We start from the raw sequence: 283,064 nt of genomic DNA, 5'->3' as shown, positions 1-283,064 counted from the left end.
TCCCCATCGCCCCAGTGCCCGGAGAAGCCCTGCAGAGGCTGGGGCAGAGCGGGGCAGTGAGGGGCAGGAGGGACCGTTTCTGCAGAGCCTGGCTTCTCAATAAACCAGCAGCAGGCAAACTGGGACGGGCTGGGAGGGAAACTCAGATGTATTTTCTGTGAGTGCTTCAGTACACAAACCAGAGCAGCACAAGGAGTCAGTCCCTATCTCCCTTGTCCTGCATTTCGCCAATAAAGATACCCGCGATGGCTGGGCTGGGCAGCATCCTTCAGCGGGGCTCTGTCAAACTTTACAGCGGAAACTTATCAGTTGTTATTTGTTATTTGCATTCCGCTGGTGCCAGGAGCGGGTTTGCTGCAGGGCACGGCGATACCTCCCTTGCCTCAAACTGGAGTTATCGAAGGAAAAACAAGCTTTTCCGTGGCTTTCCCTCCTCTCCTTCCCCAGCACATCATTAGGATTTTACTCACCGACTTTCTCCTCCTTATCCAGGCATCCCATCGCTCCAGTCCTCTTCCTTATCCTCTCACTGTCACCTCTTGCCCCTGTCACCTGTCCCTGGGTTTGGGTGATGTTTTCCCGGTCTGGGGGTCCTGAGGAACGTGAGTTGATGGGCAATGGCCCCGAAGCCCCACTGGCAGGTGCCGTCCCCACCTCCCAGTCACGTCCCTTCTGCCATTGCTACCATCTGGTCCAGCAGAGAAGCCAAGTCCCTTCTCTGTCCTCCCTGGGGACAGTGGCTGGTCACACGCTGGGCTGAAGCCCCTTCCCTCGAAGCAGCTGGGGACACTGTGACAGAGGGTTGGAGAACAGGAGCGGAGGGGCAGGAGCGGAGCTGCCAAGCCTGGGCAGTGCTTCCCGTCCGAGCCAGGCTGCCCTGCCAGCCAGCCACACTTTCCTGCAGCTCCATGGCTCTGTCACCCCTGCCAGCTAATAGAGACGTATCCCAGCTCCGCTGACCGAGGGGTTTTGCTCAGAGCGCAGGACAGCTGGGCTTTAAACACGAGCGCAATGTGTCTGCGGGTCCCCCCTTCCCTGGCCGTGCTGCTGCTCCCAGGACGTGCTCTCTGCACAAGCGTGTCTTATTTTTATCACCCTCTTTCACCACCGTCTTACCCCCATCTTTCCCCTTCATGATTTGGCTACAAACCAACTCAGAAAACCCAAGCTCTGACTCAGCTCCTGTTTTTTAATTCAAGTTTTTACTTTTTGACCCCGCAGCAGGAGGGCAGAGCTCTGCTGATACCCTCAGCATCCCAACGAGCCTCGAGAAGCGCTGAAGCCTCCGTGCTCCCTCGCTGATGCCCGCACCCTCGCCCACCTCCCCGCCGCTCCCTTCCCTCCCCGCACAGCCCGTGCCGCCCCGTTCCCACACTCCCCGACACCTCCGGATCCTGCCAGGCTCCCGCTCTGCGTTTGCCCCCTCGCTCCCGGCCTGGCCAGGCACGGCTCGCAGACAGCTGTGATGTATCGGTGACAAGCTCCCTTTGTGTCCCGCTCTTGCACAACAATAGATACTCCTGTCTGTTTATACAAGTTTGAATTTGTCCCTATAAATATGGTGTGGAAGAAACAGTAGACTATAGATTGCATGCTGACAGCTGAAAGATTAAGAGAATCCATTAACTAAACCAACTGCCTGGAAATCTTATGCAGAACATACACCTGAAAGCCATTATTGCTGTCCTGTCATACTACTTTATCTCTTTATTTAGGACCCTTTTTGTTTGGTTGAGGGCTTGATTTTTTTTTTTTTTTTCCTCTAATAATGTAAACTTGTTCTGGAGTAACAGAGGAGCCCTTGATGAAGTATCTAAGTATTTTCTGCTGAAGAATTTATGAACTCTGAGCCAGCACTGTCCTTGCCAGATCCCATGGAGCGGGAGGGGAGGGGGCACTTGCCTGTCTCCGGGTTTGTGCTGTGAATGGCCTTGGATCAGGTTTCCCTGCCATGAACTGTTTGCATTGCTCTCATGGGCGACTCCGTCTCACTTAAATCTCTGGCTGCACTTAACCTTTTTTCACCTGAATTCTCTCCATCACTCCAGCACTCCCTGCCCCAGCTCTCCATGCTACAACAGCAGCCCACCCTCGCGTTTACAAGCGCAGGCAGTCGCTCGCCTCTCCCGGAGCCGCGCTGGATCCTGGCTGTGATACTGTTGAAGTTTTTTTTTTTTCTATTCAGGTCTATTCAGGTCTCCAGACAATGCTCGTCACCATAGTATCTGTGCAGGCTCCTTGTTCTCCCCCGAGCCCCACGCCTGCTCCTCCCTGCTGGTCCTCCCCTCCTCTCTGCGGGTCTGCAGCGGGGTGGAGGGGACGGGGGGGTTCTTTATGCACCTTGCTGTGCGCCAGTGTTAAAGAAGGCAAAAGTGGAGACGTGTGGCTCTTCTGAAGAGAAGCCTTTGGGTTTGAAGAAGACTGCTCTCTTGTTAACACAGGTCTCTCCAGGCAGCAGGCTGCTGTCCAACGCGAGGGCTTCAACTGGGGGGGGTGTAAAAATCAGCTTTTGGAACTTGTTTGCTTGAGGAAACACCCACGGGTCGACCCCTTGCTGTTCCCCCTTCCTCCTCATCCCTGCAGGATGTTCCCACCTTCTGAACTCACCACTTCGCTTGTAACGTGTCAGTGGAACAAAACTGGGGAGCATCAGGAAAGCCAAGACAGAAGAAGGCTCAAGGTCTCTGGAAATGCCAAATTCCCACCTGGTACCACGGCTTGGCTGGATCCTCGCAGGATTGAGAAGCTACGGGAAGGAATTTAGGGATAGTGAGTTAGGAGGGAGGGATAGAAGGATGCAGGTGAAGCAGCTGCAGTTGTGGAAAGCCCTGGATGCTTATACAGAAGAAAACGCACCCGTTTCAGGAGGTTCTCCAATGCAAGAAGGATCCTTCTGCTTCACAGCTCTGTACGAAGGACCGAAAAGGTCCTGGAGCATCTCTGCTAAATGCTGTGGAGAGCTTTGAACACCACAAGCAGAGCGTGGATGAGCACCCATGGATGCACCATCAGGGTCTTCTGCTTGGAAGTTGTCAATGAGGATTTTACCAAAGGGTGGATGTGTTTGAAGGCCCTGAAGCTGTTTGAAGTTTGTTGGTGAGCTCTGGGAGCACCTCAGCCTCGCAGCCAGGCTCTCCAGCACGGAGATGTGGTGGTCCTCCCTCCCTCCCAGCCAGCAGCTTCCCTGAGCTGTGTGTCCACCTGGGAAGCGTTTCCCACCGCAGAGAAGAAAGGAAGGGCTGGAGGTGGAGAGAGGAGCATTGCGCTTGTGGAGGACTCCCCAAGCCCGTGTAAATCAGCTGGTGATTGTGCTGGAGAAGGCTCCATGCGGTTCGAGCTCATTTGGGCTGTGCTGGGGGGAGATGGCAGAGGTGGGGAGAGCCGGTGTTGCCAGGCAACGCTCCCTGTCTATTAGGAAGATAAATCCTATAATAATGGAAAGAACGGATACTTTCCGTGCCTGTTGTACATCTCTTTCTTCCTCAGCGGTTCTGCCCAGCTGCGGCATCAGGGAGCAAAAAATACCTTTTAATGCCCTGAAGGACCAAGGGTTTTTTTTTTAATCCTCACTGATGAAAATGGTGTGATACGGGATTTTGGGATCTGCTGGGCCTAGGGCCGTGTCACTGCGGGTACAGCCCTGGGCAGGAGGGTGCAGGAGGGCTGGCAGAGACAGGCACACCCGTTTTTTCAGAGGAAAAGGGATTGTGGGAAAGGCGAATTCCTTATCTCTGGACACATCCCCCTCATGTACTACTTGCTCTTTGCAAACATTTGTGTGTTTGCTCTTCACCTGTCTTAAAGGAAGCGTGTTTCGGTCTCCACTGAAGCGGTGCTGGAGCTGGTGTCGGCTTTCACAGAATCAATGAGGTTGGAAGAGCCCTCTGGGCTCATCGAGTCCAACCATTGCCCTGACACCACCATGGCAACTAGACCAGGGCACTAAGTGCCATGTCCAGTCTTGTCTTAAACCCCTCCAGAGATGGTGACTCCACCACCTCCCTGGGCAGCCCCTTCCAATGGCTAATGACCCTTGCTGAGAAGAAATGCTTCCTAATGTCCAACCTGAACCTCCCCTGGCCAAGCTTGAGGCTGTGTCCTCTTGTCCTGTCGCTGGTTGCCCAGGAGAAGAGGCTGACTCCCACCCCACTACAACCTCCCTTCAGGTAGTTGTAGACCACAACGCTTTGCACACATTGTTCCTCCGGCAGCGACCTGCAGCACCAGGCGACTGATCCGACCCGTTGTGATTGCAGCTAGAGCACAGCTTGAACACCCAGCACCCGTGGCGAGATGTTTGCAATCAAGCCAAAAAAATAAAAAGAAAAGTCTCCCTCCCAAAGCTGTTTAAATACTTCCAAACAACAAGAAAAACTGGAGGAAATTGCAATGATTAAAGCGAACAGAAACGTAGGCTTAATTTGTCACATGTGTCATTTGCTCCGACTTGTTCAGCTGGCTCTGCTATTTTCCATTAATGCACTTCAGGGTTGCAACTGGGACGAGAAGGAGAAGTGACAAAGTATGATGAGACTCCAGCTCGACGAGCATTTGCTGAGCGTGCAGCCTGCTGCAGTTAATGCCCTCGGACACGCAGCGGCCATACCCCCGTCCTGCCATCACCGGGAGGAGATGACGAGGAAACCCCAATGGCTGGTGGCTTCTCTCGTCCCACCACCACACCTCTCCCCAGTCCGTCAGGCAGAGGAACCAACGCTGCAGCCCTCGGATGCCCGTGGTGCCACTTAGCCCATAGCCCCGCGCTTCGTCGTTTCCGTGGGCAATTAGCTTACAGCAGCATGGTAAATATTTCATACTTTATAGCAAAGGTTGTTTAATTTTTTATTATTTTAAAGCTACTCATTAATGTTTTACAGATGTGATTTCCTCTGGTGGAGAGTGGAACGGGAAAGCGCAAGGAAAGTTTCCTGCAGGTTCAGGTTTGGGGATCGTACTCCAGCCATCCAGTGCCCGTGGTAGCTGCTAATTTAGTGTGCTAATGAGTACAACTGAAGTAGGATGTTGAGCAAAGTATATTTACTGAGTATGTAGCCACGTGAAATAAATGCCTATAATATGCCTCCACAATCCCATTTATTATGACAGTAATTAAATTGTCCTTTACTCCATGGACCCAGTGACACCGACTCAAAAGAGAACAACCCCCCCAGCTCGTATGTCACGGCACCTTCTGCTTTTGGGTGCTCACTTCAAGTTCCACCGTTGCTGGGATGTGCAAAAAAAATATTGCAAAAAGCTTTTGTGTAAAAAGCCATTGGCTCTGCTTGTTGTGTGATGGCCTTTATGAATGTCATTTATGTCATCTGCTCCTGACCAAGTCCAGGAGTTACCCCTCAGAGCAGCTGTCCTACCACTGACTTTGGAAGACAACTGGATCTCTCTCTGCCATCTGAAAGTTAGAGGGCTGTTCCAAAGTTAGGTGAGATGAGTTGCTTTCCTGGTACCATTACATCAAATTTCATTTCACATGAAATGAATGTCCACTGGATAAGATACAGATAGAGCCAAAAAGAAACTGGCTTCTTCTATGCTTGTTCTGGTGCAGAGCCTCCAAAAAAGTCCTTTGGGGACTGGCTAATCCCATGTCTTTTTCTCTCAGGTATTGCATTAGGGATCTTCCTGCAAATGTTTCTAGGATGACCACCTCATTTCTTCTCTATTTCTCTTTCTACGGGAGAAGAAAGCAAAGAGCATCATTGCTTGTGACATTTGCCACCCTGGCTTTTAATTCTGCGTACCTTGGGATTCCCCTTTGACTCAGATCCTTGCCTTCCTCCCTGCAGAGCAAACTGAGGGCAAAGTTGGTTGTCTGACCCCAAATTAAGTCTTCAGGAGAGGACTTGGGACTTTAATCACAGCCAGTAACTCAACCATGCAGGATACACTCACCGCGCAGCGTCACTTAGATGTCTGCTCCTGCTCTCCCCCTCCTGCCCACATCCTTTGGCAGTTTAACAGAAATAGATTTCCCAAAGCCTTAATCGCCCGTGAGCTACATCAGCTCCTTCTACTTGTGTTTTGCCGATCTGTTGTTTGCTGCACAGCCAGGCTTGAATGCACAGCGTCATGGCTGTTGTTTTTTTGGAAGACTTTCCTGGAAAAAAAAAATCTCCTTTCCAGTCTTCCTTCCCCACCACTCGCTACAGCCCGGTGAAAAGGAAGGATGCTAAGGGTGTCTTCCAACACCACTGGCCTTTGGGTCCCCCTCTCCTTGTTGAGTTGCTCCCGACTGAGAGGGCACTGCTCATTTGAGTGCTCTCAGCTTGGGAAATCCTCTTCCTCTACAAGGGAGGAATACACATGATAAAGGGCACAGCAAGGGAGGAATACACACGATAGTAAGCACAAAAGGGAAGGAATGCGCATGATAAAGGGCACAATGAGGAAGGAATACGCATGATAAAGGGTAATTACCAGCACTGCCTAACTAGGGAAGGGCCTGGGATCTGCTTCCTAGAGGTTATCTCCTTTCTTCTTCACTTTCACTTGTTTCTGAGCTGCCCAAGTGGATTCTCTGCATTTCAGCTCACACCGTGATGATCCTCACGTCTGCTGCAATGCACAGGGCAGCGTTTGCCCCCCCCCGGGCGGTTTGCTGCGATGTGGCAGCCTTTGGCCAGGCTTGGTGGTGGTTTTCCCACTGAGCTCCAGTAGTTTGGACACCCAGGGGTAACGGAGTTACTGCTGTACAAACCAGCAGTTCAGATCTGCAGTTACCATGTGCTTGGTGCAAGCCATGGTCTTAGCACAGAACTGTGAGAAAAATCCTCATGGAAATGCTGCCGAGTAAGTGCTGCAGCTGTGATGCGCTTGTCTGACCTTCCCCTGGGCCCTTGGAAACAGCGTTTGGATGTTCTCTAACAGAAGGACTTTGGAGAGAGTTTTGTGGTGGCCTCTCCCCGAGCGCTTGAATCTCGTGTGGGATGAAGGTGACAGCTGGAGGGGCTGTGGGATCACCTTCCCCTCCTGCACCCCCAGCCTGAGCCCCTCAGGATCCTCCTCTGAAACACAGCATCCCCCCAAGTCACCTCGGGGTTGGAGGAGAGATTCTTGGAGGTGCTCACCATCTGTCAGCCCCGCCATACCCAAACACCACGCGCCCGCGCCCCGCAGGGACAGCCCGTCTGCGTGCCTCCATTTCACGGGCAGGCAGCTTCACACTCACCCTTTTATGTTTCCAGAACTGTCGTTTATGTCCCTTTCAAAGAGGCTCTGGTATAAGTTGCACTTAGTTTTAAATTTCCACTCTTTTCCCCCGGGGCAGGAGCAGGTAATGAGCCCCAGAGCCCTAATGCACTCAGAGCTGCTGCTGCCTTCGGCAGGGAGGATCTGCTGGTCTTCTGGAGCTAATTTGGGGGTTTGGGATGCGGGATGTCAGGGACAGTTGGGACAGCCAGGTCTACACGCGGGGTGGCACAAGCACCAGGGAGCCCAAGGAGGGACGAGGTGTGGAGCACCAGCCTGTCCTAACAGCCCTTCATCTCCCACCACTGACGGACAAGGGGAGCTGAGCCAGGTGTGGGTGGCAGAGACATGGGTGCTTTGGGGAGACGGTGAGCAGAAATCCAGAAATAATGAAATCACCGCGTTCCACCTGTTCTTCTATCTGCAACCTGCATTGTGTGTGGCTTTCATGAATACATTAATTAGGGTTATGAGTCCCTGAGCAATATTAACACATCATCACTATGCATTTGTCCACACTCCCTCTAAGCGTTCAGTGTTTGAAAATCTGATTAGGATTGGTTAATCAAGGCACAGGGTGCACCTCTCCTTCCTCGCTGCCTGAGGGATGCAGGCACACGTGCTTGAATTCAAATTGAGCTCTCCGGAGCTGTTTCCTAGATATTCATGAGGATCAGGGGTGTGAATTTGGGCTCACCAGACCATCTCCTGGGAGGGCAGGGGCATGGCACCCAAAAATCCGAGGGAGAAGTTTTGGCAGCGTGCAGCTCATGCTAGTCTTGAGCGGCAAGTGATGAAAAAAGACACTAAGACAACAAACACGAGGACAAAATCCTCTGCCAGGCAGCGAGTCAGATGTAGCTGGTGATCTAGCGCAAGCTGGTATCTCCAACAAACAGCTCCGGTGGTGGGGAGAGCGTCCCCACCGCGTGTCTTCTACAGGTGCTTGTCGCAAAGCGCCTTGGTCTAAAACGGCATCGCAGAGTCCATCTGAGGAGATACAAGCACGCTGATCCAGACCACATTTTTTACTTCACCTCCCCTGCCTGAAAATATGCTGCTACCAAAGTGTCAGACAGGGAAGAGACTCCCCTTTGTCTCTTCATTCACCAGGAAGAATCCATCATCCAACACTTTTCACCTGCCTCAGTCGCAGGTAAATCCCAGACCAGATTTTTTTACACTCAAACCCTTCACGCTTCCTCTCGCCTCCCTCCGTGGGACAAATAAAGCCCAATAATATGCAAAACCCCCTGATTTCTTGAATTCCTTCCACTCCAAGATGTCTTCTGGCAAGGAGCCTCCCGCAGAAGGGATGAGCCCCATCTGTGCCAAAATGCAACTCAACCCCTCGCTTTCAGCCCGGCGTCGGATTTTTATCATAACTTCGCTTTGAATATATGTATGCATTTTAGGAAAAAAAAAGGACATTCGATTTAAAAACAACAGCTTTGAAACGTGAGCGAGGCTCAGGCACCGCACCGAGCTCCCAGCATCCCCCGGCCGCCGGCCCCGTGCCCCGCCGAGAAGGGCTTTTGTCTTCCCAGCACGCTGGGGCTGAGCGATGGAGAGCTGCTGCCCAGAGAGAAGGCAGCTTGTTTGCAAGAAAAAGGGGAGTTTCTTTGGCTTTTTTTGAAAAATAATCTGCCATTATTATATTTTTTTTTAATATCTGCATAAATGCTGCAATTCTTCGTGGGATTTCTTTTCCCTCTCTCTGCTAACAAACGCTCCAGTGTCTTTACCAGGATAAAAGGGTGGAGGAGGGAGAGGCACAACCCCCTCCTCCCCAAACCGAACCAGCAACATATTTGCACTATTTAATTTAATAGGCGATTAATACCATTAGCGGATTAAATATGCCAGCAGCCCTAGCACTCAGCATTCCTTCCAGCAAAGCAGACGGGTGCGTGCGTATCTGTCACACGCTGACAATAAAGCAGGAATGAGCCGGGCTGGGCAACACGACGGGCACCGGCACGGTGCAGTCCCGTGTCCTCCTGCAACCCTGCGTCGTGCAAGGAGGTGTGCAGCCCCGGGACAAGGTCAAACCAGCACGCACGGGCTGGCTGGTGCCCTATGAGGGTGGCTGTGGGACAGAGGCTGGATGGAGGCTCGGGAGAAATGGCTTTGGGTGTATCGCTTTTGCCAAGCTTCAGTTTGCTCATCTGTAAAATGGGCACAAAGTTACTGCTCAGGCATCTGCTGAAATCTCCTGATGCAAACTGCTCCGGGAGAGCAAGATAGCAATGATGTTGTCTGTAAAAGCCCAGGAATCACGTGCTGGAAGAGTGGGCTGGGGAGGAACAGGGGGACTCTCCATCCTGCCCCAGCCAGGTGACCATGGCAGCAGCGTGACTGCACCCGGGTGATGTGGCTGTGTGTCTCCCAGGCAGCGGGAAGCAGCTTTTTCTCCACAGTCGCTGTCTTCACCAACTGTTACCACTCATTTTCTGATGATGAACTCATGCTTGTGACAACCTGCCCCCTGATCACCGGTGGAAAACGCAGCCATGTGCTCCCCTCTGCTCCCTTCTTCTCTAGGGCTACAGCCGAGCATCCAGAGGCTGGGCAGGGAGAAGGGGCAGGGGGTCTGGGTGAGGCACTTCAAGGAATAGGCCATGAACAGAAGTGGGATTGAATGGAAAAGGGAGCAGAAGGGAAGTTCTGCACATCAAGAGGTGCCTCTGCGTGCAGGTGCTGCTGGGGACTGCACCAGGGAGAGACGGGGCACAGCAGGGGACAAGAGGACCCGGGAGGGACAGGGGGGCTGCAGGGGAGGGATGAGCAGGAGGCGAGAGACTTTGAAGTGGAGGGAGAGAGAAAGGAAGGGAAAGAGGCCAACAGAAGCGTCACTGGGGCTGGTCAAACATTACATTTTTGGCAGCTGTTCTCCAAAATGTTCAAGGAGCCAAAAGAAGAAGAAATAAAGAGAAGCCACTTCAATAAACACTAAAAACTACAAGAGGCTTTTATTTTAATATGATTTGCACAGTATTTTTGTTAGCGATTGACAGGATTCCCTCCCTCTCTGGCGAGGCACCTGGGAGGAGAGGAGGGATGAATAGAGGGAAGACTAAATGAACAATGGGGGGACGCTGGCCCGCGCCGCTGGCAGCGCTCCGCCGGCTCCAGTGGGCTGAGCTGGCAGAGGATTTGGCCCGTTGCTGACAGTCTGCGGAGAGATGAAGGAGCAGAGCAGAGCGTGGGGGGTATCTGGGGTTCCTGTCCGGGGAAGATGTCCTTTGCTGTGTGCATTGTTACACCTCTGCAATCCCGATCCTGCTTCGTGGTGTCTTAGCATGGTGCTGGGGCAAGAGCATCCTCCGGTACCCGGGACATCGCTCTTGCTTTCCATCTACCTGTGGAAGAGAGTGGTGAAACCATCTGGCCTCCACCATAGCGACACACTGCCTCATTTCATGGGCCATCGAGGTGCCTGGCACCCCCCCAGGCCACCCTGGGCCTGGGGGTGTCTCCCCACGGAGCCACCAGCCCACCAAAGCCCTTGTCCTCAAAGGGGTGAAGAGGGCAGTGAAACCCTGGCACAGGTTGCCCAGAGAGGTTGCAGACGCCCCATCCCTGGTAACATTCAAGGTTGGGTTGGACTGGGCTCAGAGCAACCTGATCTAGTTGAAGATGTCCCTGCCCGTGGCAGTGGGGTTGGACTAGATGACCTTTAAAGGTCCCTTCCAACCCAACCCATTCCATGACTCTATGAAAGCTGCCCAGCAGCCAAATTCCTGCTGGCATCAGTGAGCGCCCAGACCTGCAGGTCCTGACTGCAAGAGACATTTCATACCTGGCTGCACCCCTCCGGGATGACTCGCTCCTCCTCCATAGCCCACCCTGCGATGGGTGCTGAGGACAGAGAGCACCCTGTCACCCCCTGACACCTCCGTGCACGGCGCTGGGGCTGGGCACCACGTGCCCCTCTCCCGCCCGCATCCCCCTTCCCGGAGTCCTCAGCCATCCTGTTTTACATTATGTACATTAACTTCTGGACCCTTAATCCCCTCCATTGAATAAATCACTCCTGCTAGCCTGATAACTTCTCTTCCCTTAAGCTATCATCCTGGTCTTTCATTCCGTGCAGGATTTGAGACTCTCCCTGCTGTCTGCAATCAAGTTGCATTCTTTCAGCAATTATTTTGTGTCACTGCTCTCCCCTCTAACATTTCTGGGGCTAGCATCCTTTTTTCGCTTGCAGGCTTCCTGTTGCTGCTTATCTCCAGCGTCTCCAGCCAAGGGGTCCTTTCATTCCACCTCGGCTGTCTGACACCAGCCCTGGATATGGAACTTGGTCAAAAATGCTTTCTCAACACATGTTTGTCAGGACGGAGAGCTTGCATCTGTGCCTGGCGGCGCAGTGTCATGTTCCCTGTCAGCGGGGGGACATCGGGGGAGCGGGGCTGAGCTAATGGGCTGGATCAGGTTCTCTGTGCTGACAAAGATAACAGAAGGAAGCTGTACGTGTGTGAGAGAGCAATGGGGGGGGCAGAAGGGAGTAGGGGTGAGTGCTGGGGGAAGACCTTAGGGGAAGGGAAAAGATGCACAAAGGAGCCCTCGCGTCCCTGGGCTGTAGGGCCAAGGACAAACTTGCTGTGGTCCCTTTGAACGGAGCAGTCACACACCAGGGGACATGGCACTGGCGCGGCTCGCAGCATCGGAGACGATCGCCTTCCCTCTCCTGATGGAGGGAGGAACACAGCCCGCTGGCCCTGACCCGGCTGGCGGGCAGAGGGACGCCCTGCGTGTGGTTTTTCGGGAGGCTCCGCAGACGTGACAGCCGGGTTGGGTGACGGGGACCTGGGCCGTGCTGGCTGCGTCGCTCCTGGAGCGCAGACCGCAGCAGGAGTGATCGGGTATCACGGCACAGAGAGGAAGGGGATTTACTCAGAGGTCAGGGAGGAGGTCAGCCTTCACGGTGCATGATTTACCCCTTTATTTATTGCATGCTTCTGAGTGCTGGGCAAGGCTTCCACAGGGCTTGGCAGGAGCTGATGGGGCTGGGGGGACAAGGTGATGGGGCACGGCTTGTGCCCACTCAGCCCATCCATCCCCTCTGCCCTGTGCCTGTCACCACGGCACTCGCCCAGTGACTCCATGGTGAGAGATCCTGACCACGACGCTGGTTTATAAAAAATAATAAACTCAATGGACAAATCTTCCATTTTCCTTTGTTTTTGTTGTGGGGTTGGATCCATCCCCTCTCTCGGAAGGAATTTTGATAGTAATCATCTCCATACGCCACCCACGGTGCTGGTTCCCCTGTAACAGCCCTTTCCACGCAGACGCTCGCAGCGAGATGGACCTTCTCAAGCACATGCACGGCAACTACTCAAACCTCAACGCTGGTTTGGGATTGTTTTCATTGCTCTTCCAGATGGTGGTGAAGGAAGAAGGAGGCTAATTTTACATTGATTCGTTATTTTGAACACTAGGTGAATGGTTAGATGCTGATGGGGATGAGGGACATCAGCAGAGGTGGACAGGTCGTAGGGTGCGGGTGGGTCTGGTTTCTGCTGCTGGGATGGTCCAGAGGCACATGGAGGGACCATCCCCATGATGTCAGCAGCTGCCTTGCAAGGATAAACCATAGGGTGAACCCCAGCATGAGGCTCACTCAACAAAGGCTGAAGTTATGACCCGAAGGGTTTGCCCATGCAGGGTGCAGTGGTGCTTGGGGCATGCCATGGGGCATGCCATGGGGTATGCCATGGAGCATGCCATGGGGCACGCCATGGGGCATACCATGGGGCATGCCATGGTGCTGCCAGCCGTGCTGTGCCAGCACCCCAGCTGAGCTGGCTGCAAGGAGCCCAGCCTCAGCACAACCACCCCTTGCCTCAGTCCCAGGGGCAGGCAGTGATTAGCCTTTGGTGCCTGAACAAATCTGCCTCTCCCAAACCACAGGGCACCGGAGTTAAATGCAGGAGGATGAAGAAAACCTCTCTTGGAAGAAGCACCTGGCAGTGGAGCACACGCAGTCTCTGGCAGTTGTTTGTTTAAGACGTGTCCTGAGTGCTCCCCCCATGTTGTGAAGCCCACTTCAACAAACACTTCACCTGCAGCACTAAGGGGGTGCCACCACGCGCAGTGTCCCTGCGGCTCCGCAGCCGCCCTCGCCCGGTCCCTCTCCCGCACAGCCGGGGAACGCGTCCATTAAACCCAGCCACATTCCTCAGACTACAAAGATAACAAGAAGCATAAAAAAAGGAGCCCCTTTGTTCAGCCATTTCCCTGCTGCCGTGTGTGAATAAAACCATCACAGACAAGTGCCTGGCAGAAGAATTAAAGCTGAAAGGAGGAAAAACATCTCCTGTGAGCTCTCAGTCTCACGGTTTTGTGCCTTGGTGAACGCTGCGTAACGCCAACGCTGGGTGGTTGGGTGCCTGTACTGCTCTGGGGCAGCCCTCTGCACCACGGCACCCCAGGACCCCCCTCTGCAGAGGGGTTCGGATGGAGCCAAGGGAGCGTGAGGAGCTGCAGAGCCCTCCTGTCCGGGCATGTTGTGCCTGCGATGATGTCCAAGCCCCGTGCTGGCTCCAGGCTCTGCACGAAGCAATTAGGTGAGGCGAGGATGTGACACAAATTGGGCTCTGTCTCATCAAGTTAAGGGGGACTTTTCAGCTCACCTGGTGGGGGTTTGCCCTTTGAACCAAAGCTCTTCCCTGGAGCCCCAGCCCCGGGACACCGACGATGCGGCAGAGCTGGAGCCGTACCTGCATCCCTGCGGGGCCGCCCCGCTGCTCTCCCCATCACCCACCGCCCTGCAGCAGCCTGGCCGGGCAGGACTTGTCTGGGCATGGGACCTGCTGCTGTCCAGCCAGCCCTGGAAGCCGGGAGGGATTTGGCCACCACAGCCACTACGTGGTGGCTTTCACCTGCCTTATGCAGGCAGCAGGTCCAGGGCTGCTCTGCAGGGGCTACCTGCCTTCCAGGGAAGGGTTAGGGTGTACCGAGGCAGGAGCTGCCCCTCTGCCTGGCTGCCAGCCCCGCTCCAAGGCACAGCTCCTGCTCCTGGGGATGCTGCTGAGGAGCTGGGGATGGTTAAATAATTCAGGGAAGTGCTTTTGCCTGGCCCTGCAGCCCCAGGACCTGGCAGGGTGCAGTTTGGGGTGTCCTGGCACCCTCTACACCCACCGAGGGATGGCATGGGTGCCCACTGTGGGCACAGGCGGCAGCATCTCACCCTCCTGCTCCCAGCACCAGCGCAGGCACCGCGCTCCCATCACACGTCCCCTTGGCCGTGCCAGTCCGTACCGAGCCAGCAAGGGCGGCTCTCGGCAGCCAGCCCCCAGCCGAGCCACGCTGACCCTGTCTGTGCTGCTCCTTATGGTAACGGTGCAGAAAATCCCCCCAGAAAGCGGGTCAGATATGAGCTCTCCTTACTGGGCTTTGAGTAAACAACTGCACGGAGGCAGGGCCAGGAGCAGGAGCGAAAGTAAAGGGAAGCTGGAATGAAATCCTCCTCTTCTTTCCACCCTCCTCTGCTTTTTTTCACTGATGACATTTACTCTGCTTAATAAAAGGAGAATTTATGTTTGACTCCCATAATGGTGCCTTTTAATCTCCAAGACCTCGATACTTCAGGAGCACGTGTGCGCCCAAAGGAGCGAGTCCCAGGCAGGGGAGGAGGGGGCAGGAGGGCAGCGAGGGGCTGGGGGCACCAGGGCTGGGAAGCCCAGCGTTGGGGGGGTCAGCCCCTTGCAGCCCCTGGCCTGGGCTACCGGTCACAAAGGGCTGGGAGGGCTCAGCGCGTCCGAGCATCGCAGATGTCTGCAGAGAGCTGCTACTGCTGCGGGATGGCTGGGGCCGCCCTGCGAAGCGGTTATCGCTTCTGGGAGGAGGAAGCGACAGGAGCCCCTGGAAATAAAACACTGAAGTTTCCATTAGCGACATCTCCCAATTAGCCGGCGCTGATCGGCTCCAGATGGGATGTCAGGCTCCAATTATTGCATCTCGCCCAGGGGAGGGCGAAGGGTTGAGGGTGCCGTGTTGGGGATGGTCCCAGGGCTTGTGGGGAGTCTGAGCTGGGCTGGTGGATGAAGGGGTGCTGGAGGTGGAGGGCAGGCAGATGGTGGTGGGATGGTGGGGCGGTGGGATGGTGGGATGGTGGGACGGTGGAGTGGTGGGATGGTGGGGCGGTGGGATGGTGGGATGGTGGGACGGTGGAGTGGTGAGATGGTGGGACAGTGGGATAGTGGGGTGGTGGGACAGTGGGATGCTGGGGTGGTGGAGTGGTGGGACGGTGGGATGGTGGGATGGTGGAGTGGTGGGATGGTGGAGTGGTGGGGTGGTGGGACAGTGGGATGGTGGGGTGGTGGGATGGTGGGATGGTGAGGTGGTGGGATGGTGGGATGGTGGGGTGGTGGGATGGCAGGGCGGTGGCATGGTGGGCAGGGAGCTCCTCTGCAGCACCCAAGGTGCCCGCACAGGCTGGGTGATGGGAGAGAGGAGAGGAATGGCAGAGCTAGGCGGCAGAGCAGCGTGCCAGCCCTCCCTTGGGGCTCTCCATGGCTTTCTCTAAATAAAAAATAAAGAAACCCCCAATTTATTGATGATGTCAGTCCCAGGGGTGCAAATCCATCGCTGTTTTAAAGACTAAGAAATGGGGCAAGAAGAGGCTTCTCAGCTTGTGATCACACCGCGAGGCAAGAGCAGCCTGCAAGCGCTGCCGGCACCCCCGGCTCCCCAGCCTGTCCCCTGCACGGGGGTCTCTGCGGAGGCACCTTTCAGCCCAAGACTTGCTCTCCTCCTCCCAGCTCGCCCTGGACGAGGCCGTGCCCCACCGGCGAGCGGGGCCGTGGGGTGGGCTGGCAGCCTCCGGCGCTGGGGGGGTCCCGGTTCCAGGGGCGCCGGGACACGTCCCGGTGGGACCCGCGCGGCTCCGGGGCTCCCCGCTCCCCCGCTGATTAATGGCTCCTTAGGCAGAGCCGAAGCTCCCTGGGGAAAAGCCAGTTTCCGTTTACCCAATTAGAGCTAAAGACGTTATCTCATTTATTCTGGAGGCGGCAACAGGGAAGAATTAATTTTTCGGGGTATTTCCCAGGACACGTTTCTCCCTTGTCAGCCAGGACGGATGGTCTCCGGCGCACGTCGCTGCAGAGGCGAGCGAGCAGGTCTGGCATTTCTCGTGTCGGTCCCACGCACGGTGTTTTCTTTGGCTCTGCAACCCGTCCCTTTCAAGTGGGTCGGGGCTGAGGAATGACAGAGGGCCAGTGACAAATTTTAAACACTATTTAGAAATCAGGGCAGCAAGCGAAGAGGTCAGCCCCTAAGGCCGGCGATGAGGGAAGCAGCGAGGGGGGGGCGGCGCGTGTTTCTTCTCACATGTGCTCAGGGGCTGAAAACCGGGAAGAAAAATTGCACCCAAGTTCCTCAGCTCCCTCCGGAGCCTCTAATGGGGTAAATTAATGAGCTGCAACGTCACGCCGGAGACGGGGAGACCCGACAGCGCCGGCGGCTGCGGGGTGACGAGTCGTGGCCACCTTTGAGGGACGGTCTGGGGGTGCGCACATGCCATCCGTGCCCCGTGCATGGTGCCAAGGGGATTTTCCTGGCTTCTGCCTTCTCCCCCTGCCCGATCTGCTCTGCCTGGATGCTGGGGGTGTCTGAGATGGGCAGGACAGCCCGGGGAGAACAGGGGGGGTGCTGAGGCTGCGCAGCAAACCCACTGATGGGTGGGAGATGGGGTGCGCTGGGCGTCTCGGCAGGGCTGCCACATTGTGGCGAAAGGTTGGAGGAGTTTGGGGGGTTATTGGCCTGAGGATGCTGGTGAAAATACCATGCTGAAAATTTCCCTCCTCTCCACCTCCTGATGGAAAGATGAGAGGAGTGAAAAGGAGGTGGGTTCTTTCAGCACCCCTGAACCATCGGAGAAGGTCAGTGTTTCTAACTCGCCCTTTTTTTTCTAGCAAAGTCCTGGCCCTAGTTCTTTCAGTGGGCTTTTCTCCCTTGAAGTGATGAGGGGGGGATAAACCTGCAGAAAACATTCACCGAGTGCCAGCCCTTCCCCAGAAACACCAGCAGCACAGCTTGTCCCCAGCTCCAGCTCCACGCCCAGCCTCCGTCCCCCCAGTCGTCCTCCTCCTCCTCCCTGCACCCCGAACCTCGCTGGCTCCCTGCAGCTCACGTCTGACGGGGGAACCCCCAGATCTGACAGCAGTTCCAAGCGTTGCTGTGATGATGATTTGACCAGGGGCAATAAATGGCTCAGCAAAAGGTCTCTGCAGCCGCTCAGGCTGGTTTGCATCCCCAGTCGAGCATCCTCCCGTGCTGCTGGGCTGCCCGGAGCGATGCGGAGCCCCGCGGGATGCAGCTGCCTGACAGTGGTACCCTGGGGTACCCCCAGGATGGAGGTGACACTTGTAGCCACAGCAGCGCAGGTACCCGCATGGAGAAACGAACGTGCAGCACGTCTGCACGCACAAATGCTTCCACAGACACCTTTCTAGGAAATAATCTCCACCGCCCCCCCCCCCACCCCGTTTTCTTTCCTTGATCAAAGCCCAGACGTGAGGGAAGTCCATCTGTGAGAGAGCGAGGCATGTGTTTTTCGCGGAGGTATATGGGCTGGCAGCGAAATTTCTCTGACAAGTCCAACAGGGGAAAATGGAGAAATGAAAGCCTTGAAGATGTGTGCATTTCCCAGATGACTGGTGATGTGTGTGGGTAACATATGGGCACTCTGTGCCCACTGCCCCACGAAACATGCTGATTTTACACTCGGATTTCTCAGATTCCCTGACAGCTTTGCAGACCGGCTCCGACAGCCTGCTGTTAGCTGCCGTTTGGTTATATTGCTGCGTGTGCCTGGCGCAGGGCTGGCCAAGGGCAGGGGACGGCCCTCACAGCAGGGCTGTGGGCACGGGGCACGCTCCAGCCAGGCGTCCGGCTCTCCAAGAGGTGTGGGAAGGAGTGAGCAATGTGGGCAGCCACAGGCGTCAAACCCAGGCTTGAAACAGCTTGCAAAAATGTGAGTTTTGCCTCTTGCTGTCAAGCATTTCTTCCTTTTCATGAATTTTGCAGCTCTTGCTGGGACTGAAATAGCACAGAAGTTGCTGCTTTCCCTCCGCCTGCCAGCCTGGCTCTGCGGGCTGCCAGTCAGCTTCGGGACCAGAGCGGGTTGTGCTGTGCTGTGCTGCTCCCAGTCCCACCCTGGTGTTCGGTGCGGGCAGGGCTGGGGAATAAAGAGATTGCCCCATAGTGGGACGTGGGTCTCTCCTTGTCACCTACGGGGTGGCTGGGAACCAGCCCCGGTGTGCCCCAGGAATGCTTCCGTGTATCATGCCTTGTTTTTTCTTTTTCCAGGATGACAAGACCAGGAAAATGCTGCTCCTGGCTCAGTCCCTGGGTCCCCTATGCCCACCCTCATCTGCCACACAGCCCAAGGGGTCGATTCTGAAATAACACAGAATAGGATGAGCTTCGCTCTTTCACTCTCTGGTTTAGGGACCCCCTGAGCAGAGAGAGCATCCAGGCTGGTGCACCTAACAGCCTGGGACGGGCTTCTCTTCCAGAGTTTGCCTAGCACCTATGTGACCCTGTCTGTAGCCAATATTTGAGCCTATTTGAGCCTGTCTGTAGCCGTGCTGCTGCTAAACCCCGTGGCAATAAATCCCAAAGGATAATCTTGCCTTTGTCAGAAAAGCCAATTTATTAACCTTAATGGACTCTAGGGGAACCTGGGGCTTCCTGACAGAGGGAAAAGGTGGGTGCTGTGCAGCTCCCTCGCTGTCCTTGTACCACAGCTTCTTCCTCTGAGGAACGAGCTTGCTTCTGACCCAGGAAAGGCAAAACAGAGAAACAGAGTGAGTGGGTTTTGATCCCCCCCTGCCCTAAACCTGTTCTGTGTAGGGAACCACAAAAATACTGACATAGAAACAGACTGCTTCGCTTATCCACACGGAAAGGAGGCAAAGCGAAATGAAATAAATTGCCCAAACTCATATTCCAGCTCAGGGACTAAGCCAGGACGAGCTCCCCACAGCCGGCCCTGGCCTTAGCAAGAGCCATTCGGGCTCAGCTCGCTCGGTGCCTCGGTGCCTGCTTGCTTTTCAAACCCTGGAGATGGGATTCACAGCGTCTGAAGGGGCTCCAGTCAGAGGTCACAGCGTCTCTCTGTTTAGTGACGCTCCTCGGGTGATGGGGTCTGTGATCTTCACCTCTGTGACCGTAAAACACGCAGGTCGTGGAGGTGTGAAGCAGTTCTGCCTGGTGATATCAAAGTCTGGCATGATCAAGGGAAGTGCTGATTCTCCTCCGACTGCTTGGGAGCACAGAAGCAAAAACCTTACAGTCCAATTACTGTGGAAGCATCTTACAGAGACCCTCTCAAATGGTTCCCTCGAGTGCATCCATCAAAGGGCGAAAATTCTGAGAATGAGGAAATAATAGTTGCGTACTCTGTTCTTACATTAACTCGCTAATTCAGGGTATTTGCAGGGCCCTAGGAGGAACTAATGCATGTTCTCCCTATATTTATCATTACCTGCATTGTTAAAGCACGTACACTAATCCTGGGAGTAAGCCTACTCGGGGCTGGCTCTGAAAAGGTCCTGCTCAGCTGCGAGTCCCATTTGTTGGGTGGTCGCTGTGCTGGAGGGAGCAAAGCAGAGGGTGAGCGCAGCCGAGAGGCCTCTCAAGGGCACATTTCTCCACTTAGGCACCCAAGTGCCACCGCTGGGCTTACAAATTCATCTTGTGGCTACCCACAGCTTGGTCAGAGCGCCCATGGGTCGGTCTCTGAGGGAAGAGCCTTGGACCGTCCCACAGTGGTCCTGGACTCCTGGATGTTTTCTCAGTGACCAGCACCAACGTGTGTGGTGCAGCCCCATACTGTGTATTCAAACTCTATTTCTATAAAGAAATATGTTTTTAATACTCCAATCATGATCTCTAATATTCAATAATTATTGTGGCTCAGTTTTTAAGATGCACTTTAGATTTCCCAGACCAGTTATTGAATGCGAGAGAGATGCAAACTAAACATTAAAAACAAATTTATGGAGGGGTTAGCAGCAGCTACACAACATTACGTACAGAGCAGGCCACAAGAATCAACTAGCCATCTGGGAGACCTCGAGAAGGGTTTGTTGTCAAAATAATTGGCACATCGTTAGCCTAAAATGCAAATCCTGTTCGATGGGAAGGAAGTCCATGATCGGGCAGACTCTTCCCATGCTGGATCCTAAGGGCAGGTACCATCTCTGAGCAGGACACTGAAGCTGATGCTGAGAAGGTGGAGCTGAGAAGTGGGACTGAGCTGTTGGCTGCCTTCTTGGTACGTGGTGAAACCTTCTTGGAGGGTCTGGTGGTGTTACTTAGCCCTGATGTTTCACCTTGGCCTCCAAGCTGCAGTACACTACTTCAGAGCTATGGAGAGGGCTGGAGGAGAAGGCAGTGGGGGTAAGATGGTGCATGAGGTAATCTGAATCGTTTTGGTCTTCACAGAGCTCAGCATCAACAGTGGGCTTGGAAGAGGCAGAATTTGGAAATTCAGGTCTAAATTTTGTGGCTAGAGTCCGCTTTGAGCTATAAAGCCAAAAGATGGATCCACAGTGCTGGGCAGGAGAGCAGAGGCACAGCACCAGCCATGAGGGCACGTACTGCTCAACCACTCCCTCCCTAAAACATTTCTTTCTCCTGGCCTCAGAGCTGTGCTCAGCCACCCTGGGACTGCAGCTTCCTGGAAGGCACCCAGCATATCTGCCAACGCACTGGTTTCTTCATTGGAGTGCAAAACTGTTGGGGTGGGAAGGGGAAGGTGGGTGGCACCAGAAGATCATTCTGAGCTCTTGGCGCAGGGCAGCTCTGGGGACTCAGGGCCACCTCCACAGGCACATGGAGCAAGGCACAGCCCACCACAGTCAGCACAGGTGTCCTGAAGGGCCACCCTTACCCGTGTGGCAGAAGGAGGAAGGGTGGTTCAGTGAGGACAGATCTGCTCAGTTGTCCTTCCACAGCATCGCTGTAGATTTGGAGGAGCCTTTCTGAAGAGAGCAGTGGAGGATGAGCATGGTGAGCTGTACGATCTGGTGGTCTCTGTCATCTCCCCAAGATGCAGACCCACAACAGACTTTGCATTCCCACCTCCTGGACTGCCAACAGGATCCTGCCCCTTTGTGCAACGTGACAGAACTCTTCTTCCCTGGTCCTACTCCTTTCCTCTGGTCACTGTGGCCTGAATGAAGGCTGGTGTGGAGAAAGGACCCTGAGGATGGACCAGCCCATCCCTGCTGGGACCAGGGGGCTCTGGGGCTCAGCAGACCGTGACCCACGGTGGGGACGTGGAAAGATGCCATCCCTGAGGGCTGAACGCCAGCTGCAGCACAGCAGTATGGCGCTGCTCGGGGTTTCCTTTCCCAAGTGGGAGCCTCTCCTCAGGGCCACCTTCTCGGCAGCTATGTATGCTGGAGCTGCTGAAATGTGCTGAGCGGGCAGAGCCGGGAGGCCACGCGGGGTAGGGAGCAACCTCTCATCTGGCAGCGCTTGTGCCTCAGGTGTGAGCTGAAGTCCTATTGATTTCTAATCAGTGAGCTCATATTCCCCACGGCTGCAGTGGGAGAGGGTCAGAAGCGGAGAGGAGGGTGGAGGAAATCAGCAGTTCGGGTGGTCCCGGGGTGGGACTGATGGAGCCGCTGACAGAGGCTGAGTTATGGCTCCGCATGCGCGGCGCTTGGGAGATGGTTTCAGAGGGCTGGTGGAGCCTCACTTATTATCTGGCTGAGTCCCGTTCTGGGGAAACCACCGAGAGAAGAACGTGTGAGCCATAAAACATGTTGTCTTCTAATGAACGAGACTCACAGGGGACCAGGACTATTTTTTACCCCGTCGTTATTCTTTCCTCAGCTCAGAGAAAGTTGCTGAGTGTTGTGTCTGCCAACTGCAGGCCAGACGCTACAGCAGACCCAGGCAGTCCTGTCCTGTCCAGCCTGGCCCGGCCCAGCCTCACCATGAAGTTCCCATCAGCTCCTACCCTGCCTCAGACCCACCAGTCAGGGCTGTGGTCACGCAGACGCAGGCAAAGGCAAGACCAGCCATCAGGTCTTTGATGTTCAAGAGCTGTTCTCAGGAGAGCTGGGCTGTAACATGCCCTGGCCCCACAAGGAATCCCATTAATGCTACTGCTGAAGGAAAAGCAGTAATTAATCCTGAAATCCAAGCTTTGGAGATTTTTGGAAGAAAAGCGAGTGTATGCTCGCTCTCCTGAGTGAGGAAAGCGAATTGCACGGAAAACACAGGGATGTTGTTTTCTGCTTCATGCAAAGCTGATCTGCGAGACCCCTCCTGGGTGCCTGTGGGAATGGGCACCTCACTAACGACTCTGGGACTCCAGCACGGGAGGTGCAGGACCTTCCTGCAGGACCTGAAGGAATCACACATCCTTTTTCATACCTCTCCCTTCAGTGACAGGGACCTGCTCCAGAGCTTGAGGATCCCATGAGAAAATATGGAAGGAAAAAGACACAAATTAACATCTGGGACCTAAATGCCCCGGTAAACATCTGCTGAAATCTAACTCCAGACTAACCATCCTTTGAGGAGAGGCTGACGTGATGGCACACCTTGATTCTGGTTTTAGCAGGACAGTGTGGCGGGGGTGATGCAGCCATTGCATCTGAAGTCTCTTCTCCTGCACTTCCACTGCTGTGAAGCCCTTTTGGAGCTAGAAATGTCCCCTGAGGTGGGCTGGCTGGGGCTGGGGTCCGAGGTGCCTGGAGGTCACCAAAGCCCGACTGCCGGGTGACTGGGCTGGGTTGAATGGGACCATTCAGTGCTCTGACTCCTCCCCGTTGCCCACAGCAAGACCTGGGCTCTCGTGGTGCGTGCAGGGGACACAGCATCAGTGGTGGGGAAGGGCTTTACGGGGCGGAGGGGATGCCACCCTGCTCCTCCCAGCCGCTCCCCTGTGGTGGGAGCACAGCTCTGCCCTGCTCACAGCCCCTCAGAGCATCAGTAGGTCCTGCCCTCCAGCTCGGCCCTTCTCTGCTGTATCCCACCACCCTTCCAGCCTGGCTCTGCTTGGGATTGGCATCGGAAAACCCGGCCGAGCTGCACCCGTGGCCGGCAGCGAGCAAGGGGTGTGCAGGGCCCCTTCTCCACCTGGCAGTGGGGACCTAAATCACACTGCGCTGTCCCCTCGACAGAGACAAATGACATTTTACAGCACAGGTGCTTTAAAAATCAACAATAAATTGGAAGCTCTTCACTGAGCTCAGCCATAGGGCCCAGATCCCCTTTCAGAGAGTATTTTAGGACTGAAGGCACCACAGCTGTTTGTGGGCTAATCCCTCTGCCCTCCCCATCAACCTCAAAAAGGGACTTTGCAGACCCACTTCAACCGCAAATAAATCAGGAAATGGCACTTTGTCCTCTCCAGAAATAGGCTCTCCTCAACCCTTTGAAACCAGCATCCGAGCCCAGCCTCTGCTCAGGGGAAGACCCCGCTGCGGTCAGGCTGCGTTTGGCTCCCGGGGACCCGTGGGACACATGCCCAAGGACACCATGAGAGACCCACAGCAGGTCCTCACCATGCCAACCCCATGGGCAAAGCCTCGGCCAGGCTTGCTGGGCTCAGAGGTGGGCTCCAGCAGGCTGGAGCGTTGGCTCCTCGCTGCGAGAGGGGGCTTTGAGCTGAAATCAGGGCGCAGAGCATCGCGTCCCCCACCAAAGTCCATGTGTGGTGATGGACCCTGGCCACGCTCAAGGTGAGGAGACCCTGGGTGTTTTCCCAGGGGTTCAATACAGGCTGTTATCAGCTGAGCCTGGACTTTGTGGGGGTCCAGTGCTGGGAGCCAGGACAGGAGATGCTGCTGGACACCCCGGGCTGCAGCTGCTCACTGAATCCCTGGTGCCAGGACCCATTTGCTGCTGGTATTTTTTCTGCCCCTGATTATGGGCCTCTTTTCCCAGCTCGGGGACCCCAGCGGGGTGTGAATGGGAACAAAAACGAGAACCAAAACTCTGTGACTAACACAAAAGCATCCGGGGTGAGGAGCGGCTGCTGGGAGGAGGTGCCATGCACCGCTCTCCTCTGCAGAACCATATTTCCAGCATGTTTTAAGCACCATTAAACAGATAATTAAACATTCCCTCACAGTTTAGCATTTCTCAAATCTATGACCCAATGCTACCTATTTAAGGGGCACTATTTCGTGTATGATGAAGGAGCACGTGTGTGCCAGGGGTGAGGCTCGGTGTGTGGGGATGCTCAGGGGCAGCAGCAGCTGGGGTTGCCCCGGTGCAGGGGCACCCACTGCAGCACAGCTGAGCACGGGGGGCAGAGGGGGTGTCCTGGCAGCCAGAGGGGCTTCGGCAGAGTTAGCTGCAGCTCTGCAAGTCACAGAGCTAATTGAATCCAAGTGTGGAAGCAAGGCTCTGCCCTCGCCGATGGGGCAGGCAGGGGGAGAGCGTTTTATTTCTCTTCTGTTCGCTGGTTGCTTTGAGTTTTCTCCCTTTGAAAAGGGAGGCCTCTTGTCGGCATTCACATAAAATGTGGCTTTTCTAAGTTTAAAAGCCTTTTGGTCTCTTCAGGGAGCGCTCTGCAGGAGGCTGGGCACGGCTCGGGCTGGCTTGGCCCCCCCAGCCTCCCTCCTCATGGGCAGCAGCAGGCAGGGATGCACCCACCTGGAGCTGCTGGCCACTGTGGTCCCACTGAGGAGCCCGAGTCCAGACCACCCCTGGGGGACCCCCCTCCTGCCCTGCCCAGCCCTGGGTGCCCAGGACACCCCTGCAGGCACTGCAGGGCTTTTCCAGGGATGAAGGCTGAGAGGTGCTGCACGGGTCAGCTCCAGAGCACGCCATGGGGGTGCAGGGAGCAGAGCGGGCAGAGCCCAGCAGAAAATGCCACATCAGGACCCAGGTGGCACGCTGGTTTTAAGACGGAGCAGTGGATTCCCTGGCAATGCTGGGGTAGCACAGAGCAGAGCTGACACGGACCTCGCCGGTCCCTCAGCCCATTTTGGGGTGTTCCTGCTTGTTTTTCCCCCTTGAGCCTTTGACACCTCCGCAGAGGACCTGGCTGGTGCCGCACCAGCCCCGTGCTCGACGCGTGGTCACAGGTTGGGTTCATTCTCCCGACACCATTGACATAAGTAGGGATTTGCAGGCAGGTATTGGCAGGAGGGAAAGGCTCCCTCCCAGGGATGTTTGCAAATCCAAGCTAACTAGTCAGCCCCGGTGACGATGCCGGCTGCCAGCCACGGTAATTAAGGGGCAATAACAGGGAGCCACGCAAAAAGACCATCAGTCCACCAGTTATCCGTGAGCCTTGCTGAGAGCATCGAGGGGAGAGCGGGGCAGAGAGCTGAGAGCCGAGGCGCAGGCGGGGAAGGTGACACAGCCACGTCTCTGTGGGGATTTCAGGAATTAGAAGTGAAATTACAGCCTTAATCTATCAAAATATCTTTATTTTTGCTGGCATTTTAATGAAAACTTCTGCAAACAGGAGAAGGCCTATCTCGGTCCTGCACTCCCAGCCTCACGCTCTCGGGGTTATTTATTGGGTTGCTACACAAGCTGGGTTTTTTCTCCCCTTTTCTTTTCTCTTCCCTTTCTTGTCTGCTTTTGCAAATTGAATTATTTAAATGCATTGTTTGGCAGCCTTAAATCCAGGCGTTTCACTCGCTTTCCCCCTCGGCTGCCATTTCTTTCTCTCCTTTTCGCTCTCGTATTTTCAGGATCATTTACTGCGTTGTTCCAGTGGCGTTTATTGAAATTTGCACAAAAAAGGATCTTTCTTCAATGACACTATTTCAGCCCATGCAAAAAGATTTATGGGTGCAGGAAGACATCCGTGGCAGGGAGTCTTCACCGGCAGAAAGAAAGGAAGGAGGGAAAGGGAAGGAAACGTGCTGGAAAAGCAAAGGGTGCCCAGAGCCGTGACTGGAGCAGCGAGGCACCAGAGGCACGTCGCTGAGGACTGGGTTTGGCTGGGAAACAGAATCACAGAATCAACCAGGCTGGAAGAGCCCTCTGGGCTCATCGAGTCCAACCATTGCCCTGACACCACCATGGCAACTAGACCAGGGCACTAAGTGCCATGTCCAGGCTTTTCTTAAACCCCTCCAGAGATGGGGACTCCACCACCTCCCTGGGCAGCCCCTTCCAATGGCTAATGACCCTTGCTGAGAAGAAATGCTTCCTAATGTCCAACCTGACCCTCCCCTGGTGAAGCTTGAGGCTGTGTCCTCTTGTCCTGTCGCTGGTTGCCCAGGCGAAGAGGCCGACTCCCACTTCACTACAACCTCCCTTCAGGTAGTAGCACAGCTGTGCTCCTCTGCGTGGGAGAACACACACTCACGTGGGGATGGATGCGCATCCCAGAGAGGTGCTGGGGCTGCTTTGACATGCTTGGTGCACGCTTGGTGCATGCTTGGTGCACGCTTGGTGCACGCGTGGAGCCCATCCCTGGCCACGAGCAGCCCTGTGCTGCTGCTGGGTGCTGTGTCCCACCAGGAGAGACCCGGAGAAGTGACTCTTGGAGGATGTTTGAACAAGCTCTGCAAGAAGCATCTCTCTTGATTCTCACTCCTATCTCTAATCCTGCTTCAAAGCCAGCTCCTTTTATTTACATCTTGACGTATGATTCGTTTAATTGACTTTCTCGCCTTGGAAATGTACTTAATTAATCTGATTACATTTCTTCTTCTAGTTAGAGCGTTTCTGTGTTCCTGCCCAGAGGTGACTACGTTCCTGCAGAGTGATGTGACTCTGGTCGATCTAAGCAGCAGATAGAGTCTGCAAAGCATTTTGGGATCCTTCGGTAGGGGAAGACAGGCAAAAGACATGGAAAGTGCCGCAGCAATTTCCATTTTCACACACGCAGCATCTTTACTTGTGGCAGAAGTAAGACACATTCCTAGTCAGTGGGATTGAATTATCTCCATAAATTCATTACATTTTAAAAAATATGATAATCAGCACGAAATGAACATCCCGAGGGAGACAGAACATGTACATCTCAAGTACTGCTAATAATAAGCCTTTAATTTACAAATGCCCAAGGCTGGCTCAAAGCTGCCGTGTCCTGTGGCAGAGGGGCTGGTGCTACACCCGTGCTGGGACCTGCCGGGGAGACCCTCCCCACCACCCCTGCCCAGCGGTCCCCCAGCCCAGGGCGGTGGACGAGCCGTGGTTGGGATGTGGGACGGGCAGTCTCCACCGTTTCTCGGTGCTCTGAATGTGGCCCTGGGAGCTCAGTGCCCTGCTCTGCCCTGCCGGGGGCAGGGAGGGTTGGATGGTCCCCATGGAGGGTCCCTGGTGGGTGGTGGCCCTTGGAGGCCTCTGCGTGGTGGCACGGCTTCTCCAGAGCCACCCCTCCTGGCCGCCGCCTGCAAATGCCACCCTGCAAATATCAATATTTATGAAATGATCAGTGCCTGTTTAATACACAATTGAAGCAATTAGCAAGCACGCGGCAGCGAGCGCCGGATCCATTTGTAATCATGAAGTATTCATGGGGGCTCGGGGAGGGGGCTGCCAGCGCGGCCCGGGCTCCGCTCACCCGGAGGGGACACCTCGCTGTCGGTGCCCACGGTCAGGGCACGGCTGGCCAGGTCGAGAGGGGTCCTGGAGCAGCCTGGGGGGCGATGGGGATGAGCTGGGATCCCCCAGCCCTTTTTGCAGTACTTCATCTCACAGCCTCAGGGTCCAACAAAACAATCACTTGGACGGCATCATCATAAACTTTTCCTCTTTATTATTCCATTTTGGTGGCAGATAGGCTGCTCCTCTGCTCTCCGTTTGTTAAATACTGATTAATTATTAAATTATCCATTAACTATTAATAGGTGATTTCATGAGTGTTAACAACAGCCATGTGCAAAGAGATCCGTGTCTATGGCAAACCTCCGAAACCTCGGGGAATAAATCCTCGATAATCAATATGGCATCCCCTCCATTTGCCATCCTTGTCTCATTTGCTCTGCATTTAGCGTGCACTTAAGTGGATTTTATACAAATGTAAAAGCAAATTTTACCGCTGGTGGAAATTACCAGCTCGCAACGATAATGGCAGAGCCCCTTGCTTGCCTCCAGCGCTGGAGGGGCTCATGGGTGCAAGTCCTCCCTCCACAAAGTCACCCTGAACTGCAAGAGCTCAGCACATCCCGAGTCCCCGCTGGACCACGGGCTGCTCCTGGGCTGGGGACACTTGCCCAGGAAAGTGGAGCTCAGCAGCACTGATTCCAGAGCATCCATCCGATAGCACCAGCCTGAAGCAAAACCCACCCAGACCAGTGCTAAACCAGTGGCCTTCAGGCAAAAAAGTCTCTGCAGAGCATTTGTAGCCCCCTGAGGCAGGCGGCTCCTGGCTCGCCAGTGCGTGAAGTGCCACCAACTTAATTACAAGTGAAGCCTAATGAGAAACAGATTGAGGTTGGAAACAGGGAGAAGGGGAGTGGACAGGGAACGGGCCAACACTGCAGCAAATCCGCATGGAAGCGGCTGTCCCGGCGGCTCTTGGTCCCGCTCTTGGCCGTGGATGCACATGGGGGATCCATGGGGGGCCGGTTCCAGCCCCTGCCCCCTGCAAACACCCCGGGGGCAGGCCTGGCCCCCCGTGGAGCCCAGCGCAGCAGCAGGGCAACGGGCTCATGGACAAGCCCACGCTGGGCCCTTCCAACCGCGCGTGCTCATCTTGGGGCCCCTCTTTCGGTACAGTGTTTGGGATCTAATAACATGTCAGTGAGGAGAAAGCAGAGAGGATTTATTTTTCCTGTAAAATACCTCTGTTGCTCTTGCACCAGTGAGATAAGATGGTTTCTCAGAATAACAAACTCTGGGCAGCAAATAAACAAGCAAATGTCTTGAGAAACTTCCCGCAGGCGGATCCCCAGCCACGCTGCCCCCCTGGGGTCCCCGGGCTCCCCCAGTCCCTCCCTCCTTCCACGAGCTGGTTTCAGCCCCCCAGGGGCATTATTTCCCCTTTCCCTCTCCCTTGGGCCCTTCCTGGGTGGGATGACCTGGGCAGCGCAGGGCAGAGGTGACAGTGGGATGTTCATTGTCTCCAGGACATTGCCTGGGCATCTCCATGACCTGCCGGCAGTGTGCCAGGGGTGCTCACCAGGGATGTTTGCCAAGGATGCTCACCGGGGATGCTCACCCTGGATGCTCTCCCGGGATGCTTGCTGCAGAGCCACTTCAGAGGCAGCACAGAAGGGCAGGGGGATCCTGCACCCTCCCAGGGTGACGGGCGAGCAAGCAGAGAGGGCATGGGTGCCAGCGGGAGCAGGAAGAGGAGCGGAAAGGGACACAGTGCTGACGAGCTGGAGCTGGTCCACAGCAAGCCTGAAAAGCAAGCGGGTGCAGACATCTCCGGAGCAAGGCTTTGGAAGCCAATGGCCTTGCCCCAGGGGAGAGTTTTGGCCCAGGGAGTGTAATTTTGACTGATGCATTTGCACAGTCCCCAAAAAGCAGCGCTGCTTTTCAAGACGCCCTGTGAGGAGAACCATTGCTGCTCGAGAGAGAGAAAGAGGCTTGGATTATTTTCTCATGTCAATTAACGGCGCTTTCCAAAGGAAACCCAGGCTCCTCTGAATCCAGAGCACGGGACCCCGGCCAGGCTGCTCCCCCCGGAGGGCTGGAGTTGGAGGGAGAAATCAAGGCTCGCTGGCCAGCGAGCTGCTGGGCTGAAGCCAGCAAATAAAATAGTCATAACGAGGCCTTCTGAGATAAGTTTGGAGGCTTGGGTTGGGTTTTTTTGTATTTTCTTTGTCTGTTAGAGAAACCACTTCAGCCGCGGGAAGCAGCAGCAGATTCAACAGCAGCATCACCGCGGGGCTCAGGTGTGGGTTCAGGTGTGGGTTCAGGTGAGGGTTCAGGTGTGGGTTCAGGTGTGGGTTCAGGTGTGGGTTATGTCCTGCCCTGGCTCCAGCTGCCTTCCCAGAGCAATGCAGGAGCTGTCCAGCCACCAGCAGAGCAGGAGAGCCGCGCTCCCGGGCTGGCTGCACCCAGGGATGCACCGAAATCCCTCAGGGGTGGTGATTTCTGGAACAGTCCCCCCTCGGAGGCTGTGAGGTCGGCAGAGCCGTGCTGTACAAGCTGTACACGCTGCGCTTTTCCATCCCTGGTGATTTGGGACCGTCTATAGTTGTTGTCAGGAAGATGCTATTCGGGCAGGAAGCAGGTGCCAGCTGACCACAGACAGGGATCTCTGATCCCCCTCAGCTCTTTGGGAAGGACAGCAGGATATTTTCCATGTCCACCACCCCGGAGAGCCAGGGTTCCTGCACTGAAAGGGCAACTGCCCCCGCCGTACCCCCCGCACCGGCTCTTCATGTTTCAAAGGCTCTCCCACTCCCACCGCTCTCCCAGCTGCTTCCCGAGCACCCCGCTCCGTTGGGGTGGGCTGGCATGGCATGAACAGCAGGAGCAGATGAGGCCACCCCAGAGGGTGGCTCAGAGAAGCGGGATGAGCCCCCCCACCCCTCACACCCTCCCCAGCCGTGTGGGAGGAAGCAAAGATGCTCCAGAGCGCCGGAGATCAGAGGGGCCACAGGAGGGCTGCGAACCCACCCACGTCGCTGGGACCACCGCAGCTGACGCCCAACCTCCGGGTGAGCCTGGGTGGGGAGTGGACCCCCCCCAACGGCGAATAAAGCCCTTGGGGAGAGGTGTGAAACCCTCCCAGCCTTCCCTCACCTCCACTGCGTCCTTGCCGTGGCAGTTCCCAGGGTCTTGGAGGAGGGTCTGCAGGCAGAGGCTGAGCTGGGACCCCTCCATCGCCCAGGGTCTTGCGTGGGCTTCTCTGAGCGGGGAGCGAGCCCCGGTCAGCAGACGGCTCTTCTGCCTCCTCCTGTCTCCCCGCCGTGTGAAATACGGCACCGGGGTAAGAGGGAAGGCATCGTGGCCAGCAGCAGCAATCCTCACTGAAAGATGACCCCGTTTAGGGTTTCAGGCCAACTGGAACGACAGATCGGCTCGAATCAGACCCCCGGACCCTCTTCCTGCCTCTGCCCCCGCTCGCGGCGCAGCCTCTGATCTCCCTCCAGCTCTCTGCATAGCTCCTGGGGCTTCTGTGGGTCTGAGCCGGGCCCGGGAAGCCGGAGATGTCTACGGGGGCGGCAGGGCTTTGGAGCCTCGAGGCTCGACGAGGTCGGGTCAGACCGCGCGGCCCCGCAGCATCCTCGTGGGATGAGCCGCGGCTGGGGTGCCCGGGAGAGGGGCTGCTCGGCTGGGGCGAGGGGAGAACCTCTGCACACCGGGGGTGATGCCGAGCATCGCCGTCCCGTCTGACGCACGGCCAAGCCCCTCTCCCCAGGGCAGGGCGGCGGCAGAGCAGCCCCTCCAGGAGCCGGGGCCGCTCTTGGAAGCAGGTGTGCTGCCCCACCAGGCGATGGGAGCCCTTAGAGAAAGCCTCTCCAGGAGATTTATGTCTGTCTCTCCTTCACCCCTCTCTCCTGAAACAAATTACGCCGCGGTCCTGCCCCGTTCAGGGAGACCCCCTTGGGTTCGGCCCCCCCAGGGGTCTGCTGGTCCCTGGGACATCCCACCCTCCTGGAGCGCGGCGGGGCAAGCAGGATGAAAACCAGCCAGGCTGTCCTGGCAGCCCCCCAAGCCATCGCCCTGGGAGTCCCTCGGAAGGACCCCGCAGCACCTGGGCTCCTGCCCTCTCCCCTCCCCGCCACCCCGCTTGGCAGCAGCCCGCTTGCTTGAAGGGGGAAGCGGAGGGGGGGGACAAAGTGACCCCCCCCCCATCACCACCGCTTACCCCGAGGTTTATTATTACACAAATGTGAATTCCAGAACCAGCATCTGGGGAGCAGCTGCTGGGGGTTAACCCCTCGCCTGCCGCGGGCGAGCCGAGCAGGAGGAGCGGGCGCCTGGCCGGAGCATGGCCATGCTTGGGGGGGACCTGGGCACGGGGACACAGCGGGGACAGCCCTGCTCATGCTGCAAGGTGGCCGCCTGGCAGGTGCCAAGGGCTCTTGCTGTGTAGGGACATGGCTGTGTGCATGGATGGGGAGGCAGGTTCCTCCCTCTCTTTCTTTTCCTCTTTTTTTTTTTTAATAACACACACTTCTGTTTCCATTCAGAGGTTTTATGGGGATTTGCTCTGCCTCCTAGGCAAGGCCTGAATTTCCAGTTTGCTTTGGGACGCAGCTTCAAGGGATGTTGCACTTGGCTTCTGATGAGCAGCCTGGAGATAAGGGGTGAGAGCGGGAGGCCAGCGCCTGCTTCAAAGGGAGGGCTCAGCTGCCAGCGCTCGATCTGGACAGCACGTTTCTGCTGTAAGATGGATGTTTGGGAAAGAAGGCAGGTCCTCACCACCTCCTCCTCTCCCACCAACCTTTCCAGCTTGCTGCACCCCGAGGAGTTTCCAAATTTCTGTAGAACGTGACCCCAAGGCGGGTGTCTGGAGGCGAGGCAGGGCAGAGGGGTGGCTGCCGGAGGCAATAGCTGCCAGGCAGGGATGGGGAGGAGGTCTTGTGAATCATGTGAGACAGCCCGTGGCTGCTGGGGACGGTGAGGCAGCTCCCTCTGAGCAGCAGGCTCTGAGTGCCCTCCCCGAGGAGACACACCGTGGGAGGGTGTCCCCAGCTGCACACATCTGCACAGGCTTGGGTAAGGGGGGGACACAGAGCAGCCGGGGCAACACTGGGTGCTTTTGAGCAGTTTACAGTCACTCCCCCTCCAGATTAACATCAAGGACTTGGGACACGTCACTGAGAACTGCAGTGATGCCAGAGCTCCATCCATCACCAAGTGACAGGGACAGGGGGAGCAGCACCAGGCAGGCAGTGAGTGCTCCCAGCGGGCTGCCCCGTGTCCGCAGGGCTCCAGAGCCCCCCCAGCTCCCAGCCTGGGCCATGCTCTCCTCTGCCCCCAGCAGCGGAGTCCCCGTGCCCGGTGCCTGAGCGGCAGCCAGGGGCGATTTCGCAGGACGGGGGGTTTGAGTGAGCTCAGCAGTCGGAGGAGGCAGGTATCAGCGAGCTCACTTGGCGCTGGCGGCTCGACATGCGGCCACACAAAGGTCACGAGCAGGCAGGTGACAGGTTCTGTCAAACACAGCCGAGCCTCCCGCCCGCGCGCCGGCTGCCAGATGCCACGGAGATGGGCAGAGCCGGGGCAGCAACAAGTGTCGTAAAGGCCGAGAAAGATTTTGGAGGAGGTTTCAGTGCCTGGATGAAAACCAGCTGTGAGTTTTGCTGCTGGGCTGACACAGGCACTGCCGCGGCTGTGCTGGGAGGTGGGAGGAGAGGTGGGAGGTGCAGGGGCTGCGGCAGCCGCGCAGGCTCGGGGGGAGGCTGGAGACGGCCCCGGGACAACTCACAGTGTAGAGCTGGGCTCCGGCAGTCGGACTCACTGCTCTGGTCAACAGGTTTAATCAGCGGTGGCTCCCGCTGCCTCCAGCTGGCCCAGGGACTGGGGCAAGCATGGAAATCATCCCCGTGACTCCTCAGAGGGGACCAGTGTGCGACGGGACAGCTGGTCAGGCTGGGTCCCTCCCTAAGGGGGGGCCTCCTGCTCCCTGCTGCTGCTTTGCCTGCAGCCTGAACCACACCGCTCCTGACACCAAAGTGGAGCTGACAGGGCGACTGGGCAGACAAAATAACAGCAGCCAGAGCAATCAGTGTCTCCTGAGGAGGTGTTTATACTGCGAGGAACCCCTGAAGGGATCTGAGCAGAAACGGGAACAGAAGCTCCTTTGCTTGCCTTGAACTCCTGCCTGTAAGCCGGAGCGTGGAGCCCAGCCAGCGCAGCCGCCTGGTCCCTCTGCCCGCAAAGCTGGTCTCCAGGCTCTTACCCTGAGCAGGAGGAGTGAGAAATGGAGCTGACAGGAGCTCCTGCAGCACTGGGAGCTCAGCAGACCCCTGCCAGCAGATCCCTCTCTCCCCAGTCAGCCAACTCCTCGCCTCTCTGAAGCCAGCCCCGGCTTCTCTCAGCATCTGCTCCTGCTCATAGTCCTCTTCCTTCCCTCCCTTCCTACCCCGACACTCATGGTGTGTTTCTCTCAGCCTGCAAGATCTCCGGGGCAGGGAACGAGCCTCCCTCCAGGTTTCATGCCCCAGCCCCGCGGAGCGAGAGGGTTTGAGCTGTAATGAATCACGGCGTGGGTCTGGCTGGGCTCGGCTGCCCCGGAGCGTGGCGTCTCTGCCGGCGGCTCCGCTGGCAGCACACGCAGCCGGGAGCGGGCTCGCTTCCTCCCGCAACAGCCCGAATCCCACCAGGCAGCAGGGGTAGGATGACAAATTGTTCTGACTAATAGTCTAAACAATGTGGAACAATGGAAGTCAGGGAGCAGCGTATAAAATATGCAGCGCGCAGGGGGCTTGGCTATTTTATTTGATTATCAGATGGATATTCCAGTGGCCGGGATCCATCAGGAATAGAACAACACACGTCAAACTCAATAAGGGTTCACGAGGGGCAGTGGCGGGGGGCTGGAGACGCTCCTCCTCCGGGGTGCAGCTGGGAAGCCTAACTTTGAACCAACTGCTTGTGCAAATGCGACAGCTCTCCCTGCCCCACACACAGGGGCATCCACCGCAGCTTCTCCGGGAGAGGTGGGGGCAAAAGTGCCTGATCCTGCCCCAGGCCCTCCGAAGAGGGGCAGGAATGCTGGGCAGATGGGAAGAGGCATGGGAAGGCTGCCCGGCTGGTGTGGTTGAGCAGATGGGGGAGGCTTTCTGTCTTCTCCTTGAAATTCCTCTGCCTTCAGAGTCATTTTGAAAGTCAAAAGCTGTTAGATTCCCCAGGACGCCCAGGGAGGGGTTTTGACTGGGTTTGCTCTGATGATATTTCCCTGCACAGCTGTTTGTGCCATCAGCAGTAGGGTTTCTCTTTAAAAGGGAGATATTTTATCCATTAAAAAGAAATCCATAAATGATGAATATGTATTCAGCCTAAGACTGAGTGATGAAATCCTCTCAAAGGTGCAAAGCTCCAGCTAGCTGGCTGTCTGCTAGCCCTGCGAGGGGCCGGTGGTGGGTTCCCTCCGAGACTCCTCGGCTCTTTGAAAGCCTTGGGCTCAGCAAGGCTGTGCAGGGCTCTCTGGCCAGGAAGTTTTCTCTCCGGAGGCTCCTTTCACTTCCCGTGTCTGAGCAGGGCAGGAACGCTCTGAGAACAACCCCTCCGAAGCTGTATCGAGATTTCCAGCTGGAACAGAAAATGTAGGATCAGCAGAAGGGGGGAAAGGAGGGTTGGAGGGGAGGAGGGAGGAAGAGCACGCTGCTCCCTGCCCTCTGCGTCGGGGCTCTGCCTGTCTGCGGATCAGCAGCACCCGAAGGACACAGGCCTGATGCTGTGCACAGACACGGGGATCTTTTCTGTTCCCATCACTCCTCTATCTCAGCGCTTCCTGGAGATTGTTTGTGGGATCTAATAACTTCCCCATCCCAAACAGTGCTGGTTTATTCCCATTGCCATAATGCAGCTTCTAAAAGTCTGATGCTTCCTTCACGGGATAAATGCAAGGGACTTGAACCTTGTACACACGATTGGCAGGCACCACCTCCTTCCTTATTTCACACTTCTTGTGTTTTCATTTATTTCTGCATTTTTATTTATTTTTGCATTAGGTCATTTATTAGGGCAACACGATGAAAAGGCAGAGAACAAGGGGGACCCAGAGGAAGCAGGCAGGGAGAGCAGCCAGCCAAATCACCGAGGCAGGAGGGAAATTTCTGGGCTGAAATTGGGAACAACGGCTCCAAGTTTGTCACTGTCTGCGCCGGATGCAAATCTGTTTGCTGGGGGATGTTGAGAGCAAAGAGCAGAAATGCTCCTGATTTCACAGGTTTGTGTTGTGAACTGGAAGATTCCAGACAGAGAAACTGGAGGAAAAATAAAAAGGAGACAAAACAATCAGAACAAACCGATGCAAACATCAGCAGCCGTGGAGGGGGAGCACTGCCCTGGAAGGGGGGGGCAGGCAGCACGGCCCAGCCAAAACACTTTAAAAGCCTTCCTTTCATACAGCATTTGTTCTTCAAAGACATTAGGGCTTGTAAAAAAGCCCTGCCATTTACCTCTGCCTCTGACATGTTAATGGTTGTATTTTTGAATCATTAAAAATTGAAATGTGCAACACTTTCAGCAGCTGCCAAACCTCCCTGCAGCCCAGCTCCCCCCCTGCTCTCCTCCATCAGCCTTCTCCCCTCTCCCTTTTCCCCGTGCTCTCTCTCCTCTGGCATTCCCCTCTCCATCCACCTCTTTCTCCTGCCCCTGCCTCCCTCCTCCTCTTCCCCGGTCTTCCCCCTGCTCTGCAGTTTGCCCCCAGCCTCCCTCCCCATCAGTCCTCTGCTGGAGTCTCAGTTCATGGGAAGCCCTTGATAATCTGCTGCTTTAATATTCTCACCTTGCCGTTCTCCTGTTCAGTGGGATTTGGAGAATTAGAAAATGTATTTATCTAGGTACGCTGGAGAGCAAGAGAAACAAAGAAACCAGCGGGGCTTTTCTAACGAGGAATGACTAATTTGACCCAGGAGAGCCCGTCCTCATCCAAGCACTCAATTTTCCCCAGCTTTTGCATCCAAAGATAACACTGGCAATGCCAGTGGCGACGATGGGGCACCTGCCAGCCCGCAGCTACTGCGGGTGCTGCTGCCAGCTGCAGGGACCGGCAGGGTTTGCTTTACCTGCTCGCTCGGATGTGACACAACCTGCTGCAGCCGGAGCAAGCGGTGCAAAGCCAGCAGACGGGAGGATTTGGAGAAGCTGCTGTTTGTCTGCTGATGGCCCCGCTCCGGGCTCCTGAGCACTGAGGAGTTCAGGTCGCAAAGCACATCCTTCCCAAGGGCAGGCTGGAACAGGGCTGGGCTCCCTGCAGCCTTCCCACGGCTTCCAGCAGTTTCTGACAGCTCGTGGACTGGAAAGGAAACACCGCCGGGTTGTCTCAGGTCTGTGCCCCTGACAAATGCCTCGGCACGGCCTCTGCAAGTGCTCTCAGCAATCGTGACCTGCTGTGGGTGCAGACAGCGCTCAGCTGGGCTTGGAAGCCTTGGGAGATGCCTCTTGGCTGGGCCTTAGTTGCAGCAGGTGCCTACGACAGCCCCAGGAGAGTGGTGAGAAGAGTGTTGTGGTGTCACATCCCTGTGCCATGGAGGGTCCTTACCACACTGCGGTGTCACCAGAGCTGGGGCTCAGAGGGGTGTGGGATCACCCGCAAGCTCTCAGGGAGGGGGGGTCCCTGGGGGGGCGGCTGCTGGAAAGCACCCTTATGGAGACGAGCAACAGTGCCATCACCCTCCTGCCTCCCCAGACGCAGGCGGGGGTGCTGGGGATGCAGGCAGGGAGCACTGGGAGGGCCGGGGGTGCAGGCAGGGAGCACTGGGAGCGCTGGGGGTGCAGGCAGGGGGCACTGGGAGCGCTGGGGGTGCAGGCAGGGAGCACCGGGAGGGCCGGGGGTGCAGGCAGGGAGCACTGGGAGCGCTGGGGGTGCAGGCAGGGAGCACTGGGAGCACTGGGGGTGCAGGCAGGGAACACTGGGAGCACTGGGGGTGCAGGCAGGGAGCACTGGGAGATCTGGGGGTGCAGGCAGGGGGCACTGGGAGAGCTGAGGGTGCAGGCAGGGAGCACTGGGAACGCTGGGGGTGCAGGCAGGGAGCACTGGGAGCGCTGGGGGTGCAGGCAGGGAGCACTGGGGGTGCAGGCAGGGGGCACTGGGAGCACTGGGGGTGCAGGCAGGGGGCACTGGGAGCACTGGGGGTGCAGGCAGGGAGCACTGGGAGCACTGGGAGTGCAGGCAGGGGGCACTGGGAGCACTGGGGGTGCAGGCAGGGAGCACTGGGAGCGCTGGGGATGCAGGCAGGGAGCACTGGGGGTGCAGGCAGGGGGCACCGGGAGGGCCGGGGGCGCGGGGGGCTCCCGGGGGCGCGGGCGCTGTCCATGGTACCGCCGCAGCCGGCCCGGCGGGGACAGGCGGCAGCGGCCCCTCTCCGCAGCCCGGAGCGCTTGGTTTGGGTTGAAGCCATCCAGTCCAACCCCCCGGCAAGGAGCAGGGACATCTTCAACTAGATCAGGTTGCTCAGAGCCCCGTTCAACCTGACCGTGAATGTTTCCAGGGTTGGGGCATCTACCACCTCTCTGGGCAACCTGGGCCAGTGTCTCACCACCCTCTGCATAAAAAATTTCTTCCTGATGTCCAATCTAAATCTACCCTCTTTCAGGTTAAAACCATTACCCCTTGTCCTATTGCAACAGGCCCTACTAAAAAAATCTGTCCCTGTCTTTCTCATAAGCCCCTTTAAGTACTGAAAGGCTTCAATAAGGTGTCCCTGGAGCCTTCTCTTCTCCAGGTTGAACAACGCCAGCCTGTCCTCGTAGGGAAGGTGTTCCTTCCCAAGAGAGCCTTCTGCTGGGCCTGATTACGCCAATGTGGATGCTCAAACGCCTGCTCAACCCTGTGGTCTTCCTGGAAACAGACTGCCTGCCTGCTGGTCAGTCTATTCATGTCTCATCTTGCACGCTTGAAAAGGATGGCAGATATCATGGTTTGGTGGTTAGAAAAGAGTATTTAGGTCAATGGATTTGGGATTTCTACTGAAAACAAGGAGGTAGGATGGGATTTACTGATTTGAAGCTGACACAAGTAATCTGTGGATTTTTTTTCCCAAATACACAAACAAGTGTGGTTTAGTGGGCACAGGCACCACAACTGGTTCTGAAAGAGTTTTGCTTGTGTAGTCTAGAAACAAAACAGAGGCTAAGATGTATATGATTGCTGCCTATATAAAAATAGGAGAGGAAACACCCAGGAATGCAAAGAACTCTTTAAGTGGAAGGACACTGTTGGCATAAGCATGAATTGGTAGAAACCTGTCGTGAATAAATGTCAGCTAAAAATTGAAGGAGGTTTCTCCTAATCATCAGATGAGGGAGTTTATAAAATAGCTTTCCAGTGGGGTAATTGAGGGAAGAAATATAACTAGTTCAAGATGGGAGCCTGACAAATTTCTGAATTTCACTTTAGGATGGGGCTGGATTTGACAGCCTGGCCCCTCTGGACTGAGTCCCGCCTCAGCCCAAGACTAGCTGCACTTGTGTGAGGTGGAGAGCCCTTCTGCTCCCATCACATCAAACCCACCTCCTCCTCCCCGCCCCGTCGCACAGACACGGGCCACGTGCAGCCCTGCACCGCACCCCCCCCCCCCAAAACTCGCCTGTCCCTGGCACAGAGGCTTTTCAGCTGGTTAATAAGCCGTGACATGCCAGACATCGAAAGTATGAAAACTGGCCAATTTTTTAATATTTTAAGCCCCATCACATATACTTTACTGGTCTGAGCAAAGTGCTTTAGGACTCCTTAGTGAGGAAATGGAAACTATCATTTTGTATAACCTGCCTGAGCTGGATGGAGCCCCTGATCCCTGCCGGACCCCTCCTCCTCCCAGCACCCACCTTCCCCTGCTCCCACCTCTGCTGCCCAGGTGGGGAAAGCACCCAGAGAGCGATGTGGCTGCGATCACCAGCACTGGGGGTGACGTTAGCAAAGCGGCCGATGGCCTGCCCGGCAGGGAGACGGCCAGAGGAAGGGACAGGCAGGAACCATGGGAGCTGGAGCTGCTCGTGGTGACGTGGCTGGTTTGCAGCCTGTGAGCTGGAAATGCTGTGAGACGCCCATGTGCTCCTCGAAAGTGGTCTTGGGGCAGAGGTGGCTGCAGGGTGTGGAGTCCAAGCGCTGCTCTCCACCTCGCAGCTCCCCCTCCAGCAGCACCCGCACACTGCTGCCCCGTCCCAGGCCATGCTGGGAATCGCTGAGTGAGGTACAGGCTTCTGCCCAGGCTCCTTTTTTAATTTAAATCAAGGAAAGGTATTTTTTTCTTCTTCCTTTTACTCCACCCTGAGTGTTGTGCATTGCCACTGACAAAGGAGCAGGAATTCCTCGCATTTCTTTGGCTGTTTAGCAGAGCTGTTGCCCTACTCTCCCCTGTCAGACACTAATCTCTCCTAATATTTAACAGTCCCAGTAGGCAGCAGGATTTATCCTCTGGCCTTTCTACCTGTCATTTCATCCCTTCTCACTAAGGAGCCCTTTGATTCCCTTCCGAAAAGAGGTGCCAGGACCAGCGTGATGGATTGGCTCGTGCTGGCAGTTAGAGAACCAGCTCCATTTTTCTCTGTTCCAGCTGTCGGGTATTTATCTGGGGCAGCTCCGTACAGCTGGGGAAGGCCCTTGTGCCTCCTCACAGGGAGCCATGCGGACGGGCAGGCTCACGGAGCGGGACGGTGGCGTGGGTGTTAATGCTCCGGCTCCTGCAGGGCCCGGCTCCAAACCGCAGACCTGAGCTGTGGACGTTTTAGCTCCTGGGTTGATCTGGATCTAATACCATCATCCATTTCAGGGAGGAATTCCTCCCTCACCGCTCCCCAGACATCTTCATCCCTCCCCTGTCGCTCTACCTCCACACGTCCCCCTTCCTCGGCACCCCAGCTGCCATCTCCTCGGATGCACAACCCAGAGGACAAACACCCTCAGAGGGGAATAGGTTCACCCTGGGACCCACACACCACCCCATGGGGCTGCTGCCAGCAGAGCTGTCCCCCCGGTCCCCACCCTGCAGGAGTCCATCCCTGTGAGATGCACGGCTGGCGGCAGGGTGGAGGGGAGGTGCACCCCAACAAGGTGCTCCGCTGTTGAGCAGGGCAGGTCCTTGAGACCCCGCACCCCATTAACGGGGCCAGGAGAGACCCAGTGCCTGGGAGCCAGCGCTGCACCAAAGCGTCTCCTCGCTCCCCAGGCAGGTGGTTAAGCAGTTCAAGAGCTGAAGGTGTCAGGGCAGCACAGTAGCTCTTTATATCCCTAACGAGCCCTTTGATTGCTGTTTCCTTAGGCTGGGAGTTGGAAGTCATTAGGCTCCAACCTGTCCTGCCTGGGCTCCGGTTACTTGTTCGGTGGAGGCGAGGGCTGCTCTGCAGGGCATTTCTCCATGGGGGGACCACGAGAGGGGCAGAAACCCTACTCCCCCACTAATGACCCTTCCCGTTGTCACCTGCCACATCAGGCTGCCGATCCCAGCCCCGATAAGCAGCAGCAGGATCCGTGTAAGAGGCTGCCCGTGCGAGCGCGGCGGAGGCAGGGTCCGGTGCTCCCTCCGGCTGCCACCCCTCGCTCCTTTGCTCACTTTGGTTCTTCCCCTCGTGCCTAAATTGTGGCAACTTCAGAGCTCTGCAGGGCACCATGAAGAGCCAGACGATACTGCCAGAGCACAGCTGTCCGAGCAGCCGACCACTAGCCCTAGTCCAGCCCAGCCCTGAGCAGCTGCGACTCCCCCACAGTCAGGGGGACCCTAAAAGCTGACCATTTCTCCTGACTTTTTGGTGGGGAAAGCAGAACACCCCAAATCCTGGGTCTGGCCCCTTCTCAGGTGCTTTACGTAGAGCCTTATGCATGCCGGCTCTTTGGGCAGGTGTTGGACCCCGCAGCATTTGGGGTCTGACCCAGCTCCAGGGTGCAGGGGTAAGTCGAGGCACGCTGAGCAGGAGGTGACCCCTGATGTCCCTTCCTACCTGACTTTGTCCTGTAATCCCGCACAGGGGTGATGTGATTTCCCAGGGGTGACAAAGAAGCAAAGGCAGAGCCGGGGACAAGGGCTCTGGTCGTCCCATGGGAGGGAGATGCTCCGTGCGTGGCCCCAGGTATCGAGGATTTCTCTTCTTTCCCCAAACGGGGTAAAGTCAGGTGCTGGCAGGACAGACGTCCCTGTCACTCCCCTTCTCCCCAGCTGCACACCTCTGTCCTCGCCTAACACAGCCACCACTAATGCCAGTATTTTGGTCACAGCTCGGTGTGATGAGAATATCCACGGAGGAGTTCGCAACGTCAGCGTGCATGTGCAGATATTTCACCGCCGGTGCCAGCGGGGACGGGGAGCACGGTGCCCGGGGAGCCTTTGGACACAGCTGGCTTTGTCGGGAGGAGGGGAATAATCATGACTTTTGTCCGAAGCCCAGCGCCGGCGCTGCCGCTGTTCCACGCCGATCAGGTTTAAATCCGCGTGCAGACAGCTGGCACAACCCGCGCACACTCAGCCCGCCGCTGGCTCAGCCCGAGAGGGCCCCTTCTGAAAAGTCGTTAGCGAGGCTTTCAGGGAAGGAGTGTGCACCATTGTGCGAGGCGCTGAGCTTGTTTAAACAGCGCCAGCGCGAGAGGAAAGGCTCCCCGGGGGCCTCGTGGGAAGGTTTCTGGGAAGCTGGAGGAGGTTGGTTTGCTCCGAGCTCCGGCTCCGTTGTCAGGGTGCTCTTGGTGATGTGCTCCCCGTGCTGCACCCATGGGGGGGCTGCACCAGGGGGTTGCACCCCTCGCCTTTGCGTTGGTGCAGCAGGACAGCCCCGGCGAGGGATGGTGAGGTCTGGGATGGGGAGCTGTGGGATGGGGAGCTGTGGGATGGGGAGCTGTAGGATGGGGAGATGTGGGATGGAGAGCTATGGGATGGAGAGCTGTGGGATGGGGAGCTGTGGGATGGAGGGCTGTGGGATGGAGAGCTGTGGGATGGAGAGTTATAGGATGGAGAGCTGTGGGATGGGGAGCTGTGGGATGGGGAGCTGTAGGATGGGGAGATGTGGGATGGAGAGTTATAGGATGGAGAGCTGTGGGATGGGGAGCTGCGGGATGGAGAGTTATAGGATGGAGAGCTGTGGGATGGAGAGCTGTGGGATGGAGAGTTATAGGATGGAGAGCTGTGGGATGGGGAGCTATGGGATGGGGAGCAGCTGTGGCTCCTTCCCCTCTGCAGCACCAGCTCCAGCTCAGGGGTGAGAACTGGGGCCCCCATCTCTCCTCCTGCAAGAGCAGCGCCAGCGTCTCCGTTGCACAAGAGCTGGGGTTGCATCTGGGCATCGCTCAGCCCAGACCCTTTCTGCCCCCACCCCGCGCTCCCCCAGGGCTCACCCAGGCTCAGCTGAAGTGGGAGCTGGGTGAGCCCCACTGTGCCTCTGCTCCGGCTGCGGCGGGGAGCCGGGACCAGCCGAGGCGCAGACAGCACTGAGAGAGCGGAAACGTTGCTGAAAAACATTAAACTTTTATGAATCTCCAAGCAGGCTTGGCGTGAACGCAACTTTGTGGGGTTAAGCCCATCATTACTGGATGCAAGCCAGCCTGTTTTCCACTAAAAATAACCTCCTGGCCCAAGGAAATGGGGCTGTCCCTCCGCACAGCTCGTACCCCCGCAGCGCGGCGCTGCAGGGTGCCGTGGGGGCTGTGGCGTGCCCGGGGAGGTTTGGGAGGCAGAGAGGAGGTTGCTGGAGGATGGCTGGGTCACCCCAGCTCAGGCTCTGCCCCCACTCCTGCAGGTGCAGGTGGGTGAGTCAGACCTCAGCCCCGTGCCTCAGTTTCCCCATCTGAAAATGATGGATAAATGAGATACCGGCAAGGCAGCAATTTGAATTAATTACTGTTTGTAAAGTGCTTTGAGGTCCTTGGGTGAAGGATGCCAGCGGAGCACGATTGCGAAGGCACCGTGCGGTCGGCCCGGAGGGCTTCGGTGTGCTGGGTAGGAAGGGACTGTTTACTCGGGTTAGCAACAGATGTACGCTCGCATGTGGACGTCTATTACGCAGCTACATCCTCGCTGAGTTTGCAGTAATCACTCGGAATGTATTTTGCCTGCCCTAACGACGCAGTTAATTGCAGGTTCCACCTGCCACGGGCACTCAGATGCTGATGCTTCCCCTCCTCCTCCTCCTCCTCCTCCTCCATGCCCTGTACACGAGGCCCTGCTGCACAGGGGAAGGTGAGAAGCCCCTGGAGACTTGTGAGTCCATGAGAGGACAATCCTTGACCCATGGCCCAGGCAACCCCCACATTTCCTCGCCCAGCTCCCATCGAACCCAGCCTGCGGCATGACGCCCCCTCCATCCCCACGAGCATCCTTCCCCAGCCCGCGGCCAGCCTGCCCTGCCATCCCCCGCCGCTGCCCAGAGCCGCGCCGTGATGGATGTGATTAATATATGCTCGGAGAGCAGTCGATCCTTCCGTGCTTGCTTTGAACCTCGGATCATTAATGTCTCCATATGGGCACCATTTTTCCCTGTCACGCCGCAGCTGTATCTAGAGGGAGGGAAGCGAGTCCGCTTCCCAGTGGCAGAACGCCGAGGAGCCCCAGCTCCGGAGCCTTCCCCACCTTCAGGAAAGGTCAGAAATATAAATAGCTGTTGCCAGGAGGTCCTCAGGCACAGAGCAGGAATGGAGATCGCTGCTCGGCTGCTGCTCGGGAGGACTTTAATAGCCTTTTTCTGCCCGTTTTTCAACTCTCTTGCTGCTCTCTGCTCCTTTCCCCTCCATCGCTCGCTCCCTCTCTACCTCCCCTCCTCCTCATTTCATTTTTCTGAAGGGCCGCAATTTCTTTTCAGTTTTATTTCTCATTAAAAATAAATACTGTTGCTATAATTTACAGTGAGTTTAATTAGAAATGAGTTACGTGATCTAAGCATTAGGATTTAATTGCTCGTTCCTAAAACAATTTTCTCATCTGAAATGTCCCCAGTTAATGATCATTCATTAAACAGGATTTGAGCCTCTTAAGTGGAGTTAGAAGGGCTGCACATTTCCTCTGATAGCTGCTGCGGCCAGCCCAGTGCTGGGCACGGAGGGCCCGTTGTGCCCCGGACCTGGGGGCACCCCCAGCTCCTGTGGGCACGGGGGATCCCAGGCATCCATGACCGTGCTCAGCGGTGCCAGGGGTTGTATTTCGCTGGACAAAAGCCACGTGCTGACACCCGCACCTTCCTTTTGGGAGGTTAAACCCCCCACGCTGCGGCGAGGGCGATCTTGAAGAGCTCTAGCTGGTTTTCTTAAGGGGGGGCAGATGTTTTGCATGAGGAAAGTTGATTAATCAGAACAGAAACATTCGCAGGAAGAGTAGAGCGGTGTCAATGAGACTGGTTTGTGCTTTACTTGCTCGTTTTTATTCCAAAAATTTCTAATCAAAACCACATCTGGAGGGAGCAACCCTTCGCCTGCCCCCAGCCCCGTGCCCAGACCGCCGGGCTCCCAGCAGAGCACGGGGGCACCAGCCCGGGCAGGACGTGTCCTTGCTCCCCCCGCTCTGTGCCCCATGGGGCTGGCAGCTCATGGGGGGCATGGCTGGAGGGGCAGCAGGGATGGGATGGGATGGGATGGGATGAAACGGGATGGGATGGGATGGGATGGGATGGGATGGGATGGGATGGGACGAGATGGGATGGGATGGGATGGGATGGGATGGGATGGGATGGGACAGGATGAAATGGGATGGGATGGGATGGGATGGGGTGGCATGGGATGGCATGGGATTGCCTGGGATGGGATGGGATGGGATGAAACCGGATGGGATGGGATGAGATGGGGTGGCATGGGATGGCATGGGATTGCCTGGGATGGGATGGGATGGGATGGGATGAAACCGGATGGGATGGGATGGGATGGGATGGGGTGGGATGAGATGGGATGGGACAAGACGGGACGGGATGGGATGGGATGGGACGGGATGGGGTGGGATGGGGTGGGATAGGACAGGATGGGATGGGATGGGATGGGATGGGATGGGATGGGATGAAACCAGATGGGATGGGATGGGACAGGACAGGACGGGAGCACTCTCTTGCTTCTCAGTTTTGAGCAGCAATTCCTGAAAAGAGTTAAGCCAAAACTAGCAGATTCCTGTTAAAAACTTTGTTTTGACACATCAGTGTTTTTCCAGGGGAAAAAAAAAAAAAAAACAAACAACAAAACCAACCCCAAACTCTCTCCACTTGCTTGGAAAAGTCCATCCCAGCTCCTGCTCCGAGCTTCCCTGCTCTGGTTTCTTTCCCTGTCTCGGGGCTTCATTTACATATGCATGTTGATGTACCCACAGAACAGGGATACCTGAGTAACGATTGTGGGAGAGGACGGCGACACCTCCGAGCTCCTTTGCCCTGAGCTGAGGCGCAGAGGCAGGGCTGGAGCCGCCCCACTCCCCGGAGCAGCTGGGGAGGAGCAGGGCCGGGCAGGAGGGATGGCATCCCCGGGACACGCGTGGGCCAGCGCAGCCCGCAGCGGGAGGACACTGTCACCTAGCAACTGGTAAGCAAAGACTAACACTTCCTTGGGTGTCACATACCAGATCTCTTTCCAAGGAAGTATAAAGTGGGGAAGAGCAGGATTTGGGGAGAGAGAGAATGAGAGAAGCACGAGCGTGAGCCAGCCCCGGGTAACCTTGACCGCGTTAACAGATGGCTGGGACCCAACGAGCGGCGTTTGCAAAAGCACCGCGGCTCCATCAGCAAAAAAAAGGCTGTTAAAAGGGAGAAGGCAGGCCGGGGAGGAGGGGGCTGCATGGCAAGGGGCGGCCGCCTCCAGCATCTGTCAGTGCACGGCTTTCAGGAATGTCTGTGTATAAATAAACGCAATGAAAAGGTCCCCAGCTCCAGTGAAAGGAAATGATTTCCTCCTCAAGTGATTATGGGCACCATTATGCAAATAGTAGCCAGGCCAACGAAGCGGCCTCGTAAGGAGAGGGGAATAGAGCCAGGGAAAGAGGCTGTGGGGTCTCCAGGGAGGGGAGAGCAAGGTGTCACCTGTGCAGTGACATGGGCAGAGAATAGCGGGGTGGTACCCACAGGAGGGGCAGCCTGGGAAAGAAGGTGCCAAGGCACTTCTGGTGGGGAAGAGGGATTTTCTTGACAGCGATGGGAAAAAGAAGAGAAGAAAAAATGAGAGAGAGAAGAGAGAAAATGAAAAAAGAGACATGGAAAAAGTGAAAAGGGGAAAGGGGAAAGGGAAGGGGAAAGGGAAGGGGAAGGGGAGGGGAAGGGGAGGGGAAGGGGAGGGGAAGGGGAGGGAAAGGGGAGGAGAGGAGAGGAGAGGAGAGGAGAGGAGAGGGAAAAGGAGAAGGAGAAGGAGAAGGAGAAGGAGAAGGAAAAGGAGAAGGAGAAGGAGAAGGAGAAGGAGAAGGAAAAGGAAAAGGAAAAGGAAAAGGAAAAGGAAAAGGAAAAGGAAAAGGGAACAGGGAGAAGCCGGGATCTGCACTGTGGAAGTCCAGGAGCCTTGGCTGGGTTTGTGCTGTCCAGGCCGGTCATCGCGGCCGCTCAGGGCTGCCCAGCTCTCGCCCCGGGCACTGCCGAAGCTGCTGGAGCTGCGGCCGCCCCACAGGGCTCGGCTGTGTTCCTTTCTTCTCTCCTTTGCAAGCATTTAGCAGTAGCAGATAAATAAACCGACATCAATCATCTGTGCATAGCAGCACGATCACCTTACGGGACTCATTTCCTCTCAAAATACACAAGTTTAATTTCTATTTGGCTTTCCTTAAATTTTAATGTCTACTTTTGACATAAATATTTTAGTGTTTGGGGAGGGACAAAGTGGAAACGGGTGATAGGAGATACCACGGGGCTTTCCCTCAGGCAGAGCGGGAGCATCCACGCCTCTACCCCTGCACGAGCAGCAGATGCCCAGGGTCTGGGGAGGTCCTGGACCAGCAGGTCCCAGTCTCAGACTGCTTTGTAAAACCAGTGCCAGCTGCTGGGGTGGGCTGAGCCCCCCAGAACATGTCCCATCATGGGGGCTGGAGGTGCTGCACGGGCAGAGCTGGCTGCAGCCGTGGGGCACATCCCAGCAGCACCTAACCCACACCATCTCTCACTGCACCTTCCAGGGCACGGCAGCGCGAGGAAAGCCTGCCTGGGGGATGGCTCCTGGTGGCCAGGCAGAGGCTCCTGCCAGCCTGGGGCTGCTGAGAGCCCCCCAGCACAGCACGAGGGGCTGCCCGGGCACCCCGGTGCTGCTGCCCTCCTGCCCCTGCCCTCGAGCGGGGCCGGGGGCTCCGTCTCCATCAGTGCTGTGCGCTGTGAATATGTCTTGGCTTTTCTACAGCGTTAAGCAAATGAGTTTGGCTCGTTATTTCTGCAAGACCTTTAAAAAAGAACAACCTCCAACTGCAAAAAGTCAGCCAAAGTGTGAGTCTCAGCAAATCCTCCTCAGGCAGGGCAGGGTTAAGGGGCTCTGCCTGCACGAAGCCCCCAGCGAGGCTGTTCGGCTTCGGGGCAGGAGCCTGCCCATCGCTCTGCCAGCCCTCCTGTGCCAGGGAGACATGCTCGGGACAGTGGCATCCCTGAACAGTGCCAGCCTGGGAGCCGTAACTCCTCTCTGGCAGGCAGCAGATCCAACCCCAGCCTGCGCCTCGTCTGCCCTGTTTATGCAGAGCTCTGTAAACTCATCCCAGAGACTCCAGGGGCTGCAGTCGGATGGATTCTATAGGCCAGCGACAGTTTATTTCCTTATGGAAATTTATGTCCCCTATAAGAATATGTATAGATTGCAGGAGAAAAATGGCTCCCGAGCTCCTGTCCTCTTCCCTGTTCCCTGGATGGGCATGAGGCGCTTGGCTCTTCTATTGCTGGTGGTGGCAGAGGGGGCTCCGGTCCCCCGGCCGGGCAGTTTTCCCTCGGCAGGCACAGCCCCTGGCCCCATGGGACACCCCAGCCAGGTTGCTGCACGGGGCAGGACTTGGTGGTGTCCCCTTGGGGACTTCTGCATGGCTTAGGGTTTGTTCCTTGGGGCACCAAGCCACCAAGGACCTTTCCAGGTCCAGCAGCTCTGTAAGGGAGAAGCATCGCTCCGGCAGCCCCGAGGAGCCGTGGGGAGCACCAGGAACCCTGAGGAGCCGTGGGGAGCACCAGGACCCCCGAGGCTCGCCAGGGCTGGCCGTGTCGTTGATGTGTCCCCGCGCACAGCCCTGCCTCTCCATCACGCTGTACCACACGTGGCTGCGGACGGGGCAGAGCAGGTGCAGCGTGCTGTCGAATCCATATGGTGCCCGTTTAGTCTCACTTTGCTGTGGGATGAATTACGGCAGAAGGAGCCAGGCAAGAGAGTCAAACCTGCCGTTTGGAGGTTCTGCAAAGGAACCTTTTCCAGCCCAAAGCCTGGTCACACCTGGTCTGCTCCCGCTGTTATTTCAGGGATGTTACCTGCTTTGGCCCTGAGGGAAACACCAGCCTCCATGGTGACCCCGCCATGTGACACTGCTTTGGCTTCCCCTTCTCCCTCCTGCAGCCCGGCCCCTGGTTGCTGTGATCCCCCCAGACCTGCTCCAGTGCATCTGCTGGCTGCTGAAATGACAGCCTGAAAGAGAAGCGCTTTGTACCATGGCTCGCCTGGGAGAAGGAGATGAATCCTACAGCACGTGGAGACCTCGAGGCGGATGCCATCAATCCCTCTGTCAGGAGGAACTCTCTTGCTGGTGCTGCTGGAGTGACCGATGGACTGCCCAGTGCCTGCGTTGGTCACGGTTTGTAAATAAAGCACTCTGTCAGCCAGGCTGTAGAAATCGATGGGCAGGGCAGGCTCGACGGGCCAGGGCAGATTATCCCTCTGAGCTGTTAGCAAACTTAGGGATGGGACTTGTCTCAGCACAACTCCTCATGCTGGACACCAGCGCAACAGCAAACATCGTCCATCCCCACCAAACCATCTTGCTCCCTCCTGAAGAGCCACCAGGATCCCATTGTTCACATATTCCTTCCTTCCCTCTTCCTTCATATTATTATTCCCAGCCTGGTTTGGGTCTTTTTAACCTCTGGCCTCATGGGCTTACCTTTGTCTCGGAGGAGTTTATGGAATAAGATACATACCCTTGCCCTTTTCAGCCCAGAGAAAGCTTCTCATGACATGACAGAAATCCAAGAAATCAGCAGCTCTGCAGGTTTGTAATAAGTCTGAATCCTTCCTAAAGCCAGACACTCGGCACGAAGAGGGGTCAGCGATCCCCACGCTCCTTCCCCTCTGCCTCCTGCCATCCGTCTCGGGGCGGATGATGGGAAGCAGACGAGGCACGCTCGGGACACCCAGCTGTCCGAGGTGTGTTCATGGTTTGTGTCTGGGCAGGACCGTGCTCCTGGTGCAGCACACACAGACCTCCCACCCGGAGACCCCGGCAGCGCTCCCGCACCTCCTGCCTCCTCCTGGGATCCGCTCCCCTGCCCTGGCCCATGCAGAGCCTGGGACAGCAGCAGCAGAACTTCTGTCCATGCAAGATTCACCTCACGTGTACACATGTGTGCATGTGTGTGTATGTCCTGGCAGGCACACGCGTGTCCATGCAGGAAGGGCTCAGGCTGTCTCGCTGACCTTCTTGGAAGCCTCTCTGAGCCGGGACTCTCCTCCTGCTGAAAGGAAGGGCTCAATAATGGCGTTTAAACCCTTCTGGGCTTCCCCATGCTGACATAGTGCATGAAAGGGCCCCTGGGGCTGCCAGGGAACCAGAGCAGTAGATGCATCCATCTTCCCTGCCTCTAGCCTGCAGGTAAAATAAACACAGCTTCAGAAACACCCATGCAGTGGCATGTTACTTGCTCCTGCAGATTCAGGCTCTCACACTCTCCCTCTCTCTGTCACTCTCACTTACTCCCTGTCCTCCCTGCCTTTGGCCTCACATCCCCGTCCCGCTGCTCCCCTCCCCGGCACGGCCGGGCTGTGCAGCGGGGGCTGAGCCCCAGCTGGGGCGTGCAGAGGATGGAAACGCTGCGGAGCTGCTCGGGGATCTGCTGCCAAGGCCCATAAATAAGGGAACCCTGTTTGCTTTCTCCTTGTCCGGCCCTGTGCAAATATTTACTGCCCCTGTGACCCGTGGAGACAGTGCAGGCAGCGCAGGCAGGGCAGGCAGGGCAGGCAGCGCAGGCAGCAGCGGATGGGAAGCGGGGGCTCTGCGAGGGGTCCCTGGTGTGGGAGGCATCTGCCTTGCTCCAGCTCTGGGGATCTCCAGTCGTTGCACAGCCATAGCAATTAGCAGAGAGCATTAACACCTCACTGGCTGGTTTGAGGACCTCGTCCTGAGTCCATCAGGTTCTTTCCTAATGGCTTCAGGCTGTGATTTTCCGGGGTGCAGGGTCTGGGGAGGAACACCGGAGGGGCATGCAGCCTCCCCCCATCCTCTGCCCAGCTCAGGGGCTGGGCAGCGCTCGGGCAGTGCTGGCATCAGCTCTCCAGGCAGCCCCAGTCGTACCCGTGAGCGATTCACACCCCTTGTGCCACGGGGTGAGAGGAGTCTGTCAAAACCAGCATAACGCAGTCGCAGCAGGAGCTGTGCGTGACTGTCCGGGGAGGTTCCTCGGTTCTCCCCAGGGCTCCCCACGTCTCGTCATCCCTCGCGTGCTCTCTCAGCCTGCACCTATTTCTCCATCTCCATATTTCTCCAGCCTGCGGGTCCCTGCACCCCCGGAGAGCAGGGCCAGCCTCCCCCCGGCACCAGGCACGTCACCTCCAAGCATCTCCCACCTTCTCAGATGGACAGGGTGGGTGTGGAGCAGCAGGTCGGGCAGGAGAGCGGAACCCCGCTCCCCTTTGCTCTTCCTGGCATCACCCTGTGGTGGGTTCGTGGCTCCGGGGCGATGGTGGAAGGGAAAGTGTTAATTGCCTCCCTCTGGCTACGGAATGCTGCAATCCACTGGCCCACCTGGGATTCGCTGGTGGGAGGGCTGGGCCAGCTGTGGGCTGTGTATTTATCCCAGGGATGGGGCTGAGGGGTGGTTTGGCTGTTGGTGGCCTTGGCACTGTGGGTGAGGTGTTGGGACCAGGATTGGTGTGAGCCCCTCTGCTCTCTGGTCAGGGACCCTGGCCCTCTGCTCTGCCTGAAGGAGCCCTGATTTGCTTTGCCTTTAGGTAAAGGTGTGTTTCTAGTTTGATTTTTCTGTTTAGCCCTGCAGCCAGATTTCTTGGTGGGTGAGGAGCAGGGGCTGGACACAGCTCCAGCGGTGACTGCGGTTCAGATGGTGCTGACAGAGGGGTAGAGATGTCGTGGTAAGTCTGCCCTTGGCCTTTCTGTCTTCTGACCTACTGCAGTACGTGTGTTTCTCTGTAATCTCCCTACAAGGGAGTTGGGAATGCATGGAAATATTTAATGTCCTCCTTGCCCTTTCGGTGTCCCCAGTGCTGGCAAGCTCCGCAGCCAGCCAGACCTGTGGCTGAACAGATTCACTAACAGCTTTCTTTTGTAATATCTCAGCTTGGAGAAGTTAATTATCTCCAAATATTGAAAAGGGCAGATGGATTTTGTAGGATTTACTTGGCTGTGTAATTTTGGTGCCCCAGAGATGCTATTTGGTCTGGCTGCGATGAGTGACACATCATTGCACCCGGGCGCAAATGTCACTTGAGTATATTACTTCCTCCCTCTCCTGTTATTTGCCCACCGGGGAGAACTGTCTCTTCCAGGCTGGCCCTGGCTGTGCCGAGACTGCTAATGCTCTCCCCCAGCCCTCTCCAGCGTGGCTATCTCAGGAGGCACCGGAGGCAGCTTCGCAAACTTCCACCCTGTGTTTAATAGCCAAAGCCTGGGACTGGGAGGCAGAGCTGCAAATCGAGTGTCCCTGGCTCGGGCTGATGGATATTTGTTGGGAAAGGCTCCTGAGCACATCCTGAGTAGCTGCAGTGCGAGGCTGGTTAGTCCCTGGGGCTCGTGAGGAGCCCTTGCTCCAGCTGGCTGGAAGACGGCCCTTCTCAGCCCCTCTTTCATCACTCCCGTTCCTCGAGCCTCCTCTCAAGGGCTTTGGGGATGTCTGTGCTAACGCTCTGGCAGAAAAATGAGGGGTGGGGTGTGAAGGCTCGCTCTCCCTGGGGGGAGTGTGCTCCCCCTCTCTGGCTCTGCTGAGCGCTTGCTGCTGGAGCCCTGCTTGGCTCCGCTCTCCCTGCCCGCTGCTCCTGCCCCAGCTGTGCAGGACCCACCCGTGGGCAGCCCTGGGTTGTATTTAGGGGCAGGGGTGTTTTGGTGTGATGCTCAGAGCAGAGAGAAATTCTTTATTTTTCCATCTCCTCCACATCTTACATGCTCCATATCTCTTTGTGCTTCGTTTCAAGCAGCAAAAAGTTAACTGTGCCATCGCATTATGAGCGTGCTCAGCCCAGAAACTAAATAGAGATGTTCCCAGTGAACTTGCTTTAGTCTCAGTTTGTTTGCCAAGCAAAGCAATCTCCCCGTGCAGTTACGGCTCTCAGAAGTTGTCGAGGTGGAGGTGACTGCTAAAAAGCAGACAGACACATAGATTTTTGGTGTGTGCTTGGGTTTAATGCAGGAGGTGAACTTTGGGGGACCTTTGCAACACTCCACTTCTGTTTATAGGCAGAAGTTGACTTCTGTGTTTGGGGGATCTGAGTCAAACAGCTAAAGGGCCTGTCTGCGAGGGTTTACCAATTGTTGGAGTTGATTGGATTGGACTGGGGAGGGCAGTGACCACAATGCTTCCCTCCTAGCCTCCAGCTGGTTTGACTTGCGATGCAGATGTTTTCTCCTGTCACCTCTTAATGATCCTTTCTCCCCTTGCGGGTGTATGATTTCCCCTGGAAGTCTCCAGTGAGTGGTTTCCATCACAGTTTTGTCCCTTTCTTTTCAAGTCTACTGGCAACTTCTATAGAATCACAGACCTGGCATGATCTGGGGTGGGAGCAGATTGAATTGCAGTATTTCACCTCTGGCTGTCAAGCGAGCCCGTGTTACCCTCCGTGGGGCTGACAGCGAGGAGACACCCAACCTGCTGGGATATATAAAGTGAGCTGACAAGTGGCCTGGTTTGTAGAGCGGAGTTTTCACTCTGAAATGTGTGCTCTGGGTGAGCAGCATCATTCCCCTGGCCGATGGAGAGGGGCCTGGGATGGAGGAGGAGAAAGGAATGCTTGGCTCGGTGGAGCCGGGGAGGAAGGGGAGAGCAAACGCTCTTCTGGGGGATACTATTGGAAAGGCATCATAGAGGAGAAGTTCATAAATCCACGGGGCTTCTCACAGCTGAGGCTTGATTCATCTGCACATCAAAGGAGACCAACAGCCCCTCGGTGAGGCTGCAGGAGTCAGGGGGAAGAGGGGGTGGCTGAAGCACCTCACCCCAAAACACATGTGCTCCGAGACCCCTCGCAGGCTACAGGCAGAGGTGGAAAACGTATCCCCTGCGATGTGCAGTGTGTGCCTACGGGTGCTTGGGGTCTGCTCCGTGCCTCGGATCACAGATACTGTAGTGCTGGCTGGAACACGAGGTGGAAAGGTTTGGCGCTGATGGGCTGGGGGCTCCTGCCTCCTCGCCCGTCTCGGGGCTGGTGTCAGGTCTGTCGATGGGAGAGGGCAGCCTTGACAGGAGATAAAGCATGTGCCATGTTTATTGACCGCTGCTGCTGCAGGGGAACTAAACCTTTCCTCCCTGGGGGACTGTACCGCTGATTGATACTTAGGCAGCCTCTCGCTGTGCGTTTTTCTCCTCTCTGACTGTTTCTGGAGCAGGCGGTGTGGGCGGAGGGAGATGCTGCACAAACCAGCCGCTTCTCCCCAGAAGAAATCCCCACTGTGTTTGAGAGGAGGGGGACCTTGTTTTCCCTGTGGAGGGAAATGAAAAGCAGGGTTTGTGCAGCAAGGTGTGAGTCCAGCCATGGGAATGGAGCCACAGGGGCTGTGCACCATGTCTCCAGCATGGTCCTGCAGGTTAGGCAGGGCCACGCACACTGATGCTCGTGCCAGGACTGGGTTTCCAACACCTCTAGCTTCTTGGGACCTAGCTGCAGCAGGCTGGCAAAGGCCCTTTGCTGCCTGGAAAATATAGCTTGGTTTTTGCATGGCTAGATGTTGAGAGGACAGCTCTAGGGGTACATCAAAAGTACTCCCAGAGTTACTTCAGAGTAACTCCCCCCCCATTTCCCTAACTCCTGATGGGAAGAGCTGAGCAGGGGATGCGGCAGCTTTCCAGCGTCTGCTGTCCCCTTGGCTCTCTCCCCTCATCCATCAGATGAAGGACAGGAAGGTATTCTTGCTCCTGCCAGACCGTGGTGTCCTATAATCCTACTGGGACTGCAAGGCAGGGTTTGAACCCGGGGCTTACATAACTTTGAGTGTTAATGATGGTTTATGATCCTTTAAAACCTTTGAGCCTCAAAGGCTCTCGGAGAATCTGACAAAGCGCAGTCCTGCTGCGGGGTTCACCTTGTTGCCAAAATACAGCCAGTTCTGGGGATGGAGTGATATGGGGATTAGCACATATGGTCTGGGATGAGAGGAAAACAGCTGTCACCACACAGAGCAAGCTGCTAGGGGAATACTGGGAAGGATCCACCTGAAATATCCCAAATATCCCTGACCGGAGTTTGGGTCAAAGCATGAGGAACTTGTCAGTCCTCAAGGTGGTCCCTCCCGCAGCACAGTAACCTGCAAAACATGCTGCTGCAGCAGCCGGGGACCCTGCAAGCCATCACTGATGTGATTTCTCCTGTCCTGGCCCCAGCCTTTGGGTGCAAAGCTGCCCCGTGGGCAGCAGCAGGATGCCAGAGCCCCTGGCAGGAGCTTAGCACATCTTCCAGCAGTTTTCTCTCCTCTTAAACTTTCCTCAAGTAGAGAAAGCAGCACTGGAGGAGAAGGCTCTATAAATCAACCTGCTTTATTGCCATGCACTGTTAAACTGCTGCTGCATTTCACCCTGGAGATGGCTGCATTTCAGTGCAGGATTAATTGATTTCTGTACACCAAAGGTCAAACCTTGAGCTTCTGCCTTAGTTCTTACTTAGTCCGTACAAAGGCAAACCCCCCATTGAAGCAAGCGTTTGGATATCAGCTGCTCTATAAATAACACAGAACTAAGGGAAAACTAAGCCAGGCTCTGAAGCAAAGTGCTTGGGGATCCTTGGGAAGGGACGGTGCTGGGGTAACTTCCGATGTTAGCAGCAAAGGAAAGAACAGAGGCCTGGATCACAAAGAGGGGAGGGTTTTTTTTTCTTTTTCAGCTTTTCTGCAGCCTGACTTCCTCTCTTTGACAGAGGAATCCCTGAGAAGTGCAGCCTCGCTCCGAGCCCTTTGGTCTCCTCACCTCACAGGAGGTTTTTAGCGCTGGGAGGGAGTGCAGCAGGCAGGCGGGGGGATGTCTCGCATTCCTGCTGCCCTCTGCATTCCCCCGCTCTTTGTTTCACTGTATCCAGCTCTTTTTTTCCGAGTTTGGTTTCCTTTCCCCAAGGGAGGCAGTCAGCGTAAGGAGGTAATGCTCCCCTGATTGTCCCTGCGATGCAGCAGTGCCCCAGCCCCGCTGCTCCCATCCTGCCAGATAAATCACGCTGATTTAAAATTGATCGTTCTGGGATGTGGAAGAAAGTGGAGTGGGCGGATTTACCCCATTAGGGTGCATTGATCACCATTACTGCGTGTAATCAGGGTTAATCTCAGGATTAATTGGGGGGATTTGCTGATGCAAACGATCGGCAATTTGTGTTAGTTACTGCTCTATTCGCCTCTAATGGCTTAATCAGATTACAAATTAAAAGTGGCTTCTTCCAGAGAATCTCCCTGGACTTCAGCAGGAGCCAGAGCAAGGGGAGAGAGGCACATCCAGAGCATATGGTTTGCAACTCTGAGCTCAATTACCCAGGCAGGAGGATGGATGGAGGAGCTGTGCGGAGCCCTGGGCTGGGGCAGCGCAAGGGCTGCGGGGGGCTCCGGGCACCTGCTCTGCCTGGGCTGGCTGGGAGCTGGGAACACAAAAAGTGTGTGTGGTGAGGTGATGTTAGTGCATTTTCTTCAAGGATTTCTCTGGGGTGGGGGGAAAAAAAAAAAAAACCACCCTTGGCTTGTCTTGTGCAAGTCATGGGCTGCAGGGCTGGCACGGGTGGCTCTCTGCGGGCTGGCACCAGCAGTGCTCGGGCTGTTTTGTCATGGGAAATCATTCCAGGAGGGAGTGGGAAGAACTTCAACTCGGAGCAAACCATTAAAACAGCGATTCTGCAGCAAATAAATTAAGGCTGATGAGCTGAGACTGGTTAAACTAATGCTAGAAAGGGGTCCTGTCCTGGAAAGATTCGTCTAGCAGGAGCTGAGCTGAAAGCATCTGAACTCTATTAGTAGATTATAAAGGCAGAAGGGTTTGCCTGTGAACATCTCGGCTGAAAGGATGCAGGAGAGGAGCTTTGCAGCAGCAACTGCCTGGGGATCCACCACCCACAGCACAGGCCAGAACTGGGGGGAATTAGGAACTGTTAAGTCCAGCTCTCCTGTGAGAAGGCAAAAAATATATCTTGTATTTGGAAGCGTGCTCCCATCAATTTACCTCAACAGATGGGGCTGGTTATGAGTGGGGAGGGCTCAGTCTCACCTCATCCCTAATCTGTGCTGATATCGATTGAGTTTTTGATACGTGACAGTCAGATATAAGTGCTGGAGATCTATTTATTCAGCTATTTATAAAGACATTAGCAAACCTGAAGGAAAAAAGGAAAGTGAATGTTTCAAGTGGCTGCTGACAAGTTAGAGCAGTTTAATAAATCACTTGTAATAAACTGCTTTACGTGTGCTGAGAAATGCCACTGACTTCTTTAACAAACCATTCATGATGAAACACGCAACACTTAAAGATCAGAAATTCATTTGTGGGGCCCGTTGATGTGTTCTGACCGTTCCCTGCTTTAAACTACTCGCCAGGTATGTCTGCCTTGGTGTGTGCTACCCAGACTGGGAATAAATCTGTTGGGAAGTCTGTAACTCCTGGGGAGGGCATCTTTGCCAGGAGCTGCTCCTCATCAGTTAAGAGCTGAGCAGGAAGGGGTAGCCCATTCCTCATTCCTGGCTAACGCTCCCCCCTCTGTCCACAGCATCCTTATCTCCCATCCAGCTAGCAGAGACAAAGCCCTTTTCTAGGGAGCGGATCAGGGGGTGCGTGTTTTTGCCATTGCACTAAAAAATACATCTCATTTAGGATTAGGTAATGCCACTCCCTGCTTTTAGCCAACCCAGCAGGGGCAGCTGCTGCTTGTCACTTTTTCCAAGCCTTTGAAATGCAGCAGCTCGAGCTGTGGCAGGACCTCGGAGGCCAAAGGACTTACATTTCTGGAGGGAAGAGGCAAATACCACGGATGGATTTAAAAGAGCCTGAAAGGTGTGTTTAGACTAACAGGAGGGGGCTGGGAGGCAGGTCTGCGAAGGGGCAGGTCACCGGTGCTGAGCAGGGCTATCGGCAGAGCCAAGCAGCAGCTTGGGCACTGAGGTTCAAGGAGTTTTAGATGTATTTGCCTGCAGCCTGGCAGCCCTTCAGCCCTCCTGCCCCCGAAATCCTGCAGGCAGCTGGGGGGGTGAGCACTGCCGTGGTGGGGCCAGAGCATCGCTGGGCTTTCTGCGTCCCAGAGCTCAGGAGAAAGCCAGCTGGCCTTGCCCTGCCTCTTGTAGCCAGGGGAAAAAGGAAAACTTATTTTTTTTTCCCCTCTCCTGACTTGGCTTAGGTTTGGGGATCTGCAGAGTAGGCTTTGAAAGGGACCTGATGTGGCTTTGGCAACGTCTGGCATCGTCTATCCCAAACATTCACATGAAAAGGTAAAAAAATAGTTCCAATAGAGGCACAACGATCTGACCTGACTTTAAACACTGCTTTTGTTGTGCTCCTCGGGCTATGTGGTGTTACAGGGAGGCTTCGGGAGACATTGCAATGCATATGACCTTCTGGTTCTAATGTATATTTCTACAAAAAAAAGCAATCAGAAAAGGGAGGAGATGGTCAGGGGTCATTCCTTATTTTTATTTGGATGCAAACCAAGGATCCCGGTGACACAGATCTCCAGGGGATCTGTGGAGATAGATATTATTTAATATTATTATTTAAAGTAGGCAGTTCTTCTAAAAAAAAAAAAAAAAGACTACATTAGTACTTTTTTTTTTATCTCCACCCTGCCATATGGGGTGCATGAGGAACGATACCTTTTCCTCCTCAAAGCCTTGGCTCTGAGGAGACTCAGCTGTGCCTGGGCTGCTTTCCTCTGCCAGGTGCAACTCCTAAACCCCTTGGCAGGAGTTAGTGGGGCTGCTCTGCTGTTTGGTTTTTACTGTTTCTTTATTAAAAAGCTCCAGATACAACCGGGCTCGCTTTGTTCAGGGCTTTGCTGGTGCCTCTGCTCACCCTGACAAATGGGTTGGTTAATGTTTAAACGGGGTGCTCCTGCCTTTCCCACTCCCGGGCATCCCCAAGCCATCCCGCCTGGATCTGCACCCAGCTTGCTGCGTGCCTACCCACATCCTCCTCCTCCTGCAAACAACTGACACCTCCACGGGTTTAATCTTCTCATCTCTCTTGCAGCCAGCCAGGTAACTTGCCACCACACGCTGATTGCCTACTGCCAACCTGTGCTTAAAGACTCCTTGCTGTGCAATTACAATCCCACAGCAGCATGTCTGGGGAGGCAGCTGGAGATGATTTGCCCTCGAGAAGAGGGTTTGCTGGATATTGGGAAAGTCCCCAAAACTCAGTGAAGATTTCTCCTGCAAAGTCACTTCTGCAGTTTGAAGCATCGCCTATGTCAGGAGAGAGACCGAGGGTTTTCAGCTTGGTCAGTGCGTCTTCATGTCCAAAACCACCCCTGCTGATGCTGCAAGATCCCCTGGAGCTGTTCAAGTCCTTCACCACCTCTCCCCCTCCTCTGCCTCACAGCAGAATGATTTTTTTTTTAGTGGCATAAGTGGTCCAAAAGCTGCCTTTCCTCCCGCTGTCCTTTCTGCAGTGGTGGTGGATGGGAGGAGCAGGGCTGGGGGTGGCTCAGCACAGCTCCTGCTGCCAGGGGACCAGAGGAGCTGTGCCACCTGCCCCCTTGGTGGGTAAGGCACAGATCTGTATGGTTGTGATTATCCCTCTTTCCCCTTTGGAGGAGGTTTAAGAGAAAGCACTTAAAAAACAGTTTTGGTGCTTGGCAAGGCGACTGGAGACCCCATCTGTTGCTTCTTACATTGTTAAGCTGCTCTCTGCTTCCCATGCCAGCCTGGTTCCTGTTAAATGGAGCCTCACCAGGTCATGAGAGCTGAGCAGCTCCTAAATTAGCTAAGACATTAATCAGGTTCCATTTGGATTAGCGCAGGGTGTGTATGCCCTCAACCTCCCCTCCATAAATTAAGCGGGTTTTATATCTTCAAGGCTTCTCTGGAATCGTGTCCTCTCTACCCTCCACCCCCTTCCCACTTGCTGGTGACAAGTATACACAGCTTAATTGGTTGGCATGGGAAAGGGCTGACATTAATTGGCTGTGTTTGGCATGCAGACTCCCCATCTTGCAGCACTTCCCAGGGATTTATCAATCCCATCTCCGAGACCAGCAGCTCCTGAGCACGGCTGCCAGTGAGATGGGGTTTGATTCTTTGCTGCTGATGATGGAAATTTTGTTTGGCTGGGGAAGAGCAGCTTTCACACTGCAGCTGGCAGTCGCTGCAGCGAGTACACGAGGGCAGAAGGGATCTGCAGGCATCACCTCCCCACGTGTGGGCTGGGTGGGAGAGGACACCGTGCTTATGTGACTGTCACAAGGAGCATCGGGATCCCCTTGGGTGCAACCATCTTCCTCTGCCTTACAGCTTTGCCTAATTTCAGTTTAATCCATCCTCTATGCTTACCTGTCTAGGGTTAGAAAGTGAGCTGTAAATTAACATTTGGGAGCTGTGGATTTGCGTGGGGATGTATGTGTTTGGTCTCTGACAAGTTTCAATAGCCAGTTAGCTTATTTTAAGGGACAAATTTAGTAGCTCCTGGTCCTGATTGTTTTCACATCCCTCCCTTTACGTGATTAATTCTTAACCCATCTTCATAATTAACTGTGAAAGACAGCAGCTGTCCCTCCTCTCCAAACAACCTTTTCACCATCAGGGAACAGCGCTGGCACTGGGAAGAACAGGAAGTTTCTGGTAGCTCTAACCATAAAAAAATAATTTGATGCTTTTTTAATTACCTGGTTATGACTGCCCGCTTTCACTGTGTTTGCTTAATAGGGTCCTAAAGAGCCCCACGTCCCTCCGTGGTGCGATCAGCGCTGGTGTCTGTGTTTAATGGTGTTTAAAGGGTTTGAGGAGGATGGTGAAGCCAACCCCGGGCTCCAGCAGCCGGGCTGGGGCTGGGCTGGGGCTCAGGACCGCACCTCCCTGCCCCAGGATCTGCCCTTTGTGGCTTCGCCCTCCGACATCGAGTGCATCGCTGGCAGATTTGGAACAAAGCCCTCAGCAGCCTGGAAGAGGGGAAGATAATTAGGCTTTTACACCTCTTCATAAAAGGGGCAGCTCGGGTGAAGAGAGAAAGAAAGGAGCTCTTGACTGCTCCTAAAAGCCGGGTTTACCCTTGCCTAGGAGCTGCGAGGGACAGGGGTGTTAGAAATGCCCAGCCAGGAGCAAAGCTTTGCTTCGAGGGGTGACTTTGTTCTTACCATGCCAAAGTCACAGGGATGCAAGAGGATTCCTGTGGGCTTACAAGTGCATTTCAGGGGGAACTGAGCATCCCTCCGTACCTTGCAGTGGCAGCCTCCCCCGATGCCATCTCCATAAGTTATTATTTTAGCCATAAAGAGCCACCTCCGCTGTCGGCAGCAGGGCTGCTGCGGGGTAGGAGCTCACCGGAGAGCCTGCAGCCCCCCCAGCCTCCCTGCCTAGCTGTCCCTTGCGTGGCCAACTCTCCCACCGAAGATGCAGCGTGCTGTTCAGCAAGCCTCAAAACAGCCCCTCTCCTGGGGCTTTCCCCCAGGGAGGTGGGGGAGTCACCATCTCTGGAGGGGTTTAAGAAAAGCCTGGACATGGCACTTAGTGCCCTGGTCTAGTTGACATGGTGGTGTCAGGGCAATAGTTGGACTCGATGAGCCCAGAGGGCTCTTCCAACCTGGTTAATTCTGTGATCTCAACATAACTCCACTGTCAGGAAGTTTAACAATATTCAGCTTAAGTTCTCCTTTATTACCGTGATCCCCTTGCTCTTAGCAGCCTGTAGCACAAGCCTCCTTTCCCCGCCGTGTTTATGTACTCAAGCTATTTGCAGGATGCTGTCATCCCTCCCCTTAGCTGCCGCTTGTTTGAAGTAGGCAGATGCTGCTCTTAAAACAGTTCTGCCCAGATTCCTCCAGCCTCTAGATCATTAAAGCCTCCCCTTAAACTCTTCTCGGGGTATCAATATCTTTTCCAGTAATTACACGCTTAAGCAGCATGCAGTATTCCCCTGTTTTAATACACCCTCTCCAGCCCAGTGTAAACACGCAGCAACGTGTGTACAGAACACAGCCCCAAAGCCTGCCTCGGAAAGCTTTCCACTCCATCCACAATTATCTCTTGGGGAGTGAATGAGAAAGAGCACATGCTGCAAGTGACAGGCTCTCGGCATCTCTTAGAGCACTCTTGGCCCGCGTTCAACAGCTAATGGCAATGACGGTGGAAGGACGTGTGCGGCAGCAGGACGGGCTCGCCTCGCTGCCTCAGCCCTGGTGTGAGGCTGGGGGCTTGGTGTGAGCAGCTCTGGAGGTGCAGCGTGGAATGGGCACTGATTTCTGCTTTAAAAGTCGAATTGCACTGTAGGAACATCTACCAAAGAGAAAAGCTCTCCCTGGCGTCTCCCCATAACCCCGAGGCTGTGGTTGCAGGCTGACAAGGCACCGCTGCTTGCCTGCACTGTGCTTGGAGGAAACTCTGACACGGGGCTGTCCCATGTGCTGGGCTGGAGAAAGCCAGGTTTAGAAATTAAAGACTTGGAGTTCAAGGTGTCTCCTGCCAAGAGCTGCTCTTCCTGCTGTGCACTGTCACCAGCCGTGCATCAGGGGAGACTGTTTTGAAGTCAGATGGACGGCTGCCCTCTGGTTTGCGTAGCACTGGGTGACAGGGGGACTTGCTTTTGAAGACAGTCTGTTTCCATCATTTTAGCAGAAAAGGTGACCATCCATGACACCTTGATCCTTTGCCATGGGTTTGCACAGGTCTAAGGGGCTTGTACCTGTTTGCTCATGGCCAGGATCGGTGAGTGCCAGCGATGTTCTTTGAGCGTGGGAAGGAGCCCAGCAGCTTGCTGATGAGTCTTCTCCACCTGCTGGTCTTTGGAGACGGGCTGTGCAGCCTGCCAGGCCCCTCTGCAGCGGGCATGAGTCCTTCCTTACGGGGAAATGGGTCTCAAAACAGTCACCGCTTGGTGCTGGGTGGGCCAATAACAGCCCCAAGACCAAGGGGCAAATGCTCCTTTGGAAGTGACCTCAGGGCAGGCTTGCAGTGTCCCCTCCAGGTCCATGCAAGGCGCTGGGTGGGTGGGTGGCCCCAGTGGGTGGTTGCCCATCACCCACCCACCCACCAGCGGGATGCTTCCTAGGGGAGGACTCACCATCCCTCTCAGCAGAGCTCCTGTCACTGGGGCTGTCGGTCCCTTGCCTTTCACCAGCACTTATTTCTTGCCCGAGGAAAGAAAGGACAGTGGGTGGGGGGGTGGAAATCGCCCTTGATGCTTGCAAATACCAGGGGCTCGCTGGCCTGTGCCCTGCTGGGGGGCTGGTCTCCAGCGAGATAACATTGTGTTTTGCTGCGGGTTTCGGTTTCCTCGGAGCGTAACTGGTTTTGCCATTAAGACCCGAGTCTTTGCTGATAAAAGGAGACTGAGCTCACAAGAAGATAAAATTTCCAGAAGGTAACTGGGGCACTGCTCCTCCCCTGGCGCTCAGTGCCGGCAGGTCGGGTCCTGCTCCCGCGGGGGCCCTGCTGCGGCCGTGGGGCTCCGGGGTGTCCCCAGCCCCTCCTCGGAGGGCAGCGGTGGTGGATGGTTTTTCCAGGATGGCAATGCTCTACCAACAGAGACCAACACCTCCAAAAGCCCTGGGATACTCTGTGACTTTGCACCGCTCAGGTTTACCCAGCAAGAATGGGATTGTGGGGTCCCCCTTCCTCCTTCGGCACACACAAGCAGCTCTCAGGTGAGTTTGACTATAAAAATGCCTCCCTTTTATGTGGCACCCCTTCTTAATACAGTTTTTTAACCTATGCTCTAAATTAGTGTGATATAAAAGATAGATACTATCTGTTTTTATTATACTATTCTTTTTTTTCCTGTCAGATATTAGTTATTAAACCACACTGCTTTTGCAACGCGCAGACATTATCGCAGAGGAGTGACCAGGCCTAAGCATTCCAAATGTCTGGCTAATTAGGAAAGAAAATGGTTCCCAACAGGAGAACTGGAGGCACAAGGAGGGGGAGTTAAATCCGAGGGCAGAGAGGAAAGGAGAGCGCAGGGAGCGTGTGACCGCGCTGCCTTTGTCAGCCTGGCACCCAGGGGCATCTCTCTTTGCTTTTGCAAATCTCTCCCTCTCGGGAGAATCCCTGCTTTCCCCTTCCACCCAGGTGGGATGCAGGGCATGAGGCTGCCCAGGGGCTGGCAAAGGCTCTGCTGAGTTTTCAGTCGAGTCCTTCACTTGACTTTTGCCTGGTTTTTGAAAGATTCACGCTGATCCAGGGGAAAAAAAAACCCACAACAGAGGGCAAATCTCTCCCTCAACTTGGGCAATTAGGGAGGTTTTTATTCTGAGCCTTGGTAATGTGGGGCCATCTGTACTGGCTCCAGCAGGTCCCATTCCCCAGCTCCTGCGCTTAATTGCACTTCCATTGGCAACTTAAGCAGTCCCTGCATGTGTTTCAAATGAACTCTCCACTTCAGGCTGGTTTTACTGATCACCTTTGTGATTGGCAATTAAAGCCCTTTTCAGCCAAGGGAGAATTATGGCCTGTTTTTCAGCTTGTATCTCCCTCCTTCAGCTTGCTCTGCCTTTTGCATTTCCTAATATTCCCTCAGCTCCTTATCTATTGCGAACGCCCGGCCGTGGAGCCATTTGTCTCTTCCCTTGATGAGAACCATCCCTTTTGGGAGACCATCTGGGCTTTTTTCCCCACCCAACAGGACGGTCTCTAGCGCTGCAGCAGATCTGCCCAGTTTTTAGATGCTTGTGGGGAATAAAGGAGGCACTGAAGAAAAAAAAAAGAGATTAAAAGAGCGAAGGAGGGTGGATTTAGCCCAGCGGTAAATCCATCCGCGACGCTGCGGCGCAAACAGGAAATGATCTCCCGGCCCCGTGCACCTGCAGCCCCGGGAGGAGCATCCAAAAGGGGCCCAAGCCCGCGGCAGCGTCCCCAGGAATGGCGCTCGCGAGGCCAGCTTGGATTTTTAAGGCTCCTTGGCCAGCGTCAGTCCTCGTTCAGCTCCTGGTTCCTGCCTCCTTGTGCCTCTGCCAGATGTGCTCTCCCTTTTTCTTATCCTATAGTAAAGGAATCTGGTTGAAAAGCATCAAGGCGGCTGCTCTGGAGGCTGGGGGCCAGCGAAGTGCTGGGATGCTGACAGCAGCTCGGTGCCCTGCACAAAAGCACACGGGTTTTTAGTGCCCGGTGCAAGGCTGGCACTTGGAGAGAGGGCTTTTAGCAAGGAAATCTGGTCTGGAACTATCAAACCGGGGATCTCGCAGCTCTCCAGATACCCCGTGCCAAAGCTGCACGTCAGAAGATGTGTGCACAGATGAAGAAGTGCTTACCCAGAGCCCAGCCCCGGCGTGGAGCCTCCCCGGCTTAACCCCACACAGGGCGTAAGCGGCTGAGACAGGAACATCAGCAGGACTGAAACCAGAGCAGGAGGGAAGCCTCCTGCCCAGCCAGGAATCCAGTCGGGCTGCCGGGAGGTGGGGTGGGTGTCAGCATCCGTATTCGCCTTCAAACCCGGATGAGGCTGACAGCGTGTCTGGCCAAGGCGCGTCCTGAAGCACAGGTCTTACCAGGTCTGCTGGTTCTTCCATGCAGCAGGAACACAAATTAAAGCATCCTTAAAGATCCAGCGCTGAGGGTTTCCCCTGACCTTGGAGGATCTGACGGGACTTGGAAGGCTGGGAAGCTGCAAGTCAAATCACACTAGAAAGGTGATTCCCAGGAAAGCAGACTCGCTCGTTCAGAGACAAACACGCTCCCTTCTCACCACACCTTTGCCAGGGAATTCACCTTTTCTGTGCAGTCTGGGCAGGGTCCGTGGGAAGCAGTGCCTGGCCTTCACAGGGCAGTGCTCTGCTCCCAGCACATCCCGCGCTCGAAGGGTGCAGCCACGTGCAGACAAGCCCTGCCCCAGCTCAGCGCTGTGAGCACGAGGTCGGGTCAGCGTTCCCAAAGCCATCGCGCTCACCTCCCCGCCCTACACATGCGGAGGAAGAAAGGGGTCAGAGTGCCTTTGGCAGCGGAGACCTAAAGCTTGGAAAAGCCTGAAAGGAATTGCCTGCAGCTGCTGCAGCAGCGTGGTAAAACCCACGCTGGGACAGTTCTTCTCAGGTTCCAGCGGGATGGGAGAGGGGTTTTCTGGAGGCTCGCGTCCCCCTGCCCCGCGGGGGTTATAACCAGGCGATTGTGGGATTTAAGCCCACGACGGTGGGATTAGGCATTCCTCAGCCAAGACGGTCCCACATTCTTTCCCCCTGATCTGCCACTCGGTGCTCTCTTTCCCCCGACCAGAAACTGGCTCGCTCAGCTCCCAGTTACGGCGCTGGAAGAGTTTCCAGCACAGCCCCAGCCCAGCGTCCCTTCCTAGCGTATGTGCCTTGATTTAATGCTTTGATTTGAAAGTTATTTTTTACAATAAGAGAAAGATGGTCCATGCCAAAAAAAGCAGTTCCATAAAATGCTGAACATGACTTGCATTCTGTAATTGCAAACCTGAGAGACTTGGAGTAATTGACATTTTGGATGTATTGCAGAGTATCATATTTAATCTTGAAAAGCAGGTTCCAGGCGAAGGAGGCAACTGCCAAGCCAAACTCAGACTCCTCGCCGGGTTCCTACTATAACTCATACTCAAATCCATTCAGCACAGTCCTGAACCTAAATGTTTACGTTGTTGATTTACTAAGATAACATTCCTGGGTCACCGAAGCTGTTTGTCAGGGAAGGTCTCAAGGAGACAGCAGGAATGAGCGATGCATCGGCTCGGGGATGAGTGAGGGGTGCTGGTGCTTCCCAGTGCTTCGTGGGGAATTGTGCCTGTCCCCCACGAGCCGGGGATGGCAGCGAGGTCCCATCACCTCCCCGTAGGTCTAGATGCCAGTTTGGGTGATGTAAGAGTAGGTGTGCACCCCGGCTCGCAGAGGGGATGCTCGAAGGGAGATGTAAACGCGTGAGTGGCACAGAGGGGTCTGCCCCGGGTCCTGTGCTGCTGGGATCTCTGCTCGTGAGCGTGTGGAATGGCATGAATGGGACCAGACAAATTGAATTTCACAGAAGTGTGACTCAGTGCACGTGTATGTCTGCCGGTGCATGACTTCAGCGCGTGTGTAATTTTATAAACGTGTGGGGTGGGACTGGTGCTCGGCAAGGGCACCCAAAGCGGGAGCAGCGTGGCAGAGGGAGGCCAAACCTCCCAGCTAACCCACGGGCTCTGCTTTTCCTTTGTGAGTGCGGCTTCTGTGCAGTATCTGTCCCACATTACCGTGGTTTACAGCCCGGCTATAAACATTTGCTTCTGTTTGAAATACAACAAATATAAGCGGAAATCTGCTCTCCACTTTACGCGTCCCGGTACAAGATACCAGCTGAAGTCTTTAAAAAGGCCAGCCCTCTTCTTGCCAATCGTGTTTACACGGCTACAGATTTCAGCGGAGCGAATACTAATTTACAACAGCACAAATGAAAAGAAAGCAGAAAACGCAGGAATGTGAGAGGGAATGATACTCCCCTGACCGGGGAAATGAAGACGCAGCCTTGGCACCGCAGCTCTTGAAAGCGTCGGCTGAGCTACATTTATATCGGGCCAAGTTTGGAGTCGGTGACTCACGCTGGATAGGGCCAGACGTTTGAACCGGGCTGCGAGAGGTCTCCTAGCAGGGCTGCTGGGACCGTACGGTGCTTCTCATGAGCGAGGCTGGCAGCATCGTGCCAGGCTTGTTTGTTAGAGCTGTTATAGCTGCTGCCAGGATTAGGACAATGTTGAATTTGGTGCTATATGTATGTGCTGGAACCGCTGCCCTTTACCCAGGAGGGCTCCCAGTGGGGTATGAGGGGCAGGAGCTCCCCTTTTCTGGGTGGGTTTTCCAGCAGGGCTGCCAGCCCAGTTTGGGGATGGTGTGGGGGTCAAGGCTGGCATCGATTGGGAAGGGGTTATTATTTGCCCAGCTGCACATCTTTATTCATAAACGTGCCTATTGTTCTTAACATTTTGCATATTTCATTGTGAGGAATGGGGTGGGGAGTGGGGGGGAAGCAATTGCCACGTCTCTGGGAGTTCGGCTTCTCTTTTATTCTGGCGGCGGCGGGCTGCAGCGGGAGCCCGTGCCTGTCAGGATGTTCACATCTGCTCCTGATTTGTGGACAATGGAGCACCATCCACCCGCTGCACATGGACGGTCTGTGACAGCTTGACAGCCTGCCCAGGAATTCAGACCGAACTGTTACTATCCAAAGCGATCAACGTTGTCTGATCCAACATTTGAAGGGGGGTGGAAATCATAATTTCAAAAGGAGGGAAATAAAAGAAAAGTTGCCTCTTTTTTGGCACTGGTGATGAGTGGCGTTAGAGCCTCCCTTCATCTGGGGAGAGGGGGCGTTGGGGAGAGGGAGCAGCAGGAGCTGGTGTGCTCCGAAGCGGGGCAGGTTGCTGGTCTTGGATGTTCCCCTGCCCTCTGCTCCTGTCTGGTCTTTAAATCTCACCTCACCCCAGAACAGCCCCAGCTCTGCGGGCAGCTCTGCCGAGCCCTGCTCCCTGCCCGTGGCTGGGGATGCAGCTGAGGGCTCTGCTCCTCCTCAGGTGCCCCCTCCCAGGCCTGTGCTCTCTGGGGCTGGGGCTCTGCTCGGGCACCCTGGGGTCCTGCCATGGGAGGGGATGGGGGCAGGAGGGGCTCCAGCCTCTCCAGCTCATTCTGGAAGACAATATCTGCTCCTGCTCTCAGCTGTCCTGCAGGACGAAGGCTCTCCATCCGCCCCAGGCCATGACCAACGCAGTGTGCCATGCCCTGGCCATGCGGCACGGCAGCAGGTGACAGGCTCCTGAGATGGGTCTGTGACTCCCCAGCCCCTCCTTTGGCTTGGGACATCTGCCCCGACCTGCCCCGTGGTGCTGCTCACCCCTTCCCCTACAGACCACCCTGGCACTGGCCCCTTGGGAGGATGACGGCAGCCGGGGAAGGGGAGTGCCTGGACCAGAGCGGGGCAGAGCAGGGGCCATCTCTCTTCCCTGGGGGCTGCCCCCCTGCTCCATGGCACACGTGCTGCGGCGCTGCGCCTCCTTCGGGGCAGCAGACGGGTGTAAGTAGGTCTGAGCGAGCCTGACAAAATGCAAGGGACCGAAATTACATTACCTCGCACACCAGCGCTGGATCCGACCTTGGGGATTAATTAGATAAACAACCATCTCGTACAGTACCTTATATAAATGTACAAGCAAGGCACCATTAAGGATTACGTTGTCACTAACCTAAGCCCTCAGTGATTTAATTAGACAATTAGAGGGTGCTTGGGAATGCTCTCGTAGTAACCAGAGATATTAACACCATTTGTATTTATATTTAATGGCACTGCAGAAGGGATTTTAATTATTCCGAGTCTTGTCTTTAAACTTCCAAAGAGGAAATTCTCCTCTGACTTTAGCAGTCTCGCAGGTGCTGTCGCAAGCATCGTGTTGGGCAGGTCCCAGGGCCAAACCCCTGTTCTCCCTCGCAGGTGGGTGTCTGCTGAGCTGACACGGAGCGTGCCCATCGCCTGGGCGGCTGCAGGAGGAGCAGGAACCAGCCCGGGGCTCGCTGGCATCTGAGCAGCCGTGAGTAACAAGGACTGTCCCCCACGGTGATGACTGCGCAGACAAAGGGTTGTGCGATGGTGCTCAGGATGGTAAAATCAATGGTGGGCTCAATAACTACGTGGGAGAGGGATGGGCGCGTCCCCCGGCCCTCGGCAGGCTGTAACAGAGCGGGATGTTTATTGGGTAAAAATTGTTTATTGGTAAAACACGCCCCGTCCTTCCTGGGGTCCTCTGCAGCGTCCAAATCACCGGTGGCTCTGCAGCAGCTTAGTGATATCAAATAAAACCTGGCGGCCAGGGAGAGCCTTCAGCTCGCATCAGCTGCAACCTGATTTAGGATATGAGCTGGAATCCCTGCAGGAGGAAAGGCTTTGTCTCAGCACCGGGTAGCTCTCAGCCCTTTCTCCATCACCACCAGCCAAGCGCCCTTTCCCCCTGCTCTCCTACAGATGCCATTCTTGCAGTCTCTCTGCCAATAATTGTATTTTCACTGTATTACAGCCCCAGTAATACAATTAAGCCTAAATAATATAGATGAAGTGGAGAGTAATTTGATTTTCTAACTAATGTTTGAGGCAAGTAGATTTTTTTTTTCCTGTTTTCATGAATCTACAGTTGACCAAGCCCACAACCATTCCTCCACTCCCCGTCCTCAGCGAAATGTGGATACAGAGGAATGATTTATCCGAGGGATGGATCCAGATTTCTGATAAACGAGAGGACGCTTGCCTTGGGTTTAGGCATGGAAGGGTGGGATCCTCCTGGGAGCTCTGTACGAGGCAGGAATGGGATGTCCTCGGATAATCAAAGACAAGGAGGAAAAGTGGGGTCAATGATCCGTTCACAAACGATGCGCTGAGCGGTTCCATAAGGCGGAGGGTTGACAAGAGCGTGCTGCAGCGAGCTGAGGCGAGCTGGGACGGGCACCCCTGGGCTGGGAGGTGAGGGGCTGGGGGCTTCGGACAGGGCTGGGGGCTTCGGACACGGGGCCGTGCTCTCCAGACACGCACACAGCCCAGGCGTCTGAATTAAATGGGAGAGAGGCATTGCTGGCCTCTAAATGTATGAAAAACTCTTCTTTGGAGCCTAAAGGGTAGATGTTCGTGCATGACCTGGTTTTCCAGGAGCTGATTAGATGGATATGGGCTTGGTGAGTTGACACTGAGGGATATTGCACATAGCTATTCAGGGTCAGGACTTTGGCATGTTGTGTTGCTCTTTTCCATTTGCAGAGGGCAAAAATATGAGAGTGGAGCTCGAAAAACCTGTGTAAATAAGAAATAAGAAAGGAAAAATAAAACTGCAGGGAACAGCTTCCCCTCATGTGCTTTGCTCTGCCTTTTTTAGGCAAATCTGCTGCTCACTCTCACTGCTCCCAGCTCCCCTAAGCCCCAGTGTCCCAGCCAGGGAGCAGGTCATGCCCAGGGCGCTGCCTGGGGACGATGCACTTTCCATGGCACGGGGGATCCCTTTATCAAACCGACCCGCAGCAGTGCCCAGGCTGTGCCAACGTGGAGCCGTGCTCTGGAGAGGGCTGCAGTGAAATATTTTGCAAATCCTTTTTATTCCTTGTTTACTAAAAGATGCTAAGGTCTGGGTTTGAATTGAAAACCAGCGATACGTGGCCTGGGGGGGATGCACGAAGTTCAGAGCCCTGCCTGCTCTGAGCAGTGTTTGGAAGGACTGATGCTGGGCCAGGCCAGGTCCTCGTGTGCAGCTGAGCTCCCAGCAGCAGCAAGCGGAGGCAGGGAGGGGGCTGAAGCAGCGATCAGTGGTGAGGTGATGGCAGGGGAGATGCCAGGATGCTTGATTCAAAGGAGATGTGCTCCCCAGGCTGCCAGACGGGGAAGGAAACTGGAAAAACAGTCTCTTTCATGTGGGTTTTGGTCCTCATTGCAGGGAGTCAGGCTAGGATTAACTGTCCTGTTGGACACGGGCCACGGGAACAGCCTCTCGCAGGGTTCCTGAGCTCGCTGACTGCAGGAGATGGATGCAACCACCTTGCTCAGGAGGAGAGCTGAGCTGTTGGTGCACGGGCTGAGCTGTGGAAGGGGCCTCGGGGGCAAAGGAAGGTCTCTGGCCCACTTCGTTCACTGGGGTAGGTGCACGTGAGGGTGGTGATGTCCAGGTGAACATCTGCTTGGGATTCAAAGCGGAGCTGAGAGCTTTTCTGTCTCTCATTCTAGGCTAAAAAATGATGTGTGTTCCTCCTCGTCCTACCATAACTGTGAAATGCCCCACAGCAGCATGGGGGGGAGTGAATTGCACACTGATGGTGGGATGGGGAAGGTTCACAGCAGCACACTCATTCCTCTCCGGGTGGAGAACTCTTGCACAGCTCTCGAGGGAGCCCTGGCCATCGCAACAGGGACGGAGGGTGTCTAACAGAGGGCTGGGGTGATGGATAGTGAAGAGAAGAGGGGGAAGGAGGTGAGGCTCGCTTGGTGAAATGAACGGTTCATCTACCCGGGAGATGGTGCCAAGGCACAAATCCCTTGGTTTGCACTTGGCATCCGTGGCCAGTGCTGGGAACCTGAGCTACTGCTGAGCAAACCCTCCTGATGCTGGTGATGGAGCACTCGGAGCCAGGCTCGCCCCAGCGCTGCCCAGGGTGCAGGGTGCTGGCTGACAAAGCACCCATCCCAGCAAACACCGGTGCTGCTGAACGCACTTCAGCGATTCTGCGTTTGAGGCTGCTACAGGGGGGCTTGGAGAGCACGTTCTCACTGCAAACATGACCTAGATGGTCGCACTGGGATTACAGCTCTGCACCGTGGAGGCAGAAACCGGCTGCGTTTATTTACGTACGCACTGATATTAGTTCTCTCTCTTCTCCCTCCAGGCTGGAGCTGCTCTTTTCTTCCCAGCAGTTGCTCTGGGTGCGTTGCAGCTGGCCAGTGGCCTGAGGTCTCAGCTGCCCACCACCATTCTCACCTGGTGCCCCACGCAGCAGTGCCAGGCTTGGAAGGTGTCTGAAGGAGCAGAGCCCCAGGGCCCTGCAGCTGGGGACTGCGCACCAACAGCCCTGGGGGACAGCTCTGCCAGCTGGGGACACTGGGAAACCTCACCAGCTAAATGTCACTGCTGTCCTGCGTTCGTCCTCATGGTAAGCAGGGTGGTGGGGGCTGTGGGACAGTGCGGCGGGGTCACGGGGCTGCCCAGGGCTCAGCAACATGATGGTGGAAGGAGCCAGCATCCCCTGGTCCTCTCCCACGTGTAGAAGGTGTGCGTGGCTCCCCAGCCCTGGCAGCTCTTGTCTGGGGGCTCCAGGGCAGGCTGGAGGGGGGGGCGTGCAGCTCTGCCCATGCTGCGCTCCAAGCAAAGGGGCCGGAGGCACCAGCAAGATTTGTCTTCCCCTGAAGTGTTGTCCTCCAGCCAGGAACAAACCTCTCCCTCCATGGCAGTCTCTGTCCCTTCCATCTTTCTCTTGGCAGCTAAGTTGTTAATAAGCTTCCTTTTGCTATGATTCCACCTAAATTGCTATTTTAAAACAACTACAGATGTGCTAAATTGGCTCAGCATAATAGGATGAGATGGAGAATAAAGGTTCCCCCAGTGGGCTGTCGCCAGCACAGGTAATTTATTACCTGGGTGGCTAATTATACGCTTCTCAGCTTTCTAGGGTGAAAACATCTTGATATTTCCTAGTTAAGGAGCCCTGACACAAGTGAAATGACCAGACATGTGAATAGGAAACACGGTGATTAAGTACCTGAGAGATGAAGAATGCAAAGGAAAAGGCATTCTGCAGCCAGAAAAAATGAACTGTGTGATTTCCCCCAGCACCTTGGGGGAGCGGGGAAGGGCTGGGCCGCCCCGGACTCCGGCCAACTCAGGCACATACTGCAGCGAGCTGAATTCCAAGCTGGGGGAAAAAAAAAAACCCTCCTGTAAATGCGAGAGAAGAAATTGTTTCATGACTTCTGCATATGTGCTGCCGATGGGAAGGAGAAAGCCCCGTGGTCCTCCCTTGTGCTCGGTGCTGGCTGCAGCCCACCCCCAGCCCCCAGCCCCCAACCCCCAGCCCACCCCACCAGGCAGCAGGGGGTCTCCAGGGCCAGAAGCTCCCCCGTGGCACCATCCCACCGCGGTCCCAGGGGACCTCCGCCACCCAGAGCTCCACCGGACCCCGCCGTCTCCAGCGAACACCCACTGCCCTCACTCCTGTTCCAAGAAGTGTCGGTAAGAAACGTGTCCATGATCCTCTCCTTCGTTATTTGCTTGATAAAATGTAACGTTTGCTTAGTTAATGCTTGTGACGAGGTGTCTTACAAAACACACAGTCTGTCGGATGGGGCGAAACGGGCCAGTTTTCACAGTGCTTAAAATCTATGGCGTGAGGCAAGTCCCATCTAGACGAAAGATGCCTCAGAATCACAGAATCACTCAGGTTGGAAGAGCCCTCTGGGACCATCGAGTCCAACCATTGCCCTGACACCACCATGGCAACTAGACCAGGGCACTAAGTGCCATGGCCAGGCTTTTCTTAAACCCCTCCAGAGATGGTGACTCCCCCACCTCCCTGGGCAGCCCCTTCCAATGGCTAATGACCCTTGCTGAGAAGAAATGCTTCCTGATGTCCAACCTGACCCTCCCCTGGTGCAGCTTGAGGCTGTGTCCTCTTGTCCTTGTCTTGCCTCGATGAACTGCTTGTGTCAGCCCATGGCCTCCAGCCACATCAGAGGAGACGGGTGGTCCTGGGTTGCTCATGGAGGATTTGCAACAGAAAGGTGCAATAAAACCTTGGCAAAGAGTTTCTTTGGCAGGGGCCAGCCCCAGGGGCTGGGGGGGCTGAGGGTTTGCTGCTGCCGGGTGGCCCGTTCCTCGCACCGGTTTTGAAGGCAGCTCGTGGTGGCCTGACCAGGTCCCACGGCTGGTGGGAGGGGGGTGAGGTCTGTCTGCCCCTGGGAGCTCGCCCTGGGCTTTGATCTTCCTGTGAGGCCATAAAACAATCTCCCCTAAAATGAGACCCAGACTTCAAGACCTCCGGGTGCTGTTTTAGCACCCAAATCTTCCCTGTCCAGAGACAAGGATGCACCTGCTTCTACTTGAGTCGTTGGCCAGTGCCCTTGCACGACACACCAGGTCACTCAAGAAAACTGCCCTGGGGCCAGCACAGCCCCCAGGGGACACATACAGCACAGGGGGATTCAAGGGCAAACCTGAGCAGGTACTTCTGGTTAAAGGCTCATGGAGCTCTCCCATCTTTATAACAGCAGCAGGGACCGGGATGACACCAGCCTGGCCAGGAATGTTTCCAGGGATGGGAATCCACCCTGGGAATTCCAGGATGGGATCCCAGCTACTGTCACCGTGTCACCCTGGGACCCTGAGCAAGGTTTTTCTGGGAATCCCCTGGTTTTACCTGACCTGTGGGGCTGCAGTGGTTCCCGGGCTGCCCTGCCCCATGGCCCCGACAGCAGGAGAGGAAGAGGAGGGCTCTGGGCAGGCAGAGTGTTCATGATAGAAGGGAGAACCAGAGCACAAGGTGTTTGCAGTACGGGGGGGCCTCATTCTCATGGATGAAAGGGAAAGACATGTACGCGTGTCTTTGGACTCCGCAGCATCTCCCAGAGCTCTGGTTTTATGTTTCTTTATCCTTCAACTTCTTCCGTAATGAGAAATTAATTAGCCTTGTAGTTCCTGCCCGGGAACTTGTAAACACGCAGCAGCGGTGCCCGTCACTCCCCCCACCCCGTCCCATCCCACCCCCTTCCCCACGGTGTAGTCTAAGGTATCTGACAAGGACACTCGAGGACAAAGCTGCCCACAGCTGCCCCGGTAACTCGGGGAGTTATCAGGAAGCCTGTAGCAGAGCTGAGATAACAGGCCTTAAATAGCAGCCTGATTGTGCTTCCTCCCACCCTGGGGCGAGCGGTGAGGGGCTCCGGGCTACCGGGACCCCCGGGGCCGGGAACTGGTCAAGGTGGGGATGTCCTGGTGGGGATGCTGGCATGGGGGGGAATAGTGCTGCTGGCTCCTTCGCTTTGCATTTGGGGGAAAAAAAAGCAAAGCAATGCTCAGAGGGGTGGCTCGGTGGTCTGTGCTGCGATGTCCTCCTGCCACCGGGACCACCCTGCGCTTCGAGCAGCTCCTGATGGTCAGCAAGTGCCGGGAGGGGAAGGTCTGCAGCCCCCCCCCAGCCCAGCCTCCCACCTTCGGAGGCATTTATGGGGCTGCTCCAGGGCTCTGCCACTTCATCCCACCCCTCAGGGAGCGGAGGCTTCTCCAGCCTCCCCGGGGACCTCCGAGCCCCCAGCCCCAGCCCCAGCCCATCCCGCGGCAGCAGAGACCTGCTCGTGCACGGGTGTCTCCAAGCACAGGAGCTGAGCATCTCCAGAAACGCATTGAGACCCTTGGAAACAGCCCCGAAAAAGGCAAAAACCTGCGGAAAGGATGGGCTCCAAGGGCAGCAAGAGACAGCGGAGGAGGTGGAAACAAGGCTGAGACGAGAGGGCTCAGCCCAGCGAATCTCATCACCCCAGGACAGGCACTGGACCCTGGGCCGTGGCACGGAGCGGGGGAACAATCATTTGTGACAGGACCTAATTCTTTTTCATTAAAATATTGTTTTTCATAATGAAGAAGTTTAATTGGCAGGAAAATCGTGCGATTAATTGTTGCGACCAAAGGGGCACATTCAGAAGTCTGTAGGTGAGGAGGGCATCGAGGCTGCGGGGCAGCAACGCGCTGGAGCGCGTGTGAACCCGACCGCGGGGCAGCGATGGGGCATGTTCCTACCCACCTGTGCCCACGCCGACAGACCCACACGCAGACCCCAGCACAACAAAGGCTGCAGATTTGGTCCTAGAATGGAAAAAAAGTGGCAAAACCAGCCTGCTCCGCACCGAAATCTCTATTACACCCCATTTCTGGCACGGCTGGTGCCATCTCAAGGGACTGCTTTGTAGCCTTGATGCTCAGAAGACAAACTTTACTACTGACACATTTTTTTCCCCGGCGCAGTTAGTTAACAACACCGGAGTTTCCTACCCCGGAGGACAGGCGGTTTCCGCAGCGAGGAGGGAAATCTTCTGATGCAAACGTCAAACCTTCCTCCTCTGATGCTCGGCTGATGGGAGCGAAAGGACCGCTGGTGGTTCTCATTTCCTCGTGGAGGAAATGTCCTATTCCAGCTATGACTTGTAGCTACTTAGAAATGAGTCATTACTTTGTGTATAAGCTAAACACTGGAGCATAATCATAAATAAATAAAACCGGCTTCATAAACTGGAAATTAAATATAACCCTTCCTTGTTTGAAATGCACTATGATTCATGCTGTTCCTTCCTAGTTTGGTTCTTATTTTAAACCAGGGTTTGAAGCCTCTTGCACTGTTTATCCATGCTGCAGCTCTGATTTTTCCTGTGATATCGCTTGAGGAACATTGTTTACCCATATGTTTGATATTAACAACAAACCCCACCCCTCGTGTGCCTTCCCCTTTTGCCATGGCCTCGCGGGGCTGGCAGCAGTGACAGGCGTGGAGGCGCTGGGCTGGAGGCTGCTGGACATCTGCAGTTCCCCAGGTCACCTCCAGCCCCACCGAAGGCTGCAGAAGTGCTGCTCGGAGCAGGAGCCGAAGCCAAAATCCAGGGGGCACAGGTCTGGGCTGGTGCACACCCAGGATACGCTCCTTGCTGAAAGCGCTGGTCCCCCCTATTTCTGTCCCCCAGCCCCTCTCTCTCCCGCTCCCCCGCAGCAGCAGGAGCTCGCAGACAAGCTCTGAGATGGGTCAGGCACTTGATCTCATAAATTTATTTATTTTTTTTTCACCAGGACGATTTCCAGCCGCATCAGCTCCCCAGCCTGACTCACAAGGAACACTGGGACAAGCAACTGCGACCACGGTGGATGTGAAGGAGACGGTAAGGAGCTGCCCCTGGCTCTGCTGCCCAAAGCCCCGTGGCCAGCTGCCCTGGGCTCCCCTCCTGCCTCGCTTGGGGCAGCACCTCTAGAAGCACAAATCACTTACGTGTTCAGAGCATGGGTGCCAAAGTGCCTTGTGCCCCCTTCCTCCGCGCTGAACGCAGCTAGATACTGGATTAGACCAAAAAATCACGTGCCCACCCTGCGTGGTCTGGCCTGAGAGCCAGGGGCTGGGTGGATTTTGCATTTCAAGCCAGAGCTGGCTGAGGCTTGGAGATGGCTGACTAGCCAAAAAGCATCGTGTTTAGCACAGAGCCCCTTGCCCACACCACTGTCCCCAACCTGAGCCCCGAGGCAGCGGTGACACTGCAGGGTGAGCCCCGGCACGGCTCCCAGGACTCGTGCTGGCCCCATCCCTGCTGTGCTGTTACCGCCGGAGGAATCGGAGTATTTTGGCTCCTAATCCTCCGCCAGCCCCCGCCGGCTCCTGGGTGTCTGGCCTTGGCTGCAAAGCTCTGGGTTAACAGCAGCTCTGGAAGGCTCGCTGGGTGAGGAGGTCAGCGCAGGCATCTGGGGTCACTTTAGGGTTACCCCGCTCCTCATTTAGGCAAGAAAAAATGTCTGCCGCTCTCTTCCCCTGGGGTCCGAGGAGGCAGGGGTGGGGAAGAGGGGGCAGGGATGGGGAAGAGGGGGCTGAGTGGATCTGTGAGTGGCTGGTGTCTTTTTCCAGGATGGGACATGTCCCACCCTGCCGCAGGATGCCCGGGTTTGGGCTGAGGCCGGTGCCCTGGCAACAGCAAGGCTGCCTTCCCCCAGCCAGCAGCACGGGGAGCCCTGGTGCCTCCCGGGCATGGGCTGCGGGTGCCCGCCCCACACTGGGGGGGCAGAAAGGGCCCAGCCAGTGGATATGTCCCTTCCACGCTGCACATCTACCCTTGTCCTCGTCCTTTATTTTCCCGCAGATGCCCCACTTTAGCAGCAGCGTGGGGTAGTTCAGCCTGGGAGGCAGAAGGTAACCTCGTCCACAAGCCCCCTAAATCCATGTATTTACTCCTGCCTGTGCTCTTTCCCGTGCCATACTCTAAACCACGAACCACTAGATTCATCTGTTCCCTAAAGCTGAGTCAACTCAGATCCTCCCTGTGATTTCCACTGTGTCAAGAGACCTCAGAGACCCCAAATCTCGTTCTGAAGTTGAACGCCTGCAGTTGCCTGTCTTGGCAGACTCGGCTGCCAGCCCTGCTACCTGCGAATCCAGGCTGGAGCAGGTCAAACAGAAACACTAACTACTTTTCCAGCTGTCTGCAGCTTATGACTGTAAAACACACTAACATTACACCTCCACACCTTGCCAAGGGGATGCCAGTGACGCTGGGATTGGTTTTTTTTTTAAAAGATAGTTTCTAAAAATTGGAGGAATCCCCGACAGCGGTGATTCATCTGCAGGAGCGTGTATCTGCGGCGGTGGGCAGGGCCCAGGCATCCCCCAAGCCGGGTGGCTGTCACCCCATCCCAAAGGCAGGACGAGGCAAGCTCAGTTTGTGCCTATCTGTGAACCTGATTCCTCTCGCAGCCTGTTTTGGCTCTGCTTGGAATAGACCCGATCCTAAAGGGAAAAGCAGACAAACCAGACTAAACATCAAATATTAAATAGCAACTGCTAATATGACAGCCATTAAGCACAAGTGCTCTCCTGCCTCCGTAGCAGCTGGAAGCTGGGCTGAACACCCACCTCTGGATCCTGGCGCTACCCAAATCCAACTCAGGCTGCACGTGTATGTATCAAATTGCTGGAACGAAGAAGAAATCCCGTTTCCTGCTGCCAGTCTTTCTGGCATTCGATCTTCTGCGTCTGCTTTCAGCCGAGGTAGGAGGAGACGATGTGCTTTCCCCTTTGGGATGCAGGGAAGGGGTCGCGCGGCTGCCCGGCTCGCTGGCTCGGCACCGGCGCTCAGCAGAGGTTGGCAGGGCGGCTTCTCCCCCGTCCTGCTGGAAAATTAAAGAAATCTTATTTTGTTTTGGGATGAATTCAAGAGGCCTTGAAGTCCTGGGAGGGATCTGCTGGCCAGGCAGAGCCTTCTCTCCCTCTCCTTCTCTCTCCCCCTCCCAGAATTTCAAAGCCACGGCATTGGGATCCATCCAAGCAGAGGGCTCCTGCGCTGCCCTGGCCAAGGTGAGCAGAATCACAGAATCAGTCAGGTTGGAAGAGCCCTCTGGGCTCATCGAGTCCAACCATTGCCCTGACACCACCATGGCAACTAGACCAGGGCACTAAGTGCCATGTCCAGCGCCCTGGCTCAGGCCACGAGCTTGTCCAGCTGTGCTGGGGACCGCGGGGACCAGGGAGGTCGTAGTGGAAGAAATACCCCAAAGCAGCACGAAAGGGAAAACCTCCGCCCTACCCCTGTTCGCTTGCCCGCTTCTGCTGCACTTCACTCGCATCTCGGCTGTCCCTTATGCTTCTTTGTGGGTGAAATTTCAGGATAAACTGGGCAAATATCAATGTTCAAGGGTCCCTCATGGGCAACAGCAAAGGAATGAGAGACATCCCAGCTGCGTCCCTGAGCAATATCCCCCACCACGCTGTCAGCGGGCGCTCGCAGGCACGGCACGGCGTGGCCCCGGGCCCTTCTCGTTATCTGCTGTGCTCCTCCTCTTTCCTTGAGCCACTTCTCTATCGCCTTTGGAGCATACCTTCCACTTGACTTAACACTAACACATGTACGGGCGACATTGCAGTAATGCCTTACAAATTAGCTAGGGCTGATGGAGAGATTATCTGCTGGTCCCAGCCTCTTCCCCCTCCATCCCTGGCCCCCATCGTGTGCCCGAAGCTGGGGTCCCTCCCGGGCGGGCAGCTGGGGCCCCCTCCTGGTACTCCCGGCCGGGACCTCCCCATCCCACACCTTCTCCTTGACTTTCTGGGAAGCATCCTTTTCTCCTTCCCCTTCTTCTTCCCTCTCCCCTTAGCTGAAGGGCTTTTTTGGGTGCTGCAGCAGGGATGCCTCTGCTCGGCACGGCGTGGCTTTACAGGGGAACCAGCACCCCAGCTCCGTGCTTGGGGCCACTGCGGAGGCGAGGGGGGCTTCCCACGTCCTCTGTCCCACAGACGGAGCAGCCCGTCTCGAGAAAGTGGCTCTTGGTGGCACGAGAAGCAGGCGGCACTCAAGGGAGGGGTGCCCTGTGCTGCGGCCGGAGGAGCAGGGACCCCCTGAGCCCCACCAGACCCCGGCTCCAGCCGCCCTCCGCCCGTGCTGGGTGTTTGCAGCTCGATACCAAGGGCTGGCAAGGCAGAGGGACTATATATTTTTCGAAGTGCTTTCACGAGAAAACCTTTAGTGGTTCAAACACCAGGTTGCTGGTTCCGCTTCCGCTGTCCCAGCAGTGAACAGAGAGGTTTAAAGTCCTCCTGGAGGCATTCCCATCGTCCAGCCATTTCCCTAGACACGTGTTACTACGGATTTCTTTGTTCTGGTCTTTTACGTTTCCTGCAGCCCTCTTGAGTCCCTGAGCACCAGCCACTGAGCGCTCGTGGTGCCGGAGCCTGGTTTCTGTGTCGCTTAGCGCGGGGAAGTGCTCTGCAGGCGCGTTTCTCTGCAAGAGGCTGTGAAAAACGAGGATATGTTTTATGATGCTCCAGTGCAGAGGGGCCCTGCGCTGAGCACGCCGAGTTAGTGCGGCTGGAAGGAAGCTCTGCCAGCTCACCTGCTCCGTTTTATCCTCGGCATCAGGCCGGTAAAGCATCCCTGTCAGATGTGCACTTAGCCTTATCCTCGCATACCTCTGGGGAAAGCAATTCAACAACCTCCCTGAGCAGCTTGTTCCACCGTCTGAACTCTAACTAGAGTTATAAAGGTTTCCATAATGTTTAACTTTAATTTTCTCTACTGCAACATAACACCATTATTACTAGTTCGAGCTCCTTGATGGCTCCTTTTCCCCTAAGCCCCCATTTAGAGGAGACGGGGAAGGAGCCTGATGAACTGACTTACAGCTCGGTTACCACACGCTTCCAGCCAATTCCATTTAATACGAGTTAAGGTAGGCAGAGTTTATGGGATCGTATCGGGTTTTAAACGCTCTCAGGCAACGCTCAAATGTCCTCCTGTGAAATTCGCTGGGTGGCGGAGCTGGTGCCCTGGCTCGGGGGGATGAGGGGTGAAGTGACCCCCACGGGGGGGCTGGTGGGTGGGGACTGCATGGGGGTCCCTGCCTGCCCCCCTGCCCCATTTCCCAGCACCCCTGCCTGCCCCCCTGCCCCATTTCCCAGCACCCCTGCCCGTGGGCATCCATCCTCTCCCCATACCCAGGACCGGCGTGGATGGGATGCACAAGGCACAAGCACCCACACCCTGCCCGGGGAGGGGGGGATTTGCTAGACCCCAGCTCGCTCCCCTCAAAACCTCCTTTTCCCACCTTCCCCAGCCCCAGCTCACCCCCCGGCTGCGGAGGGGGAAGGCAGGGCTGGCCGGGGCTGCGGGAGCAGAGGCGCTGGGGCAGGTGGCAGGGCTGCGGCTCCCGCGGGAAAGCGTCATCGCATGTGTCAGACGAGCTGTGAGAGCGTCTGGGCAACGAGCATCGGCGCACAGGCTGCAGAGAGGAGACTGGAATGTGAAAAGGAAACGAGTACATGGAAATTCAAAACCCTCCCCAGATGAAAAACAGAGGGGAGAGGAGGTTTTTGGCAAATGAAATTGTAAAAAAAAGAATGTTCCTGATTTTCTTCCTCATTTCTAACTTTGCAAATTGCACCGAGCTCTAGTTGCACGACTGCATCCTCCGTCCTCTGCTGAATCCAGCATGTGCCAGCCTGGAAGAAGCCACCACGCTCCCATACTGGCGGCAGGACCAGCAGCATCTGCCCCTCTTCCCGCTCCACCAGGCCAAGCCGCCCCGTTGGGGCACGGGTGGTCCCTGTGTCCTGCTGGAGGAACAGCCTTGCACCCCTGGGGAGCAACAGGGTTGCTCGTGGGAGGGTCCCCTGTCACTGTTGTCACCTTGTCTTCCCACCTGCCTTTTATTTCTTCTTCTGCCCCCTGGCCACCTGCTCCCCTGCCACCATGATGGTAGTTCTTGGGTAAAAGTTGCCCCTTTTGCTTTCAGCATTGTGGTTTCCCTCCAGCTCCTTCAGCAGCAGTGAGTGGGCGACCTTCCCCTTCCCCATCCTTCCCCACAGCCCAGTCTTGCCTTAAACCCCTCCAGAGATGGTGACTCCACCACCTCCCTGGGCAGCCCCTTCCAATGGCTAATGACCCTTGCTGAGAAGAAATGACCCTTTCTGAGAAGAAAAATGCAAACTGAGAGAGAATGGCCATGGGCAGCATCACCGGCCGTGGGGGGAGACGTCAGTCCTCGCCGGGTGGGTAGGTGGGATCTCCTGCCAGGGCCATGCGCTGGAGGTGTCCCCAAGCACATGAGAAGCCACCGCCTGGGTGAAGGGCTCACTTGTCCCACTCAGCAAGCCTACGCTTTGGGGGTTTTCCTCGCCCATGAATTGTCTGCGGAGTGTGATTTTAATTAAAGTAATTATTCAAAATTTATTTTTTTTTTTACTGAGTGATTGTAGCAAGTCACTTTTATCCATCCAGGGCCCATTTGTAAGCAATTTACCTCGAGAATTTGGCAGTCGCAATTCCAGCAGCTTCCCTGGGCGAGGGAGTCACGCTGCGCGTTTCCGTGTCGCCCGCGGATGAGCGCGACTTGTTGAGTGAGGTTGGTAGCGCGTATATTTGCGCTTATCGACTCGAAATGTGTTTCCTATGGACGTTCTGTAATATTTACTTAAATCTCGCTGTTTCTGCTAAGGCTCCTGGCAGCAAGCACGACTACCCGAATTTTCATGGCTAACAAAGACAAAACAGGACACTGGGCAGGGGCTGAGCTGATTGTTTGAGGACTCGAGTACATGCAATATTTGTTTTGTGGTATTTATCTAATTTAGTTTACAATGTGGGAATTTTTATTTATTTTTAAAGCATGTCCCCCCCTTCCCCCCACCCCAACCTTGTAAAGCTTGTGGTTCTATCCAGGATTCAAGTTACAAACTTTTGCTGGTTTGCTTTAGCCATGACTTTTTTATAAAAGTGTGGTTAGACTATTTTTACTTTAGAAAAAAGAGTTGGTTTTCTCCCTTTTTTGCTGATAAATTGCAAATGGATGAAGGAAATCTGCCCAGACTTTCCCCGCAGACGTTCTCCTTTGGGCGGAGATTAAACATGGGGAACTTCAGTCTAAAATGCAAATGCTTTGGACATTTATGAGTGGGAAAACAGGGGCCAGTTACGAGAACTGCTCTGTGACTTTATAGGGGTGCTACTGGCAGCCAGTGCCACCCTGGGGAGCGCTGGGGGCTGCAGCTCCCGGGGGGCTCAGGAGCAGCGTGCCCGGCCGCAGCAGCCTGCCTTCCCCCTCCTCCCCAAGCCCAGGCTGGTGGGAGAGATGATGAGCACCATGTCCTGGAGATGGAGAGCACCACGTCCTGGAGATGGTGAGCACCACGTCCTGGAGATGGTGAGCACAATGTTCTGGAGATGGTGAGCACAATGTTCTGGAGATGGTGAGCACCACGTCCTGGAGATGGAGAGCACCACGTCCTGGAGATGGTGAGCACAATGTCCTGGAGATGGAGAGCACCATGTCCTGGAGATAGTGAGCACCATGTCCTGGAGATGGTGAGCACCAGGTCCTGGAGATGGAGAGTACCATGTCCTGCAGATAGTGAACACAATGTCCTGGAGATTGGAGAGCACCATGTTCTGGAGATGGAGAGTACCATGTCCTGGAGATGGAGAGCTGGGTTTCTGCAGCAGGATCTCCTCCTGTGGGTTATTTACTGTTTGCTAGCTGCAAAGCCCAGGGCAGCAGCAGTCCATGGGTCTGTGGGGCACTGGGAGCCCTTCCAGCCCCAGGGAGGGAAGCTGGGGGGCTGTTTGGGGGTCGGTGGGTGCACGGCAGGGACTCTGGTCATTCGGTCAGCAGGACAGATGCAGCTGCAGTTCAGGCATTGCATATGGGTTGGCTGATGAAGGTGGGCACAGCTCATTGCTGACGGGCTGCGTGGTGCTGGCATCTAAGGGCACTTGGGAGGGCGTGGGGTGGCTGCAGGAGCCTTTGCGGAGCCCTCGGATGCTGCTGGGTTTCGGGAGGAGCAGGAGGGGGCTGGCGGTGAGAGCTCCTTCGGGGAAACCCCTGCAGAGCCTGACAGCACATTTGCGCTGTGAAAAATTTACATCCCCTGCCGAGAACTCAATTTTCATACGAGATAATCAAATGTGACCCGGGTAACAGAGCGATATTTTTACAGGATGTTTTTTCTTCCTTTTTTTTTTTTATTTGCTCTCTCGATTTCCGTTTGGCGTCTTCGGCGGCTCCCGACGGTTGTATTTTGACAAGGATCCTTAAACCACTTGTAAAAGCTTCCAAGTGAGGATGAGGTGGAAACCACGGCGTCTACCCCCAGTTATTAACGTGACTTCAGGAGGAAGGAGGTCAGTCCCTGAGCCCAGCTGCCCGGACCTAGGGGGCTGGACTCTGCCAGCCCAGAGATCATCCTGTGGGGAGAGGGGAGAGGGCAAAGCAGGAGGAGGGGAGGAAAGAGGGCAGAGGCGGTGCAGGTATTCCCCAGGCATCAGGAAAAGCGTGGGAGAGGGGAGTATCGGAAGGTAACGCCAGCAGAGCTGCGAGGGCAATTCTCTTCCACCCACGGGCTCTCTTAAGCCCTCGCCTGTCAATCAGCCCCTTATTTACATGAATACTAAATCCGCTTGCAGCTTCTTTAAATAAAACAAGAACACGCACCTTCCTGTAGCGAAACATATTATAGCAGTTTGTCACAGCATCATCCAGGAGGTATTAATTCCCAAAGCATTTTATGACACGTTTTATCATAAGTTATTAAAGAAGGTAGCTGCGCTGGGCAATCATTTGATAAACTGAGCCATAATTTAACGTGCTCCTCCGTCATATTAGTGGGGAACGAGATTTATTTCCTCAGTGCAACTTTAATTATGGATAACACAAGCCGGGGATTGAGTCGGCTGAATCCTTGAGGTTAATGATGTGGAGCACCTTGGGGTGAGGCACGGGATCTTCCCAAGCCGCTGACTCACCTGCGGTTGGCACGTCTGGCTCCAGGGATGCAAGGTGACCTTGAGGTTTGGGCCTTGAAAAGGTGGTTGTGTTCTTCTGGTGAGATTTAGGGCGTTCATAACACACGGCCAAGGCTGGCCAGCTGCCCCTGCCCGCCCTGCCACGGGAGGGACCGTCCCGATGGGGCAGGAGCGTGTCCCATGTTTAGCTGAATAACTGGAAGTTCCCTGGCATTTGGTTCCCCTGACATCTGGTCGCTTTGGGGCCCATTGGACCAAGCAAACTGGGAAAATCTGTGCTCTGACAAAGACCACAGGAGTTTGTTTTCACGCAGGGCTTGCTCGGCGCGCATCGCTGCTCGCGCTGGCTCCAGACCTGCTCCTCCCAAGCAGGACTCCTTCCCTCAGCCTCGGCTCTTGGCAGTTGCTTTTAGCACCTCCACTGCAGCTGTGAATTCTCCAGGACGGCTGTGAACCAGAGGGTCCACCGCTGCCTTCTCAGGACCCTCTCTGCAGCCTTGGGTGGCTGTTAGAGGAGTTGGAAATCACGGGGGAACAGGCGCAGGAGGGCGGGCATCTGCTGCTGCAGGCTGTGCTCCCTCGGGGCAGAGCGGGCTGCGAACCCGGCCCTCGGGGTGCTGGAACGGGGCGTCAGGGAGGCAGAAAAACCCGAGGAAATGACCCAGGGGCTTCCGAAAAGGCTGAGTATCTCCTCCTGTTGGGGGAGTTAATGACCCTCCTGGTGAAAATCACTCTTAGGCTGGGAACTTGTCAGAAATCCTCACGTTCCCTCAGTTACTGCCGCCGCCTTGTTCTTTTTCACATATTTATTTTTGGCTCTGGAAAGCGTCTTTTAATTTCTGCCCCTTTGTTCTCACGTCTCTCCGCCTCAGCCCCGTGCTTGCTCTCCCTGCCCCGGCCGCTTCACGAGCGCCTGGAGGGTCTCGGGGCTGCCCGCGGCTCCTCGCCCGCACGGGGAGGTGCCCACGTGGCTCTTGGATGGTGGATGCAGAACCCAGGCCCTCGAACCATCCGAGGACCTTGTCTCGCTGCCATCTCACCAGGGAAGGCTCCAGGTGGGGTTTGTAGCAGAGGGGTGCAGGGAAGTTGTCCCTGGGGAGAGGCTGGTGTCCGGGGGTGCCGGGGCAGCGGTGCAGCGAGGGGTCGGGATGCTCCACAGAGAGAAACCAGCCCGTGCTCTGCAGACGGGTGCATCCCGCTGCTTCCTCTGCCACCGCCACACTTCCATCCTCATGATCACCAATAGGGGGGAAAAAAACAATAATCCCCTATTAACTTCGAAATTACCAAGCAGTTCGGGGCAAGGAGGGGTGAGGAGTGCAGGAGGGAAGAGATGCTTAAACACATCAGGCTGATGTCATTTAGTCAGGAGCAGGAGAAACACAATCCAGTTCTCTTCCCCCCAACAGAACAAAGGGAAAAGTCCCCAAGGGGAGATTAAGAGAAGTGAAACAACAAAAAACCCACAAAACAAGAGAGGAACAAAAAAAAAAAAGAAGAAAGAAAAGAAAAAAGGAAAGACAAAAAACCCCGTCCCCTCTGCTGTGTAACAGCCTCTCTCTTCCCCCACTTCCCCAGCACCGGTCTGGCTCACAGAGCCATAAAGTAAGAGTTTGTGGCGTGTTCAATCGATTACTCCTCCTAATGCACTGTTTTTGGAGACAGGTAATTTATTTCAGACTCTACATGTCTACATGCAAAAAAAACCACCCCAACCCCTCCCCTTCTTTTCCTTTCTTCCCTTTTCGGTGTACAGACCTTTTTTTGCCCCTTTGCCCCCACCTCCCCCTCTCGAGTCCCCCCAGACACCGGCGTTTCCCAGTGAAAGGTGCAGCCATTCCCACAGTGAAACCCAAGGCAGGTAATGACTTTCTCACCCCATCCATAGCGCTCCAGAAAGCGCTGCCTCACCAGCTGCATCCCTTTATTTCGGAGAGACGAGGAGGAGGGGGGAAGTGCCAGCCCCCTCGCTTTCCCTCTCCTCCAAGGCCTCCCCATAAAAAAAAAAAAAGGAGAAAGATATAAAGGGAGCAAGTGTTTGCAGAGATAGAGTTTCCCTGAGCCGGAGGGCTGGGGAAGCGGGGGCCGTGGGGTGGCCAGGAGGGGCAGGTCCCGAGCCCTGCTGTGCTCCTGAGGGTCACATGCAGGGTCTGCAGGGGGGCAGGAAGGCTCTGGGGAAGAAGGAGCTGGACTGGGCTCCCACCCGAGCTTGGCCACTAGCCTTGGAAGCCCCGGCTGTGAATGCCAGGTGCTCGGGACAGGTCTGGAACCGCTGTGCTGGTGCAGCTCGGCCCCGCGCCAGCCGCGATGTCAAGCCCTTGTCCTGGCTGCTCTCCCTGCCCTCGGGACAGCAGCACCCACGAACCGATGTCTGGAAGGGGGACAGCCGGGTTTATGGCTTGGCAGCTGAAAAACAGCCCTTGGCCAGGTTTGGGGGGGATCTGCTTGGGGCTGCCCGTTCCCCAGGTGGCCACAGCCGAGCCGGAGGACCAGTGCCCGTGGCAGCCCAGTACATGTCGTGCCAGGGCTCCTCTCCACCCCGCAGCGAGCCCTCGAGCCGTGCTCTGGCAGGGACGGTGTCCCCAATCCCGGGGCGTGCAGCAGGGTGGGCTGGGGCCAGGAGCTGCGGTGAGTGCTGGCAGTGGTGGGACTCACTGTCCCTCGGCCCCACACCTCCGTCGCCCCCGTTAAAGGGTCCCTGCAGAGCTCTGGGGGTCCGAGTGCGGGTGAGCGGGTGTGAAGGGCTGAGGATGCTCCACGGTGCAGCCCGGACCTGGGGCAGACGGTGCTCCTGCCCCGGCATGGGCAGCCTGGGGGGCTCAGACAGCCTGGGGGGCTCGGACCCCCACCTCCACTCCCCTCCGCGTCCCCAGGGACACAAAAACGGCCACTTTGTGCAGGGAGGAGAAAGTGTTGGCTGTAACAGGAGCTTATCACAACCGAGCCCTTGGCTTTGGCGAGGCCGCCGGCGGAGGCTGGCAGGCTGGGCAGCTATTGTTCCCAGTTACGGGGAGGGGGAGAGTTCTTTATCTCATAAAGAAAAAGGCATTATGAGGGGAAATAATAAATATCAGGGAACGGGGAAGGAAGAGGGAGGGAGACGTTATTGAAAAATGTAAACTCTGCCCCCAGCCAGCCCAGCGCTGCTGGGGCTCGTCGGTGAAACCCCAACCCTGGTCTGCGCAGAGGATCGCCCCTCTCTGCTCACCTTTGGGTGCTGCTGGGGCCCCTCACCCCCCAGGGACACCTGGGGACAGGCAGGGACCAGCCCCCTTGTCCTCAGCTATAGGGTTTGCTGTGCCTTTTGCTGTGCTGTGCTCCCCAGGGTTGGGAGAAAAATTCAGCCCCTGAAAACCCCTTTCCACTGCACTGAGCCACTCTGAGACCTCTGCTGCCCTCGCAGACCCCCCACGCTGCACAGCCCTCCCACCCCTCTCGCCTCCTCTCCCCAGGGTCCCCCCAGGCACCCACACCTCATCTCTTGCTGCCAGCCCTATTCTTCACTGTGCTCTTTGTTTCTGATGGTTTCCACCTTCCAGAGGATCCCAGTGCCCAGAGCTGGTGTGGAAGGCAGAGTGACCACGGCAGGACCAGGCATCAGAGGAGCCCCTCTGCCCCAGAGGGGCTGGGCAGCATCCGATGGCTTCTCCTGTCTCCCACATCAACAACCCCCGCTCTGGAAGGACTCCAGGGCTTGGACATCTCTTCTCGCTCTTCCTTCACCCCACTCCTGCACACGAAGGCTCTGATATGCCATCGCGCTGGGAGGTGCACGGTATTTCCCCGACCTCCGCACTGGGTGTCTGTGACCTGGTTGTTCCCCTCTGCATTGGGGAAGCTGGAAAAAATGGGGACGATTTTTCCATGAAAAGAGCAGGTGGATGTGCTGTCAGCCCACGGCCCGTGGGCTCCTGGGCTGTAAATTCAAGCATGAGCGTGTTTGCTAACCGGGGAATTCAGGAGCAGCAGGAATATTTTGATCATGAAGCCTTAAATATGTTCTCTGATGTTTCAGAGCGAGGAGAGAGCCCATCCGTGCTCCCTCCCCGCTCTGGCTACTCCCACCGCCCGCCTGTCCTCCTCCGACCGACTCTGCCGCGATCAAAGCCTGCCTGAACCTTTTCCATATGCCCCGCTCCTCCCGCCGGGCCCCTCGGCCAGGTGGCTTTTCCCAGCCTTCACACACTCTCCGCAGACCTCCCACTCCTCAAAGAAACGCAATAAAGCCGGGCCAGGGAAGCAATTAGAAAGCAGCTCCCTCGTCACGTCTTCCCATGGGCTGTCCTAGAAAAGAGTGATGGAACCCAGCAAGAGTGGCACGGGGCTTGGCATTTGGGCGACCATCACATGCCACACAATGGGGCACATCCTTGCCACCATGGGTGGAGCTTTTTTGGCCATGAAAGGTTTTTTGGCAGAGCTTGGGCACATCCCCTTTGGGATGCATCCCCACAAGAGCCACCCAACGTCACCAAAGTCCACCCCACCTCGGCGCTCTCGCAGCCAAGCCATCCCCAGCACACGGGCCGGGGCTCTGACCCACACCAGCAGCCTGTGGAGCCACGTGGCATCTCACCAGGAGCTGAACGACTCCTTGGGCTGCAGGCGAGTGAATGGCCTCCACGCAGTGTTATTTCTGTGTGAAGCTGCTGAAGTTTTGGTAAATATACGGCCGTGCATCAGGCGCTCGCAAGACAAACCACCTCGTTGGGAATTTGGAGGAGAACAACAAAAATGATTAAGCGGCTGAAGGGATTGACTTATGAAGAGAGATTAAAAGAGCTAAATCTGCCTAGCTGGGCTCGCCAGCATCCATGGCAAGATATGATAACTATCTACAAGTATATGAAGGGCATAAATCACAGCTTGGGGGATTGGTGGGGGGCAACCCTGGGAGATTAACTGGGAGGAAGAGATATAAGTAGAGCAGAGGAAAAAAAAAACATCTAGGCAAGATCTGGTGAGGACTCCTGGGCTGGGGGAGGCAGGAGCTCCTTGCTGAAGCCTCCCTGGTCCCAGTGCATGGAGAGAGCTGCAGTGAGGGCAGAGTCAGGGCTAGTGGGGACTGGGACACTTGGGTCCCTTGTCACCTTCTGAAAAAGGCCTGGAAAGCTGAGCTGGGGATTTGGCAGTGAAGGGGGTTCGTGCCCGTGCTGGTAAAATATGGCCCCATGAGGAGAGTCCTGTGTTTCTCGGGCAGCTGCAGCGGAAGAGGTGGCGTGGACACAGTGAAGACGCCCCGTTTGCTGCCCTCCACAGCGAAGCAAAAGAAAACGTGAGCTGTGGGAAGGAAGTTTTCTACAGCCAGGTGCTGAGTACACGATGTGGGGTATGACAGAAGCAGAGGATGTTAAAACATTCGTCCACGTCTTCCGTGGGAACCTGGCAGGGCTGGAAGGAGCGGTGGGTGAAGCTGGGAGGGTTCTGCAAGGCTCGGTGGCAACTTGACTTTGAAGGGGCGCACGTCTCCGCTGCTCAGGAGCCGCGTGAGCTGCTGATGGGTTTCCTGATGGACTCTGCAAGACGGCTCATGTGCTCCTGAAACAACTGCGGCTCAGCTCTGCCTCAGGCAAATTCCCACACAGCTAACCGAGGATGCTGCGGAAGGAGCTGGCACCCTCTGATGCAGCCCCTAAGGAAACAGGGAATGTTTCTGACAGCTTCTGAGGATGCCTGGCTCCCACACACCGCTACTTTTGATTAGCTTTTAAAAATATTTAATCTGCACAGTTTTGCAGCGGGGATTCAGCTTTATTCCTGCAGTAATCCTCCTGCCTGGCGCATGGGTGAGCTGCAGCATCCCTGTCACCGGAGACGCCTGTCCCTGTCCCCCCCACGCTCCTGCACCACGGACATCTGGCAGGTCCACGTGTGACAACCACCAGAGGAGGAGGCGTGGGTCTGGCTGTGCCCACGGCGACGTGCAGGTCACGCTCAGCCTTTGCCATCGCGGCGCCGAGGCTGGAACGCGTGGGAACTCCCTCCATCGGCAGCGAAACGCGGGTCGGTGTCGAGATCAGAGAATAATTCACCCCACATCATTCACCCCAGCCTCTTCTGCTCCCCTCAGTCCCTAATTCCTCATGTGACACAGCGTCCACATTCACTGCAACAAGGAGAGCTCTGCGGGCTCCCTGCGACGGGACAAGTAGCCGGTGGGCATCTGGGCAACCTGGCTCCTGGGAGGAGTCAGGGGATGCGCTGGCCTTTGCCTAACCGGGTTAATTTCTCCGGCACTGTTTATTTTCTCTAACGTTGTTTATTTTCGATAACATTGTTTGTTTTCTCTAACTTTGTTTGTTTTCTCTAACGTTGTTTATTTTCTTTAACATGATTTCTCTCTAACATTGTTTGTTTTCTCTAACATCTGCCTATAACCAAAGCAAAAAAGAGGCGAAGGAAAGCTGCCCAGCGATGCTCAGAAAAATGAATTTCCTATTCCCCGTCCAGAGCACGGAGCTGGTTCTCGGCCCAGCATCTCCACAGCGACCTGTGCGATGGCTCTGCCCGGCTGCTCGGTCCCCTCTCACCATCCCACCTGGTCCCGTGTCCCTCATTTCCCGGGTCTCTCATTTCTCGTCTCACCAGCCCAGTCCTTGGCTTACGCTTGCGAACGACAATTATGCTTTTGCCTCTAATTCCATCTTCCCTGGCATCCCTCCGCGGAAAGCAGCGGGTTCTTGGCAAGCAGCGGGAGGGAGGCTTCTCCTCTCCTCTCCGCTCCCTCCCCCTGCTTTAATCGCAGCCCAACACGGGCTTTCGAGGTGTATTAAACGTACAAATTATTCTGCAAAGCCTCATGAAGTGCTGGTTACCAAGGCCTCTAACGGGAAATGACAGTGCAGCCAGAGGAGCCGTTAATGTCGGAGCATTGTCTGAAATCGCTCCGGCAACGCGGCCGTGGTGGCATCGCCCCCAGCACAGTCCCCGTGTGCCAGTCGGGCTGCGTGGGCACCGGGGCATGGCACCGGGACCTGCCGAGGGCTGGGGGCTGTCAGCGAAGGGCTCCTCAGCTGCACCTGCCACAGCCATCGCTCCTGGAAGGATGCTGATGGATTGGAGGGAGTTCAGAGGAGAAGCAGGAACATAACCAAGGAGCCGGAGGGCATGATTTATACGGCGAGTTTAAAAGGGCTGCGTAACAGCAACAACAATAAGCGCTCGCAGCACAGGGTGTTTTTCATCTCTGTGCCCAACCGAAGCTCACACGTACTGAGCCCAACCGCATCCGCGGCTCCAGCGCACCTCGCGCGGGCAGCAGGAGCGACGTGAGAACCACCTGCGAGGAGGGAGCGAGGGAGGGGAGGTGTCCGGGGTAGCCCGAGGGGCTGCAATGAGTCACATAAAGGCGTGGAAATGAGCAGAGAGAAACGTAGGCTGAATATCAGGAGAGTTTTGCCGGTGGTACAGCACAGGGAGCATGAGGCTGTTGCCATCTGGGAGCAGGAGATGGTGGGTGCTCACGGGGGTTTCCAGGAGGATGGGTCTCCTCGGGGATGCTGGTGTGGGATGGTGGCTGGCTGCAGGTCCTGGGGGCTGCTGGAAGGAGACAGGTGAGGCTTGGGTCTTGCTGGGTGCGCACAGGATGGTCAGAGAAGGTGCCCGTGATGGTGTGAACGTTAAGCCAAGGTCTGGGCACCCAGTTCACACCCAGCTGCAGGGATGGGTGCCGGGGCTGGGTCAGCAGCTCCCAGCAGGGTCTGGGACAGTGTGTACGTGGCGTCTCCTGTCTTGGCTGTGGGCTGTCAAGGACCAATATCTGCAGCTGCAGCCAGAGCCAGCACCACCAGCTCCTTCCTTCCAGCGTGGGTTTTGGTCCCAGCTCAGGGTGAGACGCCGAGGGCTGGCAAACGGCAGCCGGAGCTGGAGCAAGAAGAAGGAGCCCTTTGATGCGAAGTGTCCCGGGTCCTCCAAGGCCTCTTATTTTAAATCAGAGACACGGAAGAGTGCCCGAAGAGTTATGGAAACACACGCAGAGCTAAAAATAGGACTGTCCCTCTGCTGCGTCTTTCCCCAGCCCCCCTGGGGTATTTCTGCCGTCCTGACCCCACAAGCGGTACCGTCTGGGGGGACACGGGGGGACAGAGCTCCTGCCCTCCCAGGGATGCTGGGGGAGCCCCTGTCACCCACCCGGGGGCTCCTCCTGCGAGCCCCCTCTGAAGGACGCAGGGATCCAAGCCCTTCAATTCTGCGCTCCGAATCCAGCCCCGGGCAGTAGCTGGGTGGTGTCCCCTGAGCCCCAGCCCTCCTCCTCCGTGCAGGGCTGTCCCCAGCCCCCCTGGACCCCAGGCAGGGGCTGTCCTGCCCGCCCAGCCTCCCCTCCGCGGCACAGGCTCCGCTCCCAGCCCGCTCTCCAAGGAGGAACACGAAGCCCAACAGTCTAAATATAGGCCAGCCTAACACAGGCGAGGGCGGCGGGAGGGGGAGATGCTCGTAGGGAAAATTCCCTCTCCGTGCCTCGGCGATGGGCGGCTGCTTTCCCGGCGACCGTGGAAGCGGACATGGAAAGTTCCTACCGGCAATAATCCGACAAAGCAGAGGGAAATTAAAAAAAGAAAAAAAAAAGCCTCATTTTACAAGCTCTCTCGTTTCCAGCTGTGCGGAGGACTGTGGGGGAAAGATAAATATGGATCCAGCCAGAGGGGACCAGGGCACGGCTCAGGCCTGCAGGAAGATTTAGGGCCTTGAAGTCCAAAGGCAGGGCTTGATCATCGCACGAGGAAAGAAAAATCTCTGGGAGTGGGTATCACGTTAAACAATGTGTTGTAATAAGTGGTTTATGCTTTAGAGGAGGAGAGAGCAGTGAAATCCCCCGTAAGAGCTAATTACTGCGAATTCCTTTTCAATAAAACAAGACAAAAAAAATCCTCTCTTAATGGAAAAATCCATTTAAGGCTCAGCTGAGGTAACCACGGTTCACGTCCTCGTCGCGTCGTTAGTGGAAGTCAGAGGCTTTCCTCCTCCTGCGTCCCCCCACTCGGTGAGCTGGGCACCCCGACAGCCCCCTGCAACCTCCATCACCTCTCACAGTCCAACCCAATTAAAACAAAATGAAGAATTGAATTCGGAGTGGATTTGCCTCCGTCCCTGACACTCTACTTCCCTGCGATTTGAACTGGGGCCAGTTTGGTGGATTTCTTGCACATGGGAGCAATATATTGAATTACATGTATGTCCTGTGCTTAGGAGAGATACATTTCTTTTCCACATGTTCACGCAGCTGCGTGACCCCAGGAAACCCAACAGTGGGGTCTGTCTTCGGAGACAAATGGGGATTGTTTTGTGTGCGCGTGTAAATGCTCCCTCCCCCTCCGCCCTCCCCGGCCTCTGTGTGTGTGAGTGGGTGTACGGGGGGATTATTCCCCACCGAACACGTTCATACCCCGCTGAAGCCAAACAGCATAAATGCAGGATACTTATTCACCACAAACCCACAGGGTGGAAATGCAGCTTCGGGGGCGGCTCGGCAGCCCCCCAGCCAGGAGTGCTGCCTGCTGCCTCACCTCGGCGGCCCGGGGAAGGGGTGAGGGGCTGCTGGCGGGGGCTGCCGGAGACAAGCCTGCAGGTCTGCCGGGTATTCGTCCGCACCGCCTTGACCAGACCCCCACGGTCCAGCACCCGCTGCTCCCCTCCCTGCCAGCACCCTGGCCCTGCACGCTGGGACGGCAGAGGGGAGGAGCGGGGAGAGCGGGGATGCAGGGTGTGGGGTGCAGGGTGCAGGATGCAGGATGCTCTCCTGCAGCAGGACCCTCCAGCCCTCCCTCGGCACAGGAGTGACTTGGGGGTGACTGTGGCGCAAGGGACCTGTCCTTTCCACCGCCCGTGCTGTCACTCAGCATCCCGCCGGCCATCCCGAAAGGAGGGAGGCTTTGTTGGTAAGATCTGGGGCTTGCGAGAAAATAAAAGCAAAGGGTGGAATGGATTTATTTCTTGTTCCTTTTTTTTGTTTGTTTTAAAGAAAAATGTAGAGTAAAGAACAACGTTTGTAGGGTAGAAACCTGCTGGATGTGGAGCATTGTGACCCAAACCCATTGTCCCCGAAGAGCACGCCTGGCTGCTTGCTGCGAGCTGGATGTGTGACAGGTCTCCAGCGAGCTTTGCGAGCGCATTTCCCACGCACTGACTCCAGGAAACCCCAGAGAAGCCTGTGACTGGTACTTGAGCCTCCCGGGAAACCAAACCCTGCCGGACTCCAGTGTCAGCTCCCGGGTGATGCGAGGTCAAGGATCACACGTGCCCTCGGGTCCTGTTCCCAGCTCCCCAGAGGCACTGGGCTCCTGCTAAAGCTCCTTAGCCCTGTGGCGACCTAACACAGTGGCCCCGGCATCCCCAGTTGCCCACTGAGCCCCAGGGAAGCTGCTGTGGTCCCCAGTTGGACCATGAAGCGATGCAGGGTGAGGAGGGGAGGTAACACGGTGGCGTGGGCAAGGGAGCTGAGGCTGCTCAGCACCCCGGGGACGGCCTGAGGCTAATGGGATTAGCCGAGCTGCCGGAGGAGGATCCGTGCCGACTGTGTTATCACTGGCAGGGTGCTCGTAGTGCTTGTCTATAAATAGGGGTTTAGGGCAAGGCAATTAATCCTGGTGCACGCTGGATGGGCTCGTGGTGGTTCAACAGCGCGGGTGTGAGCCCAGTCTCTGCTGTGAGATTTCCAAGTCCAGCCCACACAGCCAGACGGAGCTGGAGGCTCCTGCCAGGTGTCATGGGGCAGAGCGTCTTGTACGTGCTCCAGCCGCGTCTGCGTGGCAGGGAAGGTGTCACCATGGGACTCTCCAGCGGGTATTGTCCCCTCTATGTGTCACCCACAGGCAAGCTGGCTGCTGTAAGATGCATGTGAATTTGGGGGAGATGGGAGAGCTCCTGCCCGTCATCGCTGCTGCAACGGGCCGGGCTCGGGGCACCCCGGTGGGCTGCACTCAGGGGGCGAAGCTCCTCACTGGGAGCCGTGCTGGGCCCGTCCTGGTGGGAAGCCGCTCTGGGCTGCCGGGCCAGGGAGGGCCATACTGGGTTCAGTCTGTCCTGCAAAACACCAACCAGCACGTGCAATCTGTGAGCCCCCTGCTTGACGAGAAACGCTAATTGTGTGAGCAGGACCTGCCAGCAGCCCTCTGTATCCAGCGTGAGGTGGGTTTATTAGAGTTATTACCTTTGTTCTGGCAGCTGCGGACCAGCCAGGCTGCTTCACCGTGGCCTGGGTAGGCGAGCAGGGCGCAGGAGAGCGGCTTTCCCTGCCAGGCTCCCTGCGTGGCATGGGACAGGACCTGTGCCCCCGGCTGCCTGCAGCCCGCTGCTCCCCCCGGGAGGGAGCCTGCCCGCTCCCCCCTTGCCTGTGTTGGAGGGGAGCGCTGGACACGGGTTCTCTCCTTGGGCTGAAAGTGTCAGTTTTGCATTAAATTTGAAGCGAAAATCCCTCCCCCGTCACTTACTGCCTGTTCTGCCCACGCCGATGCCAACGCCAGCATCCCGCTGCTGCCCAGCCCTGCGAGGGGCACCCAGGCCCCGGGGCTGCCCCACCGCCGCAGGCACCCGGGTCCCCAGGGCAGGTACACGGACCTGAACACCACCAGAAGAGACTCATTCAGCTCCTGGTGATCCAAGCAAGCCGAAAAAAAGCTGAAGAGGGAGAAACGATAACCCTGGCTTCATTTAAAAGCAGAGCAGAAGCTCCACGTGGCGCGACAACGCGGTGGCTTTCCTGGGTTTTGCAGGAGAAAATCAAAGCTGCGTTCTGCAAAATCATCCTGACTTCTCACCCGTGGGCCTGGAGAAAAAGCAGGAACGTTGATGGATTCAGTGTTTTTCTTTCTCTTCTGGCCTTGCTAATTTGCAGGGAAGGAACCAGATAAAGTTTGATAACTTTGAAATAGAAAGAGAGAGAAAGCGAAGGTGTCCCAGGCAGCCAGCTCCTCGGACTCCCCCTCCTGCTTCAGAGAATAAATGAAGTGCTCTTCATTCCCCGCTCGTCTGCCACCCTCCGCTGAGCCTGTCATGGGCTCATCTGTGTATAAATTAGCTTTTCACAGTAACGCCGTGTAAAATTATTTCTGTCATCCTTTTATCTGACCAGTTTATCTCGTCAGCTTGTCAGTCTTAATTCCGCAACCTTTCTCTCCTCTCGCCGGCAGCAGCCCCCGGAGCTGCCCTGGCTCCGGCGCAGGAGGAGGCACGGAGCCCTGCTGCGGCTCTGCCGGGCACCCCCAGGGCTCCCGGGGGGGGGTCAGCAAGGTGGCAAACCCCTGCCCCCCAGCAATGCTTGAACACCACCCAAACGCTTGCCAACGAGCCTGTCTGCTGGCAAGACAGAGTGGAACGCAGCGACAGAGCCTGCCCTTTGCAGGCCATGATTTATCGTTCACAATTAGGCAATGAAATTCATGGGGGTTGGCGCGTGGTGGGTGACCCACTGCTCGTGTGCGTGGTCCCAGCATCCCGCGGCACTTGCCCCTGACAGCAACGTTCCTGCATGCCGGCTTCTGCTGCGAGGGCTCATGGAAAAAGCATTTCACGTCTATTGTCTGGGACTCGTTGTGCTCGCTCGCACGAGCGCGGCTGGAAAGGGAACCCAAAAGGGATGCAGCTGGAATATATTAGTTGGAGATTCCAGAGGAATAGTCACCCAAGTCCTTTTACCACCTTGTTTCGGCTCCGAGCTTTGGCTGCAGCCGGGAGGTCCCGCGGGAGGAAGGCACATGCTCCCTGAAGCCCCAGATGCGGCTCCCGGCGAGGGTGCCCAGTGCCCCAGAGGATGGTCACCCCTCGCCTGAGCACCTCAGGAGCTGCCTCGGAATCCTGCAGAGCAGCATCGCATCCAACCCCCGCCCTCACCCACCACACCTCCACCCATGCTTTCTCCCACCTCCCCAATACTTTTCCCTGCTCAGTGGCCCCTCTCCCCCCAGGCACGCTCTCCCCAGCACCCTTTCTCTTCCCTCTTTCCCACCTTCTCCGGGTTTCTCCGCTATCTGGGAAGCTGGAGGGGAGGAAATCTGCCTTTATTCTGGAAAAACAGACCTCTCTGCCATCACACATCGCTGTGTGGCTCTGCGTTGTCCCCTCCCCGGCCAGGTGCCCACCCAGCTCCCGCAGCCACGCATCACCCAACCCGCTCATCGACGGCCGAGGCTCCGTCCTCAGCCCCGCGCACCCCCTGCCGCCCTCCCACGCTCCGCTGGGCTTCGGGTTTTAGCAGTTGGTTACGACTACTGGTTCCCCACATTGTTATCTGTTCTCTTTCGCTCAAAAGAAATATTGTGGGTTGTAATTCTGTCTGCTACATCTTGTGAATATTTCTGGACTCTGAAGTTTCCCGGCTCCAGATGTTCTGGCCAGACCAGAGGAAAAAAAAAAAAAACCCAAAAAACCTCAGCATTAATAAAGACCTTTTGAAAATAAAAAGTCGTATTGCGCAGTAGTGACATCATATCCGTGAAATATGACCTGATGATGTCACGGCTGTGAAATGAAGGGTGATCGTCTCCTGTTGGCAAGTGCCGGCTGCTTGGGCCAGACCTGTTAAATAAACGCACATGTTCTATAAATGTGGGCATTAAACCCAGGAGCTGCGAACGCTGCCTTGTGGTCACCCGGGTCAAGGAACCTGATGGGAGAGAGGAGCTGGTGATGGGGCGGGTGCTGCGGGGATTGGGAGAGGGCTCCTCACCCCCACACCCGACCGCCTGGGGGGCTGGCTTTGCTTTCCTGCAAGCACTGATCCCAGTTGCCACCGGGGACGGCCGTAGGGCTTTGCGAGGCTGTCTGGTGGGATGGTGGGAGGACGGCTCAGGGACAGCCCGGGGACCACTGCGGCTCCCACGGCCCTGCTGCTCGGCGGGGCCAGCGCCAGCGCCCCCTCGGAGCCAACCCTCCCACCCCGTAACTCACGCGGCCGCCCCCACCAGGCACCAGTGGAAAATCCTCCCCTTTCTGACCCACCCCTCAAAGCCCACAGATTCAGTTACCCTCCTCATTACCTTAACAAGATTGGCCGCAAACATCACTGCCTTGGCCATCTTCTCTTACACGATATATTTAAGCTATTTGCAGCAACAGCCCATAAAATATCTGCACCAAATCGCCCAGCTTCGTAATCTTGATACTCCCTGGCACCGCGGCGGTGCGGTGTCCGTTACCCGTGCACTTCCCTCACCCACACATATATTTTACACGTGTGTGCAATCCCCTTCAGGAAGAAACATGTTGCCATGCCATGGAAAAGGTCTATTTTTTCCATATGGGCCGCACTGACAGTGTCAAGCCTTTCGTTTAAGCTCACAGCATGCTTTTTTAATTTGTCCTTTCCTCTTTCCCTTTTAGTCCCATTGTTCGCAGAGAAGTTCCTACTATTCAGGATGTGCAAAGCAGGAGGGTGCTGTCTGCCGAGGTGTCGATAATTGATACCCTGAGGGATGTGATGCTATCTGGCAATTTCATAACGATTCTTGTTCTTGACCAAAACAGGAGCATTTTATTTATTTGCTTATTTATTTTTTCACTCATTCCCTAGGATGGGATGGGTTTTGATGGGACATTTCAATTGCAAAAGTTGGGGGGGAAAAAAATACCTTTGAATTTCTCAGGAGGATTTTGTTTTGGTACTCTGAAAATTTTGTTGTCTTCCCACTTAACACAAGCTTATGTTTCCAAAAATATGCCAGTAGTAACAGAAAAGTGGAAGGAGGAAAGGCAAAAGTTGCAGCAGAGGTGAAAAGTTGGGACCAGCCTGTAGCGATGCTGTTCTCCTTTACTCAGGTCAGTGCAAGGATCCTTTTACTTCTTAGCCCAATGCAGATTTTTTTTTTAATTTTTAAATCTGAATTTTCCCCAGGCAGCAAACTATTTCTTTGACAGCTTTAATCAGAAATAAAAGAGTTGATCATGCAGAGAGATGGAATATCCACTTCAAAACCACGACACAAGGGGTGGATGCAGGTACCAGTGTGGTGGGATGCCCTGGAAATTGGGAGGGTGACCAGAGGCAGCACCACTGCCGGGACATAAAAGGGCCACAGCATCGGGGAGTCTTCTAGGCAACGAGGAGGAGCCTTCGGAAGGCAGATGTTTAATTCTAGACTGTACAAACCAGGATAAACCAGGCAGGCAAACGGAGCAATGACACCCAAAGAAGCCTCCTCCCCGGCGCAGCCTGCGCGCTCCCGCAGCAGACAGGCAGGGTCGGCTCGTGGGCCGGAGGGCGAGGAGGGGGGATCCGTCCGCTCCCCCTTCCCCGAGACATTTGGCAGAGCCGGGGTAGGAAACTCAGCTGCGTTCGCTCCCCGCAGACACGGTGGCCGGCAGCCAGCCGCAGACATGTGGCATGGGGAAGGGGAACAGCAGTGGGGAACCCCAACCAGCGCCGGCCCCAGCCAACGCGGCGATGGGGCCATTGTCTGCGGCGGCTGGTGCTCGAAACCTGCACAAATCCGCTTTGTTCCCCCCTGGCATTTGTGTATTATAAGAGAAGCCCAGAAATACCCCGCGGGCTCCCTTTCTTGGGCTGTTTCTGCACGTTGCATCCAGTCAGAGGCAGAAGCTGTCCCCATAAGGCTTCCCGACAGCCCCGGCACGCCCATGCCCACCCAGCGAGGGGTCCCGCGGCACCCGGGAGCAATGGAGAGCTCTTTTGCCAGCGGCTGCTCTTTCCATTACAACCTGGACTGAAACCTGGATGAATATCACCCCGAGCTGGAGAAATGCTTTTCTTTCTGCAGCTGGAAGATGGGGCCTCAGCTGCCCATCCAGGCGAAGCGCAGGGGATGGGCTGGGGAGCCAGCGGAGGAGCTCGACCAGCCTCGCAGGAGAGACCTTCTCACAGGGTCTCTGAAAGAAAGCAGGCCTGCGAGGTGTTGAGGGAGATCTCACAGCTTGCAGTGCCAAGAAACCAGAGCCAAGATATCTTCCGTCTCGCTGGAGCCTGCGGACCAGCCCCAGACCGTCCCCAGTGCCCTGTATCGCCGCCTGTGCCAGGGGAAAACCTGGCTCCAGCAAGCAGGGATGGAGGTACCAGCCCTGAGCACCCTGGCTGCTGCACAGGGAGTGTTGAGGGGGCTCCTGCAGAGCCAGGCATCGCCCCGAGCCCCAGCCCAGTGCGGCAGCCAGGTGAGGGGAGACATCCCTTGGAGCCATCCCTGGAGCCATCCCTTGGAGCCACCCCTTGGAGCCATCCCTTGGAGCCACCCCTTGGAGCCACCCCTTGGAGACATCCCTGGAGCCATCCCTGGAGCCACCCCTTGGAGCCATCCCTGGAGCCACCCCTTGGAGCCATCCCTGGAGCCATCTCGTGGAGCCATCCCTTGGAGCCACCCCTTGGAGCCATCCGTTGGAGCTACCCCTTGGAGCCACCACTTGGAGCCATCCCTGGAGCCACCCCTTGGAGCCATCCCTGGAGCCATCTCGTGGAGCCATCCCTTGGAGCCACCCCTTGGAGCCATCCGTTGGAGCTACCCCTTGGAGCCACCACTTGGAGCCATCCCTGGAGCCACCCCTTGGAGCCATCCCTGGAGCCATCCCTGGAGCCATCCCTCGGAGCCATCCCTGGAGCCACCCCTTGGAGCCATCCCTGGAGCCATCCTTGGAGCCATGCCTTGGAGCAGCCCCTTCCCACACCGGCTCTGACCAGGAATTTCTTGTTCATGCACGGAAAAAAAAGGCATTTGCTTGAATGATGTCCTGGGGACTTTATTTTCCAGGCTTGACTCATTCATTGGAAGGAAAGTGGGGGATATTGTCTGAAAGCAGGGGATATTCTGCAGGTTTCAGAAAGAAAAAGCGCCTGATCCATCTGTCAATCCATCCATCACCTCGGTGCCCAGGTGCCACGGAGCAGAAAGAGAGGGACAGGGAACACAGGGGAGCAGGTAAGGAGCTTCCCTGAGGATGCCCGTGAGTGCCAGTGCCCAGGGCACTCTGCGAGCAGCGTATGGCTGGGCACGACGGGGCAGGAGCAGAGACAGCCGGCGCCTGGGCAGGAGATGGGCTTTTACTGCCAGCGCGGCACCTTGATGTCTGAACACTGCTGTTAATTAGCATGTATTGGTTTATAATTGCATCAGCGAAGCCAGAGCAGGAGTGACCTCACCACCGGCTAGTTCTTGACAAAGAGGGAGAAGCTGGGGGCACGTGGCTCGCAGCTCGGCCTCGCAGCCCTTTCCCAGCCGTGATAAATCCCCAGGAAATGTTCTGTGGTCCGTGCCTTACCGCTCCGATCTGTGGGCGAAAATGAATCAGAGCAGCGTATGTCTGTGGGAAAATTGTCACCAAACTCGGACGGTTTTGCATTGTTTCACCACAAAATTATTAACGGAGCGTTGAAACGGAGATGGATGTCTGAGTGCAACCTGGCATTAACCCCTCGGTGGGCCCAGGCAGGCTGCTCGTAGCTGCGTTCACGGGAGAGCGGCTCCACGCTCCAGCTCTTGGCCGTGTGGAAATTCTTTAAATCAAGACAGAGGGACTGAGCTGTGAGTTTTACTGACGATGGCCACACTCCCACAGCCCTCGCCCAGCCTGCTCCGGGCGCTGCACGAAGCCTGCTGCGTCTTCTCCATCCTCCTCCCAGACCCCTCTGCCCTCCTGGGGCAGCGGGTTTTCTCCTCCCGGAGGTCTGTGAGTCTGGCCAAGGAGCAGGAGCCTCCTCGCAGGGCCCTGAGGTCCCTGCCGTGCCCTCCAGCCCCGCAGGACCATCCCCTTCAGCTCCGAGATCCCGGCGTGCGGACTGTGGGGTGGCTGGTTGGAGATCACCCTTCTCGGGGCTGGACCACGCCGTGAATCAGGACGTATAATGAGATTCTTGGCAACGTGTCTGCCTCTTACAAACGCCTTCTGGAGCGGCTTGCCAGACAGATCCCCAAGTGCAGCCTCTCTCTGCCGCTCGAAAATGAAAGAGGGCTTTGTGAAGCCACCACAACCAAACCTTTCTTGTGGGTGGAGAGGCAGCAGCAGCCAGCCCGAACGCAAAGCCCCGCGTGTGCCGCGAAGCCTCGGTGGGCCACGGAGGGAGGAGTGGGAGAGAGGCGGGGGCTGCAGAGGAGATGGGACACGTGGGAGAGCGGAGAGGCGTGCGGGCTGTGGTGTGAGGAAGGAGATGTGACGGGGAGAGACGCGTAATGACGCACAGGGCTGCGGGAGGACGACAGGAGAGGGGCCGGGTCGCACGGCACAAGGATGCTGGGGCTTGCGTGGAGCTCACCCAACAGCCCCCAGAGCCCCCACACGTGGGCTGGGATGCAAGAACCACAGAAACAAATCTGTTCGTGCCTTACTGCCTCAGAGACTGGTGTTGGGCTCCCGAGGAGGGGAAGCGGACGGTCCAGCGACAAGGCAGGGCTGCACGCCGCAGGCTCGGCTCTGCTCGAGCCCCTGGGCTGCGGGAGGAGGCAGCCGGCCGAGCCAGCCACCCTCGCCCTGCGCAGAGCCACCTCTGCCACGGGGCTGGGGAGAAGCATCAGGGACGGGAGAACTGGGGTGAAACCAGGCTTGTGGGGCTGGGGAAAGGGCCACCGCGCTGGATCTGCCCGGAGCAGCCCGCTCAGGGAACGTGTGTACAACGGGAATTTAATTCAGTGACTGATTTTTCATACATGTATGTACATAAAAAAATGAGGCAGAAAGAGGCAGAAGTGTGTGTGCGCAGCCTCGACTCTGAAATTTCATCTCAAAGCAGAAGTATATATATATATACATATTTTGAAGTGTATTCATTTAAAAATAATAAAAAAGAGCCCTGAAAAAGGAGCAAATTCTTTGGCTAATAGGATCCGCAGGGAAACTGAAAGAACTTAACAGCTCTGCAGCAAAGTCTGCACAGCACCTTCGTGTAGAGCAGTGCTGACGCAGGAGCGCGGGGTTTGGTGGGGAGGGGAAGGGAAAGGGAGAGGGGGAAGGAGAGGAATGAGGTCTCCAGAACTGTAAGTGCCTGAAAAATGATGTCAGGTGTGACAGGGTCACCCAAAGGGCCGCAGGTCACTGTTGTCCTGGGGACAGCAGCAGCCTGGTCCCCCCGACAGGTTCTCGCTGCTTCTGCGCTCGTAGCTCCCCACCACCATCAGCCCCGATTCGTTAGGGAGGGAGACGTGTAATTTGCCTGCTGTGTCATTAGCGAGCGTGGCTAATCGGCAGCACCGCTGCAAACCCGCTCGTCCCCGCGGCAGAGCCCGGCCAGGCGGAGGGGGGCGGGTGGGGAACCGTGAGAGGAGAAATAAAATGAAGTGGTTTGAATTTTTCAGGGAACCAGACCATTTCTGTGGGTGAGAACGGGGCTGGAATGCTGCAGTAACCCAATCCGTGCCAGGCCTGCGTCTGCGGCGCTGCGCCCCGGCGCTGCTGGGGAGCACGTGGGAAAAATCCCGAGGCTTTGCAGAGACGAGCACACATCTCCTCAGCTGCCTGGCACACGCATAAACTCGGGCAAGGCTTTAGCTCTGTTCAGAACAGGCTGTGATAGCTAATTGTTGTATTTATCACAGCTCCTGTTGCACTCTGTGGTTTAAATCGATTTCAATATACTGGATTTTCACCGGATCCCACTGCTGGTTGTACTCTCCTCACTGAGTCTACTCTCTCCTCATAGACGTATGTACTCCCACGTGTACTTACAGACCGATGTGATGTACAGTTGTGGTTACCACACCACACTCTCTGCTGACTTAAGTGCTATTTAACACGTGCAGTGTAACACTGGGTGTGCTGGCAGGACCCCGGTACCGGGGGCCGAGGGCAGCGCCTTTCCTTGGCAATAATGGCAGACGCTTACTTATCTCCAGGAGAAAACCAAACTGGCTATTCCACGCCGAGCAGGAGGCTGCTCTCTCTGAAAGGCCCTGCTCAGGACACGCCAGAGGTGCACCAGCAACGTGGCAGAGTCTGCAGCACCCCTTCCAGCCGCCCGCACGGCCGCTGCGGGAGCTGCCACCCACACAGAGCCTGGCACAGCAAAAATTGGGTAGATGTAGTCCTGAGGTGGGCTGCAATCATCCCCGCCTTGGCGAGATAAAGGCCACAAAGCAGATTAGATGAAATGGAGCTCTTTTAGAACAAGCTTAATTTCTGACTGGGTTCGAGGCCTGTGTGATGCGCTCGTGCTTTCTCGATGTCACTGGAGTGGCAATTATGGCTTTGCCTGCAGAACCCTCCGAACAGGCCCATGTCACCTCCCACACAAATTCAACATTCCCTTTCTCCATCAGTTTCTATCTCAAGAACAAAATCGGCCAGAGCTGTGATAAAGGGAGGAAATCCTGAGACCTTAGGCTATGTTTGCACATAGAAAACGATCTCCTGGGCTGGGACTGTGATTCATCCACACCATGGAGGAGTAAAACCAGTATTTTGTACCCAATTAACACAGGAATATCCTGGTCAAGATTGGGGTTTTGCATTTTCCTGTCCTCCAAGTCTCTGTAAAACCAGAGGCTTGTTCTGCAGCGTTCTTTGAAAACTAGGAGGAAAATCAGACCGGAGCACAGCACACGGTGCAGGCCACATCCCCTGAAGAGTCAGCATCCATCCTCACCCTGCTGCAGAGCACACCAGGACATCTCCATACCCCTCTGGAAGAGGACGTGCCTTACTTGTGGTCATTGCTCAACCAACTCACTTTGAGGAGGCCTTCTGGAAGAAGGCAGGTTTCTCTCAGGAGACGGGATACGCAGGACAATGTCCCTGCTCATCACTCAGAACTGAGACCTGAACCGTGTTGGAGCATCGTGCGCATCCCCTCCAGAGCACAGCTCCAGAACTCCCCCCCGACACAGCACCGTCACCCCTCGGGGATGACCCCACCACAGCAGAGCTCATCTGGTTTATGGAGTTTATTGTCTCAGCACAACAGGCTAAAAGTGGATTCTGCAGACGCGGCAATAAAGGAACAGCCATTCCCCCCGCTGATTAGTTTAGGTTGCAATTACAGTTCTGTTGTTGGTTTAGGATCACTCTAAGCCAGGCCTCGCTGGAGGACGCGTGCAGACAGCCGTAATTTAAAGAAGCCAAAATCAGGCCACTTCCCTCCTCCTCGGAATACCGTGCGGTCTCATCTCAGGCACCGCAGCCCTGCGACGGAGAGCTCTGCTCCGCACTCTGCTCTCTTCTCTGCGGGTTGTACAGGATCCTGGGTGGTTCAGGCCACAGCCCTCGCCACAGCTCCTGCCCTCTCTCATGCTCTCCTTGAGCAAAACATATTTGTGTGACCAGGCTGCCCGGTGCCCACCGAGAGCTTGCACGAAGGAGGTACAAATCCAGCAATTGATGATTTGGCCTGAGCCCTCCTGAAGCCTGATCCTCTCATTCCACAGCTTAATTGGACAGAATCACTTTAATTACTCCCCTGCAGCCGATTCGAAATAGAAGCACATCGATCACAGGAAGGGCCTGGGATCCAGCCTGTGGGTCTGTCCTGTGTCGCTGGTCCTTTTGGCTACGGGAACTTGTGACACGGTGGTGGTGTGGGCTGCGACTCCCCAGGTGCAGTCGGTGTTAGGTCTGACCTGTCAGGAGTCTCTGGAAGAGCATCACTTTGTGGCGTGCCACCAGGAGGCTAGGAAGGAAGGGCCAAGCTACCATCCACAAAACACAGCCAGTCCCAACTACATCCCTTGCTTTGCCTTCTCCATTCTCACTTTTCCCCATGAGTCCTCAAGGAGCTGAGCAGATCTAGGTTGGACATCAGGAAGAATTTCTTCTCAGCAAGGGTCATTAGCCATTGGAAGGGGCTGCCCAGGGAGGTGGTGGAGTCACCATCTCTGGAGGGGTTTAAGAAAAGACTGGACATGGCACTTAGTGCCCTGGTCTAGTTGCCATGGTGGTGTCAGGGCAATGGTTGGACTCGATGATCCCTGAGGTCTCTTCCAACCTGGTTGATTCTGTGATTCTGTGATTCTGTGATCTGCCTGCACAGCACTGCCTATGGTAGGGGGCATTGGACTGGGGGCTTCGGGGCTGGATGCAGGGCTTCGACCCCAGGGCCCTGCCAGTAGATGCTGGGGTGCCAGAACCATCCCCTCCATCTCTCCTTTATCACCAACTGCATTGCCTGGCACAGTTGGAGTCGCTGCTCTGTTTATTTGGTCATTTTGGGGGTGAGGGTATAATTTTCAGCAGTCTATGACAGCATAATTAGGTAAATATAAATGAAAGAAAAACACACTCTTGAAGTCCAGGAACTTTCACATATTTTCCCTGTTATTCCATCTCACTGGAAAAATAAAAACTACTCAGCATGAACATTTATTAGCAATTAGTATCTGGGGCACTTGGGACCTCCTGGGACAATGTAGGTAATTAAAGCTTCCCACAGCCTTCTCCCTGGAGTTTGCCACCCTGTGCTCCTTCCTGGCCCCAGCCCTGCCCGTCTGTGACAGGACATTGTACTTGCCATCAGGACAAGGGTGCTGTTTGTCTCTGATGGTAGTCACAAATGAAGCTGTCTGCTGTGGGAGATCAGAGGCACTTCCAAAGTTTTACAGAATTATTTGGAGGATCACAGTGAAGGTAAATTGGAGCATTAGGAGAGAAGTGCTTACTTTTACAGACAATGAAATGAGAACAGAAAAAAAAATCAAGATCAGATTAACATGTTGCTGCATGTAATTGTAACCGCCCGCTCCTCGAGTGCTCTGAGCCTGTGCAGCACTAAGGGGCAGGCTGCCATCGCCAGTGGGAACTCGCAGCCCAGCTAAAGGTCCAGCCCTGCCACAAGCAGAGTGAGCTTCAGGGCTTGGCTGTGCTCAGCCAGGCGAGGAACCAAAGAGCTCCAACCACCACAGCCCCTCTCTTCCTCCTGCTGCTGCTGGGAGAAGGGGAAGGTTGGGGGTCAGTGACCAGCACCGAGCTGCAGCTCCTTCCTCTCCAATGTGGAGAGCCTCCCTGTGCCCACCTCCCACCCCGACTCTGGTAGAGCACAGACCCCAAGGACTGTGTTTGCCCCAGAGAGTTCATGGTCGAACCAGGCTGAGGCTGTAGGGTCCCACCACCCGCTTGCCCAGAAGCTGCATCCCACCCCCAGGCTGCAGCGGGGACAGGCAGGTCCCAGTCCACCCTGCTGCCACCACCACCTGCAGCCTTTGAACACGACTGCTGGTCTTCAATCTGAAATTCTAGCTTCCAACCAAGTAAATAATTGTACATGTCACGTTTATTTACTGCCTCCAATAATTCTTTGCTGGCCCTTTCGGTTTGGACGTGAGTGACTTTTTAATATATATTTTCTCACACTGGTGGCACATAATAAAGTAATCATGTAATTACTGCAGCCATAAATTTGTCACCTTGGTAAGTAATTTTTATGACTTAGAACAAGAAAAGAAAAGTGTGTCTCCTTTCCTGCAGTGATGTGGTTTGTGGTCACAGGCACTTTAAGGGCTGGGTTAGTTTGTGTCATTCTCCTGATTCAGGTGCTTAGAACTTGTTTATACTTTGATCAAGTCTTTCCTCAGCTGCCTGCTCAGTGATATTAAAATGTTTTCAGTTTAACCCCCTTGCCAATCACAAAAAACCCATCTGGGAGCCGGGCACTGAAGACGGGGGCACAGGAGGGTGAGCAGCCTCCTGCTCTCACCCGGTACAGAGGCAGGCAGGAGGGCCACGGTTTTCCCAGGACAAGGGGCATCAGAGCAAGGGACCAGGAAAAAGTGGGGCCTGAAAGGGACCCCAAGCAGCCTCACCTCAGGGCAGAATCACCCGTTCCCTGCCATTGCTGACAGAAGTTTGTGTGCCCACGAAGAGGCACAATGATGAAGCCAACATTTCTCCAGAAAACACAACCTGGAATGTCACTGCTTTCCCAGGCAGGAAGATTTCCCTTTTCCCCAGGATTTCTAGTTCTTGCTGCCACTCTCCCAGCCCCTCCCAAATACATCACGTTGAGCTGCCACAACATTTTCAGGTTTCAGAAAACTCAGAGTGTTTGGAATAAGTTTTCACAGGGATATCTCTGATTTACGAAAGTCCTGAAAATAGCTTTCTTTTTAAAAAGCAACTTTTCATAGTGACCTTATTTTATTACAGTATTGTAACAAAACACATTTCAAGTTATGAAGTTACAAATAAAAATAGAATACTAATATTCATTTTGACAAATCACATTGGAAATTTCCAGCTGTGCTGCACTGCTTCATTAGGACTGTTTTTGTTTGATCTGTAAATTAATCTTTTCTTCTCGCAAAGGTTTTATTTTGGATAAAATAGTGTTTTCCAGGAGTCAAATACTTCATTAGAATTTTCTTAATCACTTGTAGCCCCATGTCAGCAGGGTTGATTTCAATGCCTTAATGCTAGATGTACTTTGAGCACTCTGGCATCGGAGCAGCAGTTTTCAGTTTCCTCCTGTCTGCTTTTCCACCTCAGCACAACACATCCCTCTCATTCAAGGAACTACGAAGCGGATTCAATGTGCTGCCAACATGCATCCAAATAGCTGGTAACAGGGAATTTTTCCCATTTCAAAGCTCTCCACGTGAAAGTCCCGCAGTATTAGAGACATGTAGGTTGTGAGCCATGCTCCAGGACGCAGATCTGTGGGCAAACAAGCAGGTACGTGACTCACCCCAATTTCACGCCAGAAGCCAGCGGCAGAGCTGGGCTCCGTAGCCACAAACCTCTGAGCTTGAAGCAGAAGCTTTCAGATCTTTTCAATTTTCAGTTTTCCCTGGTGGAAAGAAGGATGCTGCTGGTGACTCCTGTATCACACACCTGAATGTGCATTTCTCAGACACCTTTTGAGGACCTCCAACAAACAGGTCAGGACCCCACTGGGGATCTAATGGCCCTCAGGGGCAAAATGCCTCTCCCCAGGGTGGGTTTTGCCACCAATTCTGGATCATTGCTGCAGAAGAGAGAAAATTATATCATAAGAGTCTCTCCTTGTCCACCTGGCACAGCAGGGAAGGGGGGCAATTGTGATTATGCTGCTCCTCAAAGCCGCTCAGACGGCGACCCCTCGAAAGACAGGTTCACACATTTTGCCCTGTCATAGTCAGGGGCTCTTCCCGACAAACTAGTTGCTGCTGCTACTCAAGCAGCATGTTTTATTCATGCCAGAGTGTTCTTTTGGCCGCGTCAACATCAAGCAAATGCAGCGCGGAGCGGGCCAGTTGGGTTCATCCCAGGAAATCATTTATCTCCCTTAGGGAAGTGCTGTGCAATGCCCTTAAGCCCTCGCTGGTATTTAATGGTGCGAGCCTCGTGCTTAAGCACCGTCCCTGCGCTGAAGCTGTCTCGCTTCTGCGTTGCTTTAAGGCAACAATCGCTAGCGTTTGCAAAGGCTGAGGGGAAGGATTTGTTTAATGCAGTCCCAAGCCCCTGCCCTAATGGGTTGTTAATCCATACCCAGTGCATCAAATCTGCCAGCTGACTCCCAGGGGTCCCCAACATGCCTCCATCCTCCAGACGTTTGCTGGCAGCCTGCGGTTTCCTGGGATCCCCTGGGGAAACGGAACAGTGACTGTAATAATAACCCCCACACAGCCCCCTCCCTCCTGACCCAAAAGCAGTTGGCAGCCAAAGTGATATGCACATTACTGGATTTATATGAAGTGCTGCTGAGCAAGAAAGATTTGAGGGGGTTTAACAGCTAGATGGGACCGAGCGATGATCTCAGTGCATTGGCTTGTGCTGCGAGGAAGGGCGAGAGCTTTAAAGTAACAGAACGGGAGAAGCCTGCGGAGAGGGGAGGTGTCCCTTCCCGTCCCCACGGGACAGCCAGCACACCCGAGGCACTGCCAGGAGCCGCAGCAGGACCGTGACTGTGCGAGGCAGTTCAGTGTGTGCTACCCAGAAGGGGCTTTAGGTGACAAGATGATGCAATCCCAAACGATGCTTCTATCCCAGGCCTGCCCAGTCCAGGGGCAGAGCGAGAAACTCGGTTCTGTTTTCTCATCACACTACAGCGCTGGAAAAATCAAGGGCCTCCTGAACGTGGAAGAGGGTTTTATCTAGCCATCAGGCTTGTACCTGATCAAGGCTGGCAGGATATCTTACTGCTGGAGATACAGCTCCTTGGTGATGTTTAGAGCAGACGCTCCGTGTTAATTTGCCCTGTAAAAGCAGGGTGGATTTCTGTGCATCTGCAGGCTCTGATAACGCCGGCCAGAGACAGACTTCACCCACAGGGACAGCGTGCTTTGCCTGCACACAGGCCACCTGGATGCCACTGGGAGCAGCCCCTGCTAGCAGCCGATACACAGCTCTGCCAACAGCCAAACTCTCGCAGTGACAGCCTGTTGCTCCCCGGGTCCTGCTGATGGGTGCTGTGCTGCGGCCCCCTCCCTGCTGCCCCAGGTCAGGGGTCTCCTCGCAGGGTATTTCTGTCTGGATCTGCAATACCCTTTCACACCACCTCAGGGTCGCTCTTGGGGAAAGTCATGGAACTGGAGCCCAGCTCAGGGCATCTCAACAAAGCAAACTAGCACCTACTAGAAAGGAAGTTAACAGCACCCACTAAACCCCAACCAAGTGATCACGTCTCAACAGGAGACTTAAATCATGTTCATCAGGGGTGAGGAGCTGTGGGATTAACCCCTGTGGTTGCTCCTCACCCCCTTCAGACAGAAAAGCTTTTAATAGGTCAGCAGATAAAAAAGCAGCAGCGAAAACATTCCTTATCTCCCCTGCCATGCCTGGGCTCTGTAATACAACTGATTCCTGCGATGTGCAGACCTACTCAAACAAGTTTATCTTCATTCGAGGAATAGTCATAGAGTGAGATTGCAATGTAATTACCTTCTCACAAACCCTAACTGGAAATCTTCACATCCAGTCATTAGCTTTAAGACAGGCAGACAGGCAATTATATCTGAATAAATGACTGAGAAATGAATCCAGGAGACTCTCAGCCCTGATTCAACCTCCAGTTCACAATCTTAGGCGCAGCAGCAAGCTGTCCGTCAGGCCTACCCGTACCTGGCACGATCCTTTGCTTGCCCCGCACCAGTCGCCCTGGCCATCCCAAGCCTCCCACAGCTGACCCGAGACACCCCTCCCTGTGATCCTTGCATGGGCAAGGCACCCGCCTGCCTCCCTTGTGGTCCGGAATGGACCTGGGCAACCTTGGCAAGGCCTAGCCCAAGGCTCCAGCACCCCTGAGGATTTCACTCTTGGCTGAACTCCTCCTTCACCTTTTCCCTTCCTCTCTTTTCTCAGTAGGTTTATAAGCCTCGATGCTGAATGTGTGAAGTCTCCCAAAGAGGTGAGCAATAAACCGTCCAAGCCCTCACTGCAGGGGAGGCAGCAGCACTACAGTCTGGTGGTTAAAGCAGGCAGGCAGCAAACCAGGACACTTGGGACCAACGGCTTGCTCCAGCAGGAGCTTGCTCCATGGCCCCGGGAAAGTGGCAGAGGGGAGCGGGCTTGCCACAGGAGCTGGGTTTGGTGCTTCAGCAGGGGTCAGCATCCACTAGCACCCACAGTGGCACAGCAAGTCCCCCAGATGGTTAGGAACAGCTCTCCCTCCACCAGGGTCATCAACCTTCCTCCTCCTCGCTCCCCTCTAAGACTGGGACACCACAGCTGGCTGGTTCCCAAGCCTTTCCCAACGAGGGTGGCTGCAATTCGAGGGTGGCTGAATTGCACTGGATATATTTCCCAGCTATGCTCTTTCTGAAAGCTATTTTAAAAAGCCAAATGCAACACTCCCCCCCATAGACCCCTCTAATTGTCCTCCTGTGGGTGCCAGCGTTACCGTAGAGGAGAAAGGGCAGGCGCATAATGGAACCGCCAGCTGCCTCAGCGTACCCGTGATATTGATTCAGGGGCTGCTGCCTGGCACTCACCAGGTCTGCACTCTCGCTCCCCTCCCTCCATTTTACCATCAAGACGGATATTTTATCTTGTGTGATTATTTACTTAACGTAACACAGGTATTTGCGGTCCAGAGGGTATTCCCCACAGGGAGGCTGGAATAACAGCTTTGCACTGCACAGCACATCAGGCTTTGGGAGTACTGACAGCATCCTTTACAGGGGGAGATGGCGGGGCTGGGGAGGAGGAGCCGGAGCAGCTGAAGAGGTTGTTTGATTGTTTCCTGGTTGTGAAAAAAGTCAGCTGGTTATGGGGAGAGCAGAGGAGGAGGGAGAAGGCAGGCAAGGTGTGGGGGAGGGGGTGGGTGGCCCGCTGACGATGGGAACGACGCTTCTGGCACCAGCTTTGTACATATGGAAGCCTGGATTCCTGGCGAGCCAGGGCTGTGGGTGGCCAGGTCTCCCTTATCTCCCGGGGGAGAGCGCTTCCTGGATGCAGCGCCTCCTCCTCCCACCCCCAAAATGAAACAGCTACAACTCTCCCTTTGTCTTCTGCAGAAACCTCGAATTAACGTCTCGTTACGATGCACAGGGGAAGGAGCCTCGATGCAGGCTCTCCTCCGCGCTCCCACACTGCCGACAAGGCAGATCGGTTTGGCTGCGGGAAGCCCCAGCAAGGCCCCTGCAGCGAGGGGGGGAGCTCTGCTCGCTGCTGGGGGCCAGGCAGCCGGGACCCTCTGCTCCTCCAGCGAGGCCCTGCCCAGCCCTGGCTGCAATGTGCTGCTCCCCACCGCAGGGGGATCACACCCAGGTGACACAGACACACGTCCCCTGCAAGCCAGGCCTGGGGAACAGCCGTGCACCCCCAGCTCCACGCAGGGACCAGCGCTGCCGGCTCCCCGCTGGCCTCACTAAGAGCCACGACCCCCCTGGGGCGCGGGGGGAGGCCCAGGGCGGGCGGGCAGTGCCGCAGGAGGCGGCGCAGGGCCCAGCCCCGGCAGGAGCGCGGCTGCGAGCAGGCCGCGGGGGGCAGCTGCAGCCCCACCGCCGCCATTGCTGCACCATGATCCCTCACGTCACGTCACGTCACGTTACGTTACGTCACGTTACGTCACGGCGCGGCGCGGCCCCGCGCCGCCCGGCCCGCCCGGCGGCTAGCCGCCTGTCACGTGCCCCGCGTCCCGGCCGCTGATTGGCTGGCGTACTCTATATAAGCCCGTCCCCGAGGAAGGTGCTGGAAGGCGCCATTTCGCTGCGGGAGGGGAGGGTAGAGCTGCGGCGGGGAGCGCTGATAAGCAGAATTAGGGGGTTTTAAGCACGATTTGCTTCGCTTTGCTTTTCCTGGACCACACAAGCCTTCCCTGAGGCGTCGTTCCTCGCGAAATTAGACCGCTGCGAGATTGATTGGCTGAGGAGAGAGCTGGAGTTCAGCGCTCTGCCGTCAGTGACTCCGGCGGGCCCACGGCCTGGGCCTGCGTCCCCATCCCCTCCGGGCGAGGGGCAGGCTGGCGTGCTCAGAGCCTGTCCTCCCTCGCTGCTTGTCTGGCAGGGAATGTGGCTGGGTTGTGGTCGCCCCCACAAGCAGGTTTTGGGGCTGCTTGTGCCCCCCGGGGAGGGGGGCTGGTGTGTCCCCCTTCCCAGGCAGGGCTGGGTGAGGTGGAAACCAGCCGGAGGTGACGGAGCGGCAGCAGAGCATGGGCAGGGCTGTTCCTAAGGAGGGATATCCCTGGGGATTTGGCAGGGAATAACTTGACCCATGGGGAGGTGCTGCAGCAGGCTGTGTGAAAGGGCAACGAAAAACCTCTCGGGGACAAAAATGTCTAGTGCCTGGTCTCCTGACCAGGAAGGGGACTTGGTAGCCTTGCGGCTGCTAACGCTTACCCTCTTGAGTGCTGCAGAATTGGCAGTATCGAGCTCCCTGACAGAGCCCTTGCTCTGTGGTGTTAACATTTGGCAGCTACCAAAGCGTGGTCCTTCAGCTTTGCCCTTCCCACCCTCAGCAGCGGTGGCCCACAGCGCTGCTTTGGGGAATGCAGGAGGTCTGCCAGGATCCAGCCAAGCCTCTGGGCTTGGCATGGGAGGAGCAGTGGAGAACGGCCCCTGGGGAGATCACAGTGTTTTATATCGGGGAAGGAAGGCCTCACTGTATGACCAGAGATGAGCCTGAAAGAGAAAATGTCCTCTTCACAGGCAGTGTCAGGCTTTGGAATACACAAGCAGTGGGCTGTGTGTTAGTCTAACCACCTACAGGGACGAGTAGGATGATGACTTCAGGCTCACTCTTGTTTTTTCCCCAGCCTGAAAGTGGCTGATGTTGCTTCAGAGTGATAGGAGAGCGTGGCATCATGCTGCAGCACAGCCATCAATGGTGTCCTGCTACCCTGAGCTTCACCCAGCTGCTCCTCATCCCTTCTCCTGTTCCCTGCTCCTCTGTGCTTCTAGGTCTGTAGAGGAGCTGCAGCTAGAGGGACATATCTGCAGACCACTCTGCATCTGCGCAGCAGCCCGAGCAGGAGGAGATGGCAGACAGCTCTGTTCCCTGGGGCCTCCGTTGGCACCAGGTAGTGCTCAGCTCAGCGCAGGAGGATTGATTTTAGCGTGCCGCTGACTGACAGCTGCTTGCCGGGCTGGCCAGAGGCTTCGGGCTGGCTCATTAGGGAGCCGCCCTCCTTCCTCCATCCATTAACGTCGTGTCTAGCCCTTTGCTTTCCATGCACCGCGCTGCACTGCTGCCTTCCAGCATGCTCCCAGTGCAGGCGCCTGAAACATGTCTTCTGTACCCTTGGGCAACCGAGAAATATGTAAATGTCAGTCTTATTTGCAGTACAATAATGTTCCGAGACATTGAGGTCATTATGTATTAACCTGGGAATGACACTGTTTAATCTTCCCAAGAGGTTGGAATCAAAGAGAAAACATCTCGAGCCCATTCCCAGGAGTGTGTCCTGCATTTGTGGTTTTATAATCAGAAGAATGTAGCCTGTGTTTGTACTTTGCTACGTTAGGAAAGGGCCTTTCTTAGCCGTTTGTTTATTCAGAGGTTAATGCATTAGCTGTGAGGAACCTGCCGGCAAGGGCACAGAACAGGAGCTCTTTTTCTGCCCGTGATGGCTAACCTGTCAAAACAGCGGTGCTTCAGGTTAGCACCCCCAAGTGCAGTTCAGCCCTTTTTTCTGGTTACTTGAACATCTCCCACTGAAGGAGCGGGTTGGAAGAGCCTGGTGTGCACTCCTGTGTCGCTCTGTATGCCGGCTTCTGGAGGGAATGGTAAAATAAGGTGTGCTCCTCATCCTTTAAAGTCACTCTCCCCGTGGTCCTGGCCAGAGGGTGGAGGAGCCTTTGGTGGTTTCATGGTTGTTTATTCTGCACTTCCTCATCTGTGGTTCCCCCCCATGCTGGCTCTCTGTTGGCTGCCGTGGCAAATTTTGTTCAGCTCTGTCAGGATCTGATTTGACGTCTTTTTCCAGTTCAACATCTTCAGTATGTTATCTAGGCCCAAGCTGAAGTACAAAAGGCTTTGACTGTCCCATCGCCGAGTCCCAGAGTTATCTGGAATGCTTTGAATGCACCCCTTGACCTCTTCAAGAAATGTGACTGCTCTACTCTAGCAATTTTGGGGAATTTCTTGCTAATTGTTTCTTAGCACGACAGTTTTTTAGCGATGCTGTCCCTGACGGTGGGCACAGGGGAGGACAGGTCTTAGGGCCTAGTCACAAAGTCACTATGAAAACAACTGCCGTGTATTTTGAAGTTTCCATCCACCACTGAGCTGGGATTATGGGTTGTGTGCATGCTCTTCATCAGCCTCAGTGCAAGGTTAGCAAGATCCATTTGTGGGTTAGAAAGAAGTACTTATGGGGCTCTGAATGAGCACAGTGGACTTGAAAGTGGGTGGCACTAGAGGTACCCTGTGGTGAGGGGTTCCCCCAGCAGACTTCTCATGAAGTTCGTAATGGAGAACAGAGTAGGTAGCTCCCACACTGCCTAGGAGGAGCCCACGTGCCTGTGTCCTGGAGGGCTGAGGGTGGATGCTGGGTGCAGGCAGGCCCTGCAGCGTGGGCACTGGGCTGTGTGGGTGTCTGGTTCACATGCTGCTTAATAACAACACAACTTGTGCTTGAACGAAGAGAAAAAATGCACAAGGGACATATCCAATCGTATGCCCAGACCTGGGTAGCGCTGAGATGGTGGTCGCAGTCCCGCTGCAGAGGCTGAGGCCTCCTCCCCTCCATTCCCAGGCTGCCAGGGCTGCAACTCCTGCCGTCCCTGCGCTTTGCTTTTCTCTCCTCAGAAGCTGCAAGGCATCAAACTTTTGTACAAGGGTTGGTTATGGAGGGACTTAAGTCCTAACACGTCTAACCTGTGCTGCTGCCATAGACAGGGCAGAAGGCAAGCTGTCATTCCCCCGTTCCCTTATATATAATATAGTAAATAAAAGCTTGGAAATTACTGTGGAGGTAAGAAAGGCCTTCAGCGTGACGCTGCCTGTGCCTGCAAACCCAAGCTAAATTAGCCATCTCCTGAAGGAGACTGTGCCAATATGAAATGGATGTAGGGCGTGATCTTTGTCAGCTCTTCTGGTGCCCTGTGTTGGCCGTCTTCGGTAAGCTCGTGCCTGGTTTTTAAGGCACGAATGGAAATGATTCTGATCCCATCCTCTGCATAAATACCAAGAGGATTCCTCTGGCTAATGTGATTACGGAGGAGACCAAACAGGGAGATGGACTCTGAGAGACAAAGCTCTTGGTTAAACAACATAGATGTCTCAAATATTTGCCAACACTTGTGAACACAAATATTTACGCCAGCAGCAAGAGCCAAGGCGTATTTTTACTTCAAGATGTATTAAATGTTTCCTTGAGTGTGCAGAATTCGGAAAGAGCTCTTATATCACTCGCCGGCTCATTTTCCAGGCCACTGAATGCACTCACTTATTTGGCAAATCTCGCCGTTAACAGTTTTTTCTCCTCTGATTTTACTGACTTCTCTGCTTTCCCTGAGAATCTTGTGCAGGGAGGGAGAACGAATGCAATTTTTTTTCCCTCGGGCAAGAAAAACAGTGTATCAGATAGCAAAATCTCACTGCCAAAGTTGGCTGTTTGTGGTCCTCCATATTCCCTGTGTCCTGCTCGCTCTTGTTGCGATAGAGGAAGCCTGCGAGCAAGGTCAGAAGCCCAAGGCGACGCAGGGACCTCCTAAAGGCGCTGAGCCTAACGAGTGTGCTGGAGCTACAGCCCAGCCCTCGGCACGTGCCAGCGGCCCTGGGCTGGAGTGACACACCTGAGCTTGGGAGGTGGCAGCTGCCCAGCGTGTGCAGCCCAAAGTGCCCCATCTCCAGAGGGATGGCCAGCCTGTAATTGTGGCCCCGTGATAAATGGCACCTTATTTTTGGAGGTGTGCCTTCACAGGTGGAGAACTACCAGCACTGCTGCTGCTATCATTGCTCCTCGGCTTCTTCGCGGTCCAAGGAATGCCTCTGATGCTAGGACGCCGCAGGAGAGAGCTCTGATCTTTCTCAGACAGCTGCGTTCCCCTTATAAAACAGTATATTGTGCTAACAATAAATGTGAGCCTTATTTACAGTCTCAAACGCTGGCAGAGTAAAAAGGGGAAGCGGCAGGCAGTTCCCTCACAGAGAATCACGGGGGATTAATCAGTAGCAATAAAACTTCAGTCAGTCTGTTCCCCCAGATCAAAGGGGATTAAGCGAGGCACTGGCCAGTCCAGCTTCGGTCGAGCAACAAGGATGTTCGTTTCGGGTGCATGTTGCAGGCCCATCAGAACAGAAACTAAGAGGCAAATTAAGTCTTGGTGTGATGCAATGCCATGGACAATTATGAAGGGGGGAACGTTGTGAATGAATAAAAATCATAATCCTTTTCCAAGCTATTTGGCTTGTATAAACTTAATAAAAGCTGCACAGATGTTTTTTTTGTGTGGGTAATAGAGGGCAGATGAGGTTGGCCTTCTTCTGCAAAGACAGCGGGCCAAAATGGTGCCTCCGAAGCCCAGGGATGAAGCAGTTCATCCCGCCGGTCAGGGAGCAGGAGTAGATATCCTGGGTCTGGAACCAATGGAGCTGGATATTCTCTGCAAAGAGGTACCTTAACATACAGGCGGTGGAAAAAATCCTGTGCCAAATTGTTCTAGTAGAAGCCCAGTGGCAAAGCTCCAGTGGGCAGACTGGGCAGGGGCTGAGGGATGGCAGGAGATGCTGAAGGACATTCTGCAGGGACATGGGAATGGGCTGTTGTGACCCAGGGAAAGGTGACCGGGTATTTGTGGGTGCTGAGGATTGGATGTGGGGAGGGCGCGGTGAGGCCTGGGACCGAACAGCATTAATAGGGACAGATGGAGGAAGCTTGCCTAGCATCTTCCCACTCTTGGGCTGTCTCCGTCTGGCACCATCAGCCCTTTGCTTAACAACATAATTCCTGTTGGCACTCAAATTCACACCCACACATCGACAGGGGAAAGCACAGCCCCGACCTGTGCTTCCAGTGTGGTTCATCATGGGAGTTGGTTCTGAACCTCAAAGAATGACTGGAACAAGGTACTCCCTCGGTGTCACGCGTTGCCACGCTGTGCACTTAATTAACCCTTGTCGTGCATGACTGAGAACCAAGATATAAATAAAGCAGTGAACAGAAGATAGCAGGGCAAATTCGTGGAACATCTCTATGGTCCACTGCCTGGGAAAGGCGAGGGAGGATCGGACACACGGCGCTAGCTGTTGGGCTGTGAAGCTCTCTGGTACCGTACCACCCACAGCTAGGTCAGGGCTGTGACAGCCAGTATCTCTTCTCAGACACTTGGGTATTTCAGAAGCGGCTTCCCTTGGTCCCAGGCATGTTTGAATGCATTCTTAGAGTGTTTGTTGTCTTCGTACTGTTTTGTGGTTAAAACCAAGCTATGTTTCCTGGAGAGTGGCCCTTTTCCAACCTTGGGGATGGAAATGCGGGTCTCCATACTATGTTCCTTCCTGCATTTGGCAACAAAGAAAGGGAGATGTTGGGAGGAAACAATACAGAGAAACATTTCACATCAGTGAGACACACGCAAAGTATTTTTGGCAGCGTGGTGTGGGAATTTGGCGTAGACTCTTGCTCATAAGCTCTAGACTTCCTTGTCTACAGCAACAAGTGGCACCTACATCTATTATGTCTGGAGTGTTCGTGGGTCCTAAAAAGTAGGGTCTCGTCAGAGACTGATAAAGGAACTAATGGTGCTCCAAGATATTTTCTGCAAGGAAGAGTCCTTCTGAGTCCCTAAAAACGGTTAACTCCAGGAGATGTGGATGGTGTCCATGGTTTTGTTGGCATAGCACTAGTTTCTTGTGCTTCCTGGAAAGACGTGGCTATTTCACACCCAAAAGGGACTACAGCAAACCATGTGCTGTCCCAGTGTGTTGAAGTGTCTGAGGAGACGGCCCTTGCTGTGGCTGTTGCTGCGTTTGGAGATTCCTTTGCATCAGCTTCTTGCAGCGTTCTCCGGGGACCGTGATTTCAAATGAAAACAGCCAAGAGGAGCCAGAGCTCAGGCCTTGCACCAGAACTGCAAGGTCCGTAAATTAACATCTCTATTGTTTTCTCCTTGATTTTGGAACTCAAACTGAAGCGTATGGACCCTACTTTCCTCACCCAGAGGAGTGATAAAGGAAGGATTATTCCCGCCAAGACCATCAGTCCTTCATGGTTCTTATTTAATGTAGGACAAGGGAATAAACCAAACATCCAGTTCCCTGTCTCTAGTTCAAGATACACCTTCAAATCTGAAAACTCGGGAATCTCTGGCAGGGTTTCTTTTTTGCTAGAAAAACAAACAGAAAACGTTGTTTTCTGGCCAAAAAGCCCAAGCTGTTCATTTCTGCCCTCTCTCTGTTTTTCCCTTTCCTTTTTTTTTTGTTCTAGGGCTGTTTCTGAGCAGCTAGGCGAGGAGGACACGCTGTATAAACATGGTACCAGCGGGGTGTGTGGAATGCTTCTCGCTCCGGACCTCCTCCCCACGGAGGAGGAGGCTGGCGGGGTGGGGGAGTCTGGGTCATGGAGCAGAGGGCAGGGAGAAGACAGCTTCTCTTTTCTGCTTGCGTGTCCAAATCTTCCCAGCTGAGGAGAGGAACTGGTGTACGCTGGTCCTTTTATTTAGTGTTCTCTTCTCTGCTTCCCCTTTCATCCCCATGTGTCAAACAGCTTGTAGGCTTTATTTCAGGGGGTGAGGAATTTGAACTACAGGCCCAAATCCATCAAGCATCTTTTGATATACAAAGTCTTGAAGCAAAGTTCAGCGGTGCTTAGAGCCAGCACCCAGGCGGCTGGTAGCTCAGAAGGAGAGCCTGGGGCGTGAAACAGTCCTCAACGATTTCTAGATGAATAAGTTAAAAAGAGTGGGGGGTCTCACTCGGGGGATGCTGGCACCATTTCAGTCTGAACTCACACACAGCTTCCCTAGAAGTATTCAAGGCCAGGTTGGATGGGGCTTTGAGCAGCCTGGTCTAGCAGAGGTGTCCCTGCCTGTGGCAGGGGGGTTGGAACTAGATGATCTTTAAGGTCCCTTCCAGCCAAAACCATTCTATGATTCTGTGATTCTTGGTTTGTGGAAGGCTCTTGGCCAGGGGATGAGAAGCTTTCTAGGGAGGTATGAAAGCCCAAGAGGGTGCAGAAACCGCAGTCCTGCTTCCCAGCCATTTCAACCATTGCTTTCACCTTCAGTGTAATTATGGTTCTGGCATGACAATTTGGCCATTCCTGTGAAAACTTGGCCCAGCGATGAGGCAAAGCATGACTGTGCTGCCACTATTTCAGATGTTTTTGTTTCTGGTTAGGTGAAAGAGCAGCAACATCAGCCCTCTTTGTGGATGAACGTCAGCATGTCAAATTACTGTTGATGGCTAAAGATGGAGTACAGCATGCTGGGAAATGCAGTCTCCATAGGCCGTGCCTCAGTACTGTGGAGGACCAAGGCTATGTTATGTTTGTTCCACACAGATTTAGATCCTCCCTTGGTTTCCCAGTAAGTGGCTTCTCGCAGGGAATAATGGTCCCAGTGAAAGCCCATTGAAGTCAATGGGAGTCTTTCTGTTGACGTCAATAAGTTTGGACCTGGTCCCATGCATACGGCCCTCCTGCTGAAGAGAAACGAGCAGCAAATCTTCTATGTCTGCATGAGGTATTCTGTTGCATCATTCATTGTCTATAACCACAATTCAGCTGTTTTTATATTGCTAAACTGGCAACTGGAAGCATTTAAAAGGGAGGGAGGAGAAAGGCTTGACCATGCCCTCTCTGCCCAGGGACTGCTACCACGACACAACCTGATCACCGCGAGGTCTTGGGGTCAGTGCCTTTACCAGAGCTGAGCTCTGCCTTTGCAGAAGACCTTCCCTTTTCCCCGGGTTTCCATGGTGGTAGTGCATCTGGGGAGAAGGGGGTTAAAGTACCCAGTGCTTTCACCCTCGAGGCGGAAGGCGTTGTGAGGGATGGAGAGAGGACTATGGGTCGCAGTTGTGGCAGCTCTAACTGTTCCAGAATGAAACTCATTGCTTCTGCAGAGTCGCTACAAACCCAACAATTGTCACTGTGCAAATCTTTGGTATCTTCCAAGAGCTCGGGGACTGACAGCCTGTTGGGTATGACATACCAGGCAGTGCCAGCCTTTCCCAAATTAACAAGCTCTTGAGAACCAGTCTTTGAAGAAGACAAGATGCTGTCCATCAGCTGATCAGTGAAACCGGTCTGTGTGCGTGGCTGTGGCTCCAGGACCCTGCTGAGTTTAAAACTGCTGCTGCCTTCTGCGGGGACCTTCTCTGCCGTGCCGTGGCTCCTGGCTGCCAGCCCTGCCTCGGCTCTGCTGGGCGCCGCTCTCCATGCTCTCGCGTGCCATCTTCCACGCCCGTCAGTGGCTGGCTGCTGCAAAGGCTGAAACCCTTCCAGAGCAAACAGAGCACAAAGGCAGAGGCCACGCTTCGGAGCAGGGTCTTGTAGCTGGCTGAGGGCAGGCCCTCTGCAAACGGGGGAGCTGGCTGCAGGCAGGCAGGAGCCAGTCCGGGTCTGTGGCAGTGAGAGTGGGGTGCTGGAAATGCGACCCTGCAGTGCTGCCGCTTGGCACGTCCCTTTGAACAACCAAATGGATTTTTTGTTGTTACTTTTCTCATCGCAGGGATGTCATGCCTTTCCCCTCGAGCTGGCTGATGGATTGAAAAGGTGAATGCCCCTTCGAAACCCCGGCAGTGGCCATGAAAAGGCAGAGGCCAGCTGTTCTAGCCCTGGCATGCCAAGTGTTATCCAATAATCCATTATCACACTCCTGCTTCTCTCCACTCCAACACTTACTTTTCTTCCTTGAACCCAGTGCTACCTTGTGGCCATCAGTGGATTTTAAGTTAACCCTGCCAGCACCTGAAAGGCAAAACCCCACGGAATAAATACGAGTTCAGTTGGCATATGAGGCAAATACAGAAGCTCTTGTAAGAATTGGGAACAATGTCTTTTAAATATATATATGTATCTGTTATATGTACACACGTATGTACATATGTATGTAGGCAGCAGTATGGGGGGTGTGTACATATGCATGTGTGTGTATAGACGAAGGGAGGGGGTACTTAGTACAAAAGGCAAAGGTGTAGAATTTGAGGGTTGCCATGGATACAGGTCAGATGCCTTTGTTCTCACATTGTGGTGTAGCTTAGGGAGATGAGAGATGCGCCAGCTTCAGGCAGGGATGAGGGAAGAATGTTTTTAACATTTTTTTTGATACGTGAAGGAAAATATCCATACTTTTTTTATCAGAGTTTGGAATAAAAGGCAGTAAATGAAGGCAATCTACAGATGCATATGGGATTGAACTCACGGAGAGTCTGGGAAACGACTCAGTTGAGTGGCATCAAGGGAAATGTCATCGTGGCATCGTCATGGTCACCGACAGCCCCTCTGTGGAGCCACAAAGCCCCTTGTCTGCAGTTGCTCTGCGCTGGTACGGAGCCCGATGGCTCCGTGCACTGCCTGTGCGTGCGAGCCCACACGTGTGTCAGTGTACGTGTGTGCTTCTGCCTTTGTTTTTCCCTTTTAAAGTCTCCTCACCAGCTCTCTGTAGTCCCACACTATTCGATTCGGTGCTGAGAAGGTTGTTTCAAACCAGGATCCATATGGGGCCCGTCAGTTGCGACTGGATTCATTTTAAAGTCCTTGTTAAGTCCAACAAAAAGCCAAAGATTAGAGCTGATATGTTGGCTTTTCTCCAAAAACTGATCCTTGAAAGGCTGCCTTGAGACCGCCAGGCAAGTCTCTCATTCCCCTTTTTCTTCTTGCTCTTCTTCTTCCTTTCTAATTGCTTCCCAAATTTGGGTTTATTACCGTGATTTTGAGGCCAGGTAATCAGAACCATGTATGTTTTTCTCTCCCCCATCTCTTTCTGGTACCAATCAGATCATGTCTCTTTGTTGGTCCAGAAAGTCCATGTTAGTATCTTGACCACCAACGTCAAAGCCTTGGCAAGGCTGCAGCCCTTTGGGATAACGCTTTAAAACCAGCCCTTAGCTAGCAGACACGTTACTGGCAGCCAAACAGGCATATCTAAAAGAAAAGTAACATGGTTCTTGTCAGCTGGGAACGCTCCTGCCTGGTCTCTGTGGCCAGGGCTACGGCTTCCCCTTCCTTTGTCCCTGAGGCTCGTTGTCCAGGGCTTGCTCTCATCGTGGCCAGGGTGCCACAGCGGATGGGGGACGTCCCTGTGAGTGAAGGGTCTGGCACCGGGCGCTGGGCTCCACCTGGACAATGGATGTCTGGCTCACAGATACTAGTGCTGAGGTCACACCTAGGTGATCAGTACAAGGACAAGAGGAACTTCCATGGTCAGTTCCTGTTGTCCAGCTGCACTGCGCCGCTGGAGAGCTCTCCTCCAACCTGAGCTCCTCCCTGCTTTTCACATCGCGGCACGGAGCTCGTCTCTTTGAGAACAGATAGCTCTTGACAGTCTGGATTGCGAGTGAAACGAGAGAGCGCCAGGAAAAGAGAGCAGAGCTCTGTTAGGAACGGCGTGTAATCAAGCAAGGAGAGAGGGAATGGATATGAGGAAAGGGAATGGATATCGGTGGTCCTTGGTGCCAAAACCAGAAGACTGAGCAGAAGGGGAGCTGGGGCCGTGTGAGTCTGCCAGCCCAAACCTCTCGTGGTGAGGACACCCAAGCAGATACTCCTGCTTTGTTCCTAAGTTGTGCCTCGTTTGGAAGACCCTCTGTAAAGCCTGTATGGTCCTTGCTAGTCAGTGCACCTCATGAATTGCAAACCTGGAGCACTGGAGGTGCCTAAGCTACCGGGGCATGAGGAGGGCAAGATAAGGAAGAGAGCCTGCAGGGCTTTGGAGCTGTTGGACCTGGTCTCAAACCTGGACGCAGAGAAGGGACTCGGGCTGCGTTAGAGACACAGAGCGAGCGTTGCACGTTCTCCTGCTCCAGGAGGCAGAACAGCAGGTCCCTGGAAGGTCTGGTCCTGTCTCTGGTGTGGGAGAGGCAGCCCGCATCGCACCGCGGCAGCCAGCGCCCGCGGGACCTGCTGCGAGTGTGTGGAGCAGCGTCTGCCACGGGGGCTGTGCGCAGCAAGGGGCATTAAAAAGCCATCATATATTGTATTGTCCGTACATTAATTTAAAATATATGCAGCCACGTATAAAATATTACCTGACACGTAATATTCGTGCAGTTTGAATTAGACTTTAGGCCGATACGTTTTCAATATGCGCCGTGCGGCGTAATGCACCCCGTGAACAGGCAGCGACGGGTGTGAGATGTGTGTGAGATGCGTCTGGAGCAGGAACAGCTTGCAAAGCCATTCAGGAAAATATTTAGAGGAGTGAGGGGCGGGAAGGGGCTTGTTCTGTCTTTGTTTCTGTGACTGCTTTAACTCCAGGCTTTCTGTCCCGGGAGTCCCACGGTACGGACTGGTGACCCCCCACAGGCCCGTTCTGTGCCGTGCTGGCATCTCGCTGCTCCAGGGGCCGTTTAGTGAAGAGGGGCGTGAAAAGGAACCAAAATGTCCAGTCACTCCTGCCAGCATCGGCCTCGCTGATAATCCCCCTGCACGGGCAGGTTTGCCGAAAGGCTCGGCCATCCTCCAGGACCTGCTGGCACACGGCATGACACACAACGTGGCACACAACATGGCACACGGCATGATACACAACGTGGCACCCAGCGTGGCACAGGGTGGGACACGTCGTGGCACAGCGTGGCACAGGGTGAGACACGGAGTGACACATGGCGTGGCACATGGTGTGGCACAGGCAGCCTGAGCATGGGCAGGGGACTCGCACGTACCCGCTTGCAGACACGGCAGTGGCCTTCTTCCTGCACTGCACAACCTCCTCTTCTCCAGCCTCCACCACTGTGCACATGTCCCAGTCCAGCCACAGCCCCCAGTAAAATCCTCCCTTCTCACATCCATCCCTCACCGTGGTTCCAGCCTGGGACTCCCGACCACCAGCTCACCTCTCCTCCCACTGTGACCTGTCTGAACATTGCCAGATGCACGTCCACGTCCTACCTGGAAGCACCATCCCAAGGAGATATAAGCAGCATCTGTTGCACTTTCTCACTGGGTTTATAATTTCTAGGGCCTGGCTGGCTCTGGGTCTCAGTACCCCAGATCCAAAATACACGCTTGGGCTTCATTTCCTTCTGATCTCTCTGAAGGGAGAGGTCTCCTGCAACCCATGGGCACTACATAGGAGGACACCTCTCCCCTGCTTCTGCCGTGAGACGCTGAGAGCCAGCTGGCACAAACCTCGTAGCAGAGGCAGAGGTGGCAGAGCCTGGGGTGGGTTGGAAGGCAGACGGTCGGGGCCGCACCACACACCCTGTCCCTCTCCTCTCTGTCCTTTTGCCTCCCTTCGTCACGCACCAGACCCCGAGAACAAAGCCCGTTTAGTTTCCTGCTCCAGACAGGCCATAAGGGTTTATGCTGGAAGATGTTTCTTATTTCTGGAAACACTGTCTGGAGCATTTTTCTTCTAAAGTTTTAGTTTATCAATGTGGAAACTGCTGTTGAAAGTGGACATTATCCACAGCACTTCCCATTTCAACAAAAAGCCAAAGTTCATTTTTTTGGAGAGAGGGGGGAGAAGGAACCTCTCCGTGTTTGGTATGGAGGCTGTTGAGCGGCTCGGCCCTGCTCATGGCTGGCCCCCAGCATCCCCTTTTCCTGCTCCAGGATAATGAGAGCTCAGAGGCCAGTACGGAGACACAGAATCAGCACGCTGGGAGATCAGCAGGATGTACGCAAACCGCCTTGGACCAAATCCACCCCGAGCACAGCCCATACCATAACACGACCACGAGCCGCGGAGCTCTGAAGTCTGAGAAATAACATTTCACTTCTCCCCATCCCCCTGTTTCTTTTTCCGCCTCTGCCAGCACACACCTGGGCTCCAGTCGCCACATCCAAGGGCCACAGCGAGCCTTGGGCTCACAGCACCTCGAAACCCAGGGCTCCACCTTCGCCAAGATGGGCTTTGGGTTATTTTAAGCTCAAGCTTTTTTCTGGTCGAGCAACTGTGACTTTGCCAGGCTGGATCTCCAGAACTGGCCAAGCTCGGCCCAGCACGGGGAGACACCCATGAGCGTGGACTAAGCATCTCTCGTTCCAGCCTTCCCCGGGTTCTGAGATTAGGCAGAAACTCAAACAAATGAAGGCGGTTGCTGGAGAGGACAGGAAGCAATTACAGACCACCCTGCAAAGGCAGGACAGCAAGCAGCTTGTGTGGCTGCTGCTGCTGTTCAAACAACAACAACCCCCAGGCCGGGGAGGGCAGGAACATCTTTGAAGAACAATGCTGGAGCGAGGTGCGCTGAAGGAGTCCACAAAGGAGCGTTAACACAAAATGCTCCGGCGCGAGGGCCCTGGGCTCTGGCTGGGGGGGTCAGGAGGGTCCCGCTGGCAGGAGGAGGACAAACAGGATGGGTTCGTGGTTCCAAAGGGACCCGGGACCTCCTGGTACCGAGCCAGCGAGGGGACCCACGCAGGTCAGGAGAGGGTGGCCTGCAGGATGCCTTTTCCATCTGCAGGGCCATTTTGCGGCGGGGTTTTTTTCCTTTGCCATGGAGGGGGGAGCGGGAGGGAGGCATTCTCAAGCTGTTTTCTCCAGGATATCCCAGCTCCGCCTGACAGCTGGTTCCCATTGGGCTCCTGACCAAAGGCAGTCTCCAGCAAGGGTGGGAGTGGGCGGGAGGGGGGGAAGGGAACCTAATAACGATGAGGACGAAGAAGAGGAAGGATGAAAGGCACTTAAATGTGGAGGGTGGAACTGAACCAGGAGGACACTCGGTGGGAGGGGCTGGCGAGGCTTTGAAGCTCCTCGCTATGGGGAGCCTCCTTTAAACCCTACACCATATTGGTACAAGGTGGGGGAGGAGGGTCTGTCTCTCTTTTTCCCTCTGAAATATTACGAGAGGTTGAGACGTCCACTCAGGATGGCCTGTTTCTGTCCATTAAGCATTTTCAATGCTTGTCCTTCTCCCATGGCCTCCCCTCCTTGTGTTCCTTGTGGGAATGGGCTGGGGATGGCAGGTTCCCAAAGATGCCCTCCTGGGGAATGGAAGGCTGTGGGGCATGGGGCAGGGTGATGAGGGGTGGTGTCAGGCACAGCCTCATGCCAGTAGGCGTTCAAGAGGAGGATGTATGAAAAGGAGCTGTTTGTGTCCCAAAACCCAGCATCAGCTGGTGGTTTTTGCTCCTCTCTGTCAGAAGTCTCAGCAGGCAGGTCAAGGGGAGGATGTCTGGTGCTGCCTGACCTCCCCTCGCTGCTGGCCAAGCAGCTCTGGGACGGGCACTGTGGCTCCCCAGTCCCTGCTTCAGGGGGCTGGAGCCATCGGTTGCCACACAGGAGCCACAAAAGAGCATGTCCAGCAGACACGTGTCTTTGGAGCACTGTCTGCATCCCTGCATCAGCTGCCTGGCTGCACACCATGGCTGAGAGGTTATTCCCGTTGGAGCTGAATGACCTTGCTCTAATCTAATAAGGAACACGCTCCAAAGAATGGAATAAAACCCAACAAGCCTTGCTCTGCCCCCTGAGACGAGCAGTCCTGTCCAGGCTGGCTGAGCCTGTGAGCACTGTGCAGGGTTCGGAGCTGTGCTCAGAGTGGAGCTGGAGAAGGGCACCCTCGGTCCTGGACCCTCCTCGGTGCACGGGCTTTAAATCTCTAGAGGAAAAAATACTCTGTCGGTGCATTGTTCGTCCCAAGGTTGTCAGGAAATCGGGGCGGGGAGAGGCATGAGGTGACACAGAACCAACAATGGAAGGAGAAAGTTAACAATAACACTTTTTTTTTAGTGTATGGCAAACTATTTCTGACAGAGAACTGGTTGAAGGTTCAGCGTGGTATTTTGAGCAATTAATCCAGCTTGGCTTTGCCCTGAGTTTGTGTGCTGCGTGTCCCCAGGCCTCTGCAGTGTGTGTCTGTTTAGAGGCAGCCACAGGGTCTCCGGGGGATCCAGAGGTTCCTCCTGTACACGTGTATGAAGCTCAGGAGCCTGGAGCCACGGCACTCAGGGGTGTCCTTAGCTGGAGCCCTTGGCCACCTCGTCCAAAGGTGATGGCGGTGATGGCGCAGGGGGGTCTCACGGCGTCTCCAGGGACTGGGCACGGTTTCAGACTGGGGTGAGCAGAGGAGGGTGTGTGCAGGCAGAGCACCAGCAGAAAGCTTGAGAGCGGCTCCGAGACATCTCCCTCGCCCTCTCCCCCTTCCCATGCACCCCTTTTGTGTTTGGTTTTGTACTGAGATCTGCAGGTGTCTGCTACGCTGCGACGAATTGGAAAATTGAATGCGATATTAAGTTAATTAAAAGTGCCCTCTGTGTGTTAATCTTCTTGTCAAGTTTTAATTAAGTGCTGATAAAGGCTCAGCATGGGGGGTGGGGGATGTTCCTGGTTTCCCCTCCCATGGGCCAGGCAGCCTGCAGGCACGGAGGTGCTTGTTAGGGTAACGCTGGGGTCGCAGTGGGTGCCCTGATGCCTCCGGGTGCCTGCAGTGGGGTCAGGAGAGCTTGGCCATAGGGCTAAAATACACTGAGAGAGGAGCTCCGTGGTGCCTGCATCCACATGGGGCTGTTGCCATTTCCCTCTAAAGAAAGGGTGAAATGGGACCGTTTTCTTGCCACTCTTCCTCGCCTGGGTGGAGCCCTTGCTCACAGCACGTCCCACTCGGTGACAGTCCCTGCCCGGCCGCAGCAGCTCTCCTCCCAGGACGGGTCACGCTCTTGGTGATGGCTGATTTTCTGCTCGTGAGCCAGAAAATTCAGGATAATTGTCATGTCTGGGTGATTGCCGTTTCTTGCTGGAGGGACAGACCAATGTGGGAGCATCAGGAGTGGGGTAGGGCTCTCCGTGCAGTCCCCTGTTCCCATAGATGTGCCATCGCTTTCTGCAGGTGGTTACTGATACGTGGAGCCCCCGGCGCGGTAACAAGGGATGCTCTTTGGAAGAGGCACCCAGGCAGGGCATGAGGAGTGGGAGCAGGTCTGGGGTCTGCAAGGAGGCGGATGCCCAAGGTCCCGATGGGTGATGGGGTTGGTTAGGGTAGGAGTGAGCTGAGTGCAGCGTGAGGGAGAAGCCTGGAGCGGTCCTGGGTACCCGGCGGAGGGTTGGTGGGATGGAAAAGAGGATCCTGCCAGGTGGGAGTGATGGAGAGCTGTGGGACAGTTGGGGGTGTTTGGCTGAGTGGCAGCAGGGATCAGCAATGGCAGAGCCTTGGGGGGGTCCTGAAGGCGGGTTCTCACAGGGGAGGGGTGCAGAGCCATGCTACGAGGCAGGAGGGTTGTGGTCTTCTTGGAGTCGTGGGAGCTGAGCTCTTCCCACCCTGTTGCTGCGGTCTGGGAGTTTGTAGCCACAGGACAAGCTGTACCTCTCTCCTTCCATCACCCTCCTGCTCCTCTCTTGGTGCTGCGGGAGTCCCTCCAGCTCCCCGTGGTTCACAGGGGCTGCGGGACGGGCTCACACGTGTCTCCATCCTGCTGTGCACTCGTGAGTGGTGCAGCTGCAGGGACACTGTCACCGTGGCTGGTGAAACCCCCCCTCTCGTGGGGGTTTGTGGGGACCTGAGCTGAGCGGGGCACCCGGGCTGGCTGCGAGGAGCTCCGGGAACCGGCTGGGGCTCGTGGCACTGGGAGGAGGCGATGTGCGCTGGGATTTCCTTCCCTCCTTGGGAAACAGCGGAAAGGTTTTCACCCAGAATGGTCGGTACGAGGTTGTTTGTGAGGTGGGAGGGAGCAGCAGCTCCGGCCCCGCAGCGGGAGGCCCCGCCGTGCCCCTGCCTGTGCTTAGCGAGGGCTGAGGGGCCGGCGGGTTTGGGAGAAAAGTGCTCGTCCCAACACTGCAGGAATAATTTTTCTTCTTTTAGAAAAAAAGACTAGAAAATAATTATTTGCCTGGATAATCCTTCCCTAAAGCAGACAAGATGATCCCCCGTCAGGGTCTGACTCTCTTTACTCTGCTTGTTCCTTAACGAGGGCAGGTTGGAAATCAGGGCTGCGAGCAGCGCAGATGTCTCTCGTGTCTCTCTTCCAATGCCAGACAATATCATTTTGCAGCAATTATCTCAATCACTGACCATAGATTGAGCTGGAATACATTTTGCCAAATAGTTCCTTGCTATAAATTTCTGTCGATGTTTCCATCGTGGGGTTGACATTTCCCTCTGAACTGACAATTAAACTATCTTTGCTCGGTTACGGCCGTTACATTTAACCTCTGTTGATTCCATTTTTGACTTTTACATAGGCAACATGTTTCCCGCTCGGCACACGGGTCTCACCTAAGCTTTTCATTGTATTTTTAAGGTCCCCAGCCAAAATTAAGACATTTCCCATTCTAACTTACAGCACCTTGTAATGCCTTTAAACCATTACCAATATTCTTTGAAATATCTCAGGGCCAGATCCAGCGCACAAGTGGAGTTAAAAGTCTCTAGTTTAGAGCCTGAGCCATTAACTTGACCGGCCAAAGTATTTCCCCTGCCTCAGGTTTTTCAGCTCATGGCAGGTACAGCACCTGCATTTACAATTAGAAAGTTATTAAGTGATACTGCTTTTAAAATGAATTGTGACTGTTCCCAACTCGGGGCAGCCCCGCTGCGGCTTTCTGCGCCCGCTCCCCGGCCCCGGGATCGGGCAGTGGGGGAGTTCTGGAAGCGTCTTTCCATTGTGCTTCAGTCTCCAGCTTAAAGGCTATGATTTTCCCAGTTACGAGCAGGACCTGTCAATCCCTCGTGGTTTGTCTTGGAGCTCATGAATTGAGGAAGGTTCCCATATATCCATCCTCCTCCTCAGCACGCCTGGGAGTGCGCTTGGCTCCGGCTGTCCGGCGTGTTTCTGAGAGGTGGTTTCTTCGCCCCAGTCACCAAGATTAATTTTGTATAGGCATTTTCATGTGCTGGGGGAAAAAAAAAAAAGAAAAAACCCACCTGGAATCAATTGTCAGCACAATGGAAGCTGGCATAGTTAACGCTGGGGAGAAAGGGGTGGACAATAGTTTATTTACCAGAAACGCTGCTTTGGGGACAATCAAAACTATTGGTGAGTTACTGCCAAGCTGGATGAATAGAGAAGACTGGAAAAAAAATTAAGGGGAAAAGAAAAAAACCCTGGAGAAGTCAAAACCTTTAGTCATACTGTTTTGTGAAGTGAGTTTGTTGTTGTTTTGAACGGACACTGAGAAATCTGAGATTTAAAGGCACATCCAGCCAAGCCGCGCGCTCGGGGCCGGGCTGGGGAAGCGAGCCCTCCCTCCCAGGGCAAAGCCCGGCACGGGGACGTGGGGGAGCTCGCCCGCCTCACCCCACGCTCCATCCTGCCTTATCTCCGCTCCTTCAGCCCTTGCCCACTGTGTTTATTCACACTGTAAACTTCTTCGTGACGGGTCTGTCTCTCGTTGCATTTGTTTTGAAGCGCTGTCCCCACTCATGGCTTATCTCTCGGCACAGCGATAACAACAACCAACAACCCTCTTTGCTTATATCACCGTCTCTTTTAAATGTTTTCATAATCTAAACCAGCGCTTCTATCTGCTCTTCCTTCCTCCGTGTGAGAGCACCCGGTGCGTGTGACGCTGATGGCCCAGCTCGTGCGGCGAGGCGGCTGCCTGCACTGTCGGCTCGCTTTGTGCAGCCCCTGTGGAAACAAGGGAAATGTCAGACTGGTGCCGTGTTTCTGCAAGATCCCCGTACAAATACAGTGGCTGCAGAAATAATTGCTCCATTTTTGGTTCCATATAACTTTTGACATCAGGGGTGTGCAGGAGTTGAGCCTCCTCCGGGGAGGAGGCACCACGCTCTCACAGAATCACAGAATCAATCAGGTTGGAAGAGCCCTCTGGGCTCATCGAGTCCAACCATTGCCCTGACACCACCATGGCAACTAGACCAGGGCACTAAGTGCCATGTCCAGGCTCTTCTTAAACCCCTCCAGAGATGGTGACTCCACCACCTCCCTGGGCAGCCCCTTCCAATGGCTGATGACCCTTGCTGAGAAGAAATGCTCATTTCTTCTGTGGCGATGTGGGCACCCCCACAGGGACGGAGCATCCCCACGCCTACCCCCCACTCCCCTGCCTCCATCCCTTTCCAGCAGCCACACCAACGAGGGCTTTGTGCTGCTTCCCCTGGGCTTGGGTCTCCCTGCTTGTGCTTACGGTGGGAAGACACCCCTGCAGCTGTATGTTAACGTGTGTATGGCCACCGGTGTGCCCGGCGCTGCCCACCCTGCCCTGCGAGTGCTGCCCTGCCTGATGCTCGCTGTAGCGTGGGTGCGTGTGCTGGGTGACTCTGGTACGGGATTACCTGCCTGCACCGCTGCGTGCTGCTGCGTGCCTTGGGGTTTATCTTCCCCCACCCTTTGTTTTTTACCCCCTCGGCTGGGAGCACCCCTCACGGCCCGTGTGCCTGCGTAGGGCACAGAGCACACGTGTGCCGCTCGCCTGCCGTCCGCCCGCAGCACCAGAAGGGAAACCAGCGCTGCCAGGGACTGAAGGTCAGCAGAAGGACATCTCAATTATTCTGTGTCATCTGTGAGGAGCTCGGCTCTTGTCAGAGTCCCAGCGGAGAGCAATGAAACAGTAACTCAGCTGGAGGAAAAAAGAAAGTGGGAAAAAAAAAAAAAGGAAAAGAAAGAGGGGAAAAAAAAGGCTCGTGCACTCTGCACAGAAGCTAAGGTCACTGGGATTGACAGCTGCTAGGAGATATCTCTATTTCGTGTGCTGAAAATAACACCTCTCCGGGCTACAGATCTGCGTTTTCAATTAAATATTGGGCAGTGAAGAGGGGAAAAAAATCTCAACGATAATTTCAGGGGAGGGGAAGGAAATGGAAAACAGGCTTGTGAAGGAAGCTTGTCTCGCTGCTTCCAGTAACCTTATTTCCTCGGGACTGTCCTGTGTATTCCTCCTGCTCTCCTCTCCTATCTTGACCTCTCCTTTTGAAGCCCTGGGAAAGTGGAGGCAGCAACTAGAGAAATAACCCTGGGCGGAGGGAGGCGGGGGAGCCACCCCTTGCATCCCAGCCCTGGCAGCACTTCTGGAGCTGCTCTGTGGTGTGCAGGCTGGGGTGCCGGCAGCCCCCGCGGTCCCCAGCCCTTCCCACTGCCTTCTGCTCGCGTCCTGCCAGTGGGGTGCCTTCGTTAAGCACAGTTAATTGGGAGCCAAGGACTTCCCCTCTGTACAGGTGGGACTTCCTTGCTGTTTCCACGGGCTCAGGGCCGTTGGGGTTTCGGCACGGTGAGGTTGCCACTGACCTTGGCCGTGGTTGGGCTCATACCGTGCCAGTTCCCAGCCTTTTCCCCAACGATTCGCCTGCAGTCAGTGTGTCCTTGCTCCTTCTCCTCGCACCAGGCTCTCCTTTGCCCACATCAGAGGTTGTGCTGGCAGAATGGTGTCCGACTTTGTAGTGCTCCTACGTTGTGGCTCCTGCCCCTTGTTTCCAGATCTGGTCACATCTTGCCCTCCAGACTAGGGGCAGTTACCCCCTCTCCCTCCCTGCACGACCTTGTTCCTTGCCTGGGGGGTTCAAAACTGTTTCTTCCATATAGTTCTTCAGTGCAAGAGGGGTGGGAAAGTGTTTCCAGAGGGAAAAGCCCTTGAAAGCTCCATGGCCTGGAGCCACCAGCCCCCCGGGCGGGCTGACCCGGCTGGGAGCCACCAGCCAGCGGGTGTCTGGGGACCTGCCCACAGGTACCTGCTGTACCACCAGCATCCCCTGCCATGGAGCCCGGGGCCCGGGGGCTTCAGCACAGACAACAGCTAAAACAACAACAGCAGACTCCGTAATTACTAATTACTAATTACTGCCATTGTTCCCAGGCATGAGCCTGCATCAACATCATCATTACAACGTACTAATATGCAACGCTGTTGCGTGATTGCATAAAGTGCTGCTGCTGTTGATAGAACATTAATTAATAAACGTCTTCACCCCAGTAACCATGTTCCGTTGGGGAGCGGGTGGGCTGCAGGGAGGCTGGGGGAGGCACCCGCTGGCACTGTCACTGGAGGGGGGTTCAGGCGACGGCAGCGGTGGCTCTTCCAGCCTGGGTGCCGACGCGGGCTGGGCAGTGCCGGCACAAAGCAGCCCTTGCTGCCGGGAGGTTAAAGACAGCTCTTCCCTCTCCGGGCTCAGGAGACACCTTCTGTGGGATCCCCTTGGCGCTGCGAACGGGCTCTTAGAGGGGGAGTGTACGACTGAAGCTGGGGTGGCTGCTGCTTTGGGGGTGCTCCTGTGCCAGGGGGGTGAGCATGGCGATGGGGAAGGTGCTGCTGGGCGTCCTGGCAGCCAAGGACATCAAGGCTTTTCTCTCACACACAGAAACCAACCCCATGTGCCTCCTGGGAGCGTAGGAGATGTCCTCTCCCTTGCACCGTGGCTGTCTGTCGGAGAGGAGAGTAAAGCGAGCAGCCCCGGGGTCATCTGCTCTGCAAAGAGGCTCTGCTTCCTTCCCCCCAGTCCTGGACCTGTGCGCTGGGAGTCACGCTCACACCTCATCAAGCGAGCCTGCCCTCGCACTGACAGGCTTCCCTGGAACACGGGCCCATTTATTTTATATCCCGAGAAACAGAAACGTTTGCATTAAGCAGCAGACGCGATGGGAGCAGATGCAGGTATTTCACCTTTGAATCCTGGCCTTGCCGGCCAGGAGCTAAGCAGGAGGCTGACGAATTGCAAACACATTAAGACCCCAACTTGCTGGCAGGCCTCGTGCCTGGCTTTGTCAGCTGTGCAGCCAAGGAGTTGTCTAAGTGGTCTTTTTATTGTGCTTCCTTACCAACCGTTCAGACATGCCAATGGTAGGAGCTCTGCCGAGCTCAGGCCGGCCTTCTCCAACCTGTCCTCTACACCAGCGGGTTCTTCTGAGCCTTCTTGGGCTGGTGGGATGAGGGCCCGTGTGTCACCTGCCTGTTGGCTACACTGATTTTATATCATGGACCACCTATTTGGTGGGCTTTGGCTTGGGCTTCTTTTTATTAGAGCCATGTGAACCCATTTGTGAGTGTCCTGCGCTGCTGCCCACAACCTGAGCAGCCATTCCTTCCCCTCAAGAAACTTCTACTGAGATGCCAAAGCATTTAACTGAAATTGATGTTATTTCCTGACATCACTTCTCTGCTTCTTCCAAGCTTTGTCCAGGACCTGCAGAGCTCCCACAAGAGTGTGTTCGCCTGGAGCAGGGAGCCAAGGTCTCCTCTCCCCAGATCTCACCGGGTGGGAAGGGTGCTCTTGCTGAACACGAACCTCTTCATGGGGAAGCAACTGTGGGAAAGCGGAGTGCAGCAACCCAAAGCAACATGTAGCTCTGATTTTTTCGGGGTTGGGAATAGCCGGCCGTTTTCGGGGCTGCCGGGGTGTTGCCCCGTGGGGAGGTGGAGCAGAGTCTGCCTGGAGAAAGCGGAGCAGGAGCCGCACGGGAAGGGCAGGATGGCGAGACACGAGCACCTGGAAAGAATTAACGCTTACCCTCGGCGAGAGCCTGCGAGGAGAAAGAACAAAGCAGGCGAGGAAAAACCAGAGCAAGAACAAAATGGTGCTAGTGGGAAAAGGCATTCCTGCTGCTCTGCGCGGGGACGGAGCCGGCTGAGCCGAGCAGCTCTGCTGGGCGTGGGGGAAAAGCTGCTCCCTGCAAGAGGCTCAGCCCTGCTCACATTTTCTTTTCTGTTCACTTCTGACTGATTTTTTCCTCCTCTTTGTCTTTCCTTCCCCGTCTGACTTTGTCCCGTCCCTCCTTCTTTCTCCATTTTCTCTGATTTTTTCTGTGCATCCTTCTCACCCACTCCTCCTCTTTTCCTGTAGTAAGACAGTGTTTTTTCCGTGCCCAAAGACCATTCCCACTCTCTCAGCAGCCTGGGGGATTAGTACCCCAGTTGTCCTTTCTCCAGGATCTCCTGATCCTTACCCGCAGCTCTTCCTCGCGAGGTGCAGGAACAGGGGTAGGCAGAGCCTGAGCATTGCTGCATTTAGGTAACTTAACAGACATTCTGGAAATTGCCACTAATTTGAATCTGACACAGTTTTGCCAGTGATATTCTGCATGTGGCTGAGAGGGCTTGTGACCTCTAGGACATGGGGTACCTCCTTCCCAATAATAAATTCCTCTTAGCCTGCTGGCTGACTGCTGTTTGCACACTACCAGACCTCATCACACCAATTACTCAAACAAAAGACAAAAGAATTGCATTTCACTGGGGAGTTTTCCTCCTTCGTGTCCTCCTGGTGCGTCGTGCCCTAGGTGGAGGAGTTCTTCACCCCATCCGGGTTGCTGAGCCCAGAGCAGGACTCCACTCTGGGGCCGGGCTGGTCCCATTGACAGCCCTGAACACACTTTTTAGAAAAATTTATTTCCTAAGTCTAGTATGTGTGTAGCAGTAATAACATTTGCAACCCTCCTTACTCTTTGGTTGTGCCAGAGGTTTGGCTCAGTTGTCATGCAGAATCCCTGGAGCAGAAGAGCAGAGGCTGCAAAGCAGAGCTCTGGGACCTCGGAAACTGCCATGCCTTGCTGGGCAGCAGATAACGTGAGACCCCTTCTGAGCCCCCAGAGATGCTCATCTGCAAAACGAAGCCGTGGCAGCCTGTGGGCAGCTGGGGAAGGTCCCTCTCACCTTCTTGCCCTGTTTTCACCATTGATTAGAGCAGCTCTTGGTGTTTGTGGCCTGGCTGAAGGCAGAAGGGAGGTGAGGTCTCCAGCCAGACCTCTAGCCGGTTTGGTTGGCTTGAGGGGCTGCACCAGTCTGGAGAGGTGTTCAAGCATCTGAGTGTTTTACTCACAGTTGAACTCTAGTAGAGCTGGTGACAGAAAGGACCGACATAACTCATCCACGCCATCTCCCTGGAATTTCCAAGTTCCTGAGTTTCTCCCAGCACCATCCTCTGTCCCTACAGGGCCTGATGTAATAGGGTAGCAATAAAAAGTTACTAGGTATAAATGAACTGATGGGGATTAAAGAACCAGCACATGCCTCCTGGAAGGCTTTAAAAGCATCCTGTTTAGAAACAGCTCTGTTTCTGTGTCCCACATTCTTAGTAATTTTCTTTCTCCTGTTTTTTTCATTCCTATGGAGGGATGGCAGATGGAGCAGGGCCACCAGGTCCCATCTCATCTGTCCTCCCTGGGGCAGGAGCAGTGCTGTCCCACTCAGCCCCTTCCAAGGCTTTTGCCTTTCCCAAGGGGTTTTTTTTTAGGAATTTTTTGAAACTAGTTTAGTTTCAGCTCATTCATGCCTTTGAGTCATAGAGTCCGTATTACCAGTGGAACGTGCCCGGGCAGGGTGCGGGCTCCTGGGGCAGCACGGGCGTTGCTGTGCTCTGGGTGATGTCCGTAGCCTGCGCATCGCTCCGTGCAGCCGGGACGCCTTTGAGGACATGTCAGACAACCTTGCAGGGCAAGCTGTTGGCATGGACATGCTGGGAAGGAGGAGCTGAGGCTGGGGAGGAGCAGGGAGCAGGCGTGCGATGGCCTCCAAGCAGAGCTCTGGATTTCTAGCGGTCTTGTGTAGCTGAGTTTGGATGCTGAGGTCACGCAGGATCATCTGCGCAGCGAGCGGCTGAGCATCTCTTGGCAGGAGAAGTGTGAAGCGGGTGGAACTGGGGGGTACTGGGGAATTTGGGATCATTTACAGTCTTGTCTCTTCTGGGCCACATGGTACCGAGGTGTCACGAGAAGAACCACACTGCTGCTGGGCTTCCCAGACTCCCAGGCACGCACGTTAAAGCTGTGTGCAATTACTGGCCCGTTTGGGAAGGAAACGGCCAGGTCTGCGTGTGGCTCCTTTGGTTCAGTCTTGGAGAATTTTGGTCTTGTACCAACTGGACCAACGTATCACGGATAAACACCATGTACTCTGTGGCACTCTGCGTGGTTAGGGGCTTTTTATCCTAGTCAGTTAGGGGGTTTATCCTTGTTTGTATGGCAGACTGGGGCGAGGGTCCTTGGCATTTCTTGCTTGGGCAGCTGTGGCCAGCGGTTCTGCAGCCGTACCAAGGCGCCCAGCTCTGGCCGACCCCTGAGAGCACGATGGCAGTGTGATACCCGTGTGTGAGCAGCGTGCGCACGAGGCTGCGCCAAGCTTGGCCAGCGCTCGTTTATTTGCTGCAGTTGGATGCATGTTCTGGCATTTCTGTGGTATTTAGAAAGTCTTAATGACTGCGAAGAGGCCGTCTGGTGTGGCTTAAATGGAGCCGGTGGAGCTGTGCCATGTTGCTCAGCCAGGGGCTGGTCCTCAGTGCCGCTGCTCGCAGGATGCCAGGCGAGGCTTCGGGAGGGCTGGCGACGAGTCTCGAGAGGTTTGCATGTTTTGAGCCATTCAGGCAGCTCACCTGGACGTGTTGCACAGGTCTTTGGTTTGAAGATGAGGTTGGAAAACTTTGAAAGATCTCCCTTCCCCTGAGACTTCACGTGCTTCCTGGCTCTGCTTGAACCGAAACCGCAGTGCCAGAACAAAGGCTTTTCTCATTGCACCTTGCTATTTGAGATGAAAACAAAGCTTCAGCGGGAGGGAGGCTGTGGGATGTGTCTTCCTAAGCGAGAGCAAACCAGACGTTTTCAGCCTGTGTCAGCTGAGGTTTGAGCTGAGTTGCAGAGCAAAGGCCCGAGCCAGATCGTGTTTTTTCCAAGCAGCGTGGAAAAAACAGGAGCTTGGTTCATACCTACTTGCAGAAAACCATCCAGCTTGGATGGGATCCCTCCAGCTGCCCTCGTGTGCTGCGTTTGCATGCTGGGTGGCCTGAAGCTTTTTCCTGTGGTCGCTGAGAGAAACCAGAAACGGGATGGGTAGAAAACCAGTGACAGTGGAATATTATTCGGGTATATTTGCTCTGCTTTCACACGCCCACTTGTGACTGAGCACAGCACCCGCCTCTCTCGGGCTGGGTTTGGTGCCATATCTGTACGTTGGCATCTCCCTCCACCTGTGTAGTGCACGTGTAGATAGTGTTAGCAGGCACTTCTCTGGAATGAAGTGTGGGAAGGCAAGCTGCAGATGATGAGGTGCATGTGCTTCTCCAGCGACAACGGTGATAAGGGAGTGTTAATATCACCATGAATCCCTCATTTGGAGGAAAATGGGGCTTTTTATTCTAGGCTGTTAAAGCATTTTACAGAGCTCTCCGCAAATGTAACCCAGGAGCAGTGCCTGCGTCCAGCTGCTCGCTGAACAACCCTGCCCTCAAAACCTGGTGCCCGCCTGAAACGATGAGACATTTGTGGGGCAGAAATATTCTGCATTAAAGCAGACATTGATCCCATCTGAGGTGTCTGTTCTGCTACAGCTAGTCTCAGTCTTAATTTCTCTCCGTCATGCCTCCTGCATCTGCCTGCGTCCTTCTCTCTGCATCTGCATTTTAAGCATCGTCAGAGCTGGCCAGCCGGAGGATCGTGTGCGTGGGCTTCGCGTTACGCTGCGATGCCTTTTGCAGATGACGTACCCAAACAAGACCTTCGTGTGAAATTTTTCTGGGCTTCTCGGATGCTGTGCATCTCTTCTCCCTCATTTCGCCTTCGTCCGGGTGGGTTCATGACACAGACCCTTTCATGAGCGTGGGCACAGGTGGTGTGGAGATTGGCATTGGCTGAGGTCAGGGGAATCCAAAGATGCTCCTGCAGAAGGAGGGCACCAGGAAAGATGACTGAGGCTGTGATGAGCCGTGTCCAGAAGCTCTGGATGGTGCTGAAGACCATCCTCTGCCTCCCTGATGATGTTACTTGGGAGCACGAGGGACTCCTGTGCAAAGCCCTTCTCCAGCCAGCACTTCCTACCACGCTGTTTATTCCCAGGACACAAGCTGCTGCAGCTTCTCACCACAGACAACAGGACTTATTCCAACCATGACATACCTTTGGTTTTCCTGGACATTGTGGCTTGCATCAGACATAGACCACCAGTCTCCCACGTAGCTACTCGTCTGCCTCCCAGTTCTCTCCCCACACTGCTTGCAAGTAGGGCAAGACCCTCCCACCTCTGCTCTCCTCCGAAGAGCTTCCCCACCGAGGTATGGAGTGGATTTTCTAAAGCTCGGTGTACTCGTGGGCACATCCAGTGAGTGCTCCCATCCATCTGCTTAACTCTTTGGGAAAAAACTGAGGCAGCCAAACAATGAGTGAGTACAAAAGCATATGTGAAGAGTTGGCAAGGAGCGGCCCCTGACTCACAGCATCCATGCTTCTGCATGTCTGCTCCACGCACAGCTCACTGCCTCTCCTTACCCTTGCTTTAATTAGCGCGGGCTGAGCACACTCTGGGAACGCGCTGGAAGAGGAGTGATGAACAAAACAGCAGCTCCAGATGAGCGAAAGCATCTGAGGAGTTTAGGAAAAGGGGTTGGTCTGCGTTCTCCGACCATGTGTGCGTGCAGCGTGCTGGTGACTGCTCCAGCTAACGAGCCCCTTCCCTCCCAGGGCCAGGCAGAGGCGCGGTGCCTCTGCACCCATTACCTGTGCAGGAGCACATTCCTCAAAGCGCCCTTTCTCTGCGTGGTATTTAGCTCACGCTCTTCTGATGCTGGATTAGGAGTCTGGAAAGCCTCTCGCCTTGGGCCTTGGCCAAGGCTGTTCTCAAATACCTCCAGCGATGTGCTGCTGCTCCTTCCCGAAGAAGCTGGCCTGCTGGAGAGGTGACCCAGTGCTCCCATTAAATTTTCCTCTGCTCAGTATCCTCCAGGTGCCCCCAGCCAGACCATTTCATCCCCGCTTTGGTGGCTGGAGACCCGTGATTCCCCTCCTCCTTCGCCCCACCGCTAATCCACGCAGACCATCGGTCTGCTGTCCGTCTGCTCTTAGCTGGGCGTTTGCTGTGCTGCAATAATTTTCTTCTTTTTGATCTTTCCGAAGGAGCCACAGACGTTTCCAAACGTGCTCCAAGAATGCAGCCTAGTGGCCTCCGCGGCCGCCTGCTTGCCGTGCGCCTCGCTGCCGCGGCTCGCAGGTGACGAGCGGGGGGTGCCGGGAAGGGAAGGGCGTTCGCAGGCAGCGTGAGCCCCCCCTTCGCCCTCTCCAGCAGCGAGATCAGGGCAGTGATAATGGCTTTGTTTAAGAGGAAGAAGAGGAAGGAAAATGGAAGTCTAACACAACAGGAGCTGCCTCACCCAAGTGTCCCAAGGACCTCGGCTGCCAAGGCTGGATGGAAATAAACGCTCCAGACAATGCACGGCCCTATCTGGGAGCCGCAGGAGCCCGGCCAGCCCCCTCTTTCCTCGCAAGATCTGATAGGGCTCTTCGCTGGCACGGGACGGGCGCATTGTTCCCGCACCGGCCCGCGCCGCTGGCGGCCGGCGTTGTCCTGGGATCCACGCGGGCTGGCCCAGAGGAGAGAATCGCAGGAAATCGGACCAGATCATATCCGACCTTTAACTGCATCACATCTCAGGGCTGTATTTTTTTTCCCCGCTGTCCTTGTTGGCTCTTTTTGGACAGGAGGGACAGTGTGACACGCAAACAGTTGGTCTCCCAAAATAGCTATGAATGTGATCATTGCCGGACTGATTCACAGTCCACCTATGGCCGTATCCTCCCCAGACAGTCTGAGAACAAGCAGGGTGAAACACCCAGCAAGGTTGCCGACTCTTTCCCAGGCCATGCGGGGAGCATTCATGGAGCACCCACCCGTGGGAGGTCTTTGCATCTGGTGTGCGGTAGCAAAACACCGCGGCCCGCCCCGCAGGCACGAGCTCTGCCCGCCTCGAGCTGCCACCTCCATGGTCCAGACTCGGTGTTAGGGACCAGCCCTTCCTCCCCGCCCGCAGAGATGCTCTTCGGGCTCCTCGCTAGGGAAGAAGTTGGGTTTTACTTCCAGCCTTCCCAGGGACCAGCTGTGTGGCTTTGGGCCAGTCAGGCTTTGGGCTCAGAGGAGGCAGGATAGGTCGCAGCGGGCCGTGGGGCGGGCGAGCAGGCTTCGGCGCTCACCGTGGGGCTGCGCCGCCTCCCTCCCTGCCCAGCTCCCCAGCAGTGGGACCCGACAGCTTTCCGCCTTTAAAATATTACCCTTAATTAATTTGTCTGTACCGATGCTCCTGGTAATACTATTATTTGTAATACCTCCGTGCATCCCTAGGGAAGGGCACAAGTCTTAATTAACATCTGTAAAGCTGCCTGAGCACCATGCCTGGAAAAATGTGAGACAGAGAAGGTTACTGTTCTATCAAGATGATTTTATGTTCTTTATTTTTTTCCTTCTTTGCCATCCCCCTTCTTTCTCCCGGCGGGCAGGCAGACCTCCATCTACCCTTGCGTGGTGGGCTTGCTTTTCAGCATCCCCTCTGCTAGCCAAGAGCCTGCTGGCCCCACTTTTCATGGGTTTTTCCGGGGTGTGCGTGCACACACACACACGCTCGCTGGGCATCCAAATGCTTTCCAACAGTAGTTTGCAGTCCGCAGCGATTTGCAGAACCTCACAAATCACCTTCTGTCTTCTCTGTAGAGTAGCTTAAAGTTGTTTCTGCGTTGGGGTGTGTGCAGACAGTCACACCGAAAGCACACGTCTTCCTGTACCTGTTTCAGTGACCGGCTCAGGAGTCCTCGCTGCTGTCTGCTCACTAACTGAGCAATTAGACACAAATCAAATGTAAATCCCCTGCTTCACAGGCAACAAGAGCGAAGCCTGTGCCTGGCGTCCCCATGCAGCCTCGGCGCGGCTCCTCGGGGCGCAGGGCAGGGCAGGAGGCTGGTGCCGAACCCCAGCCGCGCTGGCCTCGTTAGTGCGAGCCTGCCCTGGACTAATTAACTCTTCTGGAAAGGCAGGGGTAGGATCAGACGCTGCGGTAAGATCGCTCTGGCACTGGGCGGGTAGCGGGAGCGTGCGGTAAGGGCATACCCGGAGCATCACGGGACCTTCGGGTCACCTGCCAGGGCTGCAGTGACCGGCCTCCTTCCTTCCTCCAGCGGGACGAGCGGGGGCCGGTGTCGGGCTGGTGTCTGCCCTTCGGCTGGGCATCCTCAGGGGTTCTCCCCTTTTTCTCTGGAGGAGACAGCCCCCTTCCCCAACACGCTCCCAGGGCAGGGGCTGGGAACCGAATCTTCCCCCCGCTGCAGTCAGGCGCCCACGGCCCCGGAGCGGTTTTGCAGGACTAACCAGCGTGCCCTTGCAGCGAGCGGAGGCCCCCGGCTCTGTTGCTGGTTGCTGTCGAAGATTTTCAGCCAAATCTCCGACGTCTTGGCTGAGCCGTGCTCCAAAGCCAGCCAGATTTCTGATGCTTAGCAAAAATATTCATTAACGACTTAATCTGCGCGCACACAGGGGAAGCTTTTAGTGTATTTGTTCTAGGTCTGTGAAAGAGTGATCTGGCCACTGCTTTAAACTCTGCCTCGATCGGTGATCTCAGAGGTGAAGAATTCACAAAAATGCTGGTGGGGCAGACGGTCCCACGTATCCCCTGGGCTCCCACCGCAGCGCGCTGACCCACCGCGGGGCTGGAAGTGCCCGTGTTGCCAAATGCAGTGATTTTCTGCAAAATTGTCACCTCAGCACTGCAGGACGTGAGGGGAGGCGATGCTGCCCGGCTGCTGTGGGAGGGAGGGCCTGGGGGCTGTAATCTTCCTCGTAGCCTAGCCCAGGGTGCGGTGTTATGTGATGGAGAAGCATCACGCCCGACTCTGCAACCCCCTGTAACATCGTGGTGGTTCCCCACCTTCCGTGGTGTGTCCCATCGTGCTTCTCAGGGTCCTGGCCAGTGCAACCAGGCTAATGAACCCCGACTGGGCAGGGAGGGGAGGCACGGGGAAGGCACCACGGGGAAGAACTGCCGGCACTGGGGGTGTGGACGCAGAGCGGTGCGAGGGCTGGCTGGCAGGGGACATGGGAGCTGGTAATGCAGCCAGGAGGAGACACAAAATCACATGTAACAACCCCAGCCACCCCCGCAGCACCAGCGCTCGTCCTCCCCAGCCTGGGTGAGACCGTCGGGCGGGTGTCTGAGCCACGTGAGCATCCCCCGGGCTGGGGTGTGCCGGGACTCCCAGGCTCTGGTGACTGTTCCAGGATGGCTGTGTGCGGTGCAGACGCAGGCACGTGGCCTGTGCTTTAGTGGGAAGATACTCCAGAGCCATTGGGCTTACTGGGTGACCCACCACCCCTCCCGCTTTGGTCCCCCTCCTGCCTTCCCTCTGGCAGCCGCTGTTGTGTCTAACGCTAACCTGTTACAGCTGATAACAGCCGCAAACGCCGCTGCTGCTGCCGCCTTCCCAGAGATCCGCGGGGTGCCGGATTATTTCCATGCACAACAGGGGCCCTGCGGCTGCGGCTGCACGAGCTTCTCCCCTCACATCTCCCACCATTGGGCTGGGGGGGCCACACTCCCACCCTGGGGTAGCCCCTGCTTGGCTCTGCTGGGCGGGGGGAGCCAGGGATGGCCGGGGACACACACACACAACTTTTATAGGAGCTTCCAAGCAACTTAGTGCATAAATCCCTTTGGAAATGGGAACTTTGGAAGTTCCTAAATCCCACGGGAACATCTGCCCGTGTCCCAGGGAAGGGCGGTGTGGCCCAGCCGAAGGCCCTGCCGCGGCTGTGCCGGTGGCCCGGGACGGGGGCTGCTCTCGGGGGGCCGCGTGCGAAGGGCCCGGAGCGAGCTGCTGGCAGAGGCGCAGCTGCAGCGTGGAATGCATTTCTGGGGAGATTTTATAGAGGGAATGCTGATGAGTAATAAACAAGGTGCTGCCTGAGCCTTGTTTGGAGGAAAGAGGGGAGGGAGCGGGGGGGCTGGGGGAAAGAAAGGAGCATGAGGAAGAAGAGAAAGAAAGAAATGACCTTGGTGAGTTTTTCTGGCTGCTCTCCAGGTCACAGGCTGATGCCAGAAAAGCCTCCGAGTCCCTTTTGGCTGGGAGTCCGCTCCCGCGTTAGGTGAATCACACACACGTTTCTGGAACGTTACACGTGCACGGTTGCAAAGCTCGCAGTAATTAGAAAAACTACAAGACCAAGGCAGGGGGAAAGATTATGAGTCACGCATGGAAGTGGTGTTATTGCGCTGCGGGAGAATCAGCGTTGCGGGTTCCCAAAGGGAGATGCCCATCAGCCTCCCGGGCTGCCGGGAAGGGCTCTGCGCCGCTGCCCTCGCCCTGCCTGGCGAGTGGCAGCTCTTGGAGAGGCCGGGAGATGTTGGGACGTGTCTACACAGGGAAGCGAAATTGCGCTTAGGTAGGGAGTGAGATTCCTGCGGGATGACTCCGGACGAGGAGTAGCTGTTGCACAGTTAACTCCCGGTGGGGAAGCTCTTGCTCCATGGCCCTCATTAAGCGTTACCCACTTCCACACATGAATTTAGCTGTTTTCAAGAGTTATTTCAGCACAGGCAGGTCCTCAGGGTGCCAGGGGAGACCAGCTGCTGCCACCCAGGCGGTGGGTGGGCTGGGAGCCTTCTCCCACCCCCAGCATGTGCCAGCAGCGAACGGTGCCCTGTTACCGCTCGCTCACGTCAGCACTGCCTCTACGTGCTGCTTGTCCCCGAGAGGGAGAGCGAGCCCTGCACCAACCCCTGCATCCATAAATCACGGAGACAGTCTTGTCTCCAGTGAACTTACGGATGGAGCTTTCATCCTTTTCTTTCTTCGACCCTTCTGCTGCTATTCATTAACAACACAAAGGGTGTTGCAACCTGGGAGCAAACCAGGCTCTCGTTTGTTTAGTTAACTCTCCTCCAGAGCCATCCCGTTCTGCTCAGGCAAAACCGTGCTCCGGGCAGCTGCCGGCTGTCCCACCTGGGCTGTGCTTCCCAAGCAGCCCCAGCAGGACATGGTGGCATGTCTGATGGGTGAGCATCGCATCGCAATGCAGCACGTGTCACCGTGCCTCCAGGTGACCTGGTGGGAAGAGCGGGGCTGGGACCGTGGCGTCACCGCCCATTGCAACACAACTGCCTGGCTTCCGAAAAGCGTGAGCTCCCGCGAGCCGAAGGGCACGGCTCTTGTCTGCAGCGTTAACCACTGCCCAGGTGCCAGGGGCAGCGGGGGCTGCCAGCCTCCGGTGGAGGCTCCGTTTGGAGGAGGCCACAGGGCGGGTTACGCATCAGACGATGGAGCGATGCTGCGGACAAACCGCGCCGAACATGAGCTCTTCCTGCAATACTCCAAGACAGATTGTTGCATCTCTCTGCCAAGAAATCAAACATTCCTGCTCGAGTCAGGGCTTTCACAGAAGCCCCCTCCGGGACATCAAGTGAGGCTAAGACAACAGTCCGGAGCTTTGCTAGCAAATCATGGGTCCCCAGTGTCTCTCCAGCTGGCAGGACCATCATTGACCTCAATGGCCTTGTCCTCCCTGAAGCAGCTCTGTCAATTTGGCCACAATCCACTTAATAATGTAGCTTGAGTATAAAGATGTATCCAGGCCCAACCACAAAACAGCTGGAGACTGTAGGGTTGACTTAATCCTGGTAGAATAAAACGGGGAAACTGGTGGGAGTCAGCTCGGATGTTGCTGGCTGGGTTTGGAGCAGCGCTGACTAATAAAGGGGATCAAGTGTGTGAGGCACAAGCTGTCTGGAGCCACAGTTGTTGTTGTTGTTTTAACTAATTGAATTTTAGTGCTGGTGAAAGGTACCAGATTGACAGCTCTGGGGAGCGGTGTCTGTTACTCAGACCAGGTACAGCGCAGGCAGTGAATCCCCTCTTAATCCCCGTCTTCATCCAGACACCGTGCTTTCCTCTCATGGGGACAAAGACGCTCGGCCCCTGACACGTGGAGCCCTTCCCCTCCGCAGCTGGGACCTGAGCCGAGGCGTCTGCATCCACCCGGAGATCCCCGGCAGACCCCTGCCTGACTCCGTGGAGGTGCTCCGAGGGTCCCTGGGGGCAGCACCCTGGGGTCTGGGCAGGGTGGGACAAGCGACCTGTCCCATCCCTGCCGCAGGGACCGTCCTCGTCCCTGGGGAGAGGCAGGCAGTGGGCAGGGGCTGCATCAGGGCAAGCGGCGCAGCAAAGGCATCGAGGGGAGTTGATACTAATGGTAAGAGATCTGCTTTGGCCAGTCCCTGGAAGCCTTTGCCCGAGGAGAGCAGTCGGGGCTGCCGGGGAAGCCGGAGCTGGGGCTGAGCGGGGGTGCGGGAGGAGAGCAGAGGGGACCGGAGCAGCATCCCCTAAACGGGAGCGGCGGCTGTGTCCTTCCCGGGGGTGGCCGGGCACCGGCAGCCGGGCGGAGGGCAGGGACATGGCAGCATTCATGTGCTGGGTGACTTCTGCCCCCGCCACGGGACGGGGATGGTCCTTCCCCAGCTTTGTGAAGTGCCGGAGGGTCGGGCACATTGTGAAGCGTTTCACCACCGAAAGCACAGAAGCCTGGAGGCACCTGCCTTGCCCGAGCCTCCGCCGCAAGGCTTGAGCTGGGTCCGGTCTTGAAGGGTGCAGAGGCTGGGAGGAGCTCGGGGCAGGCAGTGAGGGGGGCGAGCAACGCTGGGGGCCCCAGGACTGCCCCTTCCACCCGCGGGGAACGGCATGGGAGGGCTGGAGCAGCCGCACACCTCGCCGATGGGCTTCGGGGAGCTCGCATGGGGATGGCTGTTTCCCAAGGGAAAGCTCTCTGCAGGGGCACCTTGTCAGCCCTGCTCTATAAATAGCTGGGAAAAAGCCCAGGGAAGGAAGTGGTGGGTTTTAGGAAGGGCGAGGGGAAGCGCTCGGCTTCAGCCTGGCCAAGTCTCGGTCATGTGGGAGGGTGACGCCTGCGCCGGGGACAAGCTCTGCCTGGGTTTTTATGGCAGAGCCTCGCTGCTCCCGTGGGCAGAGGCTTTGGAAGGTGTTGAGCAGATGTTAGGAGGGATAAAAGGGCACGGGTCTGCCTGATTTCAGGCAGGCTGGGGCCATCCAGGTGCAGAGTTTGGGTGTATTAAGTTAGCGATCCTGATGGGCACAGGAAATAAATTCATCCCCGTGCAGGTCCCCTCGCCGCGGTCTCTCTCGCTTAGATTAGATTTGATCCTGCTTACTGGGCTGAACAGAGCCCTGCTCTGCTTTGCTGTGTCAGTTCCTGTAGCGTGACCCGTGTCTTACAGGCATTTATTGGGAGCTCTGCGGCGTGAGACTCGCAGGATATCAGATCTCCAGCCGGGGCGGCCGCATGGGAACAGCGGGGCTGGTAATAACGAGGTGTGCCCATCCCTGCCCGTGCCGGGAGGAGGAAAATGAAACCAAGGAAGGATCAAAAAAAGCCACGGCTCTGCTGCATCTCGCCCTGCAGTGCTTTCAGTCCAGTTTTTGCCATGGAGTCAGGCTGGCTTTTTTTTTTTTTCCCAAGTGATCCCAAAATAGCCGATGGGCACGGCCCCGCGCAGCCCTGCTTTGCAGGCTGCAGCTCAGCCCGCAGCTTGGCCCCAGCAGAAGTGTCCCCAGCAGAAGTGTCCCCAGGAGGTCTCATCACAGCCGGGCTGGGGGCTGCCAGCACCTGATGTGCAAACACGAAGGGGAAAGTCACAACTTTCTCTTTGAGAGTAGCCGTGTTGGGGACAAGTACCCAGCTCCTATATGCACTGTTTGTAATAAAAAGGTAAATGCAGCCTTTCCTATCTGAGTTCCTCCTTCGGGAGGGGTGTCTGGGCTGGAGGACATGGGGATCTGCTGTCTTTCAATGTCACTTCAGTACTCAAAGTCCTGCAGACGAATCTCTCGCTGCAGATGCGGAGGGCTCGGGCTGTGACACGCGCGGTGTCGTCTCTGTGCTTGTGGCCAGCGGTTCTGCTCATCCCTGCGCCGCTGCTTTGCCGGGAAGTGACGGCAAAGAGCAGAAGATGGGAGAGACAAATGGCTCTGTCCTGGGTGCCAGCACTCACGGGGGGAGGATGCTAACGAGGAGCTCGCTGCTCCCACCAACACGGAGCTGATGGAGCAGAGCTGAGAGTCAGGGTCCCATCCGAGGGAGCCCCTGAGTCTGTGTGACCGTGTGTCACCTTCTGACGCCCTGCGCAAAGATGCAGTGACTTGGAAATCTGGATTCAGAGCCTGAACTTTATCATCCTGACTACTGCCGTGTCCCAATGTCAGAGAGGAGCGCTGCTGGTCCTCCAGCCGGGGCTGACGCAGACCCGTACGAATGCTGGGCCCTCTGAGCTCTTCCTGGAGCAATAAATATGGGAAGCGTGTTTCCAAGCAGCCTCCCTTCCCTGGGAGATGAAGGACACACGATCAACACTGTGGGAGACACAGTGTTTAATATTTATCATCAGACCCACATCGCGACGTATGCGGAGGCACTGCTGAAGAGCAGCCAGCCCGAGCGGCCACCCCAGCGCGGGGTCCCCTCGCAGCAGGAGGCTCCGGGCAGGGCGCGGGGGCTGGCCGGGCTGGGCGAGGTGACACCCTCGCAGCACCCCGGCTCCTGCCTCTCTCATCCAAGTGCAAGGTTGCCTTGGAGATGCTGGGGCATCATCAGTCCTGGTGGCACTGATGGCTCCGAGACCGTGCACGCTCTCCCTCCGAGGGTGCCGTCCCCGACTCAGCGGTGCAGGGCCCCCGCCAGCCCCCACGCTTGGGTCAGGGGCTCCCGCGGTGCCCCGGGGCAGTCCCGGGCGCTGCACAGCGAGGGTGAGGGCTGCAGAGGTGCAGCTGGTGGTGTTGAGATGCCCCTGCACCCCGCAGAGCCCCCGGAGCCGTCTCTGTCCTGCGTTAGAGATCTGAGCTCAAACAATAAGGGTAATGGACAGGAAATTAGAGATAAGTAGGTGGTTTGACAGGATTAGGGATAAGCAAAAGGAACGTAATTATGTGATAGCTGCTATCGGACAAGGGCTCCTACGAAAGGGAATGTAAATGACCTAAAAAAATCACTACAGCAGATCAAACAGCCACACTTTGCAGATAAGAGCCCAAAAACACAGGGTATAAATATTTATCACAAATGAATTCTCCAAACACTCCCTGCTCACGATCACATTAACAATAGATGGGATTGAGGATAATAAAGGCTTTTCACAATCTTTTTTTTTTTCCTGGGGCTTTTATACACGTACAGCTGTGTGTGTGTGAGAGATAGGGAGCGTGCCCGTGTGCGGGGGACGGCGCGGGCCGAGGGGGTCCCCGGGGGTCCTGCGCCCTCCCGGCTCCTCTGCCAATGCCCACGCAGCTCCTCTGCCACCTCCACGCTCCCAGCATCCCGGGGACCAGCATCACCCACGCTCCTGCCCGCGGGTCCCTGCGCACCCACCTCCTGCGCGGTGTCTGTGATGCCCAAAATATCGAGGTTCGGCTTTGCCGTGGTCAGCAGAGAGGGCATGGCGGCTGGAGCCCCAAAGCCCCGCTGAAGCCTGGGCTCCTCCTGCTGCTTCTCCCTCCTGACCCGGGAGGGGAAAATTAGTGAACGATGGGCACGTTCCCGGGGAGCCGTTGGGAAGCCTCTGCCCTGAAGGAGAGCGAAGCTGGGCCCTTCGTGTCTGCAAAGCAGGCAGAAGGCGTGCAGCTCTCCTGCGCGTGATGCCAAGTGTGGCTGTGACCTCAGCCCCCCTGAGAGCATCCCCTCTGCATCCCCCCAAGAGCATCCCCTGCGCAGTGCCCCGAGATCATCCCCTCTGCAGCCCCCTGAGAGCATCCCCCTGAGATCATCCCCTCCTCAGCCCCCCCGAGAGCATCCCCTGCACAGCCCCCTGAGAGCATCCCCCTGAGAGCATCCCCTGTGCAGCCCCCCAAGAGAATTGCCCCAAGAGCATCCCCTCTGCAGCCCTCCGAGAGCATCCCCTGCACAGCCCCCCGAGAGCATCCCCTCCGCATCCCCCCGAGAGCATCCCCTCCGCAGCCCCCTGCGCCTGCCCCTGTGCAGCGCCCATCCCTGGCACAGGGCTGGGGGGCTCCCCCCGGCACGGCTGCCCCCCATGCGCTGCCCCTCACACAGCCGCCCCGCTCTCCTTCGTGATTTATGCTGGTTGTTGTTATTTGTTTAACAAGAAGGGACACAAAGCCTCCATAACCTGGGCTTGCAAATTACCGAAGCCCAGGAAATGAAAACTCCACGGCAGCATTAATTGGAGGGCTTTTTAATTAAAATCAGCTTGTTTCCCAATCAAAGATTAAAGGAAGGAAGAAAGCTGAAAGAAGAAATAATAATAAAAAGATTCCCTCCCTGCCCCTCTCTGGCATTCACGAGGTGTGGGCTGAGCACCCTGCGTCATCCCCGCTGCTTCGCTCTCCTACCTTTGGATTTTTTTTTTCCCCACAAAAGAGGACACAGCCTCAAGCTTGGCCAGGGGAGGTTCACGTTGGACATTAGGAAGCATTTCTTCTCAGCAAGGGTCATTAGCCATTGGAAGGGGCTGCCCAGGGAGGTGGTGGAGTCACCATCTCTGGAGGGGTTTAAGAAAAGCCTGGACATGGCACTTAGTGCCCTGGTCTAGTTGCCATGGTGGTGTCAGGGCAATGGTTGGACTCGATGAACCCAGAGGGCTCTTCCAACCTGACTGATTCTGGGATTCTCATCTCAACTTTTTTTAGTGCGAATTAAATTCTGGCAGAGGAGTTTGCGTTGCCTAAAGATTGCGCTGCTGTGACTAAACGGCATTCAATGAGGCTAAACAAAGAGTATCGCTAACGAGGACAAATAGTTGTTGATGTCCCCGGGGCTGCTGGGAGTCGCTGTGGAGGAAAAACCAGGCAGAAAAGTGAGATTGGAAAGAGGAAATTCTTTAATCAAAATTTATGAATTGGACAAAAAGCTGCAATTTCTTAAGTCGGTAATTTTGGTCACACGTCCATCTTTTTGGGATGCTCGGGGGGGGCTGTGGCACGGGGGGCTGCGGAGGCACCGGCCATTCCGACGTGGCCGTTGTGTGAGCCCGATCCTGCGTGCTGTCTCCTGTTCTGCTGCCTGTGTGTTTAAAAACCGCTGAAAAAATGGGAAGGGTTCAGAACAGAGCCCCAAAAATGGCAGTCCAGCCTTCTCTGGGGGATGCTGGATGTGGCCACAGGGCTCCATGGGGCCCTGGAGCTGGTGCCCAGGACAGCCTGGCCCCCTCCCTGCTCCTGTGGGCGAGCAGCGAAGGGCCATCCTGGTGTTACATCTGCGGCAAGGAGGGGAGCGAGGGGTGGGAAGTGGGGATTTCTTCTCAGCTTCTGGGAGCTGGAGCTCTCCTCCGTGTCAAGGCTGTTATTTATGTGCACGAGATGCAGGCTCGTTATGAGAAACACATTGATTGAGGTTTCACAGCTACCGAACGCAGTAGATGTGTATCAGTTACACCACAGCCCGAACCTGTGCCAATGTGTTTCTAATAATCAGCTGGCATCTCATTAACATCAGGAGCTGTCTTCTCCCGTTTGGGAGAGTGGCTCCATCGCTCGCTAACTGTGCATTACCCAAATGTCCATCGCTTATTAGGACGACGTTCCCACAGGTCTAAATCCCGGGGAACGGTGGTGTAGGAAGACATCACTGGTTACGGAGTTGTTAGACCTTGGTAAATACATTTCTAATCAGCAATTAGAACTTAATTAACGTGCTGAAAATATAATTTTCAATCTAAATGAAGCTTTTACGGGAAATCTGGAAAGAGAGGTGGGAAGATGCAAGCAAGTGATGCTCCTCAGATGCTCCACGTCAAAATAAGCTCCGTGGTGTGTTTCCATTTGGCTCCAGAGGAAACCTCAGCACCCTGCTGCCACCCCTGCCTCCCCTCCCGCAGCACGGCCTCGGTACCCTGCGCTCTCCTTTTCCCTTCCTGCAGTCAGCCCTCCTCTGCTCTCCATCCCCCTGTTCCCCATCACAGACACGGCCAGCCACGGCCCCGTCCGTGGTGCCCGCACGGCATCGCTTCTTTGCACGCAGGTGTAGGGATTCAGGGCTTTAATCCCCAGCGCGGTGTTTGTCCTTTCATCTCTCGAGTGGTTCGAGGGAATATTGGCTCAGCAGCGGGATCGTTAATGCCGAGCAAACACCAGGCTCTTCAGGTCCTTTTCAGCTAATCACCACTGATCCGGGCTGACCTTTCTGTCCCTGCCCTAATCCCAAATCTGGATGCCGCTTTGCGTTAAGCCACCTCCGAGGGAAGGTGTTGGAGGAGATAAACCCTCGCTGCTGGGGCTGCCAGCCGTGCCATGGGACACGGGGTCCTCTCCCTGCAGAGGCGACACCAGGGGGTTTTGGGACTGGGGAGTGCTAGATACAGCTTGACAGGTTTTACTTCCCCAATACCAAATTTGCTAATACAGCTGCGATGCGAGGAGAGAAATAAAACCATTTGTGAGCGTGAGTTAAATTCCAGCAGTTCTTACCCCGCTGGAAGTGACAGAAATGTCCAAATAACCCAAATGTTTTGAAATGCAATACCATAAGGGTGGACTTTTTTTTCCCCCGTGTTAAATCACTGGTTTTATTTCAAATAAATGGCCCAGATTTTAGAGAGGGAAAAAAAAAGAGTCAAGTAACGTGAGCAGTAAACAAAATCAGTGCTGTCACTTACAAACAAGGTGGTGCGGGGTGAGTGGAGGTGCTGGTCTTTGTTTTCCTGGGATAAATAGATCAAAGCAGCGCGTGGATGAGCTGCCTGGGGCTGGGCTGAGCAGATCCAGCCTCTGCCCATGACCATGACCCCAGGGCATGCCTTCTCTCGGGACACGTGAAGTACAAGGGAACCAGGGCCAGCAAGGGCAGGGGTGGGTGGGTGACACCTGCACCCCCCTCGTCCCTGCCCAGCTTGGCTGGGGGATGCTCTGGGCTTCGTCAGGGCTAAACCAAGCCCTTACAGTGCCGAACCGGGCTTGGTGCTGCCTTAAACACTGCCAGGCATCAGGGCTGCAGCGGACGTTCCCCAGCACCCACACGAGCAGAGGGGCAAGGTCCCAGCCCCAGCTTCACCCCCCACATTTCCCATGCAGGCCTGATGAGGAGGTGGCATAAGGATCTTAATTAATTGACCTAATTAAGCTCCCAGCTGGTAGGAGGCTGGGTCTCACGGCAGCTGGGCTCTCCACCAGGGAGGCAATAAAAGCTTCAATAACCAGGAGGGGTGTGAAGTGGGTGGTGGGGGCAGGTGAGCTGTGTGTGGGGTGCTTGGGCAATGGTGGGGGCTTTCCCTGTGGTCCTCTTGGTGTGGGTGAGAGGCAGCTCCTGCCCTGACCCTGCCCGCCACGTCTCTGCTGGGACTTGGTCCCCCCGGCTGGGTGTGAGGTGAGGTCCATCAGCCCCCCGATGTAACACGAACCTGAGCGGCAAAAGCATTGGCTCCTGCTTGCCCAGGCTGGTGCTGGCTCCCTGCAGGGTGGCTCTGTGTGGGCACCCATCTGCCCATCACCTCTGCCAGAGCCTCTGCTCAGCACCTGCCTGGTCCCCATCCTGCCTGCGCCCCTCCGCCTGCCAGCACCCACAGCCTGTATGCAGGCCCCTGGCTGAGGGAAGGCTTTTTTTTTGGTAGTATGCAGATTTTTTTACTGCTTTTTCTCTTCCAACACACTCCCCACATGGCTTTCCCCCTTTTCCAGCTCTGAAATGGCGACAGCAATCTGTTCTGCGGGTGCTTGTCAGTGGGTGATGCTGACGTGAGTGACTCGAGCGGGTGGGATGTGCCAGCGAGGGGGTGCTGGTGCCTGGGGCGGGGGGACAGCTGCTCCCTCGGGCTGCAGAATGGGTTTTCTTTCTCTTTTTTTCCTAAACCTGGTCCCCGATGGACTCATCTCTCATTTCCCCACATCCCAAGATCTCCTGGAAGGCGGCAGCTGCGCTGGGGTTGTCGCTGGCTCCCGCCGCGTGGCTGGTGATGCCCGGGCTGGTGCCAGGAGAGCTGCGCTGGGCAAAGGGACATTTTTATCCCCAAGTCGTGTCTGTGCTGAAGCACTCTGCTTTTCCTGTCACTGGCGGGTTTGCTTGAAGTCCTCCTGGGTGGGAATGTTGGAGGGGGACCCAGGCATTCCCAGGCTGGATGGGACCGTGCAGAAGGACAGGGGTGCAGGAGTGAGGTTTGGTGTATTTGGTGGCGTGGGCTGAGCTGCCATAAGGCTGCCAGCCGCACTCCTGAGGGCAGAACAAATAGTGTAAGAAGAGGGAAAATTTAATTGAATATATCAAATGGCTCCGTTGAAGCCCAAGTGCACGGGGTGTGACCCAGCCATTGACATACAATCCGTGATAAACAAACAGAAATTACTCAAACATCATAAAAGCAGACTGTAAAAGCTATATAAAACTCAGGAAATACTGGCAAAGTAGCTATTAAACTGTGTGGGAAGGAGAGGTGAGCGTGGCTGGCTGTGCGCAGCCGTCTGGGACGCGTGGCCGGGGCCGTGGGTGGGTGCAGGGAGCACAGGAGTGAGGAGCGGAGTCAGGAGGGATGTCCTTTTGTACGTCACAGCCGGGGCAGGAGGGACAGCATTTGTGCATCAATCTGGAGCTTTCTGCCAGCAGAATTACCTGGAGTGGAGTTTTATCAGCTTTTAATAACTGGTGAGAGCTGCCCGGTGCGTCCTCTGCGAAAGGCTTCGGTGAGACCAGCTGGAGAATAAATATCCGAGGCAGATGTGTCTTCCCCTTTACAGACTTGTCTCCTGTGCGTTGTCCGGCTCTCCCGGGGTTTGGCAAAGCCCTCAGCATCGGGGGGGTGAGGGATTGTCTATTTTTTCTCTTTTTTTCAGCAGTTGCCCAAGCCAAGAGGTGTTCTCTGGGTCTGTAGGAGCCCTTCCCACGCCCGTCCCTCCGCTCTGCCCACCCGGGTGGCAGCTTTGTCCCCGGCAGCGTCCCGTGGCAGGGCGCTCCGCGATAAAAGGCTTCCTTTGATTTGTTTTAAATCTGCTGTGGCGTAACTTTATTGGACGTCCTGGGGGTTTTGTGTTCTGAGAAAACAGGAATAATTGTTTCTTATCCACCTCGTCTCCATCGTCCACGGTTTTATTGAACTCTCACATTTCCTCCTCTCTTTCCTCTGCAGCCATCTCGCTCCTCCTGGAATAAACCGCTCTGTTCTTCTGGTCATTCCTCTCTCCTTTCATTACTTCCAGCAATTTTATAAGCCTGCTTCACAAATCCCTGGCACTTGAGTGTCTTCCACCCCCTCACCTGGGCTCCCGCCGGCCCCTCGCAGGGCTGAACTTTCCCTGCAATCCTCATCCAAGCCCAGAAACCGCCTCCTCTCCCGCGGGGACCTTGCTGCCCTCCCGTTTCCTGCGAGTACACGCCTGGAAGGTCCCCTGCTGAACCACGAAATTGCCTCTTACTCCACAGGTGACCAAAAATCTGTGAGAGAGAGAGAGAGAGAGAGAGAAGCTCTTTGGACATAAACCCACGTGTACTTTTTTCCCCGCAGTGACAATGACAACAAATACAACACAGACACCCTCCCCTACTACGGCGGGGCCGCGGGGGATGCCCTGCCCCATCCTGGCTCAGGGTGACAGCCGACAGCCTGGGAGCATCTCGGGGACTGGTCGGTGCTGGGCTGTCGAGGCTGGTCCAGTGCCCATCCCCGGGGTCTCAGCGATTTTCCCGTCGCCGTGGCAACTTGCGGCGTTCGATGCCCGTTTGCAGAGATGAAGGGAGCAAAGCCGAGAGCAGGGAAGCGGCAGAGAACATGTAGAGTTGGCAAAGAGGAAACATCAGCGCAGCTCTCCACCCCAGAACAAGGAGAATGGGGACAAAAGGAGAGGACTGGGAGGATTTATTGCACCTTCACACGGCTTGACCGTAAGCACCGGCTTGGGCAGCACGAGGACTGAGCCTCTTGGGCTCCAGAAGCTGAAAACAAAGGGTGGGAGGAAGAGGAACTTGTGTCTCGATAAACACAAGGTTGAAAAGGTGATAGGTGAGGGATTTGGGCTCCAAGAACTTTCTCAAACCGTAAATTTTCAATAGGAGTGCTGAAGCCAGGAAACCTGAGCTGGCTTTCGGAGATATATTATCTCAGGAGCAGACAGGGTCAGTTCTTGGCCTCCTCCTGATTCCCACCTTGTCTTTGTTACGGCCACGGTCTGCACTTGCACACGCTGGAGCTGGGTGCTTGGATGGGTTTGGGATGTGCCTGGGTGCTCGGATGGGTTTGGGACGTGCCTGGATTCTCAGATGGGTTTGGGACGTGCCTGGGTGCTCGGATGGGTTTGGGATGTGCCTGAGTGCTCGGAGGGTTTGAGATGTGCCTGAATGCTCAGATGGGTTTGGGACATGCCTGGATTCTCAGATGGGTTTGGGACGTGCCTGGGTGCTCGGATGGGTTTGGGACGTGCCTGAATGCTCAGATGGGTTTGGGACGTGCCTGGGTGCTTGGATGGATTTGGGACGTGCCTGGGTGCTTGGATGGGTTTGGGATGTGCCTGAGTGCTCAGATGGGTTTGGGATGTGCCTGGGTGCTTGGATGGGTTTGGGACGTGCCTGGATTCTCAGATGGGTTTGGGACGTGCCTGAGTGCTCAGATGGGTTTGGGACGTGCCTGGATTCTCAGATGGGTTTGGGACGTGCTTGGGTGCTCGGAGGGTTTGGGACGTGCCTGGGCTGTGATCCCATGCACTCGGCTCAGCCTCGGGAGGGCAGAGGGATGCTCTCCCTGAACGTCTAGTACAGCCTCTGCCTCTTAGAGCAGAGGTTTCTAGACCACAAGAGTTTTTTAAACCAGAAGAGGTGGCTGTGGTCATCCAGTGTGCAGAGTGAGCCCCTAAAGCTTGCCTGAGGCACGTGAACTGGGGAGCACTGGGATGCCAGTGGCGAGAGGGTGCAGCGGCAGAGGTTTGTTGGGGCCCTGCAGGAGCAAGGGGATGGCTGAGGCTGCCACTGTGCCTCCTCTGCCACAGCCAGGCCCAGCCGTGCCCAAAAGGCTCCGAGGCCGGTCAGGAAAAAGGGTGACAAGTTGAGAGACGACAATGTAGGGTTTTTTCTTGTGAAAAGCGAGGGGCGGCGGGGGAGAGGCGGGTTCCCAGCTCTGGGAGGTAGGTGCAGCCCAGCAGCGGGAGCCTTTGCTGGGAACCAGCGGCGCTGGGGTTCATCCTCAGTTTGCCGACTCTCCCGGTGACCCAGGGCAGGGAAATGCTCTCGTTCATCAGCCGCCGTGGCTGCAGCAAGAGCTCTGCTGTGAGCAGCTCCTGAGAGGGGCCGGGCAGGTCACCCCCGCGCTGCTTGCAGGCCAAGTGTTGCTTAATCACTGATCAGCTCAGGGTGAAAAGTCCCCGTCGTGTTTCCTGCGCTTTGTTTCCCCGTGTTTCGTGTCCCTTTTCGCGTTTGCTTTCCGCGGCTGCTCGGCAGCGAGTTCTCTGGCAGGAGCACACGCGGAAACAGCTCATTTAAAATGTAATCTGGCCCAAGGACCAGCTATTGAAATTATCTGATGAATAATTTAGGATAACAATTAAAGTCAAAAAATTCATAAATAGCTCATGAGCAATTCATGAACAGGAAGAAAGGCCAAAGTTTGCCCGATAAGTGCTTTGCTACCGGTTAGTCGGAGAGGCCGGGCCCTGCACCGGGCTGTCTGGGGGGGGACGCCTGCGGCTGCACCCACGCAGGCCCCGATGCCCCTCGGCTGTGGGGCTGCCCTGTTTGGGGACATACAGAGGATTCGTGATGCAGGGGACCTCCTGGCAGAGGGAGAGCTGCTGAACTCACCGGGAAATGCGGCTTGGGCTGTCCTGAGACCACGCGTGAGTTTGCAGAGCACGCTGCAGCCTGGCCGAGGAGCCCCAGGCATCGCTGGCGGTACAGACGCCTGACCCAGCGCTGGAGGATCCTGTCTGGGACCTTCTTTCACCGAAGGACACATCCCACCAAGCCTGGGAGACCCCCAAAACTGAGCATGGGCGTCCGCTGGAAGAGGAGCTGTGCAGCAGTCCTGGGGCAGAGCAATTGGGCCACGGCATTCGGGGCCTCACCCTGTCCCAGGCTGCTGCACCCGCGCACCCCCCGCCTCGCCGGCTCTCCCCGGGCCCTGGACAGCAAACACTGCAACAACAATAACAGAATTAAGTTTTATTTGAGCTGAAATGAACTGTTTCCTGGCTGCTGAAATGACCCATTCTCCCTCTCCCGCAGCTCCATGTTCTTTTCAGATCAAACAAAATGCTTTGCTCAAAATGAAACAAAATGTTTCAATTCCCTTTTGGGTCATTTCTGGCAACAATGCAGGGCCAGCGAGCTAGCAGCCTGATTAGAAGGTTCGGTGTGCTCGCTCGGTGCTTTTTCCAGGGAGTTTGTGTCTCCCTCGCCGGGGCCGGGGTGAGAGCGGGTGTCCCGGCGCCGCGGGGTGTGGGAAGGGGCGAGCGCTGCCCCAGCCCACCCCGCTGCAAACCTCCCACCGAGGCTCCCCGGGCCTCCACAGCGGGGCTGGGCGATGTGGGGTGTCCAGAGAAACCGGGCGAAGATCCCACCTGCAGGGACACCTTAGCTCCCCTCGGAGGATGCCTGCCTCGGGGGAGTTTTGCTATTAAATCCCCTAATGAGCAGAGAGTTAAAGACCGGGGCCATGGATGAGCAAACCTCTGCCAGATGTCTTTGTCCCAATTAAGGCAGAAGAAGAGGGCGAGAACAGGCAATTAGTGAGCTGGGAGCGCAGGAGGTGCTGTGGTGAGCGAGCGTTACCGCATCCCCCAGCGCAGGGCAGCCCTCGTCGGGTTGGGACACGCTATGGTGCAGCCCCGGGGACCGTCCCAGCAGGCGGTGTGGGGTCTCAGGGCCACCCCTTCTCCTCCAGCGTGGGTACCAGCATCTCTGCGTGGTGCTCAGGGCTCCCCTGCCTCCCCCAGCTCCGCAAACGGGACCTGCCGCAGCAGGAGGAGACGGTGCTGCCGTGCCTCAGTTTCCCCAGCTGTGACCGCGGGTGCTGTTAGACTGGTGTGCAGATGGCGTTGCCAATAGAGGTAACGGTTGGCAGGATGCATCGTGCCTGAGGCAGGAATGTTTTCTGGGAGCGTGCTGGTAGCTGGCATCCCCTCTTTGGGGTGCCCCCTTTGTGGCCGCAGCGGCGTGGGGCATGGAGATGGGGTTTGGGAGCTGGGGGGGGCCAGCCCTGCTCCCCCCATCCCTGCACCCCTTCCTGGCCTGGTGGGGGTCTGCAGGGGGATCGCCCACCTCGGGTTTGGCACGGGGTCCAGCCGCCGTTGGCACATTCGCAGGCGTTTCCAGGGTGAGGGTTTATGTAGATTTATGTTAAAATATTCCCGCGTCTTCGCTCCATGTTTGTTTTTATTGATTTGCAAATGCAAACCTTTGTTCTGCGTGCTGTCCGTAAGCCTGACGGCTTGTCAGTAACTTCAGACGGAACATTTTAATATCTTCTTCCTCCCTTGTCCCCCACCGCATGCCCTCCCCACCCTTCCCCCAGGCAGCTCAGCCTGACACTGGAGAAATGCGAGACAGTCCCCGTCCCCTGCATCCCCATCCCCTTCATCCCCTGCATCCTCATCCCCTTCATCCTCATCCCCTGCATCCCCTGCATCCCCATCCCCTACATCCCCATCCCCTGCATCCCCTTCATCCCCTGCATCCCCTTCATCCCCTGCATCCCCATCCCCTGCATCCCCATCCCCTTCATCCCCTGCATCCTCATCCCCTGCATCCTCATCCTCATCCCCATCCCTATCCCCATCCCCTGCATCCCCATTCCCATCCCCTTCATCCCCTGCATCCTCATCCCCTGCATCCCCATCCCCATCCCCTGCATCCCCAGCCCTCTCCTCTGGACAGACACGGTGCAGCCTCTTCATGCAGGGGGATGAGGACAGACAGAAAGGGGAGAGAGGGCAAAATTTTACCTCCCCCACCCCTTCCCTTGCTGCGTCCTTGGTGTCGGCTGAGCTGGCTCTCCGCCTGTCACTGTGAGTGGATGTATTTAAGGCAAATGCAGAAATTGCCATTCAGCGCAAGGCTTGTAATAAAGACGACGTCTCCGTTTCCAATATATATTTATATGTAGTTTGGGTTTTGTCTGGGAGGGACGTGGGGAAAGTCACAGGAAATGCCAAGCGTTGACATGTCTGTGATAGAAAATAGCTCCGTCCTTCTCCTGCGAGCACGTGGTGTTTTCCAAAGTGACATTTCACTGAAGGGAACCTGTGGCAGCGGTTTTGCTCGGGGCAGCAGCTGCCTCTCTCTGTGCCAGAGAGCACTTGGCGTGGAGGAGCTCCCGTCAGAGGGAAACCTGCAAACCTCATCTCCTCCTTCACACCTCAGGGCCCCGGCCCCAGCAATGGCACCCTCACATTGCGGGTCCCTCCTTCCCTGCCGTCCCTTGGGCTGCTTTCGGGGACACTGGCTTACCTCCATGAGTATAAGCAGCCAACCCCATGGGTTCCTCGTTCCCCAGCACCAGGGTGGCACCCAGGCAGCGTCACCCTGCCCTCGCCCCTCACACCCCATCACACAGCACCGCTGCACTGCGGCTCCATCGGCTGAGCACCCGAGTCATCAAAGCTCCTCCAGCAGCCCGGACACATCCATTTAATGGGCTGCCATGAGACACATCCTTGCATCGGTACTTCATTATTTACAGGAGGAGGCTTTCGTGCCAGGGCAGCACGGCCCCCTCGGAGGCTGGCGGAGCTGCCGAGGGGAGGGCAGCCCCGGAGACTCCAGCACAAGCACCCCCAAAGCCCTGGAATACAAAGCCATCAGCCATTGTTGTGCTTAGAAATTTAAAATGAAAAGTTTTAAATCCTGAATGAGAAAAATCCCACTTTTTTTTTTTCATTCACCCAGCTGCTCTGTTTTTATCAAAGTCAGGCTGTGGCAGCGGTCAGAGCTGGCTGCGCTTTTGCACCGTTTATGTGGAGAGAAAAAGCGACGTCTGCCAAGGAGGAGCAGGGAGGAAGAGCGATTCCAGCCTCCTGTGATGCCCATGAATTGTCAGATTTTCCGAACCCTTCCCAGTGCTCGCACAGGGCACTGGGGCCCCTCGTTCAGCGCACAGGTCACGGGAGGGCACTGGTTTGTGATGGGTGTTTCGTCACACGTGATGGAGCCTCTGCAGCCCCAGATGGGCTGGGAATGGGCAGACTGGGCTGGGAATGGGCATACGGGACTGGGAACAGTCAGATGGAGCTGGGAACAGTCAGATCAGGCTGGGAACAGGCAGATTGACCAGGCTGGGAACAGGCAGACCAGCTGGGAACTGGCAGACCGGGCTGAGAACTGGCAGACTGGGCTGGGAAGAGGCAGACAGGGATGGGAACAGGCAGACCAGGCTGGGAACAGGCAGACGGGGCTGGGAACAGGCAGACCAGCTGGGCAGGGAGGTCTGGGGGCTTCTCCTGCCCCGTTATCCAAAAGCCAGCCCTATCCTTTGGCTGGTCCCTGGGGCTGAACTACCTTTGCAGCTCTCCTGACGGAGACGTGATACTTTGGAGAGCCCAGACGCATGGGGCTGTGGGACCAGCCTGCAGGAGATCTCTGAGACAACCAGCGTAACAGGATATTCTGAAGAACCGGATCATTTTATGACCATTAATAACATTTGCAGCTACCGAACGTTATCCAGTTTTACAGGAGTAGCAAGACCTGGCGCTGCGGGGCTGAGGCTGGCTGGAGTAGCTGCGGGGGGAGCCTCTTGCTCCCCGTGCTGTAACATGGGGTATTTGGCCAGGTCCAGCCTGGCTGACCTCCTCGGAAGCGGGAGTCACTGGGGACACAGCACACGCTGCTTGAACCAAAGGATGCTTCCAGAAAAGCGGGCTTGTGCCGAGCAGGGCTGTGCTCTGCTGCCCCGTGAGAAAGGCTGCGGAGCCTCCAGGTCCTCTCCTTGTGGGTTACAAGGGAGGGGGGTAACAGTTTGGGGTCAAACTCTCTGCTAGCAGCATTAGAGATGTGCTCCCTTGGCTGGTTCTGTCACACCCTCCTGTCTGTCCATCCATATGTATATATCTCCATCTCTACACACATACACCCCGTTCGTCACACCAGAATCCGAGTGACCTGGAGCAGCGCCGTACAAACACTGTAGATCCTGTGTAAACAGAGGTTATATATTTTTTCCTCATTTATTCCTCACCGACAGAAAAGCGGCCCCTTTCACAAGGAAAAATAAACCAACGCACCAGCAATCCCGAGTTCGGCAAGTGTTTCTAGCAGATTTTAACCACGTTAAGTGAGGTGGCTGTAAACAGACTGACAGCACGCAGCCCAGCCTTTGAAACCCCTCGCAGCCCGTTTCCTGTCTCAAATTCACACCATCGCTTTTCCACCGGGGCCTTAAATTAATGCCCGGCTGGGGTGCGTAATTACCAGCTCCCTAATGGTCCCAAACATCCTGAAGGGCTGAAGTTTCCCTTTTGATTTGTGGCTCCGAGTCGGAGTTGTAATTACCAAATTGATTTTAAATGCAGGCTCCGTTGACAGGCTATTGGCAAACGGCATCTCCGAGTCTTCAGCCATTCATAAAAAAAAACTAAAAAAGGAGGAAGCCCTTGATGAATATACCTTGATCTGCAGCTGCTGTTTATTTAATACAATTTATGGGCAATGGTATTAGGTTTTATCAGGGAGCTGCAGCTTTGGAAGCACTGCTTTGGCAGGAGTGGCTGAGCTGAGGAGTTGGGTCGTGGCTGTGAGCTGCTGGAATCGCTTTTTCACATGACGACCCCTCTCCTCTCCTTGGCTCGGCTCGGCTCGGCTCTCCCTCCGCAGCGTGGCCGTCACGGCTGGCTCCGTGTGAGGGGAGGGGGCTCAGGCAGATGAGCAGCTTCCAAAAACCCAACTAAATGTGGAGGCAGCACATTTTCCGGGTGCTGATGCAATGCTGGCAGGTGGCCTAAACGTCAGGCACCATCAGCTCCCACCATGCGCAGACCCCAGGACCACGGCAGCGCTGGGCGAGGGGTTGCCCGTGCCTCCACCAGCACCCCGTCTGCACCCCCAGCTGGGACAGGTCCTGTCCTCCCAGCCCCACTTCTGCTGGCCGGTTGACCAGTTCTCCTGGGCGCAGGTTACCTGGTTCTCCCTGGGTTTGTAGTACACAGCACAACGGGGCCCTGGCCTCCTAAGGTGGGTGATCTTCCTGGTCTGATGAGGGTTTGCTGCTGTACTGCCCTCTTCTTCTGTATGGTCTGAATCAAGGTGATAAACCACAGAGAGGAGGAACTGGAGCCTTCAAGCTTTGGAAGGGGACCCGTGGAGGTGGGAAGGGAGGGGAAGGGTCAGCGCACCCAGTGGGGAGAGACCCAGCTGCCCCGCGTGAGACGGTAAAAGTGACTGAAGCCCTTGAAGCATCACTGTGATCTCTGCTGCCAAGGAGAGGTGTCGGGCAGAGAGCGGGAGCTGCAGGGTTGCGTGGGGAGGACCGTGGCTCCCTCCATTCAGCACCGCTGGTCAAGGGAACGGCATCTCCTGGGGTCTGGACACCTTCCTACAGTGGCTTCATTTTTTATTGCAGAGGATCTCATTTCGGTTGCCCACCTGCAGAAGGGTTGACAGAGTTTATCTTGCCTTCAGCCAGCACGGGAAGCTGCTGATTAAAGCAGAAAATATGAAGGGTCTTAAAACTTCAGGTGCATCACAGCTCTCAGCTGCTCCCTCCCCTCTGCCGGGACGGGAGGACGGATCGCTCTGACGGCATCCCGCCGGCCTGAGGTATTGGGTATCCTCAGGGTCATTCGTGGGGCAGAGCCTGGAGGGGGGGATGAGTTGCTCCGAGAACCGAGGGACCCCAGTGGGTCGGAGCGAAGGGTTAACAGGACAGTGAGTTCTCTCGGGGAGCAGTGGCTCCCTGCAGCCAGGAGGAAGAGGCAGGGCAGGCAGGGAGCGGGGTGACAGGCAGGGCAAAAGGCGGTGGCACCCAGGTGACATCGGGGCAGTTTGGGTCCTGTTCTGGTTGTTTCATGCCCCGGGGCATCCCTGCCCATGTCCCCAAGCGGGGCAGCCGGGAGGGCAGAGGGGTTCGCAGATGGGTGGGTGTCCCTGGGGCCAGGAGGGCCCGGAGAAAGGTGTGGGAGAGGCCAGCTGATAGGAAAGCAAATAGTTTGGCTGCCTCCACGGAAAAGCACCTGGTCTGGTTTGTTTCCTAGGTTCGTGATGAAGGATGAGGCTTTAGGAGAAAGGGAGGGAGAGCTGCAGTTAATCCAGTAATTAACCTGGGGAGAGATAGGCAGGCACTAAATCAAAGCAGCGGGGCAAGAGGGAGAAGTCAGTACCACCAACCCCAACATCAGCAGAGCACGGGGCTGGCTGAGCTCCAGCGAGGTTTAAATGCAGAGATGAGGAGCATGGGGCAAGGAAAGGGCAAGGTTAGGAACAGCCCGGAGAGCCGGCGGAGCTGGGGGGAGCAGGGTGCGAGTTCCCAGGGGGAGATACCAGGGACATGCTGGGGTCTCGTCCGCTGTCGTGGGGCGGTTGGCTGAGGGGTTGTGGCTGAGGACCCCAACCAGGGGGACGCTAAACCTTCCCGTGAAGGTGCTGAGCTGGGTGGCAATGACATCTGCGGGACGCCGGGTCTCGTAGCAATGGGGGTAGGGCAAATCCCCTACTCCACAAACATCTGATTTGGGATGGGTTTGGAACCAGATCCAAACCGTGGGGCTTGGGCCTGATGCACGGAGGAGTGAGAGGCTGCGTCGCCTTCACATGTGCCTCCGTGCACCACGTGTGCGGGTGTGTGTAACGCGTGTGCGCGCACACACGTGTTTCTGCTTTGGTTGCTACCGTTACCGTGTATTTACCACTGTGCATTTCACGAATGCGCTGTTCATACTCCACGGGAGCGTGTCATGCTTTGCATTAGTCCAGTCAAATTACGACTTCAAAGCCCTCGGGTCCGGCGGGGGCTGCCCGTCCCTCCCCGGCGGAGGGGCAGGCGCAGGTCTGAAAGGGTTCTTATTTATTTGGTTGGGTCTGAAGCGGAGGAACCGCTTTCCATCTGGAACCATGTGGGATTTTTGCATTTGAGATATTTAACCTGACTTTAATTTGAGCCGAAACGTCTGATATTCCTGATAGTAATACCATGCCGGGGGAGGACCAAAGGCCCCCCCTCCCCTCCGCAGAGCCGCTCCAGCCGGTCCCTGTTAAGCAGTTCCTGGCACGCGAGCGCGTGGCAGACGGTGCTGGAGACCCTGATCAGATGTGGGGAGCCCCGAAAGCACTGCAGCTCCCTGAAGGGACGTTGTAGCAGAGTGGGAGTCAGCCTCTTCTCCCAGGCAACCAGCAATAGGACAAGAGGACACCGCCTCAAGCTTCGCCAGGGGAGGGTCAGGTTGGACATTAGGCAGCATTTCTTCTCAGCAAGGGTCATTAGACACTGGAAGGGGCTGCCCAGGGAGGTGGTGGAGTCACCATCTCTGGAGGGGTTTAAGAAAAGCCTGGACATGGCCCTTAGTGCCCTGGTCTAGTTGCCATGGTGGTGTCAGGGCAATGGTTGGACTCGATGATCCCACAGGGCTCTTCCTACCTCATTGATTCTGTGATTCTGTGAGGCATTTGCCGTTTATATCTCATCAGGTTCATTAAAAGGCGACTGTGTTTACACTGTGCACATTATTTAGCTCACAGCTCTTTTAAAAACACTGGGCAGAGGGGGATCCAGGTCCGAGATGCTGGGGAAGGCGGCGCAGGTCTTCCCAGGCAGGGTGCCTTTAGTCAGGCGTCAGGGCAGAAAGAGAGAGCCACAAAGCCCGTGTTTGGGGACAGCCCTGGCAAGGGCCATGGGGCCGTGCTGCCGCCATCCCTGCTGTGGCACCGCAAGGGTTAAACCACAGTAGCCGGGAAAATAATTGCAAAATCTAAAATTAAAGCTCCCCTGCACCCTGGCCCCTGCCTTAAACTTCAATAGTGTCTCTTAAGAAAATGTTACTTAAGGAACATTATATTATTGCAAATCAGATTTCCTGGCTGTGGTGCAGACGTTGCGAACAACTCGGTAATTTCACCGCAGATCCCGAGATAAGGACCGACCTCTAACCCACAGCTCCGCAGCAGGGTTTGGATGTCACCGGTGCTAAGGAAACCTCCCTCCTTCCACAGAGGGACCCCGACTGGCTGGGGATGGGGAGGGAGGCTCGGCCGTCCCGGAGCACACGGTACGGATGGAGAGGGGCCAGAACTGACACAGCAAACTGGGGGAGATGGAGGAGGGGAGGGGGCAGCAGGTCAGGACCAGACACCCAGACATGGGGCTGGGATGGAGCTGGAGTGGTGGGGAAGAGCCTCCAGCCTGCGAAGCAGGGGTTTGTGGAGCTGCTTCCTGGCTCGAGCATTAAAATCTAGTGGGTTGCTATAATCTGTGTTAGATTTAAACTGTGCAATAAATGTTTCAGTTTATTGATGCCAGACTGCAGCCGATTACAGCTGAAGGCACCGATGGATTAGTGTGTGATGAGAGACCCACTGGCTTGGGGAGGGGGCCCGGGGGGCGGCGGGGAGCTGGTCAGGGCGCACACCAGCCTCCCGACTCCCGGCTCGTCAGGCCTTTCCTAATCAGAAACCTGGCCCAGAGCAGTAAAGCTGGGGATGGTGTTTCAGCCCCATCTCACACACTGCAAAGCCCTGAAGCCCTTCTGCTGAGCGTCTGCTCCAGAGGTGCTGGCCAGGCGGAGCGTGGGGCTTGCAGGGCTGTGTGCATCCCAGAAGGGTGGCCGTGTCCCAGGAGAAGGGTGGCCATGTCCCAGGAGAAGGGTGGCTGTGTCCCAGGAGAAGGGTGGCTGTGTCCCAGGAGAAGGGTGGCCAGCCGTGTCCCTCTCCCTTGGCTGCACCCTGAGGGTGCCAGCGGGGCAGGAGCAGCGCTGGAGGCATCTGCCTGGGCTCTGCCTCTCCATCAGCTGGTTACTCCATCCGTGGCGTGGTGCCCCTCAGCAATTTGGCTTTGCAAGCACCAAATCAAGAGCACCAGGTTTTTTGCCCCTTTTCTGTCTCTTCTTTCCTTTTTTCAGTTGTGCTCTCTTCTGTCCCACCCCTCCCTCACCGCTGCTTTCCCCTCCGCCCGGATGGCACCGTCCCTTTGAGGCGCCGCCGGCACCCGGGCTGCTCTGGCCGGCAGATGTTCCTGCAGGTAGGAGGTCTGGGGCTGGTTCGCTGACAAGCCAGGACCACACATCAGGGCCGTCTCCTCGCTGCTCCAGTGCGGGACGGGCAGCCTCTCTGCCATGTGTTGCCTCTGTGCTTGCCAAGGGCAGCCTGCACTGGCCGGGGGCCTGACAAGCCACCGCAGGATTGTGGCCACCCCAGACCCTGGCGAGTTCAGCGCTCAGATGTATTGCTGGTGCAAAAAAGAAAAAAAACAAACCCAAATCCTGTCTCTCTGCAAAACAAAGAGGCAACAGGAGATGAAAAGCAGCGTTGCTGGAGGCAGATTCAGAGCCTCGCTCCCTGGAGCAGCAGTGTCCCTCCTGGGTGATGTCCTGGTGGGATGCTGAGCAGGCAGAAGTCCAGAGCCCAAAGTAGGGAGCAGCACCACTGGCAAACCCTTCCCCCTGCCCAGCTCCGTGAAACTCTCATCTGTGGGTCCCTGGGCAGCAGTGAGTGGTAGGTGTGAGCCCAGAAGACACAGCCCAGGGGGTAAACTCCTCTCTGGCTGGGATGAGCACCAGGCTCGTGGCATCCCAGGGGAGATCCCCCGTGGTGCTGCGCTGCACCTCGCATGCCCACGCACACCGCGGAGCCTGGCAGGACGTCGGCTGGAATAGGAAGTTAGTGTCCAAGCCAGAAGGATGCAAAAAAAAAAAGTGCATTTCCAGGGCCCCTGCCATGGGAGGATTAGAGTAAAACCCACGGATTTCTCAATATTTTCCTGACCCAAAGTGCTGAGTTTGTTTTACCGTGATTTATGGGATCCTGTTACTCGCTCCTTGTGAATAGCGAGACAGTCACTGGGGATTTATTAAAGCATTCACAAGTCCCAAAACTCTGTCAGGTTTTTTTCATGAGTAATAATTTGCCTGAAAATTTGGAGGAGAAGGCAAGTTACTTGCTGCTCCTTGTTCATTACCCTGGAGATGGGGGAGGTGGCAGGAGGGCACGTGCCTCGGCTGGGCAGCCCCACTCCACGAGCCGTGGAAAGCCAAAGCCAACCCGGGGTGAGCGGTTTTTCCTCCCCGCTATTCAGCGTGTGGGACTGGTGGCTCCCCTAGAAGGAAATCAAGCTCAGGTCACAGGCATCACACCTCTCCTGACGGGCATCTCGCCCACCGGTAACGGTTCTGCGGGTGCCCGGCTCCATCTAGCATCGGAGCTGACCCACAGCTTATTTTCCAAATAAACACCAAACAGACCTACATTAAAACAACATTGAGAAACAATCCAAACCATCAGGGGAAGGAAATGCCTTTTTATTTTTTTCTTTTAATTCAGATGGAGCTTTTTTTGGTCTGAGTCCTGGCAACCAAGCAGCTGAGATCAGTTCCCAACGAGGTGCTTTTGGCCTCTCGGAATGATGAGGAATGACCTAGCTGATTTCTGCTAGCTCGGTTCCCCGCGCCCCTGACAGAACAGCTCTGGCAAGAGCGGAGGCTGGGGCTGAGAGCTGACGTGCTGGATTTCTCTTTGCTGCCACTGCTGCCAGCCACTGAGCCCCTCCTTGTCCCCCACCCCATGGGCCCTTCAGAAACCCTGCCAGCACCCTGAGGTACGTCCCCTGGTCCCCACCAGCCAGGCTCGATGGGGCCTCGGGGCTGAGTGGGACCGGTCTGAGCATCAGAGACCCCCAAGGAAGGCCCATGGGCTGCAGGGAGTCCCTGGCAGCCGCTTTCCCCCTCGATCAGCAGCAAACTGGGCTCCTTGTGCAGAGATATTAATATCAAATAGTCACTTATTGGTTTTAAAGAGACTATTATGGTTTATTTCTTTCTCCAGGAAAAAGACACTTAGCATTGTCCTCATTAAATCTTACCTGGGGTAAAAATAGCATCCCCCAGAGCAGCCCCTGCCTCTGCATTTTGTGTTCTTACTCCCTTTCTGCTCCAGGTTGCTAAATGCGCTTGCTTTTAAGTGTCTGTCACAGGAGTGACTGCCTTCTTGTGGTGGCTCCGTCGGCCCCACGAGAAGCGGTTCGGGAAGGAAAGGGGCTTGGGCAGTGGGGCTGTGAGCACCCTGCGGGGGGCTGCGAGGGCTGCCCGCACACCGTCCCCACCGGCCAGCTCTGCCAGGGAGTTCTGTGAGCGTGTCACAAATTCCTATCGCAAAAACAGGCCAAAGAAAGGCTACGAAATAAATAATCGCCCTCGCCCGAACGGCAGCAGAAGAGGCAGTGAAACGAAATGAAAGCACCGAGCAGAGCTGTTCTAACAGGAATCCTGACCCCTGCTCTCAGCTCCCCTCCTTCACGTTTCTCTGACTTCAGCACTATTGTGGGCAGATGCCTGTGGATATGATTTATTTGTTTGTCTTGGCATCCAAACAAGGAGCCCTGAGAGCAGAAGAGACGATCAAGAGCCCACTTCCGAGTGCCCCTTCCCTCCCAGCCCGGGCGCTCCGCAGAGGCGAGGGGGAAGAAGCGTGCAACAGTCGGTCGCCTTGAAACAATCCGCTGGGCTGGCCCGTGGCCCGAGGGGTTGGACTCTCTTACTCCGACTGCCAGGGAAACGGGGCCGGATCCAGGCGAGGGAAGCGCCTCTGTCCAAGCCCTTCACAACGAGGCATCGAGGGGCTGCTTCCCCAGCTCCTCTCTGAGGATCCCATCTGGGCTGGCCGTGCACGCAGGGGCAGCGTCCCCTGCTCTCCCGGGAGCCAGGCTGAAATGGAAACCTCCCCGCGAGCGAGGGGGGCTGCGGGCTCGGGCCCAGCGATGCTATCAGGAACGACTCCAACAGCTTCTTGGTGCCGTTCCAAACGGCTTTGTTTTTTCCCAGCTTTTTGCTGTTGGATCGCAGAGGATGATTTAAAGCCAGAGCCAACTATCTACCAGAATGAAACAGTTTCACAAATTGTAAGGCCAAAGGGACCCTTAGATTACGCGGCCCAACCTTCTGTACAAGACAGGCCAGCTCTACTCTGTCTCATTAGTGCCTTAATGCTTGCGATTGCTGCAACCGCTTCCTTCTGCTGAGAGCTCCTTTCTCTCGCCAGCCCTCTTCCAGACACCACAGTTCTCACTGTCAGCTGGGTCCCAGACTGAGGAGAAATAAAGTCACCTCAGGCAAAAAGCAGCTTTCAGCTCAGAGGCTTCACGGCATAACAGCCTCAGGTGCACGGGGCTCTGCTGCGGGTCTTCCTTCCACCCTCGGTGTGTTTCTCCTGATGACTGGGGTGGAGATGGACTCTGCAGGTGATATCCCTGGGGAATGTGTGGGCACGATGTGCTGGATACTGGCAGGATGTCCATTTAACCCCCGACTGCAAGGCAGGCTCATCCTCAACATCACATCATCCTTCATCCGCATCAGCTCTCGGAGGCCATTCCCGTTCAGAGACCGTGGTTCCTTGTGGGTCCAAGGTCCAGAGGGGACAGAGCAGTGTCCTGCTATTCCTGGTGAGGCTGCAGCTCTGCAGAAACAGCTCCGAGCACAGCACAGAGGTCCCCAAATATTCCCCCATCTTCGGGCTCCCAGGAGACAAAGGGTGAAAGCCCGTGGAGGCTCTTCTGCAGTGTCAGCCAGTTTCCCTGCCCACGAGCTGCGATGGGGACTCGCTCACCCGGGTGTGCCGGAGCACCCTTCGCTGCCTGCCTGGCTCCTTGGGCTGCAGACCCAGCCCCGATGCACAGCAGCCCTAAGTGCAAACCTCACCTCCGGCAGCTGATGCTTTCTGGAAGCTGTGTCCCGTAGCTGGGAAATGTGTATTTATTTCTCTTCCTCCCTCCGTCGTGTCCCCTCTCAGCTCAGGAACGTGACGCTGGATTTTCTGTCTAGAATACACTGCTCTGTTTGAACAGGTTTTTCTATTCCCCAATCACTCACCATCTCTGCTGCACGAGATTTATTGACTTTTATTTATTTATTTTGACTTAGTCGTTTTTCATTTGGGACAGAGCAACGTGCCGAGTGAAGACGGCCTGGGAAGCCCTCTGCGTGAGTCACGGCCGTAAGCCTTTGAGCTGCTTCATTTCCTTTGGTTTAATCTCCTGACTGCAGTAAACACGTTGGACAAAGCTCTGCTTGTTCGGGGACGGCCAGGGCTGGTGCTTCAGGGGGTCAGGTAGCGGGGTGCAGCCGTGGGTGGGAAGAAGGGGAGCAGAGCATCTCTGATTGGCAGCTTGGGCTCCTCTTCCACCATCTCCAGAGCTCATCATCCCCTGGTGATGCTGAGATCCTGCTCCTTCTGGCACTGTTGGACAAGTTGAGGCTCGGGACGTCAGGAATTCATGCTCCCGAGCCATGTACCAAGGTGCTCCTTCACAGCCCATATGGGAAACATGAATTTTGGCTCCTGAGCTGCAGTAGCTCTCCCAGCCTGTTCCTCCAGCTCCAACTCATGCGGTTCCTTTCACACTTGAGTACCACCCGCACAGACTGCTGCTGAGAAGGGCTGGTGAGCGGCTCACGGGGAGGCTGCGGGGCTCACTGGGGGCTGGGAGACTTCCCTGTCGTTTCTGTTTGTTGGGGAGCGGCTGGCTGGTGCACGGCGATGGGGTCGGAGCTGAAGTGGCAGCTCCTGGGCGCTGGACACCATGGCTCCAGCTCCCAGCAAACGCCTCCATCCAGCGCTTCCCCTCGCCCCCCTGCCGGAGCAGCTGCCGGGGGGGCTCCTCCAGGACGGCTGGCTGCTGGCAAGGCGGTCGCACCGGAGGAGCCCCTTCCAGATGTGCACAGCTGTGTGCGCAGTGCCGGCCTCGCCGTGTGCCAGGCTGCGCAGGGAGGCAGGGTGAGCCGGGCGAGGGGACGGGGTGTGCGTCTGCCAGGCCACGGTGTCCCCTCGGTGCACGTGGCGGGGCCGGAGCCAAAGCAGGCGTGTCCCCAGCGTGTCCCTCGGGGTTTCGCCCTGCCTAGTTCTCAGTCCAGCGAGTGGGACTTCCAGTATTTCCTTTGGCAGAGGAGCCTCTAGCCTCCTTACCTCACTCTTACATCATTTCTGTTTGTTTAAGCTAAGATTTCCCTGACTCGTTCTCACCCTAATGCTTCTGGTTTTGCCCCGTGTCTTTGCGCGTGGCCGTTCTCCCTCCGTCAGACACCTGCAGTACCAGCAGCCCTCCTCTTGCCTCCCCGCTCCCCCGCAACGCTCACCAGAGTCAGGGTGTTTGTGCACCTACTGCATCCCCGGCCCTGCGAGGATTGTGCTGCCACACATGCTTCAAGTCTAATGCTCCAAGCGAGCATCGCTCTTAATTCCAACACAAACCAAGGTTACACCAGACCTCGGCTCACTCTGCAACACGCTTCTGCCACGCGTGGAAACGCAGGTTGGATATCCACGTCAGAGGAACAGATGATAGCTATTTTTTTTCTCTCCAGGCTTCAAATTGCTCCCAACAGAAGGGTCCTACTACTAAAGCATTGAAGGCATTGCCCATGTCTTCTCCTGAAAATTGGCTGGATGAAACCAAAGTAGGGAGAGCAAAATGGGGAGAGCAAAGCCGGGGGACCCCCCAGCGTGGGTGCGGTGCGTGGGGATGGGCACATGGGTGCGGAGGAAGGAGAGAGTCATCCTCTGCCCATGGAAAACAACCGCGGGAGGAACTTCTGGTCTTCAGCCTGTCCCGAGGCGCGGGCGGAGGAGCGAGGGACCCGGGCAGCCCAAGCCGCTTCCTGTGGCTTTTCCTTGGCCGCAGCTTTGATCTATTTTTAATGAAAACTGCTCAAACGCAGGGAATCGGGTCGCTGGCCGTGCGCAGCGCTTGGCAGCGGCCAGGCGATGGAGGCCAAGGGCGAGCGGGGCTGGGGCAGGCTCCTCCAGCCACCACAGGCAGCGGCAGGCAGGGGTGCGACCCCCCCCGTCCCCTCCCGCACCCCTCCTGCTCCCACCCACGAGGGAGGGGACCAGGTGGGGCAGGGGAAGAAGCGGCACAGAGCTCCAAGTCATCCCTTTGGCCATCGCTTCAATGGGTTTTTTTGTTTTAATCGCATTAAGGAAGGATGCGTTTGTTTTTTCATCTCCGGTTGTTGTGTCCCTCCGGGCCCCCTCGCTCCGGCTCCTTTGTTTGTGAGCACAAAATACTTCCATGACCAAAGCCTGGCCGAGAGATCCTGGAGCAGGTTGTAAATCTCCGAGGCCGGCCGATTGACACACACCTGCTGGTACGCAGCTGGGGAGGGGGGAAAGGGGAAACTCGGTGGGTTTTTTTTTCTTCTTTTTAATAAAACTAGCATTATTCTCATTCAGCTTTTCAAAAGAAATGGTGTTATTGCAAACCGGGGGGTGGTGGCAGCCATCGGCGATGGCTTTCCCACCTCTTCAAAGCCCGGCAGCCTGGGCCGTGTCCCGTTTACCCCGGTGGGCAGAGGGCAAGAAGTGGATGAAATAACGGAGATGGGGGGTGATGTGGGGCTGGAGGACCAGGAGGGGCAGTGTGGGTGGTGGGATCCCCATCCTGGGACGGGCGCAGGAGGAAGCCCCCGGGATGCCGCAGGGAGGGCTCAGCCCAGCGTGGGCGGTGGGTTGGTGGATGAGTGGGAGCTGCTGAAGGCTGAGGGGACCACAGCAGAGAAAAATAAACCTTCCAGCAGTGGCCTGTCTGTGGGTTAGGGCTTTGGGGTGGTTTGGGGTTGAGTGGTTGGTGGTGACCACCCTAAACAAAAGGAAAATGCTGTTTGTTCCTTTTTTTTTAATTATGTGGGGATGAAGCCCAGCAATAGGTTCCAAACAAAAGATTTGTATTTAATTGGCATCTTTCTGCCACAGGAAAGGAAAAGAAATCTGTGCCGAATTGCAGACCCTAATAAAAGCCTCGTTTTTGGGAGTGATTCATTAACTTTACTGGGAGCGCGTTTAAAAAATAATTTAAGAAAGCAAAGAAAAAAGGGCCAAGATTTCCTGTGCCTGCCTGTAATATTAAACCTGCTTAAGCTACGAGGAGATGCCTGTGGATGTAATTGCACGTTTCCAAAAGGCTGCGTCCGCACAGCCGGCTCCACACGGCCTCTGAAGCTGCAGCGGTTTCCCCAGCTGCAGAAGGGGCAGGAAAGGGGGGAAGAAAAAATCTGATGGGCAGGCATTTCTGTCCCTTTTCATTTTCCCAGCGTGTGTAAGACGCAGAGTCATTCCTTTGCCCGCCTCTTGCCTTCCTGGGTTCAGATGAAAAGGAGCAAATGGCCACAAGCCCATATGGTCAGTGGTCCCAGCACAGCAGCTGCTCAGCCAAGCTGAAGTTGCTTTCCCTCCAGCACTGCAAACTGGGGCTTCTGCGGTTCAGGGCTTTGCTGGGCATCCCCAGCAAATATTAACGAGGGTAAAGCAATTAGGCAGCCTCTGATGCGATGGCTTGAGGTCTCTGGTCCCTGGGATGTGGGGATGGCAGGTGCCCGCCCAGCCCTGCCGTGAGCACCCCTGCTGGGTGATCTCCTTTGGATGGAGGAGGAATTCTGCAACCAAGCGGGGTTTTTTTGTTGTTGTTGAAAAATGCTGATGCATGGAAATCAAAACCTTTTGTGGAAACATACTGATTTCAACGAAAATTTAGTTAGTGAGAACTTCCTCGAGCTCAGGATGGAATTTCTCATCAAAATGAGTGAGAACGACTCCAAAGCCCTGCTCTGCCCAGCTCTGCCCAGCTCTCAGCATCCCCAGCTGATGCTGTCACGCTTGTCCCGCTGCAGAGGGACGAGCCACGTGGCAGCGTGTCGGTGCAGGAGGCTCAGAGCCAAGTCTGTGCTCATCACCCTCAAAGCAGGGGGCTCCGGGGCTGGGGGAGGCGAGACGGGAGGCAGGCGAGGGCCAGGGCTCCTCGGCGAGGCAGGGGTGCGGGAGGGGACGGGCCCAGCACCCCTCCGTGCTGCATCTACATCTTCCTGCTTCCACTTGAATGAACAATTGCGCTCGGCTGAATCGCTGGAGAGGAAGAAAGAAGCCACTGACACCCTGTAGTTAGCAGTGAGAAAGCTAAATATAGCTCTTACTATGGGTTGTGTGATAGAGAAAGGGAAAAAATGAGTAGGCATGATGCTCCATCACTTCAGTTAATCTGATTACACCCAAAAAGATTAAAGGGACGTTATCCCTTTCCCCCTGCTCTCCCTCCTCCTGGGGGGCTTTGCAGGGGTCTGTACCAATCCTGCTGGCACCCCTGCATCCAGGTCGGGTCCTCTCCTCGGGTTTGCTGCCTGGGTCCTGCTCTACGAGCCGTCACCTCCTGCAGTGCTTTCCCGATGGGTTCCCAGTCTCAGATCCTCCTCCCACCACCCTCACCCCTAAAATACACATTCCTCATGATGCTCCCAGTCCTGGGTTTGTTCTTCCCTACTCTCCCCTCTCCACTCCGTACCCACCCGCTTCTGCCCGTCCCCAGCTCCTGTCCCCTCCTGCAGCCGGAGGAGGAAAGGATGCAGTGGGCTCCACGGGAAGGGAGATACCCTTGGCTGAGCCATAAACTGTGACTTTTTTTTTCAGAGGCACTTCAAATCAATCAAATTTGGGGCAGATTTCCACAGAAAAAGCAGAAAGCGTATCTCTGCAACCAGAGCTGCTGCTTGGGAAATGCTGAGCATCTGTTCCACGTCATGGGAGAGCGAGAACTTCTCGATAAGACAAAATAAATATAATTGGAAATGGAGTTGTTTTCCTTTTTTTTTTTAGTAGCAATACACGGTGTTTTGCTGCGCCCGTGCTCTCAGAGATGGCTGTGCCGTGTGGAGGGGATTGTTGCCTCGGCTTCTGCCTCAGGCAGATACCAAACATGGGAAATTTCAGCCCAACGGAATCGAGCCTGGCAAAGCTCCGCGCGGGCGACTGCGGAGCCTCCTGATGGGAAGTGTCAGGCAGACTTAATCACGAGCGGTGGCACCACGGGAAGGATTGTGCTCTAGACCCCGGAAAGCTGGCACGGCCGCGCCGCGCACTCGCTCTCTGCTTCACGTTCAGATGATGCAGAACTGGTGGGTTTTCCTTGCATTGTTCCACTTCTTATTTTTTTCTTTCTTTCTTTCTTTTTTTTTCCCCCCGGTTTCTGGCTCTTGCCGCTGCTTGGCTGGAGTGAAGCACGCCAAGGGTTGGATGACAGATCGTCTTGTAGCATCTGCTAGGAACTGATAAGAGCGGAGCCCGATAAGCCTGATGTGCTGCTCGTGCTGGACAGGGGACAGGCGCCTTTGTCTGGGGGTGGGGGACTCCTTCCCCCACTGAACCCAGGAGCTGTCGCATCCCAGGGACCGAGGCTGGGCTCCAGCCAAGCGCCCCAAATTGGAAAATCAGGCTGAGGGTTTGGGAGCCTTGGGCAGCCTCTGCCTTTGAGTGTGGTGTTTTCTTTCCAGGCTGTTGACTGTTTCACGGGGTTAAACACATATGTAAAAGCAAACCACAAGCCCAACTAGTCATTCTGCCTTGAATAAGTGTCTGCAGTTTTTTGGAAGAGATAACAATGCTGTCTTTGTTTCCTCCTCGCTTCCCTCCCTCCCTCCCTTGCTTTTTTTCATTCTCCCTCTCCTCGCATGTAAACCATGATAGCACCAATATTTCATTCCACAAATAGTCTGGGAAATGGGGCCGGGCACGTGGGCAGGGTGATGGGAAGGCAAATACTGGTTTGAAGCAAAGAGACAGGAAAGTCTGCTGAGCACAAGATGCCTTCGCTCCCCCGCTCCGTCCCCAAAGCGTGACACGAGCCGGTGCGGTCTCTGTGTGAGAAGGGATAGGGATGGCCACCAAAGAGCGTGTTTTATTCTCCGAGGTCTTGTTTCACAGGGAATGTCACCACACTGTCTGCCCAGCTTTCATCTCTTCCTATTTTCAACTGAAAGATCAATCTGGCGTAAAATAATGACAGTCTGGTGGAGCAACTCCCTCTGAATTCTGCAGGCACAGCTCTCCTCCGAGCCCAGCTGTTGTCCATAACAATAACTGTTTCTTAGAAAGGCCTTTGCACTGCTTGAATGTGGTCCAGTGTTTTCCCTTGGTGACAGCGCTCGGTGGGCTGCATTGTCTGCGGTGCCTCGGGGTCGGCGTGGGACCAGCCATGGCCAGCACAAGAAATTGCTGTTGTGCAACAAGGATTGGGAGCACATAATGTCCAACGGGGATCCTCAGATGCGTATGAGCCTTCCCAAAGAGCTGTGGCTCTTGGGCAGTAACACAATATCCCATTCCTCTGTGTGAGCAACCGCGTGGCAGCCACTGCAGAGTCCTGGCAGCCTGGGCCAGCCCTGACGTGGGGGTACGTGGCCTGTTCGGGCTCCCCTCGCTGACGCGGAGGTGATGCTCTGAGGGTTATCCCCAGGCAGAGGTGAGGACATGGGCTGGACCACACCTGCACTTGGCTATGACCACGTTGATGCTCACTGAGCCCTTTTGCTGGACCACCTCCTTCGCAGGGTGAAGACCTGCTGCGCAGTGGTAAAGGCAACCCGGCACCCTTCAGCATCTGCAGTGACTCTGGTGGTTCACACCTGGGCTTTGGGTGCTCAGCGTGGCCCTCTCACCCCAGCACCTCCAAAATTAGACTTTGGCTCTCCAACGCAGACATCCAGCTAGCATAAAGCTTTAAGAACAGGTGATACTTGTATTGACATGGATTACTGGATAAAATATCAAATAGACTAGCAAGGAATGGGGTAATGGGATGCTTCATGTCACTACGAGGGCTCCTTCACCATCCCTAGAGCCACACTGGGAAGAGTCAGTCTAGAACTGATCGAGGTTACGCTTAATCCAGAGCTGAACTACCCCAGGCCAGGGGTTTCAATGTCTCTGTCTTGGTTTACGTCTAAATCTCTTTTATATAAAAGTGAGACAGTTGTCCTTGCTCTGTAGGGTGACAGTGTCATGGGGACCTAGCACGGGCATGAAAGGAAGCGTGAAAGGCTGGATCCTATCGCTGGAGGCACACAGTTGGATTTTGGGCTATATCCTGATCCAAACGGATCAGGAACAGGACCCTAATGGAGAAGTGTCCTGGGCAAAAGATCTGTTATCATCAAGTGAACATTTCAGTAAGCCAAGAGCTGCAGCTTTGGTCTGAGATAAATCAATCAGTTCCTGAAAACACCACCAATATTTCAGTATGTCTCATTTAATGCAATTTGCGAAATTTATCGTGCCCCTTCCTTTGGAGGTCAGCCTTAATCATTAACCACTGACTTTAAATACGATGCTGTGAGCTCAGCCTTGAAGCTTACGGTTTGCCGTGCCGATGAACTCCCTCCTGGAGCCACCGGCGGGTCTGCCCCGTCCTCGGCTGCTCCCCGGGGAGCGACTCCTCCTCACCACGCGTTCGTCCTCCTCAGCATCGTGCAGCGTGAATCATGTTGGACTGGTTTTCTTGGTTCGTGCTCTCGATCTTATGTGACAGGATAATTAACATCGGGGGTTTATATTTTGTGTACTTGTTTTATTGGTACTCATTAGCATGCTCTGATATCACTGAAATCAAGCTTTTGCCTGTAGCTAGACCAAATTACTTTCGCTTACTAAAACAAACTTTTGGTTCGTGTTGAAAGAAATTTATTGAAATTTTTATTTTGCTGCAAATTTTAGCATTTTATGGAAATCGAGAATAAATATCGGTATTGCCCGCAGACCAAAAAATCTAGTTTGTGATTAGATCTAGCGGATCTGTTCCCGTACAGAGTAATAATCCCTGCTACTGACCAGCAGCATCGTGGGCAGATCTACTGCACTGGTGCATTAAAATAGCTACAGAACGAACCGAAAGGGCAGGGGCGATAATCCGGCACCTGGAGACGTGTCTGATGTTTTATTGATTAGAAAAGAACCTTTTCCCATTCCCCGCTTCCCTGAAAAAAAAAAGAAGGAGAAGGAAAACAAGCTCTTAGGCTCATTAAAGGCAAATGTTCCCAGTTAGGAAAAACTGAGGTTTTCTTCACCCGCTGCTTATAAGAAACAGCAGACAGCCGCGTTCTCTGCGTCCCCATCCCTCCTCCCTCCCGGCACCCCTCGTGTGCTGCACACCCACCACCCCGCAGCTCAGGCACGATGGCAAGGGAATACACACCAGCCTCCTGCTGCGGCACGGTCAGGCTGTGGTGACCGCAAAAGTACCGGCAGAAGAGGATGCTGTGGCCTCGCAGCATCCTTCTGTCTTGAGGTGCTGAGTGATGGGGGGACGGAGGGGCTGCCCCATCACTCACATCTCCCAGGGACCCTTGGCCGGCACAGGGCAGAGCTGGGAGGTGGCAGCGGTTGCTCTGCAGAACGGAGGTGTCCCATCATGGGAAGGGCAGGGTGATGCCGGTGTCCCATCATGGAAGGGCAGGATGATCCCTGTGTCCCACCATGGGAAGGGCAGGGTGATGCCGGTGTCCCATCATGGAAGGGCAGGATGATGCCGGTGTCCCACCACGGGAAGGGCAGGGTGATGCCGGTGTCCCACTGCGGGAAGGGCAGGGTGATGCTGGTGTCCCACCACGGGAAGGGCAGGATGATGCCGGTGTCCCACCACGGGAAGGGCAGGGTGATGCCGGTGTCCCACTGCGGGAAGGGCAGGGTGATGCTGGTGTCCCACCACGGGAAGGGCAGGGTGATGCCGGTGTCCCACCACGGGAAGGGCAGGGTGATGCTGGTGTCCCACCACGGGAAGGGCAGGATGATGCCGGTGTCCCACCACGGGAAGGGCAGGGTGATGCCGGTGTCCCACCGTGGGAAGGGCAGGGTGATGCCAGTGTCCCATCATGGGAAGGGCAGGGTGATGCTGGTGTCCCATCATGGGAAGGGCAGGGTGATGCCGGTGTCCCATCATGAGAAGGGCAGGGTGATGCCGGTGTCCCATCATGGGAAGGGCAGGGTGATGCCGGTGTCCCACCGTGGGAAGGGCAGGGTGATGCCAGTGTCCCACCGCGGGAAGGGCAGGATGATGCCGGTGTCCCACCACGGGAAGGGCAGGATGATGCTGGTGTCCCACCGTGGGAAGGGCAGGGTGATGCCAGTGTCCCACAGTGGGAAGGGCAGGGTGATGCCGGTGTCCCACCACGGGAAGGGCAGGGTGATGCCGGTGTCCCACTGCGGGAAGGGCAGGGTGATGCTGGTGTCCCACCACGGGAAGGGCAGGATGATGCCGGTGTCCCACCACGGGAAGGGCAGGGTGATGCCGGTGTCCCACTGCGGGAAGGGCAGGGTGATGCTGGTGTCCCACCACGGGAAGGGCAGGGTGATGCCGGTGTCCCACCACGGGAAGGGCAGGGTGATGCCGGTGTCCCACTGCGGGAAGGGCAGGGTGATGCTGGTGTCCCACCACGGGAAGGGCAGGGTGATGCCGGTGTCCCACCACGGGAAGGGCAGGGTGATGCTGGTGTCCCACCACGGGAAGGGCAGGATGATGCCGGTGTCCCACCACGGGAAGGGCAGGGTGATGCCGGTGTCCCACCGTGGGAAGGGCAGGGTGATGCCAGTGTCCCATCATGGGAAGGGCAGGGTGATGCTGGTGTCCCATCATGGGAAGGGCAGGGTGATGCCGGTGTCCCATCATGAGAAGGGCAGGGTGATGCCGGTGTCCCATCATGGGAAGGGCAGGGTGATGCCGGTGTCCCACCGTGGGAAGGGCAGGGTGATGCCAGTGTCCCACCGCGGGAAGGGCAGGATGATGCCGGTGTCCCACCACGGGAAGGGCAGGATGATGCTGGTGTCCCACCGTGGGAAGGGCAGGGTGATGCCAGTGTCCCACAGTGGGAAGGGCAGGGTGATGCCGGTGTCCCACCGTGGGAAGGGCAGGGTGAGCCTGTGTGGGTTTGGTGGGGCAGCAGCACCCTTTGTGCCACCTCCCAACGTCCCCAAGAACTGAAACCGTGCAGTGAATAGGAACGGGACCTCGCAGGGAGCCAGAGCAGTGCTGGGAGGGAGGAACTGCGAGATCCCCATCGGCAAAGGACAGAAGCGGTCACAGATGAGATCTGAGCTGAGAACGGGGCTGAGGGGGAAAGAAGCCTTTCGGAAAGGTCCCCAGGAGCAGGACACAGGATTGGGATGAGCTGGGGAGGTGGATGGGCGGATGGAAGGGAAAGGCTCTGGGAGCATTTAAGAGAAACCTACCTCCATGGGGCATGAAAATAAGCTTTGTTTCAAAAAGCAAACAAGCAAACACATGTTCAGCCCAGCTAAATACAAACTCTCAAAGTTATTATTTATTATTTCTACTAAGGCAACATTCAGGGACTTGGTTAAGATTGAAAGGTTCCCTGTGTTCAGCTTTGTAGCAATATGGAGCAAGAGACAGCCCTTTAGCAGGGGATCAGACACAACAAATAAGAGCAACAAATACAAAAGAATGAGGGGTGGGAAGACAAAGGGAACAATAACAAGGCTGTGTGTTTGCTCTTGCCAGCTATGTACACATCAAGAGCGGTTTGAATGCTCCATGGTTTAGCAGCTTTTAAACTTTTCTGCAAACCCAGCTTTGAGCAAGAATAAAGTGGAAATAAATAAAAACATTTCAATTAACAGAGCTGTACCACTCCCCTCCTCAGTGTTTCTGTCCCAGTGCTCTTTGCAAGCAAGAACATTTCTGCTGTGTGCTTCGTACTTAGCACTAGTCCAGTTTTCCCTGGGCCTATAGCAAAGCTCCCGATGAAGCCAAGCAGAGGGGTTTTTTCAGAAAAAAAAAGAAAACAAAATCCCTGTGATTATTTTTTGTTATTTACCCTGTGCTTCAGGGCTGCTGAGTACCGTACAAAACTCAGAGAAAGAAATATTTCTTCCAGGTAAACATCCAGCCCTGCTGAAGTCAAAACAGCTTTTACTACTGACTTCAGAGGAGCCAGATTCTCACTCGGTGTCTTCTCAGTCTGCTTCACACCAAGCGAGGATCCTCAGGCCCTTTGAAGGGCTCAGGCTCCTGCTGGGACAGGTATTTTTTCTCGGTGGGAAGCAACCTGAACAGCTGTCCCTGGCTCACAGTCGTGCCTATGGTTGTTTTCAGGAAGGAAGAAAGGAGAGAGTTTCCATGCACGGTGGGGGGCACGGGGAAAGGGTTTGAGTAGAGAGAGGAGGATGGGGCAGAGCAGGACGGGGAGGGTGTGGAGGTGAAGGCGGGCTGGGGAAGCACAGACGGTGAGGACCAGGCTGGAGACCTGAGCACCATGGGGAAAGTGAGAGGAAACCAGATGTTCGGCATGTGGCCCGTGAAGACCTGCGTATAGTCTCAGGAGACTGAAGTTTTGCCTGTGATACTGGGTTTTACCTTCTTCTCAGTGTCCTACCAGCCCATAAAGGCACGTTTTGCCTCTCCCCGAAGCAGCAGGTATGCGCTACCTCAGCCTTTTTTCCAGCGCTCGCCCTCATTACTTGGGCATCGGCCCTGGCTCAGACCCCCGTTCAGGTCTGTGCTCCCAGCATACCTCTGCGTCTCACCTCATAACTCCCAGAGATCACCTTGCCTGTCCATCCACAGCTGAGCCTTCCAGGCCGTTATCTTTTCATGACTTGTTTCTTGACACATCCTTTCCTCCAGCCTGAACAAATGGGAGGGCAGCCTGCTAATATCCATCCAGAAGGCTGTTACCAAGATAATTTTTCTGGCCCTTCACTGGGCCTGCAGCCAACCATAGCTTTTCTTTTCCTCACTGGATCGACCTTTTCACTCCCATCCAAAAAGGTGTTTGTCTTCATCTATCAGCCCCTCCTCGAGGCAACTCCCCCCCCATCACTCTCTCAGACAGAAGTGCAGGGTCAGCTCTGCCTCTTCCAACCCGCGATAACCAGCTTTTATCATTCACTACCTACATTTTCAAACAACCCTGTCTTTCTTCATCTTCCCTCAGATGGAGAAGGTTCCCAGAGATATCTGGTAGTGCTTCTTCAGGTCCCTCATGCCAGGGCTCCTCTGCTGCACTGGCTGTAGCAAACACTGGTGCAGATATCCCTGAGTGCTGCCTGGCCAGGGGGCAATGCCCTCTCCTCGCTCCCTTTCTCTCTGCCCATCTGTGCCCTCCTGCCTTGTACTTAGAGTGGAAATATCTGGAGGTATCAGCCGTCTTTTGCCCTGGGCACCACCCAGGTCAATGTCATCCCCGTGCATGATGTAGCTGCACGCTATGATAAAGCAGATGTTAACAACAATAATAATTAATACGGCATTCTGGGCAACTGCGGGGTAATTACAGTGCTTTGGATAAATGGGAGGGTTTGATGTGCGGATAATATCCTCTTAGGCAGCAGAACAAGCAGTCAGAAGTGTCGCCCACGCTGCGCAGCAAGAGCAGGCTGTTAAGCAGTCACAGCTTTGGTGATATTTATTTGGTAAATGTGACGCTGTGAGTTCTGTCGCCCAGCTCAGCGTCTCCGCAGTGGGTGACTTCCACACCTCGTGGTGCTGCGTGACAGCGGCCACCCCGTGCCAGAGCTCTGTGCACGTGCAGAGTGACAGCCCCGTGCCCGAGGGGCTCGGGGCTGAAGCAGAAAGCAGAGCCTTTCCCCCAGGTCGGTGGCAGGAGCCCGGGAGCAGCTCCGTGTGCCCGCAGCCGGTGGCAGCTCGGAGCGGTCCTGGGGAGAGGTACAGGTTCTCCGACATCCTCTCCATGCCAAGGCGATGAAGCAGAGCAGAGCACATCTGGCAGGTGCACGCACAGCAGGACGGTGGTGTGCCCAGGAGATTGTTTATGCTGATTTGGGAACCTGCGAGAGCCCGTCAGGGCTGACAGGACAGTTGGCTTTACACCCCTGGGGTGTAGCTTTCTCCCACGCCTCTCCTCACGCTTTATCCCAAACGTAGTGTTTCAAAGGGCAGCAGGGACAGCACAGACGATCCTGCTGCTTTGTAGTCTCTGAAGTTTTCTTGTGTCTAAATTATTTTCTGTTATCGGATTATTTCACTTGAAGTGGTTTGGGATCTCTCTCTCCCTGCTGTGACCAGTGTTTCCACGTGCTCACAGAAGGACCGGCTGCCCCTTGACTCTGCCGACACCCCACGCTTGTCCTCATTAATCAGAGGAAGCCTCAATTAAACAGGATTAATGACAGCACTGAAAAATTGAGAATAGGAAGCCTGATGCATAAACAGAGCCATAAAACCTGAGCACACAGAAACACGCACGCAGGGAGCAGCCTCACCCCGAGATCCTCGGGCTGGAGAAACACTCACGTAAATCAGTGGGGAAGCTGTGGGAATTGTACAACAAAGCGGAGGGCAGAGCCTGCTGCTCTCCCTCGGCTGGTGGAGCACCTTCTTCTTGGAGCCACCCCACTGATCTCACTGGGCTCTCCATGGAGTAAGTCATTGCTAAGTATGAATAATTGGTCTGGCACGCAGCCCTCGGGGCACGGGTGATGGATGAACTTTAACTTTCACAAGCAAGACGAGACCCAGACTGGCTGAAATGAGAAAGGTGCTGACTTGCCTCCCTCACCTGGAACTGAAATGGAAATGAAACTGGTTTCAAGATAACGCAGCCAACTTCATTCTCATTTTTGCTACCCCTTCTGCGCCTGCACAGTGCATGCACTCTGCACACATTTCAGGCATCTGCCTCGTGGGAAACATGCCCAATTATCTGCTCTCTCTGCCTGCCCCATTCCTCACAACATGACTCATTCAGACATTTGCAAAAGCTGTTCCCAGAGGAAGTTGGAGCATTTTCAGTGGGATGCTTTTCTCCCCTGACTTGGTGTAGGACTGGGTTGAGCTCCGGGGTCTTTAGCATGCAACCCCGTATCACAGAATCACAGAATCAATGAGGTTGGAAGAGCCCTCTGGGCTCATCGAGTCCAACCATTGCCCTGACACCACCATGGCAACTAGACCAGGGCACTAAGTGCCATGTCCAGGCTTTTCTTAAACACATCCGTGTTAAAATAGAGGGGGCTGCAGACCATCAGCTTCACCCACCACCACCAGCCAAAGGTGCCTTTCCACCTCCGTGGGGGAAACAAAACCTTGTGTAAAAGTTCAAAAGTAAAGGATCAAAACCCAAGGGAGACATCAGAAAGCGCTGGGGGTATCGGCAGCGCCCACAGCCGCTGTGCCACCCATGGGAGCCTGCCAGGTCCCTCAGCCAGAGCCTCGTGTGCTGGCTTTGTCATTGAGCAACAAGATCATTGGATGTCTGAGAATACTCTGGAGCTTATTACATGATAAAGCTGAACGAAACACATCAGCCTCACTGAAGCAAAATATTTAGAGAAGGCTTTTCAGTGTTTATAGTAGGAGTTTGGAATTTTTATTTCATTGGAAATTTGGAGCTGCAAACACTGTTGCTCAAATATGGGATGAAAGAAAACTCTGAAACAGTGATATTTTTGGCTGAATGGGAATTTTGTATTGCAGCCAGCTCTAATAGTCTTGTCTTGTTTTCCTCCAAACAGAAGATAAATGAGAAATCTTTTAACTTTCCCAAAGAAAGCTAGAACAAAATTTCTAGCCTAGGTTTTCAGAGCCTGAGGTTGTGGAAAGAGAAGACTCTTCAGCTGACTTCCAAAAATTGGCAGTGATTGAAGTGTCTGAAGCGGTGCTGCAGGTGATCTGTGGTGCTCCGGGTGATGCTTTCGGAGCAGGTCCCAGCCTTAACGAGAGAAAGGAGCAGGTCCGAGGGCGGCTCTGCGGGAGCTTGTGTGTGTGCGTATGTGGATGTACTCAGGGAAGTAAATGATGACATGTGGCCATTAGGGCTGGATGTAAAGTGCATGAGTCTCTGCTTCCTTCCCCCCGCTCCCGCCTGGAAAAGAAGGATGTACTGGGAAAAGCTTACTCATGGCAATAGTTTAATTCAGCGACGCAGCCCGTGGGAGCTGCGGACTGAGCACGCCGGCGCGGGAGCTGCGGTGTCTCATACAGCTGCTTCGGGTGGGGACGGGGCTGCTCCGTGGCACTCCCGGCTCCAGGGTCGCTGCTGGACAGCCTGGAGATGTCCACGTTTTCCATGCTAGGCTGCTGCTTCTGAAGAAGTGATCTGTTAGACACTGGTTTAGAAGCATTATAAGATGCACCTGATTAAGAATAACTTTACTTGTAGGACTCTCCCCATTGGCTTGAGCCATTGTGTGTGCTTGCTTTATTTTTTTTAGCTTTGGAAGGCTTTGGTCATTTTCAAATTTCCCTTCCCACATCTCTTCTCTACTGCCTTCTAGCAATTGCCTGGACTTAATAATTTCAGGAGTTTTATTGAAATGATGATGTGGAAAACTCTACTGGGCTGCAAAGAGAGCAGGAGAGACGGGTGCTCCCTCCGGGTGGGTCTGGCACGGGGTGCAGTGCCAGGTGCAGGGCTGCTGCCAGGTCTGAGCTGTCCTGCAGCTGCTCCCCCAGATGTGACCCAGCCCTCTGGGTGTCAGGGACTGGGCAACCACGAAGGATGTCAGCAAGAAATAGCCTTTCCCTTCCCCTCAGCTGTGGCACTGCTGCGAGTGCTGTTGGATGCTGGAAATGGATGTGAACGCGGGTGGAAGGAGGGAGGCAAAGCCAGGGGCTGCAGTTAGGGGATCTATCCTATTCCAGGAGTGGCAGGAAGATGGGAGGGCTTCTCTTCTCCCTCCAAGGGAATAACCATCCCAATGAGCTCATGTGTGTCCTCGTTTTGGAAGGTTTCTACCACGATGCAAGTCTCCGTAAATAGCACAGGCCTGAGCTCAGCTCCTTCGTCTCAGTGGCTGTTGAATCAATACTCCCTTCCCCAGGTTAATGCAGTCAGCAGCTCAATTAAGGGAAAACCCTGTGGGAATGGGAATAAGTGTGGTTTTTGGTGGAGTGAACAGCAGGTCCCTGGTAACCCGGAGCAGAGCAATCAAACGCAGGTCATTGTGCCTGGAAAACACTCACGGGGGGAGGTGTCTTCGTGGGACCCATCAGCACCCCAAGTTCCAAGGAAATTGGCTCTGGGAACGGCCGGGTGAGCACTGCAGCAGGTTCCCAGGCTTGGGGGAGGCCCTGGGTATGCAGCGATGACAGGGGTGGGGAGGGACATAGGAGCCCCTCCGCTTTGCAGTCATACAGCTGCAACACGAAAAATCTTCAGCTAAAACATGGGTAATTTAGTCTGTGTTGTACACAGAGCTCTTTGTGTCTCCATCTTCCTGCTGGATTGGTTGACAGAATAAAAAATGAAGTAGATTAATACAATCAAAGTAAAGAGGAAGATTCCTGTTTCTGGACTAGGACCATGAAAAGGGTGGGAGGAGGACAGCGGGATGATGTACGATAGACAGGACCCCCCTTCCTTTCTCTCATGAGCTTTCACAATTAGCTTAAGGTGATTTGTAAAATTCGTGTTGGCTGTGCATGCCTCAGTTTCTTCATCCTTCTGTAAGGACATGAGGAAAGGACAGCACTGGAGATCTGATGCTGTAACCTGGGGTCAAACGGGCCAGTCTGACTTCAGCAGCGATTTGCCTGAGAGACATCCACCAAACAAGTAAATAAAGTGTGCGAGGGGATCAAACGCTTCTGCGTGGCATGGACAGAGAGGAATGTGATAAGTTATTCTGTTCTTTGATAGCGGCTTGGCTGAGCTGGCGGTTAGAATCAACAACATCATTTCTCTCATCCCAGTGGCTAATAAATGCGGATTGCTTTTCTAAAACCACTTGACAAAATACAATTACTGCTGGCTGCAGAGCTTCCTATAAGGGAAACCAGGCTGGGAGCAGACTCTGCTCTTGCTGAAGAAGCCACAGGGCTGAGCGGAGGTGCTGTGATTCCCAGGTCCAACCCCAGTGGAGGAACCAAGGGTCTTTCCTACCCGGTCTTTTGTTGGGAACTGGAGGAGGTCTCCTCCTGCACGGTTCCTGCGCCTGCATCCTGCTGCTCAGCACGGAATGCTGGGGCTGATCTGCTTCACCAGTCTCAGCATCCGATGGCCACCACTCCCCAGGCTGGGATAGTTTTTTCCCAGTGCTCCTTGGCTGCGAGGCTCAGCACCAGCTGGGAAGGGCAAGCAGCGGGTGTGTGGGGTGGACTGCAGAGCTAGAGCCCACTTCAAGGTTTCCTTCTAGTCTTACACAGTAAACAGCTTTGAGGTTGAAAACATGCTTTCACTTACTTCTGCATTTTGGCACATCTGCTGCTCACTAAAGCTTTTTTTTTTTTTTTGGCTTCGAAAGTGGTAGTTTTAGAGATATTTAAGCAGGTCAGCAACGTTTTTTTCTGAAAAAAAAATTAAACCGTGGATGATAGAAATAAAAAAAGGCTGAGAGAAGTGATGGGGCTTGGGGACACCTCCTCCATCACCCCGTGAGACAGTGTCCGGGTGCACAATGGGCGAACATCCACATTTGAGGCTCTCCCCTTCTCAAGCCAGCTCACCCCCTCCTTACGCTAACCCTGGGACGTTTATAGGTGTGATCCTATAGAAGCCAGTGTCCTCCAGTAGGGGAAGTTGTGCCAGATGACTTTTCCTTGACTCACCCTGGTGGAAAGTAAACCGGCGGTGAGTCCGTGGTGAGGAGCACTTTCCGATTTGCACTCAAAGCAGAGACAAAATTCTCCCCGTTCACACTTTAAAGCCTGAGTTGCACCTCCAGGCTCGGCTCACGAAGCCTCCGCCAGCCGAAGGAATGCTCTCTGGTAGCTTTCTAGGTCGAACAGTTATTTTGTTAGAGGAAACACTTAAAACTAAAACTTTGCAGAATTTCCCCTGAGGTTCTGGTGTTTGTTTAGGCTTCTCCAACCAAAGAATCTCAATCACTAGAAACTGCAAACCTCCCACACACATCCATCCCTCTCATGTCGCAGGCACAGGCCATTTTAAAAGTTTATATAGCAAACAACAACACAAGAAGAGCTGCTCCCTCCATATATCACAACCTCCGAGGGAAAGCTGAGGAAGACCATGCTGGCCAGCCTGGAGCGCTGGCTCTGGGCGAGGAAGAGGAGCAGGGGCCGAGCTACCCACTGCCATGACGGGCAGAGGGGAGAGCTCAGAGCTGCTGCCCAGCCCCTGAGCGAGCTGCCTGGGGGAGGCAGCCGTGGGAGGGGGTTACCAGCGGGTCAGGAGGATGGTGAGGGGCAGGGGATGAGTAAGAGTGCAGGAGGGCAGCGCGGGCCATGTCTTCCTCCCGTTGACAAATGCAAAACATTAACTCTGACCTCATACTTTTTCCATCTAAAAATAACACATTATCAGTGCAATGATGGCTACGGCGAACCACGATTTATCACGCCAAAGGCAAAGTTGAGGATGTGCATTTGAGGGTGACGAGGGTCAATTTTGGACCACGCTCAGCGATCGCCTGGAAGTTATAAAAGAGCTTTTTGGGGACAGAGAGATCTGAGGATGGTATTTGAACTCAGATATTAGCCTGGAGAGCTTGCCTCGATTTTGAACCCACTTGATGCATAATCGTTGTGCCAATGCAGTTTGTGCTTGGGTGACCTTGATGCCAATCAAACCTCGTGCCAGGTTCTCCACCAGCATCTGCAGGAGGTGTTCCTTCAAAATCAGGGGGAAGCACCAGCCTACAGTCACCCCACATTTCTACAGAGGATTTTGCACTTCAGTAAACGTTGACCTGCTTGAGCTGCTGGCCTCCTTAGGGATGCTGCTGCTCAGGCTCGCGCTCCTGGAGCAGTTATCCTGCTGTTGATCCGCTTGCCTTTGTCTGCACTGTTGGGATACCAGAGTTCTGGGCAGGAAGGACTGGAGGCAAGTCAGAGCGAGGGAAGCAATCAATTGTTAGTTAATGGTGTTACGGTAAAGATGTTATCCAAAACCACCGTGGCTGCCTAATTATTCATAACATCCCTCTGGAGGTTCTCCTTTTGGCAAACTGTGGATCTGCTGCTTTGTTGTCATAATAATAGCAGTTTCAGGGCTTTAAATGAGAGGGTACAAATTACCATGCAGCCACGGACAATATGGCAACGGCCGAGCATTGGATTACATGGTGATTTCCATGCAATATCCAGGTTATTACGTAGTAAGTGCCATGTCATTACAGGCTAAATGAATGATTATCACCACGGCTTGACAAATTCACCTGACAAATTTTGCTTCCTTTTCGGCCTGCGGGATGTCTGCAGGCAGAAGGCTGTTTCCATGAGAGCATCCCGTGTTTGGGATGGTCTTGTCTGTCCCTGGATTTACCCTGGGCTGTACCCATTAACAGCGCTGGCTCGGATGGGACATACGTGTAAGGCTGTGGACCCTGGCTCTGTGTGTGTGTTTCAGACACACAGTGTCAGTAGGAGACCTTTGAGTATCCACGCCAGTGAAAGCAGCTTGAAAGTTCCCCAGAAGGGAGCTGAAAGGTTCCTCAAGCGCAGCTGGAGAAACCATTTAAAACTTTTGAGCTAATAATACTAGCAGAAAATTATTTAGAGTCTTCTCTCAGCTTTATCATCTCTGTCTTGAATATTACAAAGCAAGTACGCGCCAGCTCTTCTGTACACACACTCTGAAGTAACTCCAACTGGTGAATGGCAGTTGCTTACTTTATAAAATCTAAGGCCACTTAAAACTGCCACGGATCTGATCCACAGCTTTCTGACATCTTTAAACTAACTTGTATTAGGCTTGATGGGGCCTCGTGGATTTAAGGGATGGTTACACACTTGTGCAGAACAAGAATTTGGCCATTCAGGTAACTCAGGTCCTGGGAAAGACCTCCATTATGTCCATTGTTCAGCCACTTACATGCAAAACTGCTTTGTTTTGGTCCTGCAAACACAGCTGCAGAGCCTTCGGGAACCTTTCTGTCCTGCACAACGAGAGATACCAGCTTCAACACTGCATAGCTGTTCCCGGGTAATTAGCTCTGTGTTTTTCCTCTCCACCACTACTGAGCATGGCATCATGAGATCACCATCAGCCTCTTGACATGATGATAATTATCCTTCAGTAACTTTAAAGATAATCATAATCCACAAGGACAAGTAATTTTGCCCAGTCTTTTGATGGTGTTTGCAAAGCTCATAGTTGGCTGGAAGTGGAAAAGGTGGCTGACTCGTGCAGAGGGACCGTGCACCGAGCGCCCAGCCCCAGCCCTGGGGGTGATGGGGGGGAGAAAACACAGCCCCCAGAAGCCACGGGCCCTTTCTCCTTTAGAGCCCCGTTCGTGAAGATGCTGCTGCAGCTGCCCCTAGGGAGAATTAGGCTTCATCAGGCGGCGCTGACATTTAGCATCCATCCCCCTCTCCCGTTCTTCTGGGTGAATTTCCTTGATCGCCTTTCAAAGCGAGAAATAAATGGTGCATTAGAGAGACGGGGAGAGAGATGAGCTTTATTAGCTGTTTATGGAAGAAATTAAAATTGTTCATTAGTAACCACGGCACCAACCGTGCCCCTCCTCCCGACTCCATCCTGGGGGCCCAGCCAGCCCCGATGGCTCCCTCGGGACCACTCGCCTCGTGTTTACTCAGGCTGGCACCTGCCTGCCGCCTCCCTGCCCTTCTGCAGATGGGCACCCGGGGGACGCCGGGGGAAATGTCACCGCTCCACGCTAACGGGAAGCATCTTGTCCTCCCCACAGCCTGAATCACTCAGCCTGCTGCCAGGCACTTGGCACTGCCGCTGCAGAGCAGCGGGGGCCTGCGGTGCTTTGCTGAAGAGGATTTGAGAGCCCAGCAAGCGGGTGGCCACGGGGAGAGGACGCGGTGGCCGTGCGTGGCAGGGGTGTGCCATGCCAGACGAAACAGTCTTCGGGCTCAGGCAGTGTGTCAGCAGGGCGGAGGGTTGGCTCTTCTCCTCCGACTGCTGTCACCTTCTGTGCAGTCCCTTGTTTCCATGCTCTGATTTTATGTTGAAAATTGCTCGAACAGAAGGGCTTGCCAAGAGCTTTTTGGGGCTGCGTGGGGTGGGATAAGCCAGCTCTGCCCATGCCACCCTCCTCCGTGCATCGCTCCGTGCCCTCCCCACCATGCCCTAACCACAGGGCTGTCTCGCCTGGCTGGGACGTGACCCCGCCGTGCCGGGGCCGGGGGGGAGCGGGGAGCCCCGCTGTGCCGAGCCGGTGGCACGGGGGGCAGGCGGGAGGAAGCGAGGCCAGGAGGACTTCAAAGGCTCTGTATCTCTTCACGCAGCTGCCATAAAAAACAATCCAGGTTTCCGCTCCCGAGTCCCAAGTTGCCCTCGCAAGGGACATCTCTCAGGGCAAAAGGATAAATCTTTCATCTCCTCGGTCTGGGTTTTATTAAATGCCTCGCACATACATGTAAAATGCTGAATGCTGATAAATACTGGCTAGTTACAGGGAGAGGCAGATAGAGATTAACTCACTGTACTGACTGAAAGTCTATTCTTTTGATTAAGATCGAGAGCTCTGAGCTGTGCAGAGATACCCACAGGCTCGTCCAGGTGGCACAGCCTGGGAGAGCACCAAGGTGGCACTGGGAGAGGTGCCGCCTCCTCTCGCACGCTCGTGGGCCCCAGGATTGGTGCAGCAGAAGCTTTGCAAAGCTCAGGATCAGGAAAAGGCCATTTGACCTTGCTGCAGGGAGCAGGGGCGTCCTGCTTGGAAGCAGACACTCCTGGGCAGCATCCACGGTCCGGGTGAGCGGAGGTGGAAGGGCTCTGCATCACCTGGCTCACGGCATCCACCCAGGGGGGGCTTCAGCAACAGCCCTGCTTCCCATCACCCCCAGTTAACCTGTGCTGGTGTTACTGGAGAATCCCTGGGAATATAGCAGGGCGAAAATGGTGCCTTCTCACACAAAACCCAGGCACAGCTGTTTTGACTGTCAAGCCTGTGAGAGAGGAACCGGGCACTCGGGGAGCATGAGGCTCGCTGATCGGGGGAAGGTGCTTGGTGTTTAATTTTACCTGAGCTGTAGGACTTGCAGCCACTCGCTGGGGAAATTCAAGGCCCACTGAAAAGGCTGAATGAACTGGCTGGTTTGGTCAACAGCAGCACAGGCTGGGGAGTGACGGGCTCAATAGCCATCAGATCTATAAAACAGGGCAGCAAGAATGCAGCAGCAGCCTGTTCTCCGTGTCCGTGGTGGAGGAAGACAAGAAGCCATGGGCTGAAGCTGTAGCAAAGGAGATTTGGGTTCACACCGAGCCAGGCTTTCTCCAGACTGGGAAGGTGACTTCGCACCGGGGCGGTGGTGGAGGCTCCATCCTGGCAGTCTCCAGGAGCTCTTCACTCAGACACCGAGGGCTGAGACGGGACCAGCCCATCCTGCTGCATGCCCAGGGCCAGGGCCGGCAAACTTAGAAAGCAGTTGCCCCTAGACATGGGATAAAATAAAAATAGGAAGAAGCAGCCCAAGAATGAGCCCCTTTGGGGTAGCCAAGCGCTCAGGGCTTCTCTGATCAGTAACCCATCCCTTCCCCTAACCCCTGCGGTTGCAACAAACACTTCTTTACAGACAGATTTTCCATTAAGCCTGGAAGAAATGGCAAGCTGCCTTAATGAATGTCAGAGTTAATACCACGTTTGTTATAGACTGAGACTGCAATGTGATGGTTTTATAAACCCATTCCTTCATTACCGTTATCAATATTGCTCCTAGTTGATTCCCGTCTGCAAGCCAGACTCCTGTCCAGGCAGATAGCCTTTGTCTGTGGCTACTTTACATGGGAGCTGGCTGCCTGAGGATCTGTAAGCCATCCTGTACCAGTGCATTTTAAAAACAGTAAAAAAGGGAATAAAATAAAATAAATAAGGCAGGTTGAGCGCATAAAGCGTATGTCTGAGTGAGTGCTTAGTGCGAAGCATCAATGAAACGGCTGGGACTCTGATTGAAACCAGACTCAGGAAAGAAGGGCTGTAAACGTTTTTTCACTGCCTGTCCTAAGAAATTTATGTCTCACCCACTCCATCATATCCTTCAGGGCTGCCTTTTTCGCAGCTGTCTTCAGAGACCATCCGCTGAGCCCCCTGATGAAGTCCACTCCATGATGTCACCCGGAACAATAACTCACTCACCTCCCAGCATTGTGCTCGGCAGAGAGTTACCCTATAAATAACGGGCCGGGGATGGGGGGATGCCTGCGAGCAGCCCTGCTCAAGGAAAACCTTCCTGCCATCGGAAGGGAAGAGAGAGAAAGTGTGCACGTGTGGTGGGGTGGGGGGCCCAAGGTGGGCTTTGTTAGTAAATGAACGCAAAACCACAACTGCACGAAGCAAATGGGGCAGAAAAAATCACTGACATTATTTCCAGCAGAACCTGCTCAGGAGAGTCGGAGTTAAGCCCCAGCTGCCTGGATATCCATTATACCTACCAGGGCTCGCCGCGTCCTCTGAAGAAATCAGAACCGTCTGCAGGAGCGCACACGGGCTCTCCGCTCCCCCCCCAGCCCAGAAGGTCATTAGCTGCATGTGATTAAAATGACTCAGCAACTGGGATGAGTTCTTCCTTCAGTAGCACCCAATTGGTCATGACTAAAATTTGCTCTGACTTACTGGGTTTTCTTGGGGCCCACATCCTGGTCGAGTTGCTGCTCACCCATCAAGTTTCTAGAGAGCAGGTGTCCACATCAGAGAGCGCAAGGCCCCATCGAAGGCGCATATCGCCGGAGTTGTGAAGTTGAGCATAATTGTTTCATTCTGTCTGATAACATGTGGTTTTGTGATATTTATAATGCAGCGCTATTAAAAGGGGGAAAAAAATAGATCAACTCAAAATCCTTCCACCGCAGTTGGCTCCAATTGTCCCTGTCCCACCACTTCCCCCTTTCCCAGTCCTGCTTGTGGGCTGTTTTGGCAACAAAGCAAAAGCCTGAATGAGCTGTTGAGATGAAGTTTCTCCTTCGGTGAGATGGCCTCTCCTGGGAAGGACTGAGCGCTCTCAGATTTGCCTGAGAAGCTCAGACTGCTGTTACCTGGGGCTACGTCTGCTTAGGAGCAGAGGCAGAGGAGTGCCACCTCCCTGGCACACCTTCACTGCTGTCACCGAAGCCACACCAAAGGTCAGTGATGTCCCTCCCCTTGCATCCCTCAGGGATTTCGTCGATTAATGCCTACAGGAGACTGAAGTCAACTGGGCTCGCTCTGGCATCTCAAAACGTACAACCTGAGAAGAAAGGACTGTTCTCACGTCGCTTGCATTGCTTCCCTTCCCCTCGTGGGTTTGCAAGGGTTGGATTTGTGGCCCCAGGACAGTTGTTGAACCACAGAAGTCCCCTCCCTACGCTGGCTGTTGCCAGGAAAACAAACAAACAAAGAGAAACCAACAGCATCTGTAGGACAGCCACTATCCTGAACCGCACATGGTCAGAATAAAGACAGCTTTGGAGGGCAAGAGCAGATCCTCTGGGCTCTGCTGTGTGGGCCACTGGTCCCAGTGCCTGGAGTGGTGCCACACATAGGGTCTGTCACACTGAAATATCCTCGGGGACTAGAAATGCTGGTCAGCCATTCCCCAACGGCTGGGTGTCTGGCAGAGTATGGGATGCACGTCAGGGGAGCTGGTACTGAGCTAGGATTTATTGCCCTGTCTCTCCTCTCCTCAGTAGATACAGAAGTGAGGGAGAGCGATTGTGTCTTTTTTCCTTTCTTTCCTCCCAGACTGACATTAAAAACAACAAAAAAAGCCCACCATGACAGAATTATCTGAAAGCTGAAATGTGCTCAGCGAGGGTGGCAGGACAGGCCCTTGGTACGTTCAAGGCACCTGATGGATGGACCTTTCTTCCACACCAAAGGATAACATTTGTGAAAAGGCCTTTTCTGCGTGTCCCCACACCCTCACTGCCTTTTCAGGCAGTTAACCCTCTTCCTCCTTTTTTTTGAATTCCAAGTTGCATTCAAAGCCCTCAAAAACACTCCAGCAAACAGCTTCTGCGTGAAAAATTATCTGTGTGATGGAGAGGAGGTTGCCATGGCACCGCAGCAGCCCCGCTTCTTCGCCCAGTGGCTCCCGGGGGACTTCACCCCTCGGTCCCCAGGCAGGGGCACAGGACCCCTCGCCAGGGAGGGACCCAAGGGCTGGCCACTGCCAAGGGCTGCTAGCAGCCTCTCCCTCCAGGTGAGTGCCCACTGGTCCTCTCCAGCCCTGCTGCGGCTCCTGCTTGTGGTGACAAGTCACTGGCAGCATTTGTGCCTGGACAGAGGGCTTTTTCCTTTCCCACGGCGAGTGAGGGGTCCCTAACGAGGAGCATGGGGCAGGGATGGGGGTGTTACCTCCCAGCCTTCGCACTCTGCCTTTCGCCCCCCTCGCTCACGCATCCCTGCCGTGCGTACCGGCTCCTCTCGTGGCGGCTGCCTCCCGTGCTGGGGCAGGGACTCAAACATTGCCATGGCATTCCGGGTTTCTGTCTGCAGCACTTCTGGGGTTTCTTGTTCTCGTTGCGTCCTCGTGCCACTGGGAGGGCTTCTCTGCATTATTTCCCCCCTCCGTGACACAATGGAGACAACGTTATTAAAAAAAATGATAATAAAAGGGAGGGAAGTGGCTCTTGTTTAACCTTTTGCAGGCGGCAGGGTGAGCCTGGGCTCGCTGTTGTCAGGGGGACGGGAGAGGAGCTGCCTGCATGCCCGCGCCGGCCGCCCGCGCCAGGCTGCCCGCCGGAGCTGTCAGCTCCCATTACGGCCCTGAATGGAGGCGGCCGTCCTCCTGCACAAGGAGGCTTTATTCCTTTGGCTGGAACCCAGGAGAAGCAGGAGAAAGAGGCGCTGCATTCGCTCGAATCCCCCGGCTGTGATGTCTCGGTGTGTAATTTTACATGGAACCAACCCTCGGTGAAGGGGGTAGGGACCCTCGCTGCGGGAACCGCTCCTCCTTCCATCACGGGTGCTTCTTGGGGTAGAAGCGATGGAGGCTCTGTCACCTGGTCACTGCTGTTGCATGACTCACTGTGCAGGAATTAGAGCACGTAATGGTCCTGTTTCCATCCAGCCGTTCTCGGATCTGAGTGTCGGTGATGGATCCGGCCCCTCCATCGTACCCTGCTGGATAGCACAACGTGATACCTGCTGGGCTCTGTTCCTGGGGCTGCACAGCACGCCGCAGCGGGCTCCTGGCATGTCTGCGAGTGTGTCTCGTTTTATAGGGCTTGTGGTATCGGTTGTCGAGGAGTTCGTGCCTGACGTCAGGAAAAAGCTTCCTGGCAGCTGTGCTGCAGTTTGGAGTTTGCAACCTGAACGGGGGGGACCCATGGTGGGGCCGCAGGGACTGTCCCCGTGCCCTGGGTAGGCAGGAGAAGAGCCCTCTGCGGATACGACCTACAGGAACAAGCAGGGGAGCAACATGCGACTGCAAAGCCCTGCAAGTAGCAGAATATTGTCAGATCAAAATACCATCAGGTGATCTCCTGCTGACCAAGGCGTGATAGAAACCTCTTCCCAAACTATGCTTTAACCTTTCTTTTTTTTCTGGAGAATTTTGGAAACATCTGTGCCTGACTCTCATATTACTCTTATTTTGGTATCATCTTTGACTTCTGTTCCACAGGAATAACCATGATTCCCCTCATTCCCAGAATATATTGCGCATCCGTGTCAGTACCTTCCCAGTAGTTCACACTTCATTTCTTTCTGAACCCTTGGATAAATACCATCCAGCCTTGGTGATTTACTACACTTTCTCCAGTTTCTCCCTGATTTCCTCCTTAGAGACTTCCCTCACCGTTAAGGTCACGTTCTGAGTTCCTATACACAATGCCTTTGAAATGGAAATGTTTCCCCTCATTGTCTTCTACAGCAAAGATCAAGACGCAAAATGCACTTCTCCCGGCTTTTCCACCCCCATAATTGTCCTCCTCTCCCCAGTGACCAAACACACACCACAATCGCAGAAGCAGCATCTTGCCTGTGATGTCCTGAAACACTTTTCCGAGCCTGTTCTGGCATCTCTCGGTCTGTTCTGTCATACCATTTCTTCCACCGGTGGCTTTACGATCCATTAAGAAGCTGCTTTCCGATCCATTAAGAAGTTTTTCATCTTCTTTTACAGGGGGATTTTATGTAACTCTAGCTAGCATGAACTCTATTCCCATGTTCAGAATGGATTCCTCTTCTTTTTTCCTTTATGCTTGACTCACCTATTTGCACAAGCCAGGTGGATCCCATCCACATGTCCAACTGACATGCCCAGATCCAGAGGGCAGATGCTCACGTTCAGCCCACTAGACCAGAATTGTCTCCAGGAGGTTGTCACGTCTCTCTGTTGCTCACGGAGGACATGTCGGGAGAGAAGGCTCTTATCTGAGATGCTTGGCACCCCCAGCATTGCTGGGTTGGATGTGGGCTGGGTGCCTCAGCCTCGAAGCCTTCATCTGCAGCTCGGTTCTCGTCTCGTGCCAGGTCCGTGCCAGCAGAGAGCTGCTGAAAGTCATTTCCTGATGTTCTGCTTGTTAACAGCTGCCCACAAAGATTTAGAAGTCTCAGATGTGTGTCCAATCTGTTGGTTTTGGTAGGGTGATCAGAAGGGCCCAAAAGGACTTGTGACTATCTTGAAATGTTTTCAGAGGTTTGCCTGAATCACTAATATTTTGGAACAATAACCTCCCCTAAGACTTCAAGCCATTCCTCCACAAATTGGATTTTTTTTAAAAAAACCCCATGTGATGGATAGCATTTGCTATATGCTGGGGGGATAGGGTTTCTGCTGGAGCTTAGCTAGCAGAGGGTGGGGTATAAAGTGTACTGAATTATTTTAGCTGTAGCATGTTTTCCTCTGTGCCCTTTTCCACAGTCTCTCCTGGAACAGGAACTCCGTAACATTTGATCCTTTAGACAAACTTTCAAATCCATAATGTTCAAGTGGGTTTGAAATGAGGCGGAAAGAGTTTGTTCATCCCAAGGAATCACTGAAATGGATTAATAAGAGCTCCTTGTGTTACGCTGGGAATCCTAAGAAACAGCTGAGAAACAGCCACATCCAACAGAAAATGAGAATTATTAGATAAAGTGATGCACTTTGGCGTCCCTCCCTTTTGCATCTCCTCACAGGGCAGCGTCTGTCAAAGGGCAGCCTTCGGCTCTCATTAAATTTGTTGCTGGCGTTGCCCGTCACTGGTATCGCCCATCAGGAGATCATTACAGAGACCCAGTGGCTATTACTTTTTTATTAGTAGAGAAACAGGGAGAAAATTGGTGGCACAGAATTGATACAAATCATTAAGAGTGTCTGATAATTCTTCAGGTCAGAAAGCCCAGCTGCGGCTCAGCAGGTTTCCCAGAGCTGTCTCCCTGTTTTACAGTTGTCTTTGTCCTGTGAAACCTCCACTCCTGCAGCATCTCTCAGCTGAAAACCCTGGGGCTGCCTCTCCTCTTTCTGTGGGCAGCCACGCTGGTGGTTTCGCCCCGGAGCACAGGGAGCCTCCAGCACAACCCTACCTCCATGTTCCCACCTAGTGAAGCCTCCAGGGTCCACTGGTGGGAACAGGGAAGAGACCACGCGTGGCTTTCTCTGGTGACCCTGGTGCTCTCACTGCTGGAAAAGAAGGGGAGCAACCCCTCATCTGCTCGGCTGTGGTCAAAGGCTGCACTTGGCAGTCACTGGAAAGGATCTCTGCCCACGCTCTTCAACTGTGTTTTAGGGGAAAATAAGGAAAATCTAGGCGGGACAAGAGTTCTGGTGTTGGGTGGCTTCCAGCTCCTTCTCAGGATGGATGAAGCCATGGCAAACACAGAGCTACAGAGGCACCTGAGCCCTGACTCTTACTGAGGGATGGCTGGTTCATTTGCATTTTTGCTTTTCCCACATAACGGGGTTCGTTCATTTATGGAGGAGGCGGAGCACACCCAGCTGTCTGCAATGGTTCTTGGAGGAGCTTGTTCCTCCCCAGGCTTGAGACCGAGGGTTTTCATCGAGAGGTGAGCTGGTGGGGAGCAATCCTTACCTCTGGATGGCAGTGTCAGGTCACAGCACAAGGTGCACACGTGGCCACGCAACAGCAAGGCCACCATGCGACCAGCCACCTTCCCCTTCCCACCCTGCGCCGTGACTGCTGTGCGCACGTCCTTTCTGCAAGGGTTCCACAGCTACTTTCTGGATTTATTTTCCAGTCAAGCAAGGATGCTTGGCAGGTCCTGTCCATTTGGGAGAGCCTTCCCTATAAAATGGGAAGGAACAACCAGCAGCACTAAGGGCGTATATAATGTTCACTGAGATACCTGAGCCTGAACACGGTTTGTACGCCGTGAGCTCAGCCAGCTGTGGGGGACCGTTTGGCAGAACAGTGGGAGCCAAGAAAACACCTCCACAGCGAGGGTCTGGAGCACAGCTTGCCGAAAGAATATCACTTCAGGGACCTCGGAGTCACTCCAGTACTTCTGCACCGTAACGCTATCGCTCTGCTCTGCAGTTTGCAAAGCTCCTTCTCGGGGTTAAGTGGGGGATATTCCCAACGCCGCTCCTTCCCTTACAGCTGGGCCAGGGTGGGCTTCCAGCCTCGAGCTGGGGAAGGGGGAGGTTGTACATGGGGCAGCCAGGGAGGAAGGAGGGTGGTGAACCATGGAGGTGCTGACTCTGGAAGTCCCTGCCAGGGAGCAGCCCCGCTGCCAGGACACAGCGCCCTGTAGCCCCACAGCTGTGGTGCTGCACGGCAGAAGGGGAAGATCTTCAAGCATTTCCTCAAAAAAAACCCGTGCAAATTTAGATTAATGTCATTTTTAAATAAAAATATATTCATATTGAAGTGTCAGAGGCTTTCTCTTGGAGAAAATGTTAAAATGAAACGTCTTAGGTAGGTACAATTGTTTTCCTTTAGGGGTGAGGGAGTTCAAAATAAAGAAAAAATCAACAGAACGTGCCAGGTTTTTTTTCCAAAAAATGTATATTGGATGTATATTGGCCAACTCTTATTTGTACAATATCTGTTAATAAGTTGTGGCCCACGCCTCTAAAACAATAACCTGCTGCATGCAGTCAATACTAGGGAAGAAGCAACCTTGATGCTTCTGGCTATTGGATGTTAGGGAAAACAAGAAGAAAGTATGAAAATCCAGAGCCTACAATCCGCCCAACCTACCCATCCGGTGCCCTTTCAGCATCCAACGTGGCTTTTGTGTTCTCAGTGTTTTCTCTGTTTAAATATATTCCTTAACTCCCACCCTGGTCTGCTGCTGTACTTTGTCTGGTTGATATTTCTCTGGGGTTGCTTTCCCATTGTTATTTATTCAGGGCCAAGAGGCAGAATGCATTAAAGCCACCAGGGTGCCAGTGATATTTTAGTCTCTCCGAGTAATTCTTCTCCGAACTGTTACACATTCGCTCCCTCTTCATTCATTTCGGCCACTTCTGTGGATTTTCCCGGGGGCAGGGAGGGAGGGGGGAGGCGGAGGGTCTGGTTTGACTTTCTGGCTGGTGGGGTTCACGTGCAAAAGCACAGCTCTGATCTAAAATAAGCATCGACGAGCCCTTGTGGTGGGGCAGATTTTTATCCCCGTTTGTTCTGCTTTCAGTGTACCCTGCAGATGCTCAGCTTTAACGAGGGAGAGTTGTTTTTTTTTTCCTTTCTCACCCCCCCCAATAAAGTGCTAAATTTAGATGCCTGGCATTTTCCACTAAAAATAATCTCGCCGTTACGCAGATCCCTGGTCCGGGGACTCAGATGATGGGAGCTCTCCATCAACCATGGCTGCATGGGCAGCACTGGCTGCTGATCCCCCCGAGACCTCCGCCACGGGCAGCTCTCCCACAGCATCCCACCTTGAGGCTGTTCCCCAGGTTTAAATCCCACAGACCAGAAGAAAAGCCCTGGCCACGACCACACTCACTGTGGCTGCCCCATCCCAGTAAAGGGATAAAATCCAAATCTATCTTAAACCTGAATATTTGCTGGGGATTGACAGTCCCAGCACCATTCCTCAGAGGTTTATGAAACCCTTTTCCAATGAGAGATAAAGTCCCCAGAGCTCATTCAATGCGATGTGTTCCTGTCTGGAGTCATTCAGCATCACGGACGCTTCCCAGCCAGCCACGGTCTATACCAGCACCACGAGGACTGCGTGTGGGTTGCAGCATACCCTTCAGGTGACGTCTTGGTGTGATTACAGGCGGCAGTGGCCATGCCTGGAGGCTCCAGAAAGGGGGACAGGGTTGCTGCGCTCACCAAAGGGACAAGGAGACTTGCTCAAGGGCAAGAGAAGGGTCCACCAGACCCCAAAGCAGCAAGGTCTTCTCCTCCTCGCCTGCCCCAGCTCTCCAACCCAGAGCTAATCACAGTTCCTACCGAAAATGTCAGGCTCTCAAGGCAACTTGATATTTATTCCTGGCTTTTGCCCCTCCGCTTTCCCTGAAGCAGGTGATATATGAACAGTCCCCCATTTCCATTCCTTGAAGCTGCTCCGTCAGCCTGATCCAAGCTCCCCACACTCGGGGCTCGCGGGCTACCCAGGGACTTTCTTGGGGTCACAGGGCTACCTTTGGGTTTTCTGGATTGTCTGAATTCCTCTTGCAAAGTTGCTACATTTCTTAAATTCTATTTTTGGATTAAAGAACGTTTGGTAACAATGCGGAGCCTGCTTGTAGCCAGTGGGGTGACCCTCCGGATGTATTCCCCATGCCTCCTCTCCCCAAATTCCTCCCCAGGACAGCCCTGGAGCCTCTCCTGCCTTTACCCCAGGAATTAAATCAGCTCCATGGCTGCCATAGCCAGCTTTCTCTCGGTCCACAAATGCTTTCTGTTTTCCCCACCTGCCCGAGAGGGAGAAAGGAAGGAGGGGAAGCAGATGGAGGTAGAGCCACAGAGGTGAAGTGTGAGAAAGGCACCAGGGCAGAGGAACCATGAGGACCGCATCAGGAAATCCTTCCGAGCAGAGCGAGGTGTGAGGCTGAGCGATTGCCTTCACGGGAACGGGGAACAGCCCCACGAATCTGGGGGAGAAAAGGGAGATTCGGGTTAGAGCAGACCAAAGCCCACCAGGCCCGTGCTGGCTGCGAGCAGCGGGACTGGGATGCGCATCCTCTCGCTCCCCTCCACGGAGCGAAGGAGGATCCACGCGTTCAGCTCATTTTCCCACGGTGCAGAGCCAGAGCTGGACTCCGGCCATCTCCAGCTACCTGGTGCCTCCCAGACCCTCTGCCGCTTCCCAGCGAGGGTTTCCATGCCCAGGGGGTGAGCAGCCCATAAAACCCCCCGAGCTCCCCGCGCAGAGCCGGTGTCACGGCTGCGGTTCCTGAGCGCGTCCCCTCTGGCTGCATTTCCAGCCACCGCGGGGTCCCCGCCAGCTGACACCGAGCAGGAAGGGTAGCTAGTGGTTTGATGCAAAACAGGGGAGAAAAAGTCCCCAGTGAGTTTTTTTGCCAATTTCATCCCCAAATAATTCTGCAGAGAGAATTTTTGTGTAATTGGATTAAGTGTGGGGAATTTGTCCCTGTTGACAGATTGCACAGGCACCGAACCAAAATCATGGGGGGGTTTTCACTTAATTTTATTCCTTTCTTTTGTTGGAAAAAATATGCAAATAGTAATTCAGGTTTTCGGCCAAAGCAGATTTATAAAACCCTGATCCAGAGGATGGATTGCTCCCCATTAATCCCACAAAAGCCACTGAAAACCCTTTTTTTGCCTCTAGTTTCATTTTCTGGGTGTGAGTAACTTCTACACGGCCTTTTTTCTGAAAGGGTAACATTTTTTTAATGTTAAACCCATGTTTAAGGTAACCGAAGCCGCAGAAGATTCCAGTGATATATACACTCTAAAGAGGAAGGGCTATTAAAGAGATAAGATATTGGGAGAACATACTCTCTGCAGCGGTAAATAGTGGAGGAGGGAGATAACTTGAGAACTCGGGTAAAGCCACCAAACATCATGTGAATAAAACTGTTAGGAGAATCAATTTTCCCTACTGCGGAGACTGTGTTTTCCTGAGCGCGATGTTTATACGCTGGCTCCCTTCCCACAACACAGACACATTAAGCTCTCGCGCAGGGCCCCATCCCGCGCTCGCTGCGGCGGCTGGAGAGGCTCGGGGCGAGCTGGGAGCAGGAGCAAGGGAAGCCTTGCTTAAAACCCACCGTCCTACGCCACGCACACGGGTCTCCCGTGAAATGCATCCCCCCCCCAGCAGCTGCAGCACCCGCAGAGGCACCACCAACTCATCACACGGATGATGACAGTGGCTTCCCCTTGCAAACAGGGCTCGCACAGCACATGGGGACATCAGAGCTGCCTCTGCCCCGACCACCGACAGCCCCCAGTGCGCGGAGCCAGCCCTAATGATGGTTATTTACAGAGTTATATGGGCCATATCCAGCGCTCTTGGATCAGCCCCCAATCTCATAATGAGATTACCAAGTTTATTTTAGTTGAGAAAGACACCAATAAAAAGGGTTTAAGAATCCCTCGGAGTCTAGCCATACCCCGGAGCGCCCAGCCAGTGGGAGAGCTCCTCCAGCTTCTCCGTTTGTTTTCCATGCGGAGGAGAGCCGAGGCCACTGCCTCCCGCCTGTCTGTGCATTAGCAGCATCTTCCTAGGTTGACCCCATATATTATGGATGTGCTAAAATCTTCATGTTCTGAACGGAAACTGCATTATTCATGGCTCTGCTTACAGTTTGTCTTTAAAAGCCCTGCAGCCTTTTAATGAAATGCTCCGATTTTAACATCAGCGAAGACCAGATATTTTTGTTTAAATTTTTTAAAAGTACTCTCTGTGGATTTTTCTCCCCCTCTCTTTTGAAGGCTCAAGGCCACTCGGAAGACGGGATGGTGCTGGTGGAGGACAGAGGCAGATGAAAAGGCGTGAGGGTTTGGGGAGCGATGGGAGCTGCAGCCACGTGCCGATGCCCCTGCACTGCTGCCAGCCCGGCACGTGGTGTGGGAGATGCTAAATCCCCTCCAGCAAACCGTGGGGAGCGGGGCGTGGGGCTTTGGTGGGCATCACCTCCTTGACACAGCCAGTGTGCACCCCGATAAGCCTGTTCCAGCCTTGGGCAACCGTAGCTTCTCCCAGGAGGGTTTGGTTTGAGTTGCACCAGGGTTTTCTTGCAATTTTCATATGACAAGGGAAGGGGGGGAAGATGGAAAGAGTGACACCGCTTGGTGTTGGGTAGAGCTGTGATTAAGTCCAGAAGGTGTAGGCAGTAGGTGGTGGCTGGGACGGAGGGGTGTGGGGGCACCACAGCCGATCACCTCCGCCCAACAGCCTAAAACAGAGCCATCTCCTGAGGCTGGAGTGGGATGGAGCCCTGTGCGGTCTGGAGACAGGGAGGGAGCCCCAAAGGGCTCTGCCTTGGGGGGCAGGAGCGTGGAGCAGATGCAGCACCCGCGCGGGCACAACCCCAGCCCCGGCCGTGGGGCTGCCTCTGCCTCCACCTGCAGTGAATTTGGCCTAATGACTTAAACACAGATCCTGTTTCCATGCAAACATCCCAAGTGTTCTGTCCCTGGTGACGAGGAAACTCCTTAAATCAAAGCCGGGCGATCCGATAGCCGGGTCCGCAGCTATGCGCTTTATTGATCACATCTGGGCTGCCGGGCCCCGCCGGGGCCGGGCCGGGGCTGCGGCAAACTGCGGGCTGGATCCCTGGGGACGCAGTTCTTCCCTCCCCGTTGCTCCGCAGCCCTGGCCCTGCACAGTCCCTAACGCTGAGTACTGGAAGGAGAGAGAAGAAATGCAGCAAGCCTCTGACAGCGCGAGCCTCTCTGAGCGTAATACCATGGATTCCTTTTGTTTCTCGAGTTCCCATGAGTTTCTAAGCACATTGAATGCGGTTATTATTGTTTGGTATGGTTTTATACTAATTCCTTGTTACCTCTGAGACTTGGGTATAGAAAGGTTGGAGAAAAGCAAGAGATTTGAGGAATTTCCCTTCCTCTCCCCTCCAAATGTGATTAAACACAAATCTCCCGTCCCTTCGGCGCAGGGCTGTGACGTGCCGCGGCGGTGGCTGGCAGCGCGGCGCCGGGGTGGCCGGCCAGGCTCTCGGGTCTGTGCCGCGGCTGAGCAGCTTCCCACGATCCCAGGCTCCTTCCCGAGCTGTTCCTGGTAGCTCCTGGCCGTTGGTGGCGGGGGACGCGCCGGCGATGGTGAGGTCCCGTGCAGCCGTCCCACCGCACTGTCTGCCATGGCTCCGTTGCTGTCTGGGATGGAGCATCATGAGTGATGTTGCACCTCTCTGCCCAGGTTTCAAGTATGTGATGAAAAGGTTTTCAAGGCAATTAAAGGTTTCACAGCTTATGGTCACTGGCCGCTTGCCATTGCTCAACTTAGGAGGGAGGTGGGGAGGGCAGGACAAGGTGGGGGGGAAGTGGGGGACAAGCTGTGGTTAACCTGACCAAGCCAAGGCAGAGTGGTCTGCACCCACCTGATGGCTCTCCCAACGGGCAGGTGCTGCACGATGCTGCTGTGCCCTGCAGCATGGAGGCTGCTCAGCACATCCCAGCAATGCCCCGGGGTGCAGGGCAGCCCCGGCTCAGGTGCCAGATCCCACATGGATCTTCTTCCAGGTAACAAGTGATAGGATGAGAGGAAATGGCCTCAAGTTGTGCCAGGGGAGGTTTAGATTGGATATCAGGAAAAATTTCTTCACCTAAAGGGTCATCAAGCCTTGGAACAGGCTGCCCAGGGCAGTGGTGGAGTCACCATCCCTGGAGGGATTTAAAAGCTGTGTAGATGTGGTGCTGAGGGACATGGGTTAGTGGTGGCCTTGGCACTGCTGGGTTAACGGTTGGACTGGATAATCTTAAAGGTCCTTCCCAACCAAAACGATTCTGTGACTCTGTGATTCTATGGCTCAGCAGGATCCTCGCACCATCGCTTCTGCTGGGACCTCCGTGCTCCGTGTCCTCCCTCTCTGCCTGTCAAGGGCCCCTGATGCGACGCGAGCGGCGCGGCCCCCCGGGGAGGTGGCAGTCATGTCCCATTTCAGACACAGGACTCTCCCCGTCACATTGTTTTGTCTGTAAGCAGGTCACCTCTCGTTTCCATAATATCGCATTTCCAGGACAGCGCTGCCCGCAGACCTGCCATTCATGCTCGATTGGAGAGCCGTTGTTGCCTGCAAAGAGTGCGGACATAAGTGATGTCTTAATTCATTGCACATTCTTAAATAAAGCAGAGAGAAAGAAAAGGAGCGGCTCAAGGTCAACACTCGTGGCTGAGTGAGATTTCTTCAGCAGATTGTCTAAAATAGCCTGGAAAAAATAAATAAAAGCAAACTGATGGACACACTATATGGAGGTAATAGGGGGGTGAAGATGAAAGGAGAAGCACCAGCTTGACTGCTAGCTTCGTGTGTGAATAAAACCCTTGCAAAAATATTCTCAATTGATATTTTAATGGCTGACCTGAGTGCTTGAAAAAAATGTGATCACTGTCTTGATCATTGCAGGTGTTGAAGCCATTTTTGCATGGCTAAAGCTGGGAGAATCCTTCAAAAATTATTTAATGAATAAAACTCCAGTTCTTGCTGGAGCTGACCAAATTAATTTGAACTCAAAAGAAAGACTCTCCATGACTTCCTTGAGCATTGGATCAGGCCCTCTGAAAGCATTTTTTTTTGCTTTGTGTTCCACAAATATTCCTATGGGTACTTTGGGGAAGGTGTTAACTGAAATTTTTGGTGGAAAATGAACTTTGCACATTGCTGGTGCAATACACCTCGCAGCATCCTTGGGACATGGCTTCCCAGGCTGGAGGAGGGGAGGGCTGGGAGCCTCCTGCCCATGTCCCCACCTGGGCATCTTGAACCACGGTTCACAGAATCACAGAATCACAGAATCGATCAGGTTGGAAGAGCCCTCTGGGATCATCGAGTCCAACCATTGCCCTGACACCACCATGTCAACTAGACCAGGGCACTAAGTGCCATGTCCACTCTTTTCTTAAACACCTCCAGAGATGTGTTTCCAGCGAGACAGCGAGAGCACAGGTAACGACGGCTACATTCAGGATGTCATGTCATAAACAATGTCAAAAACAATCCCCAGAGCGCGCGTGTGACAAACATTAAACATTAGCCGGGCGTTCAGGCTCTGATGTGACACAGCAGAGAAAACGGAGCCGGTCGGAGAGAGGGGAGAACCAAACTGCTGGGAGAGACAGACAATGCGATTGCCGTGTTTTTGTCTAAAACATGACTTTCTGGTCAAAAAGAAAATGCTGCCAAATAAAAAAAGATGAGTTAAAATGTAGGCGGGTGCCTCGGAGGATATTTCATGAGCGCAGTGATTACAGCCGTGCTGACAGCTTGCTGGCCTGGGGAGCTGCCGAAACTGATAACACTTTCAGTGGCAGGGCACGAGAAACGCTGCTACATGCACAGGAGTTTCTGACCATTCAATACCAGGGAAATACCCTGCCCTACCCCTGCCTCCGCTTCTGTGAAGCACAGTTATTTCCACAGCCGAGGTGAGTGCCTGCCAGCTCTCCCCCTGGCTTACCAAGAGCTGAAGCACAGATATCACAAGATTAAAAGAATCGGCAATCTTGAGTGCCCAATTTAAGGCAGCTGATTTTTTTGATGGTACTTGGCCTTTTATATAATACTTTCTACGTTCAAAGCACAGCTCCTGATGGCTTCCTTTGGAGCCACGAATGTTCAGCACTTCTGAAATCAGCTCCCGTGATCTCAGATTTGAATATCCAAGAAATAAGGCGCACGTGAGATGTTCTGTACACCAGTGAAAACCAGGGATGGGGAGACCAGCCAGCATCACCCAGCCATTCTGCAGCAGGTCCGACTGGTCCCCAAAGGTGTGCTCAAGGGCTTGAATCCCAAGCCCATCCTTCCTTTTCCTGCCGCACAACCTCCATCCTCATCAGGGTGCAGCATTTTAATGACAAAGAAACAGCAAATTTTGATGGGAGAAGTGCAAGCTGTCATTGCTCAAGGCTCAGCACGTGGCAAAGCTCGGGCGTGTTTTCCAGGCAGGAGGATGTGAAGGGCACACCCCAGGCACCAAGATGCCCTCGCACTCTTGAAGCTCCTGCTGTAAAGAGACCTGCTGAAGAACGAGAGCATCGTAAAGAAATGGTTGCCAGAATTCAGCGTATTTTTTGCACGAGCTTTATTCTCAGAAACAGATTAACCATTTTGGCTGAGACTCCCCAGAACAATATAGCCTGAGGCAGACACCAGCATGGAAAATTTCATCTCAAACAATTAAAGTTTGGCAAAGCCATGAGCAACTGAAAACACAGTCTTGTAATGTGTGGAACGGGATAAGCTCGGTAACCGGCACTGCACCCAATGCCCCATTTACTCATCTATTTCTGTAATTATTTGCTTAATCACAGAACACTTTTAATACTGTAAGTATAATTAATGCATTATTAAGAGCCGTGCAGGCCATAAACCTCCTCATGTCATAAGCAGAATAATTTGCATTTGCACACATTTTTTCATCCGAAGATCTTAAAGCACTTTCCTGAAGTAGACATCATTAACCCCGGGTTACAGATGGTGAAACTGAGACAGAGCGAACGTAAAGCCAATTGCCTCTTTCATTGCTAATGTCCTTGTCTGGCAGATCGCTCAGACGGGGCATCGTGCACCGGAATACACAATGGGCTGGTCCTGCTGCCCTGGGGAGGGTCGGTGGGTGCTGGGCTGCACCGACACCTCCCCGCTGACATTCACCCTTCGCTCCTGGCCATCGGAGAGTCACGGCTGGTATCGCCCTGGGCAAGGCTCCAGAAGGAGAGGGAAAAGCCTGGCACTGATGATGGCAGGGGAAAGCAGAGATGCCCAGAGCTGCATGGAGCTCTGCTGTCCCGGTGTCCCTCCTGGGATGGGCCCTGGGCAGGCGGAGGGGTGGGCAGCGCTGGAGGAGATCCGCGGTCCCATCCGCGCAGACAGCCAAGCGTAGCACCTTGGGAGCCCCCGCGCTCACCAGCTCACCTGGAATGTCAGAGGTGAGATCAAAATATTTCGGTTTGGATTGGAATTTGCTTCCATTTACATTTCTTTTGGGAGCGTTTGCGAGAGCAAAGCCGTTACGCCCTGGCTGTTCCTGAGCGTTAGACAAAACGTGTTCCTCGCTCCGTGCAACCTCTGAGCTCCATGGGGCCGAGCAGCTGAGGTGGGCTGCGGGTGAGCCTGGGGCTGGCACGAGGACACCAGAGATCTGACGGAACAAAGAGGTTATTCTCTTTATTCCCCTTGTACCCCACCTCCCAGATTGTAGAGCAGCTTAATGAGCCTCTTTCCTTCCTTTCCCAGTAAGAGAGGAGCGGCGGAGGGACAGAGATGTCTGGCCTGGTTTGCTCCAGGAGCCCTCCAGAGGTGGGAGCTTCCCAGGACTGGAGCAGAGTGACCCTGAAATGCAAACCTGTGCGGCGTCCCCCCAGGCATCCCCGGTGTTCCTGTGCCGAAGGAGCGGGGACAACTGCCTCACCGCCCTCCTGGACCGGCGCTAGAGGCAGCTGGAGCTTGGCATCCGCCCCGTCCTTCCCAGGCCCTGGCTGCCTTGCCAATGGACAACAGAGGATGCGCTCACTTCATTTGTTTATGCAGGTGCTTGTTTGAAGAGCAAATGTTATTGTTTATAAAATGTTTTGCAATTCATTTCCTGAAAGAGCAGCAGAGCAGTGCGACGTGGCAGAGCCCGGCAGCAGCCGTCCCAGTGCTGATGCTCAGCGAAGCTCCTGCTGCCAGCAGCGTGCCGGTGCCCCCTCCTCAGCACGTCCCCCTGCCCCGAGGGGCTCTGGACAGAGCCAGGTGGAGAAGGAGATGAGCAAGGCTTGCCCAGGCCCTGCCTTAAAGACCCTGCTGGAGGGGAGGGCAGTTTTCCGTCCCAAGGAACATTTTAGGTCTCCTTGGCTAGAGACAGCCACGACTGCCTGGAAGCAGGAGAGCAGCAGAACTCCTCCCCTGTGCACGGCGTGTCCGTGGTGACATGCGGGGACTCAGCTCTGCGTGCGCTCCGGTCCCAGGCTGTTCCCCCCAGACCCCCGTGCAGGGGAGGTGGAGGGGCAGGAGGGGAGCAGGACCCTGCCCTGCGCTGCGGGATGGCCCTGGTCCCCGGGCTGCAGCATCACCTGCATCTCCGTGCCGCCCTGCGAGCTGTCCCGGGGTCGGGTTGTCTCCCTCAATCTGTCTGGGTTTGATCAGGCTTTCTGTCCCGGAGCTGAGCGACTTCCCCCGATGACAGTTTCGTCAAAACGATTACATTTCGACACAAGTCCTTGGTTTTGACAGCTCAACATTTTCTGACAAAACCCAAAACAAAACAAGGCGCTCTTGGAAATTTCTCAACCAGCTGCAGCGTAATGTTGATGAGATTGTACATATTTGGGTGAGAAAAGGAATGGGAAACAACTGTAAGCTTTCCTCCTTTGGTCCCCGAGGATTGTATTTCAAAGCGTGCGACAGACCCGACAGAGCCCGGGCCGTGGCAAACGAGGCGCGCGGGGCGAGATCCAGCTGCCGGCCGTCACGTTAACGCCGCGTTGGGCAGGAGGCAAAGAAAATTGCAGTGGCGAGAATTCGGGGAGGAAAATAATCAGTTCTTTTCAGCGGAGCTTGTGGAGGAGGTTTGCTGCGGGAAGGGTGACGGGGCTCTGGTTACCCGGGACGTACCGACCAGACCATGTCTCCATCAGCTCACCCATCACCGGTGCCAACGCGCAGTTTAAGAGTAATTGCCTAAGAAGCGTCAGATATTCCAACCTCTCTTGCCTTTTGATATTTTTCCTGCCCGACAGCAACCTGCTCACCTGAAATTTTAAGGTCCTTTGAGGCTGGGCTGTGTGGCACTTAGTGCCCTGGTCTAGTTGCCGTGGTGGTGTCAGGGCAATGGTTGGACTCGATGAGCCCAGAGGGCTCTTCCAACCTCATTGATTCTGGGATTCTGGGATTCTATGACTTCACTTTTCCAACAGTCAGGTCCCTTTGCTGCTCTCTTCTTGCTGGTTCTTCAGCTCCTCTCCTCACACCTCCTGCACCCTCACGCTGGAAAAAGAGTCAGCGGAACAAAAAAACCCCAAGTTTGTGGGGGTTTGTGCAACTGGTGCCACAAAGAGAGAAAGTTGCAAAGAGAAAGGAATTTTTAAAAGTCATTTTCAGAATGTTGTTTTGGTTAAACAAAAAGGTAGTGCTGAGAAACACAAAACTGTCCTTGTGTTTATTTTTTTTTAAATAAGCCCCAAAATATTTATCGTCTGCCTCGTCTGGGTGAAAGGAAAACAGCCACACACAAGGATTTCCAGCCATTCAGAAACACCTGGATTTGCCATATTCTCTGTGGGAGATCAGGACAGGGACAAGGATGTGGAGAGGGAGGTGCCCACCTGGCACTCCATCCACGCTCCCCTTCCCAGCGTTTCGCTGAACTGGGAGCACCACGGAAGGGCACAGGGCCAGGGCCAGCCCGGGCTGGGGGCTGCAGGCCCTCCGAGCCCCCTGCTCCTCCTGCCCGGCCATGGCTGTAAGGGCAGCCCAGCCCTGCACTCCGGTGGCACTGGGGACGTGGAGCTCCTTGGCACTGCAGAACTGGAGCAGGAGGGAGAGGCTTGACGTTAATTGAGAGCGATGTCTTTGAGAGAGGAGAATTTGAAGAATGAGTCCTTAAACTTGGCTGTGCTGTTAGGGAGAGTGCTGAGAGATGGAGGAGGGGGTGAAGGGCTTTTCCTTTTTGAGAAAGCCTCCTTGGTTCCACTGGATAATCCCAATTTACAAACCAGCTGAGTTTTAAAATGCTGCAATAATCCACTCATTAGCCCCCACTGCGAACCAGTGCCTCTGGGCATTTTAAGGGGAAGGTGGGGTGGGCGGTTTAGGAGATAATTGCTGCACACGCTTGAGCCCCTCAGGAGATGGCAGACTCTAATTTGGGTGAATTCCCCTGGGTGAGGAGGCAGGGCCGTGCTGTGCCGTGCCATGTTGTGTGATGCCATGCCGTGCTGTGCTGTTCCGTGCCATGCCGTGCTGTTCCGTGCCATGCCGTGCTGTGCCACACCTGCAGTGTATCTCACAGCAGCCTTGAGCAGGTCCTCGGTCCCGGAGGTGTCGGCGTCCCAGACCACCCCCCACCCCTTGGCTCCAGTGCCAGAACTGGGTGCTCAGAGGGCACCGGGGCACCCGAGGAGCCGTCCCTGCAGAGCCCCGGGCAGGGACATCGCCTTGCAAGGCACCCCGGACAAAGCAAGCAGGCGGTGAGGTGCGGGTGGGAGCCTGCTGGCAGGAGCTTCCCAAAACCAAAATATTTTAATGAAATATTTCAGTTTCGATGAACTGGCATTTTCTTTTCAAGCGTGTCCCCCCCCCCCACCTCTAGCCCAGCTCTGTGAGCGGGCCCAGAGCCCAGCAGCCCTCTGTCCCCTCCGCTGCAGCCCTCGGACCTCTGGCCGGGGCAGGAATGTGTGACCAACAGATTTTAAACTGTCCAGGAGTCGAGCTTCTGACAAAAGCGTCTGTCTGCTCCCAGAATTACCCACAAATAGTTTGATTTCCCAAGCCCTTTAAACTGTGATATTCTAATAACGTTTCCAGGGGAGAATTTCATACACACAAAAGATACCGGCGGGCCCTGTTGCCCCTTACTGCTTGCAAGTAATTCCTTTGCTGGAGGATTTTTCCTTTCTCTCTGAGCACCATTCAGAGCGGGGCTCGTCCCGCGGTGCCGACCGCCGTCACGTACCATCAGCCAGAAGCGAACCCGATTGCAAATGCAACGCCAAACTGACCATGGAGGCTGAAACGCGTCCCCCCCCTCCCCGGAGCCCCCGCGGAGCAGCAGAACAAAGAGGGAAAACATGAGAAGATGGCTTTAAAAAGCTGTTTCCATTTTCCACAGCATTGTTCAGCGGGTACGAAGCTCAGCTATTTCCCCTGGGGTTTAGCCCAGCCTAAAAACAGGCACATCGTCTTTTACCATAACTGGATGTGCCAGCAGAGCCCCACGGCCCCAGCACATGGAACTGGGGCTTTTCTGAAGTGCAGGGGTTGTCCTTTGACTGGCACGGCCCCAGATGTTCTTTGGCCATCGCGGTGGGAGCAGCCCCAGCGTCGAGCTGCCGGCCAGGCTGCAGCGGAGCTGTGGGGAGACGGGTCTCTGGTGGGGTCTGCAGCTCAAGCACAGGCTTTAAACTCAGATTTAAAGGCCACCGAAAATGTTACCGCGTCCTTCCAGCCTGGTGCTGAGCGGCAGCCCCGGCTCTACCCGGGTGTGCAAAGCCTGGTGCCTGTGTGGGTGACGCTGCCCACGAGCCCCTCAAAATGTTGCAGTGCTGGCATCTCTCCTTCCCTTCTGTTAGTGAGGAGGAGGGAAAACCCCTTCGGTTGCCCCTGAACACATCCCTCCTTGATGTCTCCATCCTCCCATTAGCTCGGTACCCCCCGCGACGCCCAGCGATGCCGGGAACGGTGCTGCCTTTTGCTCCCTTTCATCCGCCCTGCGCCATTCACGCGTTGCCATAAGAGGCAGGGAAGGATTTCCATTCTGAAGGACGCCGGCGAGACCCCGGGGGCTTGCCGTTAAAAGGGAGATGAGGAACAAGGGGAGAAGAGAAAAGACGAGCCCAGCCATCTCAGCTCTTTCTTTTCCCTCTTTGCCTCAAGTCAGAAGTTCCTAATTGGTCTGAGCTCTGCGGGTGCCTCGAGCCCCCCCTGGACCACCGACCCCGCACAGCCCAACGGGACCCCCCCACCCACCCCGGCACATCGGCTGCGGGAGGAGAGGCCAGAGCCACGGCCAGCCCCTGCCTCGCCGCTCATCTCCCCCCCGCTCCCAACAGACCTTTATTTCTGCAGAGATGTGACAGAAAAGGTGGAATAAATAATTGCAAAGATCTGAAAAACATTTTTGCGGTGGGAAATACATTCGGGGGAACGGTGAAAAAATAAATAAGAGGGAAAAGGTTTGAACTGATGAAGAAAACAGGGTCTCGTCAGAGCGTCCCGGAGAGACCCCGCTTCCCATTAATGGAGAAAGCAAATTGGAGGCTAATTGCTGGATTTGTAGAGGGGTTTTTGCATTGTATGAAACAGGATCTGTGTTGTGGTTCGTGCGTTCTGCGCACCGAGCGAGCGACTTCGGGAGCCAACTGCTTTAGCCATCAGGCGTCACCGGGGTTGCTAATGACAATGATTTCGGAGGCGGCACGTTGCCCCGGCACCAGCAGCGTGCTGGAGGCTGGGAGGGAGGGGGGCTGGCCAGCTCCACCTCCGTGTCCGCGGGAGAAGGGCCACGAGCCCACCCAGCGCTGGGCTGGAGCACCTGATGGCCCTGCAGCCTCCCTCAGTGCCTCCAGCCCCGCGTCCTGCTCCTCCCAGCACCTCTTTCTGCCCTCCCAGCACCACTTTCTGCCCTCCCAGCTCCGCTTTCTGCCCTCCCACCCCAGCGCTTTTTTGCCACCCAGCAGGTCGGGGCGGCAGGGTACACATGGACAATTGTCACCTAAAATTGACCAAATTTCTTCACCATCAGAGGGGATGCTCCAGCTCGGCGGGGGCTGCCAGAGGTAGGATTGCCTCTTCTGCTGCTGCCTTGCAGGAGGCATCTCCATAGGAACGGTGATGGAGAAGAGAGGACACGGCAGCTCTGGGGAGCAGCACAGCTCGGGGAGGAGGCACGGTGGCGTGTTTACTGCTCTTTCTGTTTGAAGACAGAGAGAAGGAATTAAAGGAAGGTGAAGGGCAGAAGGAGATGAAGACACGAGAGGTGTTCTCCACTTGCCTGGTGGCTGAGCGGGCTTCATCGTGGGAGGCTGCAGGGCATCTCCTGCACAAAGAGCTCGTGAGAAGCAGACCCTGGGGGCTGTTGCTTGAGCATCACGATGGCAGGTGGCTGTCTTCAAGTCCTGGTGGGAGTCAGCCCATCACGATGGGGGAAGCATTGCAGAGCTTGCGTTTGCGCGCTCACTGCCCCGTGTTTTCCAGCTGGGAAACTGCTGAGCGGATTTCAAAGCGAGACCCAGAGGAGCATCGGTCAGCAGGTGTCCTGCAGCCTCCCTCCACGAGGTCGCTGAGGTTTTGTGCCCGTCGAGTCGTTCTCAGCCGCAACCCTCCAGCCACCCGCTGCTGTGGGCAGCACCGGGACCGGGGAGCTCACCCTGTGCGGTGCTGGGGCTGCGGGCGCTGGAGCTGAACACCCCCGCAGCTATTAAGGGAACCGTGTCACACAGCGTCTGGCGTGTCGCTCTGCTCCATAGTAACGGGAAAATATTTTATGCATCAAAAATAATATTTTGGCAAGATCCCTCACCCGCACTCGTAAGCGCTGCTCTCCGCGCGGAAGCTGGCTGCTGGCAGCCTTTGGACTCGGGTGCTTTTTGTTCTCTGTGCAAGGCCCAGCGTGATGTAGGTGCTGCTGCAAAGGGAAAAATAAATACTAAAAGATGAATAAACACTCTGTTGTCTGCTGCACCCACCAGACTGTTTCTGTTCTTAAAATAATTGTATATGTGTTAAATGCCGACTAATTAATGTGCACATATATAGAGGATTAACAGCGATGTAATCAATGCAGATCTATTATGGCTAATTACGTATGTGTATCTATTACATACCTCCTAATCTTCTATAAATATGGTTTTTATAATCACTTCGTTAGCAGGTATCTAAAGTAATGCAGAGAATTTGCAATACAAGTTAGATGCTGGCTCTGTTCCAGCTCAAGTAATTACACCCTGGCCTCACTCAATCCCTCCGCAGCTTCCCCTGGGAAGAGATTTATTTTTAACTTCCTATCCAAAACCGTCTAATAGCGTCACTGAAACCCTGTGCCGTGTTGCACCCCAAAGAGCACCGTGGCATCGCAGCAGAGGGTGGGGCGAGGGAGCTCTCCAGAGTGAGCCAACCCCAGAGCACGCTGTGTATGTTTAGTCCATCAAAAATCGAGATTAGGTTATTATTAGTCCCCACAGAATATCAGTAACAGCTTTCTAGTCTGGGGGAAAGACACTGTTAAATAATGAGGAGGATCCGAGAGGGTTGTTGGATGAAATCTCTCAGTCTGTCTGTCTGGGCTCGCACACCACACTCATCGCCGCGCCCCGCAGCCGCTGCGCTCCTCCGGGGACCAGCTCAACCCCGCTCCTGTTACAGCCTGCGCTGGGGAGCGGTTCCTTTCCGCCTCTGCCCAGGCTGCTGTGCTGCCTCTGGGTTTCGCAAGCACCAGCCTCTGTCGGCTTTTTTTTTTTTTCTTCTTTTTTTTTCTGAGCGATGACCTTGGGAAGAGCGTGCTGGGGTGCGATCCGTCACGCACGGCAAATGGTGAAGAGGTGGCAGCTGCGCAAACGTCAGGCTGTCCGGAGGGCTCAGGAAGCAAAAACCAACATACGTGTTTCACCACAAGTCCCATTACACCGGGGTTAAGTTTGGCACTTCAGTAGTCAAAACATCTTTCAAATGTCTCCTCAGGCTGGAAAACCCCCTCCAATAGCCACAGAAAGGGGGAAGCGTAACCCAATCTGCTGCTCCAGATTATTCAGTGTTCAACCATGTAATTGAGATTAATCACTTCTTCCTGTGATGCTCAGAAATACCTTTCATGTCTGGAGCACTCTTCCCCGTTCTGAGAGACCTGAACTTTGATACTTGCAGGGAGATGGAAATGGAGGGGGAGAGGGCAAGGTGGGGATCCATCAGCCAGGCAGGCACCAGCACATGCACCAGCAAGGCAAGCGCTTGCCGAGTGTCCCGTGCTGGTCTACAAGGTGAGACACTGCTTGTGCAGGAGCCTTGAGGAAGCAGCTTCTCCGCCTCCATCCCATCATGTTGTGCCTCGTCATCCCAGAGGTTCACGTCATGGCAGAGATGAATTATTTAGCCGGCAAACCCATCTCCTGTGAGCTTCCCAGGTTCTGCAGTAGCATCCAGCCAGCCACGAGCCACCCCTGCCTGCTCCCGCACACGGGACAGCACAATCCAACACGTTCTGCTCTCTGCCTTCCCCCAGGCAGCTCTGGGAAGGCGAGGAACCCGCTCAGAAGCCAGGGGGTCAATAAGGCTACTGCCATCAGCACTGCGAGCGAAGCACTGCGCTGCAGACATGCGGGTTTTCCCTTAAAATTCTCTAGGATTTGGTAACGTCGATGGTGCAACAGCCTGAAAAGCTGCGGTGGTTTCCCAGTCTGGAAGAGGTGGGAACTCCCCTTAGGAGTCATAAGAAAAGCACGCGTGACCTTGCTTGCTTTTTCCTTCATGTCTCTGTCTGTTGGGGCTGATGGGTTTGGAGCATGTTCAGCAAGAGGGGCAGAAAAGAAAGGTGGCCAGACCCGGGCAGTCCGAGTTCGGTGTTAAGGACATGCCAACCCTACGGATGGTGTCACAGCAGGGACGCAGTGCCCGTCCCAGGACACGGGGCTGGTGGGAGCACCCTGGCCGGGGTGAGAGCCACGGTGTGCCGGTGAGAGGAGCCCGGGTTCCTGCGCAGAAAGGGTGGTGGAGGGGCTGGGAAGCGGGCTGTGCTGCCGGCACAGGCATGCATGCAAGCTTCGCTTTTCCATCCTAACCTAAAGACCCTAAAATATTGTGTTCCAGCTGACAACTAATAAAAGCTGTCGTGTCCTGTATCACAGCAAACATCTGCCAGCGGAATGGGTCCCAGTGGGATAAAAGCTTCAACAGGAGTTCAAGGTCTTTTTTTGGGGCTTGCTGAAAGAGAGCAGAGGGAGAAACAGGCGCGCGTAAGTCCGGGCTTCACCTCTGAACAGAGGTGCTCGCCAGCTCCCCGTGGGCAACCACGTAGGACGAGCAGCTTCGGACGAAGATGGGCCAGAGCCCAGAGGGACTGTCCCAAGGTCAGCAGCATCCCAGCCGCAGGAGACGGGTGACACACGCTGCCCGGGTAACTTGAGAAGGAGCTAGCTAAGCTGTTGGAAGGCACAGCTCTAACAGCGGTCCTTCCCCTGCGTTAGGTAGGCTGCTGTACGTTTATTGGTTCTCCTCTCAGGGTGGGATAAGTTTGCACGTTACTGGAGCTTGCACAGAGCCTCAGAGCCCCTTCTTGGCATCGGCAGCGCTCGGCCGTTCGTGTGCCTTAAAGCTGAGCATAGGGGTGTCCTTAAAGCTGAGCGTAGGGGTGTCCTTAAAGCTGAGCGTAGGGGTGTTTGTAGGGGTAGAGCCTCGGCAGACAAGCGCTGTAGGCGATGGGGCTGAGGGAGGTGCTCAGACCTGTGCCCTCGCCCTTTATAAATAAACACCAGTGAAGAAAATCACTGCCCATCCCTCCGCCTGATCTCGCTGTCCTCTGCAGCCGGTTTGCATGGCCGTGTCGGAGCGGGCAGGACAGTCGCGGGGCAGGAGCACCGGGGAGAAGGGTTGTGAGAGGAGGGCTGGAGGTCGGGCAGCATGCTGCACCGGTGCTCAGCAGGAGCTGGGATCCTGCAGCCCATGGAGGGGGCACGGTGGCTCTGTCCTGCTCCTGGGGCAACACAGCCGTGGGACTTCTCATATAGAACCACATAGAATTGTTTTGGTTGGAAAGGACCTTTAAGCTCATTGAGTCCAACCATCAACCCAGCACTACCAAGCCCACCACTAACCCATGTCCCTCAGCACCACATCTACTCGTCTTTTAAATCCTTCCAGGGATGGTGACTCCACCACTGCCCTGGGCAGCCTGTTCCAGTGCTTGACAACCCTTTCTGTGAAGAAATTTTTCCTAATATCCAATCTAAACGGCTTCCCGGCCACCAGCACAACCCAGACGGCACAGCTCCCCACGTAGTGTTGGGTGGCAGCTGCCACGGAATAAAATACCCAGTACCAGGTGAACGGGGGAAACCCAAACAAAAGCAACGGTGTGCGAAGGAAACGAGTAAAGGCCCTGCAGGACCCACTAATGGCTTCCACCGCGCGCCTCTGTCTCTTACGAGGTCTTCACTGTGCTGGTTTGGACACATCCCATATCCCACAGACCCTCATTATCCTACTTGTGTTCACCGCAGTTCTCCATAAATATTTTATGAGCATCCTCTTTGCAAGCCTTTCGTTTGGATTTGCCCAGTGAAACCGTCTGCGTGGAAAGGAGAAGAGAAGAGAGGGGAAATGAATAACAAGAATGATCATGGGAAAGAGGGGGGGAGTGGAGGGGACGGCAGGGAGAAGAAGCCTCTATCTTTCTCGATAACTAGGTTGTCTTGCCTCTGCTGTCGTCTGATAATGGGAGACCAGCTGCGTCCCTTAACCAGGGGCTCCTTGCAGAGGGCTTGTTTCCAGGAGTGCTGCTCAGCTGCCCCTCGCATTGCCCCGGGGGACAGACCCCAGCCACGGCATCCCGGAGCAGGGGGAGAGGCGAGGAAGGAGGGGAAGCAGCCCCTCATCTTCCCTCCTCCCTGCGGAGACACATCCACCTGCTGTGCCTACACGGCTGTGGGGGTTTCTGGCCAGGAGCTGCTTCGCAGAGCCCAGCAGCCTTGACAGCTGGGAGTATTTAAGCACACCTAACATCGCAGGAGCCTGAGCACGAGCCCCCAGCCGAGCAGGGCTCCAGGCGCGCGGTCCCCGGGGGATGCTCGGCACGCAGCATCCTCCGCAGCCCAGCTCGGGGTGAGGGTTCAGCCTGGTCCTTCCCCTGGCCAGCGTGCAGGAGGGGACATCCCTCACTGCTGCGAGCTGCTCCTCCACCTGCCTCGGGCACACATGCCATGGCCCTGGCTCGCCTTCGGGAGCTGCCCTCCCTCCTCTCCCATCGCTGGGTGCTGCGGCCCCGGCCACGGGCTTTCCAAGGCGCAGCCTGAGCCCTTTGCAGCCTCCTGCAGCACGCACGAGCTCCCAGCCAGCTCCCAGCTCCCAGGGCTGGCTGGGAAGCAAGAAATCCATTTAGAGGGAAAAAAAAACAAACCCTGAGGTTTGGAAATTGGTTTTCATCATCATTTCGAAGAGAGAGCGAACTGTTGATGACTACAAGCCAGAAAGGGAGCCGCTGGCACCACTCCCCCCGGCTGCTCGTGGCCGTGGCCGTGGGATGTGGGGTACGAGCCCTGTGGCCAGTCCTGTGTCTCCGGCAGATGCAGGACCTGGGGCAGATCTCGAACCCTTCCTGGGCTCTCTCCAGAGAGCTTCTGTTACAGGCCCCATAAATCTCCTCAGCCAAAGTGCTGTCCAACGCGATAACATTCCCGTCCCACCGGAGAAGCTGTGTTGCAAATTCCTCATCGGCTGGAGAGTTTCCCAGAAAAGGGCGACCTGGGGTTGAGCCACGTGGGGCAAGGGGTGACGGGGGCTGGGGCTGCCCCATGGGACCAGACCAGGGGGTCTCTGCATCCACAGCCCCAAGCCCGGGAGGGGCTCGAGGGTCACCATGGAGCCCACGTGCCCTCCAAGGCTTGTAAGGAGACATTTATTTCCCAGCTTTTCCTTTATAAGATACTTTCTTGAGGTGTTTAATGAATGAGGAGTTGGACTTCCACCCTTTCCTTTGCAAAAATACAGAGCTTGCCATCGGGGAATTTTTCCTGCTGAGGTACATTCCTATATAAATAAATAAAGCAGTTAAATAATTTCCTGTCTAATTGGTCAGAGGGTGAAATAAGTGACCTAATCAGCCTCCTCTGTCTCTAATTTCTGCCTAACTCTGACTTTACTTGTCCCAGCTTGATAGTACAGTAAGCCCAGTGTGTGTGGTGGAGTTATTCCCGTTTACACTGGGGCAATCGTGGGAAGCATCAGGCTCGCAGGCTCTAAGCTTTCCTCAGCTCATTTTAATCCTATCAAACCTTACCTGGAGCTGCAGAGGCCATGAAGCCTTTCTGTGTATCCCTGTTCTCCCCGTCAGAAGCAGGCCAGCCTGGGTGCTGGTAAAGATGCCCACACCAAGCTAAGAAAGTACCAGACTGCCCAAAGCCAAACTCATCTCCTGTGACCCACCACAGCCGACACTCTCTGCCAAAGCACTTTGTTTGCAACTTGAATTTATCTCTCAGTGCCATAGAAAGATGGTCTCATCTTCCCACAGATGAGTTTCTCACTTCTCTGCCTCTCTCTGTTGGATTATTTCCCTGAAATTTATCACCTGTTTTGCTTTCCTCAATCCCATCTTCCTAATTACACATTCCTCTACCTTTCTAAATCATTCTCCTCCCTTCTGCGTGCTGACACCCTTTAAACTGGTTAAAGGTTAATGATAGGACACTTTTCTGCCTCCACCACCCCAACACGCAGAGGCTGCAGTCTTCAGATTTCCCCCGTGGTGTGTTCCCCACTGTAAAACTGATTTTCCCCTCCTGGTTTGGTGGCTGGTCCTCCCAGCACCCAGCTGACAGGTGGGAACCAAAAGAGCCATGAGACGAATTGCTCACCCACGCAAGAGCGGTGGTTTCCCAGCAAGGGGGACATCAGTCACGCTGTCTGCGGACAGTCCCCGCAGGTGAAAACATCTGCCAGACCTTCCAGATGGTCACCCTCCTCCTCCTCCTCTCAGCCCTCCTCATGCACTGCTCCTCGGGCTCTCTGCTCTCCCTCTACCTGTCCTTTCTCCCTCATCCTCAACAGCCAAAATCTTCTGCATCAGCTTGTTTTCTTTGCTGTGTGTGACCAGAGCCCTGGTTGAACGCAGGCAGGGCTGACCCCGGGGGAAGGCAGCAGCGAGGGCTCTGTGCTGGGACAGACGTGTGCTCCACCGCCGCTGCGCGCTGCGCTGCCTGGGTTGCAGCCCCCAGTGAAATTTGTCAAGTTAATCCAGTTTGGACGTTGCTAACTTCTGCATCCTCCCTCCACCACCGCCTTTCCCTCTGCCAGTGCCTCGTGCCGTGACTCCCCCAGACGGCTGCCTTATCTACATGCCATTTATTATTCGTCCTGCATCCACAGTCTGTTTGTTGCCGCATGAGACAGGAAAATAAAGTCAGTTCTGGCCCCGGGGGACCGTGTGCTCCGAAAGGAGAGGTACACAGCGGCGAGAGATGCTGGTTACTTAGAGGAGACTTAGCTGAAAGTAAAAATCACTGAAAAGAAAATTGGCCTGGTTTAGGCCAAACCAGGACAGTTCTGCTTGGAGATCAAACCGTCCCAGTGCCTTTCCTGCCACTGCCGCTCGCACCCTTGGCTGCAGGGGACTGTGGGGACACGGGGACATTCGGCTGTGGAGGTAGGAGCGAGCTGCTGTGGGACAGGAGCAGCGGGGGTCACTCCCCAGCCCCAGGGTCTGCACGGCAGGAGCACGGCGAGCTCTCCCCACACCCCAGCCGTGCATTTTCTCAGCTAGACCCATTTTTGGTCCCCGCGCAGCCCCCCCACTCTGCAGAGGGAGCATCTCTGGCCCGAGGTGACATGGTGGCATTTCCCCGCTGCCGAGGAGCGGCTGGACGGGCTCCCAGCGGCCGCTGCCTGGCGGCGAGCTGTCGGCTCTCGCGAAGATGGATTTCAGAGGAGGGACCATTCATCACGCTTTATACCTATATTTATTTTCGTTCGGTCTTTAAGCGTTTTTTGCTTTTGACAATTTGCTCTGCGCTGGGGAGAGCTGAGCGGGGGGATGAAAGCGCGGGGCCGGGCCAAGGGACCCATCGCTCACAGCACAGCACCGGGGCAGCCCCGCAAGGTGCAGGGGCAAGAGGAAGGCCCTGGACAGGAGCGAAGGCGAAGAGACCTGCTGCCTCCTCCAACACCTCCATCCCGCTTCGTATTCCCTCCAAGGGGCAACGGCTTAGGGCAGCTTTTAGGATTATCCTTAATAGGCAAAATTTAAGGCTAAGGATGGCTGCGAAGCGGAAAACAAATTCCCCCAGAATAAGGCAGGCCACAAAGACAAAGCACGCAACTCCCGTTTTCTTTTCTCTGAGAAGTTCACGTTTTTTCAGAGAAAAACAATTAAACAAACAAGTTTTGAGGCTTTTGTTTGTTCGGGTTTTGTTATGGCTGTTGTGTGCGTGTGAGCGCGCGTGTGGGTGTGTGCGTGCGGGGAATCTCGCGCGCCGGCTTTCTTCCCCAGGGAAGCCAAAGCAGGGAAATAAAACCTAAAGTGTTTTTTTTTCTCATCGCTGTTCAGAAATGAAACAATTTCAGCTATGCAAGGATCCTCACAGAAGAAGGTAATTGAGATCACAGAGGCTTTTTCACTGCACAGGCATTTTGATGAATATTTTTTGATCCACCAGTTTTAAGCACTTTATTTTAAAATTTTTTTTTTTACTCTATGGCAAAAGAGTTTCCCCCAAAACAGAGTTTTATGGCACACGTTCCCTCCTGCCCAGCCTTTCCCCTGCGAGCAGGGATGTGCTAACCCAGGGGACCCGGGTTCAGCCTGTGCCACAGCCCCACGTCAGGGAGAATGCATCAAAGCCACCGATTAAAGTGGCATCGTGTGGCTTGTGACCCGACTGCCAGAGGAGGGAAAAAGACCGCGAGCTTGGCCAAAAAGTGTAAATAAACAACGACATCTGGTTGGCAGGACCCAGGCAGGGAAACCTCTCATCAGCTTCTATCGCACTAATTGCCTAACTGACCCCACGAGCTCGTGCCCAGAGCCACGGTGACCGGCCCGGCCCCTCCAGGCTGATGGAGCCACCAACTCAGCCACCACTGCTCACTCGCTGGCCACGTTCAGCCCAACCCAGAAGCCAATCTGGCTGAAAATTCATCCGTGGGGGTTAATTTCCCCCCGTGCCCAGGGGCTGGCTCACCCTGCTACCCCCAGCTGAGCAGGATGGGAGCCAGGAGGAGGGGGAAGAAGCAGCACCCTAATCCCTCCACGCCACCCCGCTCCCAACACCTTTTTTTATGTGTCCCGCTTATCTCTGGGCCCAGAGCCACAGCCGGGCCACGGGACGCGGGCAGAGATAAGGCTCTTCTCACGTTACCCCAAGCTGCCTTTCCGCCACTTGATAGCATTAATTATGACTTATTCTAATATAAAAGAAACCCTTCAGAAAGTTTCCCCCTGCTTTGCCTCTATCCCCACATCCATTACAGGCACCCCGCACCCCTCCCGGCTCCCCTTCCCCAAGCCCACGGGACTTCCCACTTTTCAGCAATATGAGATACAGGAGTTGCTTTGAAAACGCTGCACGCTGGCAACTTTCCCACCTCAGTTTCGAATCTCACTGGATAATATTCTCCATATTCCTTTATGGAAACCAGAAATTCTGGCTTTTCTGCGTGCTCGACACGGCGTCGCTCACCGACGTGCGGCATCGGGGGGCTTAGAAGGCAGCCGGGGGACGGCGGCTTCGTCCGCAGGCGCAGCCCTCGTTAGCGGCCGTTGGATAACGACGTGGGCTGCGGCGCTGGGCGAAACTTCCCTGACAAGTAATTTGTTTGCCAAAAAGTGCAGTTGCAGGTCAACTGAGACGATTCACTCAATGGCAACGATACTGTACCCAAAAAAAAAAATCACATAGAATCCGTGAGTTGAAGCATTTTGTTACGACGCTTTTCCAGGGACGCTCTCTGGATTTTTTTTGTTTTGCTTTGAAATGATGTTTTCAGACAAAATTTGTCCATGTTTAATTCAAACCCACTTAAGAAGCTTAAGGAAAGGAAAGCTTGCGAAAGCAAAGGGACTGTTTGTTTTACGATAGAGCAAAACATTTTGGTTGACTTGAAACAGGTTTGGGAAGGGGGGATTTTTTGTTTTCTTTTACATTTTGCTGTTTTTTGTCAACGTCTCCAAAGTTTCCTATTACCCCTGTGGAAAGATGGGCTGCTGAGGGCTGTTAAAGCCACATGCCTCAGCGCTGGGATGGTTATTAAAATCATATAGACCCTAGAATGGCCACGTGCCTGCAAATAATCAGTCGAGTTCTCCAGTGCTCAGGAATTCCCAGCCTAAGAAATAAGGGATTATCCAGAAAGGGCACGGTGCTGGGAAGGGCTCCGTGGGGCAGGAGGGGAACGCTCCCCGGTTCTGGGGTCCTTGGAAAATCTCAGTTGCAAATGGGAAAACCTGATTTTTCTTCTCCCAGGATATCAGGATGGGAAAAACACAGACCTGAGCTAACCAGGTGCTGCTGGCTGCACCCCTGAGCATCTCCCCGCCGGGACGGGAGCACGGCACAGCCACCCTGCGAGCAGGGCCGGGGAAAGGGCCGCTTATATTTCCATATAATTTATAAACATGCTGCACGTGTGTGCGTAGGGATGACGGGGCCTGATGCTCACGCAGAGCGGGCAGGGGCAGGCGGGGAGCTGTCCCGGGGGAAAAAGCCTTTGCTCTGAGCACCACGGGAGAGGAACGGAGCCGAGCACGGGGCAGCAAGAGGGGAACGTGCCCTGAAATGGGACTTCAGCCCTGGGGCTGGCTCCTGCGGGGCTGGATGAGGGCTGTCCCACCCCAAGGACAGGGACTGGCTGGATGGAATTGGGTACCACAGGAAAGGACAATGAAGAACCCTAAAAGAGGAATCTTTGCCCTAAAGAGCCCTTAAAACCCTTCAAACCATCACGGCTTGAGTCTGGCTCATGCAGAAGCTGCTTTGCAGCGGCCGAAATGGCAGCTCGGACTGGAAGGATCCTGCCCAAGGCCAGAGGGTGCAAAGCAGCCGTGGGGACGAGGGACGCAGCCCCGAGCCGGGGCCGAGGCGCCCGTCAAACAGGTGCGTGCAAAGCGAATGTCGACTCAGCTAAATGGAAATGTTCCCTCCCAGCCCTCTGAAGTGTAACTGCCAGGCTTCCCGCTGCTCTTAATCTATATCACATTGAGGAGCTAAATATATTCACAGCATAATACAGCAGGGCCTTCCTAATGTGCCCTTCATCATCTGGACACACAAAGCCGGCGCTCTCCGCGTCCCAGCACCGGTTTAACGGCAGAGCCAGCGCACCGAAGGGCTCCTATTGCCACGGCGTCGTGGGCTTGGCGAGGGGGACTCGAGGGTGGAGGACGTAGTGGAGGATGCGCATCAGTAATTGAAACAGAACTGCAGTTGTCAAAATGAATGAGCAAAGTGTGTTTCCTGCTGTCCTAACCTTGCCCTTCTCTGATTGCGTTTGTTTGGGAAACAAATTGCATTTGTTAATTTACAGAACAATTCTCCCAGTCATTAGTGTGACTCGGGTCCTGATCCTGGAGGTATTTTCACTGTGGGAACTTGGATCCCCATCCTGGGGTGTTGGGGCTCTGACCTGGCTCCGTCCCGGTGGGCTGGGGGCTGTTTGGGGAGCGCTGCCGACACACCTCCCTTGGGCTGGGTCTTCTGAATCATTCACGGGACAGCGTTTCTGTCCTCGTGCGTGGGAAACCACAGGATGCCCATCAGCCAGAGTGGTTTCGCCTAAATCCCTGCTATAAAAGGGATGTGCTGCAGGCTCAGGCAGCTGCCTCTAACCCACACACCGCCAGATAACTGACTTTACCCAGCAAATCTGGGCAAGAAACGTTCTTCGTGGAGGCTGGGGGTAGGCTGGGAGCCCACCTTTGGCGTGCGGTGGAGGTTACCCTCATTCAGCCTTTGCCTTGTGGGAAGAGCCCTGCCAGCCCTGCTGCCACATCCCCATCCCGGGGGAAAGCTGGGGGCCCCGCAGTGCCCCGGGGCTGGCTTGGCAGGGAGGGGGTAGCCAAGGTGCTGTGTTGTGCTCAGCCACCCGTAGCCAGCCAGCCCCGTCTCCCACTCCCTGTGCCTGCATTAGCATTCCCCAAATCCTTTTAATGCAGTGGAGCTGATAAGGGATCTGCCTGTATTGGATTTTTTTTTTCCCTTTGACACATAACCCAGCTGGCTGGGTGGCGGTTCAGGGAGCAATCAAACGTTCAGTAACAAATGAGTAAATCAAGTTACCGTTTTACATCTCTTTAAGTTGTTTCCCTCTCAGAGCTCCCCAGATTTTATCTCAGGTAGCTTAATCCGAACAGGATAGCGAGGAGCCCTGGGCGCTGGTCAGGCTTACGGAGGGACGGGCAGCCCCCACCAGGTAGAAGCAAGCTTTGCTCAGGAAAGATGTGAAAGGGAAGGGAAAGGCAGGGGGGATTTAGTGTGTCTTGGGGGAAGGTCCAGCACACAGCCAGGAGCCCTGTGTCCTGAGGAGACGGCCCGGGAGCAGCCCCAGCCTGCTCGGAGGGGAGCTGTGCCTTGAAAGCAGAAGGTTCTCATCGAGGGAAGAGCTGAGCAATTGCTGCCGCTAAAGAAGCACCTGTGGGCACGTGGCCCCTCGTGGTGGCTTGTCCCAGGCTGCTCCATGACCGCTTAGGAGAAGCTCACATCATGTCCCCTGGGCCGTGAATCCTCTGTGTGTCCCCTGAAGCCCTGGACCAGGAGGTCTGCTGCACACGCTGCTCTGAGTGCCCAGAAACATGTCGTCCTCCCATGGGCAGAGGTGCCCAGTCCAGACGGGCGTCTCTGTACTGGGAGAACTGGGCAGCTGCTGCTGAGCTTCGCCATTTTCTTCTCCTGAAGTCTTTCTGTACAGAAGTTCACCAAGATTTCCCTAATCTGAGAGATAATAACCTGAGGAATTTCTGGTCAGGCTTCATTGGCCATGGCATTTCACTGCTCTTTCAAAAATCCCTGATGTCTTCCTCTCCCAAAACACAGCAGAAACAGAAAACAAATCAATCCACATAACAACAGCACAATCAGCTTTTCTCCAGCCTGGGAGAGTGGGAGAGAGAAAGGGAGGAGAGGAGAGATGGAGTGATAGGGAGAGAAGGGAGAGAAAGTGCAGGGATGAGGAGGGGCAGCACTTGTGGACTCATTGGAAACCATCAATCACTGTTAGTGCAATAGGCTATTTAGGACTGGTGAGTATTAAATTCCAGCAGAATTTGATGAAAAACAGGAGGAAAAACATTCCCACTGTAGATGAATAAAAACAAGAGTTCCCTCTTCCCCCACGCTGCAACCCCAAGCCAGACACCCCCAACCTGAGAGGAGGTGCCCTGGGAGAGCTGTGCCCGAGCGAGGGGCCACCGAGGAGTGCCAGCAGCTAGCGGGGGGCAGCGGGGGGCACGGGGCTGAGAGCCATCGCCATGGGAGCCTTAAGGACCTCATTTTCACAACCCAAACCTCCATCCGGGGTGGGAGCGATGGGGGATGGCTCATTTTGCCTTAATTATCACCCAGCCCCTTGCTAATTATTAGCAACTGGAGCGAGTCTGCTCAGATAAGGCTCCAGGCTCCCCAATTCCTCACCCTTCGGGGGCTCAGAGGGTTCCTCCTGTGGGTCTCCTGATGCTGGTCCTGGATCTCCCTGCCTGCAACTCGGCTGTGAGCGCAGGTCGGGGCTGCCCACCCGCCTCTGCTCTGAAGATCCAGACCCTCAGAGCACAGACCTTGGTGCTTTCTGCTCTGTGATGGAGATTGACATTTGTTGCATCCCCGCCGTCGCTCACCAAAAGCAGTCAGCAACAGCATCTCTCCTTAATTAGACAGGCTGGTAATGAGAGCTGAGGGCCCTAGAGGCTCGGCTGACATCACCAGGTATTGCTGTCAAGCAGACACAGAAAAATGCGCTGAGATTCAGCCAGAACATCCCCGGAATTAAGGAATTTGTCCTGAAAATGCATGGGCTGATGCTTTCGCTTTGGTGTCTCTAATGGAGAGAGCAGTGGGAAGGAGGGGAGGGAGGCAGCTTAAACCAGGCTGCTTTGGAAAACAGCAAATAATTGCAGTGGGGACATTTGGGTTTATGATGAAGAATTAATTTAGCATGAGCATAAATGTGAAAGGGAAAGGCTGGTAGAGCTCAGGTGACCTTTTCCTGGAGCCGCGCGGGTTGTCGCAATGACGAATGGGACACCTGAGCGCTGGCACAAAGGGGCATCACCCGAAGGTCTCCTCGGTTTGCTAAACAGGACGGTGACTGCCCTTTGGGCACGGGCTAGAACGGGTGTTTTTGGAGCTGGGCAGAACCCCTCTGGCCCCATTTATTAACTCCCTTCTCCCAGCAGACAGGCAGAGAGCAGCTGTGCGCTGGTCTGCTTGAGTACGCAACCCAAACCGAAGGTCTGGAGAACATGTGCGTGGTCATTCCCGGTGTCACTGAGCGCCAGGCTCTGATCCACACCCCTCCTGCCTCCAGAGACGCGGATGCTCCTGCGGGAACAGCATGGCCAACGCAGAGGGTCTCCTTGAAGGCACCAAGGCACCACCAGCCGGTGAGCGGGTGCGGGACTCTGGACACCGGCTGGAGCGGTGGTGGCGTGGCAAGAGGCTGGAAGCGGGGGTCCCCGCAGGGCCCTGGTCCCGTGTCCCCCCGGGGCGCGCGGGCGGCGTGCGGACCACGTCCCTGCCATGTGGCAGCCGGCCCGAGGACCGCTCCGATGGGAGAATGACTCACAGGGACTCCGCTGCGGGTGTGTTTCCTATTAGGGCCGTTAAAGTCTCCACAATTAGGAATGTAACTCAACCAGAGTGTGAATCCTTAATAGGAAACATCCCCCAGATGCGCATGAGAGGGCCCCGAGGAAGATGCCAGCCCTCGGAAAGGGCTCTGGGGTTTGTGTGCGAGAGCCGCCGGGATGGCTCCCACATGAGGTGGCATCAAAGGGGGAGGCTGCAGTCCCGGGGTCTCCTCGGCCACTTCTGCCAACTTTGATCAGGGTTTGTCTTCTGACTCCGAAACATTTTTTTCACACTTGTTTCCCAAGTGTGAAGAGCCCGAAGCCATGTTGGAAACTCTGAGACAATTTCGGATTCCTTTGCAACAAAGCCAAGGCCAGGACAATAGGACTTTGATGTTATTGACATATTGGTTCAGAGTTTCCTTGTTTCCATTTCCCAGCACTAGGACAGAGCACAGGGCTGCTGCTTCGCTGTTTAATTAGTTAATGTTTGTACAGTGCTTGGAGAATATAAAGTGCTCAGTAAGTGGAAAGCGTTATCCTTATTATCATGCCTTCCCACATTCACCCGCTGCATTCAGTGGAGCTGCAAAAGCTTTAAAAGAAAAAAAAATAAGGTTAAGTGAGTTTATTTTATTTAAATGTAAAATAAAATTTCAGTGCTGAGCAGAGGTAATGAACTGGTGGAGCCGGGGAGAGAAGGGCTGTTTATCTCCAGAGCAGGGACAGCAGAGACGCCTTGGTGCTGTCCCACACTGCCCCATCGCTGTGTGCCTCAAGTCTGGCCCGGACAGACCCTTCCTGGAGGCAGAAGGACCCGGTTCAGCTCTTGGCCTCCCTGCTGAGAACTGCTACCAGCAGCATTAATTGGTGCCAGTCTTTCGGGACGCTCATTTATCAGGTGGATGGCTGTCACCTATGGAGGGGACTGCTTCCACGCAGAGGCCACCATGCAGAGCTGGGCTGGAAACCCGTGTGCAGGGTCTGAACACTTGCCACATCCCCCCGCCAGCTCCCTGCGGTGCTGCTGGGTCATGCAGCTCACTCCCGTGTGCCAGAGCTGCCAGCCCACGGCACAGCATCCCCCATGGCCACAGAGACCGGGCAAGCATCCCGCTCTGGCCACTGTTTGCCTGCTCCTCGTTGCCAGGCGGTAAGACACTGTAAGAGGTCCTCAAGGATGTCCTGAGCAGGTGAGGATGGGAAACCTCCCGCATCGCCCGCGATGCCAAGGCAGTGCCCCAGCCCCGTGACCTGCAGCGAGGCTGGGGGATGTACCCGCTGAGGACAGGTCCTCTCGTGAGCAGCCACCAGCTTGGGGGTTGCCTGGTTCTCCTCAGGGCTGCTGCTCCCTTTTTCTCTCCCTTGCGTGAGGTTTGCCCTCGCAGCGATCCCTCTCCTTGCTGGCGATAAAAGGTTTGACGAGCTGCACTGAAGGCCCAGACTTCAGCAGCCCACACCAACCCTCCCACCCCAGTCTCTCCCCCGCCAAATATGTTTGTATTTTTAACATTTTAGGCAACAATCTTAAACCAAAACAGATGTGACAACGAATATTTATCTGCAGCATCTCAGTATGGGATTTTCTCTTAAACTCGATAAAATAAACTGCTCATGATACAGAACAACATTTCTCCTAATATACAATACACAAGGGGCAGGAGGGGAATTAGCAGATGAACTCGGCATTAAAGCCATTTCAAATCAAAAGAGCAGCAACATTTACATGCGAGGAGAACAGTTGGTTGTTTTCAGTGAGATCCTGGTGTGGGTTTTTTTTCTTTAATTCCTTGAGGCACGCAAACGCTACGCAGAAAGGTCATTGCGAACGCCGAGCAGGGCAGACACGAAGGGGTGTCTGCCTGGGGGTGGGGGGGAGGCAAGGGCAGTCCCTCTGCTCCCACCCATGCTGTTTCTGTGGCTGAGGGGTGCTGGATGTCACCTTGCTGGGACTGATGCACATGGGATGCTCCAGCCTGCCAGGACCGGGACCTCTGGGCTTCCAGGAGGGGACATGCCTTTGCCCAGCTCTTCGGCAGCTCCCTCCGGACCGGAGGGTGGGATGCTGTGGGGTCCCTGGTACCCAGGGGCAGGCTGAGCTCCTGTGCCATGGGGTAGCTGGCTCCTGGCACGGCACAGCAGCACAGCACCAAGTCCTCTGCTCGAGCCCTCACCTCTGCTCTGCTCTTCCTCGGGGTCTTATGCCAAGCCCTTGGTTTTGGGGTTCAAAGTGATGAGTGAATAAAAACTGCTGGAAGCAACACATGAAAGCTGGCAGCTCGTCCCCCGACCCAGCGGGGTGCTGCGGGGCAGTGGGGCCACCCTGGAGGCAGCACGTTCTCCCCCAGGAGCTGGGGGCACTTCCACCCTCGACACGTTCTGCTCAAAGAGCCCGGCACATTTCTCCAACCTGCTGTCTCTGACGTAAACCCAGAACAATATGCGGATTAAAAATAACAACAACGACAAAAAAGCTCAACTACCAAGACAAAGCACTCCAGCGCACGCGTACCTCTCCCCCGAGGACAGAGCGAGGGGTGCAGCAGGCGTGAGCCCGGGCGCTTGGCGCGTGGGTGGGATGCTGTGAGGGGGCAGGAGGAGGATCCTGAGGGTCAGTCCCATCCTGTCTCTAGGGCTGAGAGGCCAATAAAGCACCTTGTGCTCCTTCACTCCTCCACCTCTCTGCAAAGGGAGCGGTTCAGCGTGTCTGGGGAGAGTTGTGCGGTGGTGGTCACCCTTTGCAACCGCTCCCAGAGTGAGCCAAGCCAGTGACCACAGCACCACGTGCTGTAACATCTCATTCCCCTTCAGTCTGGGACCATCCACCCTCCTCCTCCTCTCCCAGAAGGGGATGTGCGTCACTGGGAGGCACCGAGCACGCTCCTGAGGGACCCCTAAAAAACGAGTCAAGAAGATGAGATCTCCTTTGGTCCGCAGAGACGGCAAGTAGGAGTCAGAAAAACTGCCAGGTAGAAGAGCTCAGCGCTCCCCGAGGAGAGAGGGGCACGGCCACGGCTGGTGGCAGTCCCGCAGCGTCAGAAGGGGATGTTGGAGCCCTGAGTTTCGGGTTTGATTTCCCGAGCCGTGCCAAGGCAGCGCCGCGGGGAGCCGCCTGACGTTGCCAGCCCACGAGCCGTCCAGCATCCCCAGATAAGTTTGTTTCATTCCCCAAACTATATAAAAGTTGCCCGATGTGATGCTGTAGCTGCATAACATTCCTTTGTAAGGAAATAAAGTGTCAGCGCCGCAGCTGTGAAATATACGCCCGGCTCGCTCTGATTCAGTAGCATGCAGCGGGCAGGGAGAAGCGGCGGGTTCCTGTTTAGGTTTTCGGTTACTCTGTTTGTAAAATATTTATTTTTCTTGGTGTTTCTATCCCAGCCTTTTTAGAATCTAAATATTTGGACGATGGAGGAGCTGTGGCCGGATCCAGCGCGCTGGCCGCGCCGTGGCTCTGCTCGCTGAGCTGCGGCGTGTGTCAGGCATGCTGATGGTCTCCCCTGCACCCGCCTGCCAGCCAGCCCTCTGCTTTTTGCCTGAAGATCAGACAGTATTTAAATGCAGTCTCCAGGGGTGGAGCGGCTGGTATGAGGCATTGAAAGGCCTGGTAGAAGGAAAAAAAAGAAAAAAGGGAAAAAAAAAGCAAAAAAAAAGCAAAGCAGCGGCATATAAATGAATAAATAATAGTAATAAAAAAGATCATTGGGAAGCAAAGACATTCTTTATGGTGCATTAATGTGTTTTCTCAGCTGCTCTCTTGACTCTCCACCCGCTCTCGCAGTTCCTGTCCTTGGGACGCTCTGCAGGAAGGTCCGTGCTCTGCCCCCAGAGCTCCCCTCCACGCTGCTGGCACTGCGGAGGTCAGCCCCCGTGGGGAACGCAGACCCTCCGCCTCCCCTTTCCCCCACGGCCTTCATGCCCACCAGGGTCTCGTGGGACTTGGCTCTTGGGGAGAACCTGCCACTTGCACCATAAAGTCCTTCAGGTGGGAAGCGCCAGCAGAAACACAGAGCGTTTTGACTCCTTGGTGTCCCTCCCAGCTCTGCCTCCTCCCTCTCCCCCGCAGGTTCCCCCAGCCACCCCTTTCTTCCTCCCCTCGTCGTTGGCAGCTCCATGGGGAAGGGATTCAGCCCAGATGCGCGTGGTAGGACATCAGTCGTACAAGGAACCGGTTCTTATCTGTCTGCTGACAGCACTGTCATCACGCTGTGATGAGTGACGTGGATGCGGTCCCACCTGCTCCCAGCCTTGATCACCGGGCGTTGCTGCTGCTATAGAAACACCCAAGTTCTTACATTCGTCTCCTTTATTCTTCTTCCCTTTAGACCCTCAAAAAAGCTTCTGAATTCCCTTAAATCTCAAACCAAGAGCCAACGGGCTTGTCACTGCAGTTACGTTCCTGCCAAGGCACAAAGTCCTGCTGCTGTGACAAGGTGCAGGGATACATTCCCACCTTACGGGGGGGAGAATCCCGAGGAACCTGCTCTCTGGGGACCTGACAGGCAGCAGGCTTCATCCCCCTGTATTAGCAATGCTCTGGGAGCTTATCAGGAAACCAAGACAAAGCACTCTGGTGATTTGTTTTGCTGGCTGCTCGTCACCCATCTGCTTATTTTCTTAAGGTTTTCTTCCCCTAACCCACTCTGACACCTGCACCTCCGCTGATGGGTTGAGTTAAAAGCTAAGCTAACTTTGCAAATATCTCTTATGCATGACCGTGGAGAGAGCAGATGCTTCTCACTTCACCGCGGCTGCAGAGTCCCATATTGGGAGGGCAGAATCCTTCTTGTTTCTCTTTTGTAAAGCAGAGACACCCACATGGAATCCCAGCGTGTCCTCAAGGCACAGGGATCCGGACTCGCCCAGCAGTATCGTGATAGATGGACACTCATGGAGCACCCAGCACACCCTTGCCAGGCTCCCTCGGGTTCCTCGTCTCTAGAGCAGGGCTGACTTTAACCATCCACTGATGACTCAGTCACTCTGGTTTAGGGAGCTGCTGAACGATGACACATGCAAAATGCTTTGCCTGAATGTGCTTGCTGTAGTAAAGCCCCATTCTCAGGCCTCTGCTACCACTGAGACAGCAAAGCAAAGCACCAGGCAGGATGGGTTTCCAGGAGCCCCAACCATCTCCAGGTCCCTCTGCGGCTTTGCTTCTCCTTTCTTGCCTCTTCTTCCTACTGCTCCCAGGACTATAAGTAAATGGGGAAATCTTCCCCTCAGCCCTATGATTTCTTACACCTTCAACAAATGCATGTAGAATGAGCCCTCTGAAACCTAAGCTTTGGTCTAGGGGGAAAGAATTTTCCCTCTTTCTCTCCTGGTGTCACTGAAGAGGGGTGGGAGGCTCCCGTCTCTGGGACGGGCAGGTCTGGCTGGCACGAGGTGGGACACGATTCTGCACCCCCAGAGCAGTGAGCGGGGCCGTGCCCCATCCCGGCAGGCTCCCAGCAGCCCTGCCCTGGCAGGGGGCCCCCCAGCCAGCCCCGCTCTCCCTGCTGCTCTCACCACCCACCTGGGCAGCAAACCCATCGCTTCCCCACAGCACTTGGGTCGCTTACAGCTGCTGGGGTTTGGCTCGGGCAGGAAACCCTTATGAAGAGTGGAGGGTGAAGAGCTGTTCTGCGTGTGCTTTATCCTGCCTGAAAATAAAGTACCCATAATGATGAACCAGTAGGTCAGTGCTTCCTTCCTTCCTCCCTTCCTCCCTGCCTTCCTGCCTTCCCCCTTGCCCTGTCCTCTTTTTGCCTTTCCTTTCCTTTCCTTTCCTTTCCTTTCCTTTCCTTTCCTTTCCTTTCCTTTCCTTTCCTTTCCTTTCCTTTCCTCTTTCCCTTCCCTTCCTCTTTTCCTTTCTCCTTTCCCCTTCCTTTCCCCTTCCCCTTCCCTTCCCTTCCCTTCCCTTCCCTTCCCTTCCCTTCCCTTCCCTTCGCTTCCCTTTACCTTTCCTTTGCCCTTTCCCTTTCCCTTTCCCTTTGCCCTTCCCTTTCCCCTTTCCTTTCCCCTTCCCTTCCCTTCCCTTCCCTTCCCTTCCCTTCCCTTCCCTTCCCTTCCCTTCCCTTCCCTTCCCCTTCCCTTTCCCTTTCCCTTTCCCTTCCCTTTCCCTTTCCCTTTCCCTTTCCCTTTCCCTTTCTCCTTTCTCCGTTCCCTTTCCCCTTCCCTTTCTCCTTTCCCTTTCCCTTTCCCTTTCCCTTTCCCTTTCCCTTTCCCCTTCCCCTTCTCCTTTCGCTTTCCCTTTCCCTTTCCCTTCCCCTTTCCCTTTCCCCTCTCCCCCCTTTCCCCTCTCCCCCTCCCGCCCCCCCCCGCCGGGGTCTCCTTAGCCGAGATCTACCCCTAGCGGCCGCGCGGCGCTACGGACCGCGCCCGCCCCCCCGCCGCTCCGGTCCCCCCCGGTCCCCCCCGGTCCCCTCCAGCCCCCCCCGGTCCCCCCCGTCCCCCCCGCCGGGGGGAGCCTGGCCCGGGGTGCAGGCAGCACCCCCGGACCACAGCGTGTGCTGGGGAAGGGGTCCTGCCGCCTGCGGGGCATCCTCGCTGGGGGCTGAAGGGGGAAAGAAAGGGGCGGGAGGGAAGGGGAGAGGAGTGGGAGACAGAAACGGAAAGAAGAATTTAAAAACCCTGCTTTAAATGATGGAAAATACCCCAGCGGCGTTTGCTTTCAAGCCTTATTTTGCTATTCAGGAGCTTGAAAGCCATCTAACTCCCCAGCCCGTGTAGAGCAAGCGTAGATTTCACATTATAAAATATAAATAACCCGGGTTTGCTGCTTGGTCCGAGCCATCGCAGTCTCTGAAGTTTTCTCTCCGTGGTGGTTCGTTACCAGCAGCCTGTAATACACAACTTCATAAACATGGACTTCAGAAGAAGCGAGGCCCCAGGTCCCGGGTGCTCGGTCAGCAGGGAAGGAGGAGATGGGCACCCACGGGGAGCAGTTGCACACCCCGAGCCCCCTCCCTTCCTCAGGCTGTGAAGAGGCACCTCTGATGGCCGGTGCCAGGGAGCGACCAGCAGTGCTCGGGCACGTGCCCTGGGAGGGAAACGCTCAACGGCTTTTGCAGGTCTGTGAATTTTAGGCTGGAAGCTTTTCCACCGTGAACATTTGCAGCGGGAAGCGCATTATCCTGCTTCATGATGCCTCAGCTCCCCAGCACGGGAGCGGGAGCCGTGGCACGTGGCTGATGGTGCAGCACGTGCCCAGGGACAGCGGCGTTGGGGGCCAGGACCAGGGCGAAGGCTTGCGAGGGCCGATTGGCAGTGGGTCAGTCTGGGGCTGGATTTGTTTTTTCTGGGGTTTGAGCTCTCAGGTTTCCACATGCAGCTTGTCAGACTCCAGGTCTCTACCCAAAATTCAGAGAAACCATAAGATGATGCCTGGTAAGAGAAGAAGGAAAGGTGGCTGTGACCCCGGGCTGGAGCGAGAGGGCAGGGCACAGGCGATGCTGGGGTGACACGCGGCGTGGCCACGCCACCCACACCAGCTGCTGCCCCGGACTGGTCCAGCCCTGTCTCATGCCTCCCCGCAGCCTCCTGGCTGGGACAGGCCCCTGTCTCTGTCAGCAAGAAGTACTACAAAGCACTTCAAGGCAGTATTACGGGAAGCCCTTAAGGACTGTTTTATCCCAACCCCATAGTTCAGCGGTTGGTTTGTGTCCCGGAGCAGGAGGGCTCGCGCATGGGAGGTGTTTATTCCTGCCTCGTGCCACTGTGGCTTTCTCATTATTTATAGAAAAGTCCGGTGCTTTTCTGGGCTGAGGTAAACCCACCTGGCCTGGGCACATTTTCTGAGACCCCAAGTGCGTCTGTGCCTGCCCAGAGCCTCGGCAGGGGTCCCAGGCATGTGCCTGCCCAGAGCCTCGGCAGGGGTCCCAGGCATTTCCCTGCCCATGATTTTCCACGTGCCACCTCGGTGCCACCAGGTCGTGGCAACGAAGGGGAGCTGAGCAAAGCCACCGCTGCCCGCCGGTGCTCGATGGCTGGTGCTGCTGGTGCAGGAGCCCTCAGGACAGCAATGAAGGGCTCCAAAAAGCTGCCTGCGTGTCCTCCGAGGTCCAGCAGCCCTGACAGAGGGAAGAGAAATGAGCTCAAAGGAAGAGAGTCTGGGCTTCCCTTTCACCACGGGGACAAAGGAAGGCAGGGATGTTGTGACAGAGCAAAACCACCCTGTTCATCACCAGGGCTGATGCGCTTGGGCACGCTGCCATGCAAAGACCCCCCGCTGCTGCTGCTCCCAGAGCTCACGTGCTTTCTGCTGCCTGGGGGGGAGGAGGGGGGCTGGCACGGGCACCCCCCAGCCCCTGCGCACCCTGGTCACAACCAGTTTCAAAGAAAAATAACATTTGAGGAGAGGGAAGCCCTCCAGTGCCTCGGTGCCCATCAGCCTGCCCAGGGATGGAGGCAGGAGCAGAGCCACGGGGGGACATCAAGCTGCCCACCTCCCCGTCACCACGCTGCTGGCTGGCATGGATGTGCCAGCCCCAGGAGACACGTGTGGCTCAGGGCTCCTCTTCACGGCCTCTGCCCTCCCGCTGAAGGCCTTGGGATGGAGCAAAGCCCATCGTCACAGCCGGGGACCGCTGCTATCGAGCTGGGTGGGCAAAGGGCATAGGGAAGCAGCAGCAGACTCGGGGTGCCCTCAGCCTCCCGCGCTCCTCCCGGCTCCCGCCTGGCCCAGGGCAGCAGAGCTGCGGAGCAAACCCACTCTCTGGGTTCTGCCAGGGGATTTCCAGCTCCTCCCTCCTGATGCCGGCGCAAAGTCCCCCGGCGATGTTGGGAACCCTTCCCCAATCCCAACGCCGGGAGCCCTTCCCCAATCCCGCCCGAGCACCCTTCCTTCCCCACTGGTAGCCCAGCTCAGCCCCGGGCTGGCACCAGCACACTCAGCCTGTTCTCTGTCCCCAAGCTCTCGCCCCTCCGTCCCCGAGAGGCTGGGAGCACGGGGGAAGGCAGATGGAGAGGGGAGCTGGAAGAGAAGGCATCTTGAAGGGAGAAAGTAACAACCAGAAACAGTGAGAAAGGGATGCAATGTGACAGAAAAGTTGGCCTGAGGGAAATAACGGGAGCTAAAAATAACCGTCCACAGGCTGCGATGGGAGAGAGAAGGAGAAGTGCCATCAGAGGGAGCGGTGGGGTTACGCTGCAGCCTTCCCCCGTGCCTGCTCCTGCTGAGCCCCCAGCTTGGGCTGGGTGCCCCAGCGAGCCCCGAGGGGAGAGGGATGGAGGGGTCCTGGGCTTTGGGGCCAGGCAGAGACCTGAAATGCGGTCCCACAGCTGGGCCATGTCCCCCCCAGGGGCAGGGGCACCCTATGGGGACGGCGCTGGTGCCGCAGAGCTCGCTGCCCACCCCAGGCCACCACCCTCAGTACATCTCTCTGCTTCCTTCCCGACTCAGCACAGAAAGCCTCTCTGCTGTTCGTTTACCCAGGGACTTCATTGGTATTTAATAAACTCGATTAAGCAAGCGCCTTAATTTGCTTCCTTAATGAAAACATAATTGTTTCTGCAGTTACAATGCAGGGACTCTCCACTGCGAGTGGTGGGTGTGAGGGAGCAGGATAATGGAACACAGAAGAGCCCCGAACTCAGGGAGTTGTTTGTGCTCCCCCTTGGGAAATAACCACGTTATCACCTGGCCAGGGGCAGGGCTGCTGCGGGGAGGGCGCGGAAGGCACGGTGCTGCCTGGGCAGGTGGGCTGGCAGCCCTGCTCCTCCTGGTCACTGGTGCCATCCCGTGTTCAGTCCCTCTGTGGGTAATTACCTGTATCACCTCGCAGCTCCATCCAGCATCCCAATCCCGTGCTCCGTGACCCCACGCAGGGATGCTCGTGTGACAGAACAGGCTTCCCACGGGCAGAGATGCACACGCACGAGCCGGGCTCTGGAGAGCTTGTCATTCTGTACGTGAACGCATGCAGAACCTTTAGCATACACCATCTCGGGAGGATCCGTGCACATCAGCACCCAGGAGCACGCCTCGCAGCAGCCTTGGGACAAATAAACGGGAAAAGAAGTTACTTTGCAAACAGTGGGTGTGATGGCAAACTCCCAAAGCGAGGAACAAATTCTCTGCTGCGTCGCTTGTGTGTCAGCTGAGCTCTCTATAGAGAGCAAAAAGAAAAAAACCTGCTAATTTTACACAGTTTATGTTGAGATATTTCTAAAGACTGATGATTTAGAAAATCCTGCAGCCCCTGCGAACACGGGTGAGCAACCCAGAGGTCAGGGCAGCCCGGGGGAGCTGGGGACCGCCAGAGCCCACCCGCGCTCTCCGAGGAGGACCAAGGGGATGAGGACCCTGCGTTTGCGGCTTGGGCAGAGAGAAAAAGCAGGAGCGAGGAAGAGACAGATGGTCCCATTTTGTTTGAAAAGGCAGAGAGCGAAGATGTAACTTGGGAATCTCCCCAGAACAAACCATCTGCGAGGTGCGAGGCCCGTGTTGCTGCTGGTGCAGCAAGGCAGCCAAAATACTGCAGCAGCAAAGGGTGCTGTGCTCGCCGTGAAGCAGAGCTGCATTTCATGACTGCCTCCCCTTCAGTGGCAACTTTGAGGTCACAGGTAGCGTAAGCAAGAATTTAATCCTTTTTTTTTCTTTTTTTTTTGCTACAATAGGTTTGTATTTTTCCTTACCCCTGTCTGATCTCTGGGAACTCTTGTGAGCCTGAGGCTATTCCCTCCGCAGATTTAAAGAACCCAAATAAATAGGTGCTGTGGACAAATGCTTTAAAATATGAGAAACCAGGAACTGGTCTGGAAACCTCACGAGCCAGACTGTGTTTCCCACTGAGGCTCCAGTGATGCGTCCAGGAGCTGCTGGCACCAAGCGCAAAGTCCCGCAGAGCCCTCGGCACCCAGCACCCTCCCCTTCCCGGCAGGACAGGCTGCCCGAGGCTCCGGGTAGCTGTCACGGGCATTGGCCACTGTGGGAAGAGAGGTCTGGGATGAGGTATGATCTTGGGTCATCTTCTCTAGACACTTCATCTCTCTGGAGATCTCGTTCCCTCCGGACAGGTTGTAGCAGCCTCTGTCCCTTCTGCAGTGTGAGGCTGGCCCAGTGCCTCTCAGGGAGGGACCACCAAGGTCTTTCCTCCCAGTGCACCACAGGCCAGCCATGTCCCCGTGCCTGGGCACGCCGGGGTGCCAGCGTGGCGCCCGTGCCCCAAGCCCAGCCTGTCCCCTCTCACATGGGGAGAGAGGGCAAAGCAGAGTGTCCGTCCTCCTGCAGCGACCGTCCCGCTGCGGCCCCGCTGCTTCAAAGGCGTCCTCCCCGCAGCTGGTTCCCGATGCTGACAGATAAACAGGGGCATAAATCTGGGCAGGGTCACGCTCTGACCGGGAGCCCACCCATGCGCAGGAATGCGGCACACGGCGAGGGCAGAGTGAAGGGCTCAGCTGGTGACGTGCCGGCTGTGGGTAGTGCCCACTTATTTGATGTCACCGCTGTTTCGTTAATCAGGCTGTAAATCAGAGGAGCCCAGCGCTCATTCGGCTGGGTGAGATGCCCCAGTGCACGCTGCTGGGGCGTGCTGAGCGGTGCTGGGCTCTGTCCCCTGCGGCAGGGCTGGGGACAGCGAGCTGGCAGCTGCCACCACCCGTGCAGGCTCCGGCAGCACAAAGCTGCAAAGGCACAATCGAGGCAGGGATCATCTTTTTTATTTTTTGGAGGGGGTAGGCAGGAAAGAGAATGAAAGAAGGCTCAAAAATAAAAGAAACCGCCCCTATAAATCACTAATATTAAAACAGCATGAAAGGGCCGGGGTCTTCAGACACAAATACGCCCCGGGTGGGAGCGCAGGAGGCACTGCTGGCCCAGCCATTCAGCTCTGCAAATATACATCAGGTCCTCCTGACACATCGTTATTAGCTTTCCTACGCTGAATTGCACAGGGATAAACTTGGGGCTGGGAGAAAAACCGCAGAGATTATTGTCAGCCCGAGCACCGCCACGCGCTGTGCTTTTTCTCCTTCCCCTCCACTGCCTTTTTCAACCGGGAACACAAAGGAAATTCGTGGCATTGCTACGGCTAATACCGCAGGAAGCGTTGGTGGGCTTGAAAGAGGAGAAAGAATTAGAGGGCTCATCCAGACAGTGGGATGTGGGGGGCGAAGGGGAGCGGGGGGGAGCAGGGAGGGAGGGCACACGAGGAGGCTGAGAGCAGCTGATCTCGGTAAGATGATAGTCTGATGCATCGGTCGGGGGGAAAAAAGAAACTTCAATAAAACAAATTGAATTTAAATCCTTGGGTAAAGCCGGTTCCCAGCGAGTAAGCTCAGGGAATGGAGGGTTTATGTTGCACTTGTACAACCGTGCGGCCTCTCGCTGCAGTTTGCTAACGGGGGGGCTGGCGCTGGGGTGGCTGGGGGGCAGCGGGGGGCAGCCGTCACCCCCCCTCACATCCACACTCGCACGCTCTGGATCAGCGTGTGTCCCCCTTCGTCTTCCTCACAAGGGCAGTCAATCCTTCCCCCCTGCCCCTGCAGCTCCTGCCCAAACCCCAAACCTCGGGGTCACCCGCCACCATTCGGGTTCATCCCAAGCCCCCCCTGGGCTATTTGCAGCAGCCCCTCACAGAAGCCCAGCTCTCGCTCTGCCTGGCTTCGTTGGCTCCAACAGAGCTGCCCACCCTCCTGGGGCAGGAGAGAGAAGAGCAAACCCTTGGGAAGGGGCAGCAGGCACAAGGGGCTCGGGGGGTTCGGGGGGCTCAGGGTGCCCCTCCGGAGCAGCCCCCCATCTCACAGCCATCTCAGAGGAGCCACCCCCTTGGGAGGTCTCTGGTCCCCTCTGGCACCGGTGCCATCCCTGCCCCAGGCTGCCCATCAGCCCCAATTACTGACCATCCGTGGAGGTTGATGGACGAAGAGGAGGACCCACCATGCTCGCTTTCACTCACCATAAACAGGGCTTGATGGCAGGTCTCAGGAGAGGTGAAATCCTCCCACATTAACCCCCCTGCTGCCAAGTTAACTACCCATAGCATTAAAGATACAATCAGCAATAAAGCCTAAAAATAGCCCGAAGCAATTGTCAGCAGCGTGAATAAAGATTGGTGAGTGTTGTGGAGTGGGGATAAACGCAGAAGATTCATGGTTCATCTCCCTGGCATGGGCAGATGGTCGGGTGATGGTGCTATGGGGGGTTATCCCAGAGCCGTCCGGAGCCCGGGGCTCTGCCTGCCCTGCGAGCACAGAGGCAGCATTTCCACAGCAGCTCTCAGTTTCGGTGAATAACGGGACAATTCCTGGCAGTAACAGCTTATATAAGAACAGCTCCAAACCCGCTCTGGGCCCACGCAAACACCGTGTTATCTCTGGCAGATGATTTCCCTCGCAGCCCCCGAGCACCTTCCGCAGGGGACGTTTCCCTGGGCAGCGGGGTGGGCGCACGCAGCTCAGGCTTCTGGTAGGGAGGGTGAAAGGCTGAGTTAAGGCTGCCCTCAGTGGATGGCCCCGGTGAGAGCCTGGGTCCTGGTCTGCATCCACTTGCTGCGCTTCCCTCTTTAATGAGGCAAATCCATCTGCTGTCACAGCAGCTCCTGCCCAGGGTGGGGAAAGGGCTCTGGGAGGACGTCGAGGCGGCTGCAGCCGGTTGCAGATGATCCTGCCTCCAACAGGAGCCTGCGGGCGGGTGGCAGCGGGAGCAGCAGACGGCTGCGCAGCGGCGATGGGCAGAGAGCTGCCATGCTGAAGCGCCCAGCTGGGAGCGAAGGGCACAGGGCAGAGCTGGGGGGGAGCAGAAAGGGAGGCTGCAGGGCTGGGGGGCAAAGCTGCACAGCACAAGGGACCCCGCCGGGGCTCTCCTGTGCCCCAGGCTGGTGGGGTGGGCAGCTCTGACCTCCCAGAGCCCCCCTATTGCTGCCTGAGGCTCGGGTCTCCTCCGCAGCCCCCCCAGGCTCCAGCTGTGCTGGAAGCACCCATGTTTCGGGGTGTTTATTCAGGCAGGAGGGACCCCCGTGCCCTTTGCAGGCAGCCCCCGGGAGCGGGCACGCAGCACCCCGCTCCTCCCTCCGGGGCTACGGGAGTGTCGTGGCACGGGGAGAAACCTGGAAGCCATTGCAGGGGTCGGTGTGCCTCTCCAGCGGGGACGCCGTGCCCCCTTCATTTCCTTTAAGGAAACACAACCCGAGGGGATAATTAGAGCGTCTTTGCGTACACAATCCCATATTGTTTATCCAACACAAATTAAAAAACGTGGTCCTCAGGAACACGGAGCTGGGAGATAAAGAAGCGATGGGCTCCCAGACGGGTTTCATTACTGCCCCGGCACACCAGGCCCCTGAAACCACTTTGTGTTCCAGGACAACAGCAGGAAAGCCGGGACCTTCGGAGCACGAGCGGGCTCCAGAGAGACCCCCGGGGTGCTGCAAATAAATACGTGATGGAGAATCAGGTGAATCTGTGCACCAGCATCCTTCTCCCTCCTGCGCTTTTGTGCCTCTCGGCTCACACGTTCGGGTCTCGGGCGCACAACACCCCGTGAAAGCCTTGTTGGAGGTGAGGAATGGCTGAGGACCTCGCCGCAGCTTGGGGGTGCTGAGGGCCAGGCAAACAGGGTGCTCTGTGCTCACCCGCTGCTCCCCGGTGGGCAGGGGCAGAGGGTCCCCGCCGGGGGTGGTGGCTCTCCCAGCACCAACAGGTAACGGGGAGCTTCGATGGACCCCAAGGACATGGAGGGAGGTGAAGGGGGAGTGGGAAAAGGACACAGAGCCCTGTCCCCAGAGCCCCTGGAGCAGGAGCCACAGCTCGGCTACAGAAGGTCTCGCCCTGTCGCTGTGCTGCGGGCAGGCTGGACGGGAAAAAGTGCCACCTGAGGGCTCACCTGAGGACTGTTTATTGAAAACAGTCTGGTAATGGTGGGATTTCTGCGTTGATCCATGGTGGAAGGGTAGGCGTTGGGAGCGGGGTGCCCTCCGCACCCCGAGTGGCACGGAGCGCATCTCTGGGGGCTGCTCCTGCTGCCGGACCCGGGCAGCCACCGAGGACCCCGCTGCCGGCACCGGAGAAGATCCTTCACCCTCACTTGAAATCTGCTCTGACAAGACCCATCCCAGAGGGACACGGGTTGGGTTTGAACGCTTTGCCCTGCGGTAAAACAGTGGAAATGTGAGAGACCAAAACGTGCAGGGACACGTGGGAAGATGCCAGCAGCATCCCCCAGTACCTGCAGACCACGCTGTGGGGCTCAGAGGAATCTGCCCCGGGGATCTGGGAAGGGGCTGTGGGCACTGCCTGACTGCAGGGTGTGGGGCCCTCGCCCCAGGCCCCCGAGCACATGGCAGCGGTGCCATCCTGTTTTAATCAGCCCTCCTCCGAGCTCATTGTGGGCAACGCTGTTTGTTTGTTTTGTTAATGGATGCCGAGGGGCCCTGTCTGGGCTTGCGCTGCTCAGCCTTGGGCTGCCGAGCCCCATCGCCCTCCCCGACAGCTCGGAATTCAAAGCGAATTTTCCAGCGTGGTTTCTGTGGCCTGGGAATGCATTTCAGGATCCTCGTTTGGAGACCTCGGTCAAAACCCTTCCATCACCCTCCTTGCTCCCCATCGCTTCTCCCCCCATGCTGCCTGCGACCAAATGACTCTCCTCACACACCGTCCCCTCACAAGCACCTCCCGGGACCGTGTCACCAGGAGGAGGACGGAGGGCACTCGTGAGGTGACACTGAGCATCCCTGGCCACGGCTGGGCTGAGCACCTGCAGGAGGTACCAACCAGAGCCTTCGCAGCAGCCCCTGCTCTGGCGAGGTGAAAAAAGGCTCCTCCAGAGCACAACGCTCACGCTGGCAGCTGAGGGTGGATGTGGCAAGAAGCCACCGTAAAGCCGCAGCTCGCGTTTGCCACCGTGAGCCAGCAGCGGAGAGAAGCTGGGCTGCTCCCATCTCCAGCCTCCCCTTCCCACCCCCGTAACACCTCCCACCTTTTGCTGGCACAAACGGTTTTGTAGCCGAGCGCTGAACAGATCTGGCTGAGAAAAGCCACGTCTTGAACAAAAGCCACTGCTGGTTCTCTGGGCTGGTTTCTGCTGGCTGCAAACACACCGAGCAGCAGGCTGGTCCTCCCGGCCGTGCCTCACACAGCCCTGCTCTCCTCCACGTGTGGATGCTGTGGGAAGGAAAACAAAAGCCAATGAAATCTATCAGGTGAGAAAACCTTTCTGGAGGGTGAGAATGGCAAGAAAAGGCTTTTCTCAGCCTCCCCTCGGCCTCCCTCCACAGGCACAGCCGAGGGGGCGTCTCTCCTGCTCCGTGTGATTTTGCGGGTGAGCTGGGAAAAGCAAACGCCACGTGAGGAGGGAAAGCCGCTGGCGTGTCAGCATTCCTTCCCCCCAACAACCTCGGGAGGAGCAGGGACACAGGTAAAGGGACACGGTCTGGGGCTGGCCACTAGCCCAGGCTCGTGGGCATCCCCCAGTGCCCAGAGCCAGGGAGGTCCCACCGCCCCGGGAAGGTTATGCCCTGTCCCTAAGTGCGATGCTCTCTGGCAGGTGAAGAGGATGAACCTCGCCGCGGGGGTTCGGAGAGCCCAGCACGCCTTTCCGCTCCCTCCTGGGGCTCCCAGCAGCCCAACTCCCCCTTCCTGCTCTCCGAGCTCAGGGAACATGTGTCTAGCAGATTTTTATTAACTGCGTTGCCTTCCCTTGCTCACTTTCCATCTTTTTTTTTTCCTTGTCCCTGCTTGCTTGACAGAATTTAGATTAGACAAAACATGAGATCATTTATTTCTGCGTGCAAAAAAAAGGGAACCGAAGAAAAGGAGAAATTGCCTCTCTCTTCTGCACCCCCTTCCTACCCCACCGCACCATCTCCCATACCCCAGCCCTGGCCCTCTCCCGCAGCCAGAAGATTTTTGACTTTCCAGATGTGACGAAGATCCACAGCAGACCCGCTGCTCACCATCACCTCGCCCTCCAGCCATCCCTCTCCCTGCGCCCGATGGAGCTGTTTGCTCTCGCCTCCCCACTGCGGGTCAGCCCAGGCAGCTCCACGCTCTGCGCTGTAGGGAGCCAGCGTGGCCAGGCTGCTGGCACCCTCCCGGGGTGATGGACACCACCTGGGTGATGTCCTGCCAGGGCACAGGCTCTGCCAGGGTGCCTGGCAGTTATCCCTCAGGGCTCCCGTGGTCTCAGGCAGCATCGCACCTTCCTGCCGTAAGCTGAAGGCTTCCCCATCCTCGCTTCTCAAAGAGTGATGGTTCCCAGTGAAATGGGAGCCAGAGCCAAACTGGGGCATGCTGGAGGGGGCTTTGCAGCAGCAAAAGCCCCTTGGTGTTCCTGGGGTGAAGGTGGGAGCCTGTTGCCCATCAGCTGGAGGGTCTCCTGCTCAAGAGACCCCCCCCGGCACAGCGCTGGGTGCCCCTGCCCTCCACTGAGCTGCTCCCCTTCCCCAGGAAAAGCCGTGGGGAGGGGGAACCACTGTGGCTTCGGGTTCCTCCTCACCGCTGCTCCCCTCTCCATGGAGGAATCTGCAGCTAGTTTTGTGGAGGAGCTGGAAAAATGATCTAACATCGCCCAGGGACTTGCAGAAATGGAGGGAGGTGTGAGAGAGGAGGAGGAAGGCAGCTCTGCAGCCACGAGCTGTGCGGGCAGCTGGGAGGTGGGAGGATTTTCCCCTGTTCCCTAGTTTCCAGGCAAACTTGCCTCTACAGAGAGGAGGTCCCAGGCTCCACTTACCATCAGAGCCCAAATGCTCAGGAATACCGAGATCACGGTATCAGGGATAACCTGTGTCCATCCTGGTGTTCCCACCACCACAAGCATGGTGTTCCCGTGGTGCCCAGGTGCGTCCCAGGGCACTGCCTCCTCTTTATACCCTCCAGCCCCGTTCACACCTCCCAGTGTGTGCACCCCATCCGATGGGGGTGACTGGAGGGCAAAGAAATCCAGCCTTCCTTCCTTCCTTCCTTCCTTCCTTCCTTCCTTCCTTCCTTCCTTCCTTCCTTCCCTCCTTCTTTTCCTCCCCTCTCCAGGGCCAAGCACAGCCCCTCTGCCTGCCCCGCTGCCCCCAGACTGGCGTGGGAAGGTGCCGTTCCCTTTAACTGCAAAAATACTGATTTCAGCCTTAAATGTGCCCAGCGGCAGAGGCTGGTACGCTGCCCGCTCCCAGCAGCTTTTCCCTGCCAGTCTCAGGAGGGGGATCCTCTTGCAGCCAGCAAGGCTATAACATTTCATCTCAAGTCCCTAATAAAGACAAGACAATGGCCACGGTTTGTCTTCAGTGGCATCAGGAGCTCTTCGCAGCATCCAGCAGCACGGCGGGGAGCTGTGGGGCTGGCAGGGCTGTGCCAGTCGGGTCTGGGTATTGAGACATCCTCTTCTTGGCAAGGCAGGTGGCCGCTCAGCGTGTGCTGCTGGGCTGGGGCTGAGCTGGGCTGAGCTGGGCTGAGCCGGGATGAGCCAGGGCTGAGCCCCAGCCCCTGTGCCGGGGAATGCAGGAGGAACAAGGGGCAAGAGGGACGATGTCCCGGGTGTGCAAGGATGTCAGCCGTGTGCTCCAGCACCAACGGGGCCAGGAGGCTCCTGACACTGTCCTCTTCCAGTGCTGGTCATGGTCTTGACAGCACACACGTGTGCTGGTACACACACACACATGTACACACATGCTGCGTTCTCCAGGGAAGCGCGTCTGCATCCCTGGGCACGGCAGAGGATGCATCTGTGTATCTCCCAGGCTCTCTTTGGTTTCTCTCCCACTTCCTTTCCTCTTCCTGACCTTCCTCTTGGACAGGACACCTGTATGACTAACTGGAATTTAATGAAGGCAATTGAATAAATAAAGCCCAGCCCAGATTGCAGCACTGACATCAGGCCGTGCCGTGCCGGTGCCTCCCGAGCACGGGGCCGTGGCTGGGGGTGGCTCTGAGGACCACGTCCCAATGCCGTGCCTACTCTGGAAGAAGGAAGAAGCTCTGCAGGATTATTAACTGAGAAGCTCACAAGCTGAGCAGCCCTGAAGTTTTCTGAGAAACATGTGACTCACTCGTGGGTCCTATTTCCAGCACAGGTGACCTCAGAAAGAGGAAATCCAATGGTTGGCCCAGCCTGCAATAACGCTCCCGAGGAAGCAGGGAGGCTCTGGTTTGGGTTAAATGATTTTATTAAACAACACCACAATGACAACCCAAGAGTTTAGAAGTCCAGGTTAAAGTAAAAACAATTTGAAAGCAATCTTAACTTGCAGCTCAGGAGATGGAGCAAGGGTGATGGGGTTTCTTCCCTTGCCTTTCAGGGTGTTTTGGGTAAACCTTGCTCCTGTTTCCCAAGTTTTCTTTCCCTGTGGCCACAAGGATGTTTTTAAGCAAAAGCCTTCATTTCAGACCCCTGCTTTGCCCAGGACCTGGAGCTTTTAGAAATGAAGCAAAACCTGTGAAGCATTTCAGAACATTACATGAGGGCAGTTACTGGCTGTCCTTTGGATCTCCTTCTTCTGCACATCCTGGTGGCTCCACGTACTGTTCACAAGGTGGCACATCAACTCCGGGCAAGCGGAGGCTGCACTAGACCCCTATTTCCATCCAAAATCCCCCACGTGCTGCTGGTTGCTGTTCCTGCCAGTGAGAAACATCCTCACCCCAAGGACGAAGCTGCCCCGAGTCCCAGCAGCTCAGGTTGCACGTGGAGGCACAGCTTGATGAGTTATGTCCCATCATGATGTCACAGCACGGAGAAATGCCAAGAGCCTGGTACATCATCTCACCAATATAGCAGCGTGAGCTGTTCACCACGAGAGCAGAACATCTTGAATCCTGAAGTTTCCAATATGTTCCAGTTCTTTTGGAAGCCCAGTAAAATGTCATCTGCTCGCTTGCAATGCAGTGGGACGCTGCTGAATGGAAGCCAGCCCCAGCCCTGGTGAAAGCTGGTAGATCCATCCCACAGCTGATGTTTGGGAGGATGTCGCAGCGATGGGAGGTGTTCTGTGAGAAGGCGGCATGTGTTGACACGTTGGCGTGGTGGAAAAGGAAAAGCAATCTCAACGCTTTTCAAAGCACCAGGCCCAGCTGGAAGAAAACTGCAGCACCCCACGGGAGGAGTGCCCCCCTTCCTACTGCCTGGCCTCGGGCCTGGCAGCGGGACCTGCCCACAGAGGGGCAGTGGGGGACAAGGGGCTCCCACCAGCCCGACTCCGTGGAAGCACAGGCGTGTGCAGAGAGCAGGGAACACCTCAAGCTATTTACTGGGGCATCTTACATCCTCCTCCTGCCTGCTGGGCTCCTGTGCCTCGGCGTGCACTGCTGGAAGGAAAAGATAAAGATCCCCTCCTGCCCAAAACAGCCCGACAAACCCAGCCCTGCGTGGCAGCGTGCCCCCCCGCTGCAACCCGCACCCCGGTTCCCCCACAGACATCTGCAGGCTTTGCTCTTTCACAGAGCCTTGGAATCCATTTATTCATGGCTGCTCGTTTCCCGTTGCCCCGTGTCTGCTGGCCGGGCACCCATCCTGTGCCCGCACCCACCCGCATGGCCCCAGCCCCCGTGATTTCGGGGCGGGGGGGCCCCGCGCAGCCCGGCCAGCTCCGGAGGCACGTTCAGCAGCACACAAGTCTCCTATTATAGCTTATTAGAGGGCTATTACAGGCTCACTCATTTAGAGAATTACTCATTTTTTAGGCCTTTCAGGAACTTTAATGAGTTGTTTTAAACACATGCAGCAGATGTGGCCTTGGGATGAGCTCCTTTGAAAGCCTCCCTCCCCCAGCCCGGCCGGCAGCAGCTCCGGGGCCGGGGTGCCTCTGCCCTCGCCGTACCCTGGCATCTCCAGCCCACCTTGCACCCGCTGCTCCCGCTGCAGCACCAGCCCGGCGCTGGCTCTCTGCTTGCGACCCAGCGCTTCTGCTGGGCGGAGGACCCAGAGTATGCAGGAGAGGGGAAAAATGCAGGGAAAATAGAAAGGGAGGGGAGGATGGGGCTGTTTGGGGCCAGCTTGGGGTCTGCCTGTGGGACCTTCTTTTAGGAAGGGAAACCAGTGTCCACTGGTGAGTCAGGACCAAGCATCAAACGCTGCTCCAGAAAAGCCAGGGAGGCTGGGGAACAGCAGGAGAGCGGCGTGCCAGTTGGCTGATGATAGGTGCAAAAAATTCACATGGCTCCTTATTCCCACCCCTCTCCCTTCCCAACCTCACCCCTTCCCAAAGCCACCACAAAGGATTAAGCGGTAATTTGCTGAGCTGGTGGATGATGCAAGGCGCTGCCCCGTGAGAAAAGCAGCCTCCGAGAACACGCAGACACTCAGCCCCGCTCTCTGCCTCCTCCCAGAAATCGCCTCGGAGTTTTTGTTCCTTTTTTTTCTCTTTTGGATATTCGACAATGTATTTGCAAAACCTGGACCAAATTATAACCCATTACCCAGCCCAGCTCGTTCCAAATCCCCTGCATCGCTGCAATCACTAAAGGGGAAGGCAGCTCGTATCACAGCCGGGACCCCGAGCCAAGCGTGCCGTCCCCAGCCCCGCTGCAGGTTCCCCCTCACACACACAGACTCACTCCTGCTCCCTCGTGCAGCGCGGGACGGCTCATTTCTGCCAGCCCATGGCTGGAGAGACCAGGATGGAGCTTAACAAGGAGAAGGGAAGAAAAAAAGAGAGGGGAAAGGAGAAAGAAAAAGGAAATCGAAGGCTTTGGGTGCAGGGGAAAACTTCAGTCCATGCTGGAATATAAATTCTAATTAGAATGTATTTAAACACCCGGGGACGGGCTCTGCTCCTGCCCAGCGTCACAGCGTCCCTCGCCCAGGGCCACCGCTGCCGTCCCACGGGGCTGAAGGCATCAGTCGCTTCCACAGACAGCCACATGCGACTGCTGGCAGGGATTGCTGCATCCTCTTTGTTTCTTTATTACTTTTCTTTACCTGCCACCGTAACGCCGCTAGAACTAAGGAAACGTTTAATGACGCCCTCCAGCTCTGCTACAAGAGGGGATTTCGGGAGATAAAACACAAGGAGCAAACCAGAACTGCAGAGAACATTGAGGTCTTTCAGGACTGCCGGGAACGAAGGTGTCACTTTAAATTGCAGTGACAAGAAGTCGCCTCTGGTGCTTCCCTGCTGAACCTGCTCTGGTTCAAATGCATGTGGAAGTGACGGGTTAATGGAGTTCAGCGCTGCCATCCATCCGAGGGAGCTGGAGCTTTACCTTTGGTGTGGTCACTGGCAGCGCCGGTACTGGGGCTTGGGTGCCCGCTCAGGTGGGTGCCCGCTCGGGTGGACCGGGATGCTGCAGCCAGGGGAAAGCCAGCCGAGGGACAAGTGTTTTGCAGCAAATCCCCTTTGCTGAAGAGCTCTGCTGCACCTGGGTTTGTGGCCGTCAGGAGAAGTAACAGCAGCAGCGCAGGCTCGGCCAGTCAGCGCTAAAAATACATGCCCCATTAACCCAGTTACATGCCCAGCAGCGAGAGGGAGCAGCAATTTGCCTCAATGCCCCTCAGCAGCGATGTTCCCCCCCAACTCCCCCTCCCCAGAAGCCCTCGCACAGCAATGCACAGCTCTGGGATGGCTGCCAGCAAACATCACAACGTGGAAGCCAAAGCTTGCTCCCTAAAAGCGCAGCTTAGCCCGGGTTCTTTTACATTCCCTTTCCTGTGCTTTCACTTGTTTTTTTCTCCCTACAAGCAGCAGCAAACTGCTCCTTTGGCATTTTTTAAACTCTCAGGGTTGGAGCTGTAACGCCTGAGGGGGATTTGTCCGACTGACATGCCCATCACCGGGCCTCAGGGCACGACGGAGGAGACTGCAGGGACGAAGCAATGGAGCATTGCTGAATTACATTCAGGTTATGTGACATACCTTGCTCCAGGGAGGATATAGGATGGGATGGGATGGGATGGGATGGGATAGGATAGGATGAAATAGAATAGAATAGAATAGAATAGAATAGAATAGAATAGAATAGAATAGAATAGAATATTTTAGTTGGAAGGCACCTACAAGGGTCACCTAGTCCAGCTGCCCAGGACACATGAAACGCTCAGTGGACGAGCAGCGTTTTCCCTCAGCCCCTGGGAGCCGAGTTCAAGTTCCCAACAAGTGCAAGGGAAAAAAGGCTGTGGGTATTTTTCTTCCTTTCCCTCCTCGCGGAGCTGGCAGCTCTCCTGCCTCTCTTATCTCTCGCCCAACAGAGCGCCGGATGATTTTTTTTCCAGCATGAGAGTTGCAGCTGGAGGCCTGTGTGTAAATAATAAATGCATAAACAGCAAAGCGTGAGGCCGTGGAAGAAACCAGCCCGTAATTGCAAAGGCGGTGTTCAGCAGGCAGGAGGGGAGAGCGGCCTTTTAAGTAGAATACAAACAGAGGGAGTAATACAAATAGCTAAAGCGGCCTCATCGTTTGCTTATCCCGGGGAAGGAAATCCACCTCGTGGGGCTCGCTGCCGAACTGGAAATCATTCTCCTTCTGCGTGAGGGCATTGCACAGTGTCTGCGCGCGTTGGGGGATTGTTCTGCCCGTCTCTGAAGTCTCAGGGCTTGTCCACAGCCGATACCCAGGCCCTGATTTGTGACTAGGGCTCCCGTTCAGAACAGCCTTTGTTCTCCTGCTTCTGCTTCCAGGAGATGAGGCTTTTGGTGAAACTGGGGAGTCTTATTTTATATCGACGACTGCAAAGATATCTTCCTTTCTTAATGCAATAAACTAATAGAAGTTGACAATAGCATCTGTTCCCAGGGTTTAATCTGCATATAGATCAGGAATGTGGTGATTCCAGCAGGAGGAAACAAGATTTTGATGAAAGAAGATAAGATGGAAAAAATGCCATCCAGAAAATAAAGGGAGGGAAGATTGAGGCCGTGACGGTAATGGGAGATTTAAAAAAACACATACTCTGGCACAGATTGATCTGGGATCGTACCTGGGCTCTCTGCCCGTCGCATGGGACACAAAGTTTACTCATTGCTGTGTGGAGGGGGGGCCACGGGGAGAGGGGGTGATGGCCAGTGCTGGGCTGGGATGGAGTGATCTGGGAGGGGGGGAGCTGGTGTCGGTGTGCCAGAGCACTGTATCCCTGCCCGCGGTCCTGGGGAGCCTCCAGGAGCCCGCTGCCCACCCTGCTCCCCAGTCCTCCCCTCCTGACGCCAGAAATTGCATCATCGTGCAGGGAAATGAGCTCACAGGGAGGAGAGCAGAGGGACTGAGGCCCAGGTGATGCCTTCAGAAGCATCGCGGGCATTTTCATGCAAATGCCCTCCGGGGTAAGGAGGGAGGGGGGAGAGGAAAGCGCAGGGAAAAGTGATGTGTCGGCAGAATTGTTTCTATACAGAATATTTTTCAAAGACTTCAATAAGGCAACAGCAGCATTTGAAAAAGGGAGTATGAACAAAGAAAACACAGCTGCATCTCCATTCATGAAAGGAAGGAGGTTGGGTACGTGGCGATCAGTCTCGGCTGGGCGTGGGGTGAAGCACTGGGGACACATCGGGGCAGATAACGCGCATTTTTCTGCAAATATTTGGCGGTTCAGATCAGTTTGCTTTAGCTGCTGCTTCCCCCTTTTGTGTTCCCACTCCACAAACATTAGCACTATCAACTTCTACTGGCAAGAGTGCTCTCAGTGGGAGATTTCAACAGCTGATTCATTGAGGACTTGCAGGAAACAGAATTTTAAAGGGAAATTTGCATCGTAAGTGGTTTTCACGTTCAGCTAATCAAGGCGCACAAGCGGTACCAGGGGACTGCTACGGCCAATTACAGCATAGCTCAGATATTGGCCATGGAGCCGAGGGTTAGAAACCCTCCAGCAGCCGTTTGCTCGGAGGATGGGAGCCACGGATGCCCTGAGCCGCTGTGGTGGGGCTGGTCCCGGGGCTGGGGGGCTCTGGGGGCTCGGGGGGGCTGTGGCGGGGCAGAGCTGCCAAGGAGAGGGGCACAAAGAAGCCTCGCAGTGCTGTGAGTCGGGGCTCGTTCGTGTCCTACGAGCGCCGTGGCAGAGGCTGTAGAAATGCTGGCAGCCCGACTCGGAGAAGTGCTGACTAGAGGCGAGGCAAAAACGTTCAGAGAAGCATCCAGCAGTTCTGATGACTCTCCTGAACCCTTTTGATCTCGAACTCACTCTGAAACTCTTGCACAGAAGTTCTCCCACAACGTCTACTCCCCATAGTGGTTTTTGTTGGATTTGCAGACCCCAAGGATCGTTCCTGGCTTTCCCGGCTCAGTGTTTTCATTTCTCATTCTGGCCAAAACCTGGAGGAACAAAGAGGCCTGGGGGAAGAATATTAAACAGGATCTACAGACTTCTAAAAATGTCCTCGAGCGGCGGCTCGTGACCTGAGCAATGGCTCGAGTGAGGGCCTGGGGAGGAAGTTACGAGCCTGACTGGAACTTTCTGTCCTTTTTCCTGTACTTTCTGGTTCACATCGCCATGCAGGAAGCGGACGATAATATTTGGCATTTCATACTTGTGGGATAACACCCCGGGTTGGCAGCACGTCTGGCCCCGGTGCAGCGGGGCACAGCGCGGCACGGGCAGGACCTGAGCTCTGCCGTGGGGAGCGCGTGGTGCCAGCCGGGCGGGCGGCTCCTGTTTGTCCCCCCAAGACTTTCTTAAACCTTCTGGTTTTCTGCTCCTACCGCACTTTCTTTGTCTTCCTTTATTTGCCCCAAACTTTTCTTCTTTGGAGCTATTGAAGACTGAGTTCCAAGGGGTCTGTACCATTTCTTTCAATTAACCTTCATATCAAAGGGATTGCACTGCGTTCAGCAAGTGTTTTTTGGAGTAAATGCTAAAAAACCACTATCCTAATTTTACTTTCTTTTCTGTTATGCCTGGTGGCATCAACACATGCCCGTCACAGCTCTTTCATTCCTAGAGCAGCTCCATCTCTAACACGTACTTCTCTTTTCTTCTTTTTCCTTTTTTTTAATTTTAATTTTATTGTGCAGCCACTTATGTTTTTCTGCCACCTTGTTCCGATTTCTTCAAAATATTTTCTCTTTCTGACTTCCTGCCCAATGGCAGCAGGAGCCTCTCGGTGCTCGGGGGAAACTCTATTGAATTCTTGTCCGTTACTCTGAAAGCAGTGTGCTCCCTTTGAAGCTGCAGCAGAAATTCTGGTAGACACTGTGAAATACTTTCTTCTCCCAGTGAGTTTAGTGCTGTGGTATTTAACTCCCACACAGCAGCAAAAAGCCCACCCCTCGAGTGCCTCTTGGATGCGGAGGAGCCATGGGATGTGCGGCAGGCGGGATGCAGGGGTACACGAAGTCAGCGTCGGAGGAGAGCGATGGAAGCAGGGGTTGTCCAGGAGCAAGTCCCAGGACGTGCCCATCACTCCAAGGAGCCCCAAAGTCTTTCATTTTAATTTTTTTTAAAGAAAAATGGCAGAAAGAGAAGCTGCTGAGCACCTTGGGAAACCAGGTTTAGTCCCTAACCATAGGAATCGAGCACTGTGCCTTCCAACCATGACCCGAGGGACCAGTTGCTGGGGACCCCAGTCCTTGTGTCTCTCCTAGAGGCCATCAAGAGGCAGCGCTGACTGCGACGGTCCTGCTGAGCCAGGAACTGCACAGAGGCCGTCCATGCAAGTCACCTCTCAGAGCTAAGGAGCTGCATGCAAAATAATTTCAGATCATGCCTGAAACACCGTATTTAGGCTTTTTCTCCCTCTTCCTACAGCAGAGGAAGCCATGGCTTCAGGCAGTGGCCCAGGACCACCAGCAAGTGCCTCGCTGACCCTCACAGGGGACCCGCAGCGGGAGGGTGTCCCCAGGGCTCTGCTGCCGCCCGTGCCCAGCCCAGCCCGGCTCCTTCCGCGGAACAGGAGCCCTTTGCACTCTGGTGTTCCTCGCAGGGAGCATCCCGCATGGGGCCAGAGCCCTCATTATCTCCCTTCAAAGGCCTGGGTCTGTGGGCAATTTACTGTGGCAAAAATTTCAGTGTTTTTAATTAAAAGTCTCACAAAGTTGGGCCTGTCGGGTCAAAGGAATTCTCTGTTGTTCCGGCCCATCGTCTGCATGGAAATTGTTTACCTGGGCATATTTTTCCCCCTTTTAATTAAAGCTGAATTAAAACCCAGGTTGTTTGAAAGTGAAGATAATGACTATAAACCCCATTTGCATTTTCTCTGCGTTACGGCTGACCGATGCACCCGCTGCCGAGGGACGAGCCCGGTCTGTGCCGCGTCGCAGGGGCAGCTCCGGACCGACAGGGCACAGGGATGGGAGCAGCGTCCCCCTCGGGTCCTGTCCCCTCCTGCCCCACACCAGCTGCTCACTCTGGGCATTTCATGCTCGGAGGTGCTCTTGCTGTCCCTACAGAGGTTTCTGTAGGGGCTAGAGGTGGAGGCTGATGCAGAGCGAGCCCTGCGGTGCTTAAAGACACATGGCAGCACCACGTGCGTGAGGATGCATAAAGGTGTCTAACTTTGCTCATCTGTTTGAGGGGCAGAATTGATGGTCCTTAGTTTTGACTGTGCCCAAGAAACTGTTGTCATCCTGGGTTAAGCTAAAAAGAAGGGAAGGGGAAGGGGAAGGGGAAGAAGAGAGAGAAAAAGAGAGAGAGAAAGAGAGAGAGAGAGAGAAAGAGAGAAAGAGAGAAAGAGAGAGAGAGAGAGAGGGAGAGAGGGAGAGAGGGAGAGAGAGAGAGAGAGAGAAAGAGAAAGAGAAAGAGAAAGAGAAAGAGAAAGAGAAAGAGAAAGAGAAAGAGAAAGAGAAAGAGAAAGAGAAAGAGAAAGAGAAAGAGAAAGAGAAAGAGATCCCAGATAAGGTACTTGGGCCCAAACAGATGTAAAAATGGCAACTTTCAACATAGTCATTTGCAGGCGTGCACAGGAGGGTGGGAAGAAGCCCCCACCTGCCTCCTTGCCTGCGGAGGGCTGGTCCCCGGGCGGTGCTGGGTGCTGGGTGCTGGGTGCTGTGCCCCCCCCCAGCATCCCCAGCACCTCCAGGGTTACACATTCACGGTGCCACAAGCAGCTGCCCGAGCTCTGGGTCTGAGGTGAAAAGGCCTCTCGGTTCTCCTCACTGCCAACCATGGGGATGTGAGTCCAACCCTGCGTTCTCTAACGATGTGGGAGCTCAGGCAGCTCCCGGAAAAGTAATTATTTTATTTGGGGTAAAAGGCACATGTGAAGAAGCCCTACGAGCAGGGGAAGCGTTTACGTTGCGCTTGCAGAGCATCTCCCAAACGCAGAACACACCGGCGGCTGCTTGGATTTGCAGTTCTGATCCCGGCTCTTGTGGGAATTAATGGTTGTAGGTTTTGAAATGCAATTATAGGCTTTGCAGTGGTAATTTTGTTTTTATTTCCCACTGCGTTTGCTGTTGCTCTGCGGAGAGGAGAGGCTTTAGTTAAAACTCATGTAACACAAGCGTACCTACAATTTGTTTGCTTTTTCTAGAAACTTTTTGCTTTCCCTTTGTGGACTGCTGGTCCAGGGGATGTTTTCTTCTGTCTCAACACAAATAAATGTCCGGGCTCTAGATGGCTGGGACTGGTAACAGGATACAGAAGCTTTCACCTCGGGGTCACTTGCCTAAATCCGAAGCAGCTCAGTCAGGACCAGAGGCTGTTGCAGTCCGATGGCTCGTCAGGGGCCAGCGGTGGCACAAAATGCTTTGGGGGCTGCGTCCCACCGAGCTCCTGGCCGCTGCCCTGGGAGCTGAGCCACCCTCCGGAGCACCCAGCGGTGGTGGGGGGGAAGCCTGGCTGCCTGCGCCCAGCCACAGAGTCCTCCTTCTCCAGGGACTTTGTCAAGGTGCTTGATTTGGGGGAGAAATTAATCAAAGCAAAAAATTCTTGGTAGAACATGCTCCTTTCAGCACTTTTCCCAGTTCCTTCGCTTGCTCCTATGTACCACTTGAAAATAAACTTTTTATTTACAATTTTTCACAAACCTGTCCTGGAGAAAACATAAAGAGTCAGCCCCAAAAACAGTAGGAAACCCAAAATGTTATGACAGAACAGAAGTAAAAGGCTGTCAGTGCTGAACGGCTTAAAAACCCATTGGGATGGTTTGTTTTGAGAAATCGAAGAGACGGTTGTCTCAGTGCCAAGAAACAGTTTGGGAATTATTGGGTCCAAACTTTGTGGTCGGTGAAGACTTGTACTTTTTCATCTCACTTAAAAGTGGGAAATATCTTCAATATTTTCCTCACCATGTGAGTGCAGTCCAGTAACCCTTGCCTGCCTGGTTTGGTGTCTGCTACAGCGAGACTTTGGTGACCAGCATCAACCGGTGCCTTATTTATCCATCTGTCCATTGATTTATTTACTTACTTACTTATTTATATATTTTAACTAATGCTCAAACACACGGAGGAGGGGGTGTGCCTCGGTGTGCCGGTGCTGCAGCCCCCAGTGGGGTTTCACAGGTACCCCCTGGGGCACAGGGACCCACCTGTGGCCGCGCAGGGTGGGAGGGAGAAGGTGCTGAAGGGACTCCAGGAGCTTTCTGAGGTAACAGCCTGTTTCCCAGCTCACAGATAGTCTTGTCTTGTTAGAACTGTCCTGATAAGGGAAAGCCAACACTGTCAGTTCTGTACTCGGGGAGGGGGACGGGGGCTGCGCACCGGGCTCCAGGAGGGACCTGGTCCTTCGTTAGCAGGTAGAAATGAGAAGTGCCCATTCACTGCCTGCAACTGGGGGGCTTTAAGGTTCAAAGGCTCTTTCCTTTCTCCTTTGCTGCTTAAAATAACAGGGTCAATGTATACACACTCCTCATAATAACGATAACGGGGGCTGCTGGAGGAACGCAGCCTCCCGATGAACTCAAGACACAGACAATCAACTGGAACTCAGGGGCAATTTTGGTTTCTGATCAATCTAAAATCATTTTGACCCAAGGTATAATTTAAAATGTTCCTACCTCGGTTATTATAGCCCCGGGGCACTCTCGGTTGTTTTCGCGCATTCGCCTGCTTGTTCTCTCTCTCCCTGCTTATAAGATCCAAGGAACAGTTTAATGAAAAATGAGTGTGTGGCTGGAGGGGTCAATGGTTAGTCATTTTGGATCCTTTTAAAAAAAAATCGGGTAGGATTTGGTTGTGTTCTTTTAAACAGGGGTTTCACACTGGAGCAGCCTTGGAAGAAAAAAAGAAAGAGAAAAGCATTTATTCCCCCGTCAGCTCCTCCGCCGCCGTCTCTCCTCGCTGTGTTTTGTCACCCCAAAGCGCTGTGCCCGGCCCCGTAGCCAGGGTGTCTCCTGGGCTGTCCCAAAGCTGTGGTCCTGGGGGGCTTTGCCCTCTTTCAGCAGCACAGGAGGTGCAGCCTTCTATGAGAAACAATGAACCCCTGGGGTCTGGCTTTATTATTTATATAAAGGGGGTCTGGCTCCCCCTTTTCGCCTCCTGCCCCGGCCGGTCCTGCCGAGGGGAAGGCACAGCTCGGGGGGAGATGGGAAGAAGGGGAAACACAAGGGTGAGGCTCCCAGAAGCCAATAACAACCGGATCAGCACAAAGCCCGCGGGCAGGCTGGCGCTGGGAGGGACGGCGGGGGCTTGGTGGATGCAGAGGGTTTAGGGATGTCAGAGCGAGCGGTTGGCAGGATAATTATTGCAGGCGGAAAACAAAAGCGAGTGACAATTTTCCTGTGGATGGATTCAGCCCTCGTGCTTCTTAATTCCCACCGAACAAAGAGCTATAATTGTTCTCAATAGCGAGGAGGGGAAGAACCTAATTTCCAATGTGAGTCAGAGAAGCTTTCAAGCGGAGGGTGGGTGGAAACTATTTATAAAGGACCATTAGGGGAAATCAAATTTCTACACACAGTAAACAGAACACAGAAAAAAAATCTATTTATATTTGAGTCTGGAAAGCGTGTCCCGTGCAGCACAATGTACCAACGGCCACGGCGCAGACCCCAACGCTGGCGCTGGGGGTTTACCCCTTGGCACCGATGAAGGTTGTGGTGTATTTCTGTCCTTCAGCCGAGCTGGTGGAACAATGCCTCCTTCCCAGGCCCACGCTTCAGACAGGCAAACAAACAAAACGTGATTTGCTCCATCCTCTCTGTGCTGCCTTTAGAGAGAAAAAAAAAATAATTGAACAATTCGTTTCGTTTGGCCAAAAAATTGCAGAAAGCAAAGACCAAAATACTGTGCCAGAGTGATGGCAGGCGATGGGCTCCCAGTTTGCTCAGCCCTTGTTTGCGTAGATGAACCTGCCTCCTTCTGCAGCCAGCATTCACGCAGTGTTTACAATTCTTGATTCCCAACATAGAAAAAAGCACTCTCAAAACAAGCCCTAGTAATGCTGAAGAATAGTCAGACCCCAGCCGTGGGGTTGTGAGAATGTGGTTGCAACACACGCAGAGCCTTTTCCTGGGATGTTTATCAGTGACATGACTCCACCGAGTCTCTCTAAGCCATGTGAGCACATTTCTGGGCTGGAAAGGGAAAATATCACTGCACAACATCTGACCTGGAAAGCAAAATGTAAGCAAGAAAACTCCTGATGTCACAGATGAGCCATGTGGGCTCCCTCCTCCCCGTGCCTCAAAGCAGGAATTGTCTCCCCGAGCCTCAATCCAGGCTGAGCGAGGACCCAAGGCTTGGCCAGGATAACAGGGACATGAAATAACCTGAGTGATAATCTGCTGATTAGTGCTGGCTAAGTGTAATCTGTTAAGTATCAACTTAACAGATATCTGGCACTTTTCCTCCGTTACTTTCGGAGCACTAAACCGATGGGTTTAGTGGATTTATTCCTATTTTATGGGCCAGCAAATGGAAACCAGTGAGCAGGAGTGACCACTGTCATCCCGTGAGCCTGTGCCCATGCTGAGGGCTGCACTTGCCTGCAGCCCTGTCCTTCCTTCTGCCTTCTCCTTCGTTAGTGTTTATGACTGGAGGTTATGAACTCTGTGGAGCAAAACCCAGCTAACGGGGTGTCTGCCTTCACCACGGAGCTCGTGCTCCCCAGGCTTGGGCCATGGAGGAGGGCTGTTCCCTATGTGATGTACTTTCAGTGCAGACCTGATTTATATCTCTTCCAACAAGCTGTTCTCTGCTATCATGAGCCAACAGGACCCATAGGGTGTTACAAGACATATTACATGCAGCCAAGAGCTTTAATCCCCCTGGGGGAGTGATTACAAACAACTACACACGTCCCAGAGTTGCTTAATCACTGTTAAGAAATTTCTTTATAATCTCAGTAAATTACTTTAATTACTTGCAACTACCAATTAGCGTTTGAATGCTTCCACTGAGAAGTTTGCAGGCATTAATCTGCTCCCTTGGAATGTTAAAACACCGGCTGGAAGATGGCTTTGGTCTGTGCAGCACGCAGGGATGTGCCAGGCGGGAGCGGAGCAGCCAGCCCTGCCCGGCGTGCCCCTCTGCCTCGCCTCGCCTTTATTTAGGGCCTCGAATTCAGCTCCAGCAAGATTTAGTGGCTGGATAACATTGCCCCATCCTGGGAAAGGGGGAACCCTCCTTAACCCTGTGGAGGCTCAGGCAGGGTCAGCTCTCCCACGGACCCCGACAAAACCTTCCCTGCCCGGGAGCCCCCACGCACAGACCCACCAAAGAGCCTCTTCCCTCGCCCGCCTGGATCTGCAGACCCAGCTCATCTCCTGACAGAGCCCCACAGCACAGCCATGTGTTTTCTCAGACCCCGTGTGCTGGGCAGGGTGGGTTTTGCTAGCTACCAGACCTGAGCTGAACTTGGTCCTCAGACGTGGACATCGGTGAGGTCTGGACACACGTGGCTCCGTTTTTTATTTCCCCACTAGTCCTGACTTACCGTAACTCTCAAACCTTGAAAAGTAGCATCAAGGTCTGAACTTGCTTTCCTGGCCGCTTTCTAGTCTTTGCTGGGATGGACCAGATTCAAACCACTTTTTCCCTTTGATATTTAGGCCCAGAGTGGCTGCACTCGTCTTCTTTTTCTTCGCTCATCGTTAGGAGCATGCTGGCGTGAGGAGTCTGGGCACGAAACCAAAATGCCCTCGCCTGCTCTCCCGACGGCCGCCAGCCAGAGCAGCTGCCGCAGCGGCGGGGGCACGTTCGCCAGGCAGGGATGAGGTGCCGAGCAGTGATCCCAGCAGACCCCGTGCCTTCGTGTTAGCCCAACGTCGAGTCAGGATGGTCAGGGCCGAGGCTCAGTAGGACCAGGATACTTCTAGCAGTGGGGAGCAGAGGTTGAGAGAAAGGGAGGCTGCAGCACTGCCAGAACTGAGGAAGAGCATCAGGATGGAAGCCTTCAAGTTAGGGAAGTGCTGCAAAGTCAGAGGGAAGGGCAGCAGGAGAGAGGACGGGCACAGACTCTGCTCTCCATCACCTTCTCTTGGCTCGTGCTCTCTTCTGGAAGATGCCTCTCTGGTTTCCGCTGACATCGATGGGAATAGGTTCTCCTCTTAGCGGAAAACCCACTAAAAGTCAAATAGGTGTTAGGTGGGAGACCCCGCCGTTCCCACAGCTTCGACGGGGATGTGCAGATCATGGTGCTGCGGGGAGGAGGCAGCGCTGGACCTGCCACCTCAGCTCCTCGGCGGCAGCTGCTCCTCGCCCCGCTGCCAGCTGCTGAGCTGCCTGCCACAGAGCTTTGTCTCCAAACAGGGGGTTATCATACATCTCATTTAGGCACTCCAGTATAATCTCCTTGGCTTCTGCACACCAATAGATCTTGCATTGGGTTCCCCACTCATGTTGTTATTTTGCAAACAGTCCTCTCTCCTACACAGGCTGTTACAGAGCTGGAGGGCTGTTGGATTTGGATGGAAAAACACGGTGGCCCTTGTTTAGGCTATCAGTGAAATGAGTCGGGGCTCATTATCGCCTTTATCTGTACACTTAAGCAATAACGACTGGGGAAGTAGCCGGGTGCCCGGTGGGGAGGGGTGGAAGCCATGGGCACAGGCAGCAGCCCGGCTGTGGGCTGGGGAGGGTGTTAGGAGCCGTCTCGGACCGCTTTTTGCACTGACACACTTTTAACCACGCTCCCACCTGAATATCACACAATAGCTGGTTGTATTCCTGGTGGTGCTGGCTGGGGGTGCAAGGCGGGTGGGAAGAGCTGTCACCTGATGGCACGGGTGCCCTGCCTTCGCCTCCGCACCCCAAGCACTGAACAGCAAACTGGACATAGACTCGCCCTCGCCGGTGCTGGTGGCCGGGCTGGGGATGCAGCGTCTGGATGCTGGGGGAGCTCTGTGGGAAGAGTTGTCCCTCGCTGTTCAGGGGCTCCTTATCCCAGCACCGCTTCGGTCCTCCGCCCGTACCCACCAGCATCCTGCTGGTGAAGGGCTGGGGCAGCTGCTGTGGGCCATGCGAAGGGGCAGAAATGTGAAGCAGCCTCATCTGAGAAAGCCATTGCTTGCTGTGCCCAGGGGAGGGCTGCGAGCGGACAGCACTGCTCCCAAACCAGGGCAGGCAGGTCCCAGAACAGACCCCAGTCCCACTGCGACTCATGAGCGTGTGCGATCTCCACGGCAGACCCGCGGGGCTGGCAGTGCCTGGCTGACAGGCATTTCAGGTGCTGCACAGAAGAGGACTTTTACATGACACATGACAAATCCATCCTCCCCGCCACCGCTGTTCAGTGCATCTTCCCACACTGGAGCTCCCTTTGCTTCTGGTCCATATCCAGAGCCCTCAGCTCCTCTTTATGACTCTCAAAGCTGTATCACTCAGCAAATGATATCCTTATTTCTTCAAATATACCCCTCAGGGCAGATGTCAACTTCATATCAGCTGATGAAGCAGAGGGTACGAGCACGGAGGCACGCCCCATCACATTCTCTGTCTCCCTGACACATGTGCACACACACACAGAGCTAAATTTACCCTCAGTGTACTCCTGAGAAAGGCTGAAGCATCTCAGATCCTATCAAGCATAATTCCCCTGCGTGCCCAGACAGCACATGCACACACGTGCGTGCTCAGATAACACAGGAAAACGTGTGTGTGGGGGACGGGCAGAGGCAAACCGCTGGGAAACCTGCTGCAAGGGCCGAGCACCAGTCTGGGGGAGCTGGGAAAAAGGGGCTGTGTGACCGTGTCCGCAGGCCACGTCTTGACATGGCTGGGGAAGGGGCACTGACGTGCCTGCCCGTGAGTTAGGAGGAGAGCTCTCCTGCAGACTGAAACGTCAGCTTTAGGAGGGGAAGGAAGGATGGCAGACGGCTCCCTTCCAAACGCAGCCTCGCTGCTGCCCGTACGCTGCCTCTGCCCGTTTGGGAGCAGCCTCGGGTACCCCAGGGAGCTCCCGCGCCTGCCCCAGCCCCACCACAGCTGCCCGCTGGGGACGGGACACCTTGCACCTGATGAGCTGTAGATCTGACCGCCAGTGCTCCCCCTGACCCAGCACGGTCTAACCTGGACATGGCACAAAGGTTGATGCTCTTGGAGCATCATTTGAAAGGACAAGATCTCTTCCCTCCACGTCAGGCTGTACCAGAGGCGTGGGGACTCCTCAGACTCACTGCCCTACGTACTGCAACAAGCACAACAATCCATAAATGATTGTTGCTTACGTGGTTGTTTCCCATGGCACTGATACTGTCCCCATTGCTCCTGACTTTGCAGGAAGCCCTCAGAGGCTTTCCTGCCCAAGCACTTGGCTGAAGAAACTTCTCCCCTTGCACCAACTCCTGCCCCGCTGCAGCGAGCAGAACCTGAGAGGCACCAGCAGGCGAGAAGCTATTTGTGTGCAGGTGTAGTGGCTGCTTACTCCGACTCAAAGTTATGGTCTCCTCTGGGTTTGTAAGAGGTTCTGCCACAGTATGGTCCTTTGGTGGCTACCAGGGGATGGAGTGTGGCCAACCCACCTTCCTGCGGCCACGCCAGACCATGCCCGTGGCACCAGCAAGCCACGGCTTCGTTAGGCAGAGGTTGAGCTGGTCTTCCCAGGAAGGGTGAGATGCGGCACAGGCTTCACAGCCCTCTCCCAGGTTGTGTTTATCCGTTGTGATACTTTCACATGAGAAACAAATAAAGACTGATGATATCTCCTGGAAGAAAAAACCAAGGTTACTCCCCTGACCTGATTAATGCAAATAAACTGAACGGAGTCCTGTCGCCCGGGGCTTGCAAATTTAATATCTGTTAAACTGATTCATTTCATGCTGCCTTAGCCTCTCGCCCTGTGACTGCAATTACCCCTGACGGGCTCGCTGGGCTGTCGGTGCCTGCTTCCCCCCGCGCCTCACGTGATGCGCTTTGGGTTGGGTTTGTTTGGTTTGTTGTTTTGATTTTTTTCTTCTTGTGGTTTAATTTCCTTCGAGTTTATTAATTATAGCTGGGGGGCAGGGGCCAGGAATGCTCAGCTAATGCTTCCTCTTTGCTTAGCGCGGCACTTCGGCCCTGTAATTCCCCCTTTATTGGCTGCCCCGGGACGGGTCAGGGGAAGCGGGGCTGGAGTTGGCCCCAGCTGCAGGGACACAGGGGGGTGGGAGCCTCTTTTTCCCTTCCCTCCCTGTGAGCCCTGCACCCATCTCCCCCACCGCTCCCACCGCCTCGCCCTGGGTCTCCTGCTGCCTTCACTCGCACGAAGCGACTGCTCTGCAGGAGGCTGGGGAGACACTTCTCAAACCATTTAACCAGAGCACCAGGTCGGGGTGTCTCGGGCTGGGTCCCTGGAGAAGGCAGGCGCAGGCACACGCGTCCCCAGGCCTGGGTGAGCCGAGGGATGCTCCGGATCCAGCACCCGGCACTACCCGCAGCACCCTACACAGGGCAAGGAGCAGGTTTTTATTCAAACCCCACCCGCAACAATCAGGATCTGCGTTCATAATTTATTGAAGGGCAAAAGTCTCTTGAGAGCAACAGGTTGGTTTGTTTGCAGAGATGGGATTCCTTCCCCCTGCCTCCCAGGGGCCACCAAGCCGAGCCCTTCAGGAGCTGGGTGGGAAGGTGAGCTCCGTGCTCAGGGTCCCCGGTGCTTTTCCGAGGTGTCTCTCTCCCCAGGAGATGAAAGATGCCCAGATAGGCAGCACTGCTTTCTTTCCACCCCCAGGAAGTGTTTAGGCTGTGAAAGCACAGATAAAAGCAAATCGTTAAGTGCCCTCTCTGCGGGCTGGGAAGGCAGAATACAAAGAAAAGCGTTTACCTTATCTCGTTAAACAAACAATAACACCCTAATTGCCAAGCCATTGCCATCGTGGCCTCATTCGGGCTGCTGGAGATCAGCAGCACCAGATTTCCCCCAAATCCCCAGTCGTGCTGTTTGCTCCTCTCTCCTGCTGACTTTCCCCGGGGCCGGGATGCTCCTCACCCCGCACAGCTCCCCCGCACCTCTGCCCGGCCCGCAGAGAGCAGCGGCCGGCCAAAGACCTCGCGAGCCTCATTCACGGGATGGGCCAAAGCTCCCGAGCCTGTCTGGGCCGCTGCTGCCCGTGTGGGCTGGGAAAAGATCTCCCAAGCAGCTGGCTTGAGCTGCACCCTGCACCCATGCACTGCACCCTGCATTGCACCCTGCACCCCTGTACCGCACCCTGCATCGCACCCTGCACCCCTGCACTGCACCCTGCACCCCTATACTGCACCCTGCACCCCCTGTACCACACCCTGCTCCCCTGCACTGCACCCTGCACCCCTGCACTGCACCCTGCACCCCCTGTACCACACCCTGCACCCCTGCACTGCACCCTGCACCCCTGCACTGCACCCTGCTCCCCAGTGCTGCACCCTGCACCCATGCGCTGCACCCTGCACTGCACCCTGCACTGCACCCTGCACCCTGCACCCCTGCACTGCACCCTGTATTGCACCCTACACCCTTCATTGCACCCTGCTCCCCAGTGCTGCACCCTGCACCCCTGTGCTGCACCCTACATCGCACCCTGCACCCCTGCACTGCACCCTGCACCCCCTCTACCACACCCTGCTCCCCTGCACTGCACCCTGCGCCCCTGCACTGCACCCTGCACTGCACCCTGCACCCTGCACCCATGCGCTGCACCCTGCATCGCACCCTGCACCCCTGCCCTGCACCCTTCATCACACCCTGCACCCTTCATTGCACACTGCTCCCCAGTGCTGCACCCTGCACCCCTGCACTGCACCCTGTATCACACCCTGCACCCTGAAGTGCACCCTGCACCCTGTGCTGCACACAGTCCGGGTCCCAAGGCGCAGGCGGGTGCCGGTGCCCTCCGGGGATGCCGCTGCTGTGCCAGGCAGAAGGTGCGGAGGGGAGTTTGCAGCCCCTTCACCCGGGCTGTACCTGTGCCGAGGATAAACAGGGGGCTTCCGTCCCCGCGGGGGCCAGCCCGCCTGTCAGCAGCACGAAATTCACTTTAAAGAGAATAAAAGCACATCTATGAACTGCCTCTGTGATTCATGAAGGGGCCGGGAACGCAGGCTCGCACCCTTTCTGTTTGCTTACATCTTACTTCAAGCTCAGAGCTGTCAGGCGAAGTGCGAAGAGAAGGGGTGCTGACTTCCCGAGCACGCACCCGCACACCCGCCTTCGCGCTCGCACACCCGTCAGTTTATTTTGCATTTCTTGTTTAGTTTCAGGCACCGGAGCTGCCAATCTCGGGGTGGTTTTAGTGCCTCTGTGCTGAGTCTGTCGTGACGCCTTAATGGCTGTATCACCTTGTGAAGCTCCCAGACATCCCCAGCGCCTTTCATCAGCGGTGGGAAGCCTGCCAGCCTCTGACAGGTTCTTCCAAACAAATCACAGCGCGATTTAAAGCGGGAGATGTGGCCGGCGATTTGGCGAGGCGCCCGGTGCCCGCGGCGTGCGCAGCTCGGTGCGATGCCCCCAGCAGCGCCCGGCTTCGGCCGGGATGGGGCTGGACCGTGCCACGGGCTCCATGCCCAGCCCCGGGTGGGACAAAGCGTTGCCAGCCCAGGCAGCTCGCGGTGAAGCCCCACTGCTTCCCCCCAGGACCTGCCTGCCTTTGCCAGGCGGCCGTGCTCGGGGACAGCGGACTGTGCCCTGCGGCACCCCAGCCTGCCCAGCCCACGGTGTCTCCAGGCCTTGCCCGGTACCCAGCCAGCCCGGTGCCCCCTGTCCCTGTGCCACACTGCACTCCTCTGCAGCCCCGTGCTACTCAGGGCTTCCGAGGCGTTTCCCCAAGCTGATCTGGGCACCCAGGACTGCCTGGCATCAGCCCCAAGGGACCGGGCTCCCCTGGGCACTGCCTGAGGAGCAGCCTGCGTGGCCGCTGTGCGTGCCCCCAAAGCAGGGCTGGGGCTGGGGGGCGGCTGCAGCCGGGGCACGAGCTCTGCACTGTGCCCAGAGCGGGGCTGCGCCGCTTTGGGCTCCAGCCACCGGCAGCCCCCGGGGCCGGTTCCATCCACCCCACCAACACCGACCCGCCGTGAGAGGCTGGCCGGGGGGTAGGAGCTGCGGCGAGCCCGACGGAGTGCTTCTGGAAACGGAGAAGGACGTGGCATTTCATCATTTTGGGGCCCAGACTGTCTCTCCTGCACCAACAAGGGAACTATTTGTGTGGTTCAAAGACTTATTCATTCTGTTGTGTTTTTTTTTTCCAAACCACCCACTTCAAGCTTTGGGTGAAGGTTCAATTTCATTTTTCTTGTTCCCAGCTCATTTGCCCATCCCTAAAACAAACATATTAGAGCAAGCATGTGGGGGAGAGGGTATATTAATCAAACCAGAGGGTAGGTGAACTGAACGCAAACAGAGGATGACAATGCACCGTGCATTTGCATAATCCAGTGAGAAAGCTTTCTTGCTGAAAAGCCAAAGCTACTGGCATAGAAAAGTATAGGTCTGAACAGGAACTCCGGTCCCGGACGGTTACAGACATTGGGGGTAATAAATCACGGGGCTGGGTAGCAGCGTAGAGGTTCCAGCATGCTTCCCAGCTTTGCATCTCGTTTGCTTTGATAGAGGGCCCCATCCTGCCCGCTTTGAAGTTCACGGCCGAGCTGCCTTTGCAGCAGGAGCAAGCCCAGGCCTGAAGAGCAGGTGCTCACGTCGGAGTCGCAGCGGAGAATAAACTCATCAGCAATCAACGCTGGCTTTATGCAAATGCTTCCAAATGAGGAGAATTGTCTTGCCAGCTGATACAACCAGAACAAAGCCCCAAGCACCGGGCGAGGGTAACATATGCAATTTCAGGGCTAAGAAGTCCGGGGAGGGATTTAATAGCAGTTGGCATCTTACAAAGGAAATAGCTCTTTCTGCAGAGGGATGATTAGAGGCGTATATTAAAGTGTGGGGTTTTTAGGAGCACGCTGGCTGGCGTGCCCAACTTCTAGGTGACCTTGGTCAAGTTGGTTCACCTTGCTGTTGCTCGGTTTTCTGCTGAGCTGCTTCCTCAGTGGGATAATTTTCCCTGCTCCACAGATGTGCTGTTGGTATCTGTGAATGGTTTGACACAATGGGATATCTTAGAGGAAAGGAAGGAAAAGAGAGATCCAAGTGGGATCCTGTCCCGGCAGGAGATGCAGAGGTGGCAAAGACTTTTAAGGGCTGAGTTGCCACCTGTGCCAGCTGCCCACTGGGGTGAGGAGGATGCAGATAGTGTCAAGGAGGGAGCACTGAGAGCCATCAGGAGGGCTAGGGAACATGACCTGTGCTGAAAGATTTGTGTCTATTTAGTCTAGAGAGGAGAGGTCTGAGGGGAGATGAGATGATGGTCTTCAAATACATAAAAGGAGGCTGAAAAAGAGAGGGAGTAAATCGTCCTAACCCTTATGGACCTGGAAATAATGGGCTTAAATGGCAGCAAGGGAAAACCAGGGCAGAAACTGGGAGAAGCTTCGTACCTGGAAGGCTGAGCCGTTACATTTGCAGCACTAGAGGTATCTGCGCGGCGAGGCACAAGTGGGTAAGGCCATATGCTTCCTTCCCCTGCAATTTCACGTCTGAAGGTATTTGATCAGAGCAGCCATTCACTAACCATCTGTCCCTTGCACAAATACAGCTGATCCTCGTTACAGCTCTCGGCTGGCAGATGCCCGTCCCGGCGCGCGCCGGGAGCACGCGCAGGTTGACTTCAGCCGCCTCGGAGAAGGCAGCTAAGAGCTGGAGCTGTCAAGAGTCTGCCTGAACATCAGTGATGTCTGCGCTGATTGCAGGGGGAGGGTATTTAAAGCCCCTTCTGCAAATCAGTGCCTTGGATACTAATATAAGCAACTTTAGAAAAAGAGAAAGAAAGGAAAGCAAGGAGGTAAAAAAACCTGTCATTTACATTTCTAAGGAATATGAAATTGTGCTTTTGAAAAAAAGCAATTTGTGAACTTTAGATAGCAGCAAATTCCTTGGTTTTTGGATACAATGCTAGCTTTGCATACGCGCTGAAAGAGGGAGAGAAAATAACCCCAAAGCATCCTGCCCACTGCATTAGCTTTTAAAATAAAACCCATTTATATATAAATGTTGGCACTTTTCCCAGTCTCTGTAGAAAAGCTTTTCTATATTAAATGCTACAATGAATTAAATTAACCATAATGATTTCTTTGTGAATGGAAACCCTTTTTCCTGTGTGACATGGTTTTGATCATTTTTTTTTTTTCCTGGTTACAACAACCCCTACTCCTATCAAGTTGAGGATTTTGTTTGTTCTGCCGTTTCCACAATGCAATACAACTGCTATTTGCACTCCTCGTTCTTAAGGAAAACAAAGCAGGGCTGTTCCGTGTGCTGTCTGGGAGCAGGAGCCCTTTGCCAGCCCCGCTCTCACCTGCCCGCAGCAGGTCACCGCAGCCCTGTTACATCCCGCATCCACACGCCAAGAGCAAGCAGCATTTGCCACGAAGGATTTGATATAGTTCAATTTTGGGGGTTTTTATTTATTTTTTTCCCTGCCCTGTTGGCTACGGTGGCATTTGGCTGTGCTCTCCCTGGGCATCAGGGCTGCCTCGCTGCAGGCTGCCCGCGCACACGGCTGCTGGGTGCTGCTGGGTGCTGCTGGGTGCTGCTGGGTGCTGCAGGGTGCTGCAGGGTGCTGCAGGGTGCAGGGCTGGTCTCATCCCCGGACTGGTGGCCGGGCAGTGGCTGCGGAGCAGAGAGCTCTTGCTGGGGGGAGGCAGCCTGCACGTCGCTGGGAAGGAAAATTAGGTCACATCTCTGGTTTGAAGAATCTGGATGGCGTCCCATTTATTTTGGATTTCTCCTAGTGAGTGACGAGCTTCTATTTTCCTCCCACCTCATTTCCTTGGGTGGGTTTTGTTTTTTTTGTAAAGCATTTCTCCTTCCACCCTCCTCTTTTTCCTCAAAACCAGCAGGAAAACTGGAGAAGTCCGTGGCGTTCTGTGCTCCGTGTGGGTCGATGCAGGCAGAGCTTCTCCTTGTCCCCGGGTCTGTGACCAGCCTTGGCTGCCTCCTGGGGCTGCTCTCTTGTGATTGCGAAGAGGCCTTCAAAAATCAGTTAGAGCAGCAGAAATAAAGGAAAAATATTCCCTTACACGTCTGTCTGTCCCTTCACCCTGGTAAAAGCCATCTTGTGCCCCTCGAGCTCTGCCACGCTGGCCGGGGCAGAGCCAGGGACGCCCCAGCCATCCCACCCTCTTCGGAGAGAGCTGCAGATTGCACATGGCAAAGGGTCTCTCGGCTTTAACCAGGCAAGCCTGAAACCCCGACTGAATTGCTCGCTATTGTCCAGGCAGCCTGTGGCACAGTCTGTCCCTGATTCATTTGGGAAACAATTCCAGTCCAACAAGAATCATTGGAAGGGTTTTTTTTTCCCTGACATTCATTCCTAATTTGCTTTTGCTGGGTTTAATTTCATCACTCCTCTCCAAGACCCTTGAGCAAACCCTCTCTCTTCTCACTTCATGTCATCAGATGTTCTTGGGCCACTGCAAAGCCCTTGTCCCCCCGTGCCTCCCTCTGCTCTTCCTGGCCAGGAGACCTCCAGGGCAACCACATCTCCCGGCGGTTCGTCACGGCCGATGGATCGGTACCTAATAAATCAAACCCTGTATTACAAATTAAGCAAAAACCAGTCAAAGCTGGAGGAATTTTAAGTTTTTTTGGTTTGTGAACTGGCACTTGGTGCAGCATACTGGGGAAAGACAGAAGGAATTGGTTTCAGAGGTGTTGCCACCTCCATGCACGTTACATGTGCACGGTCCCTGTTTCTCTGCAGAAACATGAGCTTGAACGTCTGATCTGTCATTGCAAAGTCTCTGTTTCCTAGGCAATGTTTATCTCTCATCTCAGCGATCAGCACAATGAACATTTTTGTTCCTGCATAAATAGCACCTGAAAGAAACCCCGTTTAGGAGAGAATTACCAAATTGAGGGAAAATGCCTGACACTGAGAATCCCCTTAGGACTTTCCCTCAGGATGGGGATTGGCCAGTGTTCCTGAAAGGACACGAGTAATTCCAGCTCTTGCAGGAGTAATAAGGTAATTGGGGAATGAGTAAGAAACGGTTGCATCAGTTCCTTGGGGGAGCTGTGGATTGCAGAGATGGGAGTATTTCCAGTTTAGGGTCAGAGTTTCTGCTGCCATTCACAGTCTGGGTGAACATTCAGAAGTAGGTACGGTTTGCTCCTCGGAGAGGGAAATAAATGCTCCTGGATGTTAAATATGTTTAAAGGAGGGTTGGATTTGACATTAGCTGCTGCCCCCTGAAATTATTTCTCACCTCACTGCCAGAGGAGGGGTGGGTCTGGGATGCTGGAAGGAAAAGAGAGCCACAAAGGGAGGCTGCTGGCTGCGGTTCCCGGAGCAGACTGGTCTTCTGAGGGTTGTACCTCCAGGGGACCATTAACGGGGTTCATTGTTTTGCCATTTCTCTTCCTCCCATGTAGGACCTGCAGCTCACCAGCTCGTCCCCTGGGTGCAGGGCGGAGCTGGCTCGAAGCTGCCATTGGCTTGTACTCATCTTGCAGGAGTAGCCACGCGTAAAGGGGGGACACAGACAGACAGACACAGCCCCCTGCCGTAGGGTCTTTCAGTGCCGTGGAGGTAACGGCAAGGGTGTTTCACCAGGAGGAAACCGTTCAGCTCTGTTGCAGTCGCTGGTGGAGGCAAATGCCGGCAGAGAAGTGCAGGCAGGGAAAGGACCTTGTGGTGGCTCACCAAAGGAGCCGAGGCCAGGAGATCCCGGCCACTCCGTGTGACAAGGACAGCGCTGAGCCCAGCTCAGGTTTCCACCAGCCTCCGCTGTCCATCTGCCAGGGTGTGGGGTCCGGGGAGGGTTCGGCAGCTCCCCAGACCCCAGTCACTTCCCAGCTAGCCCAGGAGAAACGAGTCCGTGATGAAATTCAGCATCAGGGCTGAAAAAAAAGCCGTGGTGTTACGATTATTTGCTATGAGACTGTGGCACTGCACTGTCCTCAGAGCTTTAATTTAGATGATTTAGGGTCCTTTTACTTAGTTTTAGCCCATTTACAATTGTAAAGAGGCTGTGAACCAAGACGCTGCTCTCTGCACATATCGACAGAGCTGATCAATTGCCAACTTCTGGGGCTACGATGTGGTTGGGCAGGAAAAGCATCTTTTTTCCCCTCCTAATTAGGTGCTTCATTTGGCTCTGCAGGCACACGTGGTTTTGGTGGCAGGGGTGACGTTTTCAGCTCACCAGGGTGACGACAGGGGAAGCAGAGCACGTCGAGAGCTGGGAGAGGCACAGAATTGGAAAAAAAAACATTTCCATGCCACCCCAAATGTGTTAAGCTAAGATGCTCTTTAAGCGGAGCCTCGCACAGTGCACACTTGCAATAGTTTTACTCGTTCCTTTCTCTGCTGGATTTTAAATATGAAATGTGGGTTTGAGATAAGTGCTAACACCCTCACCGCTGCTAGTCAGGAGCAACCAGAGCCTTTCTCGGTCAGGCAGGCTTCAGGGATCTGATCTTTGGTGTTGGGATCGGGATGTGCAGGAGTTGGAATCCGGCTGCAATTCCCTGTCTAACTGAATGTGGACTTAGCAGTTGCTTTAGCTTTGGGATTTGGAAATCTTTGGAGGAGGTTTTGAGGCCCTCAGCCAGGACCTCAGAGGAAGATTTCAGTCCAGGAGGAGTTCACTAGAGCACGGAGGCTCCGTGCTGGAGCCCTGTCATCCGAACGTGCGAGGGAACGGGCTTGTAGAGCAACTGAGTGTCGTGCTGCTGCCATTGAACCCCTGGGGAGACAGCTAATCCCCTCCAGCCCCAGCCCTCTGAGAACGTAGAGCCCTGATTTCAGCCAGGGGTGGGGTAACTTGGGGGAAGGATGCTGTCCTGGGGATACAAACATCTGAGCCCACAGGAGCCGACTGCCCCAGGGCTGAGCTTAGAGCACGGCTTTCCGAGGTCATCCTCCTCTGGGAACCGGCTGCTCCAAGGCTGTGCTCTGTACAAGGAGGGACACGGTGGGAAGCTGGAGGCTCTGCTGTCTTCAGCCATCCCACAGTAAGCCACCTTGCAGTGAAACTCAGTGTCTGTGGCCCACTATGGCAGGGCTAGAAAAGCGGGTGCTGGGAAGTGTCAGAGTCAGCAGAGCTGAAGCGTTATCTGCCTCGTGCTGAAATCTCCCTGGTGATTGTTCTGGCTTTATGCAATAACAGAAGCTTTTTGCTAAGTAGTACCAAATGCACCAGCTCCTCGCAGCCCCGCTGCAGCCCGCTGTCAGCCCGGGCTCCTGGCACCCGCCGGGGACATGCGGGGGTCAAGGCAAGGGGAGCACTGTCACCCCCCGCCTGCGAGCCAGCCCAGAGATACGCTGGAAGGTAGCACACAAGAAGCTGCTGGTGTTGTTGTTCTTGGTTTCCTCTGTTTTTTTTTCTTACCATCTTCCAGATGCTGCAGAATCCCCAGATGCAGCCACAACAAAGTTCTTGCTTTTTTTTTTTTTAACTTTAAAAAACATAATTGGGTAACTGAGAATAATGACTAAACAATGCAATAAATCATGTCTACACCTGGCCTGGAAATGGGGGGAGGGCGGTTCGGGGAGAAGTGTTTCTTCCCTCATTAATGAACAGAGCTGAAACATCAACACAAACCACTCCCAGAGTCAGCAAATCTGTTCCAGCCTCTGCCAGCGAGCCCCTCGCAGGGCTGTGTGCTCCGGCTCGGGGACCCGGGGACGGGAGGCACGGTCAGCGGGCTGGGGGCTGCACTGCCTGGACAAGGAGGCATTTGTGGTGCTGAGCCCCGGAGCCTTCCCTCTGGCCTGGGCAGAACGGCAAGCTTAACTAGAAATGTCACCGCTTTAATAGCTGAAGACGTTTTTATGTCCCGGCAATAATTTTTGACTGCGTGGTGCCACTCACCTTTGCCGCTGTGTAAACACAGCCAGTAACCACTGCTGCACCCGACGGGCAATTAGAGGGGGCAGGAAACTGCGATAACTGCGCTGCTGCTGTTAATGGTCATTTTAGTTGCTCATTTATACAGCTAAGCAAGCCCTGCCCGCCTGCCCCAGCACCGACAGCCCCGGAGCTGGAGGAGCTGGGGCACAGGGGAAGGCCAGTTACCCCCTCTCTATCTGGGGTGTTCCCGTGCCTCGGTTGGGGTCTCAGCAGCCCACCCCTCCCCGCACCAAGGCTCCCCCTCTGCTTGTGTGCAGGGCACAAGGAAGGAGTTTTGGGGTTGTTTTTTCCCCAGCAGCTTTCCGAAGCAGACGGAGGGAGGGTGGCAGCACCTGCTGCTGCAGGGCTAGTGCTGCTCCTGGCTGATGAAGTCCCAGACCGAGCAGCTCCAACCAGAGAAGGACACAAATGATGTCAGCACCGGAGGTTTTGTTTTTCCCTTAAATATGACTTTTGCCTTTTACACACAGAGCACGTGATGGGAGAGGGCAGGGAGGGGACAGCTGGAGGAGGGGTGGGATGGGACAAGTGGGGCGAGCCATGACACGCTGGTGGTACCCAGAGCTGTGCCCCCCGCCCCACCGAGACAGTGAATCACCCAACGCCTTGGGAAGGGGTGCGAAGGACGGCACAGCACGAGGGAGGGTGGCTTGGGACGCTGCGGGATGCCCGCATCTGTGTGCCCAGGCTTGGGCCAGCCTCCCTCAGCCACTCTGGTGATATATCCTTCCAAGCTGAGTTTATCAGCTTGTTCAAAGCAAGATGCTTATCTGTTCGAGCCTCTTCAAGCTGACAGATGCTCTTATCTCTGCTGCAGAGGCTGGGGAGTTTGGGGCAAAAATGCAAGGGAAAAGTGTCAGTTTGGGGAGCCTAAGCCAGAGGGTGCTTTTGGGGGCTTTGCCTCTCCTTTGTCGTTCAGCCCAGTCAGCCCAGAGCCTTCGAGGAACTCGTGGCCATTTCTGTGTTATACGGGCATGGGAAGGGGTCCCTGGGCACATGAAAGCTGGAAGGTGACCGGCACAGCAAGAGACATGACTGAAACAGCTGCAATGAAAGCACAAAGTCTGGCTGATGGTCACGTAAAGGCCCCTTGAGCCACCCTTACACTTAAATATTTTGTCCTTTGTCGGCTCTGATCTTAGCTTGAGCTCTCCAGCTCCTGTGACTTTGTCTCCTGACCTTCTCCATCCTCATGCGAACAGCAAAGGGTGCTCGAGAGGCTGGGTGCGTGTGCCCACGTTCAGTTCCTGAAAGCTGCAAGGAAAACTTAAATATAATTGACAAAAGTAGTTGAAGCTTACAACAGTGTTGATGAGAGCGTTTTCTCCTTGGCCTGCCATTAATCGCCAGGAAATAAATACCTTTATGGCCTCTGTAATTACGGCCTAAATACAACTGAAAGAAAATTTCTGTCATTAAACATTTCCTCAAAGATCTCATGCCTCCACTTGCTTCCCTTAAAACACCACTGCCCCAGACTTTGTCCACGCAGCAGATGCAGAAACAACTTCCCAAGACTCACGAGTCACCTCTAACCTCAAAAAAGTTGAAATTTCCCCAGTTCCTCAGCTTTGCCCCATTAAATCTGCCTTGAACCGCTGTGTTGCCCTGAAGCATCCTCTGTGTCGGGGCAGGCTGCTGTCCCCAGCGCCCGGAGCAGCCTGGCACCCACGCCTCCTCCATCACACCCTGCACAGGGATGCTCGGGGGAGGAAGCATTTGACCAGCACGTCTCCAAACACGTTCTGCAGGGTGGCAAGAGACAGGGCTAATGTGCCATTTCTGGAGTGGCTTTGGACCCTTCAGCAACGGCGCTCTTGAGAGCAACGTGTTGCTGGATCTATTGTATTTATAAGCTTGTTAGCTGATTAACCACACTCGAACGCTGGCAGACCGGTTGTTTCGCTGAGTGGCTTCAATGAGAGTCTGGAACAATGAGATGCACACAGACAAAGGGTTTAATGGATAATTAATTGTTCCAGCGTGCAAAGATCCTGGTGAATCAGAGTTTCTGATTTCCACTCCCTTTACAATATGACTAAACAGCAACACAGAAATCATGGAGTGGACTGGAAATTTTTTAAAAGAGAGTGCCAGAAATGAGGGAATGTAAGGTCTGGATGCGGGGAGCCGGGTACAAGGACACTGGGGACGGTGGCAGCAGCAGCACAGGTCCGGGGCAGGGTTTGCCTGTGCCAGGAGTGGAAGGGTACACTTGCCACTGCTTATCTCCTCTGAATCTTTACACCCCATTAGTTTACACTCCCCCCCTCAGCCTCCTATTCACAGTAATACCCAGAACGGCTGAAGCGGCACTTTTTCAGCTCTGAAACCTGAGTTGTAAGTACAGGATGGTGGTAACAGAGAATTTATCAGCGTCTTGGGACAGGTTGGGTGTAACGCCAGAGCTTGCAGCATTTACCACCTTCAGAGGCGTCCTGCCAGCGTCTCCTGGACAGTCTCAGCAGCCAATTGCTTGGGAGAAGGGGGTCAATGGCTGTACAGCGGAGATGCTGCGCTCCGGGAAGGGGCTGCACCCCAAAGAGACCCCAAAGGGGCTGCGGGAGGAGCACCCCAGCTCACCCTGCCGGGCTGGCACCCAGCCCAGCCTTGCTCTGCTCTCCTAGGGGATGGACCAAGGCAAAGGCAGGGCTGCGATGCAACTTGCTGCAGCTCTTCAAACCTGAAACAAGTCGGGGTGATCTGGGCAGGGAGGAAATCTGCCGGGAGCCGGGGAGCGTGCCCACAGCCACGGCTCCTCACCCAGCTCCGGGTGTCACCGCGCAGGCAGACGGGCAGAGGGACATGGTTTGGTCTGGGTATTCCCAGTCTCCCTGCCGCAGCAGCCGTGGAGGCTCTTGTCCCTTGTTTCGACACCTCGCTGAGGCTCCCGCTGCACACGCACGTACTCACACGTGCATCGACGGCAGACACATGCTAAGCACACACAGGCGCACACGCATATTAATCACCTCCCTCTGTCTGTCTCCCCCTCTCTCTTTCCGGAGCTGTGTTTAAAGCCGGAGAGATTAGCTGATCACAGCCGAACGCATGGCACAGAGCAGACTGCGGAGGAGCCCGAGTACAATGGTGGATTACATTAGAGAGAACAGACAGACGTGTCCTTGTCATCCCAGGTTAATATGACTATAGATTAATGCTGTAGCTGTTGATTGTTATGGAAATCCCCCCATTTAGCTCGTTCCTAAAGCATTGACAGCTCTAGCCTTGAATTCGGAGCAGGGGTGGAACTTGTTAATGGGTTTCATTTTCCTGCAGGAAGCCAAAGCGTTTAAAGGGAGAGGGAGCGCGAATTCGCTGACTTTCTGGAAGTGTTCCAGCGTGTATCGAGGCAGCGTGGACATTTAATCCCTTGTTCAGATGCAAAGCAATGCAAAGAGCCATGTTGGTCTTGCCTCTCTAGGAAAAAGGAGGAATTTAGGCTTGGGGAAGTCAGTGTTCGTGGGGTTGTTTCCTCTCCTGACCTGGGTACAGAACACCTGGGGCACGTCCCCGCTCCCCATGCACAGACACGCACCTCACCGCACCTGCAGCAGGGACGTGGCCGCCAAGGTTGGCTGATTGATGCCAGCGTGGGGACTGTGGCTGCTGCCATCCCTCCGCCTTGTTGTCAGCTCGCAGTGGCTGTGTTTGTTCGCTTGCTTTGCGCTGGTCAGGTGGGAACGCTCCACGTCCCCGCAGCGCGGCTCAGCCGTGCCGCTCGCTCCCTTTACAGCGTCCCTCCTCTTTCGTCTCTTTGTCACTGTCCCCCTGAGCAACAGGAAAACATCCAGCTGCTCCTGAGCAAACCCAGAACCTCTCTGTACATCCCTGTCCTGAGGAATTATTTAGGTTTCAAACGGTGCCTCGTAGGGCAGCGGACGCTCACTCTCCAAAGCCCCGCGTGAAGAAGGGCTCTGAGGGCAGCGCGCAGGGAGCAGGGGGATTGCTGGGGCACAGGTTTGCTTCACAGGTATTTCTGTTATGTTTAATACCAGCGGCATCTCCCCCTTCCCCTCCCTGCTCCCTCTCACTAGGAGGGATAACTATTCTTTGCAAGATCGTCCCAGGAGCAGAAAGCTGCTCTTTGACGCTTCCAGCATTACTTTTACTGCCTTCTGGGATAGGATATTTCATCACCCACCAAAAGGTCGTTGTTGCCTGAGATAAGCGATGAAATCCCACCATCTCCCCCCACCCCGTTCTACAGCAGCAAACAAACAAAACAGAAATAAAGACCCAAGAAGTGCCACGTTTTTTTTCCACAGTGCAAGCAGTAATTTTCCGAGCGGAGACTCACATTCTACTCCAGCCCTTGGTGGGGCTCAGAGGTGGCTGTGAGCCCCCAACAGCAAAAATAAATAAGGGGCTCTGGCGACTTGCTGAAATGCCCCATCCTTTAGGGAAGCCTGCTGCAAATCCAAATTCGCAGAAGCAAAGACTCTGTTTTACAGCAATTTTATACATTCCCAG

The sequence above is a fragment of the Nyctibius grandis genome, chromosome 13, assembly GCF_013368605.1.
Source record: "Nyctibius grandis isolate bNycGra1 chromosome 13, bNycGra1.pri, whole genome shotgun sequence".
NCBI lineage: Eukaryota > Metazoa > Chordata > Aves > Nyctibiiformes > Nyctibiidae > Nyctibius > Nyctibius grandis.
The sequence above is the reverse complement of the archived record's forward strand: the minus strand, read 5'-3'. Positions refer to the sequence as shown.